Source organism: Monocercomonoides exilis, assembly GCF_001643675.1.
Source record: "Monocercomonoides exilis strain PA203 chromosome Unknown scaffold34-1095894, whole genome shotgun sequence".
Taxonomy (NCBI): Eukaryota; Preaxostyla; order Oxymonadida; family Polymastigidae; genus Monocercomonoides; species Monocercomonoides exilis.
Window position 1 is genome coordinate 660,853 of NW_027150579.1, and position 275,273 is coordinate 936,125.

The 275,273-nt window shown below is 36.6% G+C and overlaps 68 protein-coding genes across 68 annotated transcripts; 34 read left to right on the top strand and 34 right to left on the bottom strand.

Annotated features, from left to right (window-relative positions):
* Nucleotides 1-6,747: 6,747 nt before the first annotated feature.
* On the top strand, nucleotides 6,748-7,473 carry MONOS_2231 (uncharacterized protein; the record flags this gene model as incomplete). The annotated part of the gene is made up of 1 exon (XM_067872140.1): nucleotides 6,748-7,473. One exon carries the CDS (start codon nucleotides 6,748-6,750, stop codon nucleotides 7,471-7,473), a length of 726 nt encoding a protein of 241 aa, XP_067724180.1.
* A 3,706-nt stretch (nucleotides 7,474-11,179) lies between these two features.
* On the bottom strand, nucleotides 11,180-13,654 carry MONOS_2232 (uncharacterized protein; the record flags this gene model as incomplete). Its single annotated transcript, XM_067872141.1, has 1 exon — nucleotides 11,180-13,654. The coding sequence occupies one exon, from the start codon at nucleotides 13,652-13,654 to the stop codon at nucleotides 11,180-11,182; it is 2,475 nt and encodes an 824-aa protein (XP_067724181.1).
* A 625-nt stretch (nucleotides 13,655-14,279) lies between these two features.
* On the top strand, nucleotides 14,280-16,052 carry MONOS_2233 (uncharacterized protein). The gene is made up of 4 exons (XM_067872142.1): nucleotides 14,280-14,431; nucleotides 14,495-14,573; nucleotides 14,640-15,136; nucleotides 15,216-16,052. The coding sequence occupies exons 2-4, from the start codon at nucleotides 14,549-14,551 to the stop codon at nucleotides 15,972-15,974; spliced, it is 1,281 nt and encodes a 426-aa protein (XP_067724182.1). The 5' UTR covers nucleotides 14,280-14,431; nucleotides 14,495-14,548; the 3' UTR covers nucleotides 15,975-16,052.
* A 1,886-nt stretch (nucleotides 16,053-17,938) lies between these two features.
* On the top strand, nucleotides 17,939-19,964 carry MONOS_18652 (uncharacterized protein). The gene is made up of 4 exons (XM_067871691.1): nucleotides 17,939-18,014; nucleotides 18,139-18,172; nucleotides 18,236-18,729; nucleotides 18,788-19,964. Exons 1-4 carry the CDS (start codon nucleotides 17,994-17,996, stop codon nucleotides 19,550-19,552), a joined length of 1,314 nt encoding a protein of 437 aa, XP_067724183.1. The 5' UTR covers nucleotides 17,939-17,993; the 3' UTR covers nucleotides 19,553-19,964.
* Nucleotides 19,965-21,083: 1,119 nt separating this feature from the next.
* Nucleotides 21,084-21,857, bottom strand: MONOS_2234 (uncharacterized protein; the record flags this gene model as incomplete). Its single annotated transcript, XM_067872143.1, has 1 exon — nucleotides 21,084-21,857. The coding sequence occupies one exon, from the start codon at nucleotides 21,855-21,857 to the stop codon at nucleotides 21,084-21,086; it is 774 nt and encodes a 257-aa protein (XP_067724184.1).
* Nucleotides 21,858-22,931: 1,074 nt separating this feature from the next.
* MONOS_2235 (uncharacterized protein) lies at nucleotides 22,932-25,295 on the top strand (the record flags this gene model as incomplete). The annotated part of the gene is made up of 1 exon (XM_067872144.1): nucleotides 22,932-25,295. One exon carries the CDS (start codon nucleotides 22,932-22,934, stop codon nucleotides 25,293-25,295), a length of 2,364 nt encoding a protein of 787 aa, XP_067724185.1.
* An 879-nt stretch (nucleotides 25,296-26,174) lies between these two features.
* On the bottom strand, nucleotides 26,175-30,145 carry MONOS_2236 (putative KIF-1 binding protein C terminal). The gene is made up of 4 exons (XM_067872145.1): nucleotides 29,696-30,145; nucleotides 27,405-29,626; nucleotides 26,491-27,227; nucleotides 26,175-26,399 (listed from the first exon to the last, which is right to left on the bottom strand). Exons 1-4 carry the CDS (start codon nucleotides 30,079-30,081, stop codon nucleotides 26,301-26,303), a joined length of 3,444 nt encoding a protein of 1,147 aa, XP_067724186.1. The 5' UTR covers nucleotides 30,082-30,145; the 3' UTR covers nucleotides 26,175-26,300.
* Nucleotides 30,146-30,376: 231 nt separating this feature from the next.
* On the top strand, nucleotides 30,377-39,111 carry MONOS_17860 (uncharacterized protein; the record flags this gene model as incomplete). Its single annotated transcript, XM_067870822.1, has 2 exons — nucleotides 30,377-30,587; nucleotides 30,652-39,111. The coding sequence occupies 2 exons, from the start codon at nucleotides 30,377-30,379 to the stop codon at nucleotides 39,024-39,026; spliced, it is 8,586 nt and encodes a 2,861-aa protein (XP_067724187.1). The 3' UTR covers nucleotides 39,027-39,111.
* An 866-nt stretch (nucleotides 39,112-39,977) lies between these two features.
* Nucleotides 39,978-40,866, bottom strand: MONOS_2237 (uncharacterized protein). The gene is made up of 3 exons (XM_067872146.1): nucleotides 40,756-40,866; nucleotides 40,634-40,695; nucleotides 39,978-40,585 (listed from the first exon to the last, which is right to left on the bottom strand). The coding sequence occupies exons 1-3, from the start codon at nucleotides 40,808-40,810 to the stop codon at nucleotides 40,160-40,162; spliced, it is 543 nt and encodes a 180-aa protein (XP_067724188.1). The 5' UTR covers nucleotides 40,811-40,866; the 3' UTR covers nucleotides 39,978-40,159.
* Nucleotides 40,867-44,704: 3,838 nt separating this feature from the next.
* Nucleotides 44,705-45,178, bottom strand: MONOS_2238 (uncharacterized protein; the record flags this gene model as incomplete). Its single annotated transcript, XM_067872147.1, has 1 exon — nucleotides 44,705-45,178. The coding sequence occupies one exon, from the start codon at nucleotides 45,176-45,178 to the stop codon at nucleotides 44,705-44,707; it is 474 nt and encodes a 157-aa protein (XP_067724189.1).
* A 3,973-nt stretch (nucleotides 45,179-49,151) lies between these two features.
* On the bottom strand, nucleotides 49,152-49,535 carry MONOS_2239 (uncharacterized protein; the record flags this gene model as incomplete). Its single annotated transcript, XM_067872148.1, has 1 exon — nucleotides 49,152-49,535. The coding sequence occupies one exon, from the start codon at nucleotides 49,533-49,535 to the stop codon at nucleotides 49,152-49,154; it is 384 nt and encodes a 127-aa protein (XP_067724190.1).
* Nucleotides 49,536-51,049: 1,514 nt separating this feature from the next.
* Nucleotides 51,050-51,805, top strand: MONOS_2240 (uncharacterized protein; the record flags this gene model as incomplete). The annotated part of the gene is made up of 1 exon (XM_067872150.1): nucleotides 51,050-51,805. One exon carries the CDS (start codon nucleotides 51,050-51,052, stop codon nucleotides 51,803-51,805), a length of 756 nt encoding a protein of 251 aa, XP_067724191.1.
* A 2,308-nt stretch (nucleotides 51,806-54,113) lies between these two features.
* Nucleotides 54,114-55,277, bottom strand: MONOS_2241 (uncharacterized protein; the record flags this gene model as incomplete). Its single annotated transcript, XM_067872151.1, has 1 exon — nucleotides 54,114-55,277. The coding sequence occupies one exon, from the start codon at nucleotides 55,275-55,277 to the stop codon at nucleotides 54,114-54,116; it is 1,164 nt and encodes a 387-aa protein (XP_067724192.1).
* A 549-nt stretch (nucleotides 55,278-55,826) lies between these two features.
* On the bottom strand, nucleotides 55,827-56,996 carry MONOS_2242 (uncharacterized protein; the record flags this gene model as incomplete). The annotated part of the gene is made up of 1 exon (XM_067872152.1): nucleotides 55,827-56,996. One exon carries the CDS (start codon nucleotides 56,994-56,996, stop codon nucleotides 55,827-55,829), a length of 1,170 nt encoding a protein of 389 aa, XP_067724193.1.
* Nucleotides 56,997-57,089: 93 nt separating this feature from the next.
* Nucleotides 57,090-58,681, bottom strand: MONOS_2243 (uncharacterized protein; the record flags this gene model as incomplete). Its single annotated transcript, XM_067872153.1, has 4 exons — nucleotides 57,090-57,205; nucleotides 57,402-57,594; nucleotides 57,645-58,167; nucleotides 58,476-58,681. 4 exons carry the CDS (start codon nucleotides 58,679-58,681, stop codon nucleotides 57,090-57,092), a joined length of 1,038 nt encoding a protein of 345 aa, XP_067724194.1.
* Nucleotides 58,682-60,078: 1,397 nt separating this feature from the next.
* On the bottom strand, nucleotides 60,079-67,851 carry MONOS_2244 (uncharacterized protein; the record flags this gene model as incomplete). Its single annotated transcript, XM_067872154.1, has 2 exons — nucleotides 60,079-67,706; nucleotides 67,758-67,851. 2 exons carry the CDS (start codon nucleotides 67,849-67,851, stop codon nucleotides 60,079-60,081), a joined length of 7,722 nt encoding a protein of 2,573 aa, XP_067724195.1.
* A 5,403-nt stretch (nucleotides 67,852-73,254) lies between these two features.
* MONOS_2245 (uncharacterized protein) lies at nucleotides 73,255-73,752 on the top strand (the record flags this gene model as incomplete). The annotated part of the gene is made up of 1 exon (XM_067872155.1): nucleotides 73,255-73,752. One exon carries the CDS (start codon nucleotides 73,255-73,257, stop codon nucleotides 73,750-73,752), a length of 498 nt encoding a protein of 165 aa, XP_067724196.1.
* A 774-nt stretch (nucleotides 73,753-74,526) lies between these two features.
* Nucleotides 74,527-75,570, bottom strand: MONOS_17861 (uncharacterized protein; the record flags this gene model as incomplete). Its single annotated transcript, XM_067870823.1, has 2 exons — nucleotides 74,527-75,291; nucleotides 75,352-75,570. 2 exons carry the CDS (start codon nucleotides 75,568-75,570, stop codon nucleotides 74,527-74,529), a joined length of 984 nt encoding a protein of 327 aa, XP_067724197.1.
* A 1,940-nt stretch (nucleotides 75,571-77,510) lies between these two features.
* MONOS_2246 (uncharacterized protein) lies at nucleotides 77,511-78,990 on the top strand (the record flags this gene model as incomplete). The annotated part of the gene is made up of 2 exons (XM_067872156.1): nucleotides 77,511-78,146; nucleotides 78,195-78,990. The coding sequence occupies 2 exons, from the start codon at nucleotides 77,511-77,513 to the stop codon at nucleotides 78,600-78,602; spliced, it is 1,044 nt and encodes a 347-aa protein (XP_067724198.1). The 3' UTR covers nucleotides 78,603-78,990.
* A 4,449-nt stretch (nucleotides 78,991-83,439) lies between these two features.
* MONOS_2247 (Tubulin beta chain) lies at nucleotides 83,440-85,037 on the top strand. Its single transcript, XM_067872157.1, has 2 exons — nucleotides 83,440-83,518; nucleotides 83,645-85,037. The coding sequence occupies exons 1-2, from the start codon at nucleotides 83,481-83,483 to the stop codon at nucleotides 84,948-84,950; spliced, it is 1,344 nt and encodes a 447-aa protein (XP_067724199.1). The 5' UTR covers nucleotides 83,440-83,480; the 3' UTR covers nucleotides 84,951-85,037.
* A 2,357-nt stretch (nucleotides 85,038-87,394) lies between these two features.
* MONOS_2248 (uncharacterized protein) lies at nucleotides 87,395-89,248 on the top strand (the record flags this gene model as incomplete). Its single annotated transcript, XM_067872158.1, has 1 exon — nucleotides 87,395-89,248. One exon carries the CDS (start codon nucleotides 87,395-87,397, stop codon nucleotides 89,246-89,248), a length of 1,854 nt encoding a protein of 617 aa, XP_067724200.1.
* A 4,432-nt stretch (nucleotides 89,249-93,680) lies between these two features.
* Nucleotides 93,681-95,854, bottom strand: MONOS_17862 (uncharacterized protein; the record flags this gene model as incomplete). The annotated part of the gene is made up of 2 exons (XM_067870824.1): nucleotides 93,681-95,559; nucleotides 95,626-95,854. 2 exons carry the CDS (start codon nucleotides 95,852-95,854, stop codon nucleotides 94,124-94,126), a joined length of 1,665 nt encoding a protein of 554 aa, XP_067724201.1. The 3' UTR covers nucleotides 93,681-94,123.
* A 19-nt stretch (nucleotides 95,855-95,873) lies between these two features.
* Nucleotides 95,874-103,122, bottom strand: MONOS_2249 (putative wd-repeat containing protein slp1 protein; the record flags this gene model as incomplete). The annotated part of the gene is made up of 7 exons (XM_067872159.1): nucleotides 95,874-95,889; nucleotides 95,984-97,359; nucleotides 97,531-99,382; nucleotides 99,616-102,091; nucleotides 102,307-102,678; nucleotides 102,728-103,032; nucleotides 103,106-103,122. 7 exons carry the CDS (start codon nucleotides 103,120-103,122, stop codon nucleotides 95,874-95,876), a joined length of 6,414 nt encoding a protein of 2,137 aa, XP_067724202.1.
* A 246-nt stretch (nucleotides 103,123-103,368) lies between these two features.
* On the bottom strand, nucleotides 103,369-110,200 carry MONOS_2250 (putative calcyphosin). Its single transcript, XM_067872161.1, has 7 exons — nucleotides 109,961-110,200; nucleotides 109,608-109,901; nucleotides 107,521-109,540; nucleotides 104,440-107,354; nucleotides 104,050-104,205; nucleotides 103,740-103,864; nucleotides 103,369-103,613 (listed from the first exon to the last, which is right to left on the bottom strand). The coding sequence occupies exons 1-7, from the start codon at nucleotides 110,195-110,197 to the stop codon at nucleotides 103,577-103,579; spliced, it is 5,784 nt and encodes a 1,927-aa protein (XP_067724203.1). The 5' UTR covers nucleotides 110,198-110,200; the 3' UTR covers nucleotides 103,369-103,576.
* Nucleotides 110,201-110,993: 793 nt separating this feature from the next.
* MONOS_2251 (uncharacterized protein) lies at nucleotides 110,994-115,888 on the bottom strand (the record flags this gene model as incomplete). The annotated part of the gene is made up of 2 exons (XM_067872162.1): nucleotides 110,994-113,818; nucleotides 113,917-115,888. 2 exons carry the CDS (start codon nucleotides 115,886-115,888, stop codon nucleotides 110,994-110,996), a joined length of 4,797 nt encoding a protein of 1,598 aa, XP_067724204.1.
* A 635-nt stretch (nucleotides 115,889-116,523) lies between these two features.
* MONOS_2252 (uncharacterized protein) lies at nucleotides 116,524-117,273 on the bottom strand (the record flags this gene model as incomplete). The annotated part of the gene is made up of 1 exon (XM_067872163.1): nucleotides 116,524-117,273. The coding sequence occupies one exon, from the start codon at nucleotides 117,271-117,273 to the stop codon at nucleotides 116,524-116,526; it is 750 nt and encodes a 249-aa protein (XP_067724205.1).
* A 144-nt stretch (nucleotides 117,274-117,417) lies between these two features.
* MONOS_2253 (uncharacterized protein) lies at nucleotides 117,418-118,149 on the bottom strand (the record flags this gene model as incomplete). The annotated part of the gene is made up of 1 exon (XM_067872164.1): nucleotides 117,418-118,149. The coding sequence occupies one exon, from the start codon at nucleotides 118,147-118,149 to the stop codon at nucleotides 117,418-117,420; it is 732 nt and encodes a 243-aa protein (XP_067724206.1).
* A 30-nt stretch (nucleotides 118,150-118,179) lies between these two features.
* Nucleotides 118,180-118,443, bottom strand: MONOS_2254 (uncharacterized protein; the record flags this gene model as incomplete). The annotated part of the gene is made up of 1 exon (XM_067872165.1): nucleotides 118,180-118,443. The coding sequence occupies one exon, from the start codon at nucleotides 118,441-118,443 to the stop codon at nucleotides 118,180-118,182; it is 264 nt and encodes an 87-aa protein (XP_067724207.1).
* A 7,778-nt stretch (nucleotides 118,444-126,221) lies between these two features.
* Nucleotides 126,222-126,668, bottom strand: MONOS_2255 (uncharacterized protein; the record flags this gene model as incomplete). The annotated part of the gene is made up of 1 exon (XM_067872166.1): nucleotides 126,222-126,668. The coding sequence occupies one exon, from the start codon at nucleotides 126,666-126,668 to the stop codon at nucleotides 126,222-126,224; it is 447 nt and encodes a 148-aa protein (XP_067724208.1).
* A 4,380-nt stretch (nucleotides 126,669-131,048) lies between these two features.
* On the top strand, nucleotides 131,049-132,206 carry MONOS_2256 (uncharacterized protein; the record flags this gene model as incomplete). Its single annotated transcript, XM_067872167.1, has 1 exon — nucleotides 131,049-132,206. The coding sequence occupies one exon, from the start codon at nucleotides 131,049-131,051 to the stop codon at nucleotides 132,204-132,206; it is 1,158 nt and encodes a 385-aa protein (XP_067724209.1).
* Nucleotides 132,207-132,376: 170 nt separating this feature from the next.
* MONOS_2257 (uncharacterized protein) lies at nucleotides 132,377-134,085 on the top strand (the record flags this gene model as incomplete). The annotated part of the gene is made up of 2 exons (XM_067872168.1): nucleotides 132,377-133,171; nucleotides 133,222-134,085. 2 exons carry the CDS (start codon nucleotides 132,377-132,379, stop codon nucleotides 134,083-134,085), a joined length of 1,659 nt encoding a protein of 552 aa, XP_067724210.1.
* Nucleotides 134,086-135,082: 997 nt separating this feature from the next.
* On the top strand, nucleotides 135,083-137,966 carry MONOS_2258 (uncharacterized protein; the record flags this gene model as incomplete). The annotated part of the gene is made up of 1 exon (XM_067872169.1): nucleotides 135,083-137,966. Exon 1 carries the CDS (start codon nucleotides 135,429-135,431, stop codon nucleotides 137,964-137,966), a length of 2,538 nt encoding a protein of 845 aa, XP_067724211.1. The 5' UTR covers nucleotides 135,083-135,428.
* Nucleotides 137,967-138,688: 722 nt separating this feature from the next.
* On the top strand, nucleotides 138,689-138,988 carry MONOS_2259 (uncharacterized protein; the record flags this gene model as incomplete). Its single annotated transcript, XM_067872170.1, has 1 exon — nucleotides 138,689-138,988. The coding sequence occupies one exon, from the start codon at nucleotides 138,689-138,691 to the stop codon at nucleotides 138,986-138,988; it is 300 nt and encodes a 99-aa protein (XP_067724212.1).
* Nucleotides 138,989-140,484: 1,496 nt separating this feature from the next.
* MONOS_2260 (uncharacterized protein) lies at nucleotides 140,485-142,453 on the top strand (the record flags this gene model as incomplete). The annotated part of the gene is made up of 2 exons (XM_067872172.1): nucleotides 140,485-140,658; nucleotides 140,723-142,453. The coding sequence occupies 2 exons, from the start codon at nucleotides 140,485-140,487 to the stop codon at nucleotides 142,451-142,453; spliced, it is 1,905 nt and encodes a 634-aa protein (XP_067724213.1).
* A 45-nt stretch (nucleotides 142,454-142,498) lies between these two features.
* On the top strand, nucleotides 142,499-143,221 carry MONOS_2261 (uncharacterized protein; the record flags this gene model as incomplete). Its single annotated transcript, XM_067872173.1, has 1 exon — nucleotides 142,499-143,221. The coding sequence occupies one exon, from the start codon at nucleotides 142,499-142,501 to the stop codon at nucleotides 143,219-143,221; it is 723 nt and encodes a 240-aa protein (XP_067724214.1).
* Nucleotides 143,222-143,248: 27 nt separating this feature from the next.
* MONOS_2262 (uncharacterized protein) lies at nucleotides 143,249-143,707 on the top strand (the record flags this gene model as incomplete). Its single annotated transcript, XM_067872174.1, has 1 exon — nucleotides 143,249-143,707. The coding sequence occupies one exon, from the start codon at nucleotides 143,249-143,251 to the stop codon at nucleotides 143,705-143,707; it is 459 nt and encodes a 152-aa protein (XP_067724215.1).
* A 6,601-nt stretch (nucleotides 143,708-150,308) lies between these two features.
* MONOS_2263fu2264 (uncharacterized protein) lies at nucleotides 150,309-156,004 on the bottom strand. Its single transcript, XM_067872175.1, has 4 exons — nucleotides 155,684-156,004; nucleotides 155,514-155,637; nucleotides 155,409-155,466; nucleotides 150,309-155,354 (listed from the first exon to the last, which is right to left on the bottom strand). Exons 1-4 carry the CDS (start codon nucleotides 155,954-155,956, stop codon nucleotides 150,425-150,427), a joined length of 5,385 nt encoding a protein of 1,794 aa, XP_067724216.1. The 5' UTR covers nucleotides 155,957-156,004; the 3' UTR covers nucleotides 150,309-150,424.
* Nucleotides 156,005-156,468: 464 nt separating this feature from the next.
* On the bottom strand, nucleotides 156,469-172,506 carry MONOS_2265 (uncharacterized protein; the record flags this gene model as incomplete). The annotated part of the gene is made up of 2 exons (XM_067872176.1): nucleotides 156,469-168,999; nucleotides 169,522-172,506. 2 exons carry the CDS (start codon nucleotides 172,504-172,506, stop codon nucleotides 156,775-156,777), a joined length of 15,210 nt encoding a protein of 5,069 aa, XP_067724217.1. The 3' UTR covers nucleotides 156,469-156,774.
* Nucleotides 172,507-173,212: 706 nt separating this feature from the next.
* On the bottom strand, nucleotides 173,213-174,637 carry MONOS_2266 (putative Arginine methyltransferase pam1). The gene is made up of 3 exons (XM_067872177.1): nucleotides 174,609-174,637; nucleotides 174,383-174,514; nucleotides 173,213-174,313 (listed from the first exon to the last, which is right to left on the bottom strand). The coding sequence occupies exons 2-3, from the start codon at nucleotides 174,492-174,494 to the stop codon at nucleotides 173,373-173,375; spliced, it is 1,053 nt and encodes a 350-aa protein (XP_067724218.1). The 5' UTR covers nucleotides 174,495-174,514; nucleotides 174,609-174,637; the 3' UTR covers nucleotides 173,213-173,372.
* Nucleotides 174,638-174,671: 34 nt separating this feature from the next.
* MONOS_17863 (uncharacterized protein) lies at nucleotides 174,672-175,284 on the top strand. Its single transcript, XM_067870825.1, has 2 exons — nucleotides 174,672-174,764; nucleotides 174,828-175,284. Exons 1-2 carry the CDS (start codon nucleotides 174,701-174,703, stop codon nucleotides 175,055-175,057), a joined length of 294 nt encoding a protein of 97 aa, XP_067724219.1. The 5' UTR covers nucleotides 174,672-174,700; the 3' UTR covers nucleotides 175,058-175,284.
* Nucleotides 175,285-176,065: 781 nt separating this feature from the next.
* On the bottom strand, nucleotides 176,066-176,597 carry MONOS_2267 (uncharacterized protein; the record flags this gene model as incomplete). Its single annotated transcript, XM_067872178.1, has 2 exons — nucleotides 176,066-176,308; nucleotides 176,367-176,597. 2 exons carry the CDS (start codon nucleotides 176,595-176,597, stop codon nucleotides 176,066-176,068), a joined length of 474 nt encoding a protein of 157 aa, XP_067724220.1.
* A 3,275-nt stretch (nucleotides 176,598-179,872) lies between these two features.
* On the top strand, nucleotides 179,873-181,152 carry MONOS_2268 (uncharacterized protein; the record flags this gene model as incomplete). Its single annotated transcript, XM_067872179.1, has 2 exons — nucleotides 179,873-180,307; nucleotides 180,394-181,152. The coding sequence occupies 2 exons, from the start codon at nucleotides 179,873-179,875 to the stop codon at nucleotides 181,150-181,152; spliced, it is 1,194 nt and encodes a 397-aa protein (XP_067724221.1).
* A 5,568-nt stretch (nucleotides 181,153-186,720) lies between these two features.
* Nucleotides 186,721-187,967, top strand: MONOS_17864 (uncharacterized protein; the record flags this gene model as incomplete). Its single annotated transcript, XM_067870826.1, has 2 exons — nucleotides 186,721-187,863; nucleotides 187,929-187,967. 2 exons carry the CDS (start codon nucleotides 186,721-186,723, stop codon nucleotides 187,965-187,967), a joined length of 1,182 nt encoding a protein of 393 aa, XP_067724222.1.
* Nucleotides 187,968-194,863: 6,896 nt separating this feature from the next.
* MONOS_6238 (uncharacterized protein) lies at nucleotides 194,864-195,728 on the top strand (the record flags this gene model as incomplete). The annotated part of the gene is made up of 2 exons (XM_067876455.1): nucleotides 194,864-194,902; nucleotides 194,967-195,728. 2 exons carry the CDS (start codon nucleotides 194,864-194,866, stop codon nucleotides 195,726-195,728), a joined length of 801 nt encoding a protein of 266 aa, XP_067724223.1.
* Nucleotides 195,729-197,587: 1,859 nt separating this feature from the next.
* On the top strand, nucleotides 197,588-197,791 carry MONOS_6239 (uncharacterized protein; the record flags this gene model as incomplete). Its single annotated transcript, XM_067876456.1, has 1 exon — nucleotides 197,588-197,791. The coding sequence occupies one exon, from the start codon at nucleotides 197,588-197,590 to the stop codon at nucleotides 197,789-197,791; it is 204 nt and encodes a 67-aa protein (XP_067724224.1).
* Nucleotides 197,792-198,340: 549 nt separating this feature from the next.
* On the bottom strand, nucleotides 198,341-198,580 carry MONOS_6240 (uncharacterized protein; the record flags this gene model as incomplete). The annotated part of the gene is made up of 1 exon (XM_067876458.1): nucleotides 198,341-198,580. One exon carries the CDS (start codon nucleotides 198,578-198,580, stop codon nucleotides 198,341-198,343), a length of 240 nt encoding a protein of 79 aa, XP_067724225.1.
* A 2,861-nt stretch (nucleotides 198,581-201,441) lies between these two features.
* Nucleotides 201,442-202,044, bottom strand: MONOS_6241 (uncharacterized protein; the record flags this gene model as incomplete). Its single annotated transcript, XM_067876459.1, has 1 exon — nucleotides 201,442-202,044. The coding sequence occupies one exon, from the start codon at nucleotides 202,042-202,044 to the stop codon at nucleotides 201,442-201,444; it is 603 nt and encodes a 200-aa protein (XP_067724226.1).
* Nucleotides 202,045-202,284: 240 nt separating this feature from the next.
* Nucleotides 202,285-204,372, bottom strand: MONOS_6242 (uncharacterized protein; the record flags this gene model as incomplete). The annotated part of the gene is made up of 1 exon (XM_067876460.1): nucleotides 202,285-204,372. One exon carries the CDS (start codon nucleotides 204,370-204,372, stop codon nucleotides 202,285-202,287), a length of 2,088 nt encoding a protein of 695 aa, XP_067724227.1.
* A 103-nt stretch (nucleotides 204,373-204,475) lies between these two features.
* MONOS_6243 (uncharacterized protein) lies at nucleotides 204,476-204,970 on the bottom strand (the record flags this gene model as incomplete). Its single annotated transcript, XM_067876461.1, has 1 exon — nucleotides 204,476-204,970. One exon carries the CDS (start codon nucleotides 204,968-204,970, stop codon nucleotides 204,476-204,478), a length of 495 nt encoding a protein of 164 aa, XP_067724228.1.
* A 1,311-nt stretch (nucleotides 204,971-206,281) lies between these two features.
* MONOS_6244 (uncharacterized protein) lies at nucleotides 206,282-206,785 on the bottom strand (the record flags this gene model as incomplete). Its single annotated transcript, XM_067876462.1, has 1 exon — nucleotides 206,282-206,785. One exon carries the CDS (start codon nucleotides 206,783-206,785, stop codon nucleotides 206,282-206,284), a length of 504 nt encoding a protein of 167 aa, XP_067724229.1.
* Nucleotides 206,786-207,028: 243 nt separating this feature from the next.
* Nucleotides 207,029-209,473, bottom strand: MONOS_6245 (uncharacterized protein). The gene has a single exon (XM_067876463.1). The coding sequence runs from the start codon at nucleotides 209,427-209,429 to the stop codon at nucleotides 207,459-207,461; it is 1,971 nt and encodes a 656-aa protein (XP_067724230.1). The 5' UTR covers nucleotides 209,430-209,473; the 3' UTR covers nucleotides 207,029-207,458.
* A 3,271-nt stretch (nucleotides 209,474-212,744) lies between these two features.
* On the bottom strand, nucleotides 212,745-213,077 carry MONOS_6246 (uncharacterized protein; the record flags this gene model as incomplete). Its single annotated transcript, XM_067876464.1, has 1 exon — nucleotides 212,745-213,077. The coding sequence occupies one exon, from the start codon at nucleotides 213,075-213,077 to the stop codon at nucleotides 212,745-212,747; it is 333 nt and encodes a 110-aa protein (XP_067724231.1).
* A 1,728-nt stretch (nucleotides 213,078-214,805) lies between these two features.
* MONOS_6247 (uncharacterized protein) lies at nucleotides 214,806-215,129 on the bottom strand (the record flags this gene model as incomplete). The annotated part of the gene is made up of 1 exon (XM_067876465.1): nucleotides 214,806-215,129. The coding sequence occupies one exon, from the start codon at nucleotides 215,127-215,129 to the stop codon at nucleotides 214,806-214,808; it is 324 nt and encodes a 107-aa protein (XP_067724232.1).
* A 92-nt stretch (nucleotides 215,130-215,221) lies between these two features.
* Nucleotides 215,222-215,776, top strand: MONOS_6248 (uncharacterized protein; the record flags this gene model as incomplete). Its single annotated transcript, XM_067876466.1, has 1 exon — nucleotides 215,222-215,776. The coding sequence occupies one exon, from the start codon at nucleotides 215,222-215,224 to the stop codon at nucleotides 215,774-215,776; it is 555 nt and encodes a 184-aa protein (XP_067724233.1).
* A 7,380-nt stretch (nucleotides 215,777-223,156) lies between these two features.
* MONOS_6249 (uncharacterized protein) lies at nucleotides 223,157-223,909 on the top strand (the record flags this gene model as incomplete). The annotated part of the gene is made up of 1 exon (XM_067876467.1): nucleotides 223,157-223,909. The coding sequence occupies one exon, from the start codon at nucleotides 223,157-223,159 to the stop codon at nucleotides 223,907-223,909; it is 753 nt and encodes a 250-aa protein (XP_067724234.1).
* A 1,469-nt stretch (nucleotides 223,910-225,378) lies between these two features.
* Nucleotides 225,379-235,592, top strand: MONOS_6250fu6251 (uncharacterized protein; the record flags this gene model as incomplete). The annotated part of the gene is made up of 3 exons (XM_067876469.1): nucleotides 225,379-234,790; nucleotides 235,033-235,124; nucleotides 235,257-235,592. 3 exons carry the CDS (start codon nucleotides 225,379-225,381, stop codon nucleotides 235,338-235,340), a joined length of 9,588 nt encoding a protein of 3,195 aa, XP_067724235.1. The 3' UTR covers nucleotides 235,341-235,592.
* Nucleotides 235,480-237,171, bottom strand: MONOS_17865 (uncharacterized protein). The gene has a single exon (XM_067870827.1). The coding sequence runs from the start codon at nucleotides 237,131-237,133 to the stop codon at nucleotides 236,156-236,158; it is 978 nt and encodes a 325-aa protein (XP_067724236.1). The 5' UTR covers nucleotides 237,134-237,171; the 3' UTR covers nucleotides 235,480-236,155.
* Nucleotides 237,172-237,208: 37 nt separating this feature from the next.
* MONOS_6252 (dynein intermediate chain) lies at nucleotides 237,209-241,669 on the bottom strand (the record flags this gene model as incomplete). Its single annotated transcript, XM_067876470.1, has 6 exons — nucleotides 237,209-240,616; nucleotides 240,828-240,896; nucleotides 241,002-241,183; nucleotides 241,236-241,386; nucleotides 241,468-241,520; nucleotides 241,581-241,669. 6 exons carry the CDS (start codon nucleotides 241,667-241,669, stop codon nucleotides 237,408-237,410), a joined length of 3,753 nt encoding a protein of 1,250 aa, XP_067724237.1. The 3' UTR covers nucleotides 237,209-237,407.
* Nucleotides 241,670-243,635: 1,966 nt separating this feature from the next.
* On the top strand, nucleotides 243,636-244,032 carry MONOS_6253 (uncharacterized protein; the record flags this gene model as incomplete). The annotated part of the gene is made up of 2 exons (XM_067876471.1): nucleotides 243,636-243,686; nucleotides 243,748-244,032. 2 exons carry the CDS (start codon nucleotides 243,636-243,638, stop codon nucleotides 244,030-244,032), a joined length of 336 nt encoding a protein of 111 aa, XP_067724238.1.
* A 271-nt stretch (nucleotides 244,033-244,303) lies between these two features.
* Nucleotides 244,304-244,695, top strand: MONOS_17866 (uncharacterized protein; the record flags this gene model as incomplete). Its single annotated transcript, XM_067870828.1, has 2 exons — nucleotides 244,304-244,388; nucleotides 244,454-244,695. The coding sequence occupies 2 exons, from the start codon at nucleotides 244,304-244,306 to the stop codon at nucleotides 244,693-244,695; spliced, it is 327 nt and encodes a 108-aa protein (XP_067724239.1).
* Nucleotides 244,696-254,550: 9,855 nt separating this feature from the next.
* Nucleotides 254,551-256,361, top strand: MONOS_18653 (uncharacterized protein). The gene is made up of 4 exons (XM_067871692.1): nucleotides 254,551-254,652; nucleotides 254,727-254,840; nucleotides 254,906-255,402; nucleotides 255,455-256,361. Exons 3-4 carry the CDS (start codon nucleotides 254,974-254,976, stop codon nucleotides 256,211-256,213), a joined length of 1,188 nt encoding a protein of 395 aa, XP_067724240.1. The 5' UTR covers nucleotides 254,551-254,652; nucleotides 254,727-254,840; nucleotides 254,906-254,973; the 3' UTR covers nucleotides 256,214-256,361.
* Nucleotides 256,362-258,079: 1,718 nt separating this feature from the next.
* On the top strand, nucleotides 258,080-258,958 carry MONOS_6254 (putative eukaryotic initiation factor 4a-12; the record flags this gene model as incomplete). The annotated part of the gene is made up of 1 exon (XM_067876472.1): nucleotides 258,080-258,958. One exon carries the CDS (start codon nucleotides 258,080-258,082, stop codon nucleotides 258,956-258,958), a length of 879 nt encoding a protein of 292 aa, XP_067724241.1.
* Nucleotides 258,959-260,782: 1,824 nt separating this feature from the next.
* MONOS_6255 (putative Chloride Carrier/Channel (ClC) Family Protein) lies at nucleotides 260,783-263,700 on the top strand (the record flags this gene model as incomplete). Its single annotated transcript, XM_067876473.1, has 5 exons — nucleotides 260,783-261,224; nucleotides 261,294-261,732; nucleotides 261,906-262,356; nucleotides 262,692-262,884; nucleotides 263,165-263,700. 5 exons carry the CDS (start codon nucleotides 260,783-260,785, stop codon nucleotides 263,698-263,700), a joined length of 2,061 nt encoding a protein of 686 aa, XP_067724242.1.
* An 84-nt stretch (nucleotides 263,701-263,784) lies between these two features.
* On the bottom strand, nucleotides 263,785-267,836 carry MONOS_6256 (uncharacterized protein). Its single transcript, XM_067876474.1, has 6 exons — nucleotides 267,764-267,836; nucleotides 267,598-267,628; nucleotides 267,507-267,543; nucleotides 265,925-267,462; nucleotides 265,687-265,771; nucleotides 263,785-265,570 (listed from the first exon to the last, which is right to left on the bottom strand). Exons 1-6 carry the CDS (start codon nucleotides 267,818-267,820, stop codon nucleotides 264,244-264,246), a joined length of 3,075 nt encoding a protein of 1,024 aa, XP_067724243.1. The 5' UTR covers nucleotides 267,821-267,836; the 3' UTR covers nucleotides 263,785-264,243.
* A 1,358-nt stretch (nucleotides 267,837-269,194) lies between these two features.
* Nucleotides 269,195-270,208, top strand: MONOS_6257 (uncharacterized protein; the record flags this gene model as incomplete). Its single annotated transcript, XM_067876475.1, has 1 exon — nucleotides 269,195-270,208. One exon carries the CDS (start codon nucleotides 269,195-269,197, stop codon nucleotides 270,206-270,208), a length of 1,014 nt encoding a protein of 337 aa, XP_067724244.1.
* A 951-nt stretch (nucleotides 270,209-271,159) lies between these two features.
* MONOS_6258 (uncharacterized protein) lies at nucleotides 271,160-271,411 on the top strand (the record flags this gene model as incomplete). Its single annotated transcript, XM_067876476.1, has 1 exon — nucleotides 271,160-271,411. The coding sequence occupies one exon, from the start codon at nucleotides 271,160-271,162 to the stop codon at nucleotides 271,409-271,411; it is 252 nt and encodes an 83-aa protein (XP_067724245.1).
* Nucleotides 271,412-272,873: 1,462 nt separating this feature from the next.
* On the top strand, nucleotides 272,874-273,742 carry MONOS_16752 (Replication protein A 32 kDa subunit). The gene is made up of 3 exons (XM_067869626.1): nucleotides 272,874-273,086; nucleotides 273,191-273,487; nucleotides 273,553-273,742. Exons 1-3 carry the CDS (start codon nucleotides 272,901-272,903, stop codon nucleotides 273,631-273,633), a joined length of 564 nt encoding a protein of 187 aa, XP_067724246.1. The 5' UTR covers nucleotides 272,874-272,900; the 3' UTR covers nucleotides 273,634-273,742.
* Nucleotides 273,743-273,781: 39 nt separating this feature from the next.
* On the top strand, nucleotides 273,782-274,920 carry MONOS_6259 (putative protein kinase domain protein). Its single transcript, XM_067876477.1, has 6 exons — nucleotides 273,782-273,824; nucleotides 273,886-274,013; nucleotides 274,079-274,192; nucleotides 274,252-274,393; nucleotides 274,443-274,526; nucleotides 274,602-274,920. Exons 1-6 carry the CDS (start codon nucleotides 273,796-273,798, stop codon nucleotides 274,786-274,788), a joined length of 684 nt encoding a protein of 227 aa, XP_067724247.1. The 5' UTR covers nucleotides 273,782-273,795; the 3' UTR covers nucleotides 274,789-274,920.
* Nucleotides 274,921-275,273: the final 353 nt, after the last annotated feature.

A 275,273-nucleotide genomic window follows, 5' to 3' on the forward strand; every position in this document is an offset into this window, starting at 1 on the left:
AAAAATCCCATCAATTTCAAGCGCTTTCAAAGGGTGTATTAGTGATTCGCATTTTGGAAACATGATTACTACGGATGAGTTTCAGAACAAGAAATGAACATGAAGATAAGAAACACATGATATTCACTGTTTTGAATTCATAATTTTCAAAAAAACACTTTTGATTTTTTCTCTGCAAGCTTTGAGATGAAATACGCTCTTTATCTACAGTTCAAAAAATGAGCAAGTTAAATAACATAAAAAAAACAGCACTGACAACACAAATAACATAAATACAACCTTGTATTGATTGTTCCAACATGATTGAAATTTTAATTATCCATGAAGAAAGTCTATGAATAAATATATTTCAGTTGTTCTTGTGAGAATTGCATTGTGCTTGTTTTTGAACATTCATGTGTTCCTAAAGTTATTTCTGTCAATCATAACTCGCGCAATTCAATCATTAAAGAACGATTGTTCAAAAACGAATAGAATAAACAGAAAACGATTTCCCATAATTGAAGCAATTCTGATCCATCATATAACAAATGTATTTTTTAAAATATTTTTTTCTGATTCATTAGATTGAAATGGAATCATCTTTGAAGATTAACGATTTTGTTTTCACACAATGTGATGCATTTTTTATTTCACAACAAACATTTATCGTTTGACATTCTTCTTTTTATTGTGATTTTGTTTTTAAATGAATAAAAAACACATTATTTCATTTCCAAAAGTTATAATTCTTAGGAATGTTTCAAAAAAGAAAGAAAACACTTTTTGCAAGAGTTTATTTTGTCGAAAAAACATGATTGATTTTTATTTTCTTGTGAAAGTTCAAAATGAAAAGTTTCACATCTCATTTTTGAAACACGTTGTTTTTATGAATTTTTGAAGATGTCCAATTCTTTAATGAACTGGTATTTTTTTTTATTTCAGTTTTTGAACTTACGATTATTAATAAAAAATATCACTTCAAAATTCATTCAATCGAAAGTTCTTCTAAAATCAAATGAAAAGAAAATTTAAAAAAATTTTCTCAATGATAAACAAATTAGTATTTTGTAACTTGTATAAAAAACAAAGAAAAAACAATCAATTTGCCAACAAACCTCCATCCACATATATGCAGTCTTCACACATATCTTCTTTCATCTTTTTCAATAACCATCTGTTCGGAACTTTTTGTTTTGCGTTGAGGCTTTCATTCTCCGTCTTTTCTATCAGCATTTCACAAAGATTTCTCATAAGCTTCAATTCGTCTGCAAGTCACGCTTTTGCTCCATCTGTTCAAATCATTTCCTCCAAAACTGCATCAACGACTTCACAGATTTCTGACATGACTTCAGCTTCAGATCTTGATTATCCGCTGCGCCTTGGAGAATATTCATCCATTGCTTGCTAATTTCTCCATCATCACCCTTCGCTTCCCTCAACTCTCTCGCAATAATGCCCATAACCACTCCAAATTCTTCATTCTTCTCACAATATAATTTGACATTAGGATTCAATGGAACGATCCATCTCTATGATAATCTTGTCTTCTTTTTCCCCCTTTCGCTTTTCCCTTCCTCTTCCAATCCACTCGTTTCATCAGCTCTTCCAGCTCTCTTGTTGCTTCTCCTGCAAAATGCAATTCGTTCACAATGACGCTCTTTGGGCGTGTGTCATTAATTCATCTGCACATCAAAAGCATCCAAGCTGATTGACAGGCGAGTTAGGTTAGGTTGAGATTTTCCTCACGAAATTGAATGATTTCTGTCATCTCCTTCAAATGCAATTCTTGTTCAACATGCTTTCTAATAACTTGAAAGAAATCAATAAATGAACAAAAATAATTCAATTTCAAACTTTCCACATATAAAAATTGCTCAATTTCAGCTTTGATAATTCCATCTCTTTTTGAGTTTAATTATTTTCTTCTTTCTTTAAAGGCAACAATCAAAAAACGAACCTCGCAAATAAAAAAATATATGTATATATTAATTTGAATATGCAGCTCAGATATATGAAATATACACAAAAATCAATCAGTCCTTTCATTCTGAAAACTTTCTGTCTCTGCTGTTCCTTATTTCAAAGTTCAAACTCAAAAAGCTATTGTCTTCGAAAAAAAGAAAGAATGATTTTATTGGATTCAATATTTCATTTAACAACTGTTTCACACCAGCTGAATTTTTTGTATTTTGAATATCTTTCATTTTGGCAAAAGCATGGCATTCAGAAAGATTCAAAATCTATTTTCAAAATCAAAATGAGAGAAATTTTGAAAGAAAGAAAACGATATTTATAGAAAATATTTATCAACAGACATAAGTAGTTGTTGTCACTCAGTTTCTGAATGTATTTGTGTTTTCATTTTATATATTCTGAAAAATATTGAAAATAATTTAATCATTTACATAAATAAATATCAATCAATGAGAATTTTGCAAAATAAGTTTTATATGTTTCTGATGAAGTTGAATGTTGTTGAAAAATAAAAATTAACCCATCGTGAATGATTGAATTATCGTTTTAAGAAAAAACTTAAATTTTTGAATTCCAAAATTGTGTATTTCAACAGAAATAAGATAAAACTGAAAACAAATGGGAACAATTGTTTGTTGAACTTTTGTCTTTATGTTTGGATTCATTATTTTTGGAAAACGAATCGTTTTCCAATTCCAATAAAAATGATCATTATTTTTAGAAACACTTCCAAAAAATGCTATTAAAGCATAATACACAACATAATATTTAATGTTGATGCGTTTTTGGCTTCAACATGTAAAAAATGTTTTTTTGATAAATGCAAGACTTTCAGGCCACAATTTAAAATCATTGGTTTTTCTTAAAAACACTGCCTTTAATTTAAATTGCTGGGGAATCTTGAAATAAACAGTTTTCTTTGAAATATTTTTTTATTTCACAATTTATCTATTGAATTTTTTGATCAACGCACCATCAGTGAAGTCAGTGACTGACAACAGTGTCAGTATCTGGCAGGGAAATTTTTAATTTTTTTGTGAAACAAAGTTCAGTTTGAAGAATAAAATAACTGGATAAATTAATAAAAATTGATTTATATGAAGAAAATTCCAAAAATCAGAGGAAATTATTATTTTTTCAAATACCAATACTGACGTGGATTTTTTTTTAATGACGGACGTGGCAAAATTTTATCAATCTGTTACACATGTCAACAATAATATTTTCACAACTGAAGGATGTGTCTTGTAATTTCAAACAAGAAGAAAATTCTCTTAAAAATATCAACATGTGCAACAGGTTAAAATTTATCCAAACATCTGCGTCACCTTTAAAAAGTCGGGCTCGCATCAGTCAGTGCCCGGCACTTTTTTTTTTTTTTTTTTTTTTTTTGATAAAAACGAACTTATTGATATTAATTTTCAATTGATAACTAAAAACTACCAAATATTAGAAACATATCTGGTTGTTCAGAAAAAATTGATATTTCATCTATCGATTTTTTTTAAATCTTATTTTATTTCAATACTGTTTTACGCTTTGACAGAAGTCTTATCATTCGATGCAAATTAATGTCAATATTTTTCATTTCGCTTGTTAATGCTTTTGAAGTTTTGTTTTTATTTTCACATTATTATGATTTTTCATTTTAATAAAGATTATAACTTTATATATTTTACATGTTGAGTATGTTTTAACAAAAATTGACAAAATTATCATAATTATTATGTTGTTTTTTTTGCAATCCTCATTAGACGATTTAATCCTTTTCATTTAACAATTGTTTTTAAAAGCTAAAAATAAAATAAAATAAAATAAATAAATAAATAAATAAATAAATAAATATAATGTTGTTTTGTATATTATTGAAATGAGAGAATTATTATCAATGAATATAAATAAAAAACACTTTATTATGGGCGAAATATTATCTAGATGACAGTCGAATTAGGTGAAATGCATAACATTAAATTTTATATTTGTTGCTTCTTATGTTTATAAAATTACGATTATTGAACGACTCTCACTCCTTATCGATCAAGTTTATTTAATTGCAAATAAATTTTTATAATGGGTTGGATCAACATGATGAATTGGTTGTTTCCATATCTTTGAATGGAAAACGAAAAACACTTTGCAAGCTCGTATGCGCATATTAATTTTAGATTGTAATTCGTATTCTGTTTGATATTTTTGGAAAAACATTTTGAACAAAGGAAACAGAAGAAAGGATCATTGTTTTTCTGATTTTGTTGGAGATCTGCATAAATAAAAATCAACAACAAACAAATCGTTTGTCCATTTTACAAATATTTAAATATACTCCTTTTTAAAATAAATTTATTTGTTATAAACAATTTTGTGCAAAAATAACATTTTCAATCAGAATAGCTGTAGCAATACTAAAAGAAAATAGAAAGTCGAATAAATGAATGCATTGATAGATAAAATAATGAAAGAAGTATTTGGTAAGATTCTTTCAAGAGAATTATCAATATTATCTAATAAAATGATTTTGGAAGTTAAAGTGGAAAAGGATAGTATATTGCAATTTATGATAATGATTTTATAACATATATCGCTTATAAGCTTTTTGTTTATTGATTTGAAGGCTCTCAGTTGTTTTTGAGCACTATTTTGCGAGAGAAGCAACAGCAGAACAGGAAGAGTTCACAAGATGGATAGATTGGAAGAAGAAAGAAGGGGAAATAAGCAAAGAAGAAAAGAAGGAGATGATAAGGAAGAAAAGGAGAGAGTGAACGAGAAGGAGGAAAAGATAAAGAAATGTCAAATGAAGCAGTGATTGACAAGTCAATATGGAAGGCAGGAGGTGCGGGAACAGACAGCTCAGCCAAACGAAACAGAAACAGAGGAAAAGTCGAAGGCGACCGAAGAATAGCAGAAAAGGCGCTGATGTTGTGTTGCACCAGCTGCTGAAAGGAAAGCTTCATTGCTTTGCATTTTTCCATCTTCCAGCGGAACCACAGGTTTTCTTTTTCGCAGGGAAAGCTTTCAAGAAGAAGATGAGGAGGAGGATCGGAAGAGGAGGATTGAAAGAGAAGGAGAAAGGAATTGGAGATTGACAAATTTTGCTCCTACTATTCTGCTAATTTTATTTGCAATAATAAATATTCTTTTTTGGATTTTTGTGAATATACATATATTTTTCCTCGATGTTTTTGTTTTCATTTAACAAAAATAAAGCGAAGGTTATAAAGTATTTGGTTTCCAAAATGTTTGAAGCCTTATAGAAAAAATGGAAATGTTGTTTAAGCAATTATCAAATGTTGGTGATGTATTTATGATTTGTTTCAAACAAAAAAGAATTGGATGCTTGTTTATTTTATTCTCAACAAAAAACAGTTAATTTTGTTTTTACTGAATTTATAATTCAAAACAAAAATCATTGATTGTTTGATCTTGTTCATTTCTTGAAATAAATCAAAAGTTAATTAACAATAAAAAAACTACTCATAATGACAAACATGAAGCTATTGTGTCAATAATTTTTCGTCTCCTTCCTTTGTTTCATCGTTTATCTTCTTTTCCTCTTTCTTCAACACAACTTTCAGAAAGAAGAGCACACGAATTGATAGTCAGCTCAAAGTGTAATTATTACCAAGCATTGGATAGAATTCGCAAAAATCAGTTGAAGCTTTTTGCTCTTTTCTTTTTATTTTCTTCCAATCATTGAAAAAAAAATGATCTCCAAAATTTTCTTTCATTAAGAATCGTTATTAAATAAAAAATATTCTATTTTCATCATAAAGCAATATCCTTTTCACTTATAGAACTCATTTGTACTTCTCAAAAATCGTATTTTTATTTTTTAATTCAAAAAGCTTCTACAAACAGATAATACTCTTGAAAGAATCTAACCAAATACTTCTTTCATTATTTTATCTATCAATGCATTCATTTATTCGACTTTCTATTTTCTTTTAGTATTGCTACAGCTATTCTGATTGAAAATGTTATTTTTGCACAAAATTGTTTATAACAAATAAATTTATTTTAAAAAGGAGTATATTTAAATATTTGTAAAATGGACAAACGATTTGTTTGTTGTTGATTTTTATTTATGCAGATCTCCAACAAAATCAGAAAAACAATGATCCTTTCTTCTGTTTCCTTTGTTCAAAATGTTTTTCCAAAAATATCAAACAGAATACGAATTACAATCTAAAATTAATATGCGCATACGAGCTTGCAAAGTGTTTTTCGTTTTCCATTCAAAGATATGGAAACAACCAATTCATCATGTTGATCCAACCCATTATAAAAATTTATTTGCAATTAAATAAACTTGATCGATAAGGAGTGAGAGTCGTTCAATAATCGTAATTTTATAAACATAAGAAGCAACAAATATAAAATTTAATGTTATGCATTTCACCTAATTCGACTGTCATCTAGATAGTATTTCGCCTAATTATGAATATGTTTGAAAAAAAATCACTGCCGAAGCAGATTTCTCCGCAGCACTCACTATGCTTTTTTTTCTTTATCTTCCACTTCCATTTCCACTTCTTCCGCTTTGATCTTCCGCTTTGTCTCTACAGCCTCCTTTTCATGTGCTAGCTCACTCAGCTACTCCACAACCTCCACGTCCACTTCCCCACCCTCTGCCCCATCTGTTCCGAACCGCCTCACCACTCAAACTCCGCTTCCTGCATCTCTAGGTTATGCCTTCGTGCGTTTTCTCCAGACTCCACAAGCCTCCGCTGCCATCCACAGTACCGCACAATCACCACCATCACCATCACCGCCTCGCTCATCCCAAAAAACAGGATGATCGCCCACCTTAACAGCACAAACAGGCTCAGCCTCCTTCCAGCCCTTTCCTCTTTCCGTTTCTGCACAGTCGCTGATGTCACATTGAACTTTCTTCCTTCCTCTGATTCCTCTCCTGCCCTCCCCTCTGCTCCTTTCACGCCTACCCGCTCCTCCACAGCCAGCTTCTCTATCAAATACACTCCCCACTCCACCACCTCCTCTTCTGCTCCGATCTTCTCAATCACATTCTACCAGATCCTCCTGTTTCCTCTCCGATCAGTGATCTACCCTGTATTTTTAAAACAGTGTGTCATCATCCGTTCTTTTCTATTGGCCACATACACAAGTATTAGGAAGTGCAGGCAGCACTGCTCAGTTTCCTCTACACGAACAACAACTGCACATCCACTCCACCCCCCCCCCCCCCCCACACACACACACACACATACACACACACACACACTCATCTATCAAACAGCTCTGAACTGGCAGAAAGGACTCGCCGATTGCCACCTCCACTCTTCTCCTCCAGACGCCCTCTTAGCTCAGGATCGTATTCGGCTCGCATTTGCTCTGTTTTGGCCCCCTCACCACACACTCCTCAACAACCAGCACGCATTCCTCTTTCCTCCTCAATATCCCGTTCCCATTTTCGAATGTTATTGGGATGCAAATAACTGTGACTCTCTCAACGACAACCCTGCTGCTGTGCTGTGCTTTTCGAAAACCCCTGCCTGCTGACAAATTCCCACAGCACAGTGTTCTCCACAGCACCCATCCAACAGCGCGCACAATCTTCTCCGAACAGCCAATCGCTTCTAATCCTCAGCCTTAAAACTCCTGCCATTGTTTTTGTTTTTATAAGCACATCTTTATTCCTCCATTTCTTTACGAAGAACATGCTAAAATAATACAAATGAGAAAGAAAAAATATTTGAATAAACGAAAAAATAAGAATTATTCACAAACAATAAATACAAGAATTCTAACAAGTTGAAAACATTATAAAAGATATTTCAACAAGAAAAAAAACGCAAACATTTGTTATATGGACTATTGACTTAAATCACGTCAGTGACAGACAGTGACGTAAGTGCCGTGGTATTTATACTGAAAAAAATTAATCACGACACAACCTATAGTTTTTTAATTAATTAAAAATTATCGATTGAAAAATTTTCAATAATAATTATTATAAATTCCAGTGAAGCAAAAAATCAATTGTTAAAAAAATTCAACTTTTGTATGCATTTTCTTATTTGATGAAAAAAATATTTTTAAAAAATTATTGAATTAAATTTTTTTCGGTCACGTCATGTCACTCGAAAAATGTTCACGTCAGAAGGCATGCGACGCAGATGTTTAAATTTATCAATAAAAATTTTTGTTACAGTTTGTGCAAAAAATACAGGACATCGCAAAAAATACCGGACAAGATCGATATCTCAATGACCGCAAGAAGAAAAATTCTGTTAAATTTCCTCAAAATATATCTCATCAATACAAACTCACGTGATACACAAGACTTTCATCACTTCCTCGTTTATGCTCAGAAAAAAAAATATCGAAATATCGGAGAAATAGGATTTTGAGTTTCTCAGAGATTTCGATATTTTTTTTTCTGAGCATAAACGAGGAAGTGATGAAAGTCTTGTGTATCACGTGAGTTTGTATTGATGAGATATATTTTGAGGAAATTTAACAGAATTTTTCTTCTTGCGGTCATTGAGATATCGATCTTGTCCGGTATTTTTTGCGATGTCCTGTATTTTTTGTTCAAACAATATTATAAAATTTGTATCGTTCTTTTTGAAAAGTCTCAAATGTTTAATATTCTTGTGTCATAAAATTTTCATATTTTGAGGAAATTTCTATGCCCACTTTCAAAACAAGACTTTCAAAGAAGCTAAAACTTGCTAATACTGTAATGCACATTCTGGTGAAGTTTCATGAGCGGGAATTGAAATTGTCTCGAAATACGAAATTTCTGTTTAATTTGAATATTTAACAAAAAGATTTTTTCAAAAAAAATTTTTTTTCGAAAAATTCGTTTGATTGGATTAATTACCAATCTGTCGAAAATGAGGAAACCTGTGGAAAATCCGGTTGTCCAAGTTATCTGAAAACCAAAAAGAATAAAAAAAAAGATGTCAAAATTAAAGATAATGAACGAAACGTCTATCAAAAGCTCAACCCCTGCGCAGCTTGAAAGAAAATTATTGCAATCATCGAAAAAACTACCAAGTTCCAAAGAAATAACAACAGACTTTTGTTGATTAAATAAAAGTTAAGAATATTCATCTTATGAATAAATAAAACCAAATGACTATTACTTCACATTTATTAATTCTTGATTGTTAATAATTGGCTTTCTTTCATCGAAATTCTTTTTTATATGATTAATTCTATTTTTGATCAAATGAATAATAATGGAAATGACAAAAAAATATCTTCCAAAGAACTTAATAGGCTCATGCCAGTATCAGATTACCAAAATCTTTCATCTCCTTCCCAGAAAGTCTTTGAAAAAAAAAGAAGTATGCTGTTACGTGGAAAACTGCTGTGAGATCCCTTGCTATTTCAAATGGAACATGGGAAAGAGGAATGGCTGCTTTGAAAGCAAAACGACAAGTTGGCGAAATCGACAGACTTGCAATTATCACAAAAAAACAATTGGAAACGGTTGAAAATCACGTTATTGCACTTCTATCTGAGAAAAGAATAGTCTGACTGAAGGATATTCAATCAATATTCTAAAAAATTAGATTATTTTGTTCTTCAATTTTTGTATATTGTAGATACAATACATTTTGAATACAGATTGCGAAAGCAAAGCAAAAAGAAATAAAGTCAACTCCAAATTTTCGAATGATTTGAGAAAAAGAAGTCCAACTTTTAGGATATCAATTTCCAAGCCTATGGAAATTGCAAAAATTAACGCACAATCTCCAGAAGCAATTCATTCGTGGATCGAAAAGTTATCCTCCATCATCACAGTCAATGGTATTTATGAGGCTAATCTTGACAATTTTGACGAATCTTCAGTTCGTGTTGGTGATGGAACAGATAAACTCGTTATCTGCTTGAAAAACCAATCCCCTCCTTCCCCATCTTCATTGCCAAATATGGAAAATGCAACTGTTTGTGTGTGCATTTGCGCGGACGGGTCACATCTTCCTCATATACTAATATACCCTCGAAAAAAGATTCCGCAGAAATTCTCCAATTTTTCTTCATTCAATGTATCCAATGAGGGATCTTCATCTGGATGGATATCTGCTGAATTGTTTCGAAGGATAATGACAAAGAAATGGCTTCCGTTTAATGCAAACAAGCTTTAACTCTCATCTTCGAAAAAAGCGTGACTTTTATGGGATAATCACCGAACTCACTTCGATTCAGAAGTGATTGCATTCTCGGAACAAAGAAATATCATCATTGAATATTTCCCTTCAAACATTTCTCACCTTTTGCAACCTTGCGATAACAGTGTGTATGCAAGGTTAAAGCAAGTTATACAAAACTCATTCGTAAGGCCAACTCTATTTTCAACCTCTTCATGCAGAAAAGCTTTGGCAGATGCTTTGCCAGAAGCTTTAACAGCAGTAACAACTCCATCAGTCATCAAAAAAGCCTTCATTAACAGCGGTGTCCTCAGCAATGGATCTGGATCTGTGTTGATGAAGCTTCCTCAGTCTTCTCAATACTTCATTCCTTCTCATTTGCATTGTTTCGACTTTTTCGGAAAAGAAATAACAAAAGAAAAGTTTCTTGATGAATGGGATAAAGAAAATGAAAAAAATAAGATGAAGATTGAAGAAATTGCAGAAAATGAAAAGGAAATTGAAGAAGAAGAATTGCCTTTGGAGAAAAAAGTGAAAAGGTCATTCAGAAAAATTAAGAATGATAACGATGAAACAAGTGATGAATTTGACCCCTTTGAACGTGAAAATCGAAAAAGAAAAGTGAGAAGAGTAAATGATTCGAGTTTTGTATTTTTTTTGATGTGTTTTTTTCTTTTTTCATTTCAAAAAATATTGGTGCCAATAAAGAAAAAAGTGCCAATAAAAAGATGACCCCATGTCCTTTTTGTTCTGAGCGTATGTGAATAATTTCAAAAAATGTTTTGAAACTTCACTTTTTTTTTTTTTGCAGTTGCACACTTACAAACACAAAATAAAAATTCAAAAATTTTCATAATTTTTTGAAAGTTTAAATTTTGCTTCCAAACAAACAGTATTTTGTTGTTTTGCATGTTTTTGTTATTGAATAGAAATCTATGTGCGAAATGAAACAAAAAATAGAATTACATTTCAACTATGAGTCACATTATCAACGTGATTAACGAGGAAGAAAACAATAGAAAAACACTATAATATTCACAAATACATGTTATATGAAATAAAAATAATGTTAAATTTCTCAAAAAGAATTATAAATATCAATTCTACTCTTGACTGCTCATTTCTTGTTCTTTGCTTTCGTCTGCATTGTGTTTGGCCTTCTTTTTCTTGACAACCACAACAATGATAACAACCACAACAATTGCAGCAATAACAACTACAACAATAGGAACAACAATAGCAACAACAGTTCCGGCATTTGATTTCTTCTTGCCTTTTGGAGCAGGTCCTTCTGGAGTTGGATCTCCTGGAGTTGGATCTTCCTTCTCCTTCAAATACTTCTCATACACATCCTCAGGCTCTGATTCTTCATCAATTGCTCCCTCGATCCACCCAGAAGTTGATTCATCATAATCATTCGCGAACGCAAAGGCATCTTCTTGTTTGCAGAATTCTTCGAAGTCCAAGGCAATGATGAACAGAGAAGTTGTTTTTGAGCCAGCTGTGTTTGAGCTGTCAATATCCAGATTGTGTTCTGAAGGAAGTTGCAGATTCGATGTGGCCTTGGGCATGTCAATGATTATTGCTCCTGCTTTCCCTTTTGGCGCTGTGCATGACTTGAATGAACATTTGCTTGACCTTCCAATGGCCACTCTTGATTCTTTTGAACTGAGGGTGATATCCAACCCTGCTGCTGCTCCTTTCTCCGATTTCACTTCATTCATGTTCAATCCTTCGATTGACACCTTCGAAGATGAATCACTCTTATCTCTGATACTGATTGCTGCTCCATTTTGAACATTCACTTTGCTGATCTCCACTCTGTTCAAAGACACTTCACTGGCTCCAGAGAATGAAAATGGTGATGATGAAAATGAAACTGTGTTCCTTTCATCTGTGCATGTTACAGTATTCAATGTGACTTTCCCTCCAGTTACACTCACAAGACTGCCAGACATAGAACCATCTTCATCACCATTTTTCACCATTTCATCGGGTGATGTTTGCGAACTGACTCTGATAAATTTACAATTGCTAATTGTAAGTGATGTTGATTCTTCATTTGCTTTTATCACATAATTCCATTTTGTTTCAGATATAGGAAAGTTGAATGCCAAATACTTGAATTCTACTTCTTTTTCGCATGTGAATAGAATTGATGAAGCTGAAACATCACAATTAATGGCAACTTCTGTATTTCCATTTTCACTGCTGTTCACTCCTTCAACGGTTATTCCCTTTTCGTTGCTAATAAGAATTTCTTCTGCTGTAAATGGGCTTTCGTCTTTCACAATCTCGATGAAGTATCCGTCAGAACAAGGAATTTCATCAAGTTTACTGAATGCTCCTTTCAATGAGCTCGACGGTGAAGAACTTGTCAACCCATCTCCTGTTCCTTTGCTCTTTACAAATATCTTTCCTGAAAGATCGAAATACATTAACACAAAATCGTAAATTTTTCCTTTGTTTTCATGATATGCTGCAACAAACCACAAATTATCGCGAGTGTAATTTGCTGCAAAACTCTTTTTCATTTCTGCTGCTATGTCTTTGAATAATGAATCATTTTGCATGCTAAAGCATATTCCTGTATTCTTTTTTAACTCGTCTTCTCCAGATGAACAGTTGTCAAATATCAGATTTCTTCCGTCTTCTGGCAAGTTCAGTTGACATGTGGATTTAATACTCGAATATTTCACATATACACCTCCTGCGTAATCATGAAGCTGAGAGGAACATGAAGAAAAAGATGTGACTCCACCGTCTCCGATCGAAAATGTACTCTCGTCATCCATAATTTCCACAAACATTGATCCATATATTAGGCATTTTATCTCAGAAAATGTGCAGTTATTCAATAAAACATTCATTTTACTGGTTCCAAAAGATGAAATAAAAATTGCACATGTTGATATAGCTTCAACATTTTTCAAAGAAAAATTTGATAATATCACTGTCTCTGCGCCTAAAATTCTGAATATGTAATCTCTTGATATTAATGTTTTTGTTTCATCTGTGCATTCAACTGATTCCATCGTCAACGATCCTCCCGATGCTTCAACAAGTCTGTAATTGATCTCGTTTCCAGTTTTTGTTCGAACAAATCTGCAATTGCTTATGGATAATGATGCCATATTGCTGAGTATCAAATGATACGCTCCTGATGTTTGATCCCTTTTTCTCAATGTTGTTGGAAATTGAAATGTCAAATGTTGGAATGTTACAATTCCACTGCATTCGATAAGATTACATCCCGGATGTACGTCACAGTCAATTTCCACATCAGTATTTCCGCTTTTATCGCTATACACTCCTTCAATCGTAATTCCATGTTCTTTGTTAAATACAACGGCTTCTGCAGTTAATGGATTTTCATCAACAACAATTTTCATGAAGCATGAGTCTTCGCTTCTTAGCAGGCCATATGCATCATTCAATGATTTCTTTTCCTTTCCTATCTCCAAACCACTGTTGCTTTCGTTCCCGCTTTGCTTCACATAAACTGTTGAAGGCATTAATGGATCTTCTTGTGAGCAAATCAATGCGCACATTTGAAAAAGGATGGTTATCCAAATCATTCTTTTTATTAAGCTGAAATTATGTAACATATTGATCAAACTTTGCATAAAACTTTTGACAAAAAACAGATATAAAAAATTGCATTAAGAAAACTGAGAAAAAAAAACATAACAACTGAGAATAACATTTATTGTTTCGAAAACTCATTTAACACTTTTCTAAAATGTGAATGTTTCAACAATGTTTTTTCTCTCAATATATCTTATTTTTGTTAGTAATCTTTTGTTGATAACAATTATCTTGATTAATTTGATTTCAATGTATTCTCAAAACTGCAAAGAATACTTGTGTGAGTATAATTACAAGACTTTAATATTCACAATCTGAGAGAAAAAAAACATTTTTTTTTTGTTTGTTTGTTAAAATAGATATATGGTACGATATTTATTGATACCCAAATTTTGTTCCACTGGACTTTTTTACCTTTTTTCAAAATAAAAAATTTATCTAATATTGTGTAAAAAATTTTCCTCATTGAAATGTTGATTATAACAGTTTTAAATATACAAGTGAATTAAGATCAGTTGCCTTGAAAAATGTTTTCAATTTCTTTTAAAACAAGTTGGTCAAATGAAAGTCAAATTCTTTTTACCAATTTGAGATTCGATCTATGATGGTTTGATCAGAATATAACAAAAAATACGACTTTTTTCCTTTCAAAGCCAAGACAATCGACTTTGTGGTTGTTTCTATTTAGGGAACTTATATTATTTTTGTAAAAAAGAAACTGTTAGAGCTTTCCCGCAAACTTTTCATGTTGCAAGATATTTAACGAAGTTTGTGTTTTTTGATTAAACTGTTAATTGAAGGATATCGTCTTTGAATTGAATTTGGCTCAGACAACCAGAATGATGTCGTTTTCTAACGGAAAATCTGAAGCCTGAATTTGGAAGATGAACCCAAAGATGAGGATTTCTCGTTTGTTCATGTTCACTTTTTGTCATTTCAGTTGAGACTTTTTATATGCAATTATGATTCTTGAAGAATTGCTGGATGAACTGGTTGAATGCGATGACGATGGACAAAAACAGACAATAAATCGAATGGAAGAAGCGACTGATGAGATGAACAAAGAGGAACTTGAAGCTTTTTTCACAATTGAAATATTCAACAAAATGGACAAAATGATTGAGGAGAAGAAATTGTCATTGGGAAATGCCATTCATTTTCTAATTCACATTGGATATTGCAAAATGATGGATTATTTCTTAAATGATGATTTTTTTTTCTCTTCATTATACCACAGAATTGAGAAGATGATTTTTGAAGAAGCTGCGAAAAACGATGGAAGGAACGAAAAAATGCTGATCGTGATGTGTGAGTGCAGCGCTATTATGCTTGATTTTGTTATTGTCGGTCCATTACGGTCAGTTTGTGTAAGATGCCTTTTGGATGTTGCATTGAGGAAAGACGAAAGCAAGGAAACGCAACAAGAAGTGGAAAAGGCATTGACTACTCTGAGCTGCATAAATCGATGCAATGTTTGAACATAATTTACGATTCAAGGACTTTCTTTAAATTTTCTTTTCTTTTCTTTTCTATTCTATTCTTTTTGAATAGAAAATGGGCAAAGAACTGTATTTGAAGGAGATCACAGATATCATCCAGTACCATCAGAAACACCACATCCTTACTAAAATTGCTTATCAATCGGCCTCGGTGTTTTTGATGTTGAGATCTTTTACTGATGACAGTTTGAAAGATATAATTGCTTCTGAATTGCATTTGGTTGAAGAAGCTGCAAAAGAATTGAATGAGCTGAGAAGAAATTTTGATTGGGCGCAAAATGAAACCGGAAGAAAGGAAAAGAGAAAGTTGTGGGAATTTGGAAGATGGCTCAATGCGCTTCCTCAATTCTTTTGTTTCACAAAATCGAGTTGTGAAGGAAGTGCAGAGTTGATTTCAAGCCTTGTGTCTCTCAGCAGAGCGTCGAATGAACACTTCAAAGGAATCAGTGCAGCTTGCATTCATATTTTTGCTGCAATGATTTCATCGAAATGTGCAACTGTCACTGACTTGCTGAATAAAGGTGCAATTGATGTTGCTTTGGAGATAATACTGCAACCAACATTGTATAGAGGTGTTTTCCATAAAAGTCTGGAATTCTTTTATCTGATTTCCAGAAGATCGAAAGAGAAGACGGATGGTGAAACGTGCGAATCGAAAGGAAAAGCTGCAAAACTGGAGATGTTTGAAAAGATGGAAGAAGAAGGATACGAAGACATTGTAACAAGCTTTCATGGAGCAATTGCTTTTGCTGACATTGAATTCATTCGCAGTCTTTCGTTATCTGTTTCCGATTGCTTATTTTATGTGTAATGAGATGAAATATTTCTCATCTTTTCCCACACTTTGCTTCATTATTCAAAGAGAAAACATTTGAAGTGCTTTTATAAAGTTCATTTTTCTTTTCTTCGATGCAAATCAAATCCACAACAACAAAAAATTATAAAAATTTCATGATGAATTTCCACATTTCAACAATCAAATCTCCATTAAATGACGTGCAATCCCAATGAGTTTTGAAAAAAAAATTGCTGATTACAAAAATAAGTTATTCTATGCAGCTATTCCTTTTTTAATTTTCAGTTCTTTCTTTCACTTCTGCAACCTCTTTTTCAGTTCTTAGTTTTTTCGATATTAAATATTCGATAGAAAGAGAATCGAAAATAAAATAGAAAAGGCATGTTGTGTTTTTTATATAAATTAAAGAAAAATGTTATCTGAAACCTCTTAACAATGATTGAAAATAACTCAACAGTTTTTTTCTCCAAGTCCATTGGATTTTTTTCTGAGTATTTTTAATATTCTCTCCAGTTGTTAACTGGTATTTTTATTCCTTTCTTTTCTTTTGATGAAAAGATTCCATATTTGGTCTTTTTTAACTGACTTTTCTTTATTCAAAAAAATCTTGGAATATTATTGAATGCATAAGAAAAAATAGAACATTCAATCAATGGAATAATCAAATGATGAGAGAATAAAAAAATAAATAATAAAAATAACAAAGTTGACAACTTTTTTTAATGAAAATTATAATGGACAGATATTCTCATTTTAACCTTTTAATTTTCTCTCGTGTATTTTGACCTAAAAATGTTAAAGTGAAAGTTAATATCTTTTGAATATTTTTATTTTCAATGATCAAAAACTTTGGGAAAAAAAACTAATAGACTTGAGACTGTTTCAATGATGAAAATGATGGAATAAAAACATTGGAAAGATAAATAAAACCATTGAAGCAACAACAAAGAAAAAGGAAATGATGAAGAGTTTGAAAATGATGACGAAAAAGACAAAGAGAAGGAAGGAGATAATAATAGTGGTTTATTATAATTAGTCATGCTCGAAGAATATTGAACGAAGATGAATTCAGATGGTATTTTGTGATCCTCCACAAAAAATTACACAATTGACTTTGATTGAACCGCCTAATAGTGAATTCTTTAAAGAAGTTTGAAAAAGAAGATACCTTCAAACAAGATTGGAACCAGGATGAAGAAAATGAAGCTGAGAAAGGTTTGAATGAATGCATTCGCATCCAATAAACAAGAAAAAATGGTTAGAAATTGTGAGAAAAAGAAGTGGATATTTGAATATCTACAAAGGAACAATTATTATCAGTGCTCATCTCAGTTTACACTCATTGTCTTTTGCTTTGATACTCCAAGAATTTTCTGATCTTTAAAATCACCAAAATCACAATTTCATGGCTTTCTATTCATTTCTCTATTTTCAACATCATTTTCAGCAAATTTGCCAACAACACCTTTCCACAGTCATTTCACAGCCAAATGAGTATTGTTCTCATTGCAAAAATTACACCACAATTTTTGTGTTTTTCAATTCTTTCTGTATAAAAATCATATCACTTTTTTCCTCAAAAGAATGAAAATGTGCAGTTCTTTTCAAATGTCTTTGCATTTCTTGAATTCATCTTGCTCCAACTGCAGTCTCCAGTGACGCAATTAAACAAGATCAAACTTTCAAAGTCGTTTTAAGTTCTGTCAGCTGAACTCTGAATGGTAACATGCAAAAGGAAAAAAATTGAATAAAATTTCCAAAAATTGTTTATGCTCCTTTATTCAATCTGTGTATATGTTTGAAGGGCTATATGTTCAGTGATTTTTTCAATGTAACAACGTTAGCAAATTTCAAAATGACTGCATTGTTGAAATAAACTCACTCTTTCACTAAAAAAACTTCATTGAATTTTACTTCATTTAAACCTTTGGCAACTCTCATTTTTCGGATGTTTCTTTTCTTTGATCAAAATGACCATTAACAAATTTGCTTTTGGTTTATTTTTCAGTTCATTTTGTCACTCTCTGTTTGAAAATGCGTATTTCGAAAGGAGCTGTGTGAGCACTGTCAATTTTTAACCATTTTGAATTTTCATTAATTGTCATTTTCACATTCATATTATATTCTTCAAATGAATATCAAAATGGTGTTGTTTTCTGAATGCAATACATTTTCAAAGAAAATAGGGAAGAACATCTGCTGCGAATATGCTGGTCTGCAGATATTATTGTGTTTAATTTTTTTATTACAGTTTTTTCATAATTTTTTCATCAAAGAATTGGTGGTTGAACTGGAACATTGCACAGAAAGAGAGCAGAAACGGAAAATCGAAGAGATGAATGAAGTGATGGATGAAATGAATAAAGAAGAACTGGAATCTGTGTTGACAGAAGAACTATTCAATAAATTTGAAAAAATGATTGAAGAAAAGAAAATATCTTTAGAAAATGTCGATATGCTATTGAAGCATGTTGGATATTGCAAAAAGATGAAAAACATGTGGGTTGATTGCATTAACGAATCTTTGTTGAACAAAAGATTCGAGAAGATGATCATTGATGAAAATGAGAAAAAAGAAGGAAAGAACGAAAGTCTTCTTGTTGATCTTTGTGAATGCTCCCTTTTGTTAAACAACGTATTTAATTCAGAATTGAAGTTTATTTGTGTTCCTTGCCTTTTGAAAGTTGTTTTGAAGAAAGAGGAAAATGAGGAGACCCAAATAGAAGTGGAAATGGCTTTGCTTGCATTGAGTTGCATTGAATTATATGATGTATGAACATTTCTATTTCATTTTTTATATTTTTCTTATTTTTCTTTCTTCTGATTAGTTTATTGAACAAGAACCGTATCTGAATGAAATCAAAGAAATCATCAAATATCATCAAAAGCATCACAATCTAACAAGACTTGCCTATCAATGCGCTTGGGAGGTTGTACTGAAAAGATATTATCGTCATGAGTCATTGATCAAAGCTATTATAAATGAGTATCATTATGTGAGAGAAGCAACAAGAGAACTAGAAGAGATGAAAAGATGCGTGGATTGGAAGAGGATGAGTTGTGAGCAGGAAAATCAAAAAAATACGATGATGATATTGAAATGGTTGAGGACAATTTCTTTTTTTCTTTTTTATTACTCATTAAAAGGACAAGATAATTGCATTGAATTGATTGCATGCATTGTTGGTTTGTTCAAAGATTCAAATGAAAATTACGAGAAAATTGCGGATGTTTGCATTGAGATTTTTGGAATTATGATTGAAAACACAAGCATAAATGAAGTTGACTTAATAAGGAATGGTGCAGTTCAGATATGTTTGGATGAAATTGTGAAAACAACATCCAAAGATTATTTGAATGTGAGTTGTTTAAGATTTTTCGAATATCTTTTCAAAAGATTGAACAAAAAGTTGTTTTTAATTTGTGAAGAGTATGTTGTTGAGGCAAATTGGAATTTGTTCAAAAGAAAAGCCTTTATTATGTGCGAAGAAGAAGGATATGAAGATGTAATATTTTCGTATTGTTGTTCACTCATAAGAAATCCAGAATATATTGAACTGATGTCAAATGATGTCACAGTTTATCTGTTTTAATGTTGCACTTCTGTATGATTTTTTGAAAAAGATATTTGCATTGGGTTGTTCTTTTATCCCGACTTTTTTTATATCTCTAACCATATTAATTGGAGCTGGCTACGGCTTGATACAATATTGTATCCAAAAAATAACTTGAAATGTTTATTTTAATATATTTTACTAATACAGAGAAAATTTTTTTCGAATTTTTTTGACTTAGAGATCTCAGTTTTTTTTAATTTAATTTTTTTATCATAAAATTGATGGTCTTTCCATGAAAATAACATTCTGGAAGTTTCAAGCCACATTAACAGAACATGGCATATTCTTTTTATAGTTTTTATAACTTTTCACATTTCACATTTCACTTGTTTCTTTTTCACTTGTTTTCTCATTTCATCCACTTTTCGAAAAAATGAAATTTTTTAAGGAATTATGATTTTCTGAGATATTTTTTAAGATTATCCTTAATATTCAGTCTAAATCGGATATTATCACATCGGTTTTTGCACATCTTTTTGTGACTGTATCGGATTGCGATAATATATATTGCTGTTTAACACAGAAAAAAATAAAAATTAATTTTTGAAATAATTAATTTTGTGTCGATTTTTTTTATTTTTGGAAATTCTTCACAAAAACATGTTTTTCAATAGAAATAACAATTTTTTTATGTGTAATTATGTTACAAAGACTTTTTAATAAACGTTTTTGAATAATTGAAAAAACTGAGATCTCTAAGTCAAAAAAATTCGAAAAAAATTTTCTCTGTATTAGTAAAATATATTAAAATAAACATTTCAAGTTATTTTTTGGATACAATATTGTATCAAGCCGTAGCCAGCTCCAATTAATATGGTTAGAGATATTATAAATTATTGATCGGGATAGAAATTCAACATCATTTCCAAAAGGACATCTTATTTTTCATAAGTAAAGCAATTCAATAAATATTCCTTTTAATTGATTTTCAAAATGAACTCTATTAAGTGTTTCAAAAAAATAAAAATGGCTGTGGAATGAAGATTGAGGGGTTTCAGTGTGAAGTTTTTAACTAACACTTTTTCTTTATTCTGACACAAAAAAATGAAGTGTAAAAGTTCAAAAATTGCATTATCAAAAAAAAAAAAAAAATTAATTCTTCCGATAACTTTCCTTTTTCCTTCACTTCGATTTAATGCATTATCTTTCTTTTCTTCGTCAGAATCATCGTTTTTCACATGAAGAAATCTTCTTTTTATTTTTTTCTTATCATCCAAAACAGTCTTCACTTCATCTTTCTCCTTTTCATCCATTTCATTTTTCCTTTCAATATTCATTTTCAAATGATTTTCCCATTTCTCTGAAAGATTTTCTTTGGTAATAACTTTTCACTAAAAGTTGAACTTGTTTCTGTAAGATGGATGAGAGGAAATAGAAGATTCGTGCTATTTCAAAAGAACTGTCCCAGAAGAATTGTGAAGAACACCACTACAGATGAAAGCATTGTGAATTGCAAAAGGAGATAATGCAGTGCGGATGGCTCGAGGTTGAACGTCGGAAAATGCTACTAATTTGAGGAAGATGAAGAAGAAGACGGAGCCTCAAATCTGTTTGTCAGTTCAGATTTGAATACAGCAAACACTCCTCTGTCCAGAGGTTGACACGAGTGTGTGCTGTGTAGCACGAAGGTTCTAACGTCGATTTGTTGTTTTTGGAATTCTCGCCAGATCGATGGATCCGCGCGAGATGCATGAGTATCAAGGAGGAGAAGAATGTGTTCGTTTTCAAGTGACATGCGCTTTCTTCTTTCGATGATTGAAGGGAGAAGAATGGTGAGAGCATACCTTTTGAAGCACTTGTTGTCCGTCAAGCCGCTTCCTTTTCTCCATATTTCAAGCGTTTGAGATAACAGGCTTTTCAATTCGTTTTGCAGGTTTGCACTTGGCCATAGAATAACAGAAGGAAAGGAAAATCCATCCGCTACAACAGCTGCCACGAATGTTGAATACATCATTCTTGGTGATTTCTTCGAAAAACCTGCTTTCGTATCTGTAGTACGCACAACAAGCTGTTTTGAGTCTGTGGGAACCCGCGTTGAAGATTCGTCGATGTTTATATTTAAAGCTGAATTGTAATGGTATTTTTCATGCAGCTCGTCGAGTGTTTTGTTCCAGGGTTTTAAAACACTTCTGCACGAAACATCCAGTCTGTTAATGTCCAGATTCTTCGGCGTTCCAGTCTTCAGCTCCGTGTGATGCTTGACAAGGCCATGAACCGCAGACATTGAAACTTCAGTGAATGGTGTGTCTTCTTCATTGTTGTAATTTAAAACATTTTCCATCTGAAAAACAAACTAAATAAAAACATGCAAATTAAAATTTAACAAACCAATTCTCTTGTTTTTAATTAATTAATTAATTTATTAATTAATTTATTTTATTTTTTATTTTTTATTTTTTATTTTTTATTTTTTATTTTTTATTTTTTATTTTTTATTTTTTATTTTTTATTTTTTATTTTTTATTTTTTATTTTTTATTTTTTATTTTTTATTTTTTATTTTTTATTTTTTATTTTTTATTTTTTATTTTTTATTTTTTATTTTTTATTTTTTATTTTTTATTTTTTTTTTTTTTTTTTGTTTTGATTTTTATATAAATTGAATCAATTTGAAGAAGACATGATGAAAAATTCTTGCATTTATGAAAAAAACAATAATTTGCTCCAAACTTTTTCTCCAACCTTATCATTAAAAGTCTTTCATTCCCATGTCAATAAAATACAGAAAAATACCAAAATTGAGAAAAATATTAGTTTGAGAAGAATTGAACAAAATTCATAAAGCAAAATATTTTGTCCCAAATTTTGAATTACGAATATGTATTTTTTGCACCTCTTTTGATAACTTTTAATTTTATTTCTGGTTCAATCATTTCTTCTTTGACTCATTTTTAGAGAATTATTTGTTTGAAACAATAAACTGGCATTCACATATTTTCCAATTTATTCAAAAAAAAAAAAAAAAATCGTTCAAGAAAACAAAACAATGGAAATTTCACACTTCATATATGTTTCTATGCGACATATAATTAAAGACAATCAAAGTGAAAAAAAAATACAACCCATAACTCGAATATGAACTTCATTTCAAAATGTTATGGGCGTTAACTTTTTTTAAATATGCATCAATCTCAAAAAAATGAAATATTGCCTTTCGTTTGTGCTTTCAATGAATGCTACGATCATTCTAAAAAAGTATTATATAGTGATTGATTTTGCTAATTTCGAATTGTGAACTTCCATCCTTTGATTTTTTTGATATTAATGAATAGAACGAACGGATTTATCGTTGTGTGGATAAAATAACAAAAGCGAGAATGATATTGAACGTTGCTTTTCTTTCAACTGTTTTATTGATGCGTTCATTTGAGTCAAGTGATGTGCCAATTAGCGAAGTGTTTGTCAAACAAAGTGGAGATGAAAAAAACAGCGGTTTATCAATTGGTCAGGAAAAGAGTTCATTGAATAGCGCATATGATAAACTTGGAGACTCTGAGGCATGCATAATAAGAATTATTAAGGATACAACTGCTCTTGATGCTGAAGTGATCACATTGAATAAGAAACATGGAATTACACTGGAAGGAATGAGTTCAAATGGAAAAGAAAATTCAATCGTGACAATTAATTGTAACATTCATCCAGGAAGTAACATTTTCATATGCAGAGATAATGTGGAACTGAATTATTTGGCATTTTACTTTCCTTCAACATTATTCAAAGAAAATGAGCCAATAGACGAAGTTTTCTCCTTAATTTATGGACAATGTTCGTCAATGGTAATTCGGAACTGCAAATTTTTAAGACCTTCAAGTTGTGAAAGCCAATTGGAATTTTTTCTTGTGTATATGCTCGGAGATAGTTTGAAAATGGACTCTGTGGAGTGCATAGATGAAAAGAATTTCATTAAATTCAAAGAAAGTCCTTTTGATATTACAGCAAAAAAAGTTGAGCTTGCTAATGTGACGTTAAAGAAGATTGAGACACATGATGATTACTCATCTCTCTGCATCACTGGATACGAAAGTTTTGCAATTGATGTTATGTTAAATGGAAGCACTTTTGCAGAATGCATCGAAAGCAGTGCTGGAGCCCTGTATATTGAAAGCGAAAATATTGAAAGCACGTTTGCTGTTGGAGATAGTGGAGTGACAACTTTTTCATCTTGCGTTTGCAGTTACGGGTTGAAATATTGTGCTGGAGGGCTATATCTATGTATGTTAGATATTATATCAGAAGATAAACTGAAATGGCCAACAAATGGAAAGAATCTTGTATTTGATAATTGCTCTATAGGCAAAGAAGGAACAAAGAAAAATATTGGATTATATTTGGAACTGAGTGATACCTCTTTATTTGAAGCTATTGCCGCAAAAATGAAAGCAAGTTTTGCTTCTGAATATACAAGAGAGAATAATCTTTGGTTCGTTGTGGGATTAGATGAAAAGAATGATATGGAAATCGACTTCACATTCGAATTTTTCGATCCTCCTCCTCCAAAGCCGTCAAAAATGGCAAAGGCTTTTGTGAAATATGGAGGCGAAGGAGACGGAATGAGTGCCGATACACCAATATACAGTTTGAAGCTTGCATATGATTATTTGGACAAAAGTGGAAAGTGCAGTATCGAAATTATCAAAACAGAAATCCCAATTGAAACTGAAGAAATCACATTTAGCATTTCCAGTGGAATAACGATTGAAGGAACGAACAGTGATGGAAGTGAAAATGCTGAAGCCGAAATTCTATTTGATGATCGCTTTGCATATTACTTACTGACTTGTGAAAAGATTATCGAATTTTTCAAATTGGAGTTTAAATTTATTATGGCAAATTTATCGATGCACTCATTCATATTAGCAACCGAAAATTCAGAATCCTTTTCAATGACAAATTGCAGATTTGTCAGAGCAATTCATCAATCTCTCACACAACTTTCCTCAAGTTCAAATGATGAAGATCCTATATCGCATCATCTTGTAAGTGCATACGCTGGAAAGGTTATTTTAAATTCTTTGTCATTTGTAGATGATCACAATACGGTTCTATTTTTGTATTCACCTTTTTATTTCTATGCAGCAAGTGAAGTTTCACTGAATGGAATAGATGTGAATAAAGTTAATGTGAAGCAAGGTTCAGCGATAAAGATTGAAGATGGTGAAAAAACACAATCCAAAATAATTGTTGAGGGACTGAATGTGAATGAAGTCAAATCACAGAATGGAGAAAGTGCAGGACTGGATATCTCTCTCAATTCAGAAGCATCAACTGTGGAAATAGGTAGAACAAGAAAATGCACATTCAGATCCTGTTCATCATCAGATGGGTATGCTGGGGCGATATTCGTTGGAATGCCAAAGGCAGTCTCGAATCTTCAACTTCCAGCAGCAAACAATCTGGATATCGATGGCTCAAACACAGTTGGATCAAATTCGATTTCACTATGCTTAATTTCACCAGACATTGAGGAATTTTGCCAACAGGAAAATGCATTTGAGTTTGCTAACGATTACAGTGAATCAGCTGTTGGATGGATCGTTGGCGCAAAAGATTATATTGATGATCCCGTGAATGTTTTTGATATTCGTGACAGAGCGGAAAAGGCTCAGCTCAAAAAGAAAACAACAGTTATTGTAATTGCAATTGTTGTTCCAGTTTGTGTTGTTTTTGCCATCATTATTGTTGTTTTTATTGTTTTGAAGAAAAAAGGAATTTGTTAAAAATTGTGAGAAAGTTGAAACGAAAACATATTAACAATTGCAAACTAATTCAATGCAAACACGATTGTTGATTGCATCACATTGATTGAATAATATTTGTTCTTTCTTGATTATTCGCTTTTTCATTTGTTTTGTCTATTCTTTAATTCAACTTTCAAGTTCTTTTTTTCTTGGAATGACAATTATCGATGAACTATTCATTTTTTTTCAATTTTTTATGCAAATATCTGAGAAGTATTTTTTTTTACCATTGGGTAATAATTCGTGCTTAATTGTTTCTTTCACAACAATTAATTGAAAAACCAATGTTTGAGTTGATATTGATAAAATTATCTCTTCGCATATGGCAAGAAATTTTTTTCTGTCTGAATTTTGTTCCACGCAATTCTTCAAAGATTTTTATCGACTTTTCAATATTTCTTTTTTTTATTTTGCACAATAACGTCAGAATTGTTATTATTCGATTGCAGAAACAGTTTGGAACAAATTGTTGAAATTTTCATAAATTCGATAATTTTGTCCAGTATCATTAAATATTCTTGTTTGTTCCTCAGGAAGCTTTTTTTTACACATTAAAAAAATCGGAATTTTTCGCTATTGGATGATGAAACGAAAAAAAATCACACGATTTTTATTATGTTGAAAATATCCCATTTCAAAATAAAAATTTAACAAATACATCGAAATTTTGTCATAATTTTTCTTTTGTTCTCATGCACAGAATTTCAAACAAAATAAATAACAAAAAAAAAAAAAAAAAAAAAAAAAGAAAGAAATAAAAAGAATGATGAAACAAAATATATAACTGCCATATCCAATAGGTGATTATTATTTTTAAAGATTAAGCACACAATTGAAAAAAGAAGATATCAATTTAAATCACTTTTGAAAACTTTTATTATAATTATGAAATTTTAACCATACAAAGCCAACAAAAAAACCAAAAGTACCAGAAATGTTTAGAAGTGTGTGAAGTGTTGAAAAAACTATAAATTTCATTGCTCATCATAATTTTGGAATCGGTGAAGGAAGTGGAATTGAACCACTTGAAACCTCGCTAATTGTTCGAGGAAGTAAAATGGTCATTTGCCTACACATTGCAATCTATTTCGAATATTAATCAGTTGAAAAAAATTATTAGAAATAAATATTCAAAATTTTTAACAAAAAAAAATGTTTTCAATAAATTGCACACTTCCTCTTCAAATCCATAATCCACACGGTAATGCTCATAGAATCCAACGATAAACGAATATTCATCAAGAGCACGCTTCAAGTTGGCAGTATACACTTCTTCGTCGATTATGACAAAACGAGTGAAAAGTCGGGCAATGGCAAAATGCGACGACAAATATGCTGGGAGCACATCAGTTGGCACCGTAGGGAAGTAAGAAGGGAGTGCATCTATCTCCAATGAAGGAAGAGCAGAGGAGGATTCAGTAGAAGATGGAGAAGAAGTGGCTTTCTCTTCGGGAGCACTTTCATCCTGCTGTGCGTAGAACCCGTTGTAGTCTGTTTCTGGTTGGTCAAATGGAGCAAGCACAATTCGATGGAAGAAAATTGCCTTTTTCACATACTCATTCACCTGCGAAAGGAGAAAGATCAGCAATTCATCAAACTTTAATGTGTTGATTTTCTCCTTGCCTTCATCGCTTCTGCCCACATCAGTTTTTTCTCCCTCTTTCTCCTTTGCATTCTCTTTTTCTTTCTCCTTCATTATCTTCAAAGCTTCGAGCTGCACTTGCTGTGTCTTCAGCTGCGCCATCTGGTCCATGGCAGTCGCTGCCTCCATCGCAATATCTCTCAGCAGCCAGCTATAACTCGATGGATTGAGCTGCGAAATCAAAGGCTCCAAGGCCATCACACGGCGCATGTGCAATTTCAGCTGCGTCTGGACGTTGTGCAGGTCGTCTTCTGCCACTTTGATGAGAGCTGCAATCGAAGATGACAAAAGAAAGAATGAAAAGAAAAGAAAGAGAAAAAAAGAAAGAAAAAGCAGAATAAGAATAAGAAGAATAAGAATAAGAAGAAAATCAAGAAATAAGCAAAAGATTTTAAATTTAAACAATAAAAAAGTTATTATTGAAATTATCGCTTTTATTTGCAAACCTTTGCTATTAAAGCTTAATATGCTCATTGGATGAGTTTTATCAGACAAATAGTTCTTTTCTGCTAAATTAGAAGCATTGCTATGTTCCTTGGAGCCTCCAAGATTTTCTCCAACTCTTTCATTTTCTTCTGCATCAGCATCGTTCTCAGTCGCCTCCATCGCATTGGCCTCTTCTCTTTCCAGCTCCTTCTCGCTCTCGTCTTTGAGCAGATTCTGCGCCTGAACCGGATACCATGCAGTCATCGTCTGGAACAAGCTCGAAATATCCATCTTAATTGCCACATGATCTGACACATATCCGTCCAACACATAAAACAGCGCTGCTTTGTTCAACGATGCGAGGCACTCTCTAAACAGCGGTGCAACTTCATCGAGCGTGTTGGAGAACGAAGGAAATGGAACCAAGCCTGGGTTGATTGAAGTGCGGCTGGCGAGCGAAGATCTGGGAGAAGACAAAAAGGCGGTGTCTGAAAGAGGAGAGTGCTGTGACTGTGAATTGAGTGTGTTGTCGGTGAGTGTGGAGGGTGTTGAGAAAGAAGCAGACGAAGAAGAAGCTGAAGAAGAGTTGCAAGGAGATGTAAAAGAAGATGATGGTGTACGAGATGGAGGCTGGGGAGTCGAGATTGAGAAGGAGCATGTCGAAGGGTGGTATCTTACAGGAGACTTTGGAGCATCAGACAAAGGAGATCGCATCTGCTTCATAACAGTCAGCTCTTCTTCGTCTTCTTTCTTTCGTCTTTGAAGTCGCTCGTTCTCTTCTCTTTCTCTCACTTTCATTTGCGCTTCAACATCCATCTCTTCTTCAGTTATAACGCGCGGAAGCTTCACTTTTCTTCTGCTTGACCTTTTCGCCCGTTCCACAAAGCTGCTGTCATTTCTCTGAGAAAACGTAAGCTCGTCTTCCATTTCTTCCTCTGTCTCCAGCAGCACAGGGAGATGTGCAGGCATTTGCAAGGTTTCTCCCTCGCTGCTGATCGACTCTGGCTGAATGGCCATCGCAAGCGAATAGCGCCTCTCAGACGCAGGCGTTGCGAAGTGAGACCTGCGCACAGAATAAGGCGTGGTTGCGTTTGACGAGCCGAAAGAGGATGTTGTTGGAGTGTTTGAAGGAGATGATTCAGATGACTGGTGGCGATTCTCCTGTTTTGGCGTTGAGAATGAATCCTGCTTCAATGAAGATGCTGCTGATGCTTGTGGAGATGCTGTTGGTGCTGAAGGGGAAATTGCAATGTGCGTGTGCGTGGGAGTCATTTTCAAAATTGTTTTTGCCGAATCTGTTTTCTCCTCTTTTGTTGTTTGATTGGATGTTTCTGAATCCATTTTATTAGATTCATCTCCAATCACCTCGTCAGCTTCCATTCTATTCTTGTTTTCATCATTTGCTGTTGCTTCTTCTTCTTCTATTTCTTCTTTCTGTTCAACATCTTCGTCAACCTCAGCATCTGCTTCTTCGTCTTCATCATCCTCATCCTCTCCATCGCCTCCTTCATCTTCATTTTTCAGCTTTGCAAGCGCCTTCAGCTGTGTCAGAAGCACTTTTCCCTTTGTCAAGTCAACCATTGCATACAACCTCTCCATTTCCTCATCATTTGTCACGCCTTTTTCTTCGTTTGCTTCGTTTTCTTGTTCCTCTTTCTCTTCTTCCGTTCTTTCCGCTTTTTTTCCATTAGCATCTCCACTGTCAATCTCTTCTGAACTATCTTTCGAATTTTCACTTTTCGCTTTTGCTTCTTCTTTCACCTCATTCAACAGATGCAATGCTTCTCCGAGACAGCATTTCGCTTTTTCATAGTCTTCCATTTCAATGTATTGTGTGGCCAAAGAGCAGCAATCCATGATCCAGTTCGAAAGAGAATAATCTCCAAATTGGAGTTGCCTTCCGAGAGTAACCTCAAAATACTTAGCACTCTGTTCTTTATCTCCTAATTGCCCATAGACTTGTCCGATGTAAAAAAGGGTCAATGTGTGCATATTCTCAATTTTTTGATCAAGAACAAAAGTGACATCTTGTTGCAATTGCTCATTATTTTCATCTGAAGAAGGCGTTTTTTCAGAATTTTCCTTCGCAAATTGCTCCTTTTGAACATTTTGCTTTTCAATCGAATATGCTTCTTCAGCTCTTCTGAAAAAAGTCATTGCATCTTCCCATTCATCTCGATTAGCCCAAATAATTCCAAGTTGATTAAATGCATCAAGAAGAGCAACTGCATTTTCATCTGATCTGAAAAACAAATAAAACATAATATTATTGTTGAATAAGTGTTAAATAAAGTGAAAAGCAAATTCAAACTTTGTTTCAAGAACTGGGATTGAAGCAGATAAAAACTCTTCACCAGAAACAACATCATCACATTCAATTTTTGTGACTCCTATTAAATAACCCATGTGCGCTAATTCCATTTGTGCCTCTTCAATCACAGTTTGATCTTTTGATGATTGAATGAGTTTTGAAAGATGCGAATGAAGACGTTCCAACAGTTTATAAGCAGAAATTCTTGACAAAAAAGGAGTTTCTTCAGGGTCATTCACTTTAAGAAGGGATTGAAACTCACTTGTTACACGTGGAATATCGACAGATAAAATAGTTGAAATATTATCTGAAAATGATGTGATATCGTTTGAATCTTTGTTAATGTTTTGATTTTCCTCCGCTATCATATTAGATTTTTCTTCCATATAATTGAAATTGAGCTAAATTTCACGGTTTAACACAAAATTTATTCAAATCTATTATGATCATGTAGCATAATTAATTTCATTTATCAAAATATCAACATAATCATTAATACTCAAAATGCAAAAACAATTGCGTTCAAATTAACGAAATCGTCTGAAAATTATCATTTCTTGATCAAAATTACTTTAATAATAGTCTGTGAATATTTCTGTTCGCTGTATTGTTCTCCAGAGCGCTCGTTGTTTAATAACACAAGAGAAATTGCAAAAAATATTTACAAAAAATTGAATTAATATGAATCTTTTGCACGTCCCGCTGTTTAATCCAACAGCGATTACTCATATTATATCTGGGAGTTTTTCGTCTCCAAATGCTTTGGAACTGGTTGTATGCAAAAGTAGAGTGATTGACCTTGTTAGAGTGACAAATCAAAATAACTTTTCAGTGCTATGTACTTCTCCATTATTTTGTCATGTTCGAAGTTTATCAAAAGTGTTTTTTCCAAGTATGATCTTTTTGTTGCTCGCATTTCATCTTTTTTTTATCTTTGTGTTTTTATTTTTCAACAGAGAGCAAGCGTGATTATATTTTGATTGGAACTGATTCAGCATCAATCACCCTTGTGGAATTCAATCCTTTCACAAAAAAATTTCATTTGTTGACATGTTTCACATTTGCTGTTCCCCTTACAATTCCCTTTACCAATCTCCCGAAATATCATATAGATAACGCACCAACTGAATATATAACAACAGATCCTCAGAATTGTGCAATTGTTGCATCAGGAAAAACAAACGAAGGAACTGCATTTATATTGCCTCGTCCAGTTGAAGATCGCAATATATCTTATCTTCCTGCATTCACTTATCCATTGGTTGTGGATTTACCCAAAAATGAGAAGAAGTCGACAATTCTTTCGATTGTCACAATGAATATACCTCCAATAGGCACGATTTTGATAAGGCTTGAGCACTTAGAGAGGAATACAAGTTCGGTCACTAAAAGAACCAAACGTCTTTCGTTCTATCGGCTTCCTTCACCCGTTCTCGCAACCAACCATCGACTTGCAACACCACCAATTATCCCAATAACAATGAACGATACGTATTTATTTAGCATTGAAGCACCTTCTTCATCGATATCTCTGTTTGTCCCTCAATGTTCAACCAAAAAAATGCAGGCACAGTCAAAAATTGAAGGCGTTTTTCTATTTGGAGAAGGATTCATATCATATTTTTCAGTGTCATGTGTGAATGGCATGCTGAAAGAAGCTGCTTCAAGAAAAATGAAAGGAATGCTTCGAACTGGACAAAATATTGAAATGCCTGCAGCTTCAGTTCAGACGCTGTTTCTTCCAGTTTCTATGAATTCAATCAACTCGCCAAGAAAGCATTATAGCTCAGCTGAATATAAAAGCGACATTTCTTCTGTTGATTCAGCACTTTCACATTCTTCTCCTTCTCATTCTTCTTCTTCTTCTTCTTCTCTTTCAGCTGCCTCACCAAGCACTTATTCCTCGTCTTCCCCTCCATCCCTGCAATCACCTCATCCAAATATTTCTTCTTCTTCAACATTCTCCTCCTCCTCCTCCTTTTCTTCTTCTTTTTCTTTTCCCTCTCAAACTTCCTTTCTCTGCTCTGTCGACCCGCCCCGTGTCGTTTCTGCTTTTTATTTGCATTTCAGCCAGCTTCTTTTGACTGACTCACCCACGCTGGCTGTTGAAGGCAGCGATTTGCTTGAAATCCTCTTCGTTCTGACAGACTGCGGCGACATCTTCGAAGTACTTTGGAAGGAAGAAAAAGAAGAAATTGAGCCGATTTCATTGGCAGAGGCAGAAGTTTTGTGTTCGGGTGTGAATTATGAGGCGAACGTGATGCTGGACGATCTGCCGGAAAAGAAGGAATTCAATTTTGACATTGGCGATGAGGATAACGCAGCTGCTTTGGGGGAAAGCGGAAGCGGAAACGGAAAAGGAAGCTTATATCCAAATGCTTCGTTATTGTCTTCTTCTTCTTCTTCTTCTTCATCTTCTTCTGTTAATGCTCAAGAACCATCTTCATCTCTCATTCCATCTTCGCTGATTCAATTGGAGCCTCTTTCGTCCACAACACAAATGCTTTCAAATTCTTCTTCTTCTTCTTCTTCTTCTTCTTCTTCTTCTTCTTCTTCTTCTTCCTCCTCCTCTTCTTCTTCTATCTCCTCCCGCACCATCACTTCATTCGCCCTTCTCTATGCCACCTCCATTCCACTCCAGACGTCTTCCTCTGTTTCCTCCGTCGCTGCCTCCGCAGCCATCAGCCGGTTCATGTTCATTGCGCCTGTCTCAGGCAACCACATCGTCCTGCGTGTGGAGCAGAGCAAAAACGAAAAATTGGATTTGAATGGCATTTTCTGTGATGATGGAAACTGTACTGTTGTTTCTAAGCAGATGCGCTTGGGAGAAATTGAAGCAAATATGGAGAAAGCATTTCATTGTGATTCTTCTTCTTACTCCTCCTCTTATTCTAATCCTTATTCCTCTGATTCATTTCCCCTCAAAAAGTATCAGTTCATCCCAGTTTCTGTGGTTGCTTCGCAGTATCAGCTTGTCGTCCACCGCACCTTTCCAAACCTGGCTCCACTGACGCAGCTGCTTCCATTCACAAACACATTCAACTCTCTTTCCTTCTGCGCACTTGCTGGGCTTAACGGATTATCACACAAACGAGGACTGCCTTTCACCTCACAGTCATCATTGTTATCTCTTTCTCCTTCTATTTCTTCTTCTTCCTTTTCTTCCTTTTCTTCCTCTTCTCTCCCCTCTCTCAACTCCGAGCTCCGCTTCCACCTCTCCCCCGCCATCTCCTTCCTCTCACAGACCGTCCAGCCAGTTTCTCTTGTTGCCTCTCCGCTGCGTGTGGCAGAAACACCCAATGGAATGTGGCTCCTTCACAGGACTGTCTGTGTGAATGGGCAAAACAGAGTGGTAACAGGAAAGAGGGCGATGCAGACCATCTGGAGGGAGAAGAAGCGCAGGGCGCTGCTGCTGATGGGGTTGAGGATGATGAAGAAGAAGAGAGAAAGAGAAGGAAGAGAAGGAGAAAGTGTTGAAAATGGAGGAAACGAAGCGAATAGAAAAGAACAAGATAATTCCAATTTTAGTGAAAATAAGGCTGACCAGCTGAAAGTGATGCTCAAATGGTATTTAATCATTTCGTTCCCATCGCGTGTGATGTGCTACACTTCTTTCACTTCTCTTCCCCCTCTTTTCTCCTCTTCCTTCTTTACCCGCCACGAACAGTGGGAAAATTACCTGCAAAACCCGCTTCTCGCCCCTCATGTCACTCCACCCACAATAAATTCCTTTGTCCCGTCGCCTTTGCCGGCATTTCTGCCTCGCGAGGCGCCGATTGTGTTTATCGCGCCGTTTTCCGGTGCCTCTCTTGTTATTGCCACACCGCAGGTGCTGATGCAAGTGAGAGGCAGGAACGAGCTTCTGTTTGAGCATCGCCCGTCGCCTAAGGAAGAGATCAAGCGATGTGTCGCAAACGCCACGCAGATTGTGCTAGCGGTAACGAACGGGCTGCTGAAAGTGTTCGAGTGGGAAGAAGGGAAGACAAAGCAGATGATGGCACAAGGAGGACTGGCTGTGAACAGCTCGGTTTCGCCTGCGTCTTTAAGCGCTCTCTCATCAACTTCTTCTTCTGCTGCTGCTTCTTCTGCTCAAAACTCAAAACCCTCCTCAACTGAATCCTCTTCCTCTTCTTCTTCCTCTTCTTCCTCTGATCCTCACCGCACCCCTCACAACATCATCACCCCGTTTGTGTTCCCTCCCCGTGGACGCATCACGATGACCAGCAAAATCCCCGCCACTTGCGAAGTGCTATGTCTGGAGCTGCTTCCTGCACTGCCTTACGATGGCTCGCTGTCTCTGACTGAATGGGGCATTGATGAGATTGAGTGGGAGGCTGTGGATGGCACAGAGTTGGACGAAGGATGGGGTGATGTGGTGAGACAGGGAAGTGATGCCACAGGGCAAACTGAGCAGGGGCAAGGACAAGGTCAGATGCAGACTCAAGGACAAACACAGGCACAGATGCAAATGCCGAATCAGATGCAAATGCAAAACCAAGTGCAGATGCAGAGGCCAAGAGGAAATATGTTTCCAGCAGCAGGGAATGTGCCAGCTTCAAATGTAACAGTCAACCAACCTTCGCAACTCACATCTATGAATCAGATGCCCCAAATGAATCAAATGAATCAGATGAACCAAATTGCATCGCTTGCACAGTCTGCACCTTCTGTGATGTCTGCGGCGTTGATGCCCTTCGGAACAGCAGGGCTGACCATCACAGACGACGACGCAGACGACTCGTACGAAGACAGCAGCTCTGAGCTGGAATCACTTGCTTCTTCAGTCTTTTCGTTCCGCTCGTCGCTTCTTTCATCGTCGAGCTCGGTGAACCGCCTGTGTGACACGGTCCTCGCTCGCTCGCTGTGCTTTGTGTTCAACTCACCACCGGCACAGACGAGCAGCTATTTGTGTGTGGGCATTGCAGACAACTCGGTGCGGGTGCTTTCTGTCGGCAGCGGCAAGAACGCGAAGGACCTGCTCAGCATCCAGTGCAAGGAGACGCCCAATGCTGTGTCTGTGTTGCCGGTTGTGGAGAGGTCGCTGTTCCTGCCAGACAAGAAAGTGTGGGAGATGGAAGAAGAAGAAGAGAGGAGGCTGAGAAGGAGGCTGAGGCAGAAGTGCCGCGAAAAGAGGAACAGCGAAGAAGACGAGGCGCAGTGGAATATCGAGAGAAAAGCTGGGTTTATGCCTCCGACTGGGATCACGTTCCAGCAGCAGCAGCAGCAACCCAATCATTCTTCTCAGCAATCACAACAACAGCAACAACAACAGAACCAGCAAAATCAACAGCAACAGCAATTTTTCCAGCCGAGACAAGAAATGCATCAAAACTCGTCATTTGCAGCTGTCCAGCAAGCTCAAGTTCCTTCCTCTCAATCGCTTGCTCTTCAGATGCAGCAGCAACAGCAACAACAACACCAGCAACACCAGCAGCAACAACAACAGATTCATTCTCAAATGCAGATGTATCGCTCAGACTCACACCAACAATCTCAACAGCAGCAGCAGCTCCTCAAAACGCACCAAGCTAACAGATATGCCCTGGTCGACTTCCACATCGTGATTGGCATGCGGAACGGCTCGATGCAGCGCTTTGTGCTCAACCGCGAGCGTCCCGAGGCGTCTGAGCAGCACACTGCTGTGGTGACTGTGGGCAATTCGCCTGTCTCCTTTGCGAAGACGACACACCACGGAGAGCCCGCCTTGCTTGTGCTTTCATCGTCGTACTGGCTCATCCACCGCACACCATCCAATCAAGTTTCCTTGTCTCAGCTCTCATCATCGAAGGAGGATCCTTCGGTGGTGTTCGAGAACTCCATCCAGTACAGAGTGAATGGGGTGGCTGGTTTGTCTTCATCACAGTCATCTCAGCCGTCTCAGTTGCAGGCACAAACAATGACGCCAGTACAGATTCAATCACAGAGTCAGATACAGTTGCCGTCGCAGTTTGTTAACGAGCAGCAGACGCCGAGGCTGGGGATGCTGCCGTGCCAGCTGAACGGTGTGCAGTTCGCTGTGGCATGCAACATCCCCTGCGGATGGAACGGGATGAGCCCGGCGGTGCTGGCGGTGGGGTTCAACAAGGAAAGAGAGGCGCTCATGAGAGAGAAGGAGAAAGAGAACGAGAGGAAGAAGGAGGCCGAGAGAGCAGAGAGAGGAGGGAGAACAGAGCTGGACAGTGAATTCCGAGGCGGGGTGTATTTGGACCAAAGCAAAGGGAATGTGAAAGAAGCATCTCTTTTGCTGAGGGAGAAGATGAAGGTGAGAGACAGAGATGCAGCGGCGCAGCTGTGTGTGCTGTGTCTGGAGGAGAACAGCCAGATGGTTGGAAAAGACCCGCTTTCGTTGGACTGTATGGGAAAAGCAATGATACAAGTTGGGCAGACGAAGGATCTGATCGTGATGAAGAGCGAAGAGGTGGAGGAGCGTGTGTGGAACAGGAAAAAGAGGAGGAGTTTGAATAGAAGTGATGGCACATTCATTTTGGATGAAGCACAAAAAGCAGCTTTTCAACCGATTGGCAATGCAGATGAAGCAGGCACGATTCGAATAAATGAATGTGAAGGCAGAGAAAACAGTTTTTGTGGGGGAAAAGTTAATGAAACTGATGAAACTTTACCATATTTTCGGTCGAGTGTTGCATATTTGACAAATTTTGACGAAATGGCTAATGTTGATACTCCAATCAAGATGCCTTCTTCGTTTCCGCCGAGTTATTATAAGCAGAGAAAGGACAAATCTTTGCATTTGCCAGACGATTCTTTCAATTTTACCGCGTTGTCGGCTTCTCCTTCATTTCAGTCTATTTCCCAGTTTCCATTGAACTCTGAATTGTCTTTGAGTTCTTCTTCCTCATTATCATCATCTTCTTCATTTGAAAGTTCTTCTTTTCCTTCTTCTCTTCATTCACAGTTGTCTCATGTCATCAAATATCCGCACAACACACGGCTTCTTTGCATCTGCATGCTCGCCAGCGACAGACAAGCAAAGCAGGATTTCGTCGTAGCAGTTTCTGGTGAATCATTTTCTCTTGTTTCGAAGCACAGAAAACGTTCTTTTCGACACAAATCCACGTTTTCTGCAGGCAAAAAGAGAAGAATGGTGGATGAAGAGAATGAAATGGCTGATGATGATAATTCACTTCATTCACATTCAAAAAGGCAGAGAAATAACAAACAGCAACTTCTGAAGACGGATTACTTCATCGACATCTTTGAGTGCCGTCATCAGCTTCCAATTCCATCAGAAACATGTTCTTCTTCCGCATCAGCTTCTTCTTCCTCTTCCTCTTCTTCCTCTTCTTCTTCACAGCAACAGCAACAGCAACAACAGCAGCAGCAGCAGCTCCAACAGCAGTTAGCCTCACAACCGACCATTCCTCGCTGTGTCTTCCGCTTCCTCCACCGCACGCGCCTTTCCGCGCCGTGTGGAAAGATGACGGTCTTTCGGCGCTTTCTGCTGTGTTCTGTGGGAAGTGACATTGTGATGCTCAGCGTGGGCAGGACGAGGCTGTTCATGGCACCCGAGCTGAGGCAGCTGAACTCGAAGGGGAGTGTGTTTGCCTGTGATGATAGCGACGACGACGACGATGATGATGAAGAAGATGATGATGAAAGTGGAAATGTGCAATTGAGGAATGGGTATGAGGAAGATCAAGGAAATGTTATAAAATTTGAAGCGTTGTGCAAAACACCCAAAGAAGATGAGGCTCAAATTGACTTTTATCAAATGCCAAAAATAGAAGAAGAGCACACAAAAGAATCCAATTCTTTGTTTCAAGAAGAGGAAAATTCCATTGTTTCATTGAACAGAAGGAAATGTGCTGATGAGTTGCTCTGCCCGCACTCTCGGGATGTGCACCTTTCCTCCTTCACCTCTTTTGCCAAGGGCAACGAAATGCTTGTTGTGACTTCGAATCCTCGGCGCCTTCCTTTGCCTGGAACTTCCATCCCTCACGAGCCATCACCGCCACTGACGCTGTTGAGAATCACACGCCTTTCTGACACAGCTGTGCAGTTCGATCCAGTTGCTGTAGCATCCCAATGGCCTGGCTCATCTGCTCTGCTCTCTCTTGCTCCCTTTGCACCTTCTCAACAGCTTTCTTCATCATCTTCATTATCATCATCATCTTCTTCTTCTTCTTTGTCTATTTCTTCAATTTCTGCAGCAGCGACTGCAATGAAGAGGCTGTTTCGCCCGCAGTTGTATGTGATGGACCAGATGACAGTGGCAATGACAGACGGCGGAAGCAGCCTGTTTGTGCTGAGGACGGAAGCGGGGATTACACCAGGAAGAGGAGAAAGAGGGTCGCGGGGAGAGGAATGGGACGAGTGGGACAAAGCAGAGCAGCGGGAAAGAAGCTCAATGGAAGAGAAGAACAAGCAGTTGGAGAAAGAGAAAGTGGAGAAAGAGAAAAGAAAAAGAGAAATGCAGGAAATTAGAGAGTTAATTGGAATTGACCCAAAAGCTACGAATGACATTAATTTCGCAAAGGAAGTTACAAAACTGAGCGATGATGACCTTGATTTGTTGTATTTATCCAAAGCACTTAATTTCAAAGATGGAAGCAAAGATGAAAAGATGAAGCAGTTGGCAGTTTCAATTGTCACACGACGTTCAGAAGACTTCACAAAAAGCAAAATTACCAAAAATGCTCTTTCACAGCAAGATTCTTCATCGCTTCTCTCTTCCTCTTCAACTTCTTCCTCTTCAACTTCTTCCTCTTATCCTTCTTCCAACAGTTCCTCATCTCTTCTGATGTATGCCTCCCCCTCATCAAATGCTCGTCTGTGTCTTCCGCAGCACCGCCGCTTGCTTCAGCTCCACCAAATCTGCTCGTTTTTCGTTGGGGAGCCGATCACAGCGCTTGTGCGCCCGCCGCTGCAGTCCGGGCAGCAGCTGAACCAGCGCCAGCCGAACATCCCTAACCTACCGCTGTTTTCTTCCCATTTTGCGCCCAACAGCCAACTGCGCGGGTCGGGCGAGCGGCTCTGCCACGGGACGGTGCTTGGGGCGATAGGGATGTTTGTGCCGCTGACGAAGCGGGACGAGATCGACCAGTTGTCGTTTCTGGAGCTGCTGATCCGCCGCTGCCTCGGGCAGTTTGGGGACTCTGGCGATCTGATGGGGAACTTTGGGACGCTCTCCGGGTGCGACCCGCTTGTGTTCCACGGAGCACATTCGGCTGTGAGAGACACGATCGACGGGGAGCTCATTGAGTATTATCATATGCTTGACTGGCGGCTGCAGGTGTTCATTGCGCACAACATGAGGAAGCAAAGGCATGAAGTTATCAAAAGGATTGAAGACATGAAAGGGTATGTGATTTAGAGTTTCATCTTCTGAATCTTTGATTAAATTCATTTCAAAAAAAGATATAAAAAATAAATAAATAAATAAAAGTAACAAGTAAAACTTAACTTTTAATTTCATTTTTCTCAAACAAACAGGAATAGATAAAGTCAGCATACAAACAAATGAAGTGTAACTCAACAAATAGTCGCTATTTTGAAACAAAAACAACAAATCAGTTTTCAAATATTTTTGAAAAGAAAAAATTGTTAAATAAACTGGATAAGATATGAGTCTTGGCAAGTGGAGTAGATCATGGTACCAAGGTGATCCTACCCACTATTTATATCATTTTCATATTGAAAATCTCTTCTAGGGTTAACCCTAACACTAAATTTACTCGGTAAAATCCTAAACCATCACACTATCCAATATGAAATTATTTAACTCGTCAAAACCCTAAGACCTAATAAGCACAATAAGAATGAATTTCAAAATTTTAATAATTAAAGGAGTTGATCATGTGGTACCAGGATCTTCTCCATTTGCCTGAGTCTTTAATAATATCGTGGATAAAAGTAGATTCAAACGAAATAGTTCTGCAATTTGAAAAGTGTCCAATGGATTATGTGAATTTGAAGATTTTTCTTGAAATGGGTTGAGTGAGCGTGTCACGAAAGTCAAAAAATACAGTGACTGAAACTTTAAAATTGATATGAAATTTAATAAAATAGATAATAGTTAATATTTCACAGCTATTATTTGCTTGTGAATCAAGACTTGTTTTTACAAATGGATTTGCATCATTTGTTCATTTTTAAAAGGTCTGTTTTGTTAAAAAAAACAGAAGACAAAAAGAGTGTTTAAGCAGCATCTCCAAACATATTGAAAGAAAAAGGAATATTTGTTGCAATGATCCCAATAACATCTTCTTATTTTGTTGACAATAAATAATCAGCTTGATTTTTCTCAAAACAAAAATATCTCCTGTTTTTGTATTGTTCAAAAAATATTTTATTATCATAACTTCGTTGCAAAAAATTTGCTTCATGTGTATGATGATAAAGCTCAAAATTTTAAATTTGTGCAAAAAGTCTTTTTGTTGGAATAAACAATTTTTATTCACAAAATAACAATAAAAAAACATTTAACAAGATTCAATCATCCATTGCTCACGCCCCTTTGCATTCATATGTGGAGCCTTTCAAATCCTCCATTTGTTCACGTACTGCTGAGAGATCCTTTTCCACAAGCACGTTCAAGCCATGAATCACAAAAGGCAATGCAGGAACCCAACTGTATTTCCATGGTATAAAACGCGCACCAAAAATGAAAATCAACATCCAGTATGTCGCAATGCAGATGCTGCAGCAAAAAGAGAGCTTCTTCATGTGTACAGCCAAGCGCATTTGCACTGCATCGGATTGAAGAAACAGCCCAGCAATCGCAACCGAAATCGCTGAAATCAAAAATGCGAGTGATGAAAAGGGAGCATCAAAGCAAGATGGAAGAAGTACACTTGCGCCGTGGAAGGTTGAAAAGTAAAACAAGGCAAGATACAAGCCAACGAAAAAAAAAGAAGCGCTTCCAAATGCAACCTGACAAAAATCACGTCAAATGAAAAAAACTACAGTCATGAATCAAACCCTAAATCTTTTGCTCATTATTTCGTTTTCTTTTTCAAGTGCATGGATCTCACGTTGTTGTTCTGAAAAAAAAAATATGAGTTAAAAAGGATAGTTCGTTATCAACAAGCTTTAAATTTAACCTTCTTCTGTCAATATCTGGGATTCCGCTATAGCACGCCGCTGAAGCACTTCCATTTAACTCGGTAAAATTGCTGAATATTTTTTTAATTAGAAAAAATCACATGATCTGTAATTATTATTTTTTTTATCTCATTTTCGAACTTTAAATATGGTTCAAATTTTTGAGCTTTCAAAATTTTGTATGACACAACATTTTCAATTTTTTTTTTCGATGCACTTAATATATAATTTTTATGATTTAAAATTTGCAAATTTTCTTATCTTATCTTATCTTATCTTATCTTTTCTTTTCTTTTATTTCTTTTTTTTGAAAGTGAAATTAGTTATTTCTCTTCCTTCTCATTTATTTTTGAGAGCATAGATAATTGGGAAGGTTTGATAATGTTAATTAGCTTGAACAAATATTCTTTTCTTCATATTGTTTCTTTTCCAATTTATTTCTTCTTTGAGATCTTGTGCGGATAATGAATTCAATCTTAGCCTCGCTGATAATTGTCTGTGAAGCATTGTTTTTTTCATTGCCCTTTGGTTCTTCAACTTTATCTGGGTATGCAAATTCTGTTTGTTGTTTTTGATCTCTGTTTTTTCATATTTCCATTGTTGGCATTTGTTTTTCTGATTTTGAACTGGAATTTGTTTCGGAATCGGATTCCGTCAAAGAATCTGAATCGGACTCTGACTCAGACCCACTTTCTTCAGATTGGAGAATAGCTGAATTGCATCTTGCTATCACATGGGCCAGCTTGCTTGACACATCTGATTGGACGTGATGCTTTGTGATGGTGTTGCTTCTAGAAGAGAGTCTGGCAAACTTAGCAATTTTGGCAAATTGAATTCCTGCCATCGTTAGCGCAGTGATTGACGCATGCTTCAATGAGAAAAACTAGAAACTCTTCGGAATCCCAGCATCCTGGAACATTTCAGCTGCATAATTACGAATCCTTCTTGCAGAGAGGGCAAGATGGGTAGTTTCATCTATAAATAGTGAAGTTGCATTTGGATGAGACTCCTCGATTCTGTTCCAAAGTTCCTTAACTGAAGCTGCTGGGTACAGAAGCTGCTGTATTTTGTGAAACGGGATGACAATATCTGTACGTTCTGTTGATGTTTTTAATGATGAATCGAGTTTTATTGAATCATCTCCAATTGTTGAATGCTGGAGGTTTATCCTTTCCAACTCCGAAAAGCGAAAGGCGGAGGACAACAAACATGTTCATATGGCATTTTTTGTCAATTCGTGAAAGTCAAGACTTCTGTTCTCTCATAACGATGTAATTTTCTGCAGCAGGAGTTGTGTGTTCCAGATGTCTGGTTTGTCTTTTTTCTTCTTGTTTTCTGATTTTCTGAATGATTTTAATAGCCTTTGCATGAGAGCAGATTCTCCCAGTCCTCGATTGAACAGTAATTCTGAGATGAGCGATAATGCAGCGCATGTTTATCTGAGCGTTGAAGCCTTCATCCCTTTGTTTTTCAGGCTAATGAAAATGGGAGCACATTTTTCAACCCACTCACTCCAAGCTTCCGGTGGATCTCCGTTTCTGTTATCTTCCCATATTTCACCAAAGCGCGCATAACTATATGAATATCCTTTTCATGTGTTTTCGGCAACGCTATTTTTGCAATCATCGATCACCCTTTCAAAAAATCCCTTTTTAACAAGCATTTTCCGAAACAATTTTTCTCCTTGTTATTCAAAGGATTGATTTGAACGATTCTCATTCTGCCTGGTGGAAGACTTGCTTCCATCCGTTTCATCCATCTTCCTTCCTTCAAAACCTGGTTCTGTTCTTTCCATCTCCATTCGTAGAGTCTCGACATTCTTATCAGTGGTTCCCATCTCTGCCCTCTCCAATCTGGAATCAGAAGAACATGTGCATTTTCCTCTATTGATTTCACAACCGTTGGGACTATTAGTGGAATCGGCGGATGGGCTAAAATAACGCCTCTTTTCCATGATTGCTGGAGTCCATCTTCGTTGAGTGTGCTTCCTGGACCGCACAATCGGTCCGCTTTCGTATTCTGCTTTGTTGCGAACGTATCCATTGTTATTTTGAGATTGAGGTTTTCCATGATCTCATTTAACTCTTCTTGTTTTATGGAGTAATCTCCCCCTCTTTCTAGCCTGGATAGAGAATCTGCTCTGACATTCTTCGTTCCTTGTAAGTGTTAGACTTTTATCTAAATGCGACTGTTCTGAACAAATGTCCATATTTTCATTAGCAACTTCCTGAGATTTGTTCCTGCATTCCATCGATTGACATTGAAAACTGCTGTTGTATTGCCTAATCTGATTAACAAACTGTGGGCTTTGTTCGCCTGAAGAATATATCTGAAATGGTTGAGTACTCTATTAATTGCATATAATTCCCTGTAATTCGAGCTCTAGCATCTCAACTTCCCTGGAAGCGATTGATGGAAATCGTATTTCTTGCAGTTCATCAGGAGAAAAGCTCCCACAGCTCTCTCTGATGTTTCTGTCGTTATAGTTGCTTGTGGTTGGAATATTTTGCTAAATTGTCTCGGTTTGTTCGCATTCAGTCTCGATATCCATTTTTGAATATTCGGAAGGATTGATGAGTTGATTTTTATCTTTCCTTTCCACCTCATGCATCTGACCATTTTGTTCAGCAATATATTTTTCGATGGAAGAAGGAGTGAAGCTTCCTTGAAAACGAAGCGAGTTGCACTTAGCATGCCAATGAATGACGCGAAATCTCTCACTCTTGTTTGCTTGCATTTCAGTGCTCGGCTCCTCCATCTATAGCATTCTGTGAGCAATTCTTTTTTTCTGTCTTTCTCCAAAGTTACGGTAAAGTTGGATGTGTCCCATGAATATCCGAGGAATGAAAAACGATTTGATGGTTCTATGTAGCTCTTTTCCAGATTTACAATGAGTCCAAGTTTCTGAAATAGACTTACAACTTCTTGTGAGATTCTCTTTTGTTCTTGCTTGTCTTTATGGAGCAAGACAATGTCGTCTAAATATGCGACAGCTTTCACCTTCCATCTTTCCCAAATGAAAGAAATGAACTTTCACATTATTTTTGTGAATATTCTTGGAGAGTCCTTGTGATAGAAAGGCATGCTGGTGAAGCACTAAAATTCTTTGTTGAATTCGAATCTTAGAAAAGGAGTGAAATCCTCGGAAACCTTGATGAGATAGTTCACTTTGCTTAAATCCAGTGTGACTGCAAAATCGCCCTTCTTTATTATTCTCTCCATAGATCGATGGTTCTTTTGTTTGAAGTGAATAGTTTTTATCGTATTGTTTAACCTCCTGCAATCCACAATCTGTCTCCAGCTCCCGTTCCTTTTCCTGACTTCAAATATTGGATTGACAAATTTCACTTGGTTTTGGTGATTTTCCTAAGAATTCCTGTTTTCACATGAACTTTGATTAATTTGGACAAGGCTTCCCTTGCTTCTTGTGATAGCGCAGGTCTCCTGCAGTTTACTGAGAGTTGATAAGGGTCTTGCGAGCTTTGGCACTCCTCCAAATAGGAACAACTCCTCTTTTGATCAGCTTTACTCCCCCCACAATTATCCAAGCCTTGGCAAATAACGCAGTTCTTCCACCAATTGTTAAGTCGTGCTTTATTGAGACTTTGCTTTGTCCCCTGAACTCCCTCTTGAGTAACCTCTTGAGGCGCTGCTTGTGTTGAATGATCGATTTGTGCTGGTCGTCCGGGGCCAATCTCGAAAAAACCGATAATTCTTTGTTTCGCTTTGAATTCCCATGGTTTGTTTCTTCCTTGCATATGAATTCGAAATACTTGCCAATCCCCATCTTAATTTTGTGGATGTTATCTTTGATTCTTCTTATGAATCTTTTAGCCTCTGAGTTTTCAGCGATAATGAAAACTCGTCTTTCATTTTTTCTGCTTCAGTAAATCTATATCTTGCTTGTATTCTCACGTGTCGAGCTTCTTTCAGTGCCTGGGCTTAAAGTCAACATGATTCTGCTATCATTTCTTTTGTTGTATCTCCTGACATGATTGTTAAACATGCCGAGATGAGCAACTTTATTGCTTGATAAAGATATGATTCTATACGTTCTCCTGCACGATCGAGCTCGTCTTTCCAAAACACTTTGGATCTAGTAAATGGTGGCGGAGCATCCTGGATAAAAGGACTCAAATCTTTATCTTTTATTGATAAAAGCGCTTCGTTAATTTTATTCTCTGGAAAATCCATATCGTAAAGTGAAACCTCTGGTGTCTGTCCAGATATTTCGATAAATGTTTGTTGCATAAAAAATCCTCCTTCGTCTTCTTCAATTCGTGTTGGATCTGTCCTGCCATCAAGCGACAACTGAACGCTTGATTGGGAAGCGGAATAACTCCCTGATATTGAGGGAATTGCACGAGGAGGGACACAAGTCAGCGGAGCTGCGCAAGGTTCGGTCGCGAGTCCGGTTCCCATGAAAATAGTCAACATGTTTCCTTTTTGGTCAGCGATCGTGACTGACCCATAACGTGGCGCTCTCAAAAATACAAGAGAAGGAAGTAATGCTAATGTTTTCTCTGTAATCAAAACGCTTGTGTTTTGATTAAATAATAATTGTTCAAAATTTTATTCTTCGAATATGGGACAAATTCTTTCATGCATGAAAAAAAACTTAGATTTGTAACATACTTTTTCTGCAATCGTATCTTTTATAGTCCTCCACATTCTCACAAAAATTACAGGAAAATACTCAGGCTGAGAAAAAAAGGAAAATGCTTCATGGAATAGAATTCATCAAGCTATTTAATTTATATTTTAAAAGCATCTGGCACAAAATATTTGACTTCAAACATTTTCATTGAAAAATTATGCATTTTTCATAGTTTTTTTTAATCAAAAAACACGTAGAAAATATATTCATCTTTTGACTTTCGTAAAAACTATTAAACCTTTATGTTTTGATTTCAACGATGCATGTTTACTTACATGGAAATCAGATTTTATTTGAAATTTGAGAAAGTTAAACAAAGTTATGAGCGAAGCAATTTTTCAATGCCTTGTGCAAAAAAAGCTTGAAAGTCCATATTTTCCTCCATATAAAAAAAAAAAATACATATTGCAGAAATAAAAGCCAAATACTTGCTTAAAATCAGTTTAACTCTTTGATCAATAAACACCACTATAGATTTTATTCTTTCGAATTTTGATCTTTTTTTATGATGTGAAAAAAAATCACCAATATTGTCTTTGAAAGAAAAATGAATATTAAGTTGATTTAACATCTTTGTTATAGAAAAACTTTTGGAGATTAATTCCGTTGTTGAAGAAAATGAATTGTCTAAAAATGATTGTTTCTTGAGGTGCTAAAATTCAAATAAAGGAGGGATGCTCACATTTAATGACGAGCGAAGCGTTATTTACAATTGTCTTGTTAAAATTGTTGAATTACTTGCAACCGTAGAACGCTTTTGCATGTATGATTTTCAAAGCTATGAAAGGCCAAACGTTTAACAAATTTCTCAAAAGGGCATAAAACGGGATGAAATATTTGACAAACGAACAAGTGTGAGAATTCTTTTGAGCACAACGGTGTTCTAGCCAGTCATTTCGAATATTTTTGTATGGTGGTTTTTTTATCCGGACTTTTTTTTTATCCGGACAAAAATTTTAAATTTAAAATATCTCAACAATTATTCAATATTAATTTCCAGCAATTTGCACAGTTGTATGTTAGCATATATAACATCGATTCATATACAAAATTTTCATAGCAGTGTTGTATTTTTTTTTGAAATAAATAATTTTTATTTTTGAAAATCCGACTTTTGATGAATTTTTCTATTGAAATAAAATGATTCAATTTATCCTATATGTATAAAACTTATTTTTTCCATGATATTAACAATTCTGGTTATTTTTTATTTTCCACAATTTGCTCTTTCTAACGGAATGAAAATCTATCATTTTTGAAAAATCATTGTCAATGTGACAACTTAAAAAATAGTTTTCATAAAATGAAAAAGCATGCAAGTGAATTTAACACATGCATTAATTAATAAAAGTTATATAAAATTACCACAAAGAAATTATTAAAAATGATTCAGTGAAGATTCCAAAAATAAATATTATTCGAATTTCAATGAAATCGAATATTAAAAATCATCAATTATGAAAACAAATGATGCTTATGAAATCCCTTCTGAATCATTTTTAATAATTACTTTGTGGTAATTTTATATAACTTTTATATTAATTAATGCAAGTGTTGGTTTCAGTTAGATGCTCCTTCATTTAATAAAAAATATTTTTTAAGTTATCACATTGACAATGATTTTTCAAAAATGATAGATTTTCATTCCGTTAGAAAGAGCAAATTGTGGAAAATAAAAAATAACCAGAATTGTTAATATCATGGAAAAAATAAGTTTTATACATATAGGATAAATTGAATCATTTTATTTCAATAGAAAAATTCATCAAAAGTCGGATTTTCAAAAATAAAAATTATTTATTTCAAAAAAAAATACAACACTGCTATGAAAATTTTGTATATGAATCGATGTTATATATGCTAACATACAACTGTGCAAATTGCTGGAAATTAATATTGAATAATTGTTGAGATATTTTAAATTTAAAATTTTTGTCCGGATAAAAAAAAAGTCCGGATAAAAAAACCACCCTTGACGAAAAGAAGCAATAAGATTATATGATTGTTTCTATTTTTGAAAGATTTGTTTCATTCAAAAAAAAAATGAAAAAATTCACAAACAAAACTTTTTCATATTTCGAATAAAAATCTGTTTTCAATTTTGTTAAATGGCGAAAAAAGAAAAATAAAACATAAAAGTTACAATATTCATTTTTCTTATTTTCTCAATCAAACGTTAAATAGACAAAAGTATTCATAGGCAATTAATCAAAATATTTTTCATTTTAAAAAAGAAAAAGCAATTCGCAAAAAATAGCGTTGATGTCTTCATATCCTACTTCTTCTATCTTTTTGAGCATCTCTTTTTGGTTATCTTTCTCTTTGCCTCTTTCATTTTGTTACCAGTCTTTTCTTTCATTCCCTGTGAAATGAAATTAAAAAAATATAAGCATTCATATGCTGCTTTGTGATCAATTGTTGACTGTTGAATTTCCTCCAAAACAACAAAAACTGCTCTCCTTTTCAACAAATCTTCAACTTTCACGCTTGTACCATCTGCTACTCTTTTAATTGATTCAATGCATTTTTGACTCATTTCTCCAGAATTATCCTTTCTTATTCGAAGCATCCGAACAATGCTTTCAATAACCCCAGCAAATTCTTCATTCCACAATTTGCATTACCAAAAAAATTAACGAACGTTCTGAACCATCTCAATTAAATGAATTATTTTTTTGTATCTTTTCTTCTCTTCCAATTCACACATTTCGACAGCTCTTCAAGTTCTCTTACAGCTTCTCTCACAAAATGCAGCTTATTTACAACAATATCTTCCAAGCTTCTTTTGAAACAGAATTTTTGAATCAGAAATTCACAAATAGAATAACAGTTAATATGAGAAGGAATGTTGCGTTCCTGATTTCATTGGATTACTCCCGCTTCCCATTCAGATACAGTTTCTGCTCGACAAACTTAATAAATACAAAAAAAAAATACCCTGACATTGGTAATAACATCAAAATGTTCAATAATTTTGCCCAAAAGCAACTCCGAACCACCAATGCCATTTCCACTTCTTTTTGCAGCTCTTCATTTTCCTCTTTGTTCAAAACAGCTTTCAAAAGACAAGGAACAAAAAAGGAAGGAACTTCTTTTGAAATTTAACCATCAGAGGGTATCAGATAACAATCACAAAGATAAACCAAAGCATTTCTTTCTTTTCATCTTCTTTCTTCTATTTTTGGAGAATAAACTTTTCAAATATTTCACAAAGAAACGAACGATTCAAACCATCAATATTCATTCTCTTCATAATTTTCCAATACCCAACATGCTCCAGAAGTACAGCTTCAGTTCCAGACACAATTTCATATGTTCGATCATTTTGTGTATTTTATTGACTGTTCTTCTGTAAAAACAGTATCAAATTCTTTGCAACGCATAGTATCAATTGCTTCATGCATTTCTTCCATTTGCTGTCAATGCATCTCCATTGCATCTTTCAAGCTCAGAAAACATTTCTGAATATAATATATGAGATATTATCACGATCATTTAAAATTCTGCATTAACACAATAAGCAAACTCAAAAACGTATTTTCAATATTCTTCTCCTTTATTTTTTCTGCAAATATTGCAGTTGGAAAGTGTCATACTTCTACAATTCAAACAAAATAAACACATGTGGTAAATGGTACTTATAAGCCACCTCACAAATCTTTACAAAACATAGAAATAATCAAAGAGAGCATGTTGTTTTTTAACTTTAAGAAGAATGATATGTGGAAAAATCGGTATTTATTTATCAGCCTCCCATTCAGATGCATCAGCTCCATCCCCAGCCCCATCTGATGATGTATCTGTTTCAAGTTCGTATTCTGATTCTGAAGATTCTTCTTCGTGAAGCATTTTTGCTCCAGCCTCTTCTTCCTCTTCCTCTGGACCAAAAGCTTCATCCAAAAGAGCTTTGTATTCTTCATCACTGTATTTCATAACATTCGACACAAAAACAGAAAAATCAACTTTTCGATTTCTGAAAAACAAAAAGGAATAGATATATTCTTTCATTCTATTTTGTCTCACTCCATGTGAAGGAAGGAATTTTCGAAGTGCATCCCACAACGCTTCGATATGATTTGTGCAAGCGCCTGTGATTGGATCTGAATAAGTGAGAAATAACATTTCATGAAAAAAGACAATAAAATAAGAAAATTTAAACCTACAAAATGCTCGGAATAATTGACGGTCTTGTGTGTGAATCCATTCTCACTTAAAGAAGAATAAGCTTTCCATTGATCAGAGGAAATTTCTGTTCCGGGACGAATATATTTTTTAATAAACGGAATTTATACTGAAACAGATCTGTTGGACACAGGATAAACAAATGCTCTTCCTCCACGTTCCTGAGCACCGAAAATCCATATTTGCTTCTTCGCACGTCCTAATAAAAAAAAGTTCAATTGATAATTAAGTTTCAAAAGATAAAAATTCAAAACCTCTCTTATATTTTTGCCGACTCCAAACAGCTTCATCAATTTCAACAATGCTGCCAGGACCTTTTATAGGAGTTTGAATTCCATCAATAATCTGAGTACATGTTCTCCGGCAAATGCAATAATAATTAGAAAAACAATGTCTTTCGCATGAAGTTAGAGATGATGTTTAAAGAAGTGAATGATCAGAATAAAATTTATATTTGAAAGCTTCGATTTTGAAAACGGAGTTCCTGTTCCATAAGAGACTTCTTTTCTGCATTTACGGCATCTGAAGAACCATTTTCCTTCGCTTCCTCTAATCAAAATCATTAATGAACGACATGTTGCTATTGCGCATCTTCTGACAGTGTTAATCACATTGTCGTGAAGCCATTGCATGGTTTCTCCATTATCGCAAAAAATCTTCAATAAATTATGTTTTTCCTCCATCAAATGATTAAATATTTGACATTCGTAAATGTTTTTGGTGTAATATATATACTCAACAATAAAAAAACCGATAATTTTGAGAACAAATATTTTGTATTTTTTTATGGGTTGATCAAATTTTTTTTCTATTAAATCTGATTTTTCCACTAATTAACGATTGAATAATCTTTTCAAATGTGCTTTTAACATATGATCTCAAGTTTATCTTTAATTTGGCAAGGTGGCGTATAAGTGCCATATGCCACACATGTTAATAAAGAAGAAAGAATTTGATATTTTATAATAAAAATGAATGAGAAAAAATTTGAATTCGCACCAGATGAAACTGATTTGTTCTATAAATAAGCAATATTGAAGATAATTTTTGTTTAAAAAATGAATCATTCTGTAATGGGATATCTTGATCATTCACAAAAAATACAAAAAATATATTATTATAAATGTTCATATATTTATTTTTTAAATTAAATAGATATTATTATCTGAATATAAATAAATTTGTATTTTTTTATTTATTTATTTATTTATTTATTTATTGAAGTGGAAAATTGGTGACAAACGCAACGAACATTTTTCTTCACGTTTCCCAGGGCTATAATAGATAAGATAACGTAATCTTATTCAATGAAAATCGATTAAGAAACCCTTATTTTCTAAAATCTTCTTTAGCGCCCAAAATATATTCTTTGTTCTTCACAGATCGATTGAATAATTTCAAAAACATTGTTCCGAGTTTTTCTTTTGTTTAATTCAATCTGAAGAGAAAGAAAAATGGGAAACATAGTGCGTAATCCAAAGAATAAAAAAGATGCGTGTGATAAAACTAAAGCAATGAAATGGATTGAAGAAAAGAGAACTGAACCTCCAAAAGAACTGAGGCATGATACAATAATTTCAGATAACCAAGGAAATACAATGGCAATGTGGTGGATTTATTATGTGAAAAAAGATCCGCCAGAATGGATGAGACATAGCATAACACTCAAAGATAATGCGGGATGGACGATGGCAATGTGGTGGATAATTTTTGTTCACACGGATTTGCCAGAATGGATGAGACATGACGTAACACTCAAAGATAATGATGGATTTACAATGGCCATGCACTGGATACATGAAGTTAAGACTGATCCTCCTGAATGGATGAGACATGATATTGAACTCAAAGATAATGATGGATTTACAATGGCCATGCACTGGATACGTGAAGTTAAGACTGAGCCTCCTCTGTGGATGAGGCATAGCAATTCTTTGGTCAGTGTCAATGGATGGACAATGGCGATGTTCTGGATTGGAATTGTTCAAACAGATCCTCCAATGTGGATGAGACATGACATCACACTCAGTGATTCTTTTGGAATGACAATGGCCATGTTCTGGATTGGAATTGTTCAAACAGAACCTCCAATATGGATGAGGCATTCCAATTCACAAAAAAATATTGCAGGGCAGACAATGGAAATGATATGGAAAGATGCAATGGAAACTGAACCCCCAAAATGGATGAAGAAAAAATTTCATTTATAACCATTATTTTAAGACTGACTATTATCTCAACATTTTGATTGAGCTTTCATTCTTTTGAATAATTAATTTTAAACTGTTTTTTGTATTTCAAAATATGAATCATTTTTTCATATCTTATTTTAACAAAATCTTTTGATCAACCGTAATAAAACATTCACAATTCAGATAATATCAATTCAAATCTTTCTTTCTTAACAAAAATAATTGTTGGCTTTTTTATATTGACTTACGAAATGAATCAAATGAAAAGAATTTTTTTTATTTTTCTTACATGATAAACAACACAAAACAAAAAAAGAAGAGAATTGAAACAAAGAATCCATCATTAATTGAAAAATGAAACAGAAAAACCATTTTTTCCAAAAAAAAAAAGATATTTCAAATATCAAAAATCCATTTATTGTTAATTTGGCAAAATGGGATTATTCTGCCAGAAATGATTATTTTCTTGAAAACACCTAAAACTGTATCGAAACGGGGCTTAACGAACTCATCAATGAAGGTCAGATATGAAATCCTATTCAAAAATTTAATTATCTTCCAACGTCATAAATCTCAACGATATGAAAATCTTTGATCAATCCCATCAAAAAATTTAATCATGTTTTCATTTTGGTTTTTTTTTCCTATTAACTATTTTTAACAACAGAACTCTATGAATAAGGGTTAACCCTAAAAAAATTTCATTTTTTCTTCATTTTCAAAGATATTTGGGTCTCAATTAGAAAATAATATTTTTTTATCATAATTCAAAAATAGAAAAAATTTAAAGTTTCTTTCATCGAAAAATTGAAGATAAAAATGGACTTTATCTTCATTGTTCTAATGATTTTCTGGCAGGAATATGAAAAAGAAATCGTTATGACATAAATTTTTCACTGGACGTATCGTACCCATTTGCCGTTTATTTTTCTGTGAATCTTATTTCTTCAAATTAGTTCTGATTTATTTATTGATAAGTTATTTCGGAAGATATTCTTTCGAAAATGAAAAAAGAATTCTTAATAAATCTATTTTTTTTTCTTTTGTTTTCAATGTTGAAGCATTCAATGTGATAAGGATCAAAACACTTTCACAAACAATTAAAATTGAGTAACAATTTCATCTGGTTGAAATGTTTTGAAATATTCTGTTTGAAAAGTCGCAAATGAAAAATTTTCATGTTCAAAAAATTTTGACATTTTCACATGAATATTACGCATATAAGTGAAATATTAATATCAAACAAATATGAATAATAAAAAAAAATTCAATAAGAAATGATTGGCTTAATGATCAAATTTGACAGATCAATTGAAAAAATTCATGAAAAAAGAACTGATTTGAATGAGCATCACAGTTTAAAATTAAAGACTTTGAGACGGAATTATACCAACTATTTTTTTACAAAAAATTTTGTATAGCACTTTCAACTTTCATTTCAACTTAATATAGTTTAATCATTTTCTTTTATTAAAAGAAAGTTACGTTTGTTGCTTTTTTCACAATTATTCCCAATCTTATTTTTGAATAAAAACAATGTAAGATAGGTTTGCTCCGAGATAATGAGTATTTGATTCATTCTTTGGATGATTTGAGTGAGAACTTCGCTCTCTCCAAAATGATGTGGAAAAAAGGGTGAGATGAAAATATACACAATAACATGTTAAATAATAAAAAGTGTATTATGAATTGTCCGCTTCACTTCACCTCCGACTTCGCCTTTTCGCCTTGGTCATGAAAACCAGAGGGCAGGGGACATTGCCCCTCGGAGCTTTCTCCTGCAGGCAGTGTGAGGATCAGGTGAGGCGAGTCTTCTAGTCGGAGCAGAAAGAAAAACCACTCTCGCTTTCGCGAGGAGTGGAAAAGAAAACTGCGTGTGATGTGCTCTGCCTCCCGCTTCTCTGTTGCATCAGCAGAGCAACCTCGATCATCACCCATCGTTTGGATTGCTCTGAATCTTATGTGTAAAAAACAATCGTTATCATGTTGAGGAGAAAGCTTTTTGATAAATACTGTTTATTCGTTCTATTAGTATATTTCTAGATTCTAGACGCACACTAATCACTTCGGGCGTTTGATCTTTCTTTCTCCTTCTATATCTCTCCCTTTTTCAAATCATCTCACCACTTGGATGTTGCTCACATTCGCACCCAGCCGCCTATTATCTCTCCATCCGCATTCCTATTATCTCGGAGCAAACTTGTCTCACTGCGATCTATCAAATTGCAATAGAGCGAATTAACAAACGCAAGGAGCAGGTTTGCTCATCGATAATGAGTCTCGAAATCCCTTCTATTTCCGTCTGTGTGATCTAAAAACCCCTTTCCTAATACACTCTTGTGCGGCAGATGAGTTGAGAGCGTGCGTGGAGTGGTGCGGACCTCTTGCTCCACACCCTCTCTCTCTTGGGATCTCTTTGAGGCGACATTGGTCTGGCCCTTTCCTCTTCAGTGTTAGTCCCTATCTGTCCGATACTTCTTTCGCCACGTATCCTCCCATCTTTGCCTCTCTTCTTCGGTGGAGTTGTGTCCCTCACTCCAGTCAGCTCACAGATGATACTGGGGATTATGGAGGGTGTCTTCTGACGACTTGGTTGTCGGGGTGTAGAGCTTCGTGACCGAGCCGTTTCACCTTTTTTTCCTTCTTCCCTCATAATACTCTCTCTTCTTTTTGATTGCTTTCTCGTAAGTCTCTTCCCTATCTCAGATCCCGCTTTGAGTAATTCCTCTGTGCAATCTTTCATATCTGCATCTGCTATCTCCAGTGTCCCTTCCTTCGTTTCTCCACTCTTCTCCGGCTTGTTATCATATCCAATCTGATGTGTCGGTCCACCTATAGTCTCCAGGATCCATTTTGTGTCCTGTCCCTGAAAAACAGTATAATGTTCCTGGTCCACTCTCGAACCTGGCGCCCATCTCGCGTACGCATTAATTGCTTTCCAATCTGCAGCTTGTTGTCTTGCTAAGTGCGTTATCACAGCGTGTCTTATCGAGTACGCGGTAAATGTGTCGGGTATTCCGTTCTCTCTCAAGACAGCCACTAGTTCTTCCTTAATTCTCTGCAAGTTTGCAGGTTGCCTCTCCTTGATATCGAACCAAACATGTTCGTCTCTAAGGGTTGTCTTTGTATAATCCATCCAGCGTTGGAGCGCAACAACAGCATCTATGCGTGGGTTTGGATGTTTGTTTATAATAACCTTAACCGTCTCCCCTCCAGATGTTTTTGTTTGTACTTGTGTCTGGACTAACTCGTCTTTAAATATCGTTGTCTCTCTTCTCATTCTTTCCAGCTCTTCTGGCCTTAAAGCACAAAAAATCATTGTCAGGATGAGGGCTCTCCTCTGGAAGATTTGTGGGTCCATCATATCGTGGGTGGATTCAGCCCATTTAGTGATAATTGTGAGATCCCACATCGTCTTGTATCGCTTGCCCTTTCTCGGCTTCTTACCCACATAAGTTTTTAAAAATATTTCTATGTCTTTCACATTCATCTTAGTCTCTCTGAATAGATTAATAGAGTCCAGTTCTTTCTGAACTGTCTGATAAATCAGTCCATTTGAGAAGTTTGTATTTGAAAGCGTTTCAATTAATTCTGGCGTTATCCATTTGGCATCATTCTCATTGAGGGGTCTGTTTCATCTATTCTTTCTATGTCCAAAAATTGTTTATATTTGCGCAGCGCTCTACACGTATCTCTTTCACTCTTTTGATTTCTAAGTATTGCTTCTGCTATATCTCTTGCTCCAACATATTCTCCAAATGTTAAGAAAAAGTCCCTTCTTGGTGTATTTTTCTCTCTAGTATAACGCTTATTACATCTCCTAAGTGTATTTTCCAGCCTTCCTTTCTCATCTTCGCTCCCGGTATCATGCTCTCCTGAAAGGTCCCCAGGGCCTTTGTCGAATGCACAGGCTGCAGTGGCGGGGTCCAGGTTTGCCCCCTCCAGGCTGGAAGAATCAGAATCGTTTGTTCCCTCTAAGCTTCGTTCATCTTCTCTTTCAACACCCGTCCAATATTTCTCAGGAACGGATGGACTAGCACTATGTCGTCTTCTGGTGTTTTTCTCTCTCCTCCTTCTCACGGAGGATAGTCTCCAAGTACTGCCGCAGGGCACCGGCGCAATCTGTTTTAAAATTGAATCTGGTATTCTCGGTGCGATTGTTTGTACTATCTCTGCGACTTTCTTCCTTCTCAGTGCATAGTCCGGCTATCTCTCCATCCGGCTGAGTGCATCTGCTTCCGTGTTCTTCTCTCCCGGAAGATGTTCCATTTGTATCGTAATGTCCAGGCTGTTCAGTTTCTTCTCCAATGCCCTCAGTGCTGGAATGAGCGATGGAACTTCCCTCTTCTTCTGTATCGTCCATCTCGTGGACATGTTGTCTGTCTTCAGCCGAATCTGATCTTCCTTCTGTTGTTGCAGCCATGCTCCCATTCTCTCCAATGTCCTCAACACTGTTCTGGACTCCTTCTCGTTTATCGCTAACGCACTCTCCCGGGGTGTCCAACTTCCGTGGACATAATTCTTCTCCTCTTTGTTCTCCCTCGGTATTGTTAACACTGCACACCATCCCAGCTCTAACGCGTCTTTTATTAACTCTGCTGGTCTTGCTCTCTTCCTCAGACTCCTTTGTCTGTTCTCTTGCAGGGTTTTTCTCCAATGTGTTAATTCTCCCAGAATCATTGGGTTGACTTTTACCGTTCCCTTCCAGCCCCCGCAGGCTATCGCCTGCCTCAGCACGTATTGCATGCGCTTCATCTGCAAGCTTGCTGGTGTGCGTTGCAGTCTCACAAAATTCAGCCTCCCGAGGAGTGCTGCTAAGTCTCTCGTCTTTTGTCTCCTCCTCTCCTTTACATGTGCTATCCATTTTCGCACATCCTCCTTCAGCAGAACTGTCTTTCTCTCTTGGAGCGTCACTTCTATCTTCTCTGAATTCCACAGCCATCCCAGAAACTCCCCACTCCTTGTGGGTTCTAATTTCAGCTTCTCCTCCGACAGTATCCACACCAGATTTCTCTGGAACTGGGCTATCTCCTGTGAGATCGATCTCAATGCATCCCTGTCTGGGTGCATGAGGAGAATGTCGTCCAGATACATTACTAGCTTCACTTTCCACTGTCCTCTGATGAACGAGGCTACTCGTCTCATTATCTTCGTGAATACTCTGGGTGCGTCCTTTGCTCCAAATGGCATCCCTACGTAAGCGTAACATTGACTTTGAAAGCTGAAGCACAGATAGGGACTGAATTGCTCGTCCACTTTGAAATGTTGATAAGCACTCGATATGTCCGGAGTGGTCATCCAATCATTCTCTTCCAGGAGTTCCACCACTGTTTCCTGGGAATCCATCTTGAAGTGCTTTCCCTGTTCTTCCTCGTTTAATGCCATGCAATCCAAGATCTTTTTCCTCTTTCCGTTCTTCTTTAGAAACATGAATGTTGGGTTGAACCACTTCACCTCAGACTCTGGCGCTAGCTTCACAACTCCGTCCTTCAATTCCTCCTCCAAGAGGGATAAATAATTGTTTGTCATCTCCGTTGTTCCCCGAAATTCTTGTCTGTGTTTTCTTTTTCGAGTGAGATTGGAGCCTAGGAACTCATCCATCGTGCTCTCACACCACGGCTCACTAACTTGACTCCCACAATCTTCTTCCACTCGTTCAGCCTATTCACTAGTCTCCGAAACAGTGGTTCCCTCAGTGGTCCAATTGCTACACGCCTCCTCACTTCTGGCGTCCTGATGCCATTCTGGATCTGCGTGTTCTCTTCTCCTTTGTGATTATCAACAATGGTTCTCTTTAACTCCCCCTTCTGATTGTACCCAATCGGGAATCTGATAGCAGTCTTAGAAGCTTTCGAACTCCTCTCCCGGTTCTCTTCTCGAAAAAAATCTCGCTCCTCTGTTTCATCACTCGGGGATATGCGGAGTCTTCTTCTGTGTTCTCTCTCCATGTTTCCGTCTCGTGGTCTCTCGGGATTTCTTGATCTTTCATCTTCTCTCGATCGGATGGACTCAGTGCCTCTTCGCTGTTCTCGCGGCGAAGCGCAGCTCTCTCTTCTTTCTCTGTCTCGCAGCAAAGCGCGACCACCTTCCCCCTCACTTCTTCTAGGCCCATTGGCTCGATCCAGAAGCTGTGCCTATTGCAAGTCCTCCCTGTATACTCGGGGAAGCTGGGGGGAGGGGAACTGTGATCTAGGCCACTCTCCCAGCTGATGCTGGGGCATGCTGTGGTAGGACTTGTGTTGATCTCCTTCTTTCCTTGAAATTCGTGAAGCTCCCATCGAAGCCATGCTTTTGGAGTTTCCTGTAGGCGAAGCCTTGAGCGTTCCTGCCTGTGCTGTTCCTCCTTAAGCGTCCACTCCTGGAGGGGACAAAGCCGAAGGCTGTGAGAGAAGCGGGGAATGCTCCGTACACTGGAACATCCCACTCTGGACGAAAAAGCTAGTGCTCTCCACCAACCTCCTCAGGCTCTCTGGGACGTCCTTGGACGTTCCATCTTCAAGGAAGCACTTCACATTCTCTCAGTTTGACTGGGGTTTAACTATTCGTTGATTAATCCGGCTGATACAGTCTGCAATCAGGGCATATGAGCAGAAAAGTCCCCTCAGTCGCTCCTTCTCTTCTTCATCCAAGTGCGTCTTCCTCAATTCTCTTGTTGCAAGGGCTGCAAATCGCCTTGGGAGCTTCAAACCCTGATTCCAGTGCGGGTTGAAGCAACTCGATGACCCGGGCGGCTTCTGGAGAATCCTTTCTTCCTTCAGCAGTGACCTTCGTCACCGCAAAGGCGTTCCAACTCGCATCAGTGTGTCTGGTGAAGAAGTTCTTTTCCGTTTCTGGAATAAACGTGTTTAAGATATCATCGTTTATAATAATCGATCCGACTTTACAGAATTCCATGAACTTCTTCAGCTCACCTGCCTGTCTCCTGGGCGTCAGCCATTCGTCTGTGAAAATTCACAAAAAGTCTTTTGATCTTTCCTGCTCTTCTTCCCGCTTTCCTGTTCTTCCGGAATCGCTCTCGCTGCTTTCCTCTTCGTCCCATCCCTTCATCTGATTACGTCCGCGACTGCCCCTCAATCGCTGTCTGTGTCTCTTCTTTGCGATCATCTCTGTATAACTAGTTTCTGACTCAGATTCGCTTGATCTCGACTGAGATCTTCTTCTTGGCCGTTCCCTCTTCATCTTTCTCGTTGGTATTATTCCTTCTGCTCCGGAGTGACTTAGTCCTCCTCTGTTCCTCGACACTTCATCAATCCAATTTTCAACTCTCTTGAGCCTTCAAACAAGATCAACGGTCTTCTCTTCGCTGTCACTGTCTGCCAAACGAACGGGATTTAGCGTCATCTCAACTGCGAACAATGTTCTGAACTAGAAGTTAATTCGATAGCGAAGTTTGATCTTAAACCACACATATTTTATGATCAAGACTCATTATTGAGGAGCAAACATGCTCCTTGCGTTCATAGATTCGCTTTATTGCGAATTTCTGAGAGTTTATCCCACAAATTCAATTTTTCTGGAGTTTCAAATAAATTATTAAGTTTTCATCATTTCAAACATTGAATAATCTCTTTTAATACTTCATCCTTTTAATTTTTTGTCCTTTTCTTAATGAAAGTTTTGGTCTTTTAATGCTTCAAAGAAAAAATTGTTTTTGTTCTGAATATTTCTCAAAAAGAATGAGGTTTTTCTATTTCTTCTTCTTTCAAAGAAAAACACAGAAAAAGAAAATTCAAATGTGTTGAAATCTTCACAGATATAATTATTACGGAATGAATTCAAAAGAAAATAAAAATTGAAGTGGTTTCAGATGAATCAAAAAGGGGTAAGATTGAATTATGAGATGTTTGAGTTACATGAATACAAAAGTTGTGAATGAAAAGAAGAGGAATTAAAGGGCAACGACAACAAATGGCTGCCGGAAAAAAAGTTGAGAAAAAGAAGGAAAAAACTCTTTTTCAAGTTATTTCAAAGACATTTGAAAAACAAAATAAAAATCTCATGGAATAATTGTCAAAAAAACAAAGATTGATTTTTGGATTATGTTTTGGATAATTATCCAAATCAGGTTTTCAGTGAAGCAACGATCCAATTGCAAATTCACTTCATGAAAAGCTCAAAAAAAAACAAGATTGAAGAGGAATTTCTGCTTCCTTTTCAATCTGGGTTTCACTCTTAATACTTGGTTGAACATTTCTTTTTTTTCAAATAGAAAATGGTTTGCTCGATTATTCGTCGGTTTTCACTTCAACTTTGATATTAGTCATTTCTCGGCTCATTCAGTTGGGAGTGTTTTAGCTGCTGATAAACATTATTTCTGAGGAGGTCAAAGATCCTGATTGCTCCTCTTTTGATTTTTCTCGAGATCCTTCTTGGTAGGTGACTGCATCAGACACTGTGAGAATCACGGCTCCAGCTGGGAATTTCTGGATGAATTCTCGTTTCAAATCACTCAGTGTTGGCCTTGCACTCTGTTTCTCACTCACCATCAATTTTATTAACTCACAAAAAGAAGAGATACCAATTGCGGCCATATCTGTCCTCTCTCCATTCACTATCTTCTGCCCAGCCACCTCTGCTTCATAATCACCAAACGGGATCTGGAGTGTCAGACACTCCCACAGCATCATCCCAATCGAGAATGAAACCGACTCTTTTGTTGCATCCATATTTTTGTTGATCAGCAGCTCTGGTGCCTTCCACCTCAAACACTCTTTTTTGAAAAGTCCTTCATCCTCAAATACTAATGAGGGCAGAGAATCTTCATCGTCATCATCACTGGCAGAAGTTGCAACAGTCGATGATGAGACGGACGATGAATCAGAATCATCAGACAATAAGTCTGAATGCATGACAATGCAGATGACCATATGCTCAGAGAACAGCACAATGTGCGGACTCAGATTGACCAGTGAAGATAATCCGTTTTCCATTTCGTCAAACGAGTGGAGTGCAAGATTGGCCACCCAGAACAGGATCTGAGCAGCTGTCTGCTCCCTCTCCTGTAAAGTGCCAATTGCCATCTCCTTTGTTTTATTCCTTCCATGCAGCAGCATGAACAGCGAATCCCTCAAATCCACAATCAACTTCTCATGAGGAGACGAGCAGGCCATTGCATCCACCAGATTCGACATTGATGAGGTGGTTGGGCACAGATCCTCCCCTCTTACAAAAGTGGAATCTGAGTCAGTTGTTGAGGTGGATGAAATGGATGGAGAAGGTGTTCGCTTTCTTGTCTCTTCTTCTTCCTCCTTCTCATCCACCTTCTCCAGCGTCCACTCAGGGATCTTGTCTGAATCTCTTCCCAGAATATATTCTGTTGAGCCACTCTCAGATAGAAGATGTTCTGACGACTCTGAATGTCCCAAGCTTTTCGCATACACCCTCTTCTTAATCTTCTCCTCATTCTTCTTCTCTGCCTCTCTTTCGGCTCTCCTCCACTGCTCCTCAGGAGACATCTCCATTGTTGTCATCTCAATCAGCTTTGGATCTTTTCTCACAGTATCATTCACAATCTCTCTCAGATCCTTCGCTTCATTCTTTGCCTTTCTCCATCTGACTGCAAGAATAACAGAAACGATAAGAACAATCAAAAACAGAACAACAAATATTACTGCAATTATAAGAGCCCATGATGATTTTCCTTCTTTTCCTCCCTCAGAAATCCTTTCATCTCCATTCACCTTGGATTCACTTCTGTTCTTCAGAATCTGTGGAGAAGTCTCTGCCAATGGCTTACCAAACAAAATCATCACTAAAATCTCTGTTTCATCTTCGATGGTTGAAATATTTGCTGATGGGATTGTTCCAATCACTTCCGCTTCTGAAACAAAACTGTCTTCCTCAAAGGGATATGTCTCAACCAACTCCACATCTCCTGTTTTATACACAACTCTGAATGACAAATCGCAGGGCACAAAAAGAGATCCCTTGAATTTCACAACAACATTGCTGCCATTTTCATTCACTGAAACATCTTCCAATTTGGGAATGAAAAATGGAGATGACCTTTCTCCTGCTATCCCTCTCAAATCACATCTATCATTCAAAATCCAAAGTGAAGAATAATCCTTCACTCCATCTCCCCCTTTCAAGCTGGAAATGGTCAGTGATGCAGAATCTGAACAAATGATGTTTCGACGAAGAGAGGGATATTTTTCAATGAAAGGATTGTTGTTCAAAAACTCTCCTTTCTCAACCGTCACATCGCCTGCAGACACTGACAATCCACCTGATGAAGCATTCAATATTGTAATATATTTCATCACCAGTGAAGAATTCGCTGAATGGACAAGCGATCCATTCCATTCACATATTTCTCCGAAATCGTTGTTTCTTTCACTTCCCCATTCTTTCGCAAGAATTCCTTCAACTTCACACATGTGCATCGAAACATCTGCCGCATCGCGCACTTCTATAACGCTTCCTTTGCTTGACAGAGAATTACAGTCTGAACAGGAACAATTGGAAAGAACAATTTGAACAGAAGTTGAAGAAGAAGAAAAAACAGAAGCTCCTTCTGAGTTCCTCGAACAGTTGTTGAATGAGGAACTTCCAATTGAAATAGAACTTGAAGAAGAATCATTTATCGCAATTACGCAACCTTCAGACAATTTCACTCCATCTGCAGATACTCCATTCAATACAGCACTTCCATATTGTCCAATCTCAAATACATCTGTTGTTAATTCAATCTTTTCCAGTTTCATATTTGTGATTGAAACCTCATCTCCATTCAGAAGAAAATAAGGTTTCTTGAGCGAAAGCATTGATATTGAGCAGTTGTCAACATGAAGAATCCCTTTTGAAACGCTCAGCAAGGTTGAGTTGAGATCAAGAGGTTGATTGTTGTTTGACTCTCCAACAGAAGAGAAGTCAACAAATAAAAGAGAAAGCTGGCCACTGAATTCATGAATGAGAGAATTGCCTGAATATGAAAATGACTGGTCAAAGTTGAATTTCACACTTTCAATCCGAACTTTCTCTGATGTTTTGAGAAGACTTCCATTTTTGCCAGCAATTGTTGAGTTCATATGCACCAAAGCGGATGAAGGAAATTCCAGCGAGCGGATGATCACATTCAAAGCATTGCTTTCTCCATTGATGATTGTTTCCTCCGACATCAAAAGCTGCGAATAAGATGATGGAATGATGTGTTGAACTCCTTCATTCATTGACTCACAAGGCTTACTGAACTCTCCACATTGCTTGCTATCTGCGTGATTATCCGCGATAGCTGAGACAAATATCGTCTCGCTCTGATATTTCCCGACTCTCAGAAGAAGATCTTCTTCTCCCACAAATGAGTCTGTTGTGCAGCCCCATATCGCCAGCTCTTTCACATATGGTGTTCTAAAATCCAAAAGGAATTGTTCATCAACTATTTGTGTTTCAATTGAATGGCATCGAACATACACATCCCTTCCCCTCAATGCAGAGTTATCTCTGAACGTGATGTTGGATAACACAAAATTCAGAGGCTGCTCAGCTGCTGAGATGCATTCCAGAAACAGCCACCCGCCTCTTCCTGTGCTCGAGCAGAAGCACTCAGAAATCGTGCAAAATGAGCAGTCAAACATTCCTCCCTCATTCAACGCACAAAATATTCCACCTCCCTTTCTACACCTCGTTCCACCACACTTCTTCATCGTTGTGTTTCGAATCACCATTTTCAATGGCTCATCAATATCCTCATCTCGGATGATCGGAATATCATCTGTTGCGTTTTGTGTAACTTCTTCGAATGAACTGCACTCAATTACAATATCTTGTTCAGCTTCATTTTTTCCTCTCCCTGAGCTCTTTGCAACGCACAATCCACTTGCTCCTTCAAGCTCAATATTCTTCATCGTTAGATTTTTCATATTCAAAATAGTTGTTGAATGAACGGAAATAATATCTTGTGAAAAGCTAAGTGATTGAATTGCCACAAATTCAAACACAACTGTGCCTTCATCTGCCTCGATCAACCCAAAGTTAATCATTTCTTCTTCTCTGCTTTCCTCATTTTTGCTGAATGAGCAGTCTTTCAGAGTCAATAGTCCTTCACTTGATCCAACATGCATCAAATAGTTGACTCCACCTGTAAATGATGATGGAACAACAAAGTCAATTAGCTCGAAATCGGTAATTCCAGAAATCTTCATTGCTGCTTCTTCTGCTCCTTCAAGCGATGAGAGACACTCCAAAAAGCACATTTCTTCATCATCTGATTTTACTGAAATTCTACTGAGATCAACACATTTTTTAAGAATTCCTTTTCCAATTATGTTGATATTTCTTTCATTTCCTTCAGGGAATCGATCCAATGAATAATCGATTGACAGGCATGGATAATCTGAAAGACCACAAATGCACACATCTTTTCCATCATTTCTGATAAATACCTCTGATCCAAGTGTGAACCAGAAATACACCATTGGAATAGCATTCGTTGTGTCATTCCCATCAAAGCCTCTCATGGAATTTAATGAAATATCATCCAGATTCTCTGATACAAATGGAAGAGAGGTGTTTGTGATGCTCTTTGTCAAGTTGGATGATTCAACAAACAAGTCATTTCCATATTTCGCAATATTTGGCTTATCTGCATCAAAAATTGGTGATGAGATAACAAACGAAGAATCATCATCAATCAACTTCAGCGCCATCCCTCCTCCAAATCCGATCTTCTCTTCATCAGCTGGTGCTGAACATCCTGTGAATGTGCATGAAATAATATCCAAATGTGTATTCCCTTTCAACTGAGCATATATTGCGCCTCCTCCGCTTTCATCAGAAAACACTGAGCATCTATCAAAATCACACTCTTCAATATTTATTTCTCCATTTGAATTTTCATCGTTGCTATTATCAATACTCACACAGCCTCCACTTCCAGCTGCTCTTTCCATTTCTGAAAAAGTGCAGTTCGTCATGTTCAACCATTTGATGCTCATTGACTCGGTCTTTGTGCTGCTTCCACACAATGAGATCAATGGATTTCCATTCAAATCAATCGATGAAGCGGAAAACGTATCAATAGCCGAGGTTCCAGACTCAACAGATAAGAACAGAAATGTCAATTCAGATGAATGATCTTGAAGGGAAAGAGAACAATGAGACAATGTCAGTTGTGAAGAAGATGATATGAAAGTTGAGTGAAGAGAAAACGAAGAAGGAAGAGAGAAGATGAGCTTTGATAATTCTGTTTCAACATTTGCTGTTATCATCGCTGAATTGATTGTTGAACTTGCATCGGAGACTGTCCAGCCACTTTGATCACTATTTCCTCTGATTTCATGTTTTTGTTCTTCAAATGCCAATTCATCACTCATCATAATCATTCCACTCACAGTCACTTTCTTTGTTTCTGTTTGACGTTTGATGGAGTGCTTCATTGTCAAACAAGGGAATTCAACAATTCCACAATGAGAATGATCATATGCCTTTGTATTGCTCACAAAGATTTCTTCTGGGGTGGAAAAGAGATAGATACACAGAGGGATAGCCAAACTATTGTTTCCCTTGTCGTATCCTCTCACCTTGTCAAAAGAATCCAATGAGGCTGTGATACAAGAGATCTTTTGTGACTTTGTCGTTTCTTCCAGATTCGGAGAAAAAACAAAGATATCTTTTCCCCACTTAGCTGCGTTTGTTCCGAATGAAGAAGAGATCAGAAAATTGGGATTTTCGTTCAATAACCGAAGAAGGATTCCTCCCCCAAATCCATATGTTGCAGAGCAATAGCACCCGTCAAAAGATCCACCTTTCACTTTCACTTCATTTTCACTCCCAACACATAGCATCATTGATCCTCCATCAGTAGATGTTGTGCTTCCACATCCCAAAAATGAACAAGAATCAAGATTCATGTTAACCTTGTCATTGGAAAATGACATCACAGACGCTCCGCTTGTTGTTCTCTCAATCCCATCAAAGGCACACTCTGAAAGTGCCAATGAAATCTCATTTGTTGAAGAAAGCGAAAACAGTGAATTTGTGGAAATCGTCTTTGCCCAGTTCACATGTTCCATCTGAAACATCCCATTCTGCACATTTATCAGTTCTGTCGAAAATGCTGTTTCTATTGATTGTCCGCTCCCAAAAGATATGTTCAGTCTGCTGATGCTCATTCCTCCTGCTCCACTTATCTCAAACAGCCTTGACCCACGGTTATTCGGATGTGACGAGTCATGCACAACAACAAAGTCTCTGGCAGTCAATGTGCCTGTCGAGACCGAAAATAGAGACAGCCCAGATGCTTCAAATTCTGTGTGGATTGCTGTGCTCATATTGCTTTGGCCATAAACAGTAAAAGCGTTGATACCACATTCAAAACTATTCGTTTCGATTATCGTTCCTGAAGACACTTCCACATTGGGAACCAAGTCTGGAATGAGTTGTGTGAGGCAACGGCTGATCGTGCTGCATGGATAAGATTTATCCAGCCCACATGCATATGAATCCATGGCATTTGGCTGCTTTTGTGCTGATGAGACAAATCTCACTCTTCCAAAATCGTTTCGGAGCCATTCGCTTTTGTCAACAATCTCTAAATAATCCAAGCTTACTCTGTTTGATGCTTGTCTGGTAGAATAACAGGTGGAATCAATGTTGTTTTTCGATGAGCCTTGAAGTGCAATGTCGTATCCTCCTTGTTCGCAAGAATTATTGTGGAAAAAACAGTAGTAAAACAAAATTCCATCATTTTTCTCATTTATCCTTTGACAAGCTGCACCTCCTCCACTCTTGGAATAGCAATCACGAAACAAACAATTTGAAATAACAACCTTGTCAATGCAGTCCCAATGCTCAACAGCACCTCCAGTGGATGAGGTTGTATGATTCACTTTGCAGTTTATAAAGAATGAATTAACAATACATTGCTTTTGTTTTTTTGTCATCGTTGGACGAAGATCAATTGCTCCTCCATCATTTCCAGAGGAACAGTTTTGAAAAGAGCAATCATCGACAATTGGTTGAACACATATGCTCTCTTCCATAATTCCTCCTCCTCCTGCATTTGTTGTTGCTGCAGCAGAACATTGAACGAATACAGAATGAAGGACAATGCTTTCCGCAATATTCAAAGCATATATTCCACCACCTCTCGTTGAAGTGGCATTGCATCTTGTGAATGACGAATTTTCAACTTTCAGGATGGCATTTGAATTGTCGTGAACATAAAGAGCACCTCCTTGCGGTGCTGTGCAATCAGTCCATTCGCACAACGAAAATGATTGGCTATCAGTTATATTCATCTGTCCTTTTTTCTCAAGAGCATTCATTTCTCTTTTTCCAAAGTTTATTGATGTGTTTCTGCAGATGAATTCTTCTGGCGAAAATGATCCATCTGAGATCCCTCCTTCAAACACATTCACACATGAATAAATGAGGCAGCCCTCCATTCCACTTCGAATGCAAAAATGCTCCATTTTATTATCACTGCTTTTGTCAGATTTCACAGACATGTTCCTGAATACACAATTAGTGACCTTCTCACTTTTGCTCTTTCCAGACAACAGGAAACATTCTGAAGAGGAAACAGCCAGATCTGTCATGATGGAATTTCTCAAATCCATAGAATTCGAATCATCAGATGAAAATACGAGGCTGGATGAATAAATATTCTTTTGAGGGATCAAACTCATGTTTGAAAGGATGATTGACCCACTTTGCAAATGAAAAGGAGTTGTTGATTTTTGGAGTGAAATACACGATTCCATCACAACAATTGACTTATCTGTTATTTGCACACATGATGGAGAAGAATATTCAAATGCCAAATTTTTCAGTCCAACTGTAGAATTGTTGAATCCCAAAAATGCATTTATCACTGTAGATATTCCTGTCAGGCACTTTTTCACTCCTGGTGCATTTTGCTGTTCAAATGAAAGATTATCGTCTCCCTTTGATGGAAGTCGAGCATCACTTGCATTGCCTTGGCATGAAAAAGCATGATAATTAGAAATATCAATATTTGAGAGAATACCTTCGCTTTTCCATGTGGAACTTCCAGAAACACCTTGGATTTCAAACATGTTTGCAAGGAGCAAGCACGCCAAAAACCGCAAATGCATGTTCATTGTGTCAAGAGAACGCAATTTTGAGATTAATAATTAATGTTTTTTTGAAGGATCAAAATGGCCATAATTAATTATTTTTTCAATCCCTGATTGAAAAGAAAATAAATATTTGAGATTTCATTTTGATAATAATTCACAAAATATTTGATGAGGCCTTGGATTAATGCTGTTTCTTCATATATTCCGCTTCATGATCAGCATCTGGCAATATCTGAAACAAGATAATTAAAAAATATAATTGACATAAAATCAGAAGTTGAAAGAGAAAAGCATAAGTCCAATTGAAGCACTGAATGAGCACACCATTTAATCTCATTGAATCAAAGCCAAGGACATATTGAAAAAAGAAAATAGTTTTCACAAAAGTCCCACAAATCTGGCTAATGAATAAAAAATTAAGAAATACAAAATAATTCATCTCTTGATTCATTCAAATGATGAGCACTTCTTCACCCCATGCTCTGTTCTTCCCTGAAAACAAAAGATGAAAATCTTTGTGCAACAATTTGGTTTTTTGCAGAATGAAGGCCCATCAAACAATCCCTTTCTTCCTCTCTTCCTTTCCTCAATTTCTTCTTCTTCTCTCTCTTCTTTCCCTTCAGTTCCAATCTTCTCCCCACCTTTTTTGTTATTTTTTTCTTATTTATTTCTGCTTTTCCTCACTCAACCGACGCATCTTTGCTGAATTACACTTTGTTTTCTCTCCTTACTCTGTACCCTTCACTCAATCTTTCCGCTCTTAACGCTTCTTGTTCTTCCTCTTCATTCTCTTCTCAAGAAAACCTCAGATCAAGATGATGCCACTCGATTTTCAAACAGGCAGTTTGCCTTCACAAAATTCAGGTTGATTCACAATCAGAACAGAAACACCACATGTGAAACGCATCGGCTGGTACTGAATCGAAAACTGGCTTTCAAGGCATTCAAAGATGATGGTTGTATTTTTTTGTTAACCTCACTTCATGAGGTGAGTGAGGAGCATTTTCAGCTGGAGCTCAAAGCAAGCCAAATACATGTAAGTTATTCACAATGGACTTGGTCGCAGCGCATGGGGTCTGCTGTGTTTTGATGCAAGCACAGACATCTATTCCGCTCTTGGCAATCATTTTGCTTGGAATGGTCAAAGCGAGCTGGCTGATAAACGCTTCATCTCATCTTCTGTTCATCTGAGTGGCTGTACCACACTGGTTGAAATAACCAGTCATGCAAAAATTCAAGTGAAAGAACAATCATTTAACACAAATAAAAGAAATGTTTGCACAAACAAATACAATGCCTTTTCTTGATAATCGAATGATTTTTTTATCCAGAAAGGGACAAATGCTCAAGTCTAGAAATAATATCATGGAAAACGAAAATCAAACCCCTTGCAACCTTCTATGTGGAGAGGAATATAAACATCAATGCGAAAAACTGGGAAAAAATGCATTTTTTGTTTTCAACTCACAGGAAACATCTGAGCTTGATTCCAATTTGATTCTGAATATTCCATTCTTCCCACGCCATGTATCTGGCCTTATCGAAATCCCTTCTCTGTTCTCAACCAATCATTTTTCAAACATGTTTTATTGTTATCTTTAAATAAATTCTTGTTTCAGAGGCTGAGAATAAATGTGCAAATTCAATTGTGGCTTCAACGCTTCCTTGCTCACAAAACCGTGAAATATCTGTTTGGTCACCTTTCACATTTTATCAAGGGCATTCGAATGAATTTTTGTTTCATTTGGTTTTGATATTTTTTCACTCTTTGACGAAAGCCTGATCATCAGCCATACTGGATTGAGCGATTGAATGAAAACAATCAATTAAGCAATGAGATGAAGAAGTTTTGGTTGCTTATCAAAAAAATAGATATTGTGAAACCTTCTGCACTTTATCTGCCATTGTTTTGCGGATTGCCCGCTAGAATTCCTTTCTCTCTGACTGTTTTTCAGGCATTTGTAATTTTCCCCATTTTGTTTGAAGAATGGAAATTGTCTGATTATCCCCAAAGTTCTGCTGCAAAATCACTGTCATTTGTGATAATTTCCCATCAGTTTCAGTTTGAGAGCATTGAGTGATGACACATGGGAGTTCTTTTCATCACGAGTGTTTTCAATGTTTTCGAATTTGAATGTTTCACATGAAAGGAGCATATGTGGAATGAGTGAAGTAGTGTATGTATTTTTCATGATATTTTTATAGATTGATATTTTGATATTTTGATGATTATCGAATTTTTTTTCTGAAAAAAAACTTCATTCAGGGAGATTGCAAGCAGGCTTCAGGAGGAAAACATGTGATGATTTTTGGGGGTGGAACAACTTAGCTGGGGTGAGCAAGGCATCATCAGTGGAGTTTCAATTTTGACAATTCAGCTCATCATTGACTGAATTTTTGATAAACTCGGAAAATAAGTTTGAAGCTTCTTCGGGCTTTTTTCCAGAGCAGTTGGCAGCACCATCGGCTTTTTCAGCGATTTGTGTTTCAGCTGGAGCGAGCATTCTTCATTGAACTTTCAGTGTTGAATTTCCCAGTCATATTTGAAGCAATAAATTGCAGTTTCATTGTCTGGCAAGTTGGCAGCGGCCATTGCAGAGTTCCGAGTGAGTGAAGAAACTCACATAACAGGTGCTGTCGCTGCGAACAATTCCTCAGCAAAAAGTTGCCAATTCCAATTGTTTGCACCTCTTTCTGCACATTCGCATTTCATCAGAAAGACATTTATCCCAGTTCGTTCATTCGCAGCTGCCAATGACTGTTCTTTGTGAATCAACCTAAGCAAGCATTTTAGCTGAAACAGAAGAGCAGCATCAAGGAAATGAATGAAAGCGGGGCGAAATTAAATTTGAAGAACAGGAAGAGAAGATATTTGAGAAAACACAACTTTTTTGTTGAAGAAGCTGTGATGTGCTGTGTAATTGCAAATGGGGGAGAACAATGGAGGGAAAACCCAAAATAACCTGGAAGCATTGCGGATGCAGCCTTTCAGAAAGCCAGAAAATCAATCAGCAGTTGCTATTGACAGAAATGCTGATGTTGTCTGGGTGAAGAAAATGAGTGATTCACAACATTCACTTGCGTTGCAAAGTATTTTTTTTGGCAAATGGGTATGATACGACCAGTGAAAAATTCATATCATAACGATTTCTTTTTCATATTCCTACCAGATGAATCATAGTTCAATGAAGATATAGTCAATTTTTATCATCAATTTCTTCAAAGAAAGAAATTTATAATTTTTTCAATTTATGAATTGTGATAAAAAATTATCTTCGTATAAAAGCCCTAAAATTTTTATAAATGAAGTTAAAATGAAATTCCTTTTAGGGTTAACCCTAATTCATTGAATTCTCTTGTGAAAATTAGTTAATAGGGTTAATAATCCCTAACAGAAAATATGATTAAATAATATGATGGGCTTGATCAAAGATTTTCATATCTTTGAGATTTATTTCGTTGGTAGATAATTTAACTTTTGTAAAGAATTTTCAAACTGACCTTCATTGATGAGTTCGTAAAGCTCTATTTCAATACAGTTTTTGATATTTTCAAGAAAAAAATCATTACTGGCCGAATAATCCCCTTTTGTCTTTTTTTTTTATGGATGAGAGTCTGTCTTGTGAAGAATTGAAGGGATCAGATATATTGAAAGCGATGTCAGTTTTTTATTGCCTCAGCCAAAAAAAATATTCATGAGCAAAGGAACGAGCTGCATCAAAGAAGAAAATATAAGTCTTCATCACTGTTTTTTTTTAGAAAATTGAAAACCCTTTGTGTGTTTTGGGGAATATGAGATTCAATTTCATTCTAAGGAAAGTTAATTTTTAGAAAACGTACAAAGAATATGATTTTATTTAGGAGATGACAAGATTATGAAAAGGAAAAAACTGTAAAGTATTCGTGATAAATTCTGGTTGAATTGAATGTTTACAAGAAAACGGAATTATTTGTTTTTGAGCCTTTTTTTGAATTTTCCAATCTGTTTTTGTATTTGTGTTCTCAAGCAAAATTACAATTACCATCAACAGTTTCCTTTTTTCAATCATTTTCTGCTTTTTTTTTTTTTTTTTTTTTTTTTTTTTTTTTTTTTTTTTTTTTTTTTTTTTTTTTTTTTTCGAGAAAACTGTTCAAAATTTCTTCTCCATTCAATTTTCACTTGCAATTCATATTCAGTTCGTAGCACTTCAAGAATCATGTGAATTTAAATATTTCCGATTTATCAATCTCAAAAACAAAAAACTTGATGACTTCTTAATGGGAGTCATCTCTTGACTACCAAATCTCTTCCATTTATCTCAACTTGTTTTCATTGCCTGTGTAACAAAAAAATTGCTTGCTTGTCTGAAATTTTTGTCAAATTGAAAATAACACAAAAACATCAAATGTCGTTCACAATTTCACGAAGGAAAAAAGAAACATACTAATTACTTCTTAGCTTTTACTTGACAATAAACAGAGAAAGAAAAACCATTGTGAATTCTAAAGATTCTCTGAATAACATCAGGAATAATAATCTTTTGTATAATTTGAACGAACCAACAATTAAACAAATTGAGTTTATGTTTGGCAAGTTCTAATGAATCTTGCCCAAATTTGTATTGTTTTTCATTGTTGAAAAAGAGTCTAATAAAAGAAAAAAGAAAGACAAGAAAGTAAAACTAATAAAATTATAACATTTCTCATCTTTCGAAAAGATGATTCAAGAAAAAATATGAATAAAGCGGAAAAGTTGAATTTTTTTTATTTTTCATTTTTCCCACAAAATAAGATTTTCCTGTTATATTCTTCTGATTTTCTCAATCCATGCAAATTCTTCTCTGAAACAGATGTCTGTCTCCTTCTTCGCTTCGACTGTCCAAACACGAAGAGAAGACAGAAGATGCATTGGCAGAGGATGAACAGTCTTCATCATCATTTTCATCAGCAACTGCGATTGATTCTTTTGAAGCATCTGCACCAATCACATCACAAACTTCTTTTGTTGCATTGCAAAACATCGAGAGCTGTCTACTGATTGAAGCGCTTGAAACAAGTTGCTTCCATGCTCTGTGCTGATTTCCATATCAGCTGCTGCTGCTTCTGTTGCCTCGCGCACCGCTGAAGCTGAAGCGCTGGTTGTTGTCACTCAATGTGCTATCCTGTGAACAATGCGGTGCTTTCAGCGATTCTTTCAGTTCCTCTGGCAGAGCATCTTCCTTCGCTTGCTTCATTGGCTGACACCAAATCGATTAAAAAAAAATAAGCTAATCTTGACAGTGTCTGATGTGAGTGTGTTCCCATCTGCCAATCATCTGCTTCGTCTGTCGCATTCGCCATCACCATTCATTCAGCTGAAGTGGCAGCGGCAGCAGTCGAGGCGTGTGTGGTTATGAAGCTATTCAAAAAGGATATCAAAATGTTTTGTTTTGTGAACTGTTGGGAATGTTGTGGAATGAGCTGAGCGAGATGGGAATAAGGATTAACGAAGAGGTTCTTTCACAAAAGCGATTAAACTTGTTGTGTTGGATGAAAGAAGAAGAAGAAGAAGAGGAAGAGGAAGAGGAAGAGGAAGAGGAAGAGGAAGAGGAAGATGAAGATGAAGAAGATGTAATATTAGAAGAAGAAGAAGACGAAGAGGAAGGAGTAGCAAATGAAGAATTAACGCCAAAATTTGGGGAGGAGGAGGAAGAAGTGGACAAAGGAAGAGGAATAGAGAGAGGGTTATCAGAAGAACCAGATGCAGATGAGGCAGTAGATAGAGCATTCATTGAAGATACATTCATTTGGGTGGAATCAGATGAAAGAGAAGAAGAAGAAGAAGGATTAAAAGAAGAAGAAGAAATGGAAGAAGAAGGATTATTAGAGGAGGAGGAAGAAGATGAGGAGGAAGAAGAGGAAGAAGAAGAAATAGAAGAAGAAGAAGAAGAACAAGAAGAATGACGCTTGTCTAAGTTCTGTCTGTTGAATGGAGGAATCACAAGAGTCAGAGGAGGACGAGGCTTTCGAATAGGTTTTGTTGAAGAAGAAGAAGAAGATTGAGAAGAATGAGGAGGAAGAAGAAGAGAAGGAGGAGGAGGAGGAGGAGGAGGAGGAGGAGGAGGAGGAGGAGGAGGAGGAGGAGGAGGAGGAGGAGGAGGAGGGAGGAGGAGGAGGAGGAGGAGGAGGAGGAGGAGGAGGAGGAGGAGGGAGGAGGAGGAGGAGGAGGAGGAGGAGGAGGAGGAGGAGGAGGAGGAGGAGGAGGAGGAGGAGGAGGAGGAGAAGAAGAAGAAGAAGAAGAAGAAGAAGAAGAAGAAGAAGAATTTCTTTGAAATCCTGCTATTTGCTTAGTATCTTCTTCATTTCCTCTTCCTCTTCCTTCGTTTTCTTCTTCTTCTTTGATCACCTTCGGAACAGGAATATTCTTCAAAACTTCCTTTGGAAGAGAAAAAATTCGTGTTGGAAGACGAAATTGGCGAGAAGAAGAAGGAGAAAGAGAAAGAGAAGAAGAAGAAGGAAAAGAAGAAGAAAAATGAATTGGAATTGACCTTATTTATGAAAAAGACTCTTTTCAGCTTGTTATCAATTTCCTCCTTTCTTCTTCTTCGTCTTCTTCGCCTTCCTCGCCTTCCTCCTCCTTTTCTTCTTCCCCTTCTTCCCCTTCTTCTGTTTCCTTTCGTTCTCTGATTGAACAAATGCAATTTCTGAAAAGTCAGAAATAGAAAAAGCTCTTTTGATTTAAACGAATAAGAAGTAATCTGAAATATCTAATGATATATCACCATAATAATAATAGTAAATAATTACAAAAATTTCATGAAAGCTTGGGATAATATCAGCATATCCTTCTTCTTCCATCCTTTTGATTATCATAATTTTTGTTGCTTTTCGTTCCTCTTCCTCCATTTCATTTTTCTTCTTTTTATTCAATATCGTTAAAATTCTCCTTAAGAACTGCAAATGATACAACATTCTATAATCTTCCAAAGTATATTGCTGAATCTCCTCCAAAATAGCATCAACAGCTCCTCCTTTCAGCAAGTAATTAATTTTCACAGCTTCTGTTTCTGCTGCGCCTTTTAATAAGCTAATGCTCCAGACGCAAAATATTCTGTTGATAATCCTTGATGCTCGAAGCACTTTCACAATGCTGCTGATAAGTCCAGTAAGTTCTTCATTCTGCAATTTGCTTTTGTTAAAATAATAATCCAATGTTTGGATCCATCTCTTTATGATTTTTTCTTCTATCGTTTCTTTATCTCTTAACTCTCCTTTTTTTTTCTTCCAATAAAGAATTCTTGTAAGCTCTTCCAGTTCTCTTGTTGCCTCTCCCACAAAATGCAGCTCATTCACAATAACACCTTCCAAGCTTATATCGTTGTAAAATCTGAAAATCAAAAACTGCCAAGCAGACTGATAGGCAAGTCGCGACAGATTGAGATGTGACTGGCGATATTCAATGATTTCTTTGATTTCGTTCAAGAAAATTTCTTTTTTAATTTTCTAATCAAAAAACAAGAAAAAAAAGCAAAAATATCAAAAATGAAATCGAAAAACTCACACAATTAATCCTGTATTATTCAAAGCCAGTAAAGCCATTTCCCTTTCTTTTTGAGCTTCCTCGTTTTCCTCTTTGTTCAATGCAACTTTCAGAAGGCAACACACGCAAATTGAAAGTAATTCTGAAAATTTTCCTTCTCTTAGCAAAAGACAGCATTCACAAAGATCTGCCAGTAACTTTTCGTTCTTTTCTTCATTTTTCTCATCTTCATCAACAATCATCTTCTCAAATCTTCCACATAACAAGGAATCATAAAAATCACAACTCCACAAGTTTAAAAGAACTTTACAATATCCAACATGCTTTAACAACAAAATTGCACAATCCAATGACAATATCTTTTCTTCAATCATTTTAGATATTTTATTGAAAATTCTTGTTGCGAAAAACGATTTGTGTTCTTCTTCATTCATTTCTTCCATCAATCCATTCATTTCAAGGATTTTCAGTCTTTGCTCATCCTCATTGCAATGCACCAGATCAGAAAGCAAATCTGAAAAAATAAAGTTGAAAAATCACAATTAACAGTGCGCAAATACAACAATGAACACAAGCCATAAATTCTTTCGGTTCCACTCGTTGACTGCATTTTTGAAAATATGTTGAAAGCGGAAAACAACAATATTATTATCATTGACGTTGAAAGTCCACACGTTTGGATTGAAATAATTGGAGAATAGGTCAAACTCAACAAGAATCATATAAAGTATCCGCTTTCACACCATCGGTTTTTGCATTTCCATTGGCAAGTATTTGCAGAAAACGTGATGTTTTGTCTTTTTTCTTTATGAGTTATGGATGAAATGATCAAATCATTTTCTTTGAACTGGAATATCAACCTGCAAAATGAGAGACAGATGAGCGAATTTATCATGCAAAATGGGATTTGTTCTATCTGATGTTTGCACGAATCGCTGGAAAAACAATATTGATTTCTGTCAGATAATTTTTGGTAAATAGATGAAACGGTAACAACAACAATAACATGAGTATATGAAAATATCAGCATGTGTGTATTTTCCTTAGTTCTATTCACTTTGAAGGTGCTTCTATCAGTATCCTTTTCAGAGCTCAGGAATGTGAATTATTTGATGAACAGAAAATATGTTCTTTTCTGTGTTGAATATGGGATTCGAGAAGTTTATATCTCGGGAAAGTGCACAACAAAAAAAGAATGGAATAATATCAATTAGATTAATATTGAAAAAATCGACAGTATTGAAAAGAAAACATGGATTTCTCTTTAATTAGATGGTACAGAAATCGGAGAAATTGAATGTGAAAAGACTTTTGGAAATGACATTTTGTGAATAAGATGATGAAACACTTGAAAACAGAAAAAATAATGAAATTAAATCGGAGGAAAACGAGCATTGTTAAGGGAATGAAATATAGAAAATTGCTTATAAAAATGATTAAAGGGTTTGTCGTTGTTGTTATTTTTATGTAGTGATTATTATTTTTCATTTTTGCTGTTGAAAGAGTGATGGGTTAGATGGCTTTGGAGAAGAAGAAACGCAGAGAAGAAAAAACAAAGTCAGACAGGTGAAATGCGAGGTATTACGAAGATGCCTGTCATTGGACTTTGACAAAAAGATCCTTTTTTGAGGAAAGAAGATTTTTTGAGAAAGAGGAGAAGTTAAAGAAGAAGAGATGGAATGAAAAAGAGATTGACGCGTGCTTTGTATTTATTGTTGGAGAGAGAGAAAGAATCAAATTGAAATTGTTATGAATTTCAAAGGATATTATTTGCCAGAAGACAAAATCCTGAAGAAGAGAATAGCAATGAATATCATCTTTGATATTTATTTTCTCTCATCTCTCAATTTTCAACCTTCAATCATCCCATTCGATTCTTTCATCATTATCTTTTTCTTCTTCTGCTTCAAATGAATCGACGTCTTGCTACTCAGCATCTCTTTCTTTATCTTTATTCACTTCATCTGTTGTGAATTCTTCATCAATTGCATCAGCCTCAGAGATTAAGAGAAAAATGAAATGGAAACGACGAAACTTGCTTGAAGGATATTTTATACAGAAATTGAAAATGCAGTTTATTTCGAAAGGGAAATGAAGGCAGGCAAGAAAACACGCCCAAAACCAGAGAAGATGTTTTTCGTCGTGAACAAGAGCTTGGAAGAATTCAGATTTTGAGATCGGAATGGCATTCATTAAATGGAATCTTTCTGATACCTCGTGGCTTCTATGGGATTTTTGTTTAAACCAACAGAATAAACAAATAACAGCAACTTCAGCATTTTCCATTTCTGAGCTGATCTTTTTATTTGCAACTCATTTAATTCATTTGACGCTTGACCAGAACGATATTTCATTCATAATTTGCATAACTTCTTCTTCTTCCCATTTCAACTTCTCACCTGAAGAAACACTGTTCCATCTATTCCCATTGCTCGAGAACTGTGAGCTTTTGCGACTGATTAGCCTTTCTGATCCGAATGTGGATGTTGTGTTTGTGTCTCCGGTGGAGCTGCTGGTAGACGTGATGGTGTATCTGAAAAAGCTTCTTGTGGCAGGGGCAGCGCAGCAGTCGTCTCTTCGCTCAGCACCTTCGTCTTCCTCGTCTTCTTCAACTGGAGCAGCATGCCGATCAACTTCATTATTCAGGAGGCGTAGAAGCGAAGAGAAGAAGGCAGCAGGAGATGATCAGCCATCATCTTCATCAGCGCCTGCGATTGACCCTTCGAATGCGTCGGCTGTGGCTGCGTCATACACGTCGGTAGGAGCGATGGATGACATCGAGAGGCGGCTGCGGATTGTGGTACCAGAGGCAGCTGAGGTGTATGTGCTGCAGACGCTTCGAGGGATATGTTGTGGCGTGACATAGCTGGTTGCATTGTATGGGGATGTTGCGCGTGCGTATGATGTGGCGCTTTTGGAGATGCTTTCGGTTTCGCTGGTGAGGCCGCTTCCTTCGCTTGCAGCGTCGGTGGGCACGAAGTCGGTGAGTAAGCGGATCTTTGCGGCGGCAGATGTAAATGCATTCCCGTCGATCAACGACCTGTTTGTCCCGTCGCTGCAGATATGGAGATCACAACAGTCGAGGCGTGTTGTGGTGAAGCTGGACGAGGAAGTGATGGGGCGAGGGGTTGCAGTGTGTGAAGTGGGAGAGATTATGGAGAAGGGGCTGTCAGAAGCGGGGCTGAGGATGGAGGATGTGATTTTGTCACCAGCAGCGATTGCGTTGGCGTTGCTGGAAGAGCGGGAAGAGGCAGAGGAAGGAGAAATGGGATGAAAAGAGGAAGGAGATGGGAATGAGGAGAAAGGCGGCTATCCGACAGCACACAGAGAGTTTGTGGAAAGAAATAAAGGGAACCTGGGGAAGCTGGAAGAAGCGACGGCACCTCTGATTGTGAAGGAACTTTGAATGGGAAGGCTGAGGTTTGTGAAGGCGGGGGTGGGGACAGGAGATGAGGTTGAGGCGGGTTCAGATAAGCAGCATTCAGTGGAACCAAGTGTGCAGTTCTTTGTCGCCTATGGCATTCAACAGGAGATTTCAAGAGCAGTAGAAGAAGCAGCAGATGGGTCTTTTGGCATAGCTTCAGAAAAAAATTAAAGAAGAGGATGAAAAGAAAGAAGAAGAAAAAGAATAAGGAGAAGGAGAAGAAGGAGAAGAAAAAGAAGATGATGAAGAAGAAGAAGAATGAGGAGGAGGAGAAGGAGGAAGAAGAAGGAGGAGGAGGAGGAGGAGAAAGAAGGAGAAGAAGGAGAAGAATGAGGAGGAGGAGAAGGAGGAAGAAGAAGAAGAAGAAAATGTGGGAATTCATAGTTAAGAAGAGATGCTTGGCCTGCCTATTACCAAAGGAAAGCATCACATGTTTTTTCATTCGCATTCTTATGGCAAATACGCCTTTTTCTCAATGAATTTGAGTGTCTCTTCTTCATGTTTAAAAAATGATCAGTAAGAAAAAAATGGAAAGAAGTTGGAGTTACAAGATACTTCTCAAAAGATCAGAAAAGAGAATCAATTAGAAACGAGAATAAACTTGCGTGTATTTGTTTCACTCTCGTGAAACTGCTTTGAAGATAAGTCATTTCACGAAGACTTTTAAAGAAGATAAGAGGAAAATGAAAGTAATTTTAATTCTCTCTTTTTTTTCCTCCCTCAATTCATCGAAATGAAGTGAAACAAAAAAAATTATTAAAAAAGAAAGACTCAAATGATTATTTTCGATTATGCAATATGATAAAAAGAAAAGCAATAAATGAGAACTACAAAATGAAATGAATTTCCTTATCTCGAACATTAACATCATCAGTTGATAATTCATCAGACAATCCAACAAAAATTTTTAATTGAAAAAGGATTCACGCAATTGTTTGCCAACGAAGGAAATAATTCAAAAAGAATAAAACCATATTTAAGAAACGAAATTCAATATATCTCATTTCCTCCAACATTTACACTAATTTGATAAACATTAAAGTATTCATTAAGCCAATTTTCTGTTTGTTAAAAAAAACATTTACAAGGTTTTGTCGAATAACAAATCAATGAAAAAGAAAAAGATAGTTTTTGAGTAACAAAATAATATAAGTTTCATTTTCTTAAACATTCACAAAACAATCAGAAATGTTTAACGATAAAACAGTTGGCAGATGATGTTTGTTCAAAAAATCAAACATTTTTTGAAAACTCTCAATGTAATCTTCGTATCCATCTTCTTCCATCTTTTCAAATATCTTCCTTTTCAATGCTTTTCTTTTCGCTTCATCAGTTTCTCCATCCGCCTCTTCTTTCAATCTTTCAGAAATTTTCGAAAAGAAACGCAAAAAGCCGAATTCCATTGTTTTTTTCAATGTTGGTTGTTTCATTTCCTCCAAAAAAGTGTTGACTGCTCCTCCACTCAATAAGTCTTCAACTTTCACAACTCTTCTTTCTGCTGCTTTTTCCAATATATGAATGCATAGACTGCTTATTTCTTCGTAATTATCCCTTGATATTTGATATAGCTGAACAACGTTGCTTAAAAAGCCAACAAATTCTTCATTCTCCAATTTGCATCTGAAGAAATAAGAACCCAATGTTTGGAGCCATCTTATCAAAATAAACTCATCATTCGCTTCCTCTCCTCTTTCCACACCTTCTTTTTTCTTCCAGTCAAGACTTCTTGTAAGCTCTTCCAGTTCTCTTGTTGCCTCTCCCACAAAATGCAGCTCATTCACGATCACCTCTTCCACATTCTCATTGTATAATAATCGGTCTATCAAAAAACGCCAAGCAGATTGATTGGCCAGTCGTGAAAGATTTTTGTGTTTCTGCTGATGTTTGACGATTTCTATAATTTCTTTCAAATACTGTTTTAGCCTAAAAGACTTATTAGAAATAAGAAAATAACAACAATATCAAAATAGAAATAACAATGTTCATACGCAATACGTGTCAATGTAATTTAAAGTTAATAAAGACATTTCCACTTCTTTTTGAGTCTCCTCGCTTTCCTCTTTCTTCGAGGCAGCTTTAATAAGGTAAGGCACACAAATTGAATACAGTTCTGAAGATAACAAGCTGTTAAGCAAAAAACAGCATTCGCTAAGATCAACAAGAAGCTTTTCGTTTTTCTCTTCTTTTTTCTTCTCTTCATCAATAATCATCTTCTTAAATCTTTTGTTCAACGAAGACCTTTCAAAGTCTTGATTACATATATTTTTCAGCGCTTTGAGATATACGACATGCTTCAGCATCCAAGTGGAATTTCCCAATTGCAATTTCTTATCTTCAATCATTTTGTCCATTTCATTGAATAGTTCTGTTGTGAAAACTGATTTGAATTCTTCCATATTCATTCCATCAACTACTTCATTTATCTCAAGGATTTTCTGTTTCTGTTCAATTTCATCGCAGCCTTCCAGCTCAGAAAACAATTCTTCAAAAAAAAGAAAGAAAGAAATCTAATCAAAAGAATTCACATGCGAATGCAATTGCACACTATTGAACTTTTTTGTGTTGTCTGTCTCCTATATACAGATTTTTTTTCAAAAAAATTGAACAAGAAAACAACACCATTATGATATTTCCATTGAATTTAAATATGTTTGGATAGAAGTAAATTTGTGCAAAATTTATACTCAAAATATTCAAGAAAATATACCAGTTCGCACCTTCCTTTTTTGTTTTGGCATTTTGACAAAGAATTACAAAAAGAAATAATTATTAATATTATACTGGTTTGTTGTTATGGTAGTTTTGATCAATTTGGATGTTTCAAAAGGGACATAGGTTAACAAAATGAGAGTTCAGTGAGTGAACATTATCTGTAAAGCTAGAAATATTATTTCCTGTGGAGATAACAAGAAACGAGGCAATGCAATATTTTTGGAATTCTGCCTGATGATTTTTGTCAATTGGATGGCCAAGGGGAATGCAACAATTTTATAAAAAAATGAGAATATGTGCATGTGTACATTTTTAATTGTTCTATTGATTGTGAAGATATTTCCGTCTGTATCCTTTCCAAAGTCCAGAAATCCTGCTTATTGTTGAAATGGCCAATCTCCGCTTTGGAGAGCAATACGATGTAAATGGAGCTGATTATTGTATAGTAATTAGGAAACAAAGGAATATGAGTAAATGTCATGCTTTTCATAATTTTTTATTTGGAACAAGACTTGAAAACAAATACGACTGTTATTTTATTAAATGAAGACAAAAGAGGATGGAATTCTGTGAAGGACAAAATCGCACAAAATTATATAGAATTTAGGAGCTAAAGGCAGGGAGAGCGGTTTGGGGTATTTTTGTGCTGAGAAAGTGGCTGGCAATACAAAGGAGGGATAATTATTCCAAAAAAAGAAGAAGAAAATGGTGAGGAGATAATGAAAAAAACGAATGAACGGAAAAGAAGGTGATTGCATTGATGTTGGTGTTTGTGAAGGAAGAAATGGAAGTGATTGTGAATGAATGAAGAAGAAGAAGAAGAAGAGAGTTGGACGTCCTTTTGGATATTGAGGAAACAAAAGGTTATAAATCCACAAAAATTCAATGGTATGCTTCTGAAAAGACTTTTTTTAGCTAACAAAAGGAGAGAATCAGGGTAGGGGTGGGGGTTGGGGCACAATTTCAGCGACAGAGGAATTTAGCTTGGAAAGATGAAACAGAAAAGAAAGTTGTATAAATTATTTGATGAAACAGAGAAAAAAATCAAATGACTGAAGAAAAAAACAAATGGCTGATTAAATGTCAAAGGAAAGAAATAAAGATTGAAGGGAAAAGAAAGATTTTCATTCAAAGGACAATGATTAGAGCAAAAGACACAGAAAAATTAAGACGAAGAAAATTCTTCTCCATCATTGATGGGATGCGCGTTTCCAAATGAGTCTCAACCAACAATTGGAGACACATGCAGCACAAGATGAATAGGATGAAGAGCAGATTCAAGAAATATGGAGATGATGAATGGATGTGTAAACAAGAAGAATATGCAAGAACTTTGATTTTTTTGATTAAATATTCTTGCATCTTGCATTGAAGAGAAAAAGAAGATTTTACAAAGAAAGCATTTGAAAAATTCTTGGAGAAGGAAGAATGTGCTTACGAAAGATTCGAAGCAAATGCAAATGGATGTGATGGGGCTCAATAAGCACAAAAAATTATTCTCACTCTTCCTCCACTGTGGTTCAAAGAAAATCATCAACGTCATCTCTTTCTTCCCATTCTTTCTTCTTTATCTCCATAATATCAAATGGTGTTGGTATGCGCAGAATTAAATATTAATTTTATTATGATTATTAATAATTTTAGTTTTAATAATCTCACTTTTATTTTTCACATCATCAACATTTTTATGATGAAGCAAAAAAAAAAAAAAAAGTTTTAATTTCAGATTCAAAAAGATAGTTGGGATGAAATTTTTTCTTTACGAATTTTGTTCTGAACAATGCTTTTTAATTATTCTCTCAATTCTTTAATTTTTCAATGTTTTGTGGGCATTCTAATTAAAGAATAATAATGAGATTATTTTGTTATAAGTTTGAAACAAGTTCTTGTTTTGTTCATAAATGCAAATATTTTGCTTTAGTTACCAATTCTATGAAAAACCATTCTTTTAAAAAGATAATGATCAAAATTTGAATTGGGGAATTTCAGAATTGTCAAAGCAGTTGAAAATTAAACATGCGTGAAATCGTTCATATCCAAGCCGGTCAGTGCGGGTTTGTTGATTGAGATTTATGTTTTATGTTCATATTTATTTGAATCATCTTTTATAAACATTCAATTAATTCAAAATATGCGTTTTAAAATTAAAAAATTTTAAATGCTATTAATTCAAATTCCAGAAACCAAATTGGTGCCAAGTTCTGGGAAGTTATCTCCGATGAGCACGGAATTGACCCAACAGGAGCATATCACGGAGAGTCTGAATTGCAACTCGAAAGAATCAACGTTTACTACAACGAGGCAACAGGTGGAAAATATGTTCCACGTGCAGTCCTTGTTGACTTGGAACCAGGAACCATGGATTCCGTTCGTGCTGGACCATTCGGGCAATTGTTCCGCCCTGACAACTTTGTCTTCGGACAGACAGGAGCAGGAAACAACTGGGCAAAGGGACACTACACAGAGGGAGCTGAATTGATCGACTCCGTTTTGGATGTTGTCCGTAAGGAAGCTGAGGGTTGCGATTGCCTCCAGGGATTCCAATTGTGCCACTCTCTCGGTGGAGGAACTGGATCTGGAATGGGAACTCTTCTGATCTCCAAGATTCGTGAAGAATACCCAGATCGTATGATGTGCACATTCTCAGTTGTGCCATCACCAAAAGTGTCAGATACCGTTGTTGAACCATACAACTGCACATTGTCAACATCTCTGCTTCTTGAAAACACTGATGAGACCTTCTGCATTGACAATGAAGCACTTTATGATATTTGCTTCCGTACCCTAAAATTGACCACACCAACATATGGTGATTTGAACCATCTTGTGTCTGTTGTTATGTCAGGAATCACATGCTGCCTTCGCTTCCCAGGTCAGTTGAACTCTGATCTTCGTAAGTTGGCTGTCAACTTGGTTCCATTCCCAAGACTTCACTTCTTCATGGTTGGATTTGCTCCTTTGACTTCCAGAGGATCACAGCAATACCGCGCCTTGTCGGTTCCAGAGCTGACCCAGCAAATGTTCGATGCAAAGAACATGATGGCTGCTTCAGATCCCCGTCACGGCCGCTATTTGACTGCCTCAGCTTTGTTCAGAGGAAGAATGTCAACAAAAGAAGTTGATGAACAAATGCTCAATGTTCAAAACAAGAACTCATCATACTTCATTGAATGGATCCCCAACAACATCAAGTCATCTGTGTGCGATATCCCACCAAAGGGACTGAAAATGGCTGTCTCATTCATTGGAAACTCAACAGCCATCCAGGAATTGTGGAAACGTGTTGCTGAACAATTCACAGCTATGTTCAGAAGAAAGGCCTTCCTTCACTGGTACACAGGAGAAGGTATGGACGAAATGGAATTCACAGAAGCTGAATCCAACATGAGCGATCTTGTATCTGAATACCAACAATACCAGGATGCTACAGCTGATGATGAAGAAGAAGGTGAAGGAGAGATGGAAGGAGAAGGTGAAGCAATGTAAATCATTTTAACTTTCTATTGTTCATTTCTTATTGATTTCATTGTGAAATTTAAAACAAGCTTTTAAAAAAAGAAAGAATTTTCATCATTTTTTTATAATATTAAGTTTTATATAAAGCAAGTGTTACGAATTGAAAATTTGGTAAAAAAATTTTGCAATTGTGGAAAAAGCCGAGATTTGTTCCAAACTGTTTCCCTATCATATCGTAAAATATCAAACATTCCCATGCATAATAATAAAGAAAATGAAAAGAAATTGAGCAAAATAAAAGAAAGAAATGAGTGGAATAAAATTCATAAAGCAAAAAACTTTGTCCCGTATTCATTTGCAGATACAATTGTTTCAACATTAATTCGTTTTTCACTCTTGATAAATCTAATTTGTTCAAACATTTTTTCTTTGTTGTTTCTCTTTTCCTGTCTAATTTCATAAATCTCTGAAGCCAATTTTTCCCCTCCAAATCTCAGTGAAAACTTTCATGTTTCTTCCTTCCTTTATTCTTCCTTTCATTCAAAAAAATCTCTTCCATCTTCTCAATTCCATTTCCTTTCTGAATCCTGTCTCAAAACATGCTCTTCATTCTTTTTCTTTTTCTTTTTTCTTTTTCTTATTTCAATTTGTTTTGCTTTCCTTCATCAATGTATTTCATTGTTTCCATTTCATTTTTATCTTTATCTCTTGTGCAGATGCAGAATGCAATTCAATCCAATCAGATGAAGTAGAAGAAAAAGAAGAAGAAGAAGAGAAGAGAAGAGAAGAAGAGAAGAGAAGAAGAGAAGAGAAGAAAAAGCTACATGAAATGTTGTTGATATATTTGAAGAAGAGGAAGATGATGATGATGATGAATGGATTGAATGGGATGATTGAAGGTTGAAAATTGAGAGATAAGAGAAAACAAATGTCAAAGATGAAATTCATTGAAATTCTCCTTTAGAGGCTTTCTTCTTCTGAAGAGGAGAAACCTTTGAATTCATCGAACATTCAGCTCAATCCTCTTTCTCTCTTTCCATCTAAAAATAGGACAGATTGAGCAATCCCTTTTTCATTCCATTTCTTTCAATTTTTCACTTTCATTTTTTCACAAAAAATCATCTTTCTTCAAAAACTAACTCTTTGCCAAAGCCCAATGACAGGTATCTTCATAATATCTTGAATTTCATCTGCCTTTATTATTCATTCCCTGTTTTTCTTTTTCTTCTTTAAAGCCATCTAATTCTTCGCTCTTTCAACAGTCTGAATGAAAAAAAAATAACAATAATAACTTCAAAAGTATATCAACAAACCTTTAGAACTTATTTTTATAGGCAATTTTCTGTTTTTTCATTCCATTGACAAAGCTCATTTCCCTCCAATAAATATTCATAATTCCTTCCGTTTTCAAGTGTTTCATCATCTGAATCGCTAATAATCCTTTTCAGAAATCATTTCTCCATCAAATGCATTGATTTCTTGCTCTTCTGAAAAAAAGAGAAAAGTATGAATCTTGTCAATTCCATCTTACTCATCCAACAACAGGTTGGTTTTCATCAAAAAAAAAAATATCATCTTCAATTTCTTTCCATTCTTCTCATATTTTTCAGTTCATTATTCTTCAGCGCCCTATGTGCCCCAAGAAATATACAAAAACAAATGGAATTTGTCCAATTTGAAAAACTTTGCACTGTTTCATAAAAAGGAAGAAATAGAAAACAAAAAGTAGAAAAGGTTATCGGACCAATTCCTTAAATTTTATTCACAAACATTAAATGAAAAAATAGAGTTTCCTAATCGAAGTTATTGGAGCATTATCTTTCCCGCAAACTTTAAAGCAAAAAAAGTTATTTCAAATGTGTCCACAACTTTTCCTTTTTCAAGGGAACTGAAAACACAATAAATTCACGCGAAAAATAAACTGCAAAAGAATGGCAAACAAAATATATTGATCCAAGCAACAGCAACGCACAATCGCTATTCTTCATAATTCGGTAAATTTTATAAAATTATAATGGTTTCAGAATAAAGAAATTACAAAAAAAGTCTTTTATGAATATGATATTATTTTTAACTTCAATGTATAATTATTTCTATAATGATAATTAGCATTAAACTTTAAAAAACAAACAAAAACTACGTTTTAAAACTCAGATAAAAAATAAAAACAATGGCAAGTGTGAAGACCAATATATTTTCTTCACGAAAGTTAAATATGACTTTTCGATAATTATTTTTATAAAATTTCAGATGTATTATTTTTTTAGTATTTCTGGTGATGACTAATAATGTTATGCTAATATTGATCATTCAATAGTTTTACCGAAGAGAGAAAAAAAAGAATGTTTTTGAAATTAATACTATTCCAAATTATTATAAACATTCACGCGAATGAAGAAACGTCAAATCCTTCAACAGTTTACGTGAAACAAAGCGGAAGCGATGGAAACAGCGGTTTGGAGGTTAATAAGGAAATGCAATTATTGAATAGTGCGTACGATTTGTTGGGCAATGATGATGCATGCTTCATGAAAATTGTTCATGATACTGATCAATTAACTGCAAAAGTCATTGAATTTAACAAAGAACATGGAATTACGATTGAAGGATGGAAAAGTGAAGGAAATGGGAATGTGGAAGTGAACATCGATTGCAACGTCAGCGCATCGTCTGATTTATTTACGTGCAAAAAAGTAGTTGAATTCAAGTATTTGGCATTCAACTTTCCTATATCTGAAACAAAATGGAATTATATGATTAAAGCAAATGAAGAATCAACGTCACTTACGATTAGCAATTGCCGATTTGTCAGAGTCAGTTCGCAAACATCACCCGATGAAATGGTGAAAAATGGTGATGAAGACGGTTCTACGTCTGGCAGTCTTGTGAGTGTAACTGGAGGGAAAGTCACATTGAATACTGTTACATGCGCAGATGAAGGGAACACAGTTTCATTTTCTTCATCGCCATTTTCTTTCAGCAGTGTGAGTTCGGCTTCGTTGAATGGAGTGGAGATCAGCAACGTGAATATCCAAAATGGAGCAGCGATTGCGATTAAGAATGAAGGCAGCACATCTTCAGCAGTTAGCATTGAAGGACTGAGCATGAACGGAGTGAATTCAGAGAATGGAAAAGTGGCTGGCCTGGAGATTTCTTTGAGTTCAGAAGAATCAAAAGTGGAAATTGGAAGAAACAACAAATGCACATTCAAGTCATGCACAGCGCCAAAAGGGAAAGCAGGGGCAATATTCATTGATATGCCAAAGGCAACATCGAATCTTCAGCTTCCTTGTGCCAATAATCTTGAGATTGATGGCTCAAACACAGCGAATTCAACAGCGAGATCAATATTCATCAATGCCACAGATTTTGATGAGTTCTGCAAACAAGACGGTGCATTCGAATTTGCCAATGATTACGATGAATCTGCTGCTGGGTGGATTGTAGGAGCAAAAGATGATGATTCAGAACCGGAGGATGTATATGAAAAGTTCTTGAAGGGAGAGGAAGATGAACAAAAGAATGAGTCAAATGAAGTTCAGGGTTCGCAGGGAGATGAAGGAGAGAAGCAATTTTCTTGGTGGATAATTGTGATTGTTGTTGGAGTTTTGATTGTTGTTGCATTAGTTTATGCCATTTTTGTTGTAGTTAAGAAAAAAAAGAGCTCAGAGAAGCGAATAAATGTTGAGACGGATACTGAGTCAAAGGGAAAAGAAGGAAGAAAAGGAAAGGAAGCAAAGTTTGGGGCGGAATTAGAAGAAGGAAAATCAGCAGATAATTCTGTTTTAGAAGCTCATTCAAACGAAAACAACTCGACAACTCCTGACAATGATCTTGATGCAACATCACAATCGGCTTTGGTATCTGAGTATGAAACAGAAGAAAATTTCAGCAATAATTCAAATATTGAATCCTCCAAAGATAATGTATCTGTAAGTTCCAAAGTTGCTGATATATTAAAGCAAAATTTAGAAGACGAAGCAAATTCGTTCAAAAACAACTTATCAGATGCTCTTCATTCTAATTCAACAATTTCTGAACTTCTTTCAAATGAAAATGTATCAATAATTCAAAACTTGAACAATAAAAAACAAAACATTAATGAATCAGTGGAACGGCTTGAACAAATTTCGAAAAACGAAGGAAAAAACAGTTCTATAATAAAAGAAGCAGTAAGTCATGTTTTATCTTCTTCATCTTCTTCTTCTTCTTCTTCTTCTTCTACTTCTGCATTGAATGAAGACGGATCGCAAGTTAACAAATTAGCAACGAATATCAAAGAATTTATGGCAGAAACAAACATTTTGCCTCCATTAACAAATAACTAAATTGAAGATATCAAATTGAACAGAGAAGATATCAAAGAGAAGAAAAATGAAGAACAAAACTGTTAATTGGGTGCAAAAACATATTGAAAGAAATTGAGAAAGAAGGTCCTTTGCATGAAATGGTTTCTTCCCTCCCCTGCCACCCCAACATCATTGAACATCTTCTCCTTTAGTGGAAATTTCATTTGAAACTGTTCGTTTTCTCTGGAGGAAAATTGGAAAATTTGAATTGACAAAGTTTGAAAAATGCAATGAGGAAGAGAAAACAGACTTTCGTTTAATGAAATAATAAAAATCTACAGATTTGAAGAAAATGCAGTTTTCTGAATATTGTTGAAGTTTTATCAAGAATAGAAAGATTTGCTTTTTCAAGATGAAGCAACAATGGAATCAAAAATCAAAAAAGGCACAAAATGGAAGAAATATCATTTGGTGAACAAAAGATAGATAAAGTCAAATATGGGATTATTCCATTCCTTTTTTGCATTGACAACTTGATCGTGTAAATCAAACACCCTTTTTAACTTTTCGTTTTTCAAAGAACTTATGTGCATTCTCTTTGATTATTTTCTCCTTTCCAATCAATAACAACTTTTTAAAATATATAGATTTATTTTTTCTATTTTTCTTTTATTTTCAATTTTCTTTTCTTTTTTTTTTTTTTTTAAGGTTGAAAATATTTTCCTTTAAAATTTGTGTAGCTAAACTGTTCTTTCTTTTTTTTCAATTTCTTTTTTCATTGAAGTGCTCTCTTTATTATCCTTCTTTGTAACTCATCAATTTCATTCAATTTGAAGCTCAATTTTTTCTTGAGGCATTCTTCTCAAAGCACTTATTCTTAGTGGAAATAACAAATGTGATTTTTTTTTCTTCACATTATGATTTATTCAACAATAGAACATGATTTTTGAATGTGTTGTGTAGTAATTTGTTAATTGAATAATAAAGTATTTATTTATTTATTTATTTTCTTTCTTTCTTAAATAATTAATTATTGCCGATCAGTGTTATTGCAGCTTTAATGCATTTCACAATCATTCTCGTTTTGAAATTCTATTTGACAGATTAAAAACAGAACGTTTCAAATAAGTTGTTCATAAATCAAATATAATTTCGATAGTTGTCATTTTCAGAAGAAGAAATAAAATTTTTTCATATCAACAAGAAAATAAATCTCTGTACAAAAAAACTGTTTCGATATCATTTGTGTTAATGAACATCCACAAATTTTGTACTAACCTATTCAATTTTTTTATCATCGAAGCATACCAAAAAGTTGCAAAGGATGAAGAGAAGTTTTTTTTCAGCCTTCCGTTTTTTTTTTAAGCTGGAGGAAGATTTTCATAATTATCATTTCTTCTTATTTTTTAGATATGATTGTATCTATTCGATGAGGATGATTATTTTTTGAATAAAACTTTTTTATTCAAAAAGCTCAGAACATTAAGTTTGAATAAAAAATAGAGACATATAAACTGAGAAAAAACACATTGAAATAGTGCTTATTCAATATTATTAAAAAATTTTTTTGATTAAGTTGATTATATTAGATGTCATATTTTTCCATTCAAAATTTTCTGTTCGAAAAAACTCCTTTGAATATTTACAAATGAACATAGAAAAGAGAATATGCATTCTCATAAGTCCATCGTTTTCAATTCAACTTACACATTTGTTTTTGAAACAGTTCTGATGTGTGTGATTATTTTTGAAATCATAAATTTTTTCGGTGTGAAGGGTTTTCAAACGTTGTTTGTTTTTGGGAACATATTTTGTATTCAAATGCCTTATATTTTTATAACTGCTGTCAAAACAAATGTTAAAGCTCAAAAAAGGATAAAGATATTTTTTTAAAAAAACCTTTTCACTTTTCAGTTTTCTTTTGTTAATATTCTATGGATATTTTCCAACCGAATTTTTTGAATGGAAAAATATGATATCAAAAATATTCACCCATGTATTAAGCACTTAAATGAAAAATCTTCACCTGATGACAAGCAACCTTTGAAAAAACAGCACACCGAAAAAAGTTATGATTTCAAAAAGAATCACCCATGTTTGTTGATTTTGCAATACATAGAACAAATAATTATGAATGTTCCAAACTAATGAGAAATGCAATGCAATCTTTTTCGCCACGAAAAAAATTCTATTAAAAAAATTCTGAATCGAAAAACTATCAAATGGAATCAATAATTGTATTTTGATTGAAATTTGTATTATCACTTTATTTCGGCAAATGGAGAAGATCCTGGTTCCACATGATCATTGCCCTTAATTACAAAAAACTAAGTTATGTATTCTTATTGTGTTTATTAGGTTTTAGGGTTTTAATGAATTAAACACGTTCATATTTGATTTTGCGATATTCTAGGGTTTCACAGAGCAAAATTAGGATAAGAGTTAACCATAGAAGAGTTTTTCCAAATGAAAATGATAAAAATAGTCGATTGGATCCATTTATATCAGAATCTTCTTAACATGCATATTTTTTATTTGTTGATAATTGTTATGCTAATTTTTTCAAACATAATTCAAAATGTTCACACAGTTGATTTCTGTTTATGAAAAACATGAAATAAAAAAATTCACTTTAAAACAATTTTCCAACAAAACAAAAAATTGAAAAAAAACAAGAAAAGTTGATTTGTTATTAAAGAAATAAAAAAGGTTAGAGTGGAATAAGTATTTTTCACTTGATGTTGGATTTACAAAACGCTTATCTTTCCATTTGAAATAATTTGAAAAACAAGGAATTCTTGGCTGATTTGATATAAAAATCAATCAAAGAAATTCTTGAATCATGATTTTGCATTCGTTCAAAAGAAAGCACAAAAAATAATCGAAAAATAATCGAATAATAAAAAAATGGGTCAAAATATTTTGCGTCAAGCATTTTCATTGAAAAATTATGTTCTTTTCATTGACTTTTTGAGATCAACAAAACGCAATTAAAATATGTCCATTTTTTGACATTCGTGAAATGTTGGAAGACTTTATGTTTTGATTTCAATGATGCCTATTAACGGATATGAAAATCAAATTTTTTTTGAAATCTGAGAAAATAAAATAAAGTTATGAGTGAAGCAAATTTTATATGTCTTGTGCAAAAAATGCTTGATAACCATTATTTTCCCCCAAAGAAACATTCTTTGAAGATGAGTCGTTTATATATGTTTTTTTTTATTTTTTTATTTTTGATTTTATTTTTCGTAAAAAGATAATTTTTTGTTTGTTTGTTTGTAATTTAGGTCAACTATTTTTCAGTTTGTAGTTTTCGGTAATTTCGGCTATTTTTATTAATTTTTCGATATCGTTTGGGTGATTATTTTTGAAATTATAACATTTTTCGGAGTGTTTGAATTTTTTCTCAGTTTTATTTCTATGGAGAGGAATTGTTCATTCGAAAGAAAAAAGCATTATTATTGTGAAAAACGATAATGTTTGAGATTTTAATAATGTTGAAATTATTTTCGAAAGGAGGAACAACATTTCATTGTTCATTTATCGAATTTCAAAGTGAATTCTCAAACTGAAATTTTTGAATGAAAAAATATGAATTCAAAAATTATCACCCATTTGGGTGATTGTTTTTGGAATATTATTTTTTAGATGAATTTTTTTTTTTTATGAATTTGCGTTGAATCTTTGGAATAGAACATTAAAAAGAATAGTCTTATTTTTCATGAAGCATTTGACCTTCATTGATCTCAAATGTGAGTTTCTTTTCACTGGAATAACATTCGATTTTTCGAAAAATATAATTATGCAAAAAAAAAAAAAAAAAAAAAAAAAAAAAAAAAAAAAAAAAAAAAAACCATTTGGATCAGAATTTTTGCATTTATGAAAAATTCAATGATTTGTTCCTCACAATTTCTGCGTCGAATTATTGTAATTCTGGCATTCTCATGAAAAATAAAATATTAAAATATTAAAATGAAGAGGAAAATATTTGAAAGCATTGTGTGGAACAAAATTCTCAAAGCAAAAAATTTCGTCCCATTTTAATGAATAACACACCGAAAAAAGTTATGACTTCAAAAATAATCACACTTTTGCGGAAATAGTTTTAATTCACAACATTTGAAAAAAAACTTATTTCAATTTTTGAGTCAGTGAAGTCGAAAAAACTTCTTGATAATTCTGAAAATGTTTATTTCTTCTTGTTTTCCACGTATTAACTCACGGATCAATCACCATTTTGATTAATTAATTCGAAAACTTTAGTTTCGAACGCCTTATTAAAAAAAAAATTTTTTTTCTCCTATAAGTTCATTTTCTTAACAATTCACTTCCATATCACAAATAAACTTCTGATACTGGTGCTTTCAATAAGGTTAAAAAATAACCTTAACGTGGAAATACATCCTGATAATTCCAAAAAATTTTTTTGATATATCTGATAATTTACTAAAACATTTGAAAAAAGCCAACTTTCACCAAATAAAACTGCTAAATGTTCAATAAAAAGATGTGGAAAAATATGTTGATGAGTGCAAAAGAAACAAAATTTTAATAAATATGAAAAAAAAAATTACATTTACAAATTAAAAATATCCATAAATTATGTATAATGTTAAAAAATAAACCGAAATTTTTAGAAGAAAAAGTGAAATAAAAAATAAAATACTACAACAAAAATAGCAAAATTCAAAAATTCACTCTCAATAAAAAAATTCAATTACAAATAAAAAATATTCAACAAAAATAATGACTAAAACAAATAAATATTAAATAAACGATAACATTCTATTTTAAGCAATTAAACTTAATTAAAAACCAAACACAAAAAAATTTGCAACCGCATTCAGTAATGAATAAAAAGAATCAATTTAACTGTTAGTGTTGTGCTGAAATGTTTTTTTCTGTTAGCATTTAAAGCGTTGAATCCATAACTTTCATTTTTATTGGCACTTGGTGAATAAATGAAGCTGTTGATGTGTGGCGGTAACCAGGGCGTTCGCTTTCTTCCTCCTCTTCAACAGGATCGCTTGATTGAGATTCAAATTTGATCCACACATGCTGCTCTTTAGCCTTTTCTTCAGGCACCCATGGATGAATGTTAACTGGCATCTTCAAATGGAGCACGCTTCCTTCCCATTCTCCTTTGATTTCTTCGCTTTCTTCGTTATCGTTTGATTTATTGCTAAAAGAACTAAGCTTGGACAACAATGATATCAGAAGTTTCTTTCCACTTAAATCTTCAATGATCTCCATCCATTTTTCTGGTTCTTCATCCAATTCAGCTCCTGATTCACTTCGCTTCAATTTCTTGACTTTTTCCATGAACTTTATTACCTCTCTCTTTCCATCTTCATCTAACTCCAGCTCCGATCCAATTGGTCCTTTTAGCAATCGCTCAAGGATATTCAATTCAAATGGAAGATTAATCTCACAGAGGCTTCTTGGCTTCAACAGAAAACCAGTTCCAGTTTCAGTTTCCGTTGTGAATGGCTCAATAAAGCGTTTTATCATTTCTTTGAAAGGCGCTTCATCAATATCTTCTTTATTGTGTGTTTTGATTGCTCTTCCAAATTTGGGTTCTTTGGCTTGTCTCATTCTATCAAGCACAGATATGAAACCACTTAAAGGATATTCAATATTTTCTTCAAATTCATCAGAAACAATCCATTTATCATCATCTTCGCTCGGAGGCAAAACTGGAAAAGCCATGAAACTGTCATCTTCATCAATTTCTGTCATATGAAATAGCACGTCACCTCTCAAATTTTTGTATTGCCCAAGTGTACAATTGTTAAAAGTGAGTTCTCCGTTTCCTATAACATTTCCAACTACAAATAAACCACCTCCAATCCAAGGTGCTGTAGTTCCAGAAAAACAGCATGATTCAAAATGCACAGAAACAGCTCCCATTATTGATCCAATAACTGATTCTCCCGCATAAAGAATTGCTCCAGAAGTTGGCTTTGTGATATTAGTAAAGACTGAATCTTCAATTGTAATAAATGCGTTACCTCCATGAACAACAGCAATGGAAGAATGAGGTAATGGAGCAAAGTCAAAGCTTAAAAAGCAGCATTTCGTAACAAATGATTTACCGCCAAAAAACTCTAAAAGACCTGATGTTCGGCCAAACAAATCATCCTCCAAAACTCGCGGAACAAACGTACAATCATTGATGTTAACATCAGAATTATATGAACGTATTACGTTTGAATCATCATTATCAATTTCAAAGATTATTCCCGAAACAGAAATTGATCCATGAATTATATTTATCCATCCCTGTGTACCAACTGGAGAAAAGTTCAGAATACATTCTCCTTTCGCAACAATTGATATATTTGCACCTAAACAAATAAATTTCGAACAAAAATAAAAATATGAAAAAATCTGGAAAAAAATTATCAGCAAACCATCAATTTCAATGGGAGTTATTTCATATCTTCCTTCTCCAAGGATAATTTCCCCATTATGAGTGTCCTTCATTATTCGTTCAATTGCGATACCCGGAGTTTTCAGAGGGGAATCTTCTGATCCTGTGTTTTCATCAAGGCCATTTGGACTTAAATGCAAGATTAACCGCTCCTCAACATTCACAAATTCGTTGCAAGCAACAGATAGAATTAAAATTGCAAAAAACATAGAAAAGTTAAAACTAGATTCAAGATTTTTGATCCCTTATTTTGTATTTCAAAAAATAAAATTACGGGTAAAATAAAAATGATTTAACGAGGTAATCTAACAAAAGTGGATTTTTGAAACTTGCCATGCCTTAAATATACAGTATGAGCAAGTTCGTCAAGCTTTTGCATTTTTCTAATCTGAATAGCTGGAGACTGCTCAGTAATTCTAACAGAATCCATCGAACTTGAAATATCCTGAATTTGTTCAGCGAAGGAATGCGCAAATGAACCTTCACGAGGAGAAGTGCTAACAGTTAAAGATGCGGCTATTCTTGTAACCTGATTATTTTCATCTCTTCTTCTCCCACCTCCAGAAACGCTAATTCCAGTTGATGCATCTTGTGAATACGGAGTCAAGCTCACAACACATTCACTTCCTCTTTCGTTTTGCCTGCGCTCATTGCGCCTCATTGGCGTTCTGAACAAACACTTCTCTGTTTTGCGCTTTCTTGCAAACAAACCCCACCTTCTAACCCCTCCATCTGCACTCAGCACTGCCACTTCTGTCCCGTCTGGCGATAAAGCCACGTGCAGTGGGCGGCCAGGTAGACTCGCCAGCTCAGCAAAGCAGTGAATGAATATTTTACCTTCATCAAAATTTAAGGCAGTTGCGGAATTATTTGGCGACGAAAGCGGGCGGAAGGGGGATAATTCGGACGGGCGAGGAGGGGAATAAGACAGCTGTGAAGTTTGAGAATTTGCTGACGAAGAGGCAGAAAATTCCGAGGCTGCTTGCTGCGACATATCCCGCTGTCTGAAGGGAGAGCAAAGAGTTGGAAGACAAGAAGGACTCGAATTTGAACCCAAAAAAGGGAATTTTCTGGCTTGTGATGAAAATGAGTCATCGAATTCTGAGTCAAATGGGATATTTTTGCTGTGTTTGCGTGCTGCTTCGCGTAATTTCTGCTGTTTTGGAACGAAAGAATTGAAGTTTGGGGCGGTGGGAGTGGAAAACACGAGAGAAAATTCACTTACTGCATTTTTTGAGGGGTCTGGGATTATATTGCTTGAGAATGGAAGAGAAGAAGAAGAAGAAGAAGAAGAGGAGGAGGAGGAGGAAGAAGAAGTTGATGATGATGATTGAATAGGAGGATGAAGTAACTGTTGTGATGAATTAGAAGAAGAATTTGATAAATCTGAAGAAGAAGAAGAAGAAGAAGAAGAAGAAGAAGAAGAAGAAGAAGAAGAAGAAGAAATAGTTTTCTGATTAATTGTTGAATTGTTTAATGTTTCTGACAGTTTTGGCGAAGGAAAGCGTTCAGTGAGATATTCAATCTCTGATTTGAACAAGGATGAGAGGGAAGGGAAAGAAGAGGAAGAGGAAGAAGAGGAAGAAGAAGAGGAAGAAGAAGGGGAAGAAGAAGATGATGAAGTTTCTATTGATGTTGATGATGATGTTGTGTTTGATGATGATGATGATGATGGCAATTTATTAGAAGAAGAAGAAGAAGAAGAATTCAAAATCTTAATTTCTTCTTCGTGTTTGTCTTTCTCTTCAGATTTTGGTGTCAGCATTTCGAGCAGATGAAGCATCGATGGAGGAAGAGGCGGTGGGCCGTTTGACCGAAGTGCGGAATTAATTATGCGGCTGGTGAAAGAAGGAGAGAAGGAGAGAGAAGGAGAAGGGGAAATGACGATGGGAGAAGAAGAAGAAGAAGAAGATAATGAAGGAGGAGGAGAAAGAGAAGATGAGGAGGAAAAAATAGAAGAAGAAGGAGAAGAAGTGGAGGAAGAAGAAGGTGAATGAATAGAAGAAGAAGAAGAAGAAGAAGGAGGGGAAAGAGAAGAAGAAGAAAGAGAAGAAGAAGAAGAATCAGCCAAAGACATCATATTTATATTTTCATGTGAAGGAGTGATAAAAGATCTGAAAATATCAAATTTCGAATCTTCGCTGTTTTCGCTTTGCTCTTCGTCTTCTGCTGCTAACAATGCAATCGCAGCCATCACACCTTGTTCATCTCCTTCTTTCACGTCTTTTTCATTTGACTTGTCAAATTTTCCGATTTTTTCTGATTTTTCAATGTTTTTTGATTTTTCTGATTGCTCTCTTCTTTCTCTTCTTTCAGTACTATCAAATTCTCCTAATTCTTCTAATACTTCTAACCCGCTTAATCTTTCTCTTCCTTCTCTTCCTTCAAACCTTGTTCCATTTCTCCTTTCTCCCTTTGGCGTGCTGATTGCTTCAACCAAAAACGTTCCTGTTAAATTTCCTGTCAGATTTGCATCGCTCATTTCTTCATTGAAACTTTCATCTGCTTTTCTCAATGTTTCCAAAGCCATAGAAATCGCATCATTTTGCTGATTTTGCAGATTTTCTGAATTTCCCTTGAATTTTTCGAGTTTTTCGAGTTTTTCAGTTTGATTTTGACTTTCTGATAGAATTTTCTGTTCAAAAAGTTTTCTTTCTTTCTCTTCTCCTCCTTCCTTCTCTCCTCCAATTTCAGCATTATTATTATAAAAATCACAATCATCATCCATTTTATCTGCTTTTTCATTGCTTCCACATTCATCTTTCATATGAAAACTTTCATCTTTGAATCTTCTGTGTGAACTGCCTGATTGAATGTTAATATTTTGCTCTGTTTGTTGAGGGGTTGAGAGTGAAGAAGAACAAAACTCGAATCTTTTCTCAAATTTCTCTCTTTCTTTTTCTCTTTCTTCATTTTCTTTTTCTTCCTCTTTTTCCTCTTCTTCTTTCTCCTCTTCTTCTTCATCCATTCCCCTCCACCTTCTTCTTATTCTCCTTCTTCGATTGCATTCCTCAGTTTCATAGCTTCCAATACGAATATATCCAATTCTTCCTTCTTCTTCCTCTTCCTCTTCCTCTTCCTCTTCTTCTTCACCATCCAAATAACTTTTGTGTTGCTTCGCTTTTATCATTGAAGTCGTCCACCTCATCCTCCTTCTCTTCTCTTTCTCTTTCTCTTTCTCTCTCATTTTTGTCCTTCCTCTCTCCAATCTCTTTATCTCTACCCAGCTGTCTGTATATCTTCTTCCAATTTTCATACGCCTTCTTTTCGCACTTCGCATTGAAAAAACAGCATTTCCTCGATTGCTTTGCTGATTATTGAGATATTGCTGGGCTCTTGCTAATAATCCTAATGTGTCATCATCATCATCATCATCATCATCATCTTCTTCTTCTTCTTTTTCTTTTTCTTCTTCATTTATTTCATCCATTTCTCCTTTTCTTTCGTCTTTTCTTCTTTCATTGTGTGAAATTGAACCATTTTCATACATTTTGTTCCTTGAAGACGTTTCTATTTCATCAGTGTAAATGCAATCAATGCTATTTCCTTTCCTTTTCTCTTCATCATCATCATCATCATCATCATCATCATCTCTCATTTCATTTGAAGACGAATTTGCTGCTGTTCTTCGTCTTCCTGCTGATTGTGCCATCTCAAAAAGATAAGGAGACTCCAAATCAGGTGAAAGGGAAGAAGATACGTGAAGGCTGGAAAGAGGGGTGCGGGTGGGGGTTTCTCTGTTTGTTTGTAAGTTAATTTGGTTGATTGTTCGAATAAAATATTTAATAAACAAACAAACAAATAAATAAATAAATAGGTTTCAAAAAGCGATAAAACAATATGTTTTTATGATAAAAATAATTGAATAATTCAATCAAAAGCATTCAAAAGAAAAGAAAAGAAAAGAAAAGAAAAGAAAAGAAAAAGAAAGAAAGAAGAAGAAGAAAAAAAAACGAATTATTAAACACACAATGATCCTCTTTGAAACGGAGAGAACGGCAACTGATTGCTCTGTCTAGGTGGTTGTCCGATAGAAGGAAGGGCAAGTCGGCGTGTGCCAAAAGGAGAACTGAAAGGAAGATCACGGGAGACAGGGAAGAAGATGGCAGAAGAGGAAGAGGAAGAGGAAGAGGAAGAAGAAAAGGAAGAAGAAGACAACAAAGAAGAAGGTTGAGTGAGTGAAGAAGAAGAAGAAGAAGAAGAAGAAGAAGAAGAAGAAGTTGGATGATTGGATGAAGTGAATGGAGATGAAGAAGAGAACGAAGCGGAAGAAGTGGAGGCTGTTTGGTGGGATAAATGATGTGATGGCGAAGTGATTGGTGAAGATGAAATGTTGAATGAAGCGGGAAATGAGGAAGAAGAAGAGGAGGATGATGAACTTGAAGACGGAGAAGAGGAAGAAGAGGAAGAAGAGGATGAAGTGAAAGAAGAAGAAGAAGAAGAGGAGGAAGAAGTTCCAGAAGCAGAAGAATTGGAAGGAAGAAGAGGAGACTGTATGGAATCAGAAGAAATTGATGTTGTTTGTGGCATTTGCTGATCAAAAGACAAATAAGTTGCTGAATAATCACTGTTTGAGAAGAGTTTTTCTTCTTCTGTCAAATTTGTCCTCCTTTTTGTTTCAGAAGATGTTTGGATTGCTTCTATTTGCTCGCATTGTGGAGTGGAAAGTGAAGAAGTTTGATCGAATTCATTCATTTGTTCATCTCTTTCATGATAATCTTCTTCTTTTTTTCTCTTTTCTCTTTCTTCTTCTTCTTCTTCAGCATCTTTTCCTTCCCCTCTTTCTTCCTCCTTCTCCTCACCTTCATCTCCCTCTCGTGTCTCAGACTGAATCTGACTGCTTTGCGGCTCCAAATCAGGAAAAGCATCAATTCCTGCATCGCCCTCAGAAGCAGCAAGAAGATTCGCTTTTTCGATTTCCTTCACAAATTCCTCTTCTTCTGCCTCGCTTTCCTCTTCGAAATTCAACAAACTCTGCTTCCTTCTCAGAATCCTGCGAAGAACTTGCAGAAATTTCTTCTTTCTTTGCTCTTCTTTCTTCTGCTGCTTCTTCTGCATCATTCTCGCTCGTCTTGCTATAATTTCTGCTTTTCTTCTGCTTTTTCCATATCCTCCATTTCCATCATCATCATCATCATTGTCACTATGAAAATAATCATTAACAATATAATCATTGAAACTTTTGCTCCCTTCTTTCTTCTCTTCCTTTTCTTCACCACCTATCAATTCTTCCTCTTCTCCTTTTTTTCTTTCTTGCTCCATCTCTTGACTAGCCACATCCAATTCTGTTTCTTCCTTCTCCTCTTTCTCTCTTTCACTTGCTTCATCTGACTCATCCTCACTCTCAATCTCCACCTTCCCGCTGTAGATGTCTCTCAAATACTGCACAATATTCGCTTCCTCTTCCTCTTCTCTCCCATTCCCTGTCTCAATCTCTGCACCTGCCCCAACCCCTCTTTCTCCTTCTCCTTCTCCTTCTCTTTCTCCCTCTTCCCCTTCTCCCATCCCTCCTCCCCCAAAATTCCCCTTCCCCTTCATCTCCTTCCCCTTCATCAGCGACCAGCAGATGAGGCTGTTCCTATTGAACCCGTGCGACGTCACGAAATGTCTCCCGTCTTTGCTCCACACAATGCAGCAGATCTGAGAAGAAGTGTCGATGTCATCGAGAAGCCTGTGGATGGGGAACAATACATCAGAACGGGGCGGGCTGAATGGATGGGCAGAGGCGAGGGCGAAGGAGGAGGAGGAGGATGATGATGAAGAGGAGGAGGACAATGATGACGATGGGAAAGAGGAAGAGGAAGAGGAAGAAGTTGAAGAATTGCGTAAAGGCGATGCAAAAAAGGAACCTTGCGATACGCCACTGATTTGTCGAGGAGTCTTTGGGGTTGATTGATTTGAAGGAGTTTGCCTTTGAAATTCTCTTTTTGCAGCATTTGACGATTGAAATGAGGGAAATTTCTGGACAGTTTGCGGAGACTGAAAGGAATGGATCAATGAAAACTCCTGTGGATGCGAAGAAGGAAAATACATGAGGGGTGCCTTTGAAGGGGTGAAGTAGAGAGGAGATGGGGAAGAGAACAAAGAAGGCTTTGGGCTGTTCAAAGCGGAATGTGCGGCTGAGATGGATCTGCGGGTGCGAAAGGGAGAATTCAGAATGCGAGCAGAAGAAGGCGTTGATGAAGGAGAAGGGAAAGGAGAAGGGGAAGGAGAAGCAAAAGGAGAGGCAAAAGGCGAAGATGCAATAGATGCTGCTGAAAGATGATGAAGATGAGTTTGCATTGACATAATTGGAACGTCTTCTTCTTCGATTCCTCTTGGTAGTTTGAACATTTCATTGCAATTTATCATCCCCAGACGCCACAAGCAGAGCTGACGATCAGCTGTTCCTCCACCAGAAGCCAAAATAGATGGATTTGTTGGGTGGAAGGAGAGTGCTTTGACAGCTGAGCGGTGAAAGCGGATGCGGTGGAGGTAGTTTGCTTGAAGAAGTGAGGGAGGAGAGGGAAGGGAGTAAGGAAAGAACAATGTATTTATTGAAAGAAAAATGAAATAACAATCGAAAAAAAGAGAATAATTAAAGTTTAAAAAAAAAGTCAAACAATCAAATAGAATAAATGAAAAAATAAAGAAGGAAAATTCAAAAAATTTCAATGCATACAATAATTGTAATGATGTGTTCGTGGATGTTTTACACGGTTCAGCATCCGAATATCCCACACATAAATAAGGCCATCACTTCCTCCGGCTGCCAAAAGCCTTTGATCGCTGTTCCAGGAAAGAGAGCAAACTTCTCTTTTGAACTGTTCTATAATGTGAATGAGAGAAGAGCTAAATGGAAGCCCTGTTTGAGCATTTGTGTTCCGCACATTTATTCTTGGATCATGCAAATAGATCAATCCATCTTGTCCTCCACTTGCTAAAATGTTGCACAGAGGCGAATGCTTAGCAACTCCAACACTGTGAAGAGATGGCCCATTCCAGGCCAAGCAATTCACACGAAGTTGATGAGGAGTAAGCTCATGTAATTTTTCTATTTTTTGAAAAATTTGAAAAAAACGAAAAAAAAAATGAATTCAAACGAGTTGGATTGTCCAAATCAATGACAGTTATGGATCCGTCAGTAGCCCCAATGCAAAGATGAGAACCACTTGGATTAAACCGAACCGAACTCACCATATGCATGAAAGGCTCCGACATATGATAAAATGAGAAATCTTTTTCTTCAACAACAGGAGGGCGATCAAGCTTAAACACAAGAAACGGATTTCCAGCTTCATAGTTCGGATCTGAAGCTAAAAATGGACGCATTTTGGACTGAAACATTGAATTTTGAACAATATAAACGTCTTGATGATTAACGACAGCTAATTCATCTTGAGAGCTCCTATATTTATAAATAATCAAATTAAAAATGCACAAAAAATGATTTATTATATTTTATCGGAGATATAGCTCACCAGTCGATAAGGGACATAAAAAACTCATCTGGAATTGGATCGAAGTTCATGAATAACTGCGGCTGTAACAGATGGACATCTGGTTTAAAATCATAATAATTTACTGTGTTCTGCAGTAAACATGTCTCCTCAAATTTGTCCATCAAAAAATAAAAGAGAAAAATAAAAAATAAAAATATGAAAAATTGGACAATATTTTCTTATGGTTCAAGTTTGGATCAAATCTGTATTCAAAGAAATGAGAAGATAAAGCTATCCTTGTAGCAATATGTATTTAACAGTCTCTTTAAGTCCTTCATCATTTAAAATGAGTTTAAACAATAAATGTTTGAAAATACGATTATTTTCAAAATGATATGAAATGGAAATAATAAATTACTTTGCAAATTAATGCATTAATGAAGTTATTTGGATAAAACAGAATAATTCGAATTAACAAATGCTCAATGCTATACAGCTTCTTTTCTTTGACTAATGCTTCTTTCTAGGTACTCTCCAAGAGCTCCATCTGAGTTAATATTTATGAAAAATATCAGAAAAGCACAATAATAAAATAAAATAAAAAAGTGAAAATTTGAAAAATAAATTTTGAATAATTTAAATGATAATTGTGTAATTAAAAAAAGATTCAAACAATAACAGCATGAATTGCGAGTCATCATCTACACATGGGCTGATCAAAGTGTAATATTTCACAAATTGCTTCAACGTCATCTGCTCTTCAACTACAGAAAAGTTGGACAAAAACTGATGGAGAAACTGAAGAAAGAGGAGATGAAAAATGTGAAATGAAAAATAGTTTGAAATAAAAAAGAAAAAGAAAGAAAATATCGAATTGATTTTAAGGTTAAAAAAAAAAAACACCACAAAAAATGAATATAAAAGTCAAAAGTCAAAAAATAATAATAAAATATAAAAAAATATTCCATAAAAAATCATCAGACCATGGCTTGACTTATCTTCCCTGTCTTCACATCGTCCTGATCGCGCACAACGAAATGTGTCTTGACAAACTCGAATGAAACCCAGCCATCTCTTTCTGGGTCTAACTTATCAAACATTGTGGCAACCTGCTGAAGCCTGGCTTGAGGAAGAGGAGGCTGTTTAAATAAATAAATAAATAAAAGAAAAAGAAAAGAGTGTGGAAGAAGATTTGGAAGGAAATAGATTGAAATAAAATTTCCAGTTTAAAAAAAAAAAAAAAAAAAAAAAAAAAAAAATTATTTCTGTAATAAAATACAATGGAACAATTCATTGTTATCTTCTCTCTCTCTCTCTCCTTCTCTTTCTTTCTTTCTTCTTTCTCTCTCTCTCTCTCTCTTTTTTTTTCAAACCGCCAAATCATTTATGAATATCTCATAAGGAAACAGCAATTTCTTCATTGCCTCGTCTGGTGATGTTGGATCCAGCCTCCTCACAGGAATATTCCTCCTCTCTCTTCTTCCTCTTCCTCTTCCTCCTCTTTCTTCTTCTTCTTCTTCTTCTTCTTCTCTTCTTCCTCCTCCTCCAACCCATCCATCTTTATCGCCTTCCTCCACTGCATAGAACAAGAAGAGCTCCCACATTGCTTCGTTCTCCAACGACACACGACACTGCTTCATGGCAGAGAAGAAAGAAGACGCCAACACAAGGCCAGAGGTCTGAGAAAGGTTGCGAGGAGGTTGAAGCGAAGAAGAAGAAGAGGAAAAAGAAGAAGAAGAAGAAGAAGAAGTTAATTCATGCAGCAGAGAAGGATGAATGGGGGATCCCAAAGAAAGCGACGAGTTCGGATCGAATGTTTTGAAGACAGAAAGAAGAGAAACAAGAGCAGTGGGCGACTGCCTTCTGAGGATTCCTGTTATTCGGGTGAGTAAATTGGCAATAGGAGCGGTTTCTTCAGCACGGCGAGAGGGGTTGAAGGAGGAGGAAGAGGAGGGGGAAGAAGAGGAAGAAAAGGAAGAGGAAGAGGAAGAATAAGAAGGATTAACGAAAGAAGGAGAGGAGGAAGAAGAAGTTATTGCATTTACAGGCGTTTGCATCATCACTAGAATTCTTGTGCTTCGCGGAGTGACGATATTGCTTTCCTTCGCTTCTTCCTCTTCTCTTTCTCTTTCCCTTTCTCTTTCTCCTTCTTCTCCTCCTTCTTCATCTTCCTCTTTAATAACATCATCATCTTCTTCTCCTCCTATCCTTCTTCTAAATGCACTTCTATTGGAAATTGCACTGTTGTTGTTGTTGTTGTTAGAGCGAAACGGTGTAGAAGACATGGCAGAATAAGAAGTGGAATAGTTTGAAGAAGAAGAAGAAGAAGAAGAAGAAGAAAGAGAAGAAGAAGAAATCGAAGAAGAAGGTGTGTGAATTTGAGGAAATTGCGATATTTGCAATGATTTTGGTGTTTTTGGTGTTTTTGGTGTGTTTTGTGATTCAGTTGTTTGTTGTCTGCTCAGAAAAGAAGAAGCAGGAGAAGCAAAAGGGAAACCAGCAGATGTGTTGGAGACGTGAGAAGAAGGGGTGGAAGGGAGAATAAGGTTGTTAGAGATGTTATTCTTTGTGCTATTATTATTATTATTACTATTATAAGGATAAGCATCATCATCATAGTCATTATCTTTATCTTTATTGTTGTCAATGTTTTGGTGATATGGATGAGAAGAAGAAGAAGAGGAGGAAGAAGAAGAAGTTGATGCTGCTGCTGCTGCTGATGATGATGATGGAGAAGAAGAAGAAGAAGAAACACGACGAAGAGGAGAAGAGGAGAAAGAAGAGGAAGGGCGGGAAGAAGCAGCTGGAGAAGGATCAATGCTGTCATTGAATGAGTGATGATTAAATGGAGAAGAATAAGGAGGAGGAGAAGAAGAAGAAGGATAAGGAGGGGAAGAAAATGAAGAAGAAGAAGAAATAGAAGAGGGAGAAGAAGAGGGAGAAGAAGAGGGAGAAGAAGAATAAGTTTGAGGCATGTTTGAATGAAAATCCCTTCTTCTTTCGCTCATTGGAGTGGACAAAGCAGAGCCATAAAGAGAAGAAGAAGTGTCAGCGTTTCTGTATGAAGAAGAGAAGCGAGAAGAAGAAGAAGAAGAAGAGGGAGGAGAGGAGGAGGAGGAGGAAGAAGAAGAAAAAGGGGAAGAAAACGGAGAAGAAGAAGAAGAAGAAGAAGAAGAAGAAGAAGAAGAAGAGGATGAGGAGGAAGGCTGTTGATTGAATTTGCCAGGAACAGGAGAAGAATAATCGCTCAGAAGGAATTCAGAGCGAGTTGGGAGAGGTTTTTGAGTGGGGGTGGAGAATAACCGGGTGGAAAGAGAGGAAGAAGGGGTGGAGAAAGGAGAAGAGGAAGAGGAAGAGGAAGAGGAAGAGGAGGAAGAATAAGGAGAGGAAGAAGAAGAGGAAGAAAGTGAAGAAGAAGAAGAAGAAGAAGAAGGAAAAGAAGCGAAACGAGAAGGTGTGGAGTGGAAGCGAACGGAAGGTGGTGAAGGATCTAAATATGATTGAGACAAAGAAGAAGAAGAGGAATTTGAAGAATTCAATGAAAAACTGCTCAAATTCGACAAATCATTCACCGAAGCAGCCGAAAATTTGCCAAGTTGCGACGTCCACATATCCTTCAGAGCTGATTCAAAGGCATAATTTTCTCTAATCGTCAGCCCCATCCACAGGGAGAATAACATAAAGCCATCAATTCCAATAAATTCAGCCATTTTCCCGTCATTTGCAGTGTTTTCTGGTGTTTTCTGTGAAAATTCGCGTTTTCCTCTCCCTCCACTCCCTCCTCCTCCTCCTCCTCCTCCACTGCCGCTTCTGAGTGGAGTGCTGTGACCGCCCCAGATCCAAGTATCATCATTGCTATTGTTGTTGGATGAATAATCTTTTGTTTCACTTCTTCCTCCTCTTCCTCTTCCTCCTCTTCCTCCTCTTCCTTCTTCTTCTCCATCCTCTTCTTCTTTCTTTCTTCTTTCATTGCTTTTATTTGAATTACTAATCAAAGCATTCACAGCAGAATTTCCAAGCTTCAAAGCAGCATCGCATAGAAGATCTGGGTTGAACGAGGCAAGAAACATGGAACGAATGGAAGATTCTATTGAAAGTGAAGAGGAGAAAGAGGAAGAAGAACGAGAAAAACGTCTGGAGGGCGATAAAGAAGAAGAAGAAGAAGAAGAAGAAAATATATTTGGATGGCCACGTGTTGTGAACACGCGACGAAGATAGATAAATGGAAGCTCCAAACGCAATAAGTCAGAGGAGGAAGAAGAAGAAGAAGAAGAGGTTGCATTTGATCCTGAAATAATTAAAGAGGAAAATGATAAGTGAAAAAAAGAAAAGAAAAATTATGAAGATTTTGAATAAAACTCAAAAGTTTCATAAACATTACGAAAAAAACGAAAATTAATTCTCAAAAATTTCAATTAACCACAAAAACAAGAAAAACACCCCTCCTCGCATACCATTCTGTTTGTTATAAGCCGCTGCCAGCTCCGCCCAGCACTTCAGCACCACATCCATTCTTTCTCTATTCCTCCTCTCCATTTCATTCTCCTCTCCTTCATCTTCTTCACCCCGAATCTGTAGCAGAAATCTCAACACGCCAATGGCACTCACAATCTCCTGTGAATATCCAATCCTCCTCACACCTCCAGGTGTTTGCGTGTAATTAGTGCTTTGAAATGGGAAAGGCGATCCAGAAGAAGATGAAGATGAAGGAAAAACTTGTGTTGCTTCACCTTCTTCACACCAAATAGCATGAAACAGCCAGCGCAATGCTTCAGACTCGCACTGAAGTTCGAATTTATTCCGCTCGGCAGCGCGGCTGTTTTCGTAATTTCTCCGTTTCTCCGAAATTGAATCTGGATTGCTAACAAACAGATAGATGCCGCTGTCAGAAAAGGCGTTGATCAGAGCTTTCAACGTAACAACATGAGAAAAAGAAGAAGTTGAAGAAGTTGAAGAAGAAGAAGAAGAAGAAGAAGACGACGACGAAGAAGAAGAACCAGAAGAATTCACCTCCTTCATCCGAAGAGCAGAAGAAGGCACAGACAAAGCAAACAGCAGAAGTGAGTGCCAAAGATTGAACAAGCCAACATCGCCGTTTCGCCTGATCTCTTCCACAACTGCCTGGCAAACAAACTCCCTTTTTTCTTCATCGCTTAGCTGGTCCCACTGCTCCATCACTTTCAGTCGCCTGGCTTTGGCTTCTTCTCTTTCTCCTCTTTCTCTTTCCCTTTCTCTCGAATAGCTGCTCAGCTCATTTATTCTTCCTCTTCCTCTTGAAAGCGACCTTTCTCTCGAGCGAGAGCGTTCATATTCTCTTTCCCTGCTTCTTTCCCTGCTTCTCTCTCTTTCTGCTCTCCTCCTCTCCATCTCTTCCTCTTCTTCTTCCCTTCTCCATTCATCTTCACTTCTTCCTCTCCCTCTCCCCCTTCCCCTTCCACTATCTCTTCCTCTCGAAACACTCCGAGAATACGATCGACTTTCCAGCAATGACTCACGCTCCAAACTTCTTTCGCGGCTTCTGCTGCTTCGCCTTGTTCTGTCCCTGCTTTCACTGAGTTCATATCCTTCTTCTCTTCCTCTTCCTCTTCCTCTTCCTTCTCTTCTTCCTCCTTCTCTTTCTTCATATCCATATTCATAATCATCATACTGTTTCCTTCCCGATCGATCACGATTCGCTCCTCTGTCTCCAGCTATTCTTCCTCTTTCTGCTTCAGATGAACCCAAATCGTCGTTCTGTGTGCTCCACCGCGACGAGCTGGCATTCCCCCTTCTTCTTCCTCTTTCTCTTCCATCATCTTGCCGCCTCGTCCCTTTCCAATCTGCCCATCTTCCGTCTTCTTCTCCTGCACCATCAAAATCATCTCCTCCATCACGACCATCATCTTCGTTTCTTCCTGCTCTTCCTTCACGACCCCTCATGGGCGAAGCGGTTTTCCTTGGTGACCCATTTTCTCTCTCGCTCTCATTCCCTGTCTTCCTTTGCTGCTGCTGCTGCTGTTGTTTCTGTCTTTGCTTCTGCTGCTTCTCTTCTGCGTCGTTTTCAGCCAGGCATTCCATCAGCATGCTGCTTTCGTTCCGTGCCTTGATCCTCCGAAACACCTCCGCCGCGTCTGGCCCGTCGTCCTGCCGGTTTGCTGGGTCAAAGGCCGAACTTGGGCTGTCTTTCTGGAAGCGTCCTTCCCTTCTTCTCCAGCTATCATCTTCAGCAATCTGCCTGCTGCTTTCTTTGCGTCTGTCAGTGTTCTCCTCTCCGCATCTTCCCCAAATGTCTGCTTCCCCACTTTCTGTGAGCTGGTCGTTCGGCCTTCCTGCCCCTGGCCTGCGATATGGCGATCGTGAATCAATTAATTCCTCGTCAGATGGTTCTTGCTGACTTTGGATGCGAGAAGCAGATTTGGGGCTGGCTCCAAATGCTGTTTGAGGAGTTTTTGTGTAAGCTTTTGGAATTGCTTCAGAAAGATTCCACACAGCTCTCTATGCAAAAAACGAAAGAATAATCATTGAAAATTGTGAAATGATTATTCGGTAAAAGTTTGCAAACAACTTGAGCATTGAAATACTGATCTTCCTCAATTGTACAAGATAACACTCGATGATAATTAAAGAAGTCATTATAGTTCACTCTTCCGCCAACTGCGTCAACGATAGGAAAAGCAAAATTTTGTTCAAATTCAGCCTTTTCAATGTTTGCTGACCGTTTTTTGTTTTTGACAAGAATGCTATTTTCAGGAACATACATATCTAATAAATCATTAAAATCAATTGAATTTTGGCCCTTTGATACTTTGCTCCAAGCTTTTTCGATCATCAAACGTCTATTCTCTGATACTTCCCCCTTCAAATAGAAAAGAAAAAATCATTTTCACAAAAAGCAAACAAAAAGTTTCTCCATACTAAAATCGCTGAAAGAAATGATTGCTTAGAAATCTGACCGTGTTCTTGCAGTTGCGTAAACAACCATTGAATTTCAGAATTTGAAATATCAAATCCAAATCTTTCAAAAAATTCAATAAAACTAGGTTCATTAAAAAAAGACTGAGGGATTGAAATCAAGGCTTTAATAAAAATAAATCCATAATTTCTGGTTGGTTTAAAAAAATTTTGGCGAAGACGAGATAAAAGATTATCCATTTTTCATTAACGATAATATGGTTTCACGATGATTAATTAATCACTTTTGTTCATCAAATCTCAAAGGTTTCATTTAATGAATCGAATGAAAATTATATAAAACAAAATAATATTTTCGTGTATCCCAAATTTAACTTTTTTTGATTCTCAGTTTTCTTTTCTTTTTGATTATAAACCGAAAAAAATCCGATTATCAGAAAGCTTTTCAATTTCAATATTAATGAAGAAATAAATAAATTATATAAGTGGAGAAAAGAAATGACAATGAAAACTTGTTTACAATAATTCGGATGCAAATAGATCTCAATAAAAAAAAGAAGGTTTTTGACCACCCATTTTGTGTTCTAATTTTTTCAAAAATTGAATAATATATCATTATGGAATTTGTTTGAAACTTTTTCAAATTTGAATAATTGTTGTATTTCTTGTGAAAGAAAAAAATGGATGAAAATATCAAATGTGAACGAAATAAGAATGAACCAATAAAACTAATTTCTAAACAGAAATCATCAGTTGTTTGTAGATTATGAAAACTCTAGTTTTCAAAACGAAGAAAGTGAAAGCCTCATCATGGCTCGGGACGAAGAATGCAGCGAATGACAATCCACTCCCGAAAGCATGAATCCGATTGGCAATGCTGTTTTCTTCCTAATGAGACATAAACAAAGGAAGGAATTGCTTTCAAACAAATACTTAATTTTTCTCATCCAACATTCTCCCATCTCCACTTTTCAATTCCCCAGGCTTCTCAAATGCATTTCTCAAATGAAAAAAATAAATAAATAAAATCATTGCTTCATTCCATCCTAGTGAAGCTCCCATCTGTGTCTTCGCTGTCTGCCTCTTCACATCTCGATCCATCTCCAATATCCAACGCGTCTGATGCCGTCACAAACATCGACCCCATCGGCATCTTCATTAACAGCTCCCGCTTCACATCCCCCAATGTCACCCGCTCATCCCACCCCTGCACCACACACTTCTCCTCCAACTCCCGAAGACTGCTCCCTCCCATCTTCTCCACCTTCGGCCGCTCCCCATTCGCTATCTTCTGCCCTGCCACCACTCCCTCATACTCCCCAAACGGGATCTCCAGCGTCACACACTCCCACACCATCATCCCAATCGAGAACACAACCGACTCCTTCGTTGCCCCCATCTTCTTGTTCATCAGCAGCTCGGGTGCCTTCCACCTCAGGCACTCCTTCCAATTGTCATCTGCATCCTCAAACGCTGATGAGGGAAGGGAGTCATCATCATCATCATCATCATCATCACCATTATCACTGGCAGATGTCACAACTGTTGATGATGAGATGGATGAGGAATCTGAGTCATCATCAGATAATAAGTCAGAGTGCGTTACAATGCAGATCACCATGTGCTCTGAGAATAGTACAATGTGAGGACTCAAACTGGAAAGGGAAGAAAGAGGATTTTCCATCTCATCAAAGGAGTGGAGAGCAAGGTTAGCCACCCAGAACAGGATTTGGGCAGCTGTCATCTCCCTTTCCTGCAGACTTCCAATAGCCATCTCCTTCTTCTCGTTCCTTCCATGCAACAGCATGAACAATGAATCCCTCAGATCCACAATCAGCTTCTCATGGGGAGACGAGCAGGCCATTGTATCCACCAGATTCGACATCGACGATGTGGTTGGACACAGACTTTCCGATCGAACAAATGTGGATTCTGTGTCTGATGTGTCTGTGGATGAAGTGGATGAAATGGATGGCGATGATGTTCTCTTCCTCGAAACATCATCTTCTTTTTCATCCACCTTCTCCAGCATCCATTCTGGGATTTTGTCAGAGTCTCTTCCAAGGATATATTCTGTTGATCCACTCTCTGACAGAAGATGTTCTGATGACTCTGAATGCTCCAGTGTCTTGTCATACACTCTCTTCCTTATCCTCTCTTCATTTTTCTTTTCTGCCTCTTTCTCTGCTCTTCTCCACTGCTCCTCTGGTGACATCTCCATCGTCACCATCTCAAACGCCTTCGGATCTTTTCTGATATTATCGTTTACAATCTCTCTCAGATCTTCTGCTTCATTCTTCACCTTTCTCCACCGAACAACCAAAACAACAATCACTGCCAGCAACACAATGAAAACTGCACATGCAACCACAATAATAACCCAAAATGAGTTTGATCCTTTCCCTCCTTGAACAACATTTCCATCACCATTCTTCTCAGGCTCTGTTCTGTTCTTCAGGATGAAAGAGTCAGTTGATGATTGTTTTCCAGCATCTCCAAACAGAATGCACACTCTCACTTCTGCCTCGTTTTCTGCCTCATTTATTGATTCCTTTGCCAATCTTCCTTCAACTTCTGTCTCTGACACATATCCACTCTCATCACACTCATGCTTTTCTATCTGCTTTTCTTCTCCAATCTCCTTCACAACCATGAATGACAAGTCACATGGCAGCAGCTCCTTCCCTTTGAACACAATCTCCACTTCTTCTCCCACTTCCTTTGCTTCAACATTTTCCAGGACTGGAATGAAGAATGGGGATGCTCTTTTAGAAATAATCCCTTCAAAATTGCATCCTTCATTCAGAATCCAAAGTGATGAATTGTCTTTCACTCCATCACCACCTTTCAAACTGGAGATTGTCAGTGAGGCAGAACTTGGGCAAACAATGTTTCTTCTGACTGATGGGTAATTCTCAATCGAAAGATTGTTGTCCTCAAATCTTCCATCTTTGATAATTATTGCGCCTCCACTCACACTCATCCCTCCCTTCGACGAGCTGCAAATCGTGGTGTCTCTCACAACTGCTTCACTCTTCGACAAGTCAACAATTGACCCATTCCATTTGCACACTTCATCAGGAATCTCATTCTCTTTTGTTCCTGAAATCAAATTTCCTTCAAACTTGCACAACTTCATCCAAATATTCTCACTCATTGCTGTTGCCACTTGACTCCCTTTAAGCGATTTTGACACACATTCATGGAAAGAGCAGTTACGAATCTCAAATCCACTCATTGGATGTGTTGTGCAAATAATGCTTGATCCAGAAGTTGATCGGCTGATGTTTGTGAACGATGACAACGCTAATGAAAAAACGAGTGAAGAATGGCCATTTTCAAATGAGATCAGACTTTCATTTTGCAAAGAGATATTTGTGGCTGTCAACTTTGAAATGCTCACTTTCTCACTCTTTCCACATTCAATCGCTGAACTCTTGCATAGGACATCATCCACTATCAGCTCGTCAAATATTGAACCTTCAGAATTCAATATCTGGAACATAGGCTTCGAAAATACCAAATGTCCGATACTACATCGATCAGACTCAAATATCCCATCTTCAACAATCAAGAGAGAAAAGTCAAAAAGGGTCCGCGAATTCTCCATTGATCCGCTCTCTGATAAGAATGAAACAGATTCGAGAATAAGAGATCCATTCAATTGGTGTATTAAGCATGAGCAGACAACATTCCCCATTCCACCAAAAACGAACGACACCTTCTCAATTCGAACAGACTCTGATGTCGTCACAGCTTCTTCACCAGCCAAGTTCATCTCATTCACTTTTATCTCCCCATTCCTGCTCGCCTCCATCGACTTGATTGTCACCTTCTGAGCTGAGCATGAACCAGTCAATTCTGTTTCATTCCATATCAGCAGCTGCGAATAATCCTATGGGATGATGTGGCTCACCCCAACATTCAGCGATGAGCATGTGCTCTTCATCTCCCCACACTGCTTGCTGTTGCTGTTATACCCCACAATCGATGAAACAAATATGAATCGCTCCTGAACACAAACACCCTCCTCAGCAGATCCTCTTCATCCCCATAATTGTCTGCTGTACATCCCCATATCGCCAGCTCCCTCACAAATGGCTCCCCAAAATTTATCAGGAACTGTGACTCACTTATCTGCGAGTCAAGGTCTGTGCACTTCACAAACACATCTCTCCCCTTCGATGCAACATTCCGAAGGAATGTGATGTTCGACAGCACAAATGGCAAAGTCCTCTGTGCAACGCTCTGTGATTTCAAAAACAGTCCTCCGCCTCTCCCGATGTTCGAACAGAAACACTCTGTCACATTTGTGTGATTCACTTCCAATCTCCCCTTCTCATTGAGAAGGAAAAACACTCCACCTCCTTCATGAGAACTTGTCGATCCACAATTGTCAATTGTCGAATTCCATATTTTCAACCTCACTTCATTTGGCACATCACAACAAAGCAACGAAGGGTTGCTTGACCCATTGTGCTTCACACTCACAAATGTGCATTGTTCAAATTGAATATTCCATATTTCTTCTGCATTATCATTTCCATTTCCAGGAATCTCACTTTCACTCGTCGCAATTACACTTTTCCCACTCAATGAAATATCTTCAAATGTCACATTGTTCATGGTTGTTACACAATCAGCTGATATGCTCATTATCTCATGCATCGTTGAGAATCCAGCTATTTCTGTCTTTTCAATCGAAACAATTCCTTTCAATGCACTGATCAACACAAATGACACCTCACTTTCAGCATTGCCACTTGGATGAATTGTACAGCTCACAACACTCGTTTTGATTGCATCTGATCCTGTTTGGATGAGGGTGTTTGCTCCGTTGTCAAAGGAACTGGGGGTCAGAATCCCCAATTCACTGAACTGAACAACCCCTTTGCACTCAACAACAGTATCTCCATTCACTTCAAGTGTTTGAGCAAATTGAATTTTGTCTGTTTCCATATTTGTCCCTTCCAGTTTCATCCCACTCATCTCAATCACACTCCTCACATCACAAACCCCCTGAACTGCAATTGATTCAATCCCCAAGTTACTCCCTCGCTTCACCCCATAATCAACAGATCTGCATGGATACTCGCTCAACCCACACACAACCACATTGTTTCCTTCCTCCGCAATATGCACACTCAATCCAACTTCTTTCCAGAAATAGATCAGAGGGATTACACACTCTCTGTTTTCTCCATCATATCCTCTCATCGAGTCCTCTGTCAGCATCTCCAATCTGTCTTTCACAAATGGAAGCGTTTCGTTCTTGATGCTCTTGGCAAGCGATGCAGATGAAATGAACAGGTCCTTCCCATATTTCGCATTGTTTGGCTTCTCAGATGAAAAAACTGGTGAGGAAATCACAAACCCTTCCTTTCCTTCTTCTTCTTCTTTCAGTATCTTCAGCATTATTCCTCCTCCATATCCAACACTTCCCTCTTCATATGGTGCTCTGCAACAATAAAACGAACACAAACTTATCAAAAGATTCGTGTTCGAAGATGCCTCACAAAAGAGTGCACCTCCTCCAATCTCAGTTCCCTCCTCTCCAGTGATAGCACACCCTTCGAATGTGCAGTCTTCTATTTTCACTATGAAATCTCTTCCATCATCATCATCCCCATTGTTCGCAATGCTGATGCATCCTCCACTTCCCTTCGAACCAGTGATCGATGAAAATGTGCATCCTGACATCTCTTCAATAATCCCCTTGTGGCACTCAACAACACTCCCATCAACAAATATGATTTCGGAAAAATCACTATGAGTCATATTCATCGAAGGCACACTTTCAGCATTCCCCTCAACAACAAATATCGATGAATCTCCAATTTTCATGTTCCTTGATCCAAACTCACTCACCTCCACAACCCCTCCAACAGCCTTCACAAACGCTGTCGAAATAGATTCAGTGCCTCCTTCCATCTCACATCCATTCAGTGTGAGCTTCCCTGAATGGCACTCAAACACACTCTCATGAAATGTCAGCGATTTCTTCAAAGAAAATACAATGCCAGTCACACACACAGAAACTGTGTTTTTTATCAATCCACTTTGAGCTCCCTCTTTCTGATCACAAACATCACACTTCGTCTCATCCTCTTTGGGTGCAATGCTCCATTCATCTGTACTCAAGCTCAATTCCTCCTTAAAGGCAAATGGCTCAATAATTGAGATATCCTTTTTCTTCCCTTCAAAATAGATTGACGCTGCCTTCGAAATCTATGAGCACGGAAACTCTTCATATCCACACTTCGAGAAATCATGGCTCAATGATCCTCCTCCCACAAACGCTGGCGCTGAAAAGTTATCCCACAGATACACCACCAGCGGAATGAAAAATGTTTCATTCGATGTTGATCTCTCAAACCCATTCAGCCTTGTCAAGTCACTCATATCAACTCCAAATCCAATCGAGCTTCTGCAAATCGCACTCGAAAGATCATTAGCATTGATGAAGATTTCTTTCCCCTCTCTAGCATCACATTCTGAAAATGACTTTTCTTCAAAATGAATGTGCTTGCTCCATCATCCAAATGAAGATAAATCCCTCCTTCATATCAATGTTCTCCATATGTGTTTCGCTTTGCCTTGCAATCCACAAGTTGAAATAAATCACTGACATCATTTGATGTTATTGCATTCACTTGGTCAGTATCTGTCATGTTTCCCACAGTGAAGGATGATTCTTCTTTCATCTCAACCCACAGCCCTCCTACATTTCCTCCTTTGCTCTCACTCCCAGATATCAGCCCTCCAACTACTTTTAGAGAGCAATCTCTCCCAAGTGTGCATTCAACAGCTCCTCCATTTTCCCCAATCCCTCTGAATCTATTCATCATGTTGTTTGTGAGCTTCAAAATCTTGGCTGAATTTGATGAAATTATTTGCATTGATTTTGTTGATGATGATTTTGTTTGAGAAGATGCGTTCACTGAAAGTGGTGAATCTATAATCGAAAAAGAAGCTCCATTTGCCTCCTCAAACAAAACGCTATTTGTCTCAGAGAAAATATCTTCAACGATCATGGATGTGAATGTGCCAGCAACATTGCTTCCATCAAGAGAAATCAATGGACAATTGCCAATGGTCAAGGGCAATGCATTCAACGATGAAACAGAAACTTTCCCTGTTGTTGTTGACAAAAACACATAAGACAACGCTGATTTGGAGTCTTGAAAAGTCAGCGAGCAATCTTCAAGTGAAAATGATTGTGAGGCGGAACTGAAGAATGCTTCATAATTTGGAAGAGCAGAAGGAACAGAGAGAATTAGCGAACTCAGATATGCTATTGCAATGACTGTTATCATGCATCCGTCACTTCTATCCGGATCATTGCCCACCTTCCATCCACTATTTCCATCTTTCCCTCTGATTGTGTGCTTGAAGGAGTCGAATATCAACTCATCTTGTATTTCAATCACCCCATCGACAACAATCTTCTTTTCTTCTTCTTACCTTTCCAGTGAGTGCTTCAGAGTCATGCAGGGAAATTCAGCAAATCCACAAAAAAAGTGATAAAATGCATCTGCATTGCTCACATAAATCTCATCAGAAATTATCATCAGATAAGCGCACAAAGGAATCGGAATTGAATCATCGCCTTTATCGAATCCTCGAATTTCATCCAACAACGGATTTGAAGCTGTCAATGAAGTGATCTTCCCACTTGTTGCTGTTAATTCCAAATCAATCGAGTCAACAAAAATGTCACTTCCCCATTTCGCCCTGTTTCCTTCAAACGCTGATGAAATCAGAAACTCTGCACTTGTATCTTTCACTTTCAGTCCAATCCCTCCTCCTCTCCCTTGAGTGATCGAAGCAAAACAGTTCTTCACAACACCTCCATTCATCGTCAATGAACCAACATTCCCCATTTCAACCATCATCCCTCCTCCAAACTCAGAGGCTTCACTCCCACAGCCATCAAGTACGCATCCCTCAAGAGTTATTGAATGTGACCCTTCACTCACACTTATCAGCGATGATCCTGCTGTTGTCCTCACAATGTTGTTGAATGTGCAGTTATCCAGAGACAATGAAACAGAAGATCCTTGAGGCAGAGATATCACACTTGTGGAACTGAATGTTCTCCCCCATCTCACATCTTGCATCTTCAACTTTCCCCCTTCCAGTTTCACGAGTGAGTTCTGAATACACCTCTCCACTGAATGAGCAGAGTCCATGGATTTGTTCAATCTCTTCACATCTATCAATCAACTTCCTTGAACTTCAAACAATCTGCATTGTTTGTTGCTTTCAAACGATGTATTGTGAATCACAGACAGATCGTTCACAGTCAATCCTCCTGTTCCAACGCAAAACAGACTCAACCCATTAGCCTCAAATTTTGTTGCAATGGCAGACCCAGATGATGAAACTTTATTTTCAGAGATCGTTTTCTCTCCAACATCAATTCCTTTTCCTTCAACAACCATTCCAGCTAGTACCCTGATTTCTTCCACAAACCCCGCAATCATTAGGGATAGACAATGGCTAATGGTCAAACATGCACATGATTCATTCAATCCGCAGTTAAATGTGTCTTTTGCATTGGTTTGAATCTCCTTCGAAGAAACAAATCTGCTTCTTCCTCCTTCATTTGGAAGCCATTCACTTTTATCTCCCTCTGCAAAATACCTAATTCCTTCGGTTCGTGTGGAATAACAACAAAAAGTCTGTGGGTTTAAGCAGTCGTCAACAACATGAATGTTATTGCCATAACTGGCAGTGTTATTATGAAAAAAGCAAAACCATAACATATCTCCTCCAAAAGTCTGAACCCTCATTGCAACACCGCCTCCACAATAAATAGCATCACAGCTTTGGAATAAACAATTTCTCGTAACTAATTTATCAATTGGGCTCCAATGAAGAAGTCCGCCACCATATGAATAACTTTTGTTAAGCACAGCACAATTAATATTGGGTTACACTTTCACCTCTGACCCTTTTTTTTACCCCCACCCTTTTTTTTGTGGAGCTGGCTACGGCTTAATACAAGCTTGTGCCAACAAAAAATAACTTGAAATGCTTATTTTAATATATTCAACTAATACAGAAAAAAATTTTTTCGAATTTTTTTGACTTAGAGATCTCAGTTTTTTTTAATTTTATTTTTTGATCATTGAATTGATGGTCTTTCCATGAATATAACATACTGGAAGTTTTAAGGAACATCATCATTGCACATCATATCCTTTTTATTGTTTTTATAACTTTTCACATTTCACAAGTTTATTTTTCACCTGTTTTCTCATTTCATCGACTTTTCGAAAAAATGCAATTCCTTAAAGATTTTGAGTTTTTGAAAATATTTTTAAGATTATCCTTAATATATAGTTATTTTTTAATCATGTGGAATCACAAAAAAGTTTTTCAAATTTGATTTTGAATCGAAAAATGAAAAACATCATTTTCGGTTGTTTTGAATTTTTCAGCCAGAAACATTTATTCAGCAAAATATTTAGTGAGCTTGCAATAATATATTGAGTTAAAAATAAGAGACAGCTTATAAAATTAAAAAATTGTCTTTTACACAATCAAAAATTGCATTTTATCAAAAAGTCGATGAAATGAGAAAACAGGTGAAAAATAAACTTGTGAAATGTGAAAAGTTATAAAAACAATAAAAAGGATATGATGTGCAATGATGATGTTCCTTAAAACTTCCAGTATGTTATATTCATGGAAAGACCATCAATTCAATGATCAAAAAATAAAATTAAAAAAAACTGAGATCTCTAAGTCAAAAAAATTCGAAAAAATTTTTTTCTGTATTAGTTGAATATATTAAAATAAGCATTTCAAGTTATTTTTTGTTGGCACAAGCTTGTATTAAGCCGTAGCCAGCTCCACAAAAAAAAGGGTGGGGGTAAAAAAAAGGGTCAGAGGTAAAAGTGTAACCCTATGAACAATCCAAAATGCATTTATTTGTTTTCATTGCTTTCGAACTCCAAATTCCAATTCCGCCTCCATCGTTTTCAGACCATTCATCTTTGAATAAACAATTCTCCACATATGCTAGAATTGTCATTCCTTCTATTTCTATCCCAGCATTTCCATTATTTGTTGATTGCATATAATAGCACTCAACAAGTGTGAAATGCTTCACAGCGCATTCTGCAATGCTCAGAGGAAACATTCCCCCTCCTCATGCGGATGTTGCATTGCATTTCACAAAAGATGAATTCTCAACAGTCAGCGTTGCATTCGAATTTTCATGCACATAAAGTGCTCCACAACATGGAGCAGAACATCCATTCCATTCAGCGTTCATAAAGTTCTGTGTTTCTGTTGTTGATAGCCTGTCTGTATTCTTCGCTCTCCAATGCACTCTTTCGTTGTTCACGAAAGTGCAATTGTTGCAGGAAAAGAAAACAGATCCTTCTGTTCCGCTCACAATCCCTCCTTCAAGCACATTCATTGAACTTTCAACTTGACAATCTTCCATTACGCTCATTTTCATCATCAGCTCTTTTTCAATTTGCTTCGTCTCTCTTTCGCTATGTTTCTTTGTGATATTCACAAATTCACAGTTTTTAATTCCTTCAAAACATCCTGAACCTTCTCTCAAAAGGCTTCCACTCCCACAAAATGCAATATTCTTCCAAACACATTTTCTCACAAGCAACAATGAATCTTCAGCATTCATCTGCACAACGCTTTCCATCAACTCAAAATTGTCGTTGTTTTCAAAATTCAAGGAGGTATTGATCATTTCGCATGTTCCTTCATTTTTGACATAATGATGATAAGAATCACTCTTTTCCAAAAGTTGACTGTTTTCAACAACAAGGAGTGATCTTGTGAAGATATCGAATGCTAAGCAGCCATCGCGCTTTTCGACCAATATTCCCTTCAATTTAACAGTTGAATTGAAAATTTTGCTGAGTACATGAACAATACTTCCCTTTGCCGAAGCATCACTCTTCTTCGCAACAGGAATGCAAAAGGTGACTTTTCCGTTGCTCAGCAGTTCATTTTCATCATTGCCACAGAATGATAAACTCAAGCACAAAACCAAAACAAAAGGAGTCATTTCAACAAAGTGATAATGGGTTGGAGAAAACCATTATAGCAGAAGCATTCGCAAATTATTATTATTCCCATTTCAATAACAACTCTTCTCATTCAGCTTCCATTTTCTGGTACAAATTTTCTTCTTTTATTTCCATTTTTCATATTCAATTAATTGTGATTATTAATTCCAAGAAACTTCCATTTTCAATAGATTTCTATTTTTTCTTCAATTTTTTAAGATTTTGCCTTTCCGACCATGTCTTGTTTGAATGAAATTCCTCATCCGCTCAGCTCCTTTATCATCTTCGTCCATCTTCATAAAAATGTTTCCTTTCACCGGAATTTATCTGTTTTCGATGCATGATTTGATAGACTTTTGAAAATACAAATGGAGATAAAAAATATAAAAAAAAGAAAGATGAAAATGAAAATTTAAATACCGAGAAATAATTCCGAATGTTCAAAAGCAGCATATTATTGATTTGCTTCATTGAATAATATTGTTTCAACTCTTCATCGTGTATCCAAATCCTCCTTTTTTGGAACGTCTTTACAGGAATTTTTTTTCATTTTTTCAGAAATAAATTGATTTTCAATTCCATATCCTTTGTTCTTTTTCTTTTCTGATTTTTCTTCATTTTCGACCTCTTTTGATCCTCGTTTTGCTCTCTTCTATTTCATGTCAAATTTTTTCAAGCCTTCTTCTTCTTTAATGCATTCAATGTTTTCCATCAGAACTGTATTCAACTTTATTTTTCTTTTTTCTAGTTTGTTTTTGAATCAATCTAACTTCAGAGCATTTTCAGTCAGTAATCCAATGAAATTCTTCCTTTTTCAAATATTTTTCTATTCTATTAAAAATACCTCAATTCAGCGATTTCTCACCTTTATTGAACATTAACAATTGCTTTTTAATGAATAAGAGGAGATTTGGAGATTGCTTACTCATGGAAATTGCTTCTTCCAAAAAAAAAGTTTTCCATATTTCCATTTCCGCAATTGAGTTGTTATGTTGTTCACATCTTTGTCATACCAATGGATTGTTGGAGAGTTTCTGTGATTAATAATCAAAATAACCCATTTTTCTTATGATTTAATACAGATAAGGTGGTTTTTTTATCCGGTCAATTTTTTTATATTCCGGACATTTTTTTTATTGGCGTATCTCACTAAATAAAAACTAAAAACAAAAAAAAGCATATTGCACCAGGTTTGAGCACGTATTAAATGTTCATCCAAAAAATTTTTTTGTCAATTTTTGTTTTTGATGAAGATCTTGAGAATTTATAATTTATTTTTGATCATTTGTTTTGCTCGTTTATAATCGACTCTCTTTTTCTGTCAGTTTTTAGCCACTGGACCATGAATCATTCATAATTATCATATATAATTTCAAATCTTTTTTGTTTTTTCTTATTTTTTCACGAGTTTTTCGCATTTCATTGTTTTTGAAGAAAATTTTATAAAAACTCATATTTTCTCAACTGTTTTTTATTCTTTCAAAAAAAATATTAAAATTTTGTGCAAATTTGATAAAAATGCATTGCTTCTCAAATTTGTTTGTCATATTTCATAAAATCAAAAACAAAATGAGCAATTTTGTCATAATGAAAAATCTATTTGTACTGTTGAAACAACAACATTTTTCAAAATTTTCACGTTGTGCATATTTACTGCAAGTATTTATCATTTGACGCATATCACAAAAAACATCTTATAAATATTGTGAAGCTCATTATTTTCAGTTTTTTAAAATTTTCTTCAAAAACAATGAAATGCGAAAAACTCGTGAAAAAATAAGAAAAAACAAAAAAGATTTGAAATTATATATGATAATTATGAATGATTCATGGTCCAGTGGCTAAAAACTGACAGAAAAAGAGAGTCGATTATAAACGAGCAAAACAAATGATCAAAAATAAATTATAAATTCTCAAGATCTTCATCAAAAACAAAAATTGACAAAAAAATTTTTTGGATGAACATTTAATACGTGCTCAAACCTGGTGCAATATGCTTTTTTTTGTTTTTAGTTTTTATTTAGTGAGATACGCCAATAAAAAAAATGTCCGGAATATAAAAAAATTGTCCGAATAAAAAAACCTCCCTAGATAAAAATTTTAATCAAAATCCATCTTGAAAAGAAAAATCTCAAACATGCAATTCCTTTTATGTTTATGTTGTTGAAGTTTTGAAGTCTGTTTTCCCTTCAGATTCAAAGTCTGGCATAATTTTTATTTCTATTACATTTTCGTGTTCAATGCAGCCTTTCCGAGCAAATTAAATAATCCAAGGCATAATTAAATAATATCAAAGTAATCAAAACTTTAATGTTTCTATTGCAACATATTTATTAGTGTATTCTAACAATCTTTATGTTATTATAAATGCTTGAATATGACTTGTATATTTTTTATGAAAAAAATATTATTTTGGGTGAAACAAACGTTTTATGGGTTTGATCAAATAAAAAATCAGTGAAAACGGCGGATCCCGAAGATGAAAAGGATCATAATTTTGAACTTTTGAAAACATTCACTGATGAAGAAAAGGCTTGGCTGTGGTTTTATCGATTTGTTTTTCAAGACAAAGAGATATGGCATATCAGCTATTTATCCATTTCGATTTTGATCAATCAAATATATCGATTTATGTATATCTGATGGTTGTTATCATCTTGAATAATAAGTTGGAATAGGCAATGATAATAAGATAGAGATCGAGAGTTATTGCTCATATTCTTAGGGTTTATCATGACAAGATTTTCAGTGATGTTCTATAAAGAAGGAGTTATTGTTTGGTGCAATCGATATGTATCTATGGCTGACCTACAATATCTCCAAGGAGGAAATTAGCTAAAAGATTAGCTGAAAGTGTCGGAGCTGGTGAAATAATGGTGAAAATTGATGAAATCGTTGGTGGAAATCGCAAATAAAAATAATTGATTTTGTTTTTTTGTTTTATCGTAAATGGGTCGGAAGAAGATATGCGCAATTGTGGAAGAAGCTAAAGCGGCTCAACAGAAACAAACTAAACAGTTTCAGGAAAAACGTAAGGAAGAAACAAAGTATTACAACGAACATGTATCTGAAAAACAGAAGAAATTGATAAAGATCTTGAGAGAAAGCTTGTCGAAAATGATGAGTTGTTAAATGAGTTGATGGAAAATGTTAATGGTTAAGTTGAATGTGTTTATTTTTCGTTGAAAGAGTTAACTGTCACTTGCCTGTACAGGGTAGACTGAGCAGGTAATTTAGATGTTGTGGCGTGGAAATATTGGGTTAAATCTTCATGCTGGAGAGTGGACAGGTAGACAGAACTGAACAGGATTAATTATTAACTCTGAAATATGTGAGCAAATGGGCAAAGTGAGCAAAGTGGGCAAATGTGCAAAAACAAAACAGTATTATTTCCGTTATTGTTAATTATCCTCATCCTCAGATACAGTTTGTTTATGCATTTGTTAACATTCATCTTTCAATGTCAAATGCCATGAACGTATTCTATTTATTGTTTGTCGTTCACGTTCACATTTATTTTTCAGTTGCAGTTGGAAGTTTCTATCTTTAATTTCAACAGGTTTGCAGAGGAGAGCTTCTATTCAATTCATTCCAACACATAGCTCGTCATAATGATTTCAAATCCACATTTCCATGCCACTTTTGCTTGCTTCATTAATATCTATTTTAGCGTCTGTCATTGGTATTGACATAACGTTTAATGATGAAAGATCTTTGTTCATCACATATATGAGCAAATTGAAATAAAACTCTGTCGTGAATGAAGAACATTGTTGTTTGAAATGATTGATATTGCTCTTGTATTTACCGTTTCATGCAAGAACAACATATCTGCGATCTCCTGTTTCAATCAAAACCGGAAATGAGTGATTTGTCACAAATATGAAATTTGCCACATTCTCGGCTGTTCTGTGAAAAATGTTCTTCTCATTTATTCTAACAATGTTTTCTGTTATATCAGACTTCAACACATTGTAATTTGGCAATCTGTCGTCTCCACAATTTTTCAGTTCATTTAAAATAATCAACATTTTGCTTTCAACAACAGAGTTGAAGTTTCCAGTCAATTCACCTGTTTCTGTGACATTTCATCTTGAATAACCAGCAAATAGTTCAGATATAACATCAGTGAATCTGTTTTTCCCAATACCTTGAATTCATTTCAATATCAATGCTGTTTCATTTTTTATTCCAGTGTGTTGAACAATATTAGCAATCCAGTGAATAACATATTCATATGCATCATCGTTGGAGTCAGCAATTACCTCACGAAAAAAGTCAAGAAACATTTAGATTTTTTCCATATCGACATGTTCACGTAAATTGTACTTAAAACCTTGAAATATTGAGAATACATCAGCTGTATCTTTTGCGTTAATCATTACACCTTGCAATGTTTGTTTCGACAAACAAGACAGAAGAATGTCATATGCTGTCGTTGTTTCATGATCAGTTTTCCACAGTTTTATCATCTTTTAATTACGTGTAATATTTGTGTCTGTAACAAACGTTATCCCCCAACGTCTATCGAATATATTGAAATCCTTTTGTGTAAGCATTGCCTCTGCTACAATAAATTTAATTACTCTTGACAAATCACTTGTAACATCATCAGCTGTTTTGTATTATTTTGTCTCAGCTTTTCGTCGAATGTCAGTCACGGAAAACGAATCAAACATATCAATTGATTTAACGATATTGGTGTCGTTTCTCAGTAACGGTAATATCTCGTTTGTGTGATAGTCATTATTCCATATTTTGCACATCTTTACTAATACAAATGGTGATGATCTCAAACATCTGTATCGTTGTTTTGCAGCATAATAGTTATCACGTGCGTTAGTTGTCAAATTGTCACTGTTTTGTACTCTGTCGTAAGCTAATTCGATGTGCTCATTCGGTTATGAATTAATCGCTTGAAACAGTGTGAAAAACGGGACTTCTCTGTTGATTGGCATATTTCCCACTTCGTTATGAATGACAAAACTTTCCAACCAGTTAACAAAAACATTAGCTAATTCGTCACTGAAATTGTCATTGTCGTTGTCTTATTTTTCAATATTATCCATTTCATCAGATGTTTTTGTTTACTGTTTCAATGAGAGATCGTTTAATATACCGTTAACATTTCGTGTAATTGCTGAGTCAAACGAACCTCAAAGAAGCTGATAAACATTTGTTTTTGATTGATGATCCTTACGCACTTTGCTGTTTGATTATTCTATTAATGACCGTTTGCTCTCGTCCAAAGATGTCATGACATCTACATCAAATTCATCGCAAGTGTAACATTTAATCATTCTGTTGGAGTTGGCGAAGAAGTCATCTGTATTTGCACAAATGTGTGATCCCCATGAAGCTGTTTGAACAACGATATCGTCTTCATCCAGTTTGTTTAATATTTTTGATCCAACGGATTGTTTGGACTCATCGTCTAACGATTTGTTAATGTCAATGTCGACAACAGTTAAATTTGACACTTTGTTCACCAATACTGCTCTTCCAGTAACAACAGAGCCACTGTCTCCATCATGCTTTTGATAATTGCATAAATCAACAACGTAAGTGTCAATTCTTTCATTCAATGTTTTTTCTTCCATGCTTGTAAGGAGTTGAACCGTGTTGCAGTCGTTACTGATAATTTCGGTTATACTTTTGCTCATGGTTGCCAATTATATACTAATTTAAAAAAACAATTTTTTTTTTGAAACAGACTTGTTTTTGAAACGGTGATTTACGGGGAAGATGATATAGGGGTTAATGTCGAAAATGAACCATTACAGTTAATTTTTTCATTTTTTGTTTTTTGCCCAATTTGCTAACTTTGCCCGTTTGCCCACATATTTTGGAGAATGAAATTGAACCGGTGCATCCTGTGCACCCTGTGCAGATGAAAAGCTCGGAAATTTAACGCAATATTTCCACGCCACAACATCACTCACATTTCCTGACCAGCTTAACCTTCCCATCCTGTGCAGGCAAAATAGTTAAGTCTTTCAACCATAAAATATTATCATCAACAACTTAAACCATTAACTGTTATTATCAACTCATTTAACAACTCATCATTTTCGACAAGCTTTCTCTCAAGATCTTTATCAATTTCTTCTGTTTTTCAGATACATGTTCGTTGTAATACTTTGTTTCTTCCTTACGTTTTTCCTGAAACTGTTTAGTTTGTTTCTGTTGAGCCGCTTTAGCTTCTTCCACAATTGCGCATATCTTCTTCCGACCCATTTACGATAAAACAAAAAAACAAAATCAATTATTTTTATTTGCGATTTCCACCAACGATTTCATCAATTTTCACCATTATTTCACCAGCTCCGACACTTTCAGCTAATCTTTTAGCTAATTTCCTCCTTGGAGATATTGTAGGTCAGCCATAGATACATATCGATTGCACCAAACAATAACTCCTTCTTTATAGAACATCACTGAAAATCTTGTCATGATAAACCCTAAGAATATGAGCAATAACTCTCGATCTCTATCTTATTATCATTGCCTATTCCAACTTATTATTCAAGATGATAACAACCATCAGATATACATAAATCGATATATTTGATTGATCAAAATCGAAATGGATAAATAGCTGATATGCCATATCTCTTTGTCTTGAAAAACAAATCGATAAAACCACAGCCAAGCCTTTTCTTCATCAGTGAATGTTTTCAAAAGTTCAAAATTATGATCCTTTTCATCTTCGGGATCCGCCGTTTTCACTGATTTTTTATTTGATCAAACCCATAAAACGTTTGTTTCACCCAAAATAATATTTTTTTCATAAAAAATATACAAGTCATATTCAAGCATTTATAATAACATAAAGATTGTTAGAATACACTAATAAATATGTTGCAATAGAAACATTAAAGTTTTGATTACTTTGATATTATACAATTATGCCAAAATCGAGGAATGCGAATGCTGAGAAGTGGGATGTGGAGAAAAAAATCGAAAAGATCGAGACCGTGATGAAGATGGACAAGTGCCTTTCAAACGAGGAAGAGAAGCAGCAAGACTTGAAGCTTGAAGAGCAAATGCTGATTTTGAAACAGTCAAGGGTAAATTCAAATGGAGATTTCAATGCTAATGGGAAAGAGAATGAGAATATAGAAAATTAAGTAATAAATTCAGATAAAGAAATTTTAATTGTGGGAAGAAATAAGAATAATTGTGATACTGTGGAGGAGTTTTTGTCATAAATAATTGTTTCGAAATTGTCTCCTGCGGTTTCTTCATCATCTCAATAATAATCATCTTCTTCGTCTTCTTCCAAGCTCTGGTTTTATGAAAAATACAAACCTTTCTTTATTTCCTATTTTTATAAAGAAAGATGAAAAAGGGAATAACAGAAAAGAAAGAAGAAGAAGATGAAGAAGAAGATGATGATGATAATGAATGCAAAACGAATTGCTATATTTCAGAATTTTTTCACTAATTTGTTTGAATGAGAAGAGAGCTGATCCTGAACAAGAATAACGGAAAACAACAGAAATGATTCCAGGAGAATGAGTTAACTGTGGAGGAAACATGTGATATGATGGAAAAAATAGACAATGGTTTGTTTACGAGCTGAAGAAACGAGACGAAAAATGAGGATGAGGGAAAAGAAATTTCTTTCATTCTGGTATTGTGTCATCGATGTTGGACAGCGCTAGTGGAACGGGAGCAAGTTTGAGAGAGACGGATGATGAATAACAGCAGCAATAAGAATAGAAGCAAATGCAGATGAAACAGATGGATCTTCCTCCTGGAACAGCAACAAAACATATTCTGCTGAAGTTGGTTCAATTTTTGAGAACGAAAAAGACAAAATTGACAATATCTACCAATAATAATTGCTGCTGCTGAAAAAGAAAAAGAAAATGGAACAGATGATCGATAATCTGGGAAGAGAAGGAGAGGAAGGCGCGTCAGCAGCTTTTGTTGTGCAGAGGATGTTTGATGTGAGAAACGGAGCAGATTCCGAAGAGAAGAAGATTGACATCTTTTGATACTCACAATATGAGTGGAACACTTAGCGCGCTTGCCGCAATGACTCTCAGTACGTGTCAACACAGCTTCTTCTGTCTGGTTCTCAACATGTAATGGACTAGTTTTAAAGAAAGCAGCGACAGGAGAAGCAGGTGGAGATTCCGTTTGTGAATTTTGAGCAATCATTGAACATTTCACTTGCAGCGCTGGATATGGTCACAAACCTGCTCTGCACACTGAACGATAACTCAATTAAGTATGATGATCAAAAAACGAGAGATGAGAAATTTGAGAAGAATTACCAGTTCATTTTGTGTATGTATCCCATTGCGAAGTTCTTTTTCAGCATCGCTTTCCTTTCAGTCAAGATAGAGACAACGGAAGAGAGCATAATTGTATCGTGGGGTTGAATTTGAGTCGCAATACGCAGACAAGTTACTGATGTATGAGGCGGAAGCAGCAGAGGAGAAAAAGTGGTCGTTGGAAATATTAAAGGATCAATCTATCTGTTTTTGATTAGAAGATGTCTGCATCAAGTGGTGTGGACACACTGGAAAAGAAAAATGTCATATGTCTAAAAAGGATTGTGAATAAAAAGAAGATCCAATTAATATCGCAGGAAGAAGAGTTTAAAAAAGAGACAAAGTCAGGTTCACCAAGAGAAGCATGCTTTGCGAGAACAGCGAGTGAATACAGCTACATTCTGGATTATTTGGCATTTTTTTATAAAAGATTGACAAGATTTTCAAAGAATAGAGAAATCAGGAAAGCAGAAAAGAAGAAGAGGCGGTGGAGATTCTGATTTCAGCGAGAGAAAAGAAAAGAATACCAGACGGATCGACTTCAGCAATAGCGAAGATCTGAAGCGATGTGGTGTGTTGAAATTTTTTATAAAAACAAAGAATTATTATTATTATTATTATTATTTCATTGGTTTTGATATAATTTTTATATTCTTATTAAAATTTTGAACTATTGGCTTTGAATTTTCTCTTTTTTTCCAGTGAAATGCAATTTTTTTGCAGGATTAATGTGTTGATTTCAATTGTCATTTTGTGAATGTGCTAATTGATAATCTTCATTGAATTTCTTGTTTGAACAACATCACCGTAGAAATCACTGAGGCGCTTAATCTTTCCAGTCTGTTTGGACTCACACAATCAACAACCAAAAAGTTCTGTGCAAGAAGTGATGAAAGAGCAATTTTTCATTTTTTAAGGTTTGCACTATTTTTCGATAATTGTTTAAATTGTTTTAATCATATATTTTTTTTCACATTTTTTCAAATTATTCAAACTCTAATTTCTCTTTATTCAATCAATTAATACAAAAACATATGAACCCTCACTTTTCATGGTTTTATTTCTTTCAACCTTTTCTTCTAAGTTTGAGTGATGTGTCTTTTCCATGAACTCTTTCCAGTGTTTTTATTGCCATTGGAAACAGAACAGATAAAAAAGACTGAACAAAAAGCCATTTCCACAACACTATCTGCTACGACAGATATTTCTGTGACACAACTGACTGCCTCCTCTCCACACAGCAAGACTTCCTCTCTTCGTCGGATACTCGATATTTCTTCTCTTCATCCCCATCGCCTTCCTCATCTTCTTCTTTCTCATATCAACTATCCACCGATGGCTTCATCTTCACCTTGTTTGAGTCAGTCAAGCTCCCTTCCTCCAAAGCGAACATCCTTTCATATTTCCAACAAAAGACATCTCTTTTTCCTCCATTTCATATTATCAACTAAATTTATTTCTTCCCCATCACCCTCCAGATCTCCTTCTCCTCCTCACTTTTGCTCCAGTATTCCTCTATTTCTGACATTGAATTCCAGCAAATGCTCTCTTGCATATCACATTCGCAATTCTTCGAATATACGAACGCAAGGAGCAGGTTTGCTCCTCAATAATGAGTGTTATTATAAATTATGGGTGGTTTAAGATCAAACTTCGCTTTCAATTTAACTTCTTCACATACCATTGTCCGCTTTTTATATGACGCAAGATACGGTTTGAGTTCCGAATAGCGACGGCGAGGACAGAAGTTTTGATTTGATGCACAGACTTGCAAGGGTAGAAGATATGATTGAAGAAATTTCAAGAAGCCAAACACTAGCAATGCAGTCGGGAGCTACGGAGTTGCTGCCAACGAGGAAAGTGAAGAGGGAACGAGCAAGGAGAAGAAGCAGATCGAGATCGAGCGAGTCGGAGTTGGATTCAAATTTTTGTGATCTGATCGCGAGAGGGAAACAAGGAAAGCGTGAGAAATTACGTCGCACATATAGCCGAATGAGAAGACGGGAAGACGAAGAGGATAGCGAGTGGGATTCTGAAGAGCTGGGAGCGCTGCAAGAGAAAGAAGGAACCGAAGACTTCACAAGAATTTTTCCCAGGGAGTGGTTGACACCTCGGAGACAAGCGAGGGAGTTGAGGAAGTATATTGAATTTTGCAAAGCTGGCTCGATAAGAATGAATAAAGTCATTCTAAATACTTTTATTCCGGAGAGCGAGAAGGAATTTTTCACGGGACACACGGATACAAGCTGGAACGCGCTTGCCAGAACAGTCATCACAACAAAGGGTAGAAGAGACTCACCAGAAGCCAGCCGAGCAATTGAACTCCTCCAGCCTGCCCTTGAATCGGGCTTTGATGCTGCAAAAGCGATTGCAGCCCTCACAGTGAAAGAATCGAGGAGAACGTACTTAGAGGAAGAAGAGAAGGAGCGTTTTATGGATCTTTTCAAAGCGTTCTCCCTGATAGTTGACTGTATCAGTCGTATAAACCTTTTGAAGGTTGTACCCCAGGCGAACTGGGAGAACGGGAAAGAGTTCCTTGAGGGAGGAATGATCAAGAAGGTGCAGGAGAACCTGAGGAAACTAGTGGAGAGCACTAGCTTTTTTCAAGCAGGGGGAGATGCAGAAAGATACGGTGCATCTCCTGACTCCACAACAGGTTTCGGGCCCACAACAGCCAGAGGGGGACTTCCGAGAATATACAGTTCGGGAAGGAGCACCCAAGGATTTGTATACAGACAGCTCCAGAGAAGAGGATACGGCAGGAGCTTCACAGACTTCAAAGGAAAGAAGAGAACACCCCAGTTCCAGGCCCAGTTCGTTCCAACCATCGCTGGGAGGCCAGCCCCTATCATTGGACCATTTCCCCCTGCCCCCTCAAGGACCCAAGGAGGGACAGCGATGGAACCATCAATCTGATCCAACAAGTGGCCTCAGGAGCAGAGAGGCAGAGGAGAGAGAAAGAAGAGAGAGAAGAGAGAGCCGCGCTTTGCAGCGAGACCGAGAGAGGAGAGAGAGAAGCAAATTACAGAGAGACGAATACACGACGAGCAACCGTAGCTCCGGGCGAGACGCGATCAGGGACGGAAATGCAGAAACAACAGGTGAACGTCAGAGGGACTCTGAACTCGTTTGACCAAAGAAAGGAGAGAGAACGAGAAATCACGGGGGATTCGGCGAGAGAGATATCGATAGAAGATGTGCGACACGAGACAACGAGAATAGAAGGAGACTCCGATTATCCCCGGGTGACGGGACAGAAGAGCGAGAGGGAGAACGGGAAGATAGTTTGGAGAAATTCTGGGATTGTTATCGGGAACCCAATTGGGAGCGCCCGGGAGGGGAGCTCGAGGACAGCTATATTAGATACTCTCGAAGAAGAAGGGAATACACAGACGCAACTTGGCCACAAGACGCAAGGAGTGAAGAGGAGTGCAGTGATTGGACCACCGAGGGAGCCACTTCCGGAGAGGTTAGTGAACAGGCTGAGCGAGTGGAAGAGGATTGGGGGAGACAAACTAGTGAGCCGTGGTATAAAAGCTCGATGGAAAAGTCCCCTCTTTCCAATCTCACTCGAGGAGAGAAAACACAGACAAGAATTTCGGGGAACAACGGAGATGACGAGCAATTATTTGTCCCTCTTGGAGGAGGAATTGAAGGAAGGAGTGGTGAACCCCATACAGGAGTCGGAGGTGAAGTGGTTCAACCCGACATTCATGGTCCGGAAGAAGAACGGAAAGTGGAGGAAGATTCTGGATTGCAGAATTTTAAACGAGGAAGTGCTAGGGAAACACTTCAAGATGGATTCCCAGGAGACAGTTGTGGAACTCCTGGAGGAGAACGATTGGATGACTACGCTCGACATATCGAGTGCTTATCAACATGTCAAAGTGGATGAACAACTCATCCACTTCCTGAACTTCAGCTTTCAAAGTCAACGCTATTCAGACGTGGGGATGCCATTTGGAGCAAAAGACACGCCCAGAGTATTCACGAAGATAATGAGACGGGTAGCGTCATATATCAGAGAACATTGGAAGGAAAAGCTGATGATATATCTGGACGACATCCTCCTCATGCACCCAGACAGGGATGCATTGAGATCGATCTCACAGGAGATAGCCCAGTTACTGAGAAATCTGGTGTGGATACTGTCGGAGGAGAAGCTGAAATTAGAACCCACAAGGAGTGGGGAGTTTCTGGGATGGCTGTGGAATTCAGAGAAGATGGAAGTGTTGCTCCAAGAGAGGAAGAGAGTGCTGCTCCTGGGGAATGTGCGAACCTGGATAGCACTGGCAAAGAGAAAGAGACAGAAGACGAGGGATTTTGCCGCACTCCTCGGAAGGTTGAACTTCGTGAGACTGCAACACCCGCCAGCGAGCTTGTGGATGAAGCGCATGCAACATGTGCTGAGGCAGGCAATAGCCCGCGGGGGCGGGAAGGGAACGGTGATAGTCAGCTTAATAATTCTGGGAGAATTAACACATTGGAGGAAGGTCCTGCAAGAGAACAGGCCAAGGAGTCTGAAGAGAAGAAACAGATCAGCAGAACTTGCAACGGACGCTTCAGAGCTGGGATGGGGTGCAGTGTTAACAATACTGAAAGAGAACAAAGAGGAGAAGATTTATGTCCACAGAAGTTGGACCCTCCAGGAAAGAACATTTCCGATCAACGAGAAGGAGTCCAGAGCAGTATAAAGGATACAAGAGAGAAAGTGAGAGTGGTTGCAACAACAGAAGGTAGATCATATTCGTCTGAAGAAGGAAAACATGTCCACGAGATGAACGATACAGAATAAGAGGGGTGCGCCGTCGCTCATTCCAACACTGAGGGCATTGGAGAAGAAACTGAACAGCCTGGACATTACGACGCAAACGGAACTTCTACCGGGAGAGCAGAATATGGAAGCAGATGCACTCAGCCGGATGGCGAAGAAGCCGGACTATGCATTGAATGGGGAGATAGTTGCAGAGTTATTACAAACAATCGCACAGAGAAAACATCAGAAGCTGGGAGAGAGGAAAATATGAGAAAAGGTTTGCAATTAAAGAAACGAGACTTACAGTTTTGAGAAGATAGAAAGCAAAGAGAAATAACTTTATCACAGAACTCCTCAGCCCGACCACCCTAGCGTAGGAGAACACTCCTCATTATTCACAGCAGCGTTTACGAGCTGACTGGAAGCAAACACACTACAACACAGAGAAAGATGCACATTAACAGAGGGAAACATGGAGTGAGTTGTTTAAGACAAATAATAATGAATTCATTTGAATCGAATTCACGGAAAGGAATGTCTCAGAAGCACCCCGAGAAAGAAAAGGAGAATAGCTAGGTGCCGCACCGTCATCCGCACGCCCTCAGTTCATCTGCCTCACGATATTGTGCTAGGCAGGAGGGTTTAAGATCAGAAGAGAAGAAAGAGAGAGAGAGGGATTTCAGAACTTATTATTGAGGAGAAAACCTGCTTTGTTTCTGCGTTCTATCAAAATATTTGTTTGAGTTGAATAGAACAAAATTCATAAAGCAAAAAAATTACGTACTAAATATTCACTGAAAAAAACATATTTTGTTGAAATAAATTCATTAGATGTTAAAACTTCATTAATTATATTTTTCATCACAAAAACTTGGGTGATTATCTTTGAAATCATATTGTTTCAGACAAAAATTTCAGTTCGAAATTTTCTCTTGAATATTAACAAATGAACAGTGATAAGTTAAAAGGCTTATTGAATACGTTTTTATCATTGATTCGTAAAAGCCATTTGTTTAAAAAAACAATTATCAAACTTTTTCTCTTTTCTATTAACATTTTCTTTCAAAAAACAAACAATCTTTGAAAAATCAACACCCCGAAAAAAGATATGATTTCAAAAATAATCACCCACTTAAATACATTTTCCTTTCAAAATAATTTTCTTTCAAATTCAGCAGTTGCATAACATTCATACTCAATGTGCATCTTCATTATTAATTAAACTTTATAATGAACTGAAGTTGATGACATTTTCGGATCAATTCGTTCTTCATTTAAAAATTCTGTCCCACAATTGCGTTAGATTTAAAATGATCTGATATGTAAATTGGAAAAGGTGTTCGTGAGCAACGAACAACATTTCACGATCATCATAAATCCATATGGGAAATGATATTGATTCAATGAGCAATTGTGCATCTGACAGTTCTGAAATGAGCAGTTCGACAGAAAATAGCGGAACTTTGGGAGATGAAGATGAAATCACAGAGGCAATGCGACATATCATCAATACCAAAACAGAACCACCAGAATGGTTGAGGCACGATGTTACTCTTTCAGATGATAACGGACGGACAATGGCAATGCATTGGATACGGAAAGTCAAGACAGAACCACCCAAGTGGATGAGACATGACAAAAAACTTGCAGATAGGAAAGGACAGACAATGGCCATGTACTGGATTGAATATGTGAAGACTGAACCACCAGAATGGATGAGACATGACAAAAAACTAACTGATGAGGACGAAAAGACAATGGCCATGTACTGGATTCGACATGTCAAAACAGAGCCACCCAAGTGGATGAGGCATGACAAAAAACTTGCTGATAAGGATGGAGTGACAATGGCCATGCACTGGATTGAATATGTGAAGACAGAACCACCACATTGGATGAGACATGACAAAACACTTGCAGATAGGAAAAAACAGACAATGGCTATGATATGGATAGAAAATGTGAAAACAGAGCCACCAGTATGTATGAGACACGAGATCACTCTTGCGGATAAATATGGACATACAATGGCAATGCATTGGATTGCAGAAGTCAAAACAGAGCCTCCAGAGTGGATGAGACATGATATTAAACTTGCTGATAACAAAGGAAGAACAATGGTTATGATATGGATTGAAAATATCAAAATAGATCCTCCGGAATGGATGAGATACGACATCACACGTGAAAAAGGAGAAAGTGGTACAATGGCCATGTTATGGTTACGGAAAGTTAAGATAGAACCGCCTAAATGGATGAATTATGAAAATACGATTAGAGACAAAAAAAAAAGAACAGATGCAATGAATTGGATTATGGAAAATAAAAATGAACCGCCAGAATGGATGAGACATGACAAAAAATTAACTGATGACGAAGAAACGACAATGGCCATGCACTGGATTGAATATGTGAAGACAGAACCACCAGAATGGATGAGACACGATATAACAATTAAAGGTGGTTGGAGAAAACGGACGATGGCAATGCATTGGATCAAATATGTGAAGACAGAGCCTCCTGAATGGATGAGACACGATATAGATCTTGGTGATGAGTATGGTGAAACAATGGCCATGTACTGGATTGAAAATGTCAAAACAGAACCACCAGAATGGATGAGACATGATATTACTCTTGCTGATAGTAATAAACAGACAATGGCCATGTTGTGGGTACGGAAAGTTGAGACAGAGCTGCCAGAGTGGATGGATTATGATAATACGCTTCGTGACGATAATGGAAAAACAGAAGCAATGCGTTGGATTGTTATGAATAAAACTGAACCACCAGAAAGGATGAGGCATGATATAACACTTGTTGATAGAAAAGGAAGAACAATGGCCATGATATGGATTGAATGTGTTCAAGCAGAACCACCAGAGTGGATGAGACACGATATAACATTTGGAAATAAGAATGGAAAGACAATGGCAATGTTTTGGATTGCGAATGTCAAGACAAATCCACCAGAATGGATAAGGCACGACATTAATATTAAAGGTGGTTGGAGAAAAAGGACAATGGCTATGAAATGGATTAAAAATGTGAAGACTGAACCACCAGAATGGATGAGACACGATAATACTCTTGTTGATAAAGAAGGACAGACAATGGTCATGCTTTGGATTGAATATGTGAATACAGAAACACCGGAATGGATGAGGCATAACATTACTCTTGCTGATAACAGAGGAAGAACAATGGCCATGCTCTGGGTTGAATATGTCAATACGGAACCACCAGAGTGGATGAGACATGACAAAAAACTTACTGATGAGGACGAAAAGACAATGGCCATGTACTGGATTGAATATGTGAAGACAGAACCACCTAAGTGGATGAGACACGATATCACAATAAAAGGAGGTATTGGGGAACGAACAATGGCCATGTGCTGGATTGAAAATGTAAAGACAGAACCACCAGAATGGATGAGACATGACAAAAAACTTGCAGATAGGAAAGGACAGACAATGGCCATGTACTGGATTGAATATGTGAAGACTGAACCACCAGAATGGATGAGACATGACAAAAAACTAACTGATGAGGACGAAAAGACAATGGCCATGTACTGGATTCGACATGTCAAAACAGAGCCACCCAAGTGGATGAGGCATGACAAAAAACTAACTGATGAAGAAGGAACGACAATGGCCATGTACTGGATTGAATATGTGAAGACAGAACCACCTAAGTGGATGAGACATGACAAAAAATTTTATTGTAAGGATGGAGTGACAATGGTAATAATCTGGATTATTTTTGTGAAAACAGAGCCACCCAAGTGGATGACATATGATGTTACACTTGCTGATGAAGAAGGACAGGCAATGGCCACGTTATGGGATATATTTGTCAAAACAGAACCACCAGAATGGATGAGACATGACAAAAAACTTACTGATGATGAGTGAGACGCAACTGTTTATTATTGAAAAGCACTGCTTAGATAGAACAACCATCATGGATGAAGGTCGATAAATCATCATAAATGCAAAAGAGTGTCTCTTTGGAAATGAAATTCGTTTTTTGAACTTCAACAAATCAACATTTCACTGCATGTCTGAACAAAAACCTTTGCCACTCATGAGATGAAATGTTTGACGTTGGAATGTTCTTTCTTTCTTTCTTGAATTGATTTTCACTTTTTCGATGGATATTTTTACATGCTTCAAGACACATTCATTTTTGAATATCTCCTTTTGCTTTTTCATTGATTTGATGTCTTCTGCCCAAATGTGTGAATCATTTCACTTTTTGTATTTTAATTTTCTCAGATTCATCAAATATGTCGATTTTCTTTGTAATTGTAATATCCGCATGCACAAGTCGATTGATTCAAATGAAACTATTTTTTTCAATCAATTCCATTTCACAATATTAACTGATATCGTAAAATCGATTTTTTTCTTTCAAAAAATCATTCAAAAAATCAGAAGAAAGGCAAGAAGCGAGATGATAGGTTGAGAATTAATAATGATTAACAATCTTTTTCAAACTGTAATTTTGAGTGTTAAAGAAGGTTGATGAGAAAGAAGAGACAAGGAAGAGATTACCATCTATCTCATCAACTTCAACAGCAAAAACAGAATTAACATTTGTTCAATCTGAGAGTCTGCGTCCAACAATTTCATCGATGTCTTACTTACTGGCTGCAACGGCCTGTTCTTCGCCACATGAGAAGCTGATTGTGGATCTGAGGGATTCGTTGTTCATGCTGCTTCATGGGCTGAATAAGACAAAAGAGATGGCGATTGGGACTCTGCAGGAGAGGGAGATGACAGCTGCGCAGATCCTGTTCTGGGTGGCTAATCTCGCACTCCATTCATTTGACGAAATGGAGAATCCTCTCTCTTCTCTTGCCAATCTCGGCCCGCACATTGTGCTGTTCTCAGAGCATATGGTGATCTGCATTGTCATGCACTCAGAGCTTTAATCAGATGACTCTGATTCATCATCCATCTCATCGTCAACTGTTGTGACATCTGTCAGTGATGATGATGAAAGTGACTCCCTTCCCTCATCGGCATTTGAGGATGAAGATGATGATTTGAAGGAATGCCTCAGATGGAAAGCACCTGAGCTGATGATCAACAAGAAGATGGAGCAACAAAAGAGTCAGTTGCCTTTTCTGTTGAAATTATACACTGTGTCTGAGGTTAAAGATCCCATCAAAAGAGCAGGAAAATAATTGAGAAGATGGATGAAGCAAAAAGCGGTTAAGTTATCTTCACTTTGAAGCTTCATTGATAACTGAATTCACAACCATTCGCAAATTGTGTGTAGAATGTTAATGCTCGAACAGAGTTCTTTCAGCAATTCGTATCATGCATTTTATTGATTTCGCTCTCGCTTGTTACAGATCGTAAAACATCTGTTGATCGCTCAGCCATAAAACTGATTCAGCAAGCTTATTTTCAGTGAAAGTGAAATTGTGCTTGCAAAGAAAGAGGAGAAGTTGCAAAAACATGCTATGAAGAGATTGATGAACAGAATGAAGAATTTGGCTTGAAATCTGATTTTTCTGTTAAATTACTTTCCACAGTTTGAGCTTTTTAATAGAATCACCAATCCATGGTTTGCAAGAAGCCTATTTCGCATCTTAACGTTCAATACTCGAAATCTTCCTCAATTCATTGTCAGTTTCCAAAGTTATCTTTCACTTCATTCCTCATTTGTCAGAAGAACGCATTCCCAGAGGATGATAAAAAAGCAGAAAAACGAACACACTATATGTCAGATCACAATCAAGAATTCGATCTTTGAACATGAAAAGATCATTCCATAAATGAAGCAGTATCAATGGCTGAAAGGTTGCTGAAGTTCAGAAACGCAAGGTATTGGAGTTGAAGATGATGGAAGCTGTGTGAATATTGAAGAGTTGCTCGAAAATTGATGCTCGAAGCTTTGCGATTTTAAAAAACTTGTTGGAGAATGAATGAAGAAGATGAGAAACCATCGAAGAAAGAGAATGACTTGTATTTTCTTTTGTTCGAAGCGACGACTTTGAAAGAGTTGAGCAGAAAGGAATTTGAAGTCTGATTAATTTGCACATTTGGCAAAAAAACAGATGAAGTGATTGTTTCTATCAGCATAAAAATTGAAGAATTTGGTTATTTCTCTTTCGTATTTTGTATTCTCATCGGCTTCTCTGTTTGCCACTTTCCGTCGAAAAAACTTCTTGTTGCATTACCTTTGTATCCATTGGTATATTCTGCTTCTTTTTCCTCCTCCTCTTCTTCTTCTTTCATCCCAATAAACAAAAAATGAACCAGAAACCTCCTTTATCTTCCGTGCATTCATAAGTTAAGCCTGATAAAAATATTCAACCAAATTGCAACATTATTTCAGCAAGGCAACATTTCTGTATCAGATCGTATTTTTGTCAAGCGCATAGAAATTCACATATAAATTAAATAGTTTGCTCAGATTATGATTGAAGCACATCTCCCCGCGAGTGTTGTGGATGTGCACCGCCACAACACGGAAAATGCAATTCTGTGGAAAGAGCTGTCTTTGAACCAGCTGAGCTACGCGTTTACCAGCGGGCTCACTCCGCCGACGAGACATTTAACCGTGACGATTGCCTGCTCTTCATGGAGGCTGGTATGCGCTTGCTGTGGAATCTGCTGAATATGCCTTTCAATTTGGGTGCTGCTCCGCCGGGAAGCAAAGACACAGAGGTATTTGTGTGTGTACAGAGCAATGTGAAAATATCCAATTGATTGACGAATACAATTTTTCAAATTTTAATGTGAGGGCTGAGCATTGGGTGGAAGAGAGAGATCTGAGGAAGGGGATGATGCATCAGATGGGAGGGATGGGTCTGGGTGGAAATGGAGGTGGGGGAGAAGGAGGAAAAAATGATGATGATAACAACGGAGGAGACGGAAGTGGTGGAAAACAAGGAGGAGCCAACGGAGTTGGAATGAGTGCCATTTCGATTGAGCCGCGTGAGGGACATCTTGAGACAGGAGAAGAATGCGTAGTGAGATTTTCGTGCAACCACCACAGCGAGGGAATGCACCAGACATCGTTCATCTGGCAGCTGCTGGGCGGCGGGAAGCAAGTTGTTTTGGAGATCGCGTGCCAGACGCTGAGTCCAATTGATGAGCATGTTGTGTTTGAGAGTGGACGAGGCGCAGAGGCGACGGCGATGCACTTTCTGGAGCAGGTGCCCATCGGAGAGATGGATGCACAGATGCAGTCGATCGTGCTGCGGAACGAAGGCTGGACGAGCATCGACTACAGACTCGACCTGTCTGATGTGGAGAGGCTGAATGCATCTGCATCTGATTTCCCTCTGTTTGAGTGCCCTGTAACGAGGGGGATTGTGCCAGCATATGGAAAGCAGACGATATACTGGCGCTTCCGTCCGCTGATGCAAAGAGGTTATTTGGTAAGGATTCCGATCAAGCTGGGAAGCAGGTACAGTTCGATGAGTGTGATGAATGCAAATGTTGGAGGAGGAGCAGGGGGAGGAGATGGGAATGTGAATGGAACGAATCATTCACCATCATCCAACAATGGAATAGGTATGGGTGTTGGTGGAGCACAAGGAGGAGCACAAGGAGCAGCCGGAGGAGGAAGTGATGGAACAGAAGGCATCACACACACGGAAACAGTTCTGCAAGCGCTGCTGACAGGAGACGGTTTCATCGCGAAGGAAGGAGCAGAGCCACTTGTGGATGAGAAAAAGACAACAATTCCAGCTCCTCTTTCTCCACTGCCTGGCCAGCTGTGCTTATTGTCACATGAGCGAATTGGCTTTGGGAGCGTGGCGGGTGGGAGCATCGAGCGGAGGCTGGTGTGTCTGGTGTGTCCGCGTGTGAGGAGACACCCTGCACTGCAGAAGAGGGCGTATGAGAAAGGAGAGAAGAGAGGCATCCTGTTTGACTGGGAAGAGAGCCATCCGCTGATCAAGTCGCAGGTTGTAACGATTCGGCCGATCAGAGGAGAGATTGCAGAAGGAGAGAGATGTGTGTGTGTTGTGGAGCTGCATGCACCGATAGCTGCTCAAGTTGTGGATACTTCACTTCAGTGCAACATCAGAAAAGCAATCTTCACTTCCTCCATCTCGAATTCTTCAATTGCGAATCAGAATTCTTCATCGTCTTCTTCCATTAATGGTGTTGGTGCAAGTTCAGAAGTTAATCAAATCTTTTCTTATCATCGTTTCCCTTCAGCACGTCGTTCATCTTCTGTGAATGGTACTTCTTCTTCTTCCTCTTCTGTTGTTGCATCCAACTTTAACTCAGGCAGCATTGATGATCACTCCACCGTCGCCTCACTCTCCACGCAGCACTCTCAACTGGGAAAAATCAAAGGACTTCCTTCTTCTTCGTATCCTGTGCCTTCTCAATCTTCATCTTCCTCCTCACTGGCAATTGCCCCGCATTAGCCAAGCATCCACAAGCAGCCACCGAGAGTGAGTGTCATTGAGCGCATGACGAAATCCCGGGGCATTCAAATAGCCACACGACTTGAGCAGTTCCGCCCTGTCCTTGAAAAAGCGAGAAACGAAGAGAACCAGTTTCTGTTGGCGCTGGCGAGGCAGCCTGTTGATCCTCTTTCAGCAGCTGCTGCGTCAACACTGCAGTCACGAACATTGGCCAGTGGCATTCCTCTCAATGAAACCACGAAGCAGGCACTGGAGATAGCAGCACAGGCAAAAGAGGAGCAGAAGATCAGGATTTTGCAAAAGGAGAAGGAGAAAGAAGCGTTCAGGATGTATAACCTCACCCCAACGACGTCTGCCACGAAAGGAACAACAAGAAAGAACAAAGGGAACTTGGGTCCGCTGAGAGAGTCGCGAAGCAGCAGTGCTGGAGGAAGGAGGATGACTGATGCAGATGAAGTGAGCGGAGTGAATGTGTCTCTTCCTCCCTTGTTGAATCCGTCTTCTGGCTCTTCTTCTGGTTCAGGTTCAGTTTCAGTTCCATTGTATTCTCAGCAGGGAATAGCACAACAGGGGTCTATGCAATCACAGGGGATTCAGGGAATTCAAGGGCTTATTCCAACTGGAGCAATGAACAAGCAAGGCAGCGCAGTTCGTCTGCCTCCTTTGGGGATGCAAGAGCCAAATGAAGGGGGAAGAGTACATGAAGGGCGGATGTCGTCGAAGAAGGAGAAGTTTAGTGGGTTTGATTGGCTGCAGGATTTGGATTGAGATGATTTGGATGGAGGGATGAGGGGGATGCTTGGTGAAGGAGAGGAAAACAGAGAATGGGATGACAGTTTCAGAGAGCCAGACCAGAAGATATTTTTGAGAGTGCCATTCAAAAGCAGCTCGGTTGCCCTGTTTTCAGAGTTGCACGAGGCTTCTTCTCTCTTGTGGTTACTTCTGTTTCTGCCGCAGCTCAGTGCAAATAGAAATGGAGCTATTTCTTCTGTTTCTGCTTCATCATCTTTATCTTCTGATTCTTCTTCTTCTTCTATAAAGTCGTCGTCGTCTTTTTCGTATTCTTTGTCTTCTTCTTCTTCTTCTTCTTCATTTACAGCAGTTCTCAGGCTTGCTTTACTATTCCGGAGGAGGAAAAGCTTAGAGAATTCAGCATGGGATGAGCAGTTGTCATCATCTTCATTCAACGCTCTTGAAATTGACCCTTCAGATGCGTCTGTCATGGTGGTGTCATCTGCATCGCATCAGCTATGAACAACATCGAGATGCGGCTGGGGTGTATGAAAATCACAAGAAGTCGTAACTGAGGGATATAACGTAGCGTGACATAGCTGGTTGCATTGCGTGGAGGTGTTGCGCGTGCATTCGATGTGGTGCTTTCGGTGATGCTTTCAGTTCCGCTGGTGGGATCGCTTCCGTCATTTGCAGCATAGGTTGGTGTGAAGCCTGGGGGTACTCGGATCTTTGCGGCGGCAGTTGTGAATGCGTTCCCCTCGATCTACGATCTATTTGACTTGTCGCAGCTGTTGCGATCGTCGCAATTGAAATGTTTGTGGTGAAGCTGGACGAGAAAGTGATGTGGCGAAAGATTGCAGTGTGTGTGAAGTGGGGGAGATTGTGGAGAAAGGGACTGGAGGTGTTTTGGCTGAGGATGGAAGATGTGGTTCTGTTGCCTGAGGAGATTACGTTGGCGGTGCTGAAAGAAAGAAAAGAAGAAGAAGAAGTGGGAAAAGGAGGATGAGAAGAAATGCACGAAGGAGAAATAGCATAGTAGATGAGAAAGACGAATGTGATGCTTTGATAGCGCTGGTCAAAAACTGTTTCTGTTTGGAAAAAAAAACATGTAAAGACGAAAATTCGGAGAAAGAAAGAAAGAAAAAGAAATAGAGTGAAAAAGAAACAGATAAGAATATAGAGAAAATAAACAAGATAAAGAAGATAAAGAAAATGAAAAAGATTGAGAAGATGGAGAAGATGGAGAAGATGGAGAAGATGGAGAAGATGGAGAAGATGGAGAAGATGGAGAAGATGGAGAAGGAAAAAGAGATAACAGAGGAAGAGCAGATACAGAATGCATATGAGCAACTTATGATTTCGTTGCATTGTTCAAGCTTTGAAGAAATTGACAGAGATGCATGTGGGAGATGGTTGGTAATATGCTTGTAAAGGTAATGAAAAATGCACTAATAAAATCGAATGCATTTCTGGAGAGAAGAAGAAGTCGAGTTGCACAGTTTTTGATTGCGAAAAGGAGGAAGACAGAAAATTTTCACCTTTTTGTTGATGAGAATGAACAATTTTTGATGAGCGAAGGAGATTTTTGAGAAATTTCATCAGCCACACTGTTGTCATTCCAGTGGATGTTGTATCTTCTTCAGTGAGGAATCGAGATTGCCTCACGAAACTGTCTCCTTCGACGCAGCACAGCACTGTCATTTTGCCCACAAGCGCTCTGCTTTCTTGATCTTCATTTTTTTAATGAAATTGTTGAAAGTTGACAAGCTTCTGGCCTCTTCGAGTGCAGCATGCCAATCAGTTTTCACAAATGCAGCCAGCACCCTCATCGGGAGATGATCCCCTCTGTAGTCATCTGCTTCCCCTGAAATTGCATTAAATATTCTCCTCTTTCTCTTCCACATGCCAACGAGCAGCTTTGTGATTGTTCTTTCTGTCTCATCAAAGACTCGCTTGAATAGCTTAAATTACATTTCGTTTGAAGAAGAGAACAAAAACAATGAATCTGTAGAGATCTTCTCAATCCTGTTCTAAATTACCGTCTTCAACGCTCCATCAAAAAAACATTAATAAATTCAACGGAGAAAATGCTATTTCCGTTGAGCGAGCTCATCCAGTAAACACGCTATGACTGCTAACAACCATCTCTTCTGGTTCAGTTGCTTCAAATAGATTTGAGGCTTGTTCGTTTAGGTGGATCGAGTCATGCCAAATAGCAATGTCTCAAATGGATTGAACGCAATCGACACGGATGAAAGTGACAAATAAGATGCTTCTTATTCGGTTTTGATCGTCTATCCAAATAAATTTTAACCAAAAATTGAAATTGCATTTTAGCTGAAATCAAAATTTGTTGTCTCCTTTATCGTTCCTGCTAGAACCTTAAAATTAGCCTCTGAATCAACAATCTGCAGAGTGAGGCAGTGACTGATCGCGTTGTATGGATGACTTTCATGAAGACCACTCGTAAACATATCTTTCTCACATGATTGTGTTTCAGAAGAAGAAACAAATCTGTCACTTCAAAGACATTCGCTTTCACCTGTAATAAAATAACTGTATATGGACTAACTCTATGCTCTGTTTGTCTTGTGGAATAACAGTTTTGATCAATGCCATTTTCAAAAGAATTGCATCGTTGAATATTATATTCTCCTTTTAGGTATGTATTATTATCGAAAAATCAGAAAAATTTCAATGTTCCGTTGATACAGCAAGAAATTTGTAAATAAACTGTTTCGCTTCCGAAAACCAAATTGCTGTAACAAAATAGACAAATCGATATAATAACCTGATCTGTGCAATTCATATGCTGAATGGAGCTTCCTGTACAATAAGACGATCGATTTAAATGGAAGTTCTTTAAAAAATGAATTGATAAAGCACCGATTTCGCTTTTGAGTTTCTGTAAAAGGGAGGTCAACTGCTCCACCATCACTGCTAGAAGAACAGCTTGGAAAAGAAAAGTTGCCAATCTGTTGCTTTTCCACTTTCCATTCAAGAGGAAATAGTCTAACGATAGCACATCCGGTCTGTAATGATTGAATTTCTCAACTTGATCAGATTGTTGCAATCGGATGATAATAAGAGGCTGGACGAATAAATATTCATTTTTTTGATCAATTTCTTATCAGTGAAGGAGATTGACCAATTTTGTAAATGAAACTGAGACGGCGATTTTTGTAAAGAAGCAAAGGAATCCAGTGAAACACTGAACTTTTCTGTCATTACCATAAATGATTATGACAAATGTTCATCTGCAAATATTTTTATTAGAATTTAATAAAGGCATAATCTCAAAAATGCAATAATAATGATTGAAGAGTCTCTGGCTTCCATTTTTTCTCCAGCAAATATAATTTTCTCAAAAAAAGAATTGTTGTTTGTTTTAGAGGGAAACTGTGATTCATTTGAACTGTCTTGACCAAAATTAATACAATTATTATTATTAAAAATATTGGAGGGATACCTTGTCTTCTCGAAATGTAAATTTCTCAAATATCTTATAATTTAAATGTCTTTTCCAGGGGCAAACATTACATAGAACAATAAATGCAATTTCATTGGGAAAATCCTTTTATTTTCAAACTGATCACAAAGACCATTTGGAAAATAACTTCAATTATTTTTGGTACTTTCCCAATAGGTGGACATAACCCTTAATAAATATATTTTTCTGTGAAAATCATAATAATTGTGATTTTAAAGTTTGTTTATAAACTGCTTAACATATTGCAAATAGCTCTAATAATCACTTTGTTAAGTATTTTTTGATGATTTTCAATATTGTGATCTTTAAAATGAAAATATCTTAGGGTTTGAGTTGATAAAAGTGCAACTGAAGTGTGTGAATATTTGTTCATGTTTGCATAAAGATGTTTCATTTGGGTAATTTAGGTTTTTAGGGTTTTTATTAAGAAAGTTATAACCTAAAAAAAATTACTGTTTAGGGTAATGTCCACCTATTGGGATTGCACCTTATTTTTGCTTTTTTCGCTTTTTTTTGACGAAATTGTTTATAATGAGAATATAGAAATTCATAAGAAATGTCAACTATTGGTAAGATGAAATTATTTCGAAGTGAAATTTTTTCTTTTTAAATGTTATCAAACTATTTGCACGCATGGCTGATCCGTTTTGAAATCATGCTTTTGTTTGAGTTTTGATTAAAATTTTTATCTCAATGGGATTTTGAAAAATTGAACTCAACTGATAATACACGTTGTATATGATATTGTTATTGCAGATACATAAAATTGTCAAAAATCCCATTGAGAACAAATATTTTGATCAAAACTCGAACGAAAGTGTGATTTCAGAAAAGATCAGACACATATGATATTTCATTATTTTCATGTTTAACGAATAAAAAATTGATGATTTGGAAAAAATAATAATAATAATAATAAATATTCAATGAAAAATTCATTTTTGGGAACAGTATGCGCAAAAAATAATGGACAAGATCGATATCTCAATAACCGCAAGAGGAATAATTCTGTTAATGTTCCTCAAAATATATCTCATCAAAACAAACTCATTTGGGTAATTCTTTTTGAAAAGTCGCAAATGTTTAATTTTCAAATAAATCAAAAATTGCATATTTTGCTCAAATTTCTGTTTTAACTCACGAATCTTCTTTAGAATGTGTGAAGTGGCATTATCAAGAAATACACTGCTCATCAGAATTATATGATCCTGATGAAGTTTCTTTATTTTTTTTACAATAAAAGCATAAGTCGAAAGCAAAAATATATCGTTCAGAAAATTACAAAATGACATTTAAGATTTATCAGTTTTTGTTTTTAAAAAAAGACTTGATCAATATTAAAAAATGTTTATTTTCATATTTTGCAGGAAATTATTTTCAAAAAAATGTGATCCGGAAAAAAAGGTTAATTTGCGAATGATAAAAGTATTAATACAAAAAAAGAAATAATGCACAAACAAAACAAAATGACAAGAATCACAAAGGGCTCGAATAAAAAGAAAATACATATACTGCGCGATCAAGGAAAAGGAAGAAACGAAATTTCTCGTATTTTGAATATTTCAGTCAATACTGCAAAAAAGTACTTGAAAACAAACCATATTCAATCAAAACGGCTTGTCAGACGCAAACTCGGAAGGCCACTTATTCTTTCGCCTGCTCTGTTGAGAAAAGCTAAAAAAGAATCAAAATGCATGCAAATTCGAAGAGCCAGAGATCTAACCGATTATCTTGGTGTGAATTGCAGCAATTCCACCTCTCTTCGACTATTGCGCTTAATAAATAGAAAATATACAAAGAGAAAAATCAAACCTTACCTATCAAAGAATGCTTGTGAGAAGAGAAACGAATTTGCGGAAAAACATTTAAGGGATGATGAATTATGGGAACTTACGATCTTCGCAGATGAAAAAAAATTCAATTTATTTGGACCAGATAATACAAGAATGGAATGGATTGAAAAAGATAATAAGGAAATTTTCGATCATCAAAGTCAGAATAACCATGAAATAATAAATATATGGGCTGCAGTGGGTTTTAATTTCAAATCACCAATCGTTTTTGTCAGTGAAACAATGAATTCTGAGGAATATTGTCGTATTTTGAAATTTTCATTGATTCCTTATGCACGCAAGCGATTCAAAAATTATTGGAGATTTATCCACGATAATTCACCAATTCATCGATCTTTAAAGGTGCAAAATGTTATCAAATATTTTTCAATAACCAGCGCAGAATGGCCCCCTTATTCTCCAGATTTTTATATCATAGATAATGTTTGGAGCATTTTATCCAGGATAGTTTTTAAAGATGGAAAACCAAAGAAAGATGTGAATGAGCTGAAACAATCAATTTTGGATGCCTGGAATGAAATTGAAATGGATATTATTAATAAACTTGTTCATTCGATGTACAAACGCCTAAAAACAGTTATTTCAAATGAAGGAGGATCAATCAACTATTAATATATTTTTATCATGTTATTGACATTAATTCTTGAAATTTAACTTTTTTTTTGAAAATTCAGATCACATAATTTTGACAAATAATTTTTTCTATTTTCAGGAAAATCGTTCTTTTTTCGTTGTTTTTGAAAAGAGAAAAAAAAATATCTCTATTGCAAAGCATTAACGTGTTTGATAATAATAATAATTGAATGTGATTTTTTTTCTTTCATAACTGTTGATTCATATTTTCAATTTTTGTAAGTGGATCAGTTATTTTTGATTGTCAGTGTATATTCCATATTGGTGAAGTTTGATGTTCTTGGACAAACATTTTATTAAAATATGCAATTTTTGATTTTAATGAAAATTTATCATTTGCGACTTTTCAAAAAGAATTACACATTTGAAACACAAATCTTTCAAAGCAGCTTCATTTGTGCACAGAAAGAATTATTATTGAAAATTCAGAGAAATAGGATTTTGAGTTTCTCCGAGATTTCGATATGTAATTTTTCTGGGCTCAAGCGAAGCTGTCTTGAAAGACTTGTATGTCACATGAGTTTGTATTGATGAGATATATTTTGAGGAAAATTAACAGAATTATTCCTATTGCAGTTATTATGAAAACGATCTTGTCCGGTATTTTGTGCGATGTCCAGTATTTTTTGCGCAAACTGTAATGCCAATTTAAGAACTATTATGTTATATTTGTGTTCATTTGAAAGCGGAAAAACAATGAAACAAATTTTGATTAAGGTTAAATAAAAATATTTTTTGTTTTTTCTTTTGTTTTTCCACTTTTGAAAGGTTATTATTTGAACACTTTTATAAGAAAATGAATAGAAAAAGGAAAGGAAAAAAATTAATTTCGAAAGTATTCTGTGGAATTATATTCTGAAAGAATGAAATGTATTTATCTTTAGACAAAGTTTTCATATTTTTTGGTACAAATTCTGCATTAAAAATAAGTGATGAATGCAGAAACCTGTTTCTTTTTGAATTTGATTGTTTTTTTTTTTTTTTTTTTTTTATAAGAAAAAGATTTTGCATTGAAGTAATTCTTCGTTTCATTGGTAAAATTTCAATACTCAACCTGTTTTTCCAAATGTTGGTAATTTTGTATGATCATAACTTGATGCAACATTCAGAAAGTTTCTTTCTTTCTTTCTTCTTTCTTTTTCTCTTTTATTTAAGGATTGCAATTGGAAAAAAAAAAAAAATAAATAAAGAATAATCATAACCAAACATTTCATAAAAAAAATTATAAATTTATCAATTGAATATAAAACAATTCGTTTTTCAATGCATCCATTCAAAATCAATATTCATCAACGATGTGCTTATCATTGTCATTGTTCCTTGTTCCAAAAATTCATTACGCTTTCTCAAATGAGACGATTGGAGTGAAGTTCTTTTATTGTAGCGCTCCTCGTGAACTGTATTTTTTGAAGTGAGAGTCAACTTAACAACAGCTTTCTCGCAAGGAGCAAGTTTTTGTTTGTGACATTCCACATTCAATTTTAATACATCGCTTTCTTTTCTTGTCGATGACTCCTGTTTATCACGCAATCTCTTTTTGTAGAGAGAAGATGTTGTCTTCTGAAACAGTGACGGTTCATATTGCTTTGATAATCTTCTCTGGATGAGAGCATAAGAGTAGCTCGATTCATTCGATGTGTTTCGTATTGTAACAAAGTATGTTCCTGTTTGCCCGTCAAAAATCATTTTGTTTGTGGATCTTTGAGATTGTGATTCGCAAGGAGTGAAAAAGATCGTTTCAGAAATAGAAGCGAAATGAGAACGCGAAAAGTGCAAAGCAGGAATATGGCGATGATTAAACCTTGACAATTCCCTTTTCTCATCATCAGAAAGTGATGTAATACTCTTCGTTTCTTTACATTCTTCTTGCTTTTTCACTTTTGATTCTTCGAATTCTTTGACTTCGTCTTCTGTTGATGAGCTCATTAAAAGAAGTGTTGGAGATGCTACTCCAGTAACATTTAAGGAAATTTTCTGTAAATCTGCTTGCCTCTCTTTTGAAGCATCGATCATGTTTTCATTTTCTGAAAAAACACATCTTTCTTGAATTGTTGGAGATGAAGATTCGGATTTATTTTCTGAATATAAATTTTGAGCTTGATTTAATGACACTTGTGAAATCACAAGTTCAGCTACATACACCCCAATGGCTGAAGGAGCAAAAGTGAAAATGCATTCGTACCAACCATTGCAAGGTATTTTTATCAGGCTTTCCTCACATGAAAAGATTGGACGAGAATGAATTTGACCAGAACTGGCAGTTTCACTCTCAACTGTCTTCATTTCCATCTCTGAATCATTTGGAACAGAATCATCTGAGGTAATCGTCTTTGCAACGTCTGGTAGCGATTCCAAAGGATGATGCTTAACAGCGCAGAATTTTACACAGACAAAAGTATCTTGACTGGAAGGATTGCACAAGATAAACGAGCATTTTTTCTTTTCTTCAACGTAATTAAATCCGCAAAACAGAAATTCAGCATCATTCTCCACACATACTCCATCTTTCTTGCTGAAAACTGGAGTAATGTTCTGAACAATAGCAGGAGAAGACAAAGAGGATAACGCAGTGCATGCACACTTTCGTGATGTTTGAACTATGGTATTTGAAGAAGCAGAAGAAGAAGCAGTTGCCAGAGGAATATGTGCAGATAAAGAGTGCAATGATGATGATGATGTTGAAGATCTTGATGTAGCTGCTGATGATGGAAACGCTCTTGTTCTAAATGATTTACTATTCACAGAAATACTTCGATTTTCTTTTGAAGATGGACGTGAAGTGACAGATCCTCTTGCTGGTGATTGCTTCAAACAGACTCTTTGATCGCAGAAAAATCTGGATGTTCTTGAAGGCTCATGTCTCTCTAAAGGATAAGAAAAGTGAGGAATTTTGTTATCCGCATTCTGCTTTGAAGAGAAAGAACAACAATTTGAAGAAGTTGATGGAGATCGCACTGTTGTTCTTGCCGTTACCGATTTTGAGTTTGAAACCGAACGAAATGCATTCGAATGCCTTGGCAATGGTGTTGAACTTCTTGTGGATGAACGCATTTCTTTTGAGAAACCAGAAAATACAGAACTGTTCGATTTTTCTCTTGACATCTGAAAATTCATGCGGGAAACTTTCTTTCTAAAGTCCGACTGGGAGTCGTTGCTTGAACGAGAAGAAGAATTTGAAGAAGAAGAAGGAGAAGAAATTGAGAGAGATCTAGCTGAAGAAGGTATTAAAGAATGATTGCCAGTCAGTGAACTTTTGCAGCTGGAAAGACGGAGAGTTGGAATCTTGAATTCCTTTTGAAGTTTTGATGAATTATTGGAAATTTTCTCTTTTGATTGACTATTGCCAATAATTCCATTTCTTTTAGCTGATGACAATTCATGCAATAATCTTCTATTTTCTGCTTTTTCTTCTCTTTTCTCTTTGTGTGGCTCAAAGTTGCCTTTCATCTGCTTCGTTTTCGAGGAGGAGGATGATGATGTTGCAATTTTTTTAATGAAATTTGTCTTTTTGCAACTTTGGCTCAATTTGGAGTTTTCATCAAGAAAATGGTACTTAATCACTCCATCGTCACATAAATCTTCTTTATCTCGTTCAAAATTTTCTTCAATGCTCTTTTCATATTTTTCATCTTTGAGCTCTTCCATGATTTTCTCTTCTTCTTCATTCTTTCTTGTATCTTTATTCAATCTTGCACAACATTCAATCCCTTGAAACTCCTCAAAGCATTTCTCCTTTTTCATTTCGTCTTCTTTCACATCAAAAAACGCACATTCAACTTCATTTATTTTGACTTCATCATTCTCATTCGTTATCATAGGTGAAACACAGTTCACTTGCTCAGCAGAAGGCAAAGACGAGCACAACTCACAAAAAGAAGTTCCTCTTCCAGTTTCAGACAGAAAAGAACGGGAAGTTCGCAGACTGATCGGAGGCAGTGGCGGCTTTGACGCCGAATACAATGGCAAGGCGGGTATTTCAGGGCGTTTCTTGCTGGCTCCCATGATGCTCTGAGGAGAATGCGCAATGAAAGAAGAAGAAGAAGAAGAAGAAGAAGAAGAAGAAGAAGAAGAAGAAGAAGAAGAAGAAGAAGAAGAAGAAGATGATGATGATGATGAGGAGAAAGAAGAGGAAGAATCAGGAGGAGGAGTCGAAGAAGTGTTGATAGTTGAGTATGTTTCGCTTGAATCATAATAATCATCTGAGCAGTTAAATACTCCTGTCTCACAAGGAGATTCAGATAGATTGTCAGACAGACTCCATTCAGAAACAGGCGATTCGTCGATCTCAGGACAGTAAGAAATGCTTCCCTCACTTAGTGATGGTGAAAGTGAGCGAATTGAAGAATGAGAAGAAGAAGAAGTACTCGTGGGAGTGGAAGAATTTGAAGGAGAAGGCGAAGAAGACAGCGAATGAAGCGGAGGAGACAAGAACAAGCCGCAACGAGAGTTTGGCGGGCTGAAAATGCAAGTGTTAATTTTGGCGTATTGAGAAGTTATTTTCTTTTCCAACAAAGTTACAGACGTTGGCGAGGAGATGAAACGAAGAGAAGAAGAGACGGAAAGAGGACGCATTGGCGAAAAAGAAGGAGAAGTCAAAGTGATCGAAGAGCACACAGAGACAGTCGGTGACATGTGCAGAGGAGAAAGCGGATGTTGAAGAGTTGAAACGGAAAAAAATGTCTGAGTTGTGGTGGGTGTCTCTAATTGTGGCTGTTGCTTTTGTACTTGAATGGAATTTTCATTCTGGTTTGCACACAAATCCAACGCTGCTGGCAAATGAGGCAGATGAATTTGCATAGGCAATGCTGATTCCACAGTGCGTTCAACAAGATCCGAACAAGGAAGCAATATTCTTCCAGGAGACGTAGGGGTGAACACAACACAGTTTGAATGGGGTGTGTTTGGATTGGATTGAAGATGAGGTTCTGTCTCATTTCCAAAGATAACTGCTTGACTTCTTTCTTCTTCTTCTTTCTCTTCTTTTTTGAAATTGTTATTGAGAGTAATAGTTTTATCGTCAGATTGCTTTAATTCCATCACATTTTCCTCTTCCTCTCTTTTGTCTTCTTCTTTCTCTTCATCCTCCTCTTCTTCCTCTTCTTCTTCTTCCTCCTCCTCTTCCTCATCTTCTTCTTCTGCAGCCACTTCCTCCTCATCGAACTCATCCGTTTCCTGAAGTGTTCCATCGCTTGAATCCTCGTTCTGCGTCATATCCGAATAAGTCCTATCTCTGCTCTGTGAATTCTCATTCGATACAGTCGCAACCTCGTTTTCGTTGATCCGTATTGAATTGAAGCCTTCATCATCTGAACAGTCAGACTCTTCAAGCGTCGATTCGCTCGGAGCCTCTGAGCTCAGCTGGTTTTCTTGCAGTCTGCTGCTGTTCTGCTCTTCTCTGTTTGCATCCTCTTCGTTTAGATTGAACTCTTCTGAATCTGATTGATTGCTGTTGATTTCGGCTGGAGATCCGAAATAATCTCCTTCAGAGTTAAGGGAACTGTAATATTGAGAAGTTTCTATGAAGTCTAATGGCTTCATCTTTAAACTCTGAAAAGCTTTCAAGCAAGACGGGTTCAGAAAGTTTTTCAAATCACTCTCTTCATTAAACATCTCAGTTTTGTCATTGATATTTGAATCAAACACATCAAAGACTTCGCTTGATGAAAAATCAAGTTGATCATCTTCATCAAATGATATGTAATTTTCGTGTCTTAGTAACTTTGTTGGAGTTTTCGTATGTTTCTTTTTCTTTGGAGTTGAAGTTGAAATCAAGTAGAATTTTGACGGTTCATCTGACTTGTGGAAATTTGTCTCGTTATCAAAAAGAATTAGATCATAAGGATTTGTTTCATGATTCCAAATGAATGCTTCTTTTGGAAGAGATTGCTTTGCGTCAAAGAATTTCATAAAACTTCTTTCAACAATTGATGAAAGCTTTTCCGCTCCAGAAATGCGACATTTTATCATTTTTCGCACAAATGAGCTAATTGTTTGTAGAATTTTTTGGATACGATCTGTTGAATCTTCGCTTTCAATTCCTTCCAAAATCGTAAATATTTTGACAAAAAGCTTGACAATTGAGTCTCCACGGTTCATCATCAAAAAAGTCGAAAATGATTTAAACTTTTGACCTTCTATAGATAAAAATAGTTGTTTGGAAAATTGCGAAAGAGATTTATAATCTTCATTTCTGAAAAGGAAGAAAAAATCCTAAGTCTTTATTCATTCATAATAACCGACAAACCTCTGAACAATGAACTCCTTTGACTTGCTATTATGCCTTTTGCATTTTCCAAAACCACCTAAAAAAATAATTTATTATGATTTATTAAAGAAATGAATTTCACACAAAGCCTATAATTGTTCTCTTTATCCTTCAAAACAGTTTCAAGGCTCAGATTTGAATAAGTGAATCCTGTGATATGCAATAATTTGAATGCCTGTAAAACTTGCAAAAAACATTCAAATACATCCTGAAATAACAGAAAATATGATCAAAAATTTTTATAAAGGGCAAACATATTTGGTCAATGATTTTGAATCGATTTTTTTTCTTTTTATACATTCTTTCAATGAACCATCTTCGTACAGATTGAAGTACAAAAGTGTAAAGGAGGAATCAAGCTGCGGACCATTCAATCTTTCCACAAAGAAGTTAGATTTATGAATTGAGTGAAATATTAACTCATTGATAAGGTTGTTTGATAATCCTCCAAAGTGGTTGAAAATTTTTACGAATGATCCTTTGTTCCGCTCTTTTTGCAATGAAAAATGCTCAATTGGAAATTTCATAAAAAAGTTGAATTCGATTTTTTCAAATGAATTTTAAAAAACTGATCTGAATATATAAGAAAATAGATTAATTATTGTTTTTTGGTCAAGTCTTCGGTTAAAGCTGTACAAGTTATGCATTTTATCATTTCATTTGTTCATATCTTTGGATGAATAGTTTTACTTGGATAAAAATTTATGAAAAGCCTTTCTTTTGCTGAAAATAATCAAATAACATTATCCAAGTTTTGTTTGCGTTCTGTTGTCGAACATTCATTAAAAATAAAATTTTTATATTATCCTATAAGAATGATAATCGATTGAAAAGCATTTGAGTACAATTTACAAAATATTAGCATCATGAATACATTTGTGGAGATCTCAAATTTTCAATTAACATTTAAGAAATTTGCATGATCTATCAAAGAGTGATGGAACCATCGTAAATTAAGTTATCAAAACATTTCAGATATCTTATTTTCTTTGATTTTTTTAGGGAGAAATTATGAAATATGTGATTGTTCTTTTGTAAGTTGAAGAACTTTGAGTTAAAGAATTGTTTATTTGAAAAAAAAGGAAGTTGATTCAAAAAATTTGGAAACGATTCATCAACTTACTTTTAAAAAACAAATAATTTCCTCCTTGATATTCTCAATTAAAATAACAAACTAAAATGATTGGTAAAAAAAACTTGTCTTCAATTCAAAAAAGCTCACCGAACTATTGAAATCAAGAAAATTCTAAATATTGTAATTTCAAAAATAAATTATAAATATAATTAATTCAGTATTATAAATCCAAATTCAATTATTACAAATTATTACAAAACAAATCGTTTTTCATTGTTCTCCGTCTGATTGAAAAGAAGAATAAAAATCATCATAAATGCTATCTTCCCTCACAACAGCCTTTCTGGTTCGCAAACTTCTTTCCCTTTGAGCAACTGGAACAGCTTGATGGGATTGATTCCAAGCTCCGTCTATTTTTTCGTCCAGAAACTCTTCAGAACTTGTGTCGTCCCAATCATCTTGACTTCTTTTCCTCTTTTGCTTCTTCTTCTTTTTCTTTGAAGAGTTCGTTTTTGTGTTTGTAATTCTTCCTTTTTTAATTCCTCTTTTCCCGAATTGGTTCTGATTCAATTGAGCAGTCTGTTTTCCTCCTGCTGTGGAAGAAGAGGCCAATGAGTCATCAAACATTTCAACTGCAGCAAGATCTTCAGGCGAAGGCTGAGGCTCTTCCACATCAGTCAGCGCAGAAATCTCTTCGAGAATCATTTCAATACGCTTGCTGGACTGCTCTCGTTTTGAGCTTGTTGTGAAAGAGCTGTTAAGAAATGAAGAAAGATAGCAACTTGCTTCAGGAATAGAACCACGCAAATGCAGAACAAGATTTGAGGCAAGCTCATCCAAACAGACGTAACTATTCAAACAAGAATACTCAGAAAGAGAATTTAACTGTGATTTTATAAACAATGAGCAGCTGCTTGCAGCAGCAAAATTCCGAAGATCAGCTTCATTTTGTTTTGTTTGTGGAAAATCTTCAGTTTTTTCTGAGATGCTGTTTTGAAAACTTAACATTCGCCGAATGTTTGAAGTGATCTCATTTTTCATTTTATTCACGTCATCCTTAAACTGCAACATTATCTGTTTGCATGAGTACCATTCTTTCACAGAAACAGCCAAGTTCGGAAGTGTTATGCACATCCCAATGTTCTGCCGATCCTTCGCTTCCATCATGTGCCTGCTGTCTCTTATTGATTCTTCTATTTCTTTCTCTTTTTTCGCAGCTTTTTTCGCTTTCTGGTTTATTTTGTGTGTTTTATCTTCCAAAGAATCGTTTTGTTCGTTTTCAATAAGAAATGAATTCGTGTTATCAGTCCAATTAATGCACGCATCCACAATCTGCTTTGCAAAAATGTTTTCCTCAAACAACAAACGAGGATTAAAATTCGTCACCTTCTCCATACTTTTGAAATTCGGTGTATTTGATTTTGCTGTTGATGATGTTGATGTGGATGCTGAATTAGTATTTTCTCTATCGATTGTTAGAAACGAATCATTTTGTGAAAAATAACCACCATTTTTTCCAGACAAGTTGATCCAATAGAACATTCTCAATGCTGATCTCACAATCAAAACATCGCGAATGATTGAAAGGAGACATTCTGATTTCAAAGGAGAATAAGAAAGTTGCTCAAAACTTGAAGATTTCAAATGGGATGACTGGGATTGAGATAGCGAAGAAGAAGAAGAAGAGTGTGAAATATTATTTAAGGATTCCTGATCAGTCAATGGCTCCAATGAATTCTCATTTGTTTCTTCAATGAGCGCGGTATCTACATACGTTTCTGTGATTGCTTCTTCTTTTGGTGCAGAAGACTGAAGAGAAGCAGAAGCATCTTCAACTTCACTCATTTTCTCTTGTTTTGAACCTTGTTGAATGAAAGATTGTGCGATTTCATCGGCAATTGGCATCATTCGAAGAGCAATTGAATTCAGCTGTGCAATCGCTGAATTCACTTCAGATTCTGATGAAAATGGAAGCGAAGCACAAACCGAAAGAAGATAAACAGCAAAATGATGCGATCTGCACATTGCTGCTGCCTTCTCCCAGGAAGATGAATGTGAACAATGAAAGGCATCTGATATCTGTTTATCAAAACTTAATGCAGAAGATGCGAAGTTGCTTTCATTTTGTGTCTTTCTAAGCTCCGAATCGTCAACTGCAAGCAGCTTTTCCCACTCAGAAAACACAGTTTTCAAGAGAGAATTGACAAAAGTGGTCACAAAAACAGCACCTCCACGATGAAGATAGTTGAACACTTTGCCAAAATGAGGAAGAGTCAAAGAAAGCGGAAGGTTTCTGATTGAAAACTCGGGTGCTGAATGAACAACCAACAAATCAGAAGAAAGAGAAGATTGAGTGACCAAAGCAGCAGATTGCGTTGCTTGCTGGTTCAACATTGATTTCAGATGTGTTGTTGGAGAAGAAAGAAAACAGAGAGAAAGACCAAGTGCCAACAGTTCCTTTTGAAGAGTGTCTGAAAAGCAATGAGAATCCATTTCTGAATCATTATTTGTGCTTAATGAAGGAAACAAAGAAGAAAAAGAACCAGAAGATTGAGATAATGTTTGCGTGTGATGGTCAAATATATCATTTTTACTCTCTTCTTTCTCCTCGGAAACGGCATTCTTCACAACCATCCAAGCAACCGCATCTATATTTTCATTCGCCTCGCAAACGTTCGAATCTCCATTCATCGCCAGCTGATACTCAAAGCTCATCAGCACACCGTCGACAACAGAACTCAAAGAAACCCATCCGATCGACAAGTCACTCAAAATCACTTCTTTTTTCTGTTTGCTTCGTTTTGATGCTGAAATAACTGCAATGTTATTGCCATCCTGTTCGTCTTCTCCCGTTAAAAGTGTTGTTCTTCTGTTTGAATTCTGATCTTGCTCATACAAATCTCCTTCTGCTTCGTCACTCAGAATATCTGCCTCAATTTTGCTTCCAAATTCCTTTGCCTCATTCAAATTAGAATTTTCTGCTTGTTTTCCTCTCTTTGTCACTTGCCTCCTCCTTCTTCCTGATGCACTTGTTGTGCTAATTCCCATCCGCTTCTTCAGCCATCCTTTCTCAATAGCCCTGTTTCTCCTCTCCAATACCCCTTCCCCCGCCCCTCCCCCTGCTCCTCCTCCTCCTCCTCCACTTCCACCACCACTTCCTCCTCTGCCTTTTCTCTGCCTTCTGCCTTCCTCCACCCCTTCCCCTTTCGTCTTCACAGCCCCTCCATCCATCTCCATCATTAACACAAGCAGCTGCCAAGCGCTTTCTCTCACTTGAACATCTGCGTCACTCAAAAGAACAACAACAGAAGGGACAAACAGGAAAGGGTGCAGAACACGCTGCCGGATGCCGATGGAGACGATGGAAAGTGTGGGCAAGCGGATGCTGGCGATTGTCTGAAGCACAGAAAGCGAATGTTGCTGTGAAGCACTCAAAAAGGAAGAAGAAGAAGAAGAAGAATTATGTTGCTGCGATTGAAAAGCGTACAGAGAAGGATGCTGCACAGTGGAAGCAGAAGGGCGCCCAGTGAGTGTCATAAGAAGCGATTGCTGATGATGTTGGAGAAGAGCCGCGCTGACTGAGAAATCAGAAGGCAACAGAGAAGCATCTGGAATTGACTGTAATGAAGGCGATGACGAGGCAGAATGAGAAGATGTGGAAGGAGAAGAGGACGATTTTGAATGCGAAACAGAAGCAGAAGCAGAAGAAGAAGAGTCTAATTGTTCCAAAGAAGAACCAGAAAATGAATGACAACGAGAACGAGAAAGAGAGTTTGAGCGTTTTAAGGGTTGACTTGATTCTTTTGAGTCACTTTCTGAAAGCTGATCAAATCCAAATGAATTATTTCGTTTTATTGTCGTTTGCTCATTTTTCATTGAGCGAGCATTTTTATTTTGTTCTTGCTGTTTTTTGAAATCTTTCTCTTCTTTGTGCATTTGTTCGTACATATCTTGTTTCATGTTCATGTCATTTCCCTTTGAGCTGCTGCTTTCTGACGCTTTTGATAGGATTAAGCTGGCTTTTGATTGAATTCCTTTATTTCCTGTTTCTTTCAATGCTAAATTCATTTGATTTTGTTTTTCCTTCTGAGGAGAAGCAAAAGAAGCTAAACTTTCTTCTTGTTCTTGTTTCACCGAAACATAATCTTCTTTTTTCACTTTTGTGTTTTCATTTGCTTCGCTTTCTTTTGAATCGTCTTCGCTAATAATCTCATCTAATGTTCCATATTGTCTCAATATTTTTCCCTTTTTTTGCATTTCTCTGCTTCTTTTTGTGACAATTGGTGTCTTTTTTTGGGAAATGACTGAAGAAACAGGAGAATGCAGACGAGGCTTGGTTGAATCGTCGCTGTCTGAATCAGACAATGGAATGCTCATTTTTCGGCTTCCGTTCTTTTTATTGACTGAAGAAGAAGAAGAAGAAGAGCTTTTTGTGGTTGATGTTTTAATTTGAGTCGAAATTGAAGTTGTAATTTGAACATTGCTATCTTCACTCTGTTCTGTTGCTTTGACATCTAAATGGATTTCTTCCTTTTCCGTGTTTTTAGGTTTTGTTTTCACCTTTTTTTGAGTCATTTTCTCTTTTTCTTTAATATTTCCTCCTCTTTCCCCTCTTTCTCTTCCTCCCTTCTCACTCATTGTGTTTCTCTGTATCAGCTTCATCTTCTCCTGCTCTGCTAAAATTCTTTCTTCTTCGTCTTCTAACAGCGTTTGGATGGATCGAAGCTGAGCAGCTCGGATTTCATCGAATGCCTCACGAAACAAATGAACTTTGCGGAAAGAGGGAGAAGGAGAAGAAGAGGAGGAAGAAGAAGAGGAAAAAGAAGTTAAAGGAGAAAGAGAAGGGGAAGAAGAAGCAGAAGTTGTTGGAGAAGAATATGAATATGAATATGAATAAGAAGAAGAAAGAAGAGAAGGAGAAGCGGAAGCAAAAGGAGGAGAAGGTGAAAAAGACAGATTTTGATTCTGCAAGTTAACAGGAGTTGGTTTATACAGAACATTTGCAGTTAAATCAACTTTTCCTTTGAAATCACCAAACTTTCTAATGCTCATTTCTTCACTCAGCAAAAGCTGCCTTCTGAAAAATGGCGAGTTATCTGCATCGCTTTCGTTTATTCCTCCTCCTCCTCCTCCTCCACTTCCCATGTTTCCTAAACTTCCTATGTTTCCTCCTCCTCCTCTCAGCCAAAACTCGATCTGATCGTTCCAATTTGCCATTTTTTTCGTTTTTTCGAACGAATCAGCCGACAAAAAAGAAGAAATTTTGTTTTTTTGGAAGTTCCAAAAGGGAAAAAAGGAAGCGACGAGGAAGAAGCGGTGGTTAGACACGAAAGTTGTGGCCATTTGAACAGCTCTGGCTGAAATAAGCGGGTCGCTGAAGGAGCAGAAGAAGGCGAGGGTTTTGAAGAGGGTGAAGGAGAAAGAAGAAGAGTGGAGAGAAAGCTGGGAGATGAGGGAGACACGAATTGGAATGGAAGAAGAAGAGGAAGAGAAAAAGGAAGAGGAAGAAGTTTGAGGAGAAGAAGCAGGAGAGTGAGAAGGAGAGGGAGAAGAAAGGATATTTGAGGAAAGAGGATACAAAGAAGGTGAAGAAGAAGAAGAAGAAGAAGAAGAAGAAGAAGAAGAAGAAGAAGAAGAATGTGATTGATACAATGATTGAGCTGCATTCACTCCATTTCTTGCCACTTGCTGTTGCGTGTGTCTGTATGCAACAATACGTCCTGCCTCTTCCATCTCCTTTTGAGTCAAAACTTTGCTGAAGTCGATCCATCTGCTCAATTGGCACAAAATAAACAGCGAGCGGATGATTAATGAACGCAAGGCGGTGGAAGGAGGTTGGATTTGAGAGGAAAAGGGGAGAGGAAAAGAAGAGAAGGAGAAAGAAGGGAGTAAAAAAGCAGGGGAAGAAGAAGGTTGTGGATGAAGGGTGATGATTGGCTGGGGTTGTGGAGATTGCATTGAACGGAAGGAAGGGGAAGGGGAAGAAGAGGAAGAAAACAATGAAGGAGAAGAGGAAGAAGAAGAAGAAGAAAGAGAAGGTGAATGTCTTCGTGTTGCGCTTGTTCCTTTTGCCTGCACTTTTTCATTTGTCACAGAAAGTGGGGGGAAAAGCATCGAATGAGGTGCATCTGACTTGATAGGACTGTCTTCCATCTGTGAAAGATCACTCAATTGCGGATATCTTCTTTGCTGATGTTGATTTTGATTCTGAAGCTGCTGCTGCTGTTGTTGTTTTCCCTTTGGCTGGACAGGAACGAGCGAAAGTACAGATTTTGTGGGAGTTTCATTGTGTGATCTGCTATTTAAAGAGCCAAAGATTGGAGGTGTGGAAGCAAATGAAGAAGAAGGAGAAGAGGAAGAGGAAGAAGAAGAAGAAGAAGGAAAGACAAGTCTTCGTGAAGCAGGAGAAGAAGAAGGCGAATGAGCTACAGAATTTGGTGTGTGCTGAAGTGGCTGCTGTGAAAACGGCCTTTGAACTGAGAAACAAGGGGTGATGAATGAATGAGGAGGGGAAGGCAATAGGGAAGGCGAGTTAGAGGGAGAAAGAGAAAGAGAAGGAGAAGAAGAAGTCAAATATGATTGATTTGATTTTGTAATTGATCGAACAAAAGACGCATCTCTTAAATTCTGCACTCTTCGCAAAAACGCCAAGTTCTGCAGCAGAATGCGAAAAAGTGGTTTGAAATCGCGCGTGTAGAAGACAACAAGAGAACAAAGGGTTTTGATGATGAGGGTGAGGGTATAAGCAGAAGAGGCAGAAGAAGCCAGCAAAAGCAGCACTTCTTGTGCGGAAAAGGCGTTTTCTCTCTTGATGATCGGATGATGTGAAGAGCAGATAATGGTGAATGGGGAAGACATCAAAGAAGAAGAAGAAGTTTGTTTGGCTTGCTTGTTGTTTGCTTGTGCAAACGCGCTTCGGATGGGTGTTTTTGGGTGAGGGGTAGATTCAATTCGTCTTCTGTTGATGCTATTTGTGAAATTTTCTTTCTTTTTTTCTCTTTCTCCTTCTTCCTCTTCTTTCTCTTCTTTCTCTTTCTCTTTCTCCCTTTCCTCCTTTTCCTCTTCCTCTTCCTCTTCCTCCTCCTCTTCCTCTTGCTGCTTCTGCCTTTTTCTCGTTTTCTCTGCCAGCACATCCACAACTGACTCAATTCCTGCCTCGTTTCCCCACTGCACCATTTTCAGCAGCACATTCAATAATTCATCGACAGTTGCGCTTTCTAATTCACTCATGTTCTGCTTGAATGCCTGGAGCTGCTTGGAGGAAGAGGAGGAGGAAGAGGAAGAAGAAGAAGAAGATGGGGGTGGGAGAGGAGAAGAGGAGCGAGAAGAAGAAGGGGAAGAAGAAGAAGAAGAAGAAGTGGGAAATGATGGATGTGAATTCAATTCATTTCCTGATGTTTGATTAGGATTTGAAGCTTCTTCTTTCCCATTCACTGATTTTTGTGCTATTTCCTTTGAAAATTTGTTGTTTGAATTGAAGTTTGAGTATGAGTTTAAACTGCTTTTGCCACTGCAACTCAAAGAAAGCAGCGAAACAATGACTGAAAAATGTCTGCCAACCAGCGGCGGGTGCGAACGGACCAAAAGAGAGAGGACTTTCACGATTTCAAACTGAATGCGATGCTTTTCTGAGAGTTTTGTTCGAAGTTGCTGCAATTTTTGCTTGTGTGTCTGTTGAAATTGATTCGAAACCTGTTTTTTTGTCTGAAAAGAGCGTGAAAACGTTTTTGGCTTTGAATTTTGGTTGTTTTTGGAGTTTTGTTGGCTTTGCTCCATTTTTTTCCTTTCAGCTTCTTTTAAATTTCCTCCTTTCTCTTCTTCCCCTTCTTCTTCCTCTGCTTCTTCGATTTTTGTGTTTATTTGTGATATTTCTGTCGCAACTTTCATGAGCAGTTGGATGAGCGTATCACAAACCTGCTTTGAAGCCAATTCATCTCTTCTGTGCTTCAACGTGGCTTCTGCATTTGACTGCAGCGAAGAGAAAGAAGAGAAAGAAACAGAAAGTTGTGTGTTAACAGCATCATTAACATCATCATTTTCATCATCATCATCATCGATATTGATAACATTGCTTGTGAATGGAGAAGATAAATCAGAGCGAAACGGCATTGTTTGCGATTTGCCTGACAAAAGCCACAAATTGTCATCAACTCCATCATTTGCCTTCATCCTGTGCTCTGCTTCTGACTTCTGTTTTGTATTGTTTTCGTTCCATTCATCCGTTTCCCCTTTGAACAACTCACAAAACAGCTCGTAAACCCATTCAGAATTTGATCGGTTGCTCAAATCGAGGCGGCGAACAACTGATGTTAAGAGCATAACTCGCATTGCTGGTGATAACTTTGAGCTTGATGTTGAAGGAGAAGAAGAAACGAAAGAAGAAAAAGAATTGGAAGATTTTGTTGAAGAATTTTTCTTATGAAACCCTTTGTTTGGCTGCTTGTTTGCTGTTCTTTTTGTTGTTTTGGCTTTGGTTTTTGAATTTTCTGATTTTGAAACAGAATTCTCTTTTGTTTCATCTGTTTCTTCTTCACTTGAAACTTCAATATTCTTATTAACACTTTCTTCTTCTTCTCCATCTTCTTCCTCTTTTTCTTCTTCTTCCTCATCATCATCTTCCTCTTCCTCTTCTTCTTCAAACAAAAATTCTTCCTCCACTCCATCGTTATCCCACTGCAGCCCTTCCTTCCCTTTCACAGAAGACAAATCTCCAGTCACAAATGCTGCTTTCAGAACAGATTTGATCAAAAGCGAAGAAGAAGAGTCCAAAGGAGAACGCTGAGAAGGGAAAAGAGAAAGATTTGAAGAAGAAGAAGAGAAAGAGGAAGAAAAAGAGGAAGAGGAGAAAGAAGATGATGAAAAGGGGAGAGGAGAAAGAAGATAAACGAGAAACAAAAGAATTTGCGATACAGCAGACAGCAAAAATGCTCTGCAAACACAAAAAGGAGCGTTCAAAGTGTTTTGTGCGTTTTCAGATCCCAACGACAAAACATTCTCGTTCAGAACAGAATTTTCACTGGGAGATTGCACAGAATTAAACCCAACTCCAATTTTAACTCCGTTTTGTGTGTTGTTCCACAATGCAGCATCAGATGATGACAGCAAATCGTCAATTGCTTCTTCTTCCGTTCCACTTGAGACAAATGCGAGGCAGCGAAGCGAAACAGCGACAAACTCAGCCAAGATGCGATGGATGCGTTTTCTGACGTTGGCTGAAGGATCTTCTTTTCGTGAGAGGATTTCAAAGAGCTCCCAGAAGAAGGCAGAAGGAGAGGTGGAGGAGGAGAAGAGGCGGGTGTAGAAAGAGGAGAGGGAGGAGGAGGAAGAAGAAGAAGAGGATGAAGAAAGAGAAGAAGAAGAAGAAGAAGAAGGAAGAGGAGGAGATGAAATAGCATTTTGTGACTGTGCTTTGGAATTAGAAATTGTGCTGCCTTCTTTCTGTTTTATTCCTTTCCTTCCAATTTTTCCTTTTCTTTCTCTTTCTCTCCCTCCTTTTTCTCCTCCTTCATCATCATCATTATCATCCTCTTCTTCTCTTTCTCTTTCTCTTTCCCTTTCCCTTTCCCTTTCTTCTTCTTCACACTTCATCACCAGCTGCCTCTCCTTCATCATCACCACATTCCATCTCTTCAGCTTCTGCTGCAGCGACCTTCCTGCTATTCGCACCACTGTTTCCCTCACAATCGCCGAATGATCGTTCAAATGCGACAAAATCAGACGTTTTAACCCGTTTTGCGCGGAGAGAGAAAGAAAACGAGGTAAAATGTTGGATTTGCTTTGGTTTTGGTTCTGTTTGTTTTCTTTTTCTTTTTCTTCTTTTCCTTTTTTGTGTTTGGATTTGAGAAGTTGAGATTTTGTTTGAGTTTTTGCTGAGCCTGTTTCTTCTTCTTGGTTAACTGTCTTTCCCTTTCTTGCTTTTGATGCTTTTGATGCTTTTGATTTTATATTCTTCTCCACTTTACTCTCTAAAACTTCATCATCATCATCTTCTTCTCCTCCTTTTTCTTCTTCTCCTTCCTCCTCCTCCTCTTCTACTTCTTCCTTTTCTTCTTCTTCTTTTTCCTCTTCCTCCTCCAGCAAGTCCGGATCCTGTGTGAGCAGCTGCTCCATCACAGAAATAGCAGCTGATTTTATTCCAGTTGCGCCAACTGCCTCCAAATTGCACTGGCAAATGAGAGTGGCGAGAAAGAAGCGTTTCAAAAGGAGGGGGAAAAGATGAGAGGGAAAAGAGGAAAGATGGAGGCGGACGAGAACAGAACGGAGGGGGGAGAAGAGGAAGGAGGAGGAGGAAGAGGAGGAAGAAGAAGAAGAAAATGAAGATGTGTAAATTGAAGAAAGGGAAGAATTATTTGAAGAAGAAGAAGAAGAAGACATTTGCGTTTCCTGCAATGAGAAGAAAGTTGGGAGTGCAATGTTGGAAGAAGGAGCAACAAGAAAAGCTGGAAAAGAGAACGAATATTTCTTCTTTTTTGTTGATGTTTGAAAATTTTCTAATGTTTTGTCTTTGAATTCAGTTTTTTCAGTGAAAAATTGGTTTTCTGGTTGTTTTGATACGGAAACAGGAGATTGAGGAAGAGGATGAGGAGAAGAAGAAGAAAAAGAAAAAGAAGAAGAAGAAGAACGAGAAGGAGAATGAGAAGGAGAATTTGAAGAAGAATTAGAAAAAGAAGAGGAAAATGAGCGTAAAGGAGATAAACTTGCACGTATTGATGAAGCAGAAGACAAAGAACTTCTCAAATCTGAATCAAGCTCAATAAACAAATCTTTGTATTTCTCCACAAAATGCCTTTTTGCCAGTTCTTCATCGAGAAATGGCTGATGAATTAAGAAAAGCCACTCAGAAGAAGAAGAAGAAGAAGAAGAATTTTCATTCAACCGATCAAAAAGTGAAGAGGCGAGTGAAGTTAAATAAGTTTCATTTGAAATTGTATTGTCTGTTATTTCGTTTATTTTCGTTTTTTCTTCATCTTCTGCTGAAAAAGAAGAAGAAGAAAAGGAAGAAGAAGAAGAAGAAGCAAAAGTTTCATTGTTTTCTTGTTTATTTCCTTCATTTGAATCTTCTTGTTTATTTTTGGCTTTTGTTGCTGATCGATTGCTTGATGGATGAAGAACACGACTTTTTGCTTTGCCTCTTGCAACCCCTCTTCTTCCTCCTCTTCCGCTTCTCCCTCTTCCTGATTTTAATATCGCTTCTTCTTCTTCTTTCTCTTTCTCTTTCTCTTTCTTTTCTTCTTCTTCCTTTTGTTTCATCTTCCTTTCTCTCTCCTTTTCTTGTTCTCTTTCTTTCTCCTCTTCTTTCTCCTTCAAAATATTTTTCGCTTCCTTTTCAATTACTTCATTCATTTTTTCTTCAATCATCTTGTTTGAATCACCTCCTCTAAGCGTCATAACATTCATTGCCATCTTCATCCACTTCTTGTGTGTTTCGTCAACGCCTAAAGAGGAAGCTGTCGATTCCCAAAAGGAGAGCGTAAAACACGCAGCATCGCGAATTGTTTCCGGCAGGTGATGAAACAAAAGAGAGGAAGAAGAAGAGCCATCGCCAATAACTCTTTCGCTGCTGAATTGATCGGAATTGTTGGCTTTTGAGCCAAAAAGAGGTTCTTTTGAGTCAAAATCTGAAATTATTGTGTGATCACTAAAATTTTCTTCTTCTTCTTCAATTTCTTCTTCTCTGCCTTTTTCACTTTCTTCACTTTCTTCACCTTCTTCTTCTCTATTCGTTTTTCCACCCCAATATTTTCCAACCTCAAAAATCCCTTTCACATTCATTGAATCTGACTTCTCTTTTACTTTGCTCTCTTCCATCTCCAGCTGATGAAGCAGCATCACTTCGCTCAGCATCATCGGCGCTGCTTTCACAAACTGAGTCTGTTTTGACTGAAGAAGATTTGTTGAGGAGGAGGAAGAAGATGATGAAGATGATGAAACAGCTAAAGACAACCCTAATTTTGAAGAATTTCCTCTTTTTTGTGATTCTTCTGGTTTTTTGATTGATTTGGAGGAAGAAAAAGCAGTTTTTCGCTTGTTTATTGGAGATGCTACCCATTCATCATCTTGTGAATTTATTGTTTCAACGCTGTTATCCTCTTTTTCGAATTCTTCTTCTTCTTCTTCGAAATATTCTTCTTCTTCTCTTTTTCCTTTTCCTTCTTTTGTTTTTGTTTTTGTATTTTCAATCTCTTTAACCTCTTCTTTGATAATATTTCCTTTTCCTCCTCTTTTCCCGCTTCTCTTTGGCAAATCTGTCAAATTTCCTGTCAAATTCTCTTTCGTGTTTGAAATGCCTGTCAAACGCATGAGCGGCCGGTGCGGAAGCGTTCTCTTTGAATTTGAGCGAATTGGCTGTGGTTTTGCAATTTGAGAAGAATTTTGCGAAGAATTCAAAGAAGAAAGAACAAGATTTGAAGAATTATTGAGAATTTTGTCATTTTTCATGAGCTCTTTGCTATTTTTGTTTGTTTCTTGTTCATTTGACATGAAAGTCGGAGATGACTTTTTGGAATGTTTGATAAAATCATTTGAAAGCAGAGGATGAGTTTGATAATAAAACACCAAACAGCCGTCGCATATGGAATTAGGCTTAAACCGAAAAATGTTTGAAACAGAAGAAGAGGAAGAGGAGGAATAAGAAGAAGCTAAATTGGAAGAATTTGATATTCCAGAAAGCATTTCAGGTGAAATTCTATTGCAGCACAGTGGATGCAGCAGACAGCCACACAAACAACATCGAAGAAGCAAAAATTGCGAATTTTGACTCAAATTTGAAGATATTCTTGTTCTGAGTCTTTCAAACTTTCTGTTTGAAATGCTTTTATTTGAAATATAATCTGACAGAGAGGGAAATTTCATGATTGAAACATCGCAATTACCACATCTTGTTTGATCTGTTGTTTGGCTGTCGTTTTCTGACTTTGCAAATTTTTTGTTTATTTTTGTATTTTTGAAGGAAATTTCATCTTTTTCAAATGAAAACTCGTTTTTATTATCATTTTTATTGCTTTGTGCAGTTAAAACCTCATCTTTCACTTCATTTTTCTTTATCAAACTTTTCATTTCTTTCTCTCTCTCCACCCATTTCTTCTTCTTTTCCTTCGCAAAATTTCGCATTTTGACATTCAAAACTTTTCCTCCCTTTGAAATTTCATTCACAACCCCAACAATCTGCCCAAGAATAAGCACAAAATGTCTTTTCTTTGCTGCTTCAATAAGAGTTGCCTGCGTTTTCATTGATGGCGTTAGCAATGATCTTGTGGTTGAAGAAGAAGAAGAAGAAGAAGAAATATCAATATTCGAATCATTCCCAACCCTTCTTTTCTCATTCTCCCTTCCTCCTCCTCCTCCTCCTCCTCCTCCCTTCGCTGCCTTCTGCTTCATTGCCACACTTTTCCCTTTCTCTTCTTCTTCCTCTTCTCTTTCTGAAGACAGCCACAAAAGCGACTGCTGAAACACCTGTGTTTGTGCAGGAGACAGAGAAAGAGCAATGGAACGAGCAATGAGAAAGAGGAGGAGTTCAGAGGAGGAAGAATAAAGAGGGTGGAGGAGGAGAAGGAGGAGGTGGGTGACGAGGCGGGAGAGGACAGTTCGGTGATGGCGGCAGGCGGAAGAGGATGGGATGATGATCAATGAGGAAGAAGAAGAGGAGGAAGAGGAGGAGGAAAGAGAAGAAGAGGAATGAGAAGAAGAAGAAGATGATGATGATGAATTTGTTTGAGCATCATTTGAATTCATTCTTCTCTTGCATTCTTCGACAATGGCTGAGAAGGCACCGCATTTGTCTATGAAAAATTGGATGTGCGACGAAAGCAGAGGAACAAGCGAAGAAAAGGACATTCTTTTGAGCTCTGGTTGTGTGTTGAGGAGAGTAAAGGAAGAAGAAGAGGAGAAAGAGGAGAAAGATGAGGAAGGAGAGGAAGAAGAAGAAGAAGAAGATGATGATGATGATGCTTCTTCCTCTGCATTGAAAGAAGAAGAAGAATTTGGCTCTTGTGCTGCTTGTGAGTCGAAGAGGGTGTCGCTGAGTGGCTGAGAAAGCAGCGATTCGACCTCGTTCTGCTGGGGAACGGGCGAAAGAGGGCAAGGGACGGAGTCTAGGTGGGAATGGGAGGTGTCTTGGGAGGAAGATGAGGAAGATGAAGAAGAAGGGTGAAGAAGAAGAGGAGGAGGAGGAGGCTGTTGTGGAAGGTGTTTTGGAGTTTGATTGGGGTTGTGGTGGTTGGAATGAAAAGAAGAGGAAGAAGAGGAAGAAGAGGAAGAAGAGGAAGAAGAGGAAGAAGAGGAAGAAGAGGAAGAAGAAGAAGAATTTTTTGACAATGTTGTTGATGTTGATGATGATGATGATGGTAGTAACACTAATGAAGATTCATTATTTTCTGAGTATTCATTTCCCATTCTTTTGTTCATTTCTTGTTTTCCTTCTGTTTGCACATCAGTTTCATCGTCGATGGCGTTGCAGCTTTGGATGAGCGAGAGAAGAAGAGAGACGAGAGAAGGAGGAGGAATAAGAGGATAACTGAACAGCAGCTGGACAATGGAATGAATGCCTAGTGAGTTGGAGGAAAGAAGAGAAGAAGAGGAAGAAGAGGAAGAGGAAGAGGAAGAGGAAGAGGAAGAGAAAGAGGATGAGGATGAGGAAGAAGAAGAAGAGGAAGAGGAAGAAAATGAAAATGATGATTTTCTTGTGAGTTGAGAAGAAGAAGAAGAAGGAGAAGAACGAATAGGAAGTGTGTTCAGAAATGAAAGAGAAGAATCATTTTTCGTGTTTTTCGCTTTTGTTTTGGTTGTTTTTTGTTGCTTTTTTGGGATTTTTCTTTTTGTCCTGTCTATTTTTGATTTAGCCCTTTTTGATTCAATTTGTTCCTCTTCATCATCCTTCTCCTCAGAACTAACCAACTCTTTATGTTCATCATCATCATCTTCTTCTTCTTCTTCTTCCACATCATTATTAACCTCAATATTTACCTCTTCTTCCTCCTCTTCCTCTTCCTCTTCTTCCTCTTCCTCTTCCATCTCTCCTCCTCCTCCTCCTTCTCCTCCTTCTCCTCCCTCTCTATACCTTCCTCTTTTCACCCCTTTTCCTTCTCTTCCCCTTTTCCTTTCTCTTTCTGCTTCTCTTTCTCTTTCCCTTTCTCCTTCTCCTTGTCCCAGCAGGTCAAACACATCGCCAATCATTCCTGTTGCCAGTTCGGGTTCTGCCACAAATGTAAAGTGAACTAGCGGCTCAGCTGTCTGCTGCAATGGAAGCAGCATTTGAGAAGGGTAGAAGAAGTTTGCGAGAGAAAGGATGTTTTGCGAGGAAAGAGAAGATGTTAGCTGGTGGGTTGTCCAGTTGTAGTTCGAGATTGAAGAGGAGGAGGAAGAGGAAGAGGAGTAAGAGGAAGGTGAAGAAGAAGAAGAAGATGAAGATGATGATGATGATGATGATGAATATGTTAAATAATCGCTAACCAAAGCAGAAGAGGACGAGTCATCAGCAAGCGCTTCTGCCCAAATATGCGAAAGAAGCTTTGTGGCCTCGCTTTCATATGTGTTTTCATCAGGCGCGAAGCACAAGTCCTGAAGCAAGCAACTTTCCTTCTGCAAACAGGCTCCTTTGGTCCAGCGCATTTCTGTGTTGCGTTCTTGCTCCTGCAAATGCCTTCTTGCCATCTTTCTTTTCATCTTTCTTTGCATCTTCCCCACTTCCTCTGCCACACGCCCCCCGCTGAACGCCCAGCCGCCTTCGCTCCACAGCGGAAAGCAGCCTCCAAGAAGCGCTACGCTCTGCAGAAGAGTGAGCTTACGGACAGACAGCATTCCTTTGAATGCTATCAGAAGAGAATGCGCCTGGGATATTAGAAAGCGCAGCTGCTTAAGCGATGGCGGCACAAACATAAAATGAGATCGTCGCAATGTCTCAATAAACGCTTCGTTATCTGGGTTTTGCTCATTTTTCTCTGAAAGAGAAAGAAGTTTTTCGATGTCTGTTCTCAACCGACTTTCGACTCTTGTTCTGTGCATCATCGAAAATGAAGGTAAAATTTCGTCAAGGACTATTCGCCGCAACAGCCCAATAAGTCTTTCAATTGTATTGATTTCTATTGCTCCAGAAGGGAAATCAACAAACGTAAATAGTGATAAAATGCATAATCCGCATTCAATTGAAGATTCAAGTTTCTCGCAAGTATTAGTGGACAAACAAATAAAATTCTTTTGGACTCGATTCTTCTTTACATTTTTTTGTTGCAGAGATTCTTTTTTGCTTGAAATAAGCATCCCATTTGATGGGGAAAAAATATTTAATAAACTATTCAAGCAAATTGAGAGACAATGGCAAAGCTTTTGGCATTCATCCGTATTCAAACCACCTTCTTGTAAGATGGAATTTGTACGGAATGCATTTTTGTGGATTTGTGCTTCAATTGGAAAGCTTTTTGGTGAAAAAGTTGAAAATTCAGAATAAACTGTCCCCTGTGAGTGTTTTCCATAGTAAAATGAATTCTCAGGTGCTCCTTTTCCAAAAAGAAGATTTGTTCCAATTCTAAGATTCTCTAACTCAACTTTTATTGCTTTAAAAAGTGTAGAAAGTGCATTTATTGTTTTTGATGAAATCAAAGAATATTCTGTAAAATTTCCATCTATACCAACGTAATCATAAAGAGTGCAAATAGATTTTTGAAGCAATGATTGCATAAGTTCATAAAAAGCGTTTACCCAAAAGAAAATGTAATTTCGCTACAGTTCTTTCCCATAAAAAATGTGGGAATCATAAATAATTTTCTTTTCAGAAAAATGAAATGGCATTACTCAAGGAAAATATCTATTAAAAAAGCATCAATGTTGACGCAATAAATGATACATTTCTTGAAAAAATTGTAAAAGAGAGATTTTTATCTTAATTTATATTCAACAACTTGTTTCTCCACGAATTTGCCCTGTGCTGTTCTGTGCTCGTATTCTATGTTAATATCCATATCTCTTCTATTTTTTTCATTGGGAGTAAGTTCAAACGTTCCGACAATTCCATCGTTGGCAGCGATGTACATAGGAGTTGGAATGTAAAACACTGTTTGCTTCCAGTGAGTGCTTCTGAGAAGAGGAGAAGTCGAGATTGTAAGGACACGCGATCCGTGAGTGAACATCACATCGAAGTACACCACTGCCGCATGCATCGTGTCATGTCGAGTGGCTTTCAATGCAAACGGCACTTTAAATGCTAAATCTTCCTTCTTTACTGTTTTCAAATCAAAGTTGCGGAACTCAACAAGATCTGTCATCACCTGCTGCGCATCGCATATGTCAACAAGAGGTTCCTGAAGTGCTTCTTTCTTCAAGCAACTCATCTTGAATCCATAAACATTGTCCCAAAAATCAATCTTTGTGGCTCTATACTCTGCATCTTCAATCCCGCAAATCATCATTCTTGCAACGTCTGGAAGTAAAATTCCGTCAGGCTTCAACCATCTATCTCTTGCAACCAAAACAGATTCCAACATATTTTCATACAAAAGGCAATAACCCATCCATTCAGAAACAATTATATCAACTTTATCTACAGGAAGATCTAATTCTTCAACTTTTCCTCTAATCAATGTAATTTGATCTTTAAATCCATTTTCTTCCACAATGCTACGAGCAGATTCAATGATTGCGGAGCAGTCAATTGCAAATACATGAGACGCACCAGCTTGAACTGCAAACATTGATAAAATCCCAGTTCCACATCCAACATCTAACACGATCTTTCCTCGAAACAGTTGCGGATTGTGTATGATTGCATCACGATATGTCCTTGTGCGGACTTCATCCTTCAACATTTCTTCATGAATCCCTGTTGTTAAAAAAAATCAAGTTAAAAAGTAATATTGCTTTCCTTGTTGCTAAGACAACAAATGCAAACCAAAATGTGCATAAGATTCAAAGTAATAGTCAGACGATTGCATATCAGAGGGTGATTTTAATTCTTTTTGCTCAACTGCAGGCTGCGAAGAGGATGAAGATGGTGTTGCCATGAACTTCAATAAATCGAAGACTACTTTGTGATTTCACAACAGATATTCAACATAAAATATAAAATTTTATATATTTTTGTAAACAATGTGGAGATCATTAAAAAAACAGCATACAAAATGGATTTAGGAAAAAATCCACAGATCAAAAAATCAAATTAATTTATGAGGGTATGGAGATCTACCAATTCATAATTATCGAGTTAAAAATGGCATCTTCAGACATTGAGGATTTTGTTAAATTCAAGGATATCAAAAAGGAACATGAGGATGGTTTAATTCTTATCAATAATTAAAAATATTCATTTTTATGTGAATATCTAACGCTTTATAAAGAACTTCGTCCTTTTTGTATTTGCAGATCAAAAAAGGCCTGGAAACGGTTATGCAGTGAAGCGATGGAATCAAGCAATATTGACCTTGATCAACTCAGCTCAAAAACTGAAAAAAAGTTAAAAAAGGGGAAAATGTTTCCAAGAACTATTGGAGAAGAAGCATTTCATATGCTTTTAAAAAACAAATCTTTGCTAGTTGAATGCCAGGAGAAATGCTGCAAGAAAAAATAGTTTTTCGATGATGTTTCTTTGTTTTATGATTTTGATAATTAAATGTTGAAGTATGTTTTGAGTGAATTTTTCTTTAGGTTAATTTTCTAATACAGTTCATGTTTACACAAATTTTTTGGATAGTTGAATTTGCATTTTAATTGTTCTTCTGTTATTGTTTGAATAAAAAATTAGATTTTATTCTTTTTTCATTTAAATATTTGTTTTTTCAACCAACTTTTTTGAACAATTTGATATTGTTTTTCGTTTAGAGCTATTTTTTTTATAAAAAAGTTTTGATTTTTGAGTGAAAAAACATCAAATATCTCATTTTCTTTAACAATTTCAAACAAATCTGATAAATTACAAAAAATACAATTAAAATTTTTTTGTTTGAATGTTAAAATATGCTCAAAGTTCTGAAGAATCATTTATTAATTTTAAAAAAAGATAAGACCTATTTTGTGAAGCAAAACCAAATGAAAAGAGCTTGATTTAACATTCACGAAATAATCTGAAATATTCAACGATAAAGCTTCAAACCAATGACTTCTGTTCAAAAAACGATACATTTCATGAAGACTCTCAACACAATCTTCATATCCCTCTTCCTCCATCTTTTCAAAAATCTCTTTTTTTGTTGCTTTTCTTTTCTCTTTTTCCATTTCATCCTCCTCTTCTTCTTTCAATAGCATTGAAACATTCAAAAAGAAAAGCAAGCATTCCCATGCAATTCCAACATTCAAAATTGATCGCTTCATTTCATCAGAACAAAGATCAACAGCTCCGCCTTTCAGCATGTATTCAATTTTCACATTTTTCTTTTCTACTGATTTTCTTAATAAATGAAGGTAATTAAATTCAATTTCTTTGTTATTATCTCTTGATGCTTGAAACACCTTAACAATGCCACCAATAAGCTCAGAATGCTCTCCATTCAACATTTTGCAAGGGGATAAATAATATTCAATTGAAAACAGCCATCTTATCAAAAGAATCTCCTCTTTCTCTTTTCTTCCTCTTTTTTCTTCATCTTTTTTCTTCATCTTTTTTCTTCCAATTCACACATCTTGTAAGTTCTTCCAGTTCTCTTGCTGCTTCCCTTGCTAAATGCAGTTCATTCGCAATCACTTCTTCCACATTTTCATATAAAAATCTGTCCATCAAAAACAGCCAAGCAGACTGATAGGCAAGCTGAGTGAGGTTACGATGCCCTTGATGATATTTTATGATCTCTTTGATTTCATTGAGGTTAAGTTCTTGTTCAATAAACTAACAAGAAATAAGAAAAATAACAGCGTTATCAAAAAGGAAATAGAAATGCTCATACACAACACACAGCTTTGCTCAATGCAAGCAATGCCATTTCAGTTTCATTTTGGGTTTCCTTGCTTTCCTCTTTCTTCAAGGCAGTTTTGAGAAGACAGGGTACACAAATTGAATGTAATTCATATGGGAAGTCATAACCAAGAGTTAGATAGCATTCACAAAGATCAATCAGAAGCCTTTCATCTTTTTCATCCTTTTTCTTCTCATTTTCATCAATTATCATCTCTCTCATTCTTTTGCTCAATAATGAATCACCAAAGAATACAATAAAATGCATTTCAATTCCTTGCAAAATCCTGCTTTCTTCAACAACAAGATTGCATTTACCATCAAAAGCTTCTCTTCTTCAATCATTTCATCTATTTTGTTAAATAGTTCTTTTGTAAAAACAGATCTTAATTCTTTTTCATTCATTTCATCAATCATCCTTTTCATTTCCTCCATTTTCTGCATTTGTTCATCTTCTCTGCAATTTTCCAGTTCATCGAATAATTCTGCAAAATGCGTTCAAAAAACGAAAATCTGTTCAAAACTGTTCAATATTAATATAATTGCAAACTAAAAAACTTCGTTGTTGGTGATATATCTTGCAATCCAATTTGAGGCTTATCACTGGTGCACGCACTCATTCTGCAAGCGGGTGGGAAAATCGTTTATTTGAGCAGACAGTTTGCAATTAACGAAATAATCAGAAATTAGCAACATGTTTGATGATCTTGCAAAATGAAAAGGAAACAAGCGCAATACCTGTTGCTTTTCTTTGAAAAATTATTGAGGTAATAGGATATTCAACAAAGCCTATGATCTTGACTGGGAAAGTCCAGAAAAAGAAAACTTGAGTTTCTTTATGATCCAACCAACTTTTAATAAAAATGAAGAATTGGATTTTGTTTCGAATAGTTTTATTTTGTTGATTGAGTCGGATTTTTTTTTGTATCGGAGCAGAGAAAATAAAACACACAGAAATAGATATTTATGGAAAAAGTGTGAAAACAACAGCCAAAATTAAAAAAAAAGACTTTTTCAACAATTTGCAAAGTTGAATCAGACTGAAAACTAGAACAATAAATGTTTGTGTGATTTATGAATTTCGTTTTATTTTTTCATTGTTTTTCAATTTTCAGTTTTCATTCAAGATGACTCATTGGATAATTGAATGGAAAAAAAAAGACCAAAAATCAAAATGGAATTGTCGATTCAATTGTAAAGTCAGTCAAACAGCAAAAGGAAATAGCAAAAAGGTTTTGCAGCGAAATGAACAAAAAATGAAAATTCTTGAAGGTCCACTTCAAACAACAAGGATGGCAGGATAAATGATTGGTGGAGCTGCAACAATGACTGAGAGTGATATTTTTTTTTGATAAATCAAACACATTTTTCATCAAAAAGCCATTTTTCTTCGATTGAACGACGATCAGATGAGAAATGTTGCGAATGAAGCTGTTCCATGAGAAGCATTCAGGAAGCACAAGAATTCAACAACACATTCATTGTTCATCAAAAACCCAGAAAAAAGGAATCGGAGAATTCTTCTGCTGCTTCATCAAAAGAATGAAGAGATCGGAAGAGAATTCGGATTCATTGTCCGAATACTTCCCTTTGCACGCACTTTTCTCTTTTTGGAGCAAATCAGAAACTTTTCATTGGACTTCAATGGCTTCCTCGTCTTGTCCCAATGGCTGATGAGAATGAATGGACATCCCTTTTTGAATGTCTCTTCAATCCTTCCATTTTTTCTTTTTGTCAACAAATAGAACACTCATCAGAAGAAACTCCTGTCTTTTCACCTATTTCTCATCTGACACTCTCAGGATGTTTCATCTTCTGCATTGTTTTCTCTTCAAAGATCATCTCTTGTCAAATCATCCTCTTTTGCAGTTGCTGAACAAGTTGAAATGACACAATGCACAGCCACAGCAATATAAATGGTGATTGAAAGAAAGTTGAATTTGCTTTGGACGAAACAAAAGAAAGAAATGTTTCAGATGTGTTTATTGAATTCTGTTTGAATTGATGATCATTGTCTGAAGGATTTCTCTTCATCATCAACTTCTTTCTTTTTCTTCCTCTCCCTTCCTAATAATATTCCTCATTGCTTCTTCTTTCTTCACTTACATCTCATAAGTCCTTTTGGCTGATTTTATTTCAAGAATCTGTTACCTTTCTTGTTGAATTCTTTTAAATGAAAAATTTTCATTCCTTCTGTTTTCAAAATTTTGCGAACAGATATCTGAAATATCTCCTTCCAGAAATCTTTTCCTTCTCCAAGCGCTTCGATTTGAGACCTTTACTTAATATATAATAAAAAAATAAAAATTAATAATTTGAAGTAATTTGTCTGCTGTATCTTCAATTTTATAAAGTTTTATCCATCAGCAAAAAATACCAAATCAAAAATCAGCAAATAATCAACAATCATCAAATAATTTCACACTTCTCGTTCATCAATGGCGCTCGATGTTGGCTTTCGAAGTTCACCGCAAATGCACCGACTTTTCTTTTCAAAAATTAGTTCTCTTCTTGTGATTTGAGAATACTGTTTGCAAAAATGTCGCATCCTCTCGTTCTTCTTCAAATATTGTCCCATATGTTTACGCTTATAAACGCATTCCTTCTTTCAAACATGTTCAGTTCTTTTTCGCTTTCGCTGGGCAATTCTGATTGCATTGAAAGAGTTTGTCGTTGCATCTTCTAACATCAACTTAGATCCTTTCGTGAAATGATGAGTTTTCAAAAATAATTCAGAAGACAGACAACAAAATTAATGGCTATTCAATGAAAGAACTATTCACTTATAAATTCAACAAACATTTATTATTAGCAATCGTTCATTTATTTCCTGAATGTGAGCATTTCAAAGTCAAGTTTGCTTCCACAAAAGTGCACCAAATGGTCAAAATAATTATTTGCTCTTTAATTTCCCCGAACAAAGTCTTTGTAGTGAAATAACAAATCATCAAAAGAAAAAAATAATCCATTTTTAATGGGTTTTTTCTAAGAAAATTCGAACTGTTTCTCTTTTTCGATATTGTCGAATTCTATCATCAAATAAGCACATGCCATATGTTTTATTCGTTTGAAAATATCAAATTTTTTGAAAACCCAATGATCAAGCATTCCATTACAATATTAACTGGATAATAAATCATTTCTTTTCGCAATATTTCTTTCAAAAACTCGATGTTAAATTTGAACGTATGAAAAATCTATATTTTAATACAAGAATTTTGAGTTTTTCGTTTCATCTATTTTTTTCCAATTTCTATGTGTTCTGTTTTATTTTTTAAATTGAAAAATTGCATTATTTTCCAACAACGTATTTTCAAAGATGAAAGAGACTCTTGCTTCAAATAAATTTGATGGTTTGCTAACAATACATCGTTTAAAAATTTTTTGTGATGCGGTTTTTTTTTTTCTTTTTTCTTCTTCTTCTTTTCTTTTTTTGAAGATTTTTTAAATAATCTGGAAGATTGCGACGAGGATGTGCAAAAGCAGATTATAGAAGATATGAACGGAGCTATGGAAATGATGAATCGAAAAGAATTTGAATCTGTATTCACAAGAGAAATGTTCGGCAGAATCAACAAAATGATTGAAGAAGAGAAATTGTCATGGGGAAATGCAGTTTTGTTGCTGAAGCGCATTGGGCACTGCAAAACGTTGCTGAAGTCGGTAAACCACGGATTTGATTTTTCTTCGTTGAAAACAAGATTTGAAAAGATGATTGATGAAGAAAACAAAAAAGAACGAAAGAACGAAAGACTTCTTGTGAATCTTTATGAATGCTTTCTGATGTTGTATGATTTTGGCATCAGCAATGAATTGTTAACTACCTGCGTGCGTAGCCTTCTGAAAGTCGCATTGTGCAAAGAGGACAGCAAGGAAGCACAAAAAGAAGTGGAAATAGTTTTGATGGCTTTGAACAATGTTTATACATATGGAGTTTGAACATTTCTGCTTTATTTTTGATTTCATTGACCGTTTTTTATTTTATTTTATTTTATTTTATTTTGAATCTCTATTTTAAGAGCTCTATGAAAAAAGAGCAGTATTTAAATGAGATGACAGAAATCATCAGATATCATCAGGAGCATCGAAATTTGACACGGCTCGCATATCAATCAGCTTGGGAGTTTTTGATTGGCCGATTAACGTATGATGGAGAGTTGAACAGCGCAATTGTGAACGAGCTTCATTTTACAAAAGAAGCAAGAAAAGAACTGGAAGATCTTGCAAGATGCCTTGATGGGGAAGAAAACGAAAGGAACACGAAAAAAGTGTTTGAAGGAAATATGCTAAGAAGATGGATCGGAACAGTTGAAGTGTTATTTTTCAATTGCCAATTGCGGAAAGAGGATAGCATTGGTCTTTTGAACAGCGTAATGAGGGTATTTAAAGTTGCAAAGGATAATTACGATGAAATTCGATTATTATGTTTTAGTTTTTTCAAAAGAGCAGCGAATAGAAATATGGAATATGTTGATATGATATTCAACGAAGGAATTGTGGATCAAGTTTTGGGGGTTATTTCCCAGTCAAACGTTGATAGATCGCAAATTGAAGACTATTTGTCGTTTTTGGAGCATCTTTGCAAAATGCTACAAGAAAAGACGGAAATTGAAAAAGATGAGAAAGACAGAAAACGGATACAAAGAAAGCTGTTTGAAAAGATGGAAGAAGAAGGAACTGAAGACTGCCTCGTCAGATTTCGCAATGTGATAATTAAAGGAGAGTTTAATGATTATTTTTTGATTGGAGATTTGGAAGATTATTTTTTTGGAATCTAATTTGTTTGGGAAAGCATTTGCATCCTTTTTTGTACATCCTCAATGTTCATTTTTCAGTTGGTCATTCATTTTTTTATTTTTCAAGAGCATTTTATTTATTATTTATCAATAAAACCAGAGTGTTCTTTTATTTGAGACTAAGTTTTCAATAATTCAGAAAACAAACTGGTAAATAATGAATCTCGAGTATTTCTTTTGTTGTTCAAATTTGTTGTTTGAGGTGCATTTGTTATTATGGCTTTCATAATCAATAATTTTAATGTTTTTATTGTGCAAATTTAAATTTTTGAAATGTTTTTGATTCTTTTTTGTTTTTGGGATTTGAATCGTAAGTTGTTCAAATTGTATATAACTGAATGATTATTTCACTTTTGAAAATAAAAGTGTGAAATTTGATATTTTTAAATTTGAATTTATTATTTTGATGTCTGTTTTTGTCTCGGTTCAACTGTTTAGCTTTATGAAATCTCACATATTCATTAATAAATATGCACTCAAAATGAATAGCTATAAATTCCCAACTGATATCACAAAAAAAAATATGAATAAACATGGTGAGTACGCAGAATTTTTCAGTGAAAAGTCATTTGTGTAAATGACTTTAATTCAATAAAATAACTGTTTCATTTTGTTTTTTAAGAAATATTGGAAAGATGTTAAAAATTGGTTTTTTTATTTTTCCCAAAGAAATTGGACGAAAATTTTTCTAATGAATAACATGTTAACAGTTGTCACTGTGCAGATAACGTTTTTAAATTATAATTAACAAATGAAATATATCTCTATTTGTGTGATTGCTTTTGTAAACATTTTTTCTCTGTGTCCAAATTTTTTTTGCAACGTTCATTTTGTTTGATATTCAGATGAAAATAATAATAAATATTTTTTGTTATCTTTTTATTTCAACTCATCACATTTCACCAGCATGAAAAAAATACCTTGGCAATGGAAAATTTCCATGTTGGTGAAATGTGGTAAGTTGGAATTACAATATGATGTAAATATTCAATATTCATTTTCATCTGAATATTAAACAAAAGGCACTTTTCAAAAAATTTTCGATTTCTCAAAAATTCTTGAACAAATGTATGCATTGAATACTTATTAACAAATATTGATAAGGAATTCATTTATTACAGATCACTATGTCATGTTCACATCTCAATCATTGAATTTTTAAACGATGATGATGAAATACACATTTGAATATCAAACTTTCTCTAAAATAAATTAGATTTTTCGTGAATCCACACACAGTGAAAAAGTTATGATTTCTAAAAATAATTGCATATTTCTTTCTGGCAACTTCATATAGTATAGACTTCTATTCGGATCTCAGAATAATATCACATTCAAACTTTCTTTTTATCGAAAAACATCTTCTTAAAAATATTTATTTTCCGATTTAGCTCCTGGGATTAACAAAAATATGCAGAAGAAATGAGAAATCGAATTTTAAAAAATATCTCAAGGAGTTTCATTTGACTATTTTAAAGGGCAGAATTCAAAATGGGTTCGGCGCTGAGTGGATATCTTGAAAGAGTTTTTTTTTCAGATTCACAGTCACTGATCCATACACAATCCATTCAGCTCGTGGATAATAAAGTGAATGAATACACCAAAAATAATTCTATTTCGGAATTAATAATTCAAAATCGAAAATTAATTATTCGATTTCGAAAAAGAATAATTAAATTTCGAAACGTATATTATTTTGTTTTGTGGAATGAATAACTTGTGTTTGGGGTTATAAATTCTTTAAATTTTTGTCTCATCAGCAAATTATGTTTATCTATATTTGAAAAATGACGCATTTTCATTTTAAAATTTTCTTTCATTTTGAATGAAAATTTTTTGATTGAAGTAAATTTGAAAAGGAAATAAATACATTTTAATGATTAAAACAGATATTATTCAAAATTTTGCCAATGAAACAATCACATTATTGTGAAGAAATAATTCAATAATCGTGATTAAATTTTTTCAATTTATATTTGATGATTCAATAGAATGAATTTTTATAAAATTTTTATTATTTGAGTGATGATTTTCGAAAATGATAAAAAATTTTTAAAAAATTGATTTATTTATTGTTGCAATAAAAAAACAGTTTTCTTCGAGAAATAGTACTTGATTGGATGATAAATAACTTGAACTTTTCTGAAATCCATTCTTGAGAAAAATTAAGAATTTCAATTTATAATGAATTTCGAAATTGAAGTATTCATTTTCGAAATCGAATTATTCTTTTTCGAAATCGAATTAATAAATTACGAAATTGAATTATTAATTTCCGAATTTGAATTATTAATTTTCGATTTTGAATTATTAATTCCGAAATCGAATTATTTTTTTTCGAAATAGAATTATTAATTCCGAATTTGAATTATTTTTTTTCGAAATTGAAATATTAATTCCGATTTTGAATTATTCTTTTTCGATTTTGAATTATTAATTCCGAAATCGAATTATTTTTTCGAAATAGAATTATTTTTGGTGTATGTTTCAGCAAATTAATAAATCTCGATTTGATTTAATTATCTGTTTTTTTCATTTTCCGAAAATGAAAAAAAAAAAAGAAAAAGAAAAAAAGAAAAAAAAAAGAAAAGAAAAGAAAAGAAAAGAAAAGAAAAGAAAAAAGAAAAAAAGAAAATAAAAGAAAAGAAAAGAAAAGAAAAAGAAAAGAAAGAAAAGAAAAGAAAAGAAAAAAAAAAAGAAAAGAAAAGAAAAGAAAAGAAAAAGAAAAGAAAAAAGAAAAGAAAAAGAAAAGAAAAGAAAAGAAAAGAAAAGAAAAAGAAAAGAAAAAGAAAAGAAAAGAAAAGAAAAGAAAAGAAAAGAAAAGAAAAGAAAAAGAAAGAAAAGAAAAAAGAAAAGAAAAAGAAAAGAAAAGAGAAGAAAAGAAAAAGAAAAAAAGAAAATAAAAGAAAAGAAAAGAAAAGAAAAGAAAAAAGAAAAGAAAAGAAAAAAAAGAAAAGAAAGAAAAGAAAAGAAAAAAAAGAAAAGAAAGAAAAGAAAAGAAAAGAAAAGAGAAGAAAAGAAAAAAGAAAAGAAAAGAAAGAAAAGAAAAGAAAAGAAAAAAGAAAAGAAAAGAAAAGAAAAGAAAAGAAAATCTTTTAACCACAAGACTCTTTTTTGAAAAATCATCAATATGTTTATTTTGAAAAAAAAAGATGTCTGATTATATGGGATAAAATTCTTGCTTTTATGAAAAAAAGAACAATTTGTTCCAAACTTTTTCCACTTTCATGTCATAACATGTCAAACATTATTATGCAAATACACTTCGAAGAAAAAATATTGAGAGATTTGTTCGAAATTTCTGTGTGGAACAAAATTCATAATTCAAAAAATATCGTCCCATATACAAAAAGGTTTTTGTGAATCACACAACAAAAAATTCTCAAGAAATTATCTAAAAATTTAGTTGATTCGATAATGAATTGAGTGATTATTATTGAAATCTTAACTTTTTTAAGGGTGTTTATTTTTCAAAGGCAGATAACATTTGAAAAGAGATTTTGTTTTCAATTTGAAAATTCAGACAAATATTCAAAAAATAAATGTTTATGCTCAAATAAAGATGTTGATGTTTTCAACAAACCTATTCATTTTTTTGTGGTCTTTTGTTGATATTAAAGTGAAGTTTTCGAACCGATATTTTTGAAAGAAAAATATGCTTTCAAAAGTTATCACCCATATTAATTTCTTTTTATAATAAAAGTCTCAAATAATTGTTTTCGATTTTTAAAAATGAAAAAAAGAATTATTGGAAAATTTAAATTTCTGAATTAAAAATATCTCATTTCTTCAAACAATCACAAAATAGTCTGATATATCCAACGACAATTTCCAATCAAAATAAAATTTTTTGTTAAGAAAAACCAATCTTTCATGAAAGCTTACAATGGTATCTTCATGTCCTTCTTCTTCCATCTTTTCAAACAACTCCACAATCATTACCTTTCGTTTCGCTTCATCAATTTCATCATCCACCTTTTCTTTCACTGTTTTTGAGAAATTCAAAAGGAATTTCAAACAATTAAATATGCTATCATCCTTTATTGTTATTTGCTTAAGTTCTTCAAAAACAGCATCGACAGCTCTTCCTTTCAGCAAGTCATCAACATCCGCAGCTTCGTTTCTCACCACATTTACAAAAATGCAAATGCATTCTTTCCCTATTTCCCTGTAGTTATCTTTTGCTGCACGAAATGTCTGAACAACGCTTTCAACAACATCTCGAAATTCTTCAATATTCATTTTGCACTTGATGAAGAAACAATTCAATGTTTGCATCCATCCCATCAAAACGTATTCTTCTTTTATAACCTTTTCTCTTTCCTCTCCTTTTTTTCTCTTCCAATCCACACATTCACTCAGCTCATTCAATTCTCTTGTTGCTTCTCTTCCGAAATGCAGATCATTCGCCATTTCTTCAACCAAATTTTTATTATAAAACACTCGGTTTATGAAAAACTGCCAAGCAGACTGATAAGCAAGTCGTGTCAGATTGTTGTGTCCTTGATGATGTTGGATAATCTCTTTGATCCCATCCGAAAACAATTCCTCTGATACTTCCTTACAAAAATTAAAAAAAAATAAAAGTGCATAAGCACCTTTATTGTCAAGAAAATCTTCAATCAATTCCTTCTCTTATAATTGAGAACCACGATCTATGGGTAGTCGCCACGATCGGATCAATGATGCAATCACCATTTTTCCCGCAGACAACTGGACTTACACCGGCAACCGAAGCAGCCTCACTGCCAGGTGGGGTGCAAAGCCAGCTTGGGGTCCAAACGCTCCTTCCACCAATTCCTTCTTCTACGTCGGTATCTTCTCAATCAAGTCCTCCGGAAACAGCGGCAAGAGCAACCGAAGAAAAGAGCACAGAAGAAGAAACAAACTCAGACTTGCACGAAAGGGCTGCTGACGTTTTTAATAGCATTTTCGGTCAGGAACCAAATAGATCCATTTTTGATCTTCAACTTCCTGCCTTTTCAATAGAAAGTATTGAACAAGAATACGCGCTTCAGGATCTAAGCCCAGTATTGCAGCCAGTGCCTCCCCCCTTCCAAAAATCGGCCAATTGGTTTAATGATGCGTTGGATTCCGCGGGTTATAGAATAGAGCTGTGTTTGTATCAGGCTTTCAAGGCTCAGCTTCTGAGCTTGGCTGACTCAGACCCTCATCGGGAAAGTGCACAAAGGGGAGCTGACGCGTTACTGCTTATAGCGAAGGCATTGCAGGAGGCGAGAACAACCAGGCTGCAAGGAAGATTTGGTTTTCGGATGGCGGAGCAAATGAAATCAGAAAATGTGACGGGATTATTAACCGAACGCCAGGAGCAGATTTTAAAGGAGACAAGATTGGCGACAAGCTCCTCAACCCCCGTTAAAGTAACGAGCAGAAAGTCAACAAGTTCCTTATGGTCTAAAGGAGAGAGGAGCTCTGCAACACAGGGGCTTCCAAGAAGAAATTACACTGGCCCAAGAAAGATCTGGGGCTCACAGTTTTTTCGGAGAGGACCCCGCTCACAGGCAACACGAGAAGGAAAGCGGCAGAGAGATGGATGGACCACAACGAACCGGAGATACTACAGCCGAAGTCGGGGTCAACAATAGAGAGGGGAGATGGAGCGAGGAAAGGAGTCATGGGCAGGACAAGGATTGGAGGAAGAACGGAGTTTTTCATAGAGGCTTGGGAAAGAATTGGTGGTGCCAAGTTGATAAAACAGGGCGTGCAGGCGATGTGGAAAAGCAAACATATGAGAATGAAGCTAAGGGATATGCCGTTCAGAGATGGAGCCGTTCACTCAAACGAAGATCAAAGAAAGGTGTTCGCAGATCTTCTGCAGGAACAGATAGAGACAGGAATTGTGGAGGAGATAAGGTCAGAGGAGGTGAGGCACAGGAACAACGTGTTTTTGATCAGAAAGAAATCGGGAGCATGGAGGCAGATACTGGATTGCCGGAGATTGAACGCTGCCTTGATAAAGACGCACTTCAAATGCGACAACGAAAAGACAGTAGAGCGTGTGCTGAGAAGAAAAGATTTCGCAGTCTCAGTGGATTTGCAACAGGCCTACTATCTGCTTCCGGTGTCCAAAGACCTAAGACCATATTTGGCTTTCAGATTTTCTGGAAAAGACTACACATTCAGAGGAATGCCGTTTGGTTTCGTAGACGCCCCAAGAGTTTTCACGCACGCGATGAGGAAGGTGACTTCAGAAATCAGGAAACGATGGGATGTTCGGGTAATCGCGTATTTGGACGATTTCCTTATATTACACGAGAACAAGGAATTCTTAGCACTAGCCGCCAAAGAGATTATCAGGTTTCTGGAGGAATTAGGTCTTTTGGTGAACCAGGAGAAAAGCCAGTTGACACCAAGAAGAAGGTTTTCTTTCCTTGGCTTCGAGTGGGACTCGTCGAAGATGAAGGTTCGGCTTGCAAGAGACAGAAAAGAAGCACTGACTCGCTTGTGTCGCAGATGGGAAAAGGATTGTGTAAAAGCAAGAATTGTGAAAGTGAAAGATCTGGCTTCCTTTATTGGAAAACTCAATGCTGTTCGGTTTGTTCAGCCAGACGCTTCTCTATGGCTTCACTCCATGCATCGTATGCTCCAGAAAGGAATAAAGGAAAGAGGATGGAAAGGCAAATTGAGGTTGAATGCGTCAATCCTGCAACAGATTCGGCAATGGATATCGAGGTTGAGAGCACACCCAAGACGCAGACTTATCCCAGTATTTTCCCCGGATGCAACTCTTACAACAGATGCATCGGAGACGGCTTGGGGAGCTTCGCTCCTCTTGAACAACCAGCTCCTCGATGCGCACAATCCGTTCCCCCACAGAGTGAGAAAGCAATCATCCAATTTCAGGGAACTAATGGCAGTATTTCTTGCTCTGAGCCACTTCTCACCAATCCTTCAGGAACATCACGTGTCCTTTCTTCACATAAGATCGGACAATACATCCGTGGTGTTCAACATAAACAGATGGAATGCAGGGAAGAAGCTTCGACCAGTGCTGAGGAAATTATGGAGACTAAAACAAGATCTAGGCATAGAGTTGAGAGCGTCACATGTTCCAGGTGTACTGAACACAAGAGCAGATGCGTTATCACGACTGGAGAGAGCAGGAGACTACGAGGTGCAGGACGAAGAATGGGAAAAGATAATGACGAAACTAAACATTGCTCCAACGCTGGACGCGTTTGCAGCGCAACACAATCGCAAAGTGGGAAGATGGTGCGGAATAGGAAGTCATCTTGCAGAAGACGGACTGATGTTTCCCTGGAAGAACGAAGTCGTGTTAGCTCATCCACCGATCCCGCTTGTGATTCCGACGATCCAGAAAGCACGACAGGAGAGAGCACAAGTGATATTACTCCTGCCGAATTGGAAGGGACAGAATTGGGAGAGCTTGTTAAGGTCCATTCCCCATTTGGAATGGACTTGGAAGAATCAGAAGGAGGTTCTGCGGAAGGGTCCATCGATGCAATGGACAGGTGCGAGTCTTCCACCAGGTCGATTGAGGATAATCTGGCTGAATGCACCTTACGCGATGGGGAACAATGGTGGAAGAATGCATTGGAACAAAAATCAATCCCTTTCTCGTTAGCAGAAGAGTGCAGAGCAGGCATATCCAAGAGCACATGGCGAGGGTATCTGTATGGATTTGCTCATTTTGGAAAACAATGGAGAGAGTGTGGACATGGAAGAATACCGGAGTCTATTCAAGAGTGGGCCGCATGTTGTGCAAATGTGTTTCTATCGCTTAGGAACGGTGGCATGAAGTTAACTTGCCTTCAATTGACAAGGGCAGCAGTATCGCTTTACTCCAATATTGTATTCTCTTCCTTCCTTGGAGACATCCCTATTATTCGTACCCTTTTTAGATCGTTCCGAAGGACGGACAAGTCAAGAAAGAAGAAGACAGGAGACATTTGGAATCCTCGAATAGTGCTTAATTTCTTTTCTGGCCTGGGACCAAATGAAGGGTTAAGCTTTAAACAGCTCACTATGAAAGTGATTGTTCTAACGATGTTGTTTTCAGCTTGTAGATTCACGGAGCTCGAGAGGATCAATATGTTGGAAAGCAGGTTTGAGGAGGAAGGCGTGTATTTGGACACAAAGTTGAAGACCTCAAACACACGCACGGAGATTGCTGTTCCGTTCTTACCAGAACTGAGTTTGATTTGTCCCGCATCAGCGATCCAGGAATTGTGGAAAAAAGTCCAAGAGAAAAACAGTCACACAGACAAATTGCTTCTTAACACAGAGAACTTTCATCCGTTAGCTGTAGAAGGAATTCGGAAGCTCGCAAAGGAAGCGATTTATGATGCAGGAGTGCCCAAGAGATTCACACCATACTCGATCAAAGCAGCAAGCCTTTCAGCACTGACGATGGCAGGAATTCCCCCAGAACAAGTGGCAAGGTTTGCAAGATTGTCACCACGAACAAACACGTTGGTCAAACATTATTTTCGATCAAACCTAGCATCATCAATGGCCCGCGTTATTGCCTCTGCAACAAACGATCAAGAAGATAGAGCGAACAGAGAGGATGCAGACAGCACAGCCATGTACAGAAGATCCGAAGCAAAGAAGAGAGGCGGAAATGAGAAAACAACTAAACCACAAGCCAATAGCTCTATATGTCAACGAGAGAATGCAGAACAAAGAAGTGGGGAAGAACAGCCAATGAGGCCTACAAGGATTGAAGAGCCCAGTGAAGGAAAAGGAGATCCGCCAGAACAGGTAAAAGAGTTCATAATCAGAACAAGGGCCCAAATAAGGAAGGAATCAGAGGAAAAGCAAAGGACGATCACGAAAGCTGTTCTGATGATGGTCTCATCATCTCCCAATTAACTTGTGTTCTCAATTATAAGAGAAGGAATTGATTGAAGATTTTCTTGACAATAAAGGTGCTTATGCACTTTTATTAGGAAAGAAAATCGAATATCAATTCCTTCTCTTTGGCCCACCACCGTTTCACTCCCACCCATGTAAATAAGTGTTTCGAGTTATGGTGTTCTTGTTTATTCCTTTTCTTAGCGTTAATAAAGTATGTGATAACGCTTGTTCAGTTGGTTAGCTCGTTTTTTATCCAATTGTTGGTTTATGGTTAAGTTGTTGTGAAATTGTCGATTGCATTTCAGAATTTTCCACCATTTCACAACCTTGATCCTCACGGGCGACTACCCATAGATCGTGGTTCTCAATTATAAGAGAAGGAATTGATATTCGATTTTCTTTCCTAAAAAAAAAAAAAAAAAAAAAAAATCAAAGTCAGAAAATAAAACAAAACTGGACAAGTATTTTCACACTTCAGATCCCCAAATATTTTTCAAAGTTAGTAATGCCATTTCCACTTCTTTTTGAGCCTTCTCATTTCCCCCTTTATTTGAAGATACTTTCAAAAGATAATGGATACAAATTGAAAGAACTGTTTTTGGAGAAACGTTTTCATTCAACACAAAAAAGCATTCACAAAGATCAACAATAAGTTTTTCATTTTTTTCTTCTTTCTTGTCATCCTCTTCATTAATCATTTTCAGAATGCTTTCGTACAGAAAAGAATGATTAAAACTTTGACTTGAGATGCTGAAAAGCATTTTGCAACGGCCAATGCACTTTAACAATAAAATCACATTTTCGGTCATCAATTTTTTTTGTTCAATAATTTTATTAATTCTGTTGAACATTTTTGTTGTGAACAATGATTGAAATCTATCTTCATTCATTTCCTCAACCATTCTGCTCATTTCTTCGATTTTCTGTTTCTGTTCAATTTCGGGGCAATGGCCCAGTTGGTTGAACAAGACTTCAAAGAAATATGAAAGAAATGAAAGAAATTCAATCATCTGAAATTCAAAAACAACATTGCTTGCAAACTCAAAAATCTTTTTGTTGTATCCATCTCCTGCATTTTGAAAAATGCACCATCCAGAACACAACATTTTCATCATGCACACAGACACAAAACAAAACAGTTCGGAAAAATTGAAAAATAAAAAAGGTGCGCACAGTCATTAAAATTTCAGCATTCAAACTTATCTTTTTAGTGAAAATATTTTTGGCGAGCTATCGAGAAAAAGAACAATGATCCAATAACTCAAGTTTGTTGTTATGGTTGTCATAATCGTTATCATTTTTTATTATTCAAAACGAAATTATCCTTCCACAAAATAAGAGAACATCATATATTATACATCTCTGAATTGTGAGAATTATTTCCAGTGATGTCCGGAGACAATCACAAGAAATGGTCAAATTTGGTTTTCATTTTCTTGTTTTTTCATATGAAGTGTCTTTGAATGAATAACAATGTTCAATAGTTTCTGTTGTTTATTGCCATGTTCAATCTGATATGAATCTCCCGATTAATGTGAAGATCTTTCCATTTGCAGCCTTTTGAAAAGTAAAATGTCTGATTTACATTTAAAAAAGGTGATGAGTTTGCTAAGTGAAGCTGGATATGGAAGAAAAGGAGCTTTGAATTGAATAATAAACAGAAAATGAAGGAATGTGTGGATTAAAAGCCGTTTTTCTCAACTTTTGATGTGAACGGAATGAAAACAAGTTCAGAAAAAATAAACAACTGTGTTAAGAGGAGCGAAAGCAAGTTGTTTTTCAATTCGGAATTCTTGAAAAAGAAGAGAAACACTGTGGAGCATTTTCAACAAAGAAAGCTATTGTCCAATTAGAAAGCAGGAAAATCACAACAAATGAGTGAAGGAAATGAATTGGATGATCGAAGTTTTTCTCAAAAGAATATTTTGTGCATTGCGATTATGAAGGCAATCGAGCCTTTGATAGAACGATCCAAACGAAGAAAAGTTGTCTCTCGTTGTGTTACTAAGCTTTGCTCCACATTGATTTGCATCTTCTGCTTTGTTGCACCCTTTTGGGGGAAAAAATTGAGTCAATCACGATTTGCTTTGTTTGCAACATGTTTTCAACCTTTCCATTATTTGTCACAAGGGCAATTCAAAATGTTGCTGTTCCACAATAGCTTCTTCAGTTCCATGTTCAACATTTGGCCTGAAAAAATATCATTCGATTTCAGCTCATCATCATCATCTTTTTCTGTTTCTGTTTCTGTTTCTGCATCCGCTGGATTCTGTGCATCTTCTTCAACAGCGGCTCGTCTTTATCTCCTTCATACTTGCTTCCCCTGCAACCAAATTCCCTTTCCTCAGCCATCTGCAGACATTCACTCACAACTGTCATGAATAATATTCTATTTTCCTTGTCTCAAGAAAACGAACTGCCATTTGCTTCGCTTTGCCTTCTGCTGTTCACTTCGTGTGTGTATGTGGATGTGTGATTTTTGCAATTGATCTTTTCTTGATGCGGCAAATAGCAGCAGATGGGAATGAATTGTGGAGGTCTCTGCTTTTCAACATTGGCGATTCCTTTGTCTGTTCTGTTTCTGGAGCTGTGGGCATGCTGTGAGATGAGAATTTGCAAAAAGAAGTCTCTTCTGCTTTGTGTGTTCTGTTTGTGACTGAAGCAAACATGCTTTTCTGTGCGGTGGCTCTTCTGATGTTCCGAATGACCGTTCAGTCAGCACCAGCAGCGCAGGATGTGTGGATGATGTGGATATGATTCAAGTTGTTGAGAAACACAGACACATTTGAAGGTGTCGATGAGAAGAGGAAGGAGAGAGGATGAACGCGCCAGAGTGCACCGATTCAAGATTTGTGAGAGAGAAGGGGGGAAAAGCACTTGCTTGAAGGCAGAATCAACAACGAAGAGAAACTGATGGCCAAACACAACCCAAGAGAGGAAGCTGCGATGGAAGAAAAGAAAAAAATGGGAAGCTCCATCATCAGGAAAATCAATTCTGCTTCAACATATGGAACGCTGGCTTTCCCGAGCAAATGGGACGAACATCATTGCGAAGAAGATCGGGGCGAGTGAATATCAATGAGTCAATTAGAATAGTTTCACACATCTCCAAAGCCTCAGTTGCCCTCATTCGCTGGGAAAACAGCACCACATAAGCTTTTATCTTTCTTTTCAAAAAAAATCCCTTCTCGTGAAACACTAATGAAAGAATCAAATGAAAAAGTTGCTTTTGAGATTCTTGCTTTGTTGCTATTTTTGTTTTGAAGCAACTGTTTCGATTCATTTTCTTTGAATGAATGATTTGTTGTTATTTTTGTTAATGAAACATACAAAAAGTGGAAGGAAAAATATTTCGGAGTAAAAATGGAATATTATTCGTCGACACAAAAATATGTCTCTTTTTCTTCTTACTCAAACAGCAGAAAATATGTTGTTTTTTCATTCTGATATGCATTCCGAAATTCTCAAACTTCAAACTCAGGAAGAAAAAAATATCTGGAACATGGTGCAATTTTTCCAAAAAGAAAGACACAAAAAGAATTTTAAAGAACAAGAACATTTTTGAAATTCATCTAGGATTGAACCTAATAAGAAATAGAAAAGAAGGTGAATCAACATTGACCTGTTTGACTGAGCTGCTGATTGAACGGTGGCTTTCATTCAGCTTTTTGGATTTGATGATAACTGAAATGATTTGAAGATGAGACAAATGACGAATGAATGCTTGGTTTTGAAGAATAGAAAATATTGAGTCATTTTGAACATAACATTGTTCAGATCCATCAATGATCGAATCTGTTTATTAAAAAATTTTCAATCCTTCATCAATTTCCAATTTCGTTGGAATTTCTTGTTTTCTTTTTCCTACAAATTCAGTGAAGTCTTTTTTTTGCTTTTCATCTTCATCTTCATGTGGGATAATTGGTTTTTTATCTCTTTTTGACTGAATATTTTATTTGTTCAATGTTCATTCTGCTTTTCTCTCTATCGCCTTTTTTCACAAAAATCATTCTTCTTTTCTCTTCAAAAATCGATTTATCTCGTAACCTTTTCTTAGCGCTCCTTCGGATATATTTTTGTTCAAAAGATTTCTCCGAAAAAGATTAAAAAAAAAATTAGATCACTTCTTCTCCCATATCTAAATCATTTGGATTTTTTCTTTCATTGATTTTGAACATACCTCCACAGGTTTTTCTCATTAATAATTTATACGTACATTTTCCAATAAAATATTGTTTTCTTATGAAATATATATATGTTTTTTTATTTACGCAAAATCAATTCTTTTCAATTTTTTGTTTTTATTTTGAAATGAAAATTTCGAGAGATGGAAAAATTTTCAAGTTTGAGTTGTTAATTTTTCAAAAGAAAATTATCGTTTTTTGTTTTTAATCTGAAGGATTGTTTCGTGAACTTAAAGATTGCAATTAGGACGCTCAAAAGCAGATCATAGAAGAAATGAATGAAACAATGGAAATGATGAATGAAAAAGAGTTAAAATCTATTTTAACAGAAGGACCATTCAACGAAATACTCAAAATGATTGAAGAAAAGAAAAGATCTAATGAAAATGCAATCTTGTTGATGAAGATTGTTGGATATTGGAAAGAAATGAAAAATATTACGGTTTATGGCTTTGCAATATTTTTATTGTACAAAAATTTTGAAAATATGATTTTAATGGAAGATAAGAAAAAAGAAGGATAGAAGGAAAAGCTACTGGCTGATCTTTGCGAATGCTATCTTTTATTGAGCCGAGATTTCTTCGGAATTACTTTTAATTTGCGTGCCTTGCCTTCTGAAAGTTGCGTTGAAGAAAGAGGAAAACGAAGAAGCTCAAAAAGAAGTTGAAATGGCTTTGATGGCTTTGAGCAACATTGGAGTTTATACTGTTTGAAGCCGCTTCGTTTTTGTTTATTTAATGATTTCTTTTTGTATTTAAATGCGTTCAATAGGAAATTGAAAAAGAAGCATATTTGAAAGAGATGACAGAAATCATCGAATATCATCAGAAACATCACAACCTCACTCAACTTGCGTATCAGTCTGCTTGGCAGTTTCTGGTAAACAGATTTTACAAAGACAAAAGCTTGGAAAACTTAATTGCGAATGGGTTGCATTTTGTGAGGGAAGCATCAAGAGAATTGAAGGAGTTTTCAAAGAGAGTAAATTTGAAGGGAAAAAGAGGGGAGGAAGGGGGGAAAATGACTCTGGAAGAGCTTACTTTGATGAGATGGCTTAATGTGATTGATTCTTTCTTTTTTAATTGTCGATTGTGGAATGAAGAACTTGTTGAACTTATCAGCAGCATTGTTCAAATGTTTCGTGCATCAAGGGATAGCAACAGGACAATTTGCAACCGGAGCATTAGTTTATTAAGAGTTGCAGCATATAATAGAAACGTGAAAATTGATGACTTGCTGAAAAGTGGAGCAATTGATGCTATTTTGGAGGAAATGAAGCAATCAACTTCGGATGATTTTATTTTGTGTAATGGCTTGTATTTCTTTTTGATAATTTCAGAAAGTTTGAAAGAGGAGGATGATGAAGATGAAAAAGTTAAAAGAAAGGCAACCAAAAGGAAGATATTTGAAATGATGGAAGAAGAAGGATATGAAGATGCTCTGACAAGCTTTTATGAAACTCTTCAATTTTTTGGAAGGAAATATAGTGAAAAATTGCCGTTGAATATTTTTGATTATTTCGTGAATGTTTAGCCAACTCTTTTCATTTGATTTTGGAACTCAGAAAAATGTTTTTCCATTTTGGTGTGGTTTTCAAATCCGAACATTTTTTTCATTTGCATACGCTAAAAATTTTTCAAAATGAGAATTTTTGAACACAAAGTAATTATTTTTGCAATCGAAATAATAATTGAAATAGAATCAACAACACTTTGTTCTCATTCTTATTGAATTTTACAGAAACAATTATTTTTCTTTTTTATCAACATTAATTCAGTGTTGCATTTATCTTTGCGTCTGAGCAGGTTTTTTTTTCTTCTTCTTCTTTTTTTTTTTCTTTTTTTTTTTTCAAAAAATAATTTTTTCACAAATCAACTGTTTTTTCCTTTAATAAATATATAACATGTTTTCAATTGATAAAGATTTATAATTATTATTATTATATTAAAAATCTTGATAATTTTTAATAAATCATTACTCGTTTGTTTTGCTTATTTTTAGCTAGCTTTCATTTTATGTGGTTTACGGCAACTAGTCTACAGATTATTCATTATAATCTTTTTCATTTTCAATCATTTCTGTATTTTTGTGGAAATTATCGAAATTGATTTTTATTACATTTTTGATCAGTATTTTTTCTGTTTTTGTTGAAATTAACGCGTGCAGGAAAATATAGATTATGATAGAATAGCAATACATGGAACCTTTGAAAGATATGAGACTTTCACAAAGAATGGGAGATGAAGAAAGTATCAATAGATTCAATTTTTTTATTCTTTGCATTTTTTTTTGATTTCGGATGGATTGATTTATATTTTATTTGATTATTTGTATTCGCCATTAATGCAAAGTTCAGACAAATCAACGCTAATGATGGATTCATGTGTTTCTCACAAGAATCTGCATCTTTATTTCACTTGCAAAATTGGTCAACCAGCTTCACAAACCCGAGTGCAATTCCTCAAAAAAAATATTTATTCCTGCAGCCTGATTCCTTCCTCCAGATTCAATTTGTTTATTCTGAGAAATTCCGCCATTACAGATCTGGTGATTTTATCTTCAGATTATTTTTTGCGCAAAGAAGGAAAAATTGAACATATCAATAACAATGCATTCATGAATATGTATGCGATGCCCTGCAATAATAATTATTACCAAACAGAAAATTTGTGCTGCTTTTGATATATGGAGCAAGAAAGAAGAATGCAAACAGATTGAACAAATTTTTTCTTTCATATTCAACTGTTTTCTGCGAAGTCTCGACAAAGTTCCAGCAACTGCAGTTCCATTTTTATCTGTTCGTGTTCTCCAGTTAAATGCCAGCGATGTGCGATGCGTTGCAGATTCATTGACTGTTGATTATGGCTTAAATAATGATTTTACAGCATCTAGTTCTACTTTCTCTACAAAGTTTTCTCGGTTCAAGTATCTCAATGGCTTGCGAAGCCATTTCTTCTCCTGACTTCTTCTGGAGAATATAGAATGTTTTATCAAATTCCGGTCAATCTGACAGAAAAACAATTTTCATTCGATTTTTGTCATCGTCAACTTCTTTTTCTCTTCTTCTCCTCCTCCTTTTTTTTGTTCTTCTTCCTCTTCATTTCCCGCCTTTTTTGAAGGAAATGTTATGAAAGAAAACAATGCGTTCTCAAGATTCTTGAAATATTTATTTCATTCGAAGAATTCTTTGAATGAAAATGACTGCGATAAGAAACAAGAGATAAAAGAGAAAGAATTTGAAAAAGAAGAAGACAACACTGATGAAAATTTTAGATGAGAAATCAAATGATCAATCACATCTAATAATGGCTCAAAGGACGGCAACATTTTTTTTATCACCAATTCTTTGTTCTTAAGGAGATGAAAACGATGTTCTGAAGAAGCAAATACTGATGAATAATAGCAACACACAGCTCCTTCGCCCTCCCTCTTCAATGCCATCGTCTCATGCCACGGCATCACTCACTGTTCGTCCCCCAGCAGCATCTCAAAGCAAATCGTCACTTCTTCCTCATTCCTCTTCAGCTGCCGCCAAACCTACACCACCAGCAGCCGCACCATTTGGAACAGCACCCTCTGCCCTTCTTTCTTTGTGACTTCCTTCTGCGCAGTCTCCTTACGTTGCCTCATCCCAACCAATGCTCTCATCCATTCTCACGCAGACGCTACAGAAAGCGCACTCACCCTGCAATGCAGTTCCTGCTCACACTCTTCACAGTCACTCTGTATTCATACAACGATAGAGGCAGTTTTAGGCAAGCTGCATTACGCATATCCAGAAGCCTCAGGTACAACAAGAAGAAGTCGTTGAACTAGCATGCCTCCAGCACAGAAGCAAACGGTGGCAGACAATACCCCGATAGATGGAATGCATCTTAAAAGATTCGAAGCAGCAGTGCCTGTGGCATCTTCGGATTACACACACTCACACATACAGAAGAGACTCCATTTGATCAGACGTGATATTACTACAAGCTGTCCCTGATGATGAAGACGAAGACGAAGACGAAGAAATTGATGTGTTGCCATTGTAAATGATACAAAACAGCATTTTCATTTCGTTTTTCCGCTTCCCTCTCTACTTCTGCCCGGTTGTTATTCTTCGGAAACGACAGAAACACAGATGCAACCCCATCCACCATCTCCTACTTCAACCACTCAAATTCCTCAAAAACCTTCTTGATCTTCTTCATCGAAGCTCCTTCTAATAGCACCGTGTTGATGCACTTCCGGCACATCCGGAACGACACCATCAGGAAGTTCTCGCTCTCTTCCATCGGCTGCTGCGGCAGCACCACTTCAAACAGCACCGTGAAACTGTACAGGAGGAACAACAATTCGTCTCCCATGAACTCCTCCCGCACAAGCTTCTCAAACAGCCACATTTCCTCAAAGTTCAACGTGAAAAGCTTCTTCCCCGTGGGTCATTCCCTTCCAGATTGCATTCATTTTCTTCTAATCCTGCTGCTTTTGCGCAAGCGCCTTATGCTGCTTCTCAATCACCTTCTTTTATACCTCCTTCAGCTCACTTAACGTCTGTTTCTACACTCTCATAATCACCATCAGCATCTTCGTTTCCTTCTCCATCTTGTTCATTTTCTACCTCACTGTTGCATCTGCTCGTACGCTACAACCTCTGCCATTGGACCCAGAACCGTTCTTCTCCAACGTCTTGCCGATTGCAAATCTCGTTCACTCACTTCCACCACCTCCTCCGCCATCGATGCTTGCTTATCCCACAACGCTAACCTTGCTGCACATTTTTACAACAACCTTTTCCCCATTCAGGTGTGACCCAAGCATCACAGCACTTCCATTTTTGTTGATCTCTGTTAACTTCTCCTGGCAGTTTTCGCACAGCCCCAACGGCAGAATCAACAAAGCCAAAGATAGAACCACCAGCTATACGCACAAATTAATGAAGAAGATATGGCAATTGTGACCCCCCGACCAGCCAGTTACCGCTTTCCATCCACACTCGCCACTCCTCCTTTACTTACCCCAGCACTACTTCTACTTCACCTGCTTCACTTCTTTCACCTCTGCGTTGTTCTTCTCGCTCAGCTCCTGAATCTTTCTCTGATTCGTCCGGTTGATCTTGTCCTTCTCCTGCAGCCGCTCCGCCAGCTCATTCGTATGCTTCGATATCCGTTTATCGTTTCAAATCTTCTGCAGCAGCATGTTGAACTCCAAATACCTCTTCTTCATCTACGACTTTGCTTCTACATGGTTTTTCTAAACTTCAATTCATCCTCCTCCTTATTTTTCTTCTTCTTCTTCCTCTTCTTCCTCTTCTTCCTCTTTTATTGATGAAGATCCATTGATTGAGTGCGAATTTTGCCCTAACACAGTTCGCTTCAACGATTACATCGAGCATCTCTCACAGTTCCATCCAGACGTAGCTGGTATCACCTCCACACTTTCCCATCATTCATCGTCCTCATTGTCTTCCTCATCGTCTTCCTCATCACCTTCTTCTTCATCTTCCTCTCTGTCCCTCTCCCCCATACCTTCACAAACCCCTCCTCATCTTCCTCATGATCCTTGTTCTTCTCCTTCCGCCCCTTCCACCCCAATCGCTTCCCATACCCCTTTACTTCGCACTTCTCCTGCTCTTTCTTCTTCTGCCCTTAGAACAAGAACAAAAAGAAAACCTCCGCTTCCGGACAAACCTTCTTCGTATTCTTCCTCTTCTTCTTCTTCTTCTTTTTTTTTTTTTTTTTTTTTTTTTTTTACTTCAGTCAACAACTCGTTTTATGAACTGTTCCTATCTATTCCACTGTTGAATGTTTTTCTGTTAAGCACTTTTGAGTCTCATGCTCCTCAAGCCACACAATAGACATTCAGTCAGATCTTCACATCTCTCTGCAGGCAGTGCATGTTCATTGTGCTGCCAACAATTCCTGACTCGCTCTGTTTCTTTTTGTTAGGCACACTCATTGCCTTGATGATGGGTTAAACAACATCTGTGTCTTCTGGTGAACGGGAAGAGAGGAAAGCACACATCACAGCGGAGCGGGTGAAGAAGTCTACAGCATTTATGTGTTTGTATGCGCATATTAATTCGATGAAGAGGCGTGCATTACGCTATCACCGATGCTCTGCATGCGAAAAGTGGTGATTGTGGAGCTGATGTTTTATCGGAGTGCATTTCTGCTCTTTTCCCTTCGACAGAGCTTGAGCTGCATTCAACCGCGGCTTCTGCAGATGTTTGTGCTCATTTTAGAAAAGATGGACAAAGGAAACAGCAAGAAGGATAGCAGCAGCATAGTTTGGTGCGTGAATGCAAAAGATGAAATGAATGGCTTTTTTCTGAAAGCAGATGAAATTTTTTAACGAGCGCTGCCGCAGTTGGCATCAACATCAACATCAGCATCAGCATTTAATGATGTGTCTCATGTGAGTGAGTCGTTCTAATTGTCATAGGAGACAAGGTAGTCTTATCTGACGCATTCATTGTTTGAGACCAGTGCACTTTCACAGGAATCATCACTGGAGTCGTTTTTGGAGCACACGGAGGCAGAAGAGGAACAGGAAAGGAAAAGGAAAGAAAAAAGAAGACACAGAAACAGAATGAGATTCAGATGGAAGCGAAGGGGAAAAAGAGGAAGGGGAAATGAATGGATATATTTGCGATCTGAATACGATGTCTGCTTATCCATCGATTGCTCGTGCCATCCTCTTTGTATTCTTGACCTCTCTTCTGCATCCACATCAGCTGCTCAAAGGAATTTGCATTGAGCACAGTTAATTATTTCATTCAACAACTTTAGTTCTGCAAAAGAAAGAAAAGAGAAAGATGACATACCTCGTCCTCTTAAAGATGATATTCAATCAGATTCAAACGCAACAATCACAACAACAACAACAATTTCTCCTTCTCCTTCTCCTTCTCCTTCTCCTTCTCCTTCTCCTTCTCCTTCTCCTTCTCCTTCTCCTTCTCCTTCTCCTTCTCCTTCTCCTCCTCCTCCTCCTCCTCCTCCTCCTCCTCCTCCTTCTCCTTCTTCTCCTTCTTCTCCTTCTTCTCCTTCTTCTTTTTCTTTATCACCTTCATCGCTTTCTTCTTCTTAACTTGAGCAGCACACAGGTCTGCTTAGTTATTCCGGAGGCGGAGAAGCGAAGAGAAGAAGGCGGAAGGAGATGACAAATCTTTATCATCTTCATCGAAGCCTGCAATTCAACCTTCTGTGCATTTGTGGCAGCATCAAACGCGTCTGCAGCAACGATGGATGACATCGAGAGGCGGCTACTGATTGTGGTGTCTGAGGCGGCTGGGGCGTATGTGCTGCAGACGCTTCGAGGGATATGTTGTGGCTCGGCGGGAGGTGCTGTATGGGGGTGTTGTGTGTGCATACGATGTGGCGCTTTCGGCGATGCTTTCAGTTCCGCTAGTTGCGCTGCTTTCGTTCACTTGCAGCATCAGTGAGAAAGAAGTCGGGAAGCAAGCGTATCTTTGCAGCGGCAGATGTGAATGCATTCCAATCGATCTTAGATCTGTTTGACACTTCAATGCAGATATGGCGATCACAACAGTTGAGGTGTGTGGTTGTGAAGCTGAACGAGAAAGTGATGGTGCTAAGGGTTGCGGTGTGTGAAGTGGAGGAGATTGTGGAGAAGGGGCTGTCGGCAGCAGGGCTGAGGATGGAGGATGTGGTTCTGACACCTGCAGCAATTGCATTGGCGGTGCTGGAGGAGCTAGAAGAAGCGGAGGAAGGGAAAGGGGGTACAAAGAGGGATAAAATGAAGCAGCAGCAGCAGCAGCAGCAGCAGCAGCAGCAGAAGAAGAAGAAGAAGAATAAAGAATCGGAAGATAAAGATGATGAAGTATAAACAGAAGAAATAGCTCCATTTCTATTTGCACTGAGCTGCGGCTGAAACAGAAATACCCGCAAGAGAGAGGAAGCCCCGTGCAGTTCCGAAATCGGATAGCTGAGCTGCTTTTGAATGACACTCTCAAAGATATCTTCTGATCTGGTTCTCTGAAACCGTCATCACATTCTCTGTCTTCCTCTCACTCGCCCAGCTTTCCACTCATCCCTCCATCCAAATCCTACAGCTCTTCCAATTCACTAAACTTCTTCTTCTTCTACTATATCCTCCCTTTGTGTCCTCTTCCTCCTTCATTTGGCTCTTGCATCCCCAAAGGAGGCAAACGAACTGCACTTCCTTGCTTGTTCATTGCTCCAGTTTGAATTAGCCCTTGAGTTCCCTGAATTCCCTGTGATTGCATAGACCCCTGTTGTGCTATTCCCTGCTGAGAATACAATGGAACTGAAACTGAACCAGAACCAGAAGAAGAGCCAGAAGACGGATTCAACAAAGGAGGAAGAGACACATTCACTCCGCTCACTTCTTCTGCATCAGTCATCCTCCTTCCATCAGCACTGCTGCTTCGCGACTCTCTCAGCGGCCCCAAATTCCCTTTGTTCTTTCTTGTTATTCCTTTCATGGCAGACGTCGTTGGGGTGAGGTTGTACATCCCAAACGCCTCTCTCTCCTTCTCCTTCTTCAAAATCCTTATCTTCAGCTCCTCTTTTTCATATGCTGCTCCCTCCAGCGCCTGCTTCGTGACCTCATTAAGCGGAATGCTGCTGGCCATTTTTCGCAATTGCAGCGTTGACGCAGAAGCTGCTGAAAGCGGATCAACAGGCAACTTCGCCAGCGCCAATAGAAATTTGTTATCTTCATTTCTCGCTTTTTCCAAGACAGGGCGGAACTGCTCAAGTCGTGTGGCTGTCTGAATGCCCCGGGATTTCGTCATGCGCTCAATGACGCTCACTCTCGGTGGGTGCTTGCGGATGCTTGGTTGATGCGGGGCAATTGCCAGTGAGGAGGAAGAGGAAGACTGAGAAGGCACAGGATACGAAGAAGAAGGAAGCCATTTGATTTTTCCCAGTTGAGAGTGCTGCGTGGAGAGTGAGGCGACGGTGGAGTGATCATCAATGCTGCCTGAGTTAAAGTTGGATGCAACAACAGAAGAAGAAGAAGAGGAAGAAGTACCATTCACAGAAGATGAACGACGGGCTGAAGGGAAACGATGATAAGAAAAGATTTGATTAACTTCTGAACTTGCACCAACACCATTGATGGAAGAAGACGATGAAGAATTCTGATTCGCAATTGAAGAATTCGAGATGAAGGAAGTGAAGATCGCTTTTCTAATGTTGCACTGAAGTGAAGTATCCACAACCTGAGCAGCTATCGGTGCATGCAGCTCCACAACACACACACATCTCTCTCCTTCTGCAATCTCTCCTCTGATCGGCCGAATCGTCACAACCTGCGACTTGATCAGCGGATGGCTCTCTTCCCAGTCAAACAGGATGCCTCTCTTCTCTCCTTTCTCATACGCCCTCTTTTGCAGTGCAGGGTGTCTCCTCACACGCGGACACACCAGACACACCAGCCTCCGCTCGATGCTCCCACCCGCCACGCTCCCAAAGCCAACTCGCTCATGTGACAATAAGCACAGCTGGCCAGGAAGCGGAGAAAGAGGAGCTGGAATTGTTGTCTTTTTCTCATTCGCAAGCGGCGCTGCTCCTTCCTTCACGATGAAACCGTCTCCTGCCAGCAGCGCTTGCAGAACTGTTTCCATGTGAGTGATGCCTTCAGTTCCATCACTTCCTCCTACTCCTGCTCCTTGTGCTCCACCAACACCCATTCCTATTCCATTATTGGATGATGGTGAATGATTCGTTCCATTCACATTCCCATCTCCTCCCCCTGCTCCTCCTCCAACATTTGCATTCATCACACTCATCGAACTGTATCTGCTTCCCAGCTTGATCGGAATCCTCACCAAATATCCTCTTTGCATCAGTGGACGGAAGCGCCAGTATATCGTCTGCTTTCCATGCGCTGGCACAATCCCTCTCGTGACAGGGCACTCAAACAGAGGGAAATCCGATGCTGAAGCATTCAGCCGCTCCACATCGGTCAGGTCGAGTCTGTAGTCGATGCTCGTCCCGCCTTCGTTCCGCAGCACGATCGACTGCATTGGTGCATCCACCTCGCCGATGGGCACCTGCTCCAGAAAGTGCATCGCCGTCGTCTCTGCGCCTCGTCCGCTCTCAAACACAACATGCGCATCAGTTGGACTCAGCGTCTGGCACGCAATCTCCAAAACGACTTGCTTCCCTCCACCCAGCAGCTGCCAGATGAACGATGCCTGGTGCATTCCCTCGCTGTGGTGGTTGCACGAAAATCTCACTACGCATTCTTCTCCTGTCTCAAGATGTCCCTCACGCGGCTCAATCGAAATGGAACTCGTTCCAACTCCGTTAGCCTCCTGGTTTTCCACCACTTCCGTCTCCTCCATTGTTATCATCATTTCTTCCTCCTTCTCCTCCACTTGCACCTCCGCCTCTATTTTCACCCAAACCCATCCCTCCCATCTGATGCATCATCCCCTTCCTCAGATCTCTTTCCTCCACCCAATGATCAGCCCTCACATCAAAATCTGACGGATCGCGTATTCGCCAATCAAGTGGAAGTTTCCCATTGTTCTGCACACACACAAATACCTCTGTATCCTTGCTTCCCAGCGGAGCAGCACCGAAATAGAAGGGAAGATGCAGCAGATTCTGCAAGAAGCACATGTCAGCATCTGTGTAGAGCAGGCCATCATAGAGGTTGAATGTCTCGTCGGCTGGTGTAAGCTCGTGAGCAAAAGAGTGATTCAGTTGGTTCAAAGACAGCTCTTTCCACAAAATCGCCTTCTCCGTATTTTGGCGGTGCACATCCACAACAGCCGCAGAGAGATGGGCTTCAATCATAATCTGAGCAAACTATTTAATAAGTGTGGAAATTGTTATGCGCTGGACAAAAATGCAATCTGATCCAGAAATGTTGCCTTTGTGAAATTATGTTGCGATGTGGTTGAATATTTTCATCAGGTTTAACTTATGAATGCATTGAAGACAAAGAAAGCAGCAATTTCATTTTTTATTTTTTGGAATGAAAGAAGAAGAAGAGGAGAAGGAAAAAGAAGCAGATTATTCTGAAATAAAAGTACAATGTTGCAAGAAGTGTTTTTCATGTCAAGTGGCAAACGGAGAAGCCGATGGGAATTCCAAATACAAAAGTGAAACAACCAAATTCTTCAATTTTTGAGCTGATAGAAACAATCTCTCCTTCTGTTTTCTCGCCAAATGTGTAGATTTATCAAAATTCAAATTCCTATCTGCTCAACTCTTTCAAAGTCGTCGCTTCGAACAAAAGAAAATACAAGTCATAATCTTTCTTCGGTGACTTCTTCATTCATTCTCCAACCTTCATTCTCAACCAGTTTGGTGAAATCAAAGAGCTTCGAGCATCAATTTTCGAGCAGCTCTTCAATATTAACGCAGCTTCCATCATCTTCAAATTAGACTTCTCACGTCTTTGAACTTCAGCCACCTTTCAGCCATTGATACTGCTTCATTCATGGAATGATCTTCCAATGTTCAAAGAACACATATCTGTTTGTGGTCTGATATATAGGATATTCGTTCTTCTGCTGTTTTATCATCCTATGGAAATGCCTTCTGACAAATGAGGAATGAAGTGAAAGATAATTGTGGAAACTGTCATTGAATTGATGAAGATTTCGAATTTAGAACGTTAAGATGCGAAATTGGCTACTCACAAAACATGGATTGATGTTTCTGATAAGAAAGCTCAAAGAGCAGGAAGTAATTTCACAGAAAAATCAAATTTCAAGCCAAATTCTTCGTTTTGTTCGTCTTTCTCTTCATAACAATCATTTTCATCTTCTCTTTCTTTGCAAACACGATTTCAATTTAACTAAAAACAAGCTTGCTGAATAAGTTTTATGACTGAGCGATCAACAGATGTTTTACGATCTGTAACTTATGAGAATAAAATCATGAAAATACATGGAGTGAGAAGCAAAAGGAATTCTTTTTGAATGTTAACTATCGATAAACGATTTGAGAAGAACCATCAAGCTAGCTATCAACGAGGCTTCAACGTGAAGATTACTCAACCACTTTTGGTTCCATCCATCTATTCCAGCAATCTTCTATCTTTTCATCATTTTCCTGTTATTTTGATGGGATATGTGACCTAAGACACAGTGCATAATTTCAACCGAAAACACAACCGACTCCTTCGTTACCCCCCATCTTCTTGTTCATCTGCAGCTCAGGCGCCTTCCACCTCATGCATTCTTTTTTGTAATAATCATCGTCTTCAAAAGCCGATGAGGTAAGGGAGTCATTTTCATCATCATCACTTGCATATGTCACAACAGTTGATGATGAGATGGATGATGAATCAGAGTCATCTGATAAAAGGTCTGAGTGCATGACAATGCAGATCACCGTATGTTCTGAGAATAGCACAATATGAGGACTCAGATTGGAAAGTGACTGAAGCTTGTTCTCCATTTCATCAAATGAGTGGAGAGCTCCATTTGCCACCGAGAACAGGATCTGAACATCAGTGATCTTCCTTTCTTTTAGAGAGTCTATCGCCATCTCCTTCTTCTCGTTCCTTCCATGAAGCAGCATGAACAACGAATCACTCAGATCCGCAATCAGCTTCTCATGTGGCGAAGAACAGGCCGTTGCAGCCAACAAGTAAGACATCGATGAAATTGTTGGACGCAGACTCTCAGATTGAACAAATGTTAATTCTGTTTTTGCTGTTGAAGTTGATGAGATGGATGGTAATCTCTTCCTTATCTCTTCTTTCTCATCAACCTTCTTTAACACTCAAAATTACAGTTTGAAAAAGATTGTTAATCATTATTAATTCTCAACCTATCATCTCGCTTCTTGCCTTTCTTCCGATTTCTTGAATGATTTTTTGAAAGAAAGAAAAAATCGATTTTACGATATCAGTTAATATTGTGAAATGGAAATGAATGGAAATGATTGAAAAAAATATTATTTCATCTGAATCAATCAACTTGTGCATGTGGATATTCCAATGAAAAAGAAAATCAACATATTTGATGAATCTGAGAAAATAAAAATTCAAGAAGTGAAATGATTCACACATCTTGACAGAAGATATCAAAGCAATGAGAAGGCAACAGAAGATATTCAAAAAAGAATGTTTTTTTTTTGAAGCATGTCCGAATGTCCATCGAAAGAGAGAAAATCAATTCAAAAAAGAAATAAAGAACATTCCAATATCAAACATTTCATCTCATGAATGACAAAGGTATTTCTTCATACATACAGTGAAATATTGATTTGTTGAAGTTCAGATAACGAATTTCATTTCCAAAGAGACACTCTTTCGCAATTATGATGATTAATTTGTCTTCATCCATTCTGGTGGGTCAATTATTAAATTGTTTTTCCAATAATCAACCATTGTGTCTCCGTCCTTATCGCGAACCGTGATGCCATGTCTCATCCATTCAGGAGGTTCAGTTTTGACATTTGCAATCCAGAACATGGCCATTGTACTTCCAAATTTATTACAAATGGTAATTCCGTGTTTCATCCATTCTGGTGGTTCTGTCTTCACGTTTGCGATCCAGTACATGGCCATTGTCTGCCCATCATTGTCACGGACCATGATACCATGTCTCATCCACTCTGGTGGCTCTGTTCTTACATATTTAATCCATATTGTAGCCATTGTTCTTCCATTGTTTTCAGCAAGTGTAATTCCGTGTCTCATCCATTTGGGCGGATCTGTTTTTACAAATTGAATCCAGTACATCGCCATTGTTCGTCCCCTGCTATCAGTATGAGTTATTCCGTGTCTCATCCATTCAGGAGGTTCAGTTTTGATATTTGCAATCCATAACATTGCCATTGTTCTTCCATATGTATTACAAATAGTAATTCCGTGTCTCATCCATTCTGGCGGCTCTGCATTTACACTTACAATCCACAACATAGCCATTGTATTTCCATATTTATCTGCAAGAGTAATTCCATGTCTCATCCACTCTGGTGGTTCTGTTTTCATAAATATAATCCAGTACATGGCCATTGTCCATTTATCATAATCATCTGGAAGTGTATTTTCATGTCTCATCCATTCAGGAGGTTCAGTTTTGATATTTGCAATCCATAACATTGCCGTTGTTCTTCCATATTCATCAGCAAGTGTAATTCCGTGTTTCATCCATTCTGGTGGTTCTGTCTCCACATTTGAAATCCATATCATGGCCATTGTATTTCCATCTTTATCTGCAAGAGTGATATTGTGTCTCATCCATTCAGGAGGTTCTGTCTTCACGTTTGCAATCCAGTTCATGGCCATTGTGCATCCACTTTCATCAGTAAGAGTGATTCCGTGTCTCATCCATTCTGGCGGATCTGTCTTCACGTGATAAATCCATATCATTGCCATTGTTTCCCCATTCTTATTTGCAAGAGTTATTCCATGCCTCATCCATTCAGGAGGCTCTATCTTGACTTCCCTTATCCATATCATTGCCATTGTCCATCCGTCGTTATCAGCCAGAGTAATTCCATGTCTCATGGATTCTTGCGGTTCAGTTTTGGTGTTTATGATATGTTGCATTGCCTCTGTTCTTCCATCATCATCACGAAGTGTGTTATCATGAGTTGTCCCATTCTCAGTGTATGGATTTTTAACAGGTGTTAAACTTCTGGCTTCATTTTTTTCGCATTCATCGCTTTTTGATTCATCACATTTCTTTCCTTCTGATGACTCTTCTTTCATTTCTTTCATTGAACTTGTCTCTGTTATTGACTCATGTCCGCTGCTCAATGAGAAGTCAGACGTCATCCATGTTGGTGGCTCAGTTTTGACGTTCTCTATCCACAATGTTTCTATTGATTTTCCGTTGTTATCTTTGAGTGAAATATCATGTCGCATCCATTTTGGTGGTGCTGTTTTAACATTTGCAATCCACTTCATAGCCATGGTTTGTCCGTTTTTGTTTCCAAGTGTAATTTCGTGTCGCATCCATGTTGGCGGATCTGTTCGAACAAATATGATCCACAACATTGCCATTGTCCATCCATGATTGTTGCAGTATGTGATTTCGTGTCGCATCCATTCTGGCGGTTCTTTTTTCACATTTCCGATCCAGTGCATGGCCATTGTGTTTCCGTAATGATCACAAAGTGTAACATCATGTCTGATGCATTTTGGAGGTTCTGTCTTGACCAGATGAATCCACTTCATCGCCAATGTCCATCCATCTTTATCGCCAAACGTTCCACTTTTTTCTGTCCACTTGCTCATTTCCGTTTTATCAAATGCACAGTTGCTCATCGAATCAATATCGTTTCCCATATGGATTTATGATGATCGTGAGATGTTTTTTTGTTGCTTACGAGCTCTTTTTCCAATTTATATGTCAGATCACTTTTAATCAAATGCGATTGTGGGTCAGAATTTCTGATTAAAGAACTATATGTTCCGAAGATATAGTAATCTTCAGTAAATAATGAAATTTTGTTTGGAGCGAAAGTGCAGTTTGAGTATTAATGTAATTGATTTTCCTGATTATGAAAGTTTATTATTTAAAGAGGAAAATGATTTAAGTTTTTGAGGTAAAAAAATATTGCAAATAAAAGTTTTACATCTGATCGATTTGTTCTGAAAATATATTTTTTTCAGTGTGTATAACAAGAATATATGTTCATAGATCTAGTCGGTCAGCAACAGCTTGAAAATGTCAGTTTATTTTATTTTATTTTTTCATTTAATTGAACTTAGAAATTTATTAGCAACATTTATTCAAATGATGAAATTTTGAAATATAATACAAAAAATTATTGGTGATTATTTTTGTAATCAAATAATTTTACGGTGTGTTGTTTTTTCAGTGAATGTTTATCATTCGGAAGATATTTTGTATTCAAATGCATAAAATATAACAACTGTTTTAAAAACAAATGTTTAAGTTGAATTAAAAATGAAAATTTGTTTAATAAGCCTTTTCATTTATTACTGTCTATTTAAAAATATTCAATAGAATATTTTGCACCGAATATTTAATAAAAAAATTACATGAATTCAGAAATTATCACCCATATTGAAACAAATATTTTATTTGGATAATTATTTTTGATATCATAACTTTTTTCGTGGTGTTAATTTATATCATAATTATTTTTTCTTGGAAGATGAATTATTCTTTTGAAGGAAAAAAAGTATAACAATTTTGGAAAAAAAAAAAAAAAAAAAAAAAAAAAAAAAAAAAAAAAAAAAAAAACTTACATTTAAGAACATATTCAAGAAAATATGGGATATTATTCAGGATTAAATACATTTTCATTTGCAAATTATGCCCTTCTCAAAAAATAATTCTTTAACTCGAAATATTAACTAATATCTAAAGAAACATTTCATATAAATACAAATATTACATTTGAAGTGTTATTAGTGTTTTTTTTCTGAAAAGTCACCACAGATCAAAATATTCACACATGGAAGACAAATTCACAACACTCCATTACCATCATTTATTAAAAATCTGTGTATTTTTCTATGAATGTTTGTTTGATAATGAATTATCAATTCATGCAAAAACATTACTTATTTTCTATATTTTTTAATGTTATTTTATGAACAATTTAAAATTTTATTTTCTATTGAAATTGAATTTGTTGATTTGTGGAGTATTTTCTAAAAGAAGAGACATTTAAACGACAAGATGTCTCTTGAAATACATCATAGAAAAACAATGAGGCTCTTAACAATTCATATATTTGAAATAATTGTATTAAATTTTGTCAAGGCTATACTGATGACTCGCAATTTCTATCAATGGCTGATAATTATAATTTATTTCAGCGAATAACATTTTCAGGAGTTATAAGATTGCAGCCAGGTCTTTCTGCGGAAAAAAATGCATTTTTGAGATTCTTCAATTCTTCAGCTGAACTGAACAATTTGGCGTTTGAATGCTTTTCTTCATTATGTGTGCAAATAACAGACAAATCGAAACTCACGGTTTATTCCTGTATTTCCCACCAAAAATCGTTATCTCCTTTTCACTTGCAAAGTGGGTCAATTAGCATGGTGAATTTGAGTTTGATCCACCAAAGGAATTTTTACCCTTCAAGCCTCAAATTTTTATCTGAAGATTCTTATTCAGTCGTTCTGAAAAATTCCATAAAAACAGATCTGACTTGAGCATCATCAAACTGTTTATTAGTGTCTGGAAAAACCGAATGCGAACGGATTCATGACTATTCCTTTTGAGACATAACCTTGAAATATGAAAAGAATAGTGATTATCAAATTGAGAACCCATTCTGTTCGAGATTACTGAAATAGGAGAAACACAAATCAGTATGTTAGGCATCCCTTTTGGTAATGAAATCACTCAAAATACAAAATTAACCGCTAAACTGATTGATGCTCAAAATGTTCAGCTTCAGAGAGATAAACTCAATCATATGCATTCTCATAAGCTGAATGGAACATGGTTTTTTGAAACATTCTCCACACTCAACAAGTGGTCGGAGAAGCGAGACCGACCAACCTGCTGATTCACTTTAAGTCGGAGGCTGAAAAGAAGATGAATGTTCTTGATGAGAAAAGATGGTGCGCATGTTGCATCGAAGTGCAGAAGAGGTGCAGAAGCGATGAAAAAGGAGGAAGTGATTTTAGGGAATTTCAAAGTCTCTTCAAAGAAGGCACGAAATCAAACAGAAAAATAACTACTACGTAGAGAAAGTCTCATTTAATCCAATACATGCAACCAAAGTTATACGTTCTCCTCATCAAACATATACAACATTGACAAACCTTTCTTTTAATTATCTCTTTTCAACGAAATTTCTCCGGTTATCTCCTCGAAAGTTCATAATTTCAACAATGAACTTTTCATTAACTTCACAAGAAGATAGTCTTGCCAACATGCACCTGCGCCAATATCAATTTCTTCAAAGTTCAAAGAGTGCAACTAAACGTCAAGTGATATTTTCACATTCAGAATTTGCTCTTCTTATTCTTCTTATCCTTTCGCACACATCTTCGCCTCACATCCACTTCATCAATAACTGAACGCAAATCCTTTCAAAGCATTTCCTCAGCTCACATATCTCACTCAAAAAGAATTTACATGCATTCTAAAAACAACTTAAAAAAGAAAGATAGAAAGAAAGAAAGAGCCTATTCCAGTGACATTTTCTCTTCAAGAAGCTCCCCTTTCCCTTTTTCTTATATTACAGTCACACCTCTTTCCTCGTCTGCGCCTTCAAACTCGTCTTCTCCTGCTCTTTTGCCTCTATCTTGCATATTTCCGTAGAGATATTCTTCTTCGCCAGGATCACATAATTCAATAATTTTTTTTTTCATTATCAATATCATAATCATCACCTTCTTCTTCTTCTCCTGAATCATTCACTTGAATATCCCTTGACATTTCCCCCGCCTTTACCAGCACAGCCTTCAAAGAAGGAGCGCTCCTTGTGGGACTGATGAACTGGAATTACAACAAAGAATCGCAGTTCAATCTGAACTACTGCTCTTTTCGCGCATCGACACACTCAACCATTGTTCATCACTTCAACAAACCACTTTGCTCATGGCTCTCGCACTTCGAGTTCTTCAGCCAAGACCTATTCGGTGCGCCGGTCTACACACGTCTTATTCCTAACAACCAAAATACAGCCTGTCCTCCTTAATGAGTATGTCTCTCTTGTCATCAAGTTTCAGGAAGCTATATTGTTCAGTACACAAGTCTCTCAGAACGCCGAGACCGATACCAACTCCATGAGCACTTGGTTCGAATAATGCTAGAATTTGGACTTTTTCCTTTCGCAATATCGCAATTTTCAAAAGACCTTGAAGTCGCTTATCCAGCGTTGCCACGCAGCCAAAGTGGAGCAAAGAAGATACGTGCAAGCAAAAAGCTTTCTTCCAGTGTGTGACGCGATATGTCAATTGGCTCGTAAGTCTCCTTGTGTCTGGATACATTTGGAGCATTTGTGAAGAAGCTAAACATGCTGAAGGCAAGCAAATCCTAATCAAAAAATGAGTTGAGTGGGATGATGAAGGATCTCGCTCAACAGCCCCCTCCCCCCTCCCCCCGCTCCCCCACATTGCAGACAGAAGATGCGTTTCAGGAGAACCTGAATGCTACGATGACGATTATGATAGACGAAAGAAAGCTGTTTTTGAAGCATAGGCGGCAGATCAAGCAGAACATGCATGGAATGCAGGTTAATGAAGATACAAACAAAGATGCGATTTCGGCTTTTTTTTGCAAAGCAAAAACAGAAATTGAAGAATTCAGAGAGGGAAATAATGAATGTTCCTCTGACATACCTGCTCTTTACCATTAGGTCTCATATGGTGATAATTCAGGCTTCCCTCTTTATTGTGGAGAAAAAACAAATGCTTGCGATGAAAAACCACCTTCCTTCGAGTGTTTATTCTGTACTTGGCTCGAAGGCAAAACAAATTAACCACAAACTTTTTCTTCCGATTCACTTTTGATGTCTTCTGCTTCTTCTGCGTCTTCAGCTTGAACATTTGAAAAAGCGGTGATGATGGGTTCACCAGGTTGTGGGTGATCATCTTCAATTACTTTTGTTTCTTCTTCTTTTTCTTCTGTCTTAATAAACTCTTTCAATCAGACCCGTCTTCATCGCTTTCACAATAAAACTGTTCATTTGACATCAATCTGTGCAACATCAACAAATTCTTCTTTTCATTTTTATCATCATTCTCATCTTCCTCTCCATCCCCCGATATCAACCACTACGAAGATATCACATCATCCACCTGCCCGACTCCACAATGGAGAAACTGTCGACATGATGAACTTAATGACTTCACATATATCAATGACGTTGCTGCACAGTTATCCACAGAGAACTTTGAGACAAAAAAACTCTTCTTCTCTGTCTGTGATGAAATGATATTGTTCTCACTGTTAAAGATATTTACACTCGATAAGACGTTTGAGCTCTTTCTCTCGTCATCCAATGAAGGCAATAACAGCAATGATAAAGACGAAGGCAATGATTATCACAACTCATAGAACGATCCGTCAATTCCTCTCTTTACACCATTTTTCGAAAAACTGGTTTTGATGAGCAAGCAATTGAACAAAAAAAAAGATCACGAGAAACGAATTGCAAAAGCCAGGAGATGCGCATGCGCTAACTGATGAAAAGATGCAATTGCAGTTTCAGGCACAAACACAAACAGGAAAACAGATTTAGACACAACATCTTGTAATCATTCCTCCTTCTGGAAATAATTTTTTCCTTCTTCTTCGACAGCTGCTGAGCTCGCGTCCTCAGCTAATGTGGCAAAGTTTGTTATGTCGTTGATTTTGTTTTCTTTATCTGCATCAACTGCTTCATCAACGTTATATTATTCCTTTTCTTCCTCTGCTCCTCATCGATGTCACTTAGACAGTGCTCCTTCTGCAACCTGCCCATCTTCCTCTTCTTCCTCTTCTTCCTCTTCTTCTTCCTCTTCCTCTTCCTTCTCCAAATCAATCGAACTGCCCTCTCTCTCCGACTCCTCATTTTATGTCAAACCATTCATCCACATATGCGCATGTTCCACATCTTTTCTCACTCCCTCTGAACTTATATATGAAGTTATTCCCAAAGATCCATCTGCTGCTTCTTCTGCTGCTCTCCTGCTCTCATGTTGGGTACCATCAGATGGAGAAGAACTGCATTCTTCTAATTCCACTTAATGCTGCTTGCCTGTCTTTTCATGTGTCTCCTCCTTCACAAACCTCAGCCCACTCAGTCCAAGTGCCTCAACTAGCGGCTCCATCGCTTCTTCCAGCTTCCCCTGGTTCTCTTTAATTCTCTCCACAAACTCTCTGTGCACTGTCCGATGCCCGCCTTTCACTCTATTTCCTCCTCCTTCCTCTGCCTCTTCTCGCTCCTCCAGCACCGCCAGCGCAATCGCTGCTGGAGGCAGAACCACATCCTCCATCCTCAGCCCTGCTGCCGACAGCCCCTTCTCCACAATCTCCTCCACTTCACACACCGCAACCCTTAGCACCATCACTTTCTCGTTCAGCTTCACAACCACACACCTCAACTGTTGTGATCGCCATATCTGCATTGAAGTGTCAAACAGATCTAAGATCGATTGGAATGCATTCACATCTGCCGCTGCAAAGATACGCTTGCTTCCCGACTTCTTTCTCACTGATGCTGCAAGTGAACGAAAGCAGCGCAACTAGCGGAACTGAAAGCGTCTCCAAAAGCTCCACATCATACGCACACGCAACATCCCCATTCAATGCAACCAGCTATGTCACGCCACAACATATCCCTCGAAGCGTCTGCAGCACATACACCTCAGCTGCCTCAGGTACCACTATCCTCAGCCGCCTCTCGATGTCATCCATCGCTCCTACCGACGTGTATGACGCCGCCACCTTCGACACATCCGAAGGGTCAATCACAAGCTCCGATAATGATGGCTACTCATTCACTGATGCCTTCTTCTCTTCGCTTCTCCGCCTCCGGAATGGCGAAGTTGATCGGTGTGCTGCTCCTGTTGAAGAAGACGAAGAAGTTGAAGTGTTCAGCAGACATCATGACGGAGAATACAGGAAGAAGAAAAGAAGGAAAGGAAATGTTTCAATAAATGTGAAAGAAAATACGGTCACAAGATGCAAAAGTTGTGAAGATGAAGAGATATGAGAGACTGCAGAATTTGTCACATCTTCAGCAAATATTAACTGGATGCAGAAGTGAAACTGACAGAAGAAAAACAAAAAGAACAAGAGATGGAAAGAGATGAAGAGTTTCAGATTGAGATAGATTTGAAAGCTACATCTGCAAAGTCATTGGCTAAAGATACTATATTTCTGATGGAGACAAAGAATGCATGTCATGAAGATTTCTTCAAGAAGAAAAGAAAGATACCAAATAGAAACAGATAATTATTGAATATTTGATAAATCTATAAATAACGCAAAGGAAAATCCAAAATAATTAAAATCAAAGAAAAAAAAAGGAATACCATTAAAAAATACAGATGAAACTGAAAGAAATAACAGAAAAGAAGAAAAGGAAAAAGAGAACGAGGAAGTTTTGGAATAAAAAGAAAATTAATTAATCAAAATCGAGAAAAAAAATAATTAGACCAAAATGAAAAAGTGAAGTGATCCAGAACGAGAGATTCCGCTCGAAATGGAAAAAGAGCAAAATGAAAAGTGGCATATGAAAAAAGATCTGATCAAGAGGATTGCTGTGCTGAAGATTGAAAAAATCACATTCGATGGAGATGTGATCAATGAGAAAATGAAACGCGTTCTGGATGTGAAAGACGAGAATCTCAACGTTGAACAGAAAAAAGCCAGGAGCTAACGGAAGAATTCATCAAGCGAGAGAAGAGGGGAATATAAAATGACTCAAGCAGATTTTTAAAAAAATAATAGAAAATATGAACATGTGAATTCCTGAACGAATTTAACATATGAGACTTTTGAATGAGTATAATCAATTTTTGATTTTCAAAACGTGAAACATTAACTGGTTCTTCTTGAATCAGTTGTTTCGAATGTGATTTGAAAAGAATTTATTTTTTCATTTCTTTACTCATTTGAATGTCATTCGTTAAGCTTATAAAGGGATCGATCTTTCTGTGAAAGATATTTTCAACGTTAAAGACAGAAAACATTCAAATGCAACCAAAACAATACACTCTAAGCAAGTGATCCAGAAAGCTGTGGGAATATGCCACCTCCATTTCTGGAGATAACACTTTCGATTTATTTGACTATTACATTTTTTCATATAGAAAAATGAAGGAAATCAAAGATTCGTTATATAAAAAATCAAATGGTGTGTGGAACACTTCAAAAATAATTGAAATCTTAACATTTAACTCTTTTTAATGTATGCATGTTCTATTTCACAGATCAACTTGATGGAGTGATGAATTCTTTGAGTTCAATATTTCCAAAGCTTCAGAATAAAATGCAAGTTGAATTACTTAAAAATCTGAGCACTTACTGTTCTTATTCACAATTGCGAGATTACCATTACGATATTACACAGGGACAATTCAATTACGCGAAATATGGATCACTCCTTCATTATTTGGATGAGGAGAGTGATTGTGAAGATAGAAGATGCAAAAAAAGGCATTATCTCGATGAAGAATCACTTGCAAAAGTGAATAAGTTTTTGTTCGATAACACAGATGAATCCTCCGAGCTTCAAAAAAGAAAAAACAAAGTCAGAAAAAGTCTCCATGACTCTGAAGGTCAATATTTTTTTTTTATTTTCTGTTAATTATTTTGTATTATATTTTTCAAAATAAGATTTTGACAATGATGATAGTTGGGGCATTTTAAGTGAAAATTGTCTTTCTTCATGTGCTGATGATCAACAAAATGAATATTCCAACGAAAGCTATCAAAATTTCGATGAATCAACTCAGTTATCTATTCCACACGTTCCACAATTGATTGCAAATGTAAGAAAAACTCCTGTATTTGATCCTTGTTCACCATCGAAACCAGTTGGCTTGAAAAATTTAGGAAATAGCTGTTTCTTTGCTGCAGCAATACAAATGTTTGCATCAATGAATAAATTCCATTCGAGGGGATTTCAGATAGAAACGAAAGATATTCTTTCTTCATCAATCATCAATATTTGCAAATCAATAAATGATCAACAGGGGAATATTGAATCTTACTGGAACGAAGAATTCTACGAAAAATGGAACAATGAAAATGATATTTCAAAAATGGAGGAGCACGAATCGGATGATGCAATTGAATGGTTACTGAAAATAATTCGTGAACAATCTCCTACTGCAATGAACAATTTGGGTTGTCATTCAACAGATAATATCATTTGCCAAATGTGTGGATATGCATCTTTTGAAATGCCACAAAAAGTTGATATTATCATTCTGTAAGGTCATTCAATTGAACATTCGTTGAACGAGTTTCAAATCCTTTAATCTCAAAAAAAGAACGAAGAATTGAGCTGTCCGTTATGCAGATCGATAGGTGGAGTGATTCAGCAAACTCAATATGCAAACAACTCAGATTTCTTGTTATTTCGACGTGAGAATATTTTTATTTCAACAAATGAACAAAATGATAAAGACGCTGGATTGAACAGATCATTATGGATGATTGAAGTTTCAAAAAACATGCAAATCACTGATCAAGATTCAAATCAGAAAGAGAAATACAATCTTCTTTCCATAATTTTGTTCAATCCAACTGTCCATCATCACATCTGAATCACATTATCAGATATTAATCAAATCGAAAACAGCAACGAACGAAATTTCAGTTGGAAAATATGCAACGATGAAAATGTGGAAGTGGTTAATGATCTTGAAGTGAAAAGCAAATATGAAGGGTTGTGCTCAAACGGATGGAAAACAAGTTTTCTATGTTATGTCAAAAGTTCATTTATTCATATGGAAACTCAAAGACAATCTATTTATCTCGATTCTTCTTTTCATCACTTCAGCAATGATTCAAATAGTTCAAACATTGCACCTGAAAACAATATTAATGATTCTTTGTTTTGTGGAGGAGTTAACAGAACAACTTATAAAACGAAAAAACAACTTCACAGTGAATTGGTACAAAAAACAGGAATCAAAATGTCCTTCTCATATTTCTGCAAGAAAACACATGGTGTCATTACAAAACCTAGAGACAGAACTGACTTATGCTCCATTTGCGAAAGAGCAAGATATTTACAGAAATTTTCTCTCAATAGACAACTCAGTGATCAGGAAAATCAAGAGCTGCAATCCATTTCAGAGCATAAAAAATGGGCAGAATGCCAAAAACAATCTTTTGTTGATTCAAAGAGCAAACTGAAAAACGGAGATCTTCTTTTGCTGATAGACTTCAAAGAGAATTGGCAGCTTCCGCTTTCAAGAAGAGAAGTCAGTAAAGATTATTACACAAAAAAACAAGTGTCTGACCTGTGCATTATTTCATACACAAAACAAAATGATTCACTTCACAAAACATGTCATCACTTCATTTCGGACTGTTTAACTCATGATTTCAGATACGCCATTGAATGCTTGAACGTAGTAATAGAAAAACATATATCAGAATCACACCTACTTCAATCAACTTTGACAGTTTTTTCGGACTCTGGTCCTCACTTCAGGAATAAATACTTTTTAAGTAATTTTCTAAGTGGCAGTCAAAATATACAACAATTTTCATCGATATTTGTTAATTGCTTCACAGAGCAGCATGGTAAATCGGAATGCGATGGAGAGTTTGGATCAATTTCATCAAAATTATCAACAACAAGCTTAGAAACCGGAAGCAATGCTTCATCATTTTGTGCCTTTTTGAAACAAATTTTTGATTCTTCAATTCAAAGCACTATAAACGAGAAAATGTACAGACAGTTTCACTTGTGTGTTTCACTTTTTTTCATTTAATAACGTTGAAGTTATATATATGGGTGATAATTTTTGAAAAGTCGAAAATGTTTAATTTTCAAATAAATCAAAAATTTCATATTTTGCACAAATTATTGTTTGCACCCACGAATCTTCACCAAAGTGGAAGATATAATTTGGCAATACCATTCAACACGTTCCTGTAAAGTTGCACGAGCGGGAACTGAAATTTGATCAAGATATGAAATTTTTGATTAATTTTTAAACAAAACATTTGCAACTTTTCAAAAAGAATCACCCATATATATATATTTTTGGCTTCAGATACACTCCGTCAAATAAAAAAACTTGGAGTTGGCTGAAAATTCCATCTATGATGATTTATTTATCTTTCAAAAGACAAAACGATCATATATACACGGCATCTCATTCACAATTGTTGGAGGATAAATGGAAAATTATCAGTGATGGCAAAAGTGGGCAAGAACGAATAGTTGGAGAAAGAAAGAAGTTTTCAGAAGCAAATGCAGATCATTCAAACAACATGCCCATCAAAGACAGAACATTATCTCGAATAAATCAAAGAATGTCAATGGAAAAATCAGCAGCCTTTTCACTTACGAAGAAAACTGCATCAAAAGGATGTTCATTCCCAAATCAAAGCATTCAATTTGAAAGAAAAAAAAAGACCGAAAAATTACGAAACAAAAATGATTTACAAATTATTCACAACACACGAAGGAATTCTTCTAATATCGATGAGGATTTGATAATTATTGAAACAAATGAAATTATTAGATCAAATAAGAAAAATTCATCCAATTCAGAAATGGATAATTACTCAAACAAACGAAAATGTTTTTAATCTCTAATGTGTATTTTGTTGTTCAAATTTGTTAAAATATTGAACTTTTTTTTTGAACTGTTTCCACAATTGTTAATTAATATATTTATTTATTTCAAGACAATTCTTTTTCAACTGTAATGGTTCGAAGTTTTTATGCATTAATTGATTTATGTTGTTATTATATTTTTTTATGAGATTTCTTGACTTTATTGCTTAGCTCACTGCAGTCTTGTCGGTTCCAAAAAAAATATTCATAAAACATTAAGGGGTTGGGGTTCCCGAAACGCAGACTCCCAGGAAAAAATAACGATAAAGTTTTCCAAACTTTGTTGTTATTTTTTTGCTTAGCTTGCAAAAGTCTAGTCGGTTTCACATTATGTTAAAAGAATATTTGGGGTTGGGGTTCCCGGAATTTTAACTCCCAGGATGAAGTTAAAATAAATCTGTTTTTTATTTTAACATCCTCTTTTTTAAAAGCTGTTATATTTTTTTTGAAATTGAAAGAATTAGTTTCAATTGTGGAAACGTTTCAAAAATTTTTCACATTTATCTCGATCATTTTCACATTTTTTGAATACCAAAGTATTTTAATTATTAACGTTTTTAAATTTATAGGAATGTTGAAGTTTGTTTTGAGAATTATTTGTTTTTTATTTGGAAGAATAAAAAAATCATACATAATTATCAGTTATATTTTTAATATGAAGAATTTTTTTTATCATTAGAATAACAAAAACTATTTCACACAATTAATTTTAAGTTTTTGAAGATAAAAAAAACAAGGGCATAAAAATTATGTTTTTCCATATTTCGTCCCATATGTTTAAAAGAAAGGAATTATGTCTATTCAGTGTCGATTGATCAGTATTAAAAAAGAATTCTCAGACCGAAAATATTGATTGAAAAAATACGGATTCAAAAATAATCACCCAGAATATTATCATGTATGAATTTTTCCCAAAATGACTTTTGAGCTTTTATTTTCAAAACGATATATTCAGTCTTCGTTTTTCTTTTCTTTTTTGATAAAAAATAAATTTAAATTTCACATTTATCTTTGTATTCATCCAATTCATTAAAAAGAGTTTCTTTTTTATAAGTTAATAGAAGAAATGCTAAACATTTTGAATCGGAATGAATTGAGTATTGAGAAGATTGACGAAGCATTTAAAACACAAAGGTTAAAGCATTTCTGAAAATTCTGTAGTTTATTAATGCTTTTTTGATCTCTAAAGAAATAAAGCCTGTGTGAAGAGAATGTCACAATATTTCTGTGAATCCACACTTTTTAAAGAAGAAAATGCTTCGAATGGAGAGCGGTAATTTTTGGAATGTCACAATTTCGACATTGCAAATAACCCTCTAATTAATAGCTGTGAACTTTGAACAATGTTTAACTTTAATAATGATGCAAATATCTTTAGTCTTTAACTCAAATAAAACATAGGATCTCCTTTTGATGTGAAAGTGTCCAGGAAAAAAATACAGTATAAAAAATAATTTTTTTTTTGTGTTATTTCAGAAATATCTTTAATATAAAGAGAAAAGTCAACATGTATTTTTGGGTTATGTTCTTGTTCCTTTCATGTTCACAAAGTTGTTCTCTGTTAAAAATAAAAGTTTTGTTCAGTTAATAAAACTTATTGATTTCTTTTTTTAAATTAAAACAAATAACTGTTATTAATTTAAAATTAATAAAACAATCATAACACTCCATTAAATTCAAGATGAATATTTTTCAAATTAATAAACATTTCTAATACCCTTTTGATTATAATTGATAATAATAATTAATAAATCACAATTCTCGGAATAATTAAAATTGATCGTTTAAAAAAATTAAAAATTTGTGATTAATTGTTGATTGTTATTATAATTCATGTCAAAAATTCCAAACTTGGCGTATTGTTGGTTTCACTTAAGTTTCCAATTTCAAAAAGGCTTTTTGATAAAAAAAAAACTCATTTTTCAGTCTTTTCACGTACCCATTAAAAAATATTTCATTATCGAAAACTCATTTTACTCATCATTTGAAAAGAAGATTTGAATAATTCAATGCTGAAATCAGGCGCAACTAATAAATTCAACACAGATAACATTTGCTGTGGGGATTTCAACAAGCTTGATATGACATAAGAATTGCAGTTTTTAATAAACGGATAAAGCTGTTTTTCATCCCTGTAAAAGATTCAAATTGGCTGTCTGGCTTTATTTCGCAGTACCAACAAGACGTTCTGGTGAAAGAAGGGGAAATTCTGGAGCAACCACTTGGAAGGCTTTATCATTTTTGAAAGTTGTTGATGCGAAAGGCGAGAATGTGCAGCGCCTCTGTGAAGACATAGACTTGATAGAAAAAGTAAAGAAGATTTGCAGGGGATTACAAAAGCGTGTTGAGCTCTTGGCAGCTCGAACACTTGGGCACGTGAGCCGAATTGTGTGTTTTGAAAGAAATGTCATATTGGGTGAAATGTCTGCGGAAGCTGGCAATTTCGCAAAGCAGGCAATGTGCCTTGTAAAATCCATTACATATATTACCAAGGACGATAGGGTGTACACAATCGAAGATGAACTGACACATTTGGGTGAATGTGACGATGAAGACATATGCTTATTCACAACAGCAGTTTTTCGTTCATTCACGATGAGCAGTGGTATATTTGTTCTATTTGACACATACTTTTTGTTGTAATTATTTGGCTCTTTTTTTATTTTTTTCCCAAAAAATAGGAATGACTCCATGCTTTGGAAGTGAGGATCCAGACATCTTGGAAAGTGGCTTCATGGGTTGCTGTACAACGCAATTCATTCTGTTGTATTGGATGCACTGGATATGACAAGTGAGCATTTCGATTCCGACATTGTTCTTGACCATGGCGAGTATGCAAGCACAGACAGTCTGCTTGCCGTTGACTCGTTTGCTCCTGCTCCAAATCCTCCAGACATTCTGCTGCAATCCCAGTCGCCTTATAGCAACTGTTCTTCTGGTTTGGTGCCTCCAGCGCATTCGAAGGGGCCAGTCTGCTCCATTGCCTTTTGTGCATTTCAGTGCTTGTGCATCATTGCCAGAGAACAGCACCGTGCGCTTATGCAATTGTTGATGAGCGAAGAAAGAATTGTGGAAAAAGTGAAGAGCCATTTGTTTGGCAGTTGGAACAAAGAAAGTTGGAAGGAAATATTTAGAGGGAGCATATTTTACGACGTTGATGACGAAAGGAGAAATATGTGCTCTTTTGGCGGTGCTAATTTCCAGCGGATGGCCGATGGATTGTTTTGCGAAGAGAAAAGCTCCAAAGAAATGATGGTGGGTTTCTGTGAGATAGCTGCGAAGTGTTTTCAAATGTGGCTGTCTGTACCTATTTCGCAGGATATCCAAAAGTTCATCGAAAAATGTTTGCTAAACAGAATGGGTGTGCTGCTGTACGAAGAAGCAAGCGACACGCTGAGAGAAGAGGCAGCAAAGGCACTTTTGAATGCATGGGCAACATTGTCTTCGAATGCCCATATTGTTTCCCATCTTCAAAGGATTTACAGATACGATCTCAAGCGTATGGATGCCTTCCTCAGCCGCTGCGTGGAAGATTGAGCGCAATGCTTGCAGACGCATGCGAGGAAGAAGGCGTCATGGACGTTTTGTGAGGACATTGAGCTCAGAATGAATTTGAAGACAGGAGGAAAGTTGAAAAGGAGGAACTGATAAGAAGCAGAATGAAAGCAAAGCGCGACTTAAAGATTTGCCCAGTTTGTGCAATGCACGCTGATGCAAAAGGCAAATTGAGATGAAGAAGAAGTTGAAAACGAAGAAGAGAACAAAGAGAATCCCCATTCAGATGCAGGAAAAGATCTTTAAAGCACAGAATTGACTCTGAATGATGAATAGTGCCTGAAGGCTCTTGCTGAATGTTTGGGTGCGAGCAGAATGCCTTCAAACGAATATGCAAAGGTGCGACATGAGGCAGATGATTTCTTTTATTTTTGGAGAGAAGAAAGTCATTGCTGCCACGAAAGCGACTGCGAAGCATTATAAATCGGGGATGGCATTGGAGTTTTATTGGTTGCATTTTGAGGATTCAAAGAGAAAAGTTTTTGCTGTTTTGTTTGCGAAAATCTCTGAAATTTGTGAAATTTGTGAAATTTGAGATTTTCACCATGCTTTTCAAAGAGCATTTCAATTGTTTATTGGTTGTTGAGTTTTTTTTTTTCGCTTTTAACAAATGCTTTTTCTGGGTGAACCGTTAATTTTTATTATTTTTATGCTCCTTTGCAATTCCTGTTCTTTTTTTCAAAGAGTATTTCTTGATTCATTTTTAAGTGTATTTCATCTGAACAGTTTTATATGTTTCTGAATGTGTGGGAGTGCATTCATCACAAATTATTTCATGATTCTTCAATGCATTTTTCTGTTTCCGTGCATTTTAAATCATTTAATGCTTAATGTTCGCTTTTTTGTTTTCATTCGCTTTTGAGACTGTCAATGTTATTACTTTTGATATGAAGAAGACTGCAACACTCGAAAAGAGATTTAAAATCAAAGAGAGTTGCGGAAAAATATCTGATTTCGTTGAAACTTCAATAGAGAAACAATATCTTCCAGTTTCATTTTGTTTCGAAAGGGGATGAAAAAGATGTTTTCACATTCAAAGAAAAAGTCCATCAATTGTCAACTCACAATAATATCTTTTCCCAAAGTCTATCCATCTTCTGAAAAGATGTTTGAGGAAATGGATCATCAGTGCTTTCTAATCTCATTCGTCAATCTGTTGAACAGTTTTCTTTTTTTCCAAATTCATTGATCGATTAACCACAATTAGCTTCCAAAAATCATATTTTCGCTGTGGAGGGGCGATTGCAATTGCGAAACGATTTATTTGCGAGGATTTCGAATGTATTTAATGGCAGCTTTTGTTTTATTTGGGGCAGCTAATTTTTTTGAATGGTTTTGTTGTTTTTTCAGAAAGAATCGAATTGGCAAACAAGAGCTGTGGTCAAGGCGAAAACCGATTTTAGCATTGTTGAAGCAACGCAGAAGCAGCGGGTAATAGCAGCAGAGCTTCTATGTCGAGTTTTATCCGTTCGTCGGAGGTGAATTCGCTGCTGAGATCGAGCTTCTTCAGCAAAACGAGGGCGGAAGGGTTTGTAAATCTGGGGAACACATGCTATCTGAATTCGGTGCTTGTGGCGTTTTCGCACCTGCCGCCGTTTGTGTCAGCGCTGTTGAGGCCTTCGCTGTGGAAGAATGTTTTGGAGGTTGCGAAAGAGATGACATTTTCGTTTGAAAAGCCCAAAAAATCGAGTGCTAAAAAGCGGCGCACAGCGGAGCAGCCACGTAAAACGGAAAGTGGATTTGGAGGAAGTAAGTTTTTGGAATTGTTCACAAAAGAAGAAATGAGTGAGCTGAGCCGTGTTGCACTTCGAAGGCAGTTTCCGCTGTCTCTGCTGGTGTGCATGCACATCCTTGCGTTCAAGCACAAGCGCAACTCACCGATATCGTGCAGCATGTTTTTCCCGCTGTTGTCGTATCTGTCGCATGGGTCGTTTGAAATTGGGCTGATGTGCGATGCGGAAGAATTGACCTCGTTTCTGCTGAACGAGATGAGCGAAGAGCTGCTTGTGGCGCTTGACGGCGGGTGCAGGGTGCGCTTTCTGAGAGAAAATCGAAGAAAGATAATTTGTGTACTGAAGGAAGAAGGAGAACGGAGATGGAACATGAGCAACAATATCCTCCTCTTGGCAAGTGAACCAGACAAAAAGAAAGAGCAAACGGAGCAAGAAGCTCGCACAGCATCTTCAGATGATGAGAAAGGCAAGTGCAAAGAGGAGAAAATGGATGGAGAGCAGTTTGAAGTGGAACTTCTGGGGAAGGAAGAAGAGCTGATGAAAGGGGTGAAGATGAAGCGAACGAGCGAGGAATGGAAGAGTGTGCTTCGCTCGAAGGAATTTGAGAGGGAGCAGATTGCAGAACTTATTAATTGGGGCAGTTTCAAAGGCAAAGGCAAAGTCAAAGCCAAAGGAAAAGGAAAAGAGAAAGAGAAAGGGAAAACCAAAGGGAGTGTTCTGCTTCAGAAGTGGGAGGAGCTGAAAAGTTCGCGTTCTTGTTGGCAGGCGAGTGAAAGGGCAGCAGAAATACCCAGCGAGCCAGTGCGATTTGTGGGGATTGTGGGGCTTGTGGAAAAGAAGGAAGGGGATTCGTGTTTTGAGCAGAGCAGCACAAAGAGGAAAAGAGGAATGCGGTTGTCGTCGTTTCTGCCACCGAAATATCTGTGGCCGCCGACTTTGGCAAAATGGAGCGACAAAAGCGAAGCGATATGGAAAGGGCAGAGCGAAGGAAAGCGATGCTTGGGAGAAGCAGCAGATGAATTGCAGAAGGCAACCGTGTGTTCTGAAGCACCTCATGAAAACTGCGCTGACAATTCACAACATTCACTTGACTGTCCTGTTGACTCAGATTTCAATACATCCACTTCATCTGATTCACTTCATAATCCAACTTCTTCTTCATCATCTTCCTTATCCTCTTCATCTCTTCCACTTCATTCTCACAATTCTGCACATTCATCAGACACAATTTCACCATCATCTTCTTCCTCTTCATCTCATTCCTCTCCTTTGATTTCTTCCTCTTCCTCTTTCTCTTCCTCTTCTTCCTCTTCTTCTTCATCATCATCTGATCTTGTCACTACTTTCTTTGGGACGCAGATGCTGTGTCCAGTCACGATGACCTTCAACTCCATCGTGAAAAGCACAATTCGATGCACAAAATGCCGCCGAGAGACGAAAAAGAAGGAGATGTACAGAGTGTTTCCAATGAAGCTTACACAGCAGCCGGATCTGCCAGAGGAAGAAGAGAAGGAAGAAGAGGAAGAGGAAGAGGAAGATGGTGGTGATGATGATGATGAAGAGGAGGAGGACAATGATGGCGACGATGAAGGCGATGACGAAGATGGAAGCGAAGGAGAAGGAGAAGGAGAAGAACAAGAAAGAAGGGGAAGAAGAAATAAGAGGCGAAGAGTTGTTGGAAGAAGAGGGGTTGATGAAAGCAGCAGAAGAAGGCATATTCTGAGAGGAGGAGAAAGGAAATGGGGTGGAGAAGAAGAAGAGGAAGAGGAAGAAGAAGAACAAGAAGAAGAGGAAAATTATAAAGAAAATGAAAATGACTATGATGAAGAGGAAAACAAGAAAGATCGAAAGAATGAAGCATTTGCAAGCAACAGAAAAAGCCTTGGAGATTTTGAGCGAAAAAACAAAGAGAAAAAATCGTTTTTGCGATCGGCTGCTTCTTCGCAGCACAAATACGAGACGAGAAAGACACAGCGCAGTCAGACGGGAGAGAAAGGGAAGAGGAGCAAGCAAACAAGCAAACAACAAGAAATTCCGACCAAAAAAAAGAATTCGACTTCTTCGCGTGGCTCAGAAATGCCAGTGAAGTTGTTTTCGTTTTCTCGAACACATGACAATTCATCATCATCATCGTCTTCTTCTTCTTCTTCTTCTTCTTCTTCATGTTCTTCATCAACACGCCATTCATCTTCATCCTCTTCATCATCATCATTTTCTTCTTCTTTCTCTTTCTCTTCTCCGATTCAAAGTGATCTCCAATCACTTTCATACAACCTCCGCCATCGAGCAATTGACAACACACAAAATGAAGACAAAAACAAAGACAAATATGGAGATGAAGATGATGATGAAGACGGAGAAGGAGAAGAAGGGGAAGATGATGAAGTTGATGAAGGAAAAAACAATGTTCAAACAAGAAGTTCTGTTGTAACACGCAGCAGAAGCGAGCCAGCTGCTCAAAAAGGAGGGAAAAGTGGAAATCGAAAGAAAACAAACACAAAATTGAATGGAAGCAAAACAGGTGGGGTTGGAGTGAAGGAGAGGGAGAAAGAGAAGGAGAAGGAGAAGAATGTGAGTGAGAATAGGAACAGGAACAGGAATAAAGCGAAAAATGAGGGAAAAATTGGATTTGCACAGAAAACAGAGCAGAGAATGGTGTATAGATTGAGAGGTGCTTTGAAAGGTGGGTCAAAAGAGGCGTTGGATGAAGAGGAGGAGAATGAAGGAGAAGGAGAAAGAGGGGAAGGAAGGAAAACAAAAGAGGAAGAAGATAAAGATGAAGAACAAAACAAGAAAGATAACAATCAAGTTTCAAGTGAAGCACATTCAAAAAAGCCGAAAAATTCTCAAATTGAAGAAGATTTCTACAAACAGAGCGAAAACTGCATCGGCATTTTCACTCGCTCGAAGCGCAGAAGAGGCGCAAAAACCGGACAAAACCTGCTTTTTGGTGTGGATGGCAGCGAAAACGAGGAGGAAGAACGGAACATCTATGCGAAGCACTATCCAAACAGCTACTCCGATTACTCGCCTTATTCTTTCTCCACTTCATCATCATCATCATCTTATTCTTCTTCTTCTTCATCCTCCTCCTTATCATCATCTTCCTCTTCCTCTTCTTCTCGCTCCCCCTTATACCGCCAGGTCCCTTCCCCCGCCCCTTCTCCCCTCGGCTCTCCGCCTTCCCTCCACTCCCACCGCCTTCCCGAGCTTTTCTCTGCTTTCTTTGCGCGCAGGCGTATCAGACACAACTGCGAGCACTGCCACAGCCGCGCTGCGTATTCCACTTCTTCTTTCTTGTTCCTGCCGCGTGTGATTGTCATCCAGATCAGCCGTTTCTTGTTCCACAAGCAGAGAGAAAGGACGGAGAAGATGTGTGATGTTGTTGAGTTTCCCGAGATGCTGGATGTGAGTGAGATGTGTGACGCACAGACGCAGTTTCCGCTGCCTGTGGGGCATGTGGAGGAGCTGGGGATGTGCGAGGAGGATGAAGATGATGAGGAAGAGGAAGAGGAGGAGGAGGAGGAGGAAAAAGAAGAAGAGGAGGAGGAGGAAGATGAAGAAGAAGAGGAAGAGGAAAAGGATGGAGAAGAAGGAGATGAAGATACTGTGAAGATTGAAGATAACAATGAAATTATAATGAAAAAAGAAGAAAAAGACGATAAAACAGAAAAAAGATCAAAAAAAGAAGCCGAAAAGGAAGAGGAGAAATTCAAATTTCGGCAAGAAGCGTTCCGATTTCTGAATGAAATGATGAAGGTTTCCATTCCAACAAAAGAGAGCGAACGGAAAAGGAAGCAGCAGAAGGCGAAGTTGGCTTCGAAGAGAAGAAGAGAAAATCGAGCGAATGTGACACCGCATGTGATTGTGACGAGGCATTCGGGTGAAAGAAACATACAGAATGTGAATGCAAACAGGAAAGAAGAGAAGGAGAAGGAGAAGGAGAAGGAGAAAGAGAGGAAAGAAGAAGAAGAAGAAGAAGGAAATGGTGAAGAAATTGATTTCTATTACGATTCCGATGATGAGGAAGAAGAAAAGAACAACTTAAATTCCAACCTTCCTTTTCCTTCTCGTCGCCGCCGCTGCCGCAGCAAAAGCGAAAGCAACGAGAAAAGAAACGAATTTGTGGTTGATTGTTCAGAATTTGAGACAAACAAGCAGGTTTCATTGGTGACGATGTACAGGCTGATGAAGGAGACAGGAGTTGTGGAGCATATTGCAGAGTCGAAGAGGAGGGGGTTTGTGAGGGAAATGGAGAGGGAGAAAGAGAAAGAGAAAGAGGAGAAAGAGAAGGAAAAGGAAAGAGGAAGAAAGGGAGGTTGGATGAAGGATGATTATGATGATTATGATTATGATGACGAAGAGGAGGAGGAAGAGGAAGAGGAAGAGGAAGAAGAAGTGAAAGAAATTGAAGAAGTTAACAAGAACAGATTTCCTACCAAATTGCCTCTTTCAACGAAGAATGCAGTGAAAGAAAAGAATAAAAAATCTTCTTCCAATTTGACTTCGCAAAATCAGAAAGGAAAAGGCAAAAACGCAGTGAATTCATCTTCAGTAAAAACAGGTTCACCTTCTGTTCACAAATCACCTTTAAAACGCTCGACATCATCATCATCTTCTTCTTCTTCTTCTTCAAAGACGTCAAATACAAATTCAAACAGATCCATTTCATCTCCTTCTCCTTCTCGCTTTAACAATTCAATTCTTTCTTCTTCTTCTCCCTCTTCTTCTCCTTCTTCCTCTCCTTCTCGTTCTTCTTCTTCTTCTTCCTCTTTTTCTTCTTCTCCTTCTCGTCTTCTCGACAACTACACCTCCACTGCCAGACGTGACATGCTCCAGCTTCAGCAGCAGCTCCAACAAAACCGCACTTTTTTTGCTTCTCCTCTTTCTTCTCGTTCAAATGCTCATTTCACACCGACTCATTCTTCTTCTTCTTCTTCTTCCTCTCCCTCTCCTTCTCGTTCCTCGTCATCTTCCTCTTCTTCCTCTTCTTCCATTTCAACCTCTTTCAATTCTTCCACTTCACTTCCTTCAAATTCCTCCTCCTCTTCTTCCTCTTCTTCTTCCTTCTCCTCCTCTCCTCTCCCCACCTCACATCCTTCTTCTTCCCAATCAGCTAAAAAGCCTCCAATTGTCAGCCCCTTCGCCAACAAGCTCAACAGACTCTATGCCAAACAGGACTTCCCTCTGAAAGGGCAGTTCATCAGCGAGTCGGAGGCACTTGCAAGAGGAATAGCTCTTCCAAAGCAGAAGATGGGAACGCCGTTACGAACTTCTGCTTCTTCTTCTTCTTCTCTTTCTTCTTCTCTTTCTTCTCCCTTCTCTTCTTCCTCTTCTTCCTCTTCTCCTTCTCCTTCTTCTGCTGCTGCCTCCATCTTTCTCTCGCACTCGCAAACCCCTTCTCCTCTGACACACGACCTGCTCACCAGCAATTCGTCTCCACTCCACCAACACAGCTCTTTCCCTTCCCGCTTCAACTTCTCTTCCATTTCACGCCAACTGTCTTCTTTTGCCTCTCGCCTGATGCGAAGTGATTCGTTGGCTGTGGCAAATGTGCAGCAGAATGCTCAGAAGATGATGATGCAACCTTCTTCTTCTTCTTCTGTTTCTTCTTCTTCACCATCTCCTTCTCGTTCATCATCATCATCTCTTTCTTCTTTCTCTCCATCATCATCATCATCATCATATTCTTCTTCTTCTCTTCCTTCTTCTTCCACTCAAAATCTTTTTAACATATCAATGCCATCTTCAGTTTCTGCAACTAATTCACCAGTGAGCTACAAAGCATCTTTAAGTTCTCCATTAAATAGAGGCAATTCAACTCCAAAGAAACAAGATGAGTTTTCTTCTTCTTCTTCTTCTTCTCTTTCTTCTTCTTCCTCCTCCTCTTCTTTCCAGCATTCCTCCAATCAATATCGCAATTCCGAACAACAAACACATTCACAATCAAACAATTTATCTGAACTTCCCGCAAAAAGCGAAAGAAGAAGCTCATTTCATCTTCAGCCAGAGTTTGTTGACTCGATGCTGATGAAGATGGGCATTGAGGCAGGGCAAATAAGAGAAGCAGGAGGAAAAGGGAATGAAGCGGGAATAAGAAAAGAAGGATTAACTAATGGTTCTTCTTCTTCTTCCTCTTCTTCCTCTTCCTCTTCTTCTCTTTCTTCTTCATTATCATCATCATCATCTTCTTCTTCTTTTCTTCTCTCTTCTCCTTCTCGTTCATCATCTTCCTCTTCTTCTTCTTCCTCCTCCTCCTCTTCTTCTTCTTCAACACCCCGCAAATCAGAACTTTCTCCTCTTCGTATTTCTTCGTCTTCTCATCCATTCACCACACAAAAAGAAGAAATAGCAGCTCAACTTTGGGAAGCAGAAATGATTGCGCGACGGAAAAAAGCGGAAGAAGAAGAGAGGAAGAAGAGAAGGGCGTTTGAAGAGCGAAGAAAACTGGTGATGATTGAGAGGGCGAAGAAGAAAGAGGCCGAAGAAAAACAGATGCAGATGTTTGAGGCGGAGAAGAAGAAGCGGATGGAGCAGATGAGGTTGGAGTTGGGCATTCGCCCTGATGTGTATGAAGTGGAGATGGCTTCTCCTTCTTCTTCTCTTTCTCTTTCTCTCTCTTCTTCTTCTTCTTCCTCCTCATCCTCTTCTTCTTCTTCATTATCATCTCCCCAAAAATCCAATAAAGCCACAAAAGAACAGCCAATAGTGAATCAGCCATTGAAAACAGGAAGCTCAGCTTCTGTTGAAGCCAGCCACAAAAGTACCAATCAAACAGTGATGAGTCAAATTCCATCTTCTTCTCATAGAAAGATGTCTTCTCCTGTTTCCATTCAACACAACTTGACAAATTTTGATCATAAAACAGTGGGAAATAAACAGGAACAGAAGAAAAGAGAAGAAGAAGATGATGATGGAATGCAGTCAACAGGTGAAGAAGAAGGAGAAGAACAAGAAAAAGAACAAGAAGAAGGAAAAAATCAAAATGATTACAAGAAGATTCAATCAGATGAAAGTGCAATTTCATCGATTTCTCCACAAATTGCCACAAAAACCGAAGAAAAAAGAGGCAAAACGAGGAAATTGAGGGACCAATTCATGGGAATAACTACAGATTTCAAGCAGATCAGCCAAAGAAACGCAAAATCAGTGAAAAACAATGCAACAAAGACAGAATCTGGTTTAGAGAGCACAAAACAGCCGGAATGGAAGTTGGAAGAGCCTAAAAGCGAGGACGAAGAGAAGAAGCTGCTGCAGATGATAATTGAGAAGAGCAAAGCTGAGCAATATGCCTCAACTTCGAGTGGGAAACAGGCAATTTCACAGAAAGAGAATGGAAGATATGTTAATTCTGCAAGTGTTTCGCCTCAAAAATCCAAAAATCAGAACAAAAATGCAACTTTTAAGTTTCCATCGAAGGAAAGCATAGGACGATCGCATTGCTCTTCTCCTGTTTCGAAAAGGGGGTTTTCTCCTTCTGTTTCATCTTCATTGTCTTCTTCTTCTTCTTCTTCTTCTTCCTCTTCCTCTTCTTCTTCTCCAATTTCTTCTCCAATTTCTTCTCATAAAGACAATCTTGAAGACTCAGAAGAAGACATCCAGCTGAAAATTGCGATTGAGCGGAGCAAAACTGAAATGTATCGGAAGCCGAGAAAGAAAAGCGGAGAAAACGGGAGCAAAGAAAACGGAGGTTTGAAGGGAGTTCAAAGAGAAATTCGAAGTGGAAGTGAAATTCGAAGTCGAAATGGAAGTGGAAACAGAAGTGGAAACAAAAGTGGTGGCAAAAAAACCAATCAAAATGAACCTGGCTCAATTTCAGTATCAGCTTCAGCTTCGGATTCAGTTTCTATTTCTGATTCGCTTTCTCGTTCAGCTAAACAGAAAATGAAAGAGCAACAAGACATTTCTGAAGATGTGTTGAAGGCGCAATCGAAAGAAGCAACAAGTTTCGAAGAAGATCGGTTGAATGACGTTACAAGCTGGCTGAGTGATGATGATGATGATGAATTAGAAGGAGAAAGAGAAAGAGAAAGAGAAAGAGAAAGAGAAAGAGAAAGAGAAAGAGAAAGAGAAAGAGAAAGAGAAGATGTTGATAGCGATGAGGATGTGATTGAAAGTGGGTCATTCAGATTTGCTTCTTCTTCTCCTTCTTCTTCCTTACCCACCCGCCGATCCAAGCCAAAAGATGTGTTCTTTCCCTCCACTCGTGTTTACAGCGACCGACAAGTCCAAAGCAGCCTCAGAACAAACAGAAGAAACGCAAGGGGAGGGCTGCTTGGAGGGAAAGGAGGGCAAACAAGCGCAAAAAAACAGAAAAAAACAGAACTTGTCCATTTGCTCTCTAATTCTGGTTCAACTTCAAAAACTCATTCTAATTTAGCTTCAAATTCTTCTGATTCTTCTGATTCAACTTCAAATTCTAATTCTAATTCAAATTTGCAGTCGAAAATGATGAAAGAAGAAGAGAAAAGCGTAAAAATGGAGCTGGAGTCGGAATTGAATTCGTTTGGAGAGGAGAATGTTGAGATAAAAAGATGTACAGAAAATGAAGACACAGAAAATGAAATTTTATCCACTTCAAAAGGGAAAATTGATAATTCTATGCAAAATGTGCAATCTTCTTCAATTCACATTTCAAACTCTGACATTTCAACTTCTTCTTCTTCTTCTTCTTCACCATCTACCACTTCACTTGATCATTCACAAACATCTTCTCCCTCTTCTCCTTCTCCTTCTTCTCCTTCTCCTGCTTCTGCTTCTGCTTCTCCATCTGTTTCGCTTTCACCTTCACCTTCTCCCTCTCTTTCTCCCTCTCCATCTCCCTCATCTTCCACTTCACCATCTCTTTCTCCTTCTCCTTCACTTTCTCCTTCTCCTTCTCCTTCCCCTTCTCCTTCCCCTTCCTCCTCTCCTTCTCTTTCTCCATCTTCTTCTCCACTTCATTCATCATCATCTTCTTCTTCTCCTTCTCCTTCTCCTTCATCCACCCCCACACCACATCACCCTTCTTTTAGTGAATACAGCGACCGCTTCAAGAAATATTCCCCGTCTCGCATCTTCCACCAGGCTTTTGGGCAGCAGCAACGCAACAGCACACGATACTTTTTGAGAAGCATCATCACTCACAGCGGTTTGTTTTATTTTCTTTCTTTCTTTCTTTTTCTTTCTTTCTTTTTAATGCATTTTTTATTGTATTTTTGAATATTTTTATTTTTATTTAACATTTTTTAATCTTTTTTCTATAATTGTTTTTTGTAATTTTTTCACTTTTTCCTTTATACCTCAAAATTTCAACCTTGAATTGATGTATCTTACAAAATAATATTTTTTTTTTTCTCATGACAAAACGATGTTATCATTGAACATGTTCAGGATACAGCGCACAAACAGGCCATTATTCTGCTGATGTCTATGACACAAGAGACAAGAAATGGAAGAACTATAACGATACGTGCGTTACTGAGGTGTGATTTATTGTTTATTCTTTAAAAAATAAATTATGAAATTGAAATAATTCTTCATTTTATTTATTGTTTGCAAATTTTGATATTAAAACCTTTTTCTTGTCCATTCAAAAACAAATGAAATATTTTTAGACAACCCTTGAATCGCTTCTGAACAGCGACAGAACAAAGAAAAACTGCTATCTTTTGTTTTATGTGCACGAGCAATCACTATGAATGTCTTTTTTGAGAATTACAAGCTTTTATTTATTTATTTGTTTTTTTAATAATAAAATAGATGCTTTTCTTGGCATCCGGTTTTTTTATATACAGTTTTATATGGGCATCCTCGAGTCATATTTATTTTATTTATTTATTTTTTAAATTTATGATTTTTTTATTTTTTATTTTTATTTTTATTTTTATTTTATTGGAGTGTGTATTTCAAAAATAACACTGAATCGCAATCCGTTTGAGCTTAAATAAAGACTTCACAAAACTCACATCTCTTTCAGAAACAAAATAAAAAAAAGAAAGAAAATTGATTGTAAGAATAGCGTCTGGAAAATAATACAATACAAGAGAACTATGTCGACTACTTGCACAAGGGAAAGAAAACTCAAGGTTAATAATAAATGTTAAATAAAAATTATTGGAGATAACTCAAAGAAGATCAAAAAATATTTAAACTCATAATCAACAAAATCACTAAACAATGGAGGATGGACCCACACATTATCGCGCAGATCGAACGAAGCAAAATAGAACACCCAAAAACATAGCTGGACAAAACAAAAAGCATAAAACATGATCATAAACATGATCAAAAACAGTATCAATAAAAAAGACCAAAAATCAATAACAAGAGTTTTTTTTAATAAAAAAACATGTTTCGTGATTATCCAACAGGAATATTAATACTCAACAAAAAAATATGCAAATTATAATTGCAACAATAAAATCCATAAGCAAAAACAAATATTAAACAAATATTTATATTAATTATAAAAAAAACTTAAATAACATAAAACATCAAATATAACATAGACATTTCAAAGATGCCACTTGCTGGTGTACTCAGCAAAGAACGCCAAAAACATGTCAAATTGATCATTTTCATCAAAGATAGGGTGCTTGTTCCTCATTTGTTCCCTTGAAGAAAGCTGAGAGAAAAACCGCGTGGCGGACCACTCAAACGTCACCCGATAATCGAGAGCGATTAAAAAGACAATCTCAGATTGATTGAGCGTTTTCAGTGGAATAGAAAATAGTGAACTCCAGAACGAGTTTAGGTGAAATCGATCACAACTGTACTTGTCAACAATCATCATGCACACCGCTACAATCATTGTTGCATTTTCGACAGTTATCGTCAATCCTCTGCTTGCTCCTTCTCGAAACAATCTGTCTAGTATGCACAAAAGCAAAACAAAATCAACTTCAAAAAGAGGAATTTTTTTCACAACAGCTTTAAAAATTGCTTCAATCGATGAAGATAGCTTCTTCATCGACTGAACATTATAATAATTTGAGGGAACCCAAAGTGGATAGCACAGCTGAGGAATTGAACAATCAGTAACAGGTCTTCCGAGACAAGGGAGGATAAATGTTGAAGAGGGCAAAGGAATAAGATCCGTGAGTGTACGAGAATTTCGTTGAGATTCTTGCTCAACGTGCATCATTACCGATTTAGCAATATACATTGAGGTGAGTGATAATAACTTCGCATTAAAAGGAACCTCATGAAAAATAGGATTATAAGAAAGAAGTTGTCGAAGAATAGGATTTGCTCTTTTCAATTCATCATTAACAGTTGAGTGGCTTTTTGAAAATGAAAATTTTTGAGATTGATCATCATGAAATGAACGCTTTTTAAGGACGATATCGTTGGATTCTTTCTGAACAAATTGATCATCATGTTCATCAAATTCTCTGACATCGGGCTCAGATTTTAGCAGCTCAATTGACTTAATGCTCGCACTATGCGATGGACATAATGCACTTTGTGAAATGGCTCTGGGGGCTAACATTATGTCAAAGGCTGATGATGACAAGTTAACTTAGATCTAAAATTTCCATTTTACGTTTGGGATACAAAAATAAAATTGTGGTAAATTTTTTTTTATTTGATTTCATAAAAAAACGAACAAAATTAGATCAATGCAATTGTATAAATATACACAGACCTAAAAATTATTTTTAAAAAATTGATAATGAAAAATTAACAAAATGAAGAAGAATTTAAGAAGTTGAAAAAAGTGGAAAAATTGTTGATGACATGTGAAAAGCCAGTGTATTAAAATTTTAATTTGAAAACTCTTCTTTTGACGACTGCTCTTTCCCAGCCAAATCTCCTTCTTTCGCAGACTTCCCCTCATCCGGCTTCTCCTCCTTCTTCTGCTCCTCTTCATCCTCGCTCTCTTCTTCCTCATCTACCCCATCTCCATTCTGTTCAGCAGCAGTCTGCTCGCTCTGAGCAACAGACAGAAGTGACACAGCTGGAGTGTACGACAGCGGCGTCGAGTCAAACAGCTCGCCCGTCTCCTTCTTGATCGCCGCCCTCAGATGCTCCCCTTTCTGGAAGGAAGGCATCTTCTTCTCGCCAATGTTGCCCAGCCGAAACACAGACACACAGCCCACGCTGTCTCCAGCAAACAGCACGTTCCCGTTCGAATGGAACTCCACCGACATCATCGGCCGCTCTGTGTCGAGGGGCGTCGATACAACTGGATCCACCACCGATTGCGCAATGTCCCACACAGCCACACTGCCGTCGTTCATCGCCACAGCAAACACAGTTGAGTGTATTGGCGACCAGCAGATGTCATTTGGAGCGTCGTGGAGCGAAGAAAACAGAAGGACAGGCTTGGCGGAGTGCTCGTGGTGCCACAGCCGGATCGTGCTGTCTGCCCCCGCCGAGAGGAAGTAGTCGGAATCAAACGGGTTCCACCGCACTTTCACCACTGACCCCATGTGCCCGAAATACGACTCGATGTAATCAGCATACGATCGGCTGCACTTGTGGATGTTCCCGTCTTCTGTGCCCACCAAGTAGAAAACAGGGTCTGCGGGTGAGAAATCGAAGCAGGTGCCAGCTGCTGTGCGCGATATGAGCGTGTCGCTGAACGACTGCTTCGTCTTCGGGTTGATCCGCCGCAGCTTCATCAGCTCTGTGTGCTCCAGCCCTTTTGAAGACTGCCACTGGATAATGCGGCCATCCAGCGATATCGTCGACAGCACTTCCCCTTGATCTCCACTCCCTGTGCCCAGCTGTATCCCTCCTCCTCCGCTGCTGCTGGCTGAGCCGATATCTCCACTCCCTCCTCCCCCTACACCAACACCAACTGCACGTGATTCTGTGTTCTTCGCCTCCATAATTGCCTCTTTGTGCCTCTCAGCAGGGGAAGAAGATTCCAGTGCTGGTTTGATTGAGCGTGTGCGGATGTCATACAAAGCAACAGAGCCGTCGAGCATTCCAACAGAAAGGATGGAAGGATGGGCAGTGGAGAAGTCGATGGAGAGTGGGGGGGAGGAGACAGGCATGTAGAAGAGAGGGTATTTCGGGTTCTTCAGAGACCAGAAGCAGATGAAGCCAGGTGTGTCGACTTTCACGTACTGTGGAGTGGGCTGAGATGATGATTGAGATGAGGAAGAGGATGAAGAAGAGGATGATGATGATGAAGCTGATGCTGAAGAAGAAGAAGCGCTGCTTCCTTCATTATCCTCTGAAGATATTGACGGCTGCTCCAAGGGCTCTGCGAGATTCGCGTTTGGAATATACGCCACTGCCAGTAGATCTGCGTTGTGCTTGTTGAGTGAGAGGCTCGAGACAGAGTAGCTGAATGTGATTGGCACCGCACCGAACTGCGGACCCTTTCCGCTTCCTTGGTCTCCCAGCGACAGCCCCGCCAGCGTGCCCAGCAGCCCATCCATCTTCGCATCAAACACTCCACCCGCACTGCTGTCACCGTCTGCTGATGACGTTGCGGACTCAATTAAAGGAGAAGGAGGAAGTGGATTTCCACCGCCGATGCTGTGCGGAAGCTCCCAGCGCCACAAGTTGTGCAGCGTCGGGTGCTTTCGGAAGCCCTTTCGGTACGGAATGCGCTTTGCCCCGCGGTAGATGAGGATTTCTGTGTCGTATATGCTCTGCAGCACGCAGCCTTCGATCATCCGCAGCTTCTCCGCAATTCGCGGCAGGCGCCGGATCTGCCCAAACGTTAGCACAGACGGGTCATATTCTTCTACCCCTTTCCTCTGCATGCTCTTTCTCTCCCCTCCTTCTCCGTCTTCCTTCTCGTCCGCATTCGAGTTTGCCGTCATCTCATCGCCCCCTGCCTCTTTCCCTCTTGCCCCCATGCTCTTCCTCCCGCTGCGCCTCGACCCCACCGAGCTCGTCATGCTTGCCCCATCGTCCATCTCCCTCTCTCCTCTCTCCACACTCCCTCCTCTTCTTCCCCGCGAAAACGATCTTCTTGTGCGCATTCCATATCCCGACGAATTCGACCTCGAAGTGTACGGCGCCTCTGCAAACGACGCCGTGTCGCTATCTCTTCCTCTCCCTCCCCCGCTTCCTCCTCCCTTTTCCTGGTACCCAAAGAACGATGCTCGCTCATCTGCATCGTCGTATGCAAACGACATCCCACTCGCCACCGACGCTGTTTCACTCATGTCTGCCCCTTCGCCTCCGCTTTCATCTCCACTGGCCAAGCTGTCCCTTGTGTCTCGGCTGCCAACACTGCCTGTGTCATCTCCATCCCCTGCCCCTGCCCTGGCCTTCCCTTTCCCTGTGCCCTGTGTTCCCTGCGCCTTCTCCGCCTCCTTCTCTGACTGCGCAAACACGTCGTAGATGATGCTTTCTGTGCATTGCGTGCCCTTGTTATCTCTCAATGCATCCACAAACGAGGAGATGTTGATCAGCTCCTCCTCCAGCGTCATTTCTTCCCCTCCTGCGCTGTTTCCCTTCGTCGCTTTCTTCTTGTCAGTCACCTCGCTCGTCTGCACACTGCTCGTCAAAGACGAACGGCTGGCGCTTCTTGTCAGCTCTCCCCCCGCCCCTCTCTCAGCAATGGCTGCTGTTGGCAAGGACGGAACACCCGGAACGCCTTCTCTTCCGCTCTCGTTGCCCTGCGGCTGCGGATGGAGCTGTGCCTCTGCCTGGCGCGTCTTCTCCTCCATCTGCTGGTGGGCAAGGATCTTGTTGAAGATGAGCGAGGTGACAGAGAACTTTGCTTTGGTCCCTGTCGATTTCAGGGGAAAGTTGTCTGTTGTGACCATGCCTTTCTCCGAGCGCAGTTCGGGTGTGATTGTCTTGAGCTTCGTCTTGTACTGCTCGTTGAGCTCTTTCGTCTGCTTGGACGTGGGAAGCGGCGGGTTGTCGAGTGGGATTGCGACTTGCGGCATTTCAAAGAGCAGAACGCCGTCTGTCTCCACCAGCCGCACGTCGTGCAGCGCATCTGCCTCTTGCTCGGTTGTGGGCTCTTGGTCGTCGTCGAAGGAAAGCGGCACGGCGACTGGTTAAAGGGGAAAAAGAAAAGAAAAGAGAGAGAGAGAAAGAGAAAGAGAAAGAGAAAGAGAAAGAAAGAAAGAAAGATTGAAAGATTGAAAATAAAATGTGAAATTATAAAATTTTAATTTAATAATTACAATAATTTTTGAATTCAGAAAAATTTTAGGAACAAACAAATTTTTGACGTTTCATCAAAATAATAAAAAGTTACAAACTGTGAGAACGCTGCTTAACTTCAACATCTGTTTCTGGTATTGTAGACATAGCAAGAGATATTGAATCAGCTGGAAAATACAGGCAAAAGGAAATAAAAGGAAATAAAATGAAACAAAAAGGATCATCAAGACGCTCATTCGTGTAATGGGGAAAAGGAAAGTGGGATATCACACATTCGGACAGTGTATCATCTTCAAAACTTTGCGTCAGCGATTCTGTGAACACAGAAGGTTCTGTAAACATTGCACTTGACATTGTCATTGTTTCAGAAAATTTTTTCCTTGATCCTGTTCGAACAGAACCATAGCCAACGGATGCGGAATCTCCTTTTCCATATCTTCCTTTTCCACTCTTTCTGAAATGTGCAGAGTCACTAAAACAAAGTGAATATCAAAGAATCTTCAAACTTTGAGCTTTCTGTTCCCAAAAAAACATGATCAGGAGTTATCAGAGATGATGTACTTAATCCTGAAATTGATATAGGAGGCTGGCCAGAAGACCCACTTGGAAGAGGTGGATACTGAGTTGTTTGCTCTGAAGTATTTGGTATTTGTGATGCTATAACGCAAATATATTATTATTGTTTAAAAAGTTGTCAAAATTTCAGTGACATTTAAAAATGCAAGCGAATCACCATACAAAATTCTTGCGCTGTTTGCTTGGTCCGTACGCTGGCCTTTGCATTTCCAGTGCTGATTAATAATAAACAAAATATAAAATTCAAGTTTTGTTGAAGAAAAAGCAGCAAAAACCTTCTTGCTTTCGAATAAATACTTGGATTTCCTTTTGAATAAGATTCTCTATGAGAAGAAAAGCTTTTTGTTTCTTCTCCAAAATGCATTCAAAAACAAATAAAATATTATATTTAACAACGCTAACCATACTCCATCATGTTATGATCACTTTTATGATGTTTTTAAAAATGAGTTTGAAAACATTCAACATCATTCAAAAGAACATTAATTGTTTTAATTTTCATTTATTTTGATCATCTCAAAATATTGAAGAATCTGGACGATTTCAATCTATCATAATAAAGTTATTTAAAATTCTAATATGAATCACCTTTCGTTTTTTTATTAACATTATTTGATTTGTAACTTCACAAATTCAAACTTTCGCAACACACAAATGAAAATTTTGTTATAACTTCTTAGAGCAAGATGACATTCCATCGAAGAGAATACACCATTTATTAGATGAAATTTGAATAAGAAATTTCAATTCGAATAACTTCATTTTATTCGAATAAAGCATAACTTTATTTGAATTAGACACACTTTATTCAAATAGACTCACTTCATTCAAGGATTCCCAACTTCATTTGAGTTTCTGTTTTGTTATGATTTCAAAAAGAACAGAATGATGAACATTGAAATTTTAATGTTCGATAAAATTTATTTTTATGTTTTTTTTAACTTTTGTGAAAAAGTGAAAAGATGATTTCTTTTTTCTGAAATTCAAAAATATGAACAAACTGGTTTGGATGCAATTGAAGGAAATTTCAAATATGCAAACATTATAAATACATTAATCAAAAACAATTTTTATCGTTTCTCTGATAAAGTGAAATTGTTGAAAACGAAAATTAAAAAAATATGGAATTTATAAAATAATGATGTTCGAAATTTGGCTAACACAACAATAGATCATTATGCAAGCATAATGCATGGAGCTAACAATTTCTTTTAAAGCGAGGGATCATCACTTTTTTACGCAAATTGTTGATGGATGGTGAAATATGGATTAATAGTTCAATTGTGTCTTCTCGGCGCATTGAAACAGTGTTGATCATCAAAATATACATGTACGAATGAGAAAAAATGATTTTGGTTTGTGATGAGTGTTTATTTTTGTTGAACTTTGATGGATGGATTGTTATTCATCACATGAAAATCCAATAATTAGTTTCTGGTGAAGAAATGAAAACTAGGAGTGAAGCCGATGAGCAGCAGACGAAGATGCACAAAATGATTTTTCAGAAGAAGAAATCCATTTTTAGCAAGGTGAAGAAAAAGGAGGAAAGATTATATCAAAAAAAGAAAGACAGATGAGAAAAGGTGGATGTCCAAAGATTGAGTGTGCAGCAAGATAGCACAAAACGCCTATCAATTGTTCTTTATCGATGAAATGTTTAACTTGAAAGATGCTTTGATCGAAACAAAGGATATGAAAGAGAAAAACTAGGAAAGGAAGAAACAGAAATGAATTGCCCATTGTTTCCTATTTTTTGTTGACAAGAGGTGAAGGGGAAAGTTGAACGTTTGAAAAATTCAGTAATTACTGTTTACCAGAAGGATATGCGACCAATGAAGTTTAAATCAGATTCATATTTGTTTCAACAAGAATCTTTGTATTTGTTATCGACAACCTTCATTATTCTAAGTATCAAATAATTTCATCAATAACAACTTCTTTTCCTTCTTCATATCCTTCGAACTGCAATGATCTGTTCCTGCCTTCTCTTCCTCACTTATCGCTGGCGGGAATTCAGCGCAGAAACACTCGAAAACACATTCTTTCACCTTCTACGAAACACTGCTTCTCATGTGCCGTAGAAAGAAATGGCTTATTTTCATCTTCTCATCATTCTTCTTCTTCCTCTTTTTCTTCTTCCAGATCAAGTTCAACTTTCTTCATCTGTTTCATCAATCCGATTTGGAGCAGAATGCTGATCTGATTCACCATTCTGGAGGCAGATAATCAAAGAGAAGAAGGCGGCAGAAGATGATCAATTACCATCAGCGTCTGTGATTGACCCTTCGGATGCCTCTGCGGTGGAGGAGTAATACACGTCAGTAGCAGTGATGGACGACATCAAGAGGCGGCTGCTGATTGTGGAGCCTGAGGCGGCTGAGGTGTATGCGCGGTACATGCAGATTGTAGCTGCTGCTTCTGATGTCGCCGCGGGTGCAACAGACGCTGTGGGGATATGTTGTTACGCGAAGAGCGTTGCTGAATGGTAATGTTGCTTGCGCCTGGATTGTCGCACTTTTGGCAATGCTTTCGGTTCCGCTGGTGGGGCAGCTTCCGTCACTTGCAGCGTCGGTGGGCACGAAGTCGGGGGGCAAGCGGATCTTTGCAGCGGCAGATGTGAATGCGTTCCCGTCGATCAACGATCTGTTTAACCCTTCACTGCAGATATTGCGCTCGCCGCAATCGAGGCGTGTGGTGGTGAAGCTGGACAAAGAAGTGATGAGATGAGATGTTGTAATACTCGGAATGGGGGAGATTATGGAGAAGAAGGTTGTAGGTGGAGGGGCTGAGGATGGAGGATGTGGTTCTGTCTCCAGCAGTGACTACGCTGGTTGTGCTGGAGTGGAGAGAAGAAGCAGAGGAAGGTGAAGTGAATGAAGAGAAAGGTGGCTATCCGATAGCGCACTGAGGGTTTGTGGAGAAAATCAAAGAGAAGCAGGGGAAGCTGGAAGAAGAGATGGTGTTGATGATTATCAAAGTGGTTGAACTGGATTAGCAGATGTATGCAAAGGAGGAGGATGAGGCTGAGGCAGACAAGCCGCATTCAATAGAAACTGAAATGTTTCATTCTTCTCCGTCTGATGGTTTCAATAGGAGATTTCAAGAGCAGAAGAAGAATCAGCAGATGGGTCTTTGGATATAACTTAAGATGGAAGTTCAGATGGAGAAAAGAAAGATGAGGAACAAATGCAAATATCGAAGAATGATTTAGCGATGTTTGAGGAGTCAGAGATAGAGAGAAGTTCGATTGATATTGAGAAGGAAGAGGAGGAGGAGGAAGAAGAGAAAGTTGATGGAGACATGAAGTTTATTTTTAAGAAATACAAAGAACAAAAGCAGAAAGAGGAAATAATACATGAGGTTTTGGAGAAGTGGACACGGAAGCTGTAGCTTCAGCTTCACATAAAAAAGGTATATTTTCACAAACATAGTCGAAGCGGAAGGAATAGGAAGACAGTGTGAAGAAGAGAAAAAAGAAGATGAAGAGATGAAATTTCTCATGTATTTTCATTTGAAAAAAAGGAGATAAGATGATTGGAAGCAAACAATTGTTTTCGGTGTTGTCTGCTTCTCCTTCATTCCACACTCTTTTAGTTGGAGTTGTTGATCCACATTGCTGGAATGGAGATAGAGTGATGGAATTGCCACTGAAGAACACATCATTGCCCCTTCCATTTGTGGCGGAGTTTCCATTGAAAAAACAGAATGTGATGAATTTTGCTCCACTCATCCAAGTGAAAGCGTTTGTGCAACATAGAGCAGCACCTCCCCATGAAGTTGAGGTTGATGTCAATTTGTTGTTAATGAACTGACACTCATTAATTGAAAACTGATTTGGCTTATTTGTTGGAGGAGAATTGAATGTTAGAGAACCAGAAGCATCACCACCGGAATTAGCAATGCACTTGCATTTGGTAAATAAGAATTGACCATTTGACGGAAAACCGCCAACATTAAAATACCAGCCAGTTCCACACCAATTTGTTATTGAACAATTTTTCACTCTGTTTTCTGAGAATGTCCAAACAGAATTTGATTGCGGATTCCTTGCGTGAACTGCTCCTCCATGAGCAGCCGAGCAACTTGTGAAATTGGATTTTGCGATATCAATTTTTAACAAACTTTTGCAATGAAACGCTCCACCATGTCCATTGTCAGTACAGTAACAATTACTATATGAACAAGAAGTGATTGTGAGATTTGCATTTGCACAATGAACATTATGTGCACCTCCATAACTTGATCCACCAGTTGAATCATTCCATTCGCACCATTCAAATTTATGGCTGTTCAGATCAAAGGAATCTAGTCTTCCAAGTTTCACTCTTTGAGATTTTGTTCCAACATGCACCACAGCAGCATTTGGTGAAGAGCGTGTTTGGCGGAGGAAAGAGCGTTGAAGGCAGAGAGAGAAGTTGTTGGGCTGTTAAGAGATGGGAGAATGGCTCCATCGATGGGGTTGTGGGCGCGGAGGAAGATGGTTGAGTGGATGGAGAGGGATGAGTGAAGGGAGAATGAGGGAATTGAATTGGTGTTGGAGTTGGTGTTGGTGGAAGTGGAAGTGGAAGAAGAGGAAGAGGTGGTTGAGGTGAATGTTTTGAGTGAGTGTGAGAGAAGTGATAGAAGAGATGGATGGGATTGAGGAGAAGTGACGTTGGAGAAGATGGTGTTTGAGAGATGGAGATTGAGGTGGATTTGGAGATGACGACGGAAAAGGGAAGAAGAAGATGATGATGAAGGAGAAAAAAGGAAGGGCTGGACGAGGGAGATGAACGAGGAGAAAGATTAGTGGGAGATGGAGAAAGAGGCAGGGATTTGGGGATTTGCATCTGGGAGGAGATGATATGGGATGAAGAAGAGGGGGAAGGAGAGGAAGAAGAAAAAAGAAAATCAAGCTTGTCAGCTTCCACGCTTCATTTCGTACAATTTTGTGGTTATTATTGTTTTTTAAAATGTAATTGTTTAGAGCATATCAGTTTTCCTCTTAACACTTTTATCCGATTAACAATCGTATCAAAAGTGTTTTCTTCAAATTAAACATAAAAATACAAACGAAACAAACCTTCAACTCTGATATTTTTTTTTGACTTTGAAGCTCATTTTTTTGGAATTTGGTCATATTTCCAATTAAAAACTAAAAGATCAAAATTGTTTTAAAAATAGAATTATTTATTCTTTAAAAAACAACCCCAAATGTGCCATTTAGCAATTATGAAAGATAAAATATAATTTTTTAAGTACATTTTCAAGATGGATTTCAGCGTTAATTTAAATAAATAATCTTCATTTAAAATACACCCACTTCATTTAAAATAAACTAACTTTATTTGAATTGAATGGATTTATTTGAATTGAACAAGTCTATTCAAATTTCATCTATTATTCGAAATTGTTAAACTTCTTATTCAAAATTAATAAAATTCAGTATTTTTTATTAAAAAATTTTTGATATAATATGATCACTGGCTGAGTGTCAGAAAGCGATTAAAATGTTTTGTTTTTTCATTATTCTTAAAAAGGACGAAAAATTGAACCCAGATTTTTATTGTTTGTGAATAAATTAGAATAATTTTGATATTTCAGAAAAAAAATCATCATCCTTGAAATCGAATAATTTTCGAATGAATTCACCTCACATCGATAAATAATGCATTATTCAATCAAAAAAAGTTATTCGCATCAGTTTTTCAAACAAAATTCAAATATTTTTCGGAACTGAATAAATCTGCAAATACAGTTTAGAAATTCTTTAATTGTTTTTTATTGTTCATCTGAATAAATATTAATTTCAATAACTTTTCTTGATTGAATAATGCGTTATTTATCGATGTGAGGTGAATTCATTTGAAAATTATCCTATTTCCATGATTATGTCTTTTTTCTGAAAAATCAGAAAATTTCATATTTATTCACAAACAATAAAAATCTGTGTTCAATTTTTCGTCCTTTTTAAGAATAATGAAAAAACAAAACATTTTAATCGCTTTCTGACACTCAGCCAGTGATCATATTATATCAAAAATTTTTTAATAAAGATTACTGAATTTTATTAATTTTGAATAAGAAGTTTAACAATTTCGAATTAGTAGTTTAACAATTTCGAATAATAAGTTTACCAAATTTGAATAATAAATGGTGTATTGTTCATTTTCAATGTTATAAAAAAAATTGTATGCACGTGTAATATAATTATTTTTTTGTTTCACGATAAGGAAATTGATTATTTTGTGCAAGATATTTAGCTTCAGTCATTGTCATTGAAAAATTATGTACTTTTTTTTGACTATTTGAGATCAAAAAATATAATAAAAATGGGTCCATTTTTTGATATTCGTGAAATGTTACAACACTTCATGTTTTTATTTCAACGATGCCTGTTTTCGCATATGAAAATCAAATTTATATCAAAATCTGAGAAAGGGAAATAAAGTTATGAGCAAAGCAATTTTTCAATGCCTTGTGCAAAAAAAGCTTGAAAGACCGTATTTTCACCCATTTGAAAGAATAAATAAAAACTTAGAAATAATATAATAAATATGGGTGATTGTTTTTGAAAAGTCGCAAATGTTTAATTTTCAAATAAATCAAAAATTTCATATCTTGATCAAATTTAACAGTCTGTCCCAAAAAATGTTGATCTGTCCTTTTTTAATGTTGAGCATCCCGCAATAAATAAAATATTAATTTCCCACATTCGCCTTTCGTCATAATTAACATTTTATTTGCAAGGGGTACAACACTGTTTAAAGCACATGAACAAGATTTATTGAGCTTTTATGTGTTTTTCTTTGAATAAATCAATGGATGTATGATTGCAATCAATTATTTATTCAGCTTTAAAACTTTTGTTGTTTTTTAAGTTTTATTGAGTGTCAATAACCAACTCACTTTTTTTTGAGTTATACTTTGATTCATTTGAATGAAAATTTCAATCTTACAAAATGTTAATTCAGGTAAACCTTTTGAATATATTATTCACAAATAATGAATTAAGCATTCAGAAATCTCATGAAAAAATGAAAACTGTGCAAATATTTTATTACTGAATGTAAATTTGAATCTTTGTTTAAAAAAACAATTTTCAAAACTATTTGTAATTTTCTTTTGAATTAACTGTTCAAAAGTTTTATTCTTTTTGGTTAATAGCCTTTAATGTCATTATTTTATGTGAATGTTTAAGTATTTTTCACTTCATTTTGTAAAAAAAATAAGATTATAAAGAACCAACAAGCCAATTTTCTTTGTTATCGATAAAGATCGTTTATTAAAATTAAAGAAATATAAACAAAATGATTTGAGATATTAAAACAATAAATATAAAACTCAAATTAAATCATTCTCTCGGATATAAATGAAGTTTGAATAAATAAGTGTAACGTTAAGATCACAGGTCTTTCTTTTCTTAAACCAGTGGCCATATTTCATTCTCAACATTTGCAATGGTTCTTCGCACTTCTCTTGCTGTAATATCTTTGAATGTCTCGATTATCATGGAAATAAAATGATTTTCTCCTTTCCAGATGAAAGAGCTTTATTCAGCTCTTTTTTTCCAAAAACAAAAAACGTTTTCTATTGGATATAGTATTGGTGAATAAGCTGCATTGCATAGCACATGGTGGCCGGCTTCCGAAATTATTGCGTCTGTGTTAAGATGATGCATTGAAGCGTTGTCCATTACAATTACCGATTATCCATGGACTTTAATTGAAAGAAAAAATCTTTTGATGTATGCCTCAAAGACTTCATGATTAATTGACCCCCTGACAACTTATGAATATCCCATTCCTGATTTGGATATGGATGTGATTACAGTTAGGGACTGATGAACGGGTGGAGGAGGAATTAGAACCTTCTCTCCAACTGGGGAACATCCATATTTTCTTGTGCACTCAATATTCCAGGAAGTTTCATCTATATAAAACACCATCGTACCATCCATTTGATAATTGTTAAATTTTTCAACAAATTGAATTCGGAGTAATTTGTTTTCTTCAGTATTTGCCGCTGCTTCTCTCTTTGTTATTCTTTTGAAGGAAAAGATTGGATATTAATGGATCTCTTTATTTTTTTCTGTAAGAATACGGTAAATAGTTGATTTCCCAATCGGGCTTCCATGATTTGACAATTCTGATGCTATTTTCCTCACAGTGTTTAAAGGATTTTGCTTCATTTTTTCACGAACAACTGATTGATATTGTTCGTTTTCGACCTTTTTCTTTGCCTTTTTGATGTGATGGAAGTGTAATGTCTATTCCCGCCTTCAATTTCGATAAGTATTTAGCTGTTGTAATTGTTGTTAATGTGCATTCATTCGCGTACCATGTTTCGCTCTTCTCCTTGCCATGGATTTGAAAAAGATTAGATAATTTCCTTCTTTTCGCATCAGTTGCATTAGTATAAGGATTTTTGATTTTTTGATTCTCATGAATTCCAACATTTCTCAGATCTTCTATTTTCTTTCTTCTTTCTTCCTCTGCTCTCATCGCTGCTCTCATTTTTATTGTTTTATGAATTCGTTCTTCTTAAAGGATGAACAGCAGGTGAAGAAACTGCACTAACTCTGTATTCTGAAATTGTTATAACTGATTCAATTATTTTCTTTTTCTTTTCAACTGTTCTGGCATCCAATAATTGAATATTTTCAATGTTGCGAAAATGTCAATTATGACGAAAGGCGAATGTGGGAAATTTATATTTTATTTATTGCGGGATGCTCAACATTAAAAAAGGACAGATCAACATTTTTTGGGACAGACTGTTAAATTTGATCAAGATATGAAATTTTTGATTTATTTGAAAATTAAACATTTGCGACTTTTCAAAAACAATCACACATATATTTTATGTTCATTGGATAAATGAATTAGAAATCAGTTAATTTTTACTCCAATTTAATGCATCAGCACCTCAGAAATCTCTTCGCTTGATGTATTATCTTTTTTTAATAACTGAAATTTCATCGATATCATCAATATTAAAAACATCATTTTCGATTTTTTCTTATTCTTCTATGATTTCTCTCTCATTTTCTCTTCCATAGACTATATATCCCTCAATATAAAAAAAAGAAACTTTTACAGTTTTTTTGCCCTCCAAAAAGAAAAATTATCTCCAATATGTTTCTCCATTATGTCATGACTTGAAATAGAAGATCTCAGATGTGACCACATTCCTTCCATTGTATTTGTGCATGCCTTCGTAATCGGATCCACAAAATTTTTTGAATGATTCACTGTTTGATGAATGTAGCCATGATCCTTCAAGCTGCTGGACGCACCCCATTCATCGCTCATTATTGTGGTTCCTGGATAAATATGAGATTTTTTTAAGAGGAACAAGTGTTTCGGAACATCGGTCAGGAACAATAAAAACAAATCTTCTTTTTGTAATTTTCTTATCTTCATGTCTTTCTATTTCTCCAAATATCCATATCTTCTTTTTTCTTCTGCCTCTCTCACACTTTCTTCTTCTCCAAATTCATTCGTCGATTTCAACTGTTTTTCCAACACCGTCTATCATAACAGGGTTTCGATTAATGATGTTAATGCACCCAACACGCAAAACACTTCTCCAATATCCCACAATTTTTGGATCTTCATCTATTATAGAGCTTATCTGAGTTTGCATTAACCCTGATCAAATTAATAAAACGATTAATAAGAATATGCCCAGACCAATTTTGTTATTTTCCAATCTTGTATTTTTGAAAACTTTCTTTTTTTTGTTGCATTAACAGCACATCCAGTATCTGTAAGTTCCTTTTTCATTCAATAAAACCAAACTCCAATGGAGTATTGCACACTCGAAATATACCTTGAAAAACAAATCGATAAAACCACTCCCAAGTTTCTTCTCCATCAGTGAATTTTTTCTGAAGATTAAAATAAAAATTCTTTTTATCTTTCGTGTACATAATTTTTATTGATATTTTTTGATCAAACCCAAAAAGTGAAAATTTCACACAAGAAATTATTATTGTGGAATTTGAAAAAGTTTCTTTCAAGCATAAAAAAATGAAATGTTGAATGAGAGAATACACGGCATACTGCAACTAAAAGCACATCAGTTATTTTTCACAATTTAATCATTCCAAGAAAAAATTGAAGTAATTTTTGATTATTATAATCCCTTTGTTATGAAAGCATGAAAAAATTTCAAAAAAAACTTTAAATTGAGTAAGACAATTTATTTAACAAAAAATATTGATCCAATGATCACTTTGATCTGAAATTTACAAATAAATATTTCTCTCCAAATAAGACTTTTCTGGATAAAAAAAGAGTATTATTACAAAGACACCTAACGAATGAATGCGTATGTTACGAAAAAGAGACAAAATTTGAGGATAATAAATTGAGGGTGTTTGTTGTACTCTAATCATTTTCTATTTTTTTCACTTTTAAAAAACTTCATCGTCAATTTATCCATTTTATTTCAGACACATAAACTATCCTCAATAAAACTGAAAACTTAAAGAACAGAATAATAAAAATTGATGAATATTTTTAGGTTTTATTAATGTCCTTCAAGTTTCATTATGCCGAATACACTTATTTTTATATCCTAATAGAAAGGAAAAAGTTTTGAGTTCTTAGAAATAATGAAGTTCGACCGAGTTCCGAATACCGAGAATGAAATAGCAGATGGGAATAGAGTATTTTTCACATTCAACTTTTCAAGAGGATGAAAAACAAATTCGATTTCAAAAAATTTCAATAAGACGAAAAAGAAGAATGCCAATAATTGGAAAGCTCTTGGAAAAAAAAGCAGAATTATTTTTCTGACAAAGAAAGTTGATGAGAACTCGAAAAGAGGATATTTATGGGGAATAAAGGATGATGGGGAAAGGAGCACGTGGAAATAATGGAAAAGGAGATTGAAAGCATCAGTTTCAAAACAATCCTATGTATTTGCGATAGGGAGGTGAAAGTGTTTTTTTGAGGAATTCTAATAATCAATATGATACTGATTGTTTAAATGTTTTGTTTTTTAATCTTTTTCCCATTCCAACCAACAGCTTTTTTTTTATATTGAACGTCATTCCCGGAAACAATTTCAAGCAGAATTTAAGTGAGATATGAAACTTCTTCCTTGCTTTTGCCAATAATCTACCTCTGAAGAGTTCATCTGACTTAATTCACTTCATTATGACAAACATCTTCTTCTTCCACATTTCTGTTCAACTTGTCAAATTGATGCATTACATCAAACAAACATGTTTGCATTTGATCAAACAACACACCAGCATCTTCAATAAAACTGTTTCTTTGAAGAAACAGTTTCTTTCATTTCATCTTTGTATTCCCAAAGATTGCTAATGCAAAATCAACATTACCAAGTCATGTGTGTATCATGATCAGCCAACATTCAATGACCAAATTTCAAACAGAATGGAACAGAATATTATCTCAAAAGCACATTAAATGGATGTGTTGCTGGATGTTGAATGTGCGATTGCTCAGTTGGAAGAGGAAAGATGAGCTTGATGATGAGATGGGCAATGTGGAATGCTTGAATTGAAGAAAAGAGGAGAGCAGGATGTTGAATGGTTAAAGATTGTTGTTATAAATGGAACAAAGAGAAAGAAAGAAAGAAAGAGAAAGAGAAAGAGAAAGAGAAAGAGAAAGAAAGAAAGAGAGAGAAATAGAAATTGAAAAAGAGAGATAGAGATAGAGATAGAGATAGAGATAGATAGATAGATAGATAGATGGATAGATAGATAGAGAGAGAATTTGAGATGATCGAGGAGACTAGCTGGCTAAGAGGGAGAAAAATTAAAAAAATATTTTGAATGAAATTATTAACTTTCTGAAAAGTCATATTTGTATTTAATTCAGATTAATCAATATATTCCTCTTTATCTTCTTCTTCGTCTATTTCTTCTTCTTATTTAAAGAATTCAAAAAGAAAGGTAACAGATTCTTGAAATCAAATCAGTCAATAGGACTTATGAGATGCAAGTGAAGAAAGAAGAAGCAACGAGGAAGATTGTCAGGAAAGGAAAGGAAGAAAAAGAAAAATGGAAACAGAAAAGAAGTAATTGATGATTCACACGAATCCTTTAGACAATCAAAAAAAATTCATGCAGAATTCAATAAACACATCCGAAACATTTCTTTCTTTTGTTTCGTCCAAAGCATATTCAACTTTCTTTCAATCACCATTGAAGTTGCTGTGGCTGTGCATTGTGTCATTTCAACTTGTTCAGCAACTGCAAAAGAGGATGATTTGACAAGAGATGATCTTTGAAGAGAAAACAATGCAGAAGATGAAACATTCTGAGAGTGTCAGATGAGAAATGAGTGAAAAAACAGGTATTTCTTCTTTCACTGAGTGTGCTATTTGTTGACAAAAAGAAAAAATTAAAGTATTGAAGAGACATTCAAAAAGGGATGCTCATTCATTCTCATCAGCCATTGGGAAAAGACGAGGAAGCCATTGAAGTTCAACGAAGAGTTTCTGGCTTGCTCCAAAAAGAGAAAAGTGTGTGCAAAAGGAAGTATTCGGACAATGAATCCGAATTCTCTTCCGCTCTCTTCATTCTTTTGATGAAGCAGCAGAATTCTCCGATTCCTTTTTTCTGGGTTTTTGATGAACAATGAAGGTGTTGTTGAATTCTTGTGCTTCCTGAATGCTTCTCATTGCACAGCTGCCTTCACGATATTTCTCATCTGATCTCCATTCGATTGAAGAAAAGTGGTTTTTTGATGAAAAAAATGTTTGATTTATCAAAAAGAAAAAGGTGTTTTTCATTCATTGAAGCTGTTCCACAAATCATTTGTCCTGCCATCCTTGATGTTGGAGATGAGCCTTCAAAAATTTTCATAATTAAGTCATTTCACTGCAAAACCATTTTTCCATGTTCTTCTGCTGTTTGACTGATTTTGAAATTGAATCGACAATTCCTTTTTAATTTTTGGTCTTTTTTATTCCTTTCGATTATCCAATGAGTCATCTTGAATGAAAACTGAAAATTGAAAAAAAAAAGATTTAAAATAAAACGAAATTCAACAATCACACAAACATTTGTTATCATTGTTTTCAGTCTGGTTCAACTATGCAAATTGTCGAAAAAGTCTTTTTTTTTATTTTGGCTGTTGTTTTCACACTTTTTCCATAAATATCTATTTCTGCGTGTTTTATTTTCTCTGCTCCGATACAAGAAAAAAATCTGACTCAATCAACAAAATCAAACAATTCGAAACAAAATCCAATCCTTTTTTTTAATTAAAATTAGGTTAGATCAAATAGAAACTTATGTTTTCTTTTTCTGGACTTTCCCAGTCAAGATCATAGGCTTTGTTGAATATTCTATTATTTCAATAATTTTTGAAAGAAAAGCAACAGGTATTGCGCTTGTTTCCTTTTCATTTTGCAAGATCATCAAACATGTTGCTGTTATCTGATTATTTCGTTAACAGCAAATTGTCTGCTCAAATTAAAGATTTTCCCACCCGCTTGCAGAATGAGTACGTGCACCTGCGATAAGCCTCAAATTGGATTGCAAGATATATCACCAACAACGAAGTTTTTGAGTTTGCAATTATATTAATATTGAACAGTTTTGATCAAATATTTGTTTTTTGAATGCATTTTGCAGAATTATTCGATGAACTGGAAAACTGCAGAGAAGGTGAACAAAAGCAGAAAATTGAGGAAATGAAATGAATGATTGATTTTTTGAATGAAAAAGAATTAAGATCTGTTTTCACAAAAGAATTGTACGGTAATATTGATGAAATGATTGAAGAAGAGAAGCTTTTGATGGTAAATGCAATCTTGTTGTTGAAGAAAGCAGGATTTTGCAAGGAATTGAAATGCATTTTATTGTATTCTTTTGGTGATTCATTATTGAGCAAAAGAATGAGAGAGATGATAATTGATGAAAATGAGAAGAAAAAGGATGAAAAAGATGAAAGGCTTATGATTGATCTTTGTGAATGCTATCTAACTCTTGTTAATGACTTCCCACTTGAATTGTTATCAATATGCGTTCCTCTCCTTTTGAAAACTGCCTCAAAGAAAGAGGAAAATGAAGAAGCACAAAAAGAGGTGGAAATGGCTTTGATGGCACTGAGCAGCATTCATTTTTTTGAAGTGTGATTTTCTTTTTTTCTTTTTCTTGATGATTATTCGAATCAATCGACAGTATGTGAAGAAAGAGTTGTTTCTGGATGAAATATCAGAAATTATCCAATTCAGTCAAGGGCATCGAAACCTAACTCATCTTGCATATCAATCTGCCTGGAGATTTCTCCGATATAGATTTGTCCATGACCAAGAATTGAAGGATGTCGTTATGGACGAACTGCACGTTGTTGAAGAAGCAACAAAAGAACTGAAAGAGCTAACAAGAAGTGTGAATTGGAAAGCAGGAGAAGGAGAGGGAAAAGAAAAAAAAGAAGAGCAGATAATTATCCGATGGCTCAATACACTTATTAATTGTTATGATGTTTGCGAGTTGTCATGTGAAGGAAATGCAGAGTTGGTTGCTTGCGTTGTGAAATTGTTCCGAGCGTCAAATGGGCATTGTTATGAAATTAGCCACGGATCCATCAATCTTCTTGGTGCAATGATTTCAAGAAAAAGCGCATGCGTTTCAGACATTGTTGGAAAAGGTGTTTTTGATGTTGTTTTGGAGAAAATTCAGCAATCAACATTGGACTGCAATATAACGAGGAGTTGTATGAAGTTCTTATGGAATCTTTCCGAGAGATTGAGAGATGAGGCGGGCCACAAAGCGGATGAAGCTAATTTTGAGATGTTGAAAAGAAAGATACTCGAAAAGTTGGAAGAAGAAGGATACGAAGACATCACCACAAGTTTCAGAGAAGTTTCTCCATTTTTTGATGAAGGCAACGAAACTTTTTTGAACGATAGTGAAGTTAATTTTTTTGTGAATATTTAAGAAAAAAATGAGTTCGGCTTCACACTTAAAAATTGAATTTTTTTGTTTTGCTCATTTCATAATTCATCAATCATTTGTGAATATGTTTGTTTGTTTGTGATAATTTTCATTTATTTTCTTTAATAATTATCAATTTCCTAGTCGTGCTTATTCTTTTGTGTTTTGTGATCATAAGAAAGCATTAAAAGTCCATTTTTTCGAGAACTACTTCGACAAGTGCAAAAGAGAAGCAAAGCGCAAAATGGTGATTAAGTTGAAGTTCATGCAACGAGCTTTTGAAAAGCAGGAAGACAGCGATCAATAGTCATTCAAATAAAGCAATAAACAATTGAATGTTCATGAAAGGGTTTCAAATTCGATTTGTTTATTTATCTGTTTGCTTAATTTCTCAGCAAACATAGCGATTTTTAACACCATTTGAAGAAAGAATTGAATTCAGCAATATCTCTTAAACATTCATGCGAATTCAGTTCATTTTTTGATTTCTTTTCTTCTTCTTCCTGTATCTTTTTCTTTTTCTCCAAGGCAATCACACCTTCTGACGCTTTTCTCTCAAAATCCAGCTCATTCTCAATCCCATCTTCTGATCCTCTTTGGGCAAGTCTTGCTGAGAGAAAGATCCAAGCCAACTGTTTTATTGTGCAGTGGTGATTTGTTCTGAATAAATGCATTTTGATGTTTGTGAGTTTTCAAAAAAGCTATTTTTATATTTTGCTTTCAAAGATTTTTTTCGAAACAAATGAAAAGCAGAACTCTTTGTGATATTGATCAAATCAAAGCAACAAACATTGCATTCATCAATTCTGCTCAACGTGAACAAATCCTTTTCACAATTACATTTTTTATTATATTTTTTTAAATTATCATCACATAGGTGCTTTTTCTTTGATTTTTCATTTTCATTTTTCATTTTGAATAACAGAAAACAACTGTTTCATTTTGATCGTTTTCTCAGCTTTGATGATATGTACACGAATATCATTTGGTACTGAAAAACTCATTTTTATCCATATTCGTTGAGAAAGGAAAACTCATCAAAGAAGTCAAAGGTTTTGCTCTTTGTTTAATAATCCGTTGAGTATTCTTGATGTTCAATGAATTTCAAACATATTTTTCATTTTGGAAAAGTGAGATGAATATTCTTTTCACTCAATTTCAATGCTTTGTTATTTGTTTTTTATGGATAATCAGGATAATGATATTGGTTGGAAAAAATGAAAAGAATAATTTGAACAATAATTTTTCTTCAACAAAATAATTAAATATGGTTTGAAACTCAACGCCCATAACAAAAAAAGTTCGAACTCAATTATTAACAAGTGATTTTTTCGTAATGGCAACAATGCGTGTATTTTTGTGATTTCTTTCTTTTTTCATGTTTGCTGTTTTATTTGTGGTTAATGCTTTTTCGTTGAACTTTGGGAATTGTTCTCATCACCAAAAAAATGTGTTTCCTTTTTGAAGACCTGAACGCTAACCTTCACCATCTTCCACAGATCAACTTTTAGCTTTAACTGGAGCAGATGAAGCAATTGAGGAAACTTCGCATGAATTGTGCAAAACATTTGAGGAAATGCATTTGTAGGATGAATTGCTTCGTGGTGTTTATTCATATGGCATTGAGACTCCAACACTTATTCAGCAAAAAGCAATCCTTCCAATTGTTAGAGGGCGTGATCTTCTTGCTCAAACGGGTTGGAAAACAGGAAAAACTACCGCTTTCTCAATTGCTTGCTTGCAGAAAGTGGATCCTTCTTGCCACTTCACCCAAGCTTTGATTCTCACTCCTTCAAGTGAACTCACAATGCAAACGCACAACGTTTGTTCAATTCAAAATGTCTTTTATGATATTTCCAAGTTTTTTAGATGATCTCAAAAATGGCTAAATTCTTGAAGGGAATCAACATTTTGAAAGTTGCAACAATACCTGATATTCGCGAAGCAGCAGGAAAAGTGACTGAGACACCACAACACATTGTTATCGGAACACCACAGAGATTGGTTCATATGATTCGTTCTGAAATTATTGATGTTTCTCATCTGAGAATCTTTGTGCTCGACGATGTTGATAATATGCTCTCTCAAGGGCTTAAGGATAAGATTGCTGAAATATTCTCAAATTTACCAAAGAATGCACAAACAGTTATGATGAGTTCTCCTTTGCCTTCGGAGGTCATTGAGATAGCTCACCAGATTCAAAATGAACCTGTTCGGATTTTGGTTCCTCGCAATGAGAACATTCTTGATGATATGCGTCAATTCTATGTTGCTGTTGAAAATGAGGAATTCAAAGAGGAAGCATTGTTTGGCCTTTTCGATTCGATTCTATTTGCGCAATATGTCATCTTCTGCAATTCCAGGCACAAAGTGGACAAAATCATCGAGGATCTTCGGAGCATAGGATTCAGAGTAAGTTCGGTTCATAAAGGAATGAATTTTGAAGAAAGAAACAGAGCTTTTCAAGATTTCAGAGATAGAAAAAACAGAGTGCTGTTGACTACAGATGAGTTTGTTCGTTGTATTCACGATGTATATGCTTCGCTAATAGTGAACTTCGACTTGCCGATGGAGAAGGAGTCATATATTCACAGATTTGAAGTATTATCTCGTTTTGGAAAAAGAGGAATGGTCATCAGTCTTGTCACAGAAGAAGATGGTCAGATGCTGAAAGATATTCAGGAAGTCTATGGAACAAAAATTGAGGAAATGCCAGCAAATATCATAGAACTGCTGCAGCTGAAATAAAAGAGAAAATAATCAGAGAAAGAATGGAGAAATTTTTTGAGAAAATTGAAAGGAAAATAATGAGAAAAGAAAATGTTAAAGAATAGACCCAAATGAGATTGAATAATAGATTAATTTCAAAATGAAAATAAATTGAGTTGAGAATAATTATGTGATGAAAATAGGAAGAATTATTGATGAAATTATTTTTTTTGCTTGGCACTTGTTGAAAATTGGATGAATTCTTCATTCAAATTGATCAAAATGAAAAAACACCTGAAAATAAAAATAAAGTGATTTGAAACCATCAGAGCCCTTTCGACGTCTCCTTCATCATCATCTTTTTCTTCAATTCCTTCTTCTTTTTCTTTCTTCAACGCAACATTTAAAAAACAAGTGATATTAACTGGAAATAGGTTATTGAAGAAAAACTTTCGTTGATCCACAGATAGCATTCACAAATACCAATCAGCTACTTTTCATTTTCAACTCTGTTTTTTTCAACTTCTTCATCAGCTGTTATCGTTTCAAATCTTCATGTTTATAAAGAAATTAAATGAAAAAAGAAAAGGAAATAATTCAACATATTGCAATATCAAATATTCTTTAACAGAATTTTCAAGCCATCAAGAGATAGTTTCACACATTTCCTGATTTTATCCTTTTCATTTCAGAATAACCTATTTTTTTGGTTTTTTTATTTGATGGCAGGACGATATTTTTTCTTTTTATATTCAAATGTTACAAACGCATTAATTGCTTTCTTTTTCTTTTTTCAAAAGTTTGAGTCAGCTTCAAATAAGTGTATCCTATTTAACATTTTCTGTGTTTCATTAATCAAGGTTAATACTCTTCAGAGGTGGAAAATGATTAAATTCCAAATGAAAAGAAATGAAAATCATGAAAGAAGCAAACAAAGAAATATTCAATGAATAAGAAAAACAAACATTGAACTTTTCGAAAATATTCTTCTTTGTTTCTCTATGTTGTTCTCATTAATCTTAACAGCTTCAGCAAATATGTTCATACAATATCACACAACATGAACCTCTAGATCATTTTCAGTTTCGCCTCCGTATATGACAGGTATCTTGCCTAAACATCCAGTTTCACAAACTTGTCCAATAGGACCTTCATGGTCGAAAACGAATCTAACAAGAAATTTCTATTGTATTTCTTCATTCCACGCTTCCAAGCACCTCCAAAAGGAAGACTCGGAATTTGCAGATGCGTCATATGCAAATCGATCACCATTGACCTTAATGAGATGTGCAAGGCAACACATTCCTTTTTCCACCTTATGCTTTTTTACAGATAGCACAATAATTTCTTATCTCTTCATTGTGCAATGTCCACAAACAAGGAAAAAAGCATCCTTGACAAAAATGGAGAAAATGAATTCTTTCCTACATAATAAAAAAATAGCGAAGTTTGAAAAGCAACAAATTTGGCAAAAAAAAGTGAATTTCAAACTTTTTCATAATGCTCTTCTTCATTTTACAGATTGGCAACGGTCATTCAGACAAAAGGATGAGATAATACAAAATTCAATTTCTATTTACCAACAATATCTCAATGTTGCGTTATCATCTTCAATCATCATTTTTCCATTATCACAACTGCCCATAATTCTTTTTATTCAATATTTATTCTTTGTTTTTTTTCGGATAAAAATGAAATTCAACACAAAAAAACAGAATAAAAGTTGAAATCGTGAAGACAAATCCCACCGGAATAATAATATGGAAAAGAAGTTCAAAAGATGATTTGTTTTCAACACGCAAAAGTGAAAATCCTCGATACTGATGAGTCTGTAAAGGCACCCTTAATGGCAAACAGTGGATGATGAAAAGAGGTTCTGGCACAAGTGCAAACAGATGCCACGTTGGAGCGATGTGTTTGGATGTTCCGCTTCTGTCATCATTTGTGCCAGAGCAATTTGCGGAGTTTTCGCTCCAGCAGAAGATTTTACAGAAGGAGCAGAGCATCAAGGCGAACAGAAGGCAACTCTTTGTCAGCAAGCTGGTGGACATCCGAAAGCAGCATTCGGGCCAGCAGGGCAGGCATGGGGAAATGCAGAAGATGCTTAACGAGGCGTCTCTGGCTGTGGAGCACTCACGCAAGGTGAATGTCCGAGCATCAAAGTTTTCAGTGCTGCACATATTTTTCATGAAGCACACTACGGTCCAGCTGGCGTTGTTTACGGTGCTTCATGCGTTTGTTTCTTCAGCAATTTCATTTCTGCAGGGCTGGGTGGTCAGCTATGGACTGAAGAGACTGAAAAGTTGTGTGTCTTCTCTGTGAAGCGCTGGGTGGCAGAAAGTTATTGTGCATATTACATACAACTTGAGCTTAGCGCTGATAGCAACTCTGTTCACAGGGATTCTTTCGCCTGAGGCAGGCTCTGAGTCGGGCATTCCAGAAATCAAGGCTATTTTGGAGGGTGCTGCGTTTCCGCAGTTTTTTACCGTGCGAACGCTGATGGCGAAGCTTATTGGGTGCTCGCTAGGGGTGGGGTCAGGGCTTTTTATTGGGCGTGTTGGGCCGATGACGTCGGTTTCGTTTATTGGATGCAATCTTCTGATGGAAGCCTCTCCGCTGTTCCGGAACTACCTGGAGGCGGAGTCTGTGAAGCGCACCATGCTGTCGCTAGCAGTTGCAGTGGGAATGGCAGCCACGATGTATTCTCCGGTCGGAGGGGTTCTGTTTGCCATCGAGCTCACATCGGATGTGTGGCTCACGCAGAACTACGGAAGGACTTTCTTTGCTGCTGGGTTTTCGGGTCTCATCTTTCGGTGTGATTCTCTTTTATTTTCATTCATTCAGCCAACTCCTTCATTTCTTTTTTTTTATGAAAAAATATTTTAAAAATAAAAGGTTTTGCCTGATTCTAACACTTTTATGCTGATATTCTCCTCTAATGTTCTGTGACAATATTGTTTGCTGATATCGATACTTCTTGCAACAGGCTGTTCTCCTTCGTCGACTACTCTCCGCTGGGCAAGGCGCCGGCGCTTGTAGAGCCAGCGTCCTTGTTTGACTACCCGCTGTTTGTGGCCGAAGGGGCGGTGGTGGGGCTGCTTGCTGTGCTGATGATACGCTTGGCCGAAGGAGCAGCAGCTGTCTTCAGGTGGTTCGAGCACGGGGCATTTGGTGCAGGCGACAGGAAGAAGACGACGTCGCTGGACTTTCCGGAAGAAGAAGCGGTGGTGTTTGAAGGGGTAGAAGGGGAAGCAGGGTTTTGTGTGGAGGAAGAGGAAGAGAAGAAAGAGGAAGAAGAGGAAAAAGAGGAAGAAGGAAAAGAATGGAGAGGGTGTGAGATGATTGAAATGGAGGAGAAAAGGGACGATTGGAGAAACAGCGAGAAAGAGTCAGACAGAAGAGAAGAATGCGAAAAGGGAAGGAGACAATTAAGTGATGTCAACTGTAGGCACAAAGTGAATGATTTCACTGGCAGCGCAATCACTTCATGATTATTATTATCTTCAACTTCAAATTCTTCTTCAAATTCTTCCTCTTCCTCTTCTTCTTTCTTCTCCTCCTTCCACTTCTTCTTCTTCTTCTATTTCTTCTTGTCTTCAAAAGCACCAACGAGGTTGTGTGATTGATGACAGCAAGCTTGGGAGTGTTTTGATGCGAGGCGATGTGATTGTGGTGGATGCTGCTCCGTATGCGATGGATGTGTACACGCCTCTGTTCAAAGCACACGCGATGTTCCGTCTGCTTTCGCTGTCGTTCTGCTCGTGACTGAAAGGGGGAAGTATGCGGGGATGCTGTTCAGACAGCAGTTTGTGCGGCTGGTGGAGGAGAGAGGGAAGAGAGAGCAAATGAAAGAGGGGAAGGAGAAGAATCAGGGAAAAGGGTGGAAAAGAGAAGAGCAGATAGAGAAGAGCGATTCAATTGGGATGAGGGAAGGAAAGAGAGAATGAATAGAGATATTAAAGGATGTTGGGGAGATTAAGTTGTAATTTAGAAAAGCAAAATTTTATGTTCAATGAAAAATCTCATTTTATGTTTCATATTTGTGACAATGGAGATGATCACGCATACAAACACGAAAGGGCAAAAATTTACACTATTTGAATTATAAAGTTGTTGGGTTGAGGGGAATCAATGAAGATGAACAGAAATTGTTTGCTTCCCTCTTCATTCTTTTGAAAAGCAAATCAATTATCCGATCAATTTATTCCAATGAAGCAGCATCCTTGTTTCATTTGATCATCTAAGTGGAAAAGTCAACTTCTTCTTTCACTTCTTCTTCTTCTTCAGCCATCACTTCAAACAACACACGCACATCACAACTGTCTCAGCTTCCTTTCCTGACCCGTCTGAAAGAAGGCCCCGCAGAGCAACTGAGTCTGTTCCGGGCAGCGTCAGAGGAGCTTCTGGAGGAGATGATGAAAGAGCTGACAGGAACATACCCCTTCCTTCAGCAGGCACACGAATGCCTCTCCTTCAAGAAGCCCTGCCAGTTTGCTGCGCTGTCTTCTTCGCATGCGCTGCCGCTGAAGCCGATGAAAGTGAGCGAGTTTGCCTTTGCAAAGCTGCCGGCGCTGCCAGAGTCTCCGCAGGTGTTTGCGAGCAGAGCAGAAAGAGAAGGAGAAGTCGAAAGGGCGAAAGTGCAGGAGAGAGGAGGAGCAACCAGGACACTTCTGTCGCAGCCAAATGGATACAACTTCAGGACTGCTTGCGAAGATGTCATTGAGAATATGATCCAGAGCTTCATTTCAGGGTGGATCGACGAGGAGTTGAATGCTATGTGAGATTAGTTGCAGTGAATTCAACAATTTTTTGTTGGTTTTTAGTTATTTAATTTTTTATTTTATTTTATTCAAATTTATTTTAACTTTCATTTCAAATTAACAATATTGAAAAATAGAAAATGAAATTTGTTCTTTAAAAAAATAATAATTTCTTTTGATGTGAAGTTATGAAATCAAATAGCAATTGAAAGAAGAGTTTTCATTTACATATATAAATTTGTAAAAAACGGAATGTATATCATTAAACAGAACAAGAAACATAATTGTTAAAAACAATCAACTTGTAAGGACATGAGTGACTCAAAAAATCATAAAATGAAGACAAATAAAAGTCAAAACATATCAAATAAACTTTCAAAAAGAAAAAAAATAAAAAGAACTCTCAATTAACGCTTTGATGATGAAAATAAAATAAACTTAAATTTAATTTTTCATTGAAAACAAAAATGCTTCATGAAAACGTGCTGTTCATTCGATATAACATTTCTTCAATGAAATAATATATTTCGCAAAACAATCATGAAATCCTTTGGAAGTTTATTATCATCGCATTCGAAGATTTGGGCCTCTTTGCAACACTTCATAATTGAAATTGAAGAACGTTCTTTCAAAGTCGTCTTTTGGCTTTGTTGGAATTGTTCCTTTCATCATCCAAAAACGCTCGAGATTTCTGCCTTGAGGAAATGTTTCCACAAGATCTCGTATTCCTGTCTCTTCCAACAAATCTTCGAGTCTGCAATAGAGCAGCGTTCCTGTGTCATCTTGCTTCTGCACTTCCTCTTCATCTTCTGTGAAATCCAACAGTTCGAATTCTGTTCCTTCGTATAGTTCCCCTCCTGAAGTTATTGAACGTGGAATGCACTTTTCAACCTCCAAATTGGAGATTCCATCCCAGTTTCTCTCGAAACTGTTCCTGAACATGTACTTTTCTTGTGTTGTTTTATTTTTCATCTGTCTTATTTCTTCGTTGGTAGGTCCCACCAACTCAAGTCGAATCTTGCGCGATGGAAGAGAGAAGATGATGGCAGCTTCGCGAATCTGAACAATTCCACATATGAGCAGCTGCGGAGAGCAAGGCGACAAGTCTGCCATCCACTCCAGAAACCTTGTCATATAGCCAGTCTCAAACGCATATGGCAGCTCTTTCACAGTGTTCACAAGAACAATAGCCACAGCTTCGCATATCATTATTGGCACAGACTCCAAAGACGACGGATAGAAATGCTTGTTCTCTGAATAGCCAACTGAATCAGCGGCGCACACTGGAAAGTGGAATGAGAGTTTGGATACAAGAAACCCGAAAAATGGACGGATGATAATTTCATCTGCACAGCTCTTGTTTGAATTAATTGCAAACAAAATACAACTTATGTTGTGATTGAGGCGATACGCTGTCATTGAATAATGAAGTTGCTGAGAACGCTGACTGATTGCATCATTGTTAAGTTGTGTGAACACATCATAGCCATACCCAAAGTTGAAATTATAAATGAATCGAGTATGTGTCACGAACCTTACTGAAAGAGCATCAAAATAACGTTCAAATGCCATTTCGTAATCACTTGCTGTCTGGCAATTCTCAAGGGATGGTTCAAAAGCAGTAATCCCAAGATCGTTTGGAAATGAAAGAAATTTTTTATTAAAACTCAACTTATCGTCTTCTGAATTGCACGGCAATTCTGATGACGATTGTGCAAGCAATGAATCATTCAACTTGGCTTCTGCCATCTCATTCTCGATCAAGTGGAGGTCAGACACAATCTGCTCTTCAACAGAAGACAAACAACGAATAAGCATGAAATTCGGAAGCAATTGAAAAAGTTGTTCAATGCAGCTGCAAGCTAAACTGTTGAACCGATTCAACGGAAAACTTTAAGAGAAAAAAAGAGTTGTGAAAAAAATGTGTTATTATCCAAAAAATGAAAATTCAAATAAATCACAAAAGCAAAAATTTATTTCTCTTCTTTCCGAAGTCATCAGCCACACTTCTTAAGACGATTCAGTCGATCAAATAGCGTTGTTAATATATTTTCTGGAATCTCTTGACAACCTCCGCTGTCGCGTTGAACACCTGTGAAGATAAGAAGATAAAGGCAAAACGAATGTTTTCAACAAATAAACACAAAAATCACACACAGAAGCAGAGCTGGAAGAACACAAATAAAAAATAAAAAGCATAAAATAAAAATAAAAAAATTTCACTTGTCTTTTCCCCAAAACATACAAAACAATTTTAAGAAACTAGCCAGTGACAAAAGAGTTTCCTGAACTTGCTTCATGTTTTCGGTTGTGTCACATGCTGTCAAAGGGATGCTCCTCTTGTAAGCATCACAACTTTCAATATTTGCAATTGCATCAGCGTAGGAACAGTCTTGATCTTCGTCTCCTGCTTTCGCTTTTTCATCTTCTATTTTTTCATTGATTTTATTTGATAAAATTTCAGACTTTCTTTTTCTTTTCTTCTTTGCTGCTTCCTTTTCCAGTTCTTCTTTCTTCTTTTTTTCTTCCCTCTCTGCAATTGCTTTTTCTTTTAATTCTTTTGTTTTCTGAGACAGATACTCCTCTTCAGCTCCATCTGGCAGCTCCAACCCTTCTGACAGCAACATAAGCATTCTCTTTGGAACAAGTGTCGAATATCCACCATAGTTAATAGAGAAAATAATTCGAGCTGCTTCAAGCCGAATATTCAGAGGGAGGCGAACGTGTTTCTCATTGCTGCTGTCTCCATAACACTGTTCTTTGGCTGTTGACGAAGAAGAAGAAGAAAGAAAAGATTTACCCGATTTATCATCTTCAATAATTATCAAATCTTCTTCTCCTTTTGGCGTCTCGATTTTTTGATTCTTCTGTTTTCGTTTTGAGTCTGTGATTTTTTTGCTGTTTTTCTTTGTTTGAGTTGCTGTCTTCTTCTTTGATTGTGTTTCCCTTGTCTTCTTTCTTCGAGCCATTTTACCTTCGTAGTCATTTGAAAAGTATTTTGAAATAAATTCTTCCTCGTTGCATGCCTTGTGAAAATTGAAGAAGTCTGGACGTTCTTTTGCATTCTTCTCATGAAGCAGGTTTCTTTTTCGCAATCCCAACGCAATTTCAAGAACAGCATATAGAAAGTCGAGACTTCTCAGTTCCCTCGAAACATAGTTGCTAAGCTTCATTGTCAAATGCTTCAGCTTTGTCATGCAGTGCAATATTGCACAAAGAGTGAAATGCAGGCAATCAATCGAATCACATTGAACTAAAAGGCTTTTGACACCATCAAAATATCCCTGCTCAATCATCAATTTGAACTCTCCCTTTTCTGCCAATCTGGCAAAGTGAAATAGTATTTTCCCAAAAACACTCAAAGTTTCATCATTTTCAGATGCTTGGATCTGTTTGACAATTGCAGGTATAGCCTTTCCATCATTTATAATGTCGTGGAGAAGAGGCGATGTTGAATAATATGAAACTCCAACAGTCCTTCTTGTATTTAGCCAGCTATGGAATTCATATCGTTCTCTGGCATTAGTCGAGACTTTTTTTTGCTTTAAAGCGCAAAAGCTGTTAGAATATGATTCTGGATTTAAAATAATCTCTAAAATCGATGCAAAAACTCTCGTCTCTTCTTCGTTATTTGTGAAATTGAAAACTTTGCTGCATGCTTTTGCCAAAGAGTGCAAAATGTTTGCAGGGACCACATCCATTTTCCCTTTGTATTTCATGATAATGTCTTTAATTTCATTTGAACTTTCGGGTAAATTCTGATGTTTAGTCAATGTTGTTCCTCTGCCAAAAAATAAAAGTAATTTCAATTAAAAAAGCGCGCAAACGTCAATTTGTTTGTCAATTCCTCCAATCTGTCAATAGCTGTTGAAAAAAGAAAAAATGGAAATCAATGTGAGAAGTACAATCATTGCCAACATTTGCTTTTCTCTTCATTCATTTTTTTGTTCTGTTGCATTCAAATTCAAACAGTGTGTAAATAAGCAATTTTTGAAAGAAATGTTAAAATAAAGGCAAATTGCGAATAACCCACATGAAAATTAGTATTAATGAAACAACAATCAACAAATGAATTTCTATAAACCCCTGCAGCCAATTTTACAGCTTTCTCTTTGCTTAAACTTGATTCTAAAAAAGCCATTAATACAAATATTTTGCTTATGGGATATGGAATTTTTTGTATTTTGAAAAAACAATTAAAAAAATGAAACATATTGAATGAATATAAAAACAACAATATTATGAAGTGTTGAGAATAAATTTTTGATTTTTTTTTATAAAACATGATTGAAGCTAATTCTTTTTCAACAAAGAGAAACGATAAAGAGTTTGTGTCAAACATTATAAGCTAAATATTTATCAAAACAAAAAATTTTGCAATCGAATAAATGCTTGAAACAAAAAGAATATATATTTGTCAAAAATCTTGTGTGAAGAAACTTTCATAATAGGCGGACACTTTCCTTATTCAAATTGGGCTTCCAATGGGATACCAATCAGTTTGCGGTACAGATAGAGGTATCGAAGGAAACCGAGCTGATGAAAGAGTGCAAGAAATGGAGGAGGATTGCCCATCACAACAGAATTGGGCAATTGAATATTATAGGGGAACACGAATTTTTCATATTTTTTGTTATAAACGAATTCTATATAGTATAAGAATCATATATTAATTAATTAAAATTTGAGATCATCTAATTTTTATGATAAATAATAATCAAAAATTCATAATATTTATGGGATAGATCAATAAATTATCATGTTATTTTTGTGTGCTAACCCTAAAAAGAAGAACGGGAACAAACCCTAGAACCAAAACCAATCTATTAATGTGGAGATTATTTTAGAATTTTAACCCAAATAATTAAAAATAATACTGTGTCAGATCAAAATGTTTTGTTTGAAAAAAAGAAATTTTTATGATTGATGATCTCAAATTTTAATTAATTTCTAAATGATTCTTAAACAATACAATCAAAACCGGATATAATCACATCGGTTTTTGCACAACTTTTTGTGACTATATCCGATTGTGATTACACACGATGATGCTTGACACAGAAAAAAACAAACATTCGTTAATTAATTAATTTATTAAGGGTCAATTTTTTTATTTTTGAAAATTCAACACAACCGTACGTTTTTCACTCGTGAAAACAGTTTTTATCATGAATACGCATTATTTTGACTTATTTGACCACATTTTTGAAAAAGTGAAAAATTGAAATTTTTGATCAAAAAATCGATTTTTCATTGAAAAAAGCACCCATAATAATAAAAAATGTGATTATAAATATTTCGCCCTGTGAATATATGCGATGAAAAATGAATGAAAAATAGGCCAAAAATGTCGGTGCATCGAAAAATGTGACAATATACTAACTTGATTATATTCGACGTGATTATATCCGGTTTTGACTGTATTATTTCCGTTTATTATAAAGATTTTGAAAAATTCGTGTTCACCTATCATCTCCTTTTGCCCAGAATTGTTTCGATAAAGAAGTTTGCCTCGATGATAGGGAAACTGAATGCAACCAGATTCGTGAATCAAGAAGCCTCTCTGAATTTGTCACAACTGTTCAAACTCCTAAATGAAGCTTTGAGTCTGAGCGGATGGAAAGGAAAAATGCGCGTGAATGCATCGATAACAAATTGCCTCAGGAAGTGGAGCGAAAGGCTGAAAGAGAACCAACCAAGGAGATTGAATCCAGTGTTTCGACCAGAAGCAATTCTATCGACAGATGCATCAGTGTTTGCCATTGGAGCAACACTAAAAGTCAACAATCAGATGATGGACTTTCACAAACGTCTTCCACCTCCAGTCATAAACCAAAGTTCAAATTACAGAGAGTTGTTTGCGATAAATCAAGCCATCGCGCATTTCACAAATTCCATTCGAAATCAAGAAATAAGAAATCTGCTTATTCAATCAGACAACACAACAGCAGTTTACAATCTGAATCGATGGGGAGCGGGTCCGAATCTCAGAAACCTTCTGAAGAAAATATGGAATCAAATCCAAGCGCTGAAAGTGGTTGTGAAAGCTCAACATATTCCCGGAGAGAGAAATGTCAGAGCAGATGGCCTATCGAGATTGGCAAAAGGAGGAGATTACGAAGTCGAACAAGAAGCACTCGAAGAGATCACCAATCAGCTTCAGATGCGCATCACACTCGATGCCTTCGCAGCAAAAGAAAACATTAAATCAACGAGATGGTGCAGATCAGGAAGCAATTTAAGTCAAGACGGGTTACAAATTTCTTGGAGAAACGAGACAGTTCTTGCACATCCACCAGTTCCCTTGATTCCAGCAGTGATCCAAAAAGCAGCGATGGAGAAAGCTCGAGTTCTTCTTCTTCTTCCAGATTGGAAGGGTCATATATGTGAACCTCTACTGAACAACACAAATTACATCTCTTGGACATGGAGGAGAACGGAGGAGACCATCAAGGAAAAAAGATGGATGAAGATAATGAACACAACGCTTCCTCCAGGAAGACTGAGGATCTGCCTAATCAATCCATAACAGAAAAGGGAGAATTGTGGTGGAACGAGATTCTGGCATCAAGAAGTATGTCACGTGAACTGGCCGAAGAGTGCAAAAACAGTGTCGCTTGTGCAACATGGATGGGATACACTCATGGTTTCGCACATTTCAAAGACGGATGGGATCAGTTGAAATTCAAAGACGTCCCTTCAAAATTTCAGATTTGGCAGAAAAGATGCTTGGATGTGTTTGTCGCCTTGAAAAACAGCGGAATGAAAGCTTCTTCATTGAGAATTGTCAGATCGGCAATTTCCTTCCTAACATCAGTATTATACGGAAAATCACTGAAAGAGAACACCTTGATTTCAATCCTGTTAAGATCATTCAGGAGATCTGAATGCAGAAAGAAAAAGAGACAAAGACGATATGTGGAACCCTCAACAGCTATTCACGTATATAGAAACGATTGGAAAGAACGAAAATTTGTCATTCTCACAGCTAACGAGGAAAACAATTTGTTTGTGCATGATGTTCTCTGCGTGCCGCTTCACAGAACTGGAAAGAATTAATCTCAAGGAATCAGAAATAGATAAACAATCAATTAACCTAAATACATCACTGAAAACTGGACTTGAAAGAAGCAACATTGTCATCCCATTCCTCGACAATAAAAGTTTGATATGACCAGCAACAGCCGTTTATGATCTCTGGGATCGAGTGAAAATTCACAATCCAACTTCCAATAAACAGTTTCTGAGCTCTTCAACATTTGATCCGATGAAGGCCCGGGCAATTCGAAAAGCAACCAGTGAAATGATGAAAGACGCAAGAATCCCTTCGAACTACAGCCCATACACATTGAAACATGCCTCCATATCAGCCTTAACAATGGCAGGAACTCCAGTCGAACAGGTGGCAAAATTTGCAAGATAATCCCCCAGAAGCAGCACAGTGATAAAACATTATTTCAAATCAAACATATCAAACAAGATGGCCCAGATGATTTCATCGAATCAGGAGACAAAGAAAGCAATTCAACAGCCTTCCACGGTTCCGCCATCCACATCCACACCAGACGAAAAGGATTCCATTATTCCCATCAATCAACAATCACGTTTGCCAGAAGGCCATGAAACAAAGAAAGCAAGAGAAGAGATCTCACAACCAGACTTTATTGAAGAACCAGAGATAGTTGGTCTCAATCTATCCACGAAAAGCACTGAAATACCACGAACAATTTAAACGAGAAAGACGAAAATGAAATTATAGAAGAAAAGTGCATCCAGTTTATTATTCGAACAAGATCACAGAGACAAAAAGAAAAGATGGAAAGAGAAAACTCGGATAGTAATCCATAACGCCCAATTACTACAAACTCTCAGATCGAAGAGAAGAAAGTGAATGAATGTTTTCTTGTAAATTAAAAATGCTTGCGTTTTGATTGAAAAAGAAAATATGAAATTCACTTTCTTCTCTTCACCAACCGCGTTTTCACTCCCACCCTGTTAATTTGGCTAAAAACAAGTTCCAAATGCAATACCAACCCAAAACCCATTTTGAAACTTATTTCACCTTTTTCTCTTCAAGCGCAATTTGTATTTTCACGAACATTTTCCTCGCTTCACTTTTTTAAACTAGATTCGCTTGGGTGACTGAACATGAAGTGATACTCTCATATTGAAGAGAAGAAAGTGAATTTCATATTTTCTTTTTCAAAAAAATTCAAAATGATTTCTTTGAAAAATTTCGGACTTTATAAGTTTCACTATTCCCCTTTTTTCTCATTTCAAACATTTTTTTTGAAAAAACACAATTTTCAATTTGAATAAGAATTTGTTTTGAAAATTAATGAGAGAAAATAAAAAAATTTTTATTTCAAAATAAATTGATCTATGCAAATTAAATTGATAATTCATTGTGTTTGTTTGAAAATTTGAATTACAAAAAAATCAATCATGATAAATTTTCACTTTGGATTCTTGAAAAGATCTTTTTTTCACTTATGTTTTATGAAAAAAGACAATAACAAAGACTCCACATTAATATTTTATTTTGACAAAATTTGACACAAATTCACATATATTCTGAAAATCATGTTTAAAGCAAAAACAGTTAAATGAGAAAAACAAAGGAAAAAAATTAAAAAAGTCAAAAATCACACAAAATAACAATAAATGTTTTTCGTAAAATGACGTCACAATTCATAACGCTAGGCACAGAATATTCGCTGAACATCCAGCAAAGTCTTTGATTTGGGTTTTTAAAAAAAATTAAACTGAAGCTGATTAAATAGTTCATATTTTTTTAGAAAAAATCTGAATCAGAAAATTGTTAATAATCACATGGAAAATGATTCATTGTATATATTTCGATTATTGCTTTTTTTTATCCTCTCAGTTATTTTTTGTATTTTTCATTAAAAAAAAAAAAAAAAAAGAGAGAGAGAGAGAGAGAGATAGAGAGATAGAGATAGAGATAGAGATAGAGAGATAGATAGATAGATAGAGAGAGAGAGAGAGATAAAGAAATCTGATAAAACAAAAACAATGAGTGTTTTTATATAAAAGAGAAGATATCAAACATTCGTTATTAATAACTTTTAATATGTTAACAATTGATATTTTTTGCTTATAATATTATTTTATTTATAAAAGGATTTGTTATGAAAAAAAATACAAACAATTAACACATAACCCATACAAACTTTTTTTTGTTCCTGAATTGTATTTTAATGTTTGGTGGCTTTGATGAAGGTTCTCCGAGAAGAGAAGGAGATGATGGAAAAAGCAGAGATGATGGAAGAAGAAGGCCCTTGGATAATATGTCTGTAATTCCTGTTTCAGCCAAAATGCTTATGAATGCGGAAAAAGAAGCTCCAAAGGGAATGTATTATTTAGACAAAGTTGAATTAAGTACAGTATGCAAACTAATTTTTAATTTCCACTTTTTCAGAAATTTCATTTTTTCGTTACATTTTATTTTACAAAATTTTATGAAATTTGAATGTTTTGTTCACTGAAGGTTGAACTTGTTGGATTAATCCTCGAAGCAACACCTGACAGAAACGCAATGAATTATAAAATAGATGACGGTTCAAACTGTATTGATGTGAAGTATTGGATGGTGACTTCCTCGGCCGAAGATTCTCCTTATAGAGAAGGAATGTACGTACGTGTTTGCGGACAGTTAAAAGAATCTGAGGAGGGGAGAGAAGTTATTGCTTTTCAGATTCATCCAGTAAAGGATTTTAATGAACTTACATTTCATCATTTGGCTGTCATCCAATCATTTCTGATAAGGACAGGGCAACTTGCAACTGTTTGTTCTTTATTCCAAAACGCAATTGATCCCAAACATTTTATTTATCTTCTTTTTTTCACTAGACCACTCCTGCTTTTGTGTCAAATACACAAAATCAAACTTCTTCGTCAAACCTAACATCTCCTGCACACAGAATGTATTAAATCAACATTTTCTTGTTGTTATTTTTCTTCATTTTATAAACTTTTTTGCTTACATTTCATTTTCAACTTCAGTATACTTTATTATAGTGAAAAATCTTTTATTTTTTTATCTTCAAATGGGCTTTTGATCCGAAAGTACACTTTTTTTTCGAAGATATTTCAATGGCTGAATATGGAAAATTGGAATATTGGTGTGCAGTAACATTATTGAGCACGCTTGCATTTTTAATCAGAAACCTTTTTAACATGAAGGGAACAACGATATTCTGAAGATCCAAATCCATTTGAATGGTATCAAAGATACATTGCGTTAAAACCGATTATCAATGCAGAAATAAAAAAAGATGCTAATATCCTTCACATCGGATGCGGAACTTCGCGTTTGCATTTTTCATTTGAACTTCAAAAGTTTTTATTAAATTTTTATTTTCATTTTCTTTCAAAGGTGTTGGAGAGGAAATGTATGCAGATGGATATCAACACATTGTGAACACTGATTTTTCCCCAAAAGCTATCGAGATTATGAAAGCTAAAGTTTCGGATAAGCCTGGGCTTCAATGTATTTTTTTTAATTTTTAACAAAAATTTCTGAATATACTTTTAAACAATTTTGAAAAGACGCGGTTGAGGATGTACTAGATCTGCTAGAGCAGCCAGAATCCCAATATGATGCTGTTATTGGAAAAGGATGCTTTGATAGCATTTTATGCACCGAAACTTCTTTCAAAAATGCACAAAATATGTTGGCAGGAGTTGCAAAGTTTGAAATTTTGAAGCAGTTTAATTATATTTTATGACTCTCGTTATAGAGTGTTAAAACCAGGAGGTGTATATGTTGAAATTTCTTACAAAGGCAGAGAAGATGGTTATCCTTATTTTCAAACACCAGAACTGTATGCCTTTTTTAATCATTACAAGCGTTGCTATGACTTCGTTATTATTTCATTTTCCTCGAATTCATGAACTAGACCTTGGAAAGCGAAAATGCAGACCATAATAAGGCCAAAAAGAGGAATGACTTTTTCAACTTCTTCTTCAGCATCTTCATCTTCTTCGCAGCAGCGTGCTCCTTCTGTGGATGACGGAGAGGTTCATTACATATACATATGTAAGAAACATTCCGCAAAAGAAGAAGATGATCAATCAGAACAGTGATTGTATTTTGGCTGAAATATCTTTTTTTGAAACCAAAGTCATTATTTATTCTATTTTTAATAATCGTACATTTGTCTAACTTTTATCTTGATTTTCATTGACAACCACAAATATTTTTTGTTGTTTTATGAAGAGAAGATGTTTATTTTTTTTGTTCCGAAAAACTTATTCCAGCTTGAAAATTCCATAAAAAAAAAAAGCAATTCAAAAATAATTCTAAAATCAACTGGAGGTGAAAATTTATCCTGTAAATCAAATCAATAAATATGATGCATCCATTCTCGTTCTCATTCCTTCATGTTTGCATTGCCTCTGGATGATGATGATTATTATTATATATAACCATTGATCAAGAGTTCTTTTCAACATGGGCAAAGTGGACACTAACATAAATTTTTCTGACATACAGTTTTCCACTTTTGATAAAGCTTTATTTGGAACTCTTTTCGCGATGTCAAAAGTATGCATACATTTTTGACGCATGA

Excerpts from the sequence above, each read along its gene's own strand:
- MONOS_2233 (XM_067872142.1), top strand. The coding sequence starts at position 14,549 with ATGAACCCAAAGATGAGGATTTCTC. Across the intron at positions 14,574-14,639 it reads CCCAAAGATGAGGATTTCTC|AATTGCTGGATGAACTGGTT; the intron begins GTTTGTTCATGT and ends TGATTCTTGAAG. Across the intron at positions 15,137-15,215 it reads GCTGCATAAATCGATGCAAT|AAAATGGGCAAAGAACTGTA; the intron begins GTTTGAACATAA and ends CTTTTTGAATAG.
- MONOS_17865 (XM_067870827.1), bottom strand. The coding sequence starts at position 237,133 with ATGTTAGCCCCCAGAGCCATTTCACAAAGTGCATTATGTCCATCGCAT.
- MONOS_6245 (XM_067876463.1), bottom strand. The coding sequence starts at position 209,429 with ATGGGAAACGATATTGATTCGATGAGCAACTGTGCATTTGATAAAACG.
- MONOS_6259 (XM_067876477.1), top strand. The coding sequence starts at position 273,796 with ATGGCTGAATATGGAAAATTGGAATATTG. Across the intron at positions 274,014-274,078 it reads CATCGGATGCGGAACTTCGC|GTGTTGGAGAGGAAATGTAT; the intron begins GTTTGCATTTTT and ends TTTCTTTCAAAG. Across the intron at positions 274,394-274,442 it reads ATGTTGGCAGGAGTTGCAAA|AGTGTTAAAACCAGGAGGTG; the intron begins GTTTGAAATTTT and ends CTCTCGTTATAG.
- MONOS_17863 (XM_067870825.1), top strand. The coding sequence starts at position 174,701 with ATGGCATCTTCAGACATTGAGGATTTTGTTAAATTCAAGGATATCAAA. Across the intron at positions 174,765-174,827 it reads CAAAAAGGAACATGAGGATG|AACTTCGTCCTTTTTGTATT; the intron begins GTTTAATTCTTA and ends CGCTTTATAAAG.
- MONOS_2236 (XM_067872145.1), bottom strand. The coding sequence starts at position 30,081 with ATGGAAGAAAAATCTAATATGATAGCGGAGGAAAATCAAAACATTAAC. Across the intron at positions 27,228-27,404 it reads ATTAAGCTTTAATAGCAAAG|CTCTCATCAAAGTGGCAGAA; the intron begins GTTTGCAAATAA and ends CTTCGATTGCAG. Across the intron at positions 26,400-26,490 it reads ATTATGGATTTGAAGAGGAA|ATTGCAATGTGTAGGCAAAT; the intron begins GTGTGCAATTTA and ends TATTCGAAATAG.
- MONOS_2263fu2264 (XM_067872175.1), bottom strand. The coding sequence starts at position 155,956 with ATGAAATTTCCAATTGAGCATTTTTCATTGCAAAAAGAGCGGAACAAA. Across the intron at positions 155,638-155,683 it reads CAAAATCATTGACCAAATAT|GATGTATTTGAATGTTTTTT; the intron begins GTTTGCCCTTTA and ends CTGTTATTTCAG. Across the intron at positions 155,467-155,513 it reads AGAGAACAATTATAGGCTTT|GTGGTTTTGGAAAATGCAAA; the intron begins GTGTGAAATTCA and ends TTATTTTTTTAG.
- MONOS_18653 (XM_067871692.1), top strand. The coding sequence starts at position 254,974 with ATGATTGATTTTTTGAATGAAAAAGAATTAAGATCTGTTTTCACAAAA. Across the intron at positions 255,403-255,454 it reads GCAGCATTCATTTTTTTGAA|TATGTGAAGAAAGAGTTGTT; the intron begins GTGTGATTTTCT and ends ATCAATCGACAG.
- MONOS_2237 (XM_067872146.1), bottom strand. The coding sequence starts at position 40,810 with ATGGAAGTGCTTCAGCGGCGTGCTATAGCGGAATCCCAGATATTGACA. Across the intron at positions 40,696-40,755 it reads CCAGATATTGACAGAAGAAG|AACAACAACGTGAGATCCAT; the intron begins GTTAAATTTAAA and ends TTTTTTTTTCAG. Across the intron at positions 40,586-40,633 it reads TAATGAGCAAAAGATTTAGG|GTTGCATTTGGAAGCGCTTC; the intron begins GTTTGATTCATG and ends GATTTTTGTCAG.
- MONOS_6256 (XM_067876474.1), bottom strand. The coding sequence starts at position 267,820 with ATGGCTTTTTTAGAATCAAGTTTAAGCAAAGAGAAAGCTGTAAAATTG. Across the intron at positions 267,629-267,763 it reads CTGTAAAATTGGCTGCAGGG|AACAAAAAAATGAATGAAGA; the intron begins GTTTATAGAAAT and ends TGAATGCAACAG. Across the intron at positions 267,463-267,506 it reads GAATTGACAAACAAATTGAC|AGGAACAACATTGACTAAAC; the intron begins GTTTGCGCGCTT and ends ATTTTTTGGCAG.
- MONOS_2247 (XM_067872157.1), top strand. The coding sequence starts at position 83,481 with ATGCGTGAAATCGTTCATATCCAAGCCGGTCAGTGCGG. Across the intron at positions 83,519-83,644 it reads ATCCAAGCCGGTCAGTGCGG|AAACCAAATTGGTGCCAAGT; the intron begins GTTTGTTGATTG and ends TTCAAATTCCAG.
- MONOS_2250 (XM_067872161.1), bottom strand. The coding sequence starts at position 110,197 with ATGGATAATCTTTTATCTCGTCTTCGCCAAAATTTTTTTAAACCAACC. Across the intron at positions 109,541-109,607 it reads AGTATTTCAATGCTCAAGTT|AGAGCTGTGTGGAATCTTTC; the intron begins GTTTGCAAACTT and ends TTTTTTGCATAG. Across the intron at positions 104,206-104,439 it reads TATTCATAAATGATTTGGCG|CCTCCTCTTCCTCAAGCCAG; the intron begins GTTTGAAAAAAA and ends TTATTTAAACAG.
- MONOS_18652 (XM_067871691.1), top strand. The coding sequence starts at position 17,994 with ATGCGTATTTCGAAAGGAGCT. Across the intron at positions 18,015-18,138 it reads TGCGTATTTCGAAAGGAGCT|AAAATAGGGAAGAACATCTG; the intron begins GTGTGAGCACTG and ends ACATTTTCAAAG. Across the intron at positions 18,730-18,787 it reads GTTGCATTGAATTATATGAT|TTTATTGAACAAGAACCGTA; the intron begins GTATGAACATTT and ends TCTTCTGATTAG.
- MONOS_2266 (XM_067872177.1), bottom strand. The coding sequence starts at position 174,494 with ATGGCAACACCATCTTCATCCTCTTCGCAGCCTGCAGTTGAGCAAAAA. Across the intron at positions 174,314-174,382 it reads TGAATCTTATGCACATTTTG|GGATTCATGAAGAAATGTTG; the intron begins GTTTGCATTTGT and ends TTTTAACAACAG.
- MONOS_16752 (XM_067869626.1), top strand. The coding sequence starts at position 272,901 with ATGTTTGGTGGCTTTGATGAAGGTTCTCCGAGAAGAGAAGGAGATGAT. Across the intron at positions 273,087-273,190 it reads ACAAAGTTGAATTAAGTACA|GTTGAACTTGTTGGATTAAT; the intron begins GTATGCAAACTA and ends TGTTCACTGAAG. Across the intron at positions 273,488-273,552 it reads GGACAGGGCAACTTGCAACT|ACCACTCCTGCTTTTGTGTC; the intron begins GTTTGTTCTTTA and ends TTTTTTCACTAG.